The sequence below is a fragment of the Rhineura floridana genome, chromosome 20 (assembly GCF_030035675.1).
Source record: "Rhineura floridana isolate rRhiFlo1 chromosome 20, rRhiFlo1.hap2, whole genome shotgun sequence".
NCBI lineage: Eukaryota > Metazoa > Chordata > Lepidosauria > Squamata > Rhineuridae > Rhineura > Rhineura floridana.
Window position 1 is genome coordinate 14,881,444 of NC_084499.1, and position 288,358 is coordinate 15,169,801.

Consider the following 288,358-nt stretch of genomic DNA (forward strand, 5'->3'; position numbering starts at 1 on the left):
GCATTTCTGCCTTTTCTTTGTCATTTGTTATAATTGTGCCATCCTCATTGAGGAGCTGTCCCACCATTTCTTTTCTCTGTCTTTTCCAATGGATGTACCTGAAGAAAGCTTTTTTGTTCCTTTTGGCAACTCTTGCTAACCTCAGCTCATTCTCAACTTCAGCCTTCCTGGTGCCATCCCCGCAATTCCGTGCTGCCTCTCTGTACTCTTCCTTTGAGGTCTGGCCTTCCTTCCATTTCCTGTATGTGTCCTTTTTCCTTTTTAGGTCATTCTAAGCTTTCGGTGAAGCCACACAGGCTTCTTCTTCTGTCTTAGCCTTTTTTCCTTGATGAAATTGTTTGTGCCTTCAGAATTTCTCTTTTAGAAACTCCCACCCGTCTCAGACTTGTTTTCTCATTAGGGTCGCTTGCTATGGAACCCCGAGGGATGGGATTCTGTGTAGGCTGGCGTGGCCAAGCGCTGTGGGATTCTGCTGGACCTTCTGAGCATAAATGTGGCACCTTTGGCTGTCTTCCAGATGCTGCATTCCATGTGTGCTGGGCAAAGACTCATCAGTGCTGAGGCTGGTCCTGAGCCAGCGCGAGGGAGAACAAGAACCAGTTCTGCAGCAGCTTGGAACCAAGCTCTGTTAGATCATAGCAACCGTGAAGGCTCTGTTCAATGAGTACCTTGACAGCCAAGTGCCAGCAGGCTGCAGAAGGCTGGGTGTCCTGTGAAAAGTACATAAATGCTTGGAAAGAGAAGAGCAGAAAAATTGGTTGTTCCAGTACTGCTGTGAAATTACAACGTAGCAAGCGTGCCTGGTCAAGACCTCACCCCCATTTATTTATATATGGATTGCTTATTGTAAATTGTATTGTTTTTATCGATTTTTTTTATATTTGTGTTTTTTGTAAGCCGCCTTGAGGGCCTTTTGGCCAAAAGGCGGGGTAGAAATATACAACAACAACAACAAGTATGTGTATGGCTACCCTCAGCTGTTCCTTTCTTTAAAATCAAGAACTCTAGTCTAGCATGGGCACTTTCTCCCAAAGTTTCCATAACTCTGGGGTCACGATTCGTTGAATGCTTATCGATGTCACAAGAGCGTGTGTGGTTTTCTTAAACAGGGGGAAACCACCCATTTCATCGGTGCCGTTCCATAGGGCAGGCGCAATTTGGAGGAGGGCATTCTTCCCCAGGTGAAAAACTGCAGGACCTCCAAGTATTGCTTTTATTTATTTATTTATTTAAAATATTTCTATCCCGCTCTTCTACCCTACAACAGGGCACTCGGGGCAGCTTACAATAAAATCGCACGCATACATAATAAAATCATACACAATAAAAACTCAATTTTTTTTCTAGTAAATTAAAATACATAACGTACATGTATATATATGCACAGATATATGGGGGAGTGATACTAAAAGGACTCAGAAGATAAAAATTATAAATAAAGAGCGTAAAAACAGGCTCACCCGTCAGTCCCTCCCAAAGATCGTTTTCACAAGTTTCCAGAAAACCATCAGGGAGGGAGCAAAGCGGGCTTCTTGAGGCAGGGAATTCCAGAGCCTGGGAGCCACAACTGAAAAGGCTCTCTCCCGTGTGCCTGTCAGTCTAACATCTTTCACTCCAGGCACACAAAGGAGACCAGAGGCAGATGATCTTAAATCCAGGGTAGGAACATATAGACGTAAGCGGTCCCGCAGGAACACTGGTCCCAGGCCAGTGGTCCCTTCCTCTCAATTCACAGATGACACCTCTTTCACCCACACCAGTAACAAAGCAGTCTTTGGCAGAGGAACAAGTAGTCCTCCATGGCGCAGAGTGGTAAGCGGCGGTAATGCAGCCGAAGCTCTGCTCACGGCCGGTTCGATTCCAATGGAAGGAGGAAGTCGAATCTCCGATAAAAGGGGTAGAGGTCCACTCAGCCTTCCATCCATCCATCCATGGTCGGTAAAATGAGTACCCGGCATATGCTGGGGGGTAAAGAAAGGCCAGGGAAGGAACTGGCAATCCCACCCCATATATACAGTCGGCCTAGTAAACTTCTCAAAACATCACCCTAAGAGTTGGAAACGACTCGCACTATAAGTGCAGGGACACCTTTACCTTTTATGATATAAGATCATGATTAATGATCCAATTATTGCCACTATACACAGCCCCAATGACCCAGTCCAAATCAATACGATGCATTCACGCCCCAAGCAATCTAGAGTGGATTCTGTACTGCCCTTGGTTAAGAATTAGTCAGCATTTCGGGGCCTATAAAATTAATTTCAGGAATTTTAAGACATGGGGGGGGACATGGGGAGAGAAAAAGAGATTTTGTAACCCTCTTCTGGTTACATGACCTCCTTTGTTCTCCTCTGCCTATACTCACTCTTTCTCCCGGTGATTTTTGCAAACAACAAAGGCTCCCATTGAGACCCGCTCTAGTTCCCCCCTTGCTAACGTCTGAACAAATGCCCTCTTTGGCCATGGAAACATTAGTAGAAAGGAAAATATTTTCACCACGTGAGTGAAAATTTGTTTCAGGAATTGGATTTCCTGGTGAGTCTCCATCACACACCACATATGAGAGAGCTCCCTTTTGGCTGATTGAAGTGAACCTTATATTTTGAGGTTATAGGCACGCCTACAGCCTGATCTCTTTACCTTTGGTTTGGCTCCTGTCTCTTTCTGAGTTAGCCATGTGGCTAGAGGCTAGGGATGAAGGAGAAATCTGACTTTGTTGGCAAGCGAATGAGAAATGACCTAATCTGTGTTTTTCAAACACAATTAGCCGCAGAAGCCACACTTCCCTGAATTTTGCAATGGAGTTCTCCAATCAAACAATACGGACAAAAATTCATGGATTGGAGGAAACTTTGCATAAATATACATACATTTGTGAAAGTGTGCAATTGAATGCATACATTAGTGAAAATCATCCAGAAATTGCCAAGGAGTACATTAGTTAGGCAAAAGTGCATACAAAAAAGGGTATATTAGGATAATTTTTGTACTAGAATGCTGATGAATTTTCATGAGGATTTTAAAAAAAAATCTGCAAGTTGTTGCAGAAATGTAGAAAACTGAATTTAGGATTGAAAAAACAGCAACGTTTATTAGATTTATTAGTCACGTGTTACCCAAAAGTCTCCAAGTGACTTAACACTGTGAAAAGCAAAAGTAAATATACTATACCATAAAAACAAAACAATAAAACAACAGCAACCACCCCCATAGAGCCACAGAAAGCTTTGGAAGCACATTTAAACAAACAACATCACCCTCAGTGCATCAAATGCCTGGGAGGGAAAAATGAGTTTTTACCTAGAGATGAAAAGACGACAATTAAGGCCCTAGGGAGACCTGACTGGGGAGCACATTTCACAGATGGGGAACCATACTAGTACTGCTACTGCTACTTATTACTGTTACTGTTACTGTTATTGTTTGTTGTTGTTGTTGTTGTTATTATTGGATTACTTCCCATCAGGCATCCCTAAGTGATTTACATTTATTTTTTTATTTTTTTTACAAAACTTAGAATTGGAGAGAAACCGAAATTGACAGATTTATCTGTCTGTACAAGCAGCTCTGGTTTGGTGGTAGAAATGCCTCCACCAACTCGGCATCTGAATCCATTTGGTAAGAATCCATAGCCAAGGGAAATCTAGATTGTCTGCATGGATGTAATCATACTGCAGAGGAATGCATAATAAACCATTATAGGCTAACTCTGCCAAGTCCCTATCAAATTCTGTGGAATGCACACACCCTAACAAGTTCCTAGCCCTCATTGTGGCTGGAAAAAAAATATCTAAACACATGCAATCGAATTTGCAGTAGAATTCCAATGACTGTGATTGGGTCATCACTAGTTAATTTTTAATAAAAAAGATGGACTGGTTGGAAATTATAGCCCCTATATGGTACCGGTGGCAAGAATGAAAAACCAAAACAAAACAAAACAAACTATAAACAACATCCACAATAACATAGTGGATTGGGTATTTGCTGCAGGACCCATCTTCACTAAAAGTTTAAAGCATATTATCAGGGCTGGTGCCAGGGCCCCTGCTCCCAGCTCCCCCTACAGACCATGTGGGTCCACTCCACCAACCTCTTCTCTCTTTCTGTGAATGACCTGTGTGCTGGGCGACATCAACCAAGATGGTGGTGGAGGCTTCTCTAAAGGGCTGATACCCCCCACCATCTTTGTTGACGGCACGCATGTGTGCTATGCTGTGTGCGTGCACATGTCTGCCATCAATCAAGATGGCGGTAGGGGCATTAGTTGGTTGATGGCAGTTGTGCTTTCAGCATGCAAGTCATTCACAGAAAGGGAGGAGAGGTAGGTGGAGCAGGCGGACGCCACGAGCCTGCACAGTATGTGGGGGAGCTGGGAGTCTCTGCAATCTGCACAGGGTCAGGAGTTGACCCTGCTGAGGATCACAGAAGGGGAGTACCACCCCCACATCCTAAGAAGGGCCCCTTCAGGGGCCCATCTGGGCCACAGGGGACCTCGGACAGGGTCTGACCTGGCAGCCCATTGGTGCTGACCCTGCATATCATACCACTTTCAATAGTCATGGCTTCCCCAAAAGAATCCTGGGAACTGTAATTTTTTTTAAAAAAAAAAAATCTAAAATAATTTTGGCTGTATCTTTTTTTTTTTTTTGCCACTTCCTTTTGGCCAGCAGGACTGTGTGACTCTCCAAACGCATCCTAAACATACTGGTTTCTACAGGGCCTTACAGTCTGATGATTTAGTCTGAAGCCAGCCCTGACACCCTGAGGTGCTTTCAAGAAAGTCAGGGGAAAAAGAAGAAGGCATCTTCAGAAGCCTCCCTTTGTCTCGGTGGCGAGACCATTTGCCTAATTGCAGAACCGCAAGGTTCAAACCTTGTTTTGGGTGTGGAGCCTGATCTTACAATCATCACCAGGGAGGAGTGGATCTGCAAGCATCCTTTCAAAGGAACGAGGCTTGGGGTGTTCTTGAGAATCCCAGGCCAGGAAACCTGGAGCTTCTGCACCGAGTAAATCAGGGGTTATTAAGCACCGAGTCACAAAACCACAAGATGTAGCGATAAGCGAAGACAGGAGCCGAAATACTTAGTGTCATGGAAAAGCACGTTCAGCCAGGCAGCAAAGTTTTTTTTAAAAAAAGAAAAAATGATTTACGCATTGTCAGCAAAGTCCTAACTGAAAGGGAACAGGTAGAATGAGGTTGATTTAGAGCTCTCTCGGACCAAATCGTTCCCAACATAAAAACATAAGAAGAGCCTGCTGGATCAGGCCAGTGGCCCATTGAGGCCAGTATCCTGTTCTCACAGTGGCCAAATGACCCTAAGAACCTAGGAATCTAGATAGACTGCCTCTGGACCTGGAGGTTCCATAAGAACATCAGAAAAGTCCTGTAGCTGGATCAGGCCAGTGGCCCATCTAGTTCAACATCCTGTTTTCACAGTGGCCAACCAGATCCCCAACGGGAAGCCCATAAACAGGACCTGAGGGCAACAGCGCTCCCCTCCTGCGGTTTCCTCCACCAACTGGTATTCAGAATCATGCTGACTGTGGAGCCAGAGCATCTCGTGGCTGAGAATGGTTAGGAAGCCCCTGTTCCCCTCACAGAGCTACACATCTCACAGTGCTTTAACAATCAATCCCTCTTCCCAAGGAAATCTGGGAATTATTGCTCTGTGGGTGGAGTAGACCACAAAGGCCATGCTTTGCCTCCATGGTCAAAGGCAACCTACTTCTGAATGGCTCTCAGCACCCTTAACAAACGACACTTCCCAGGATTCTTTGGAGGAAGCCATGACTGTTTAAAGTGGTACGAGACTGTTTTCAATGTAAGGTGCAGGTAGGGCTTAAAAGTTCAAGCTCATTCGTAGCAAGATTGGTGTGCGAATCTCTCTCCCTTGCTTCTTCAGTGTATGCAGACAGTCTAAATCCTCCTTTTCCTATATATATACAAGTTGCTGACTGACAAGGATTAGGAAGAAACCTCCCCCTGGGTGTATTTATTATCATTATCTCATAATTGTCAATTACAGGGTTTCTTAAAAGCTACCTTTGCCGTACCAGGTGTTGCACTCTGCTGGATGCCAGGTGCTCAGACGAAAGAGAGGGGATGGATGGGGCTGATTTGGAGAAGGCGTCTTTCCTTGTGCAGCTAAAGCCAGAAGGGAGTTATACCTCACAGTGTTAGGAAATTCCTAATGTCCTGGGTTCTAATCTCCGTCCAACCAACCAGCGCTTCCAAACTGTTTGAAAACTGATCAGTGACGCCGCCAGACTTGGTTGATTTCTGACATTTGTTACAAAAATGTGCGACAGGTAACATTCAGACGAGGGACGGGCAAAACTTTCCTTTTTGAGTTCTCCCTCATTTTTCCAGTCTTAAGCTCAGTTTGCAGTATTTTTTTTTTAAAAAAAATGTCCGCATGAAAATTTATCAGCATTTTAGTGCGAATTTCTCGCAACAGGCCCATTTTTGTCTGCAGTTTTGCCTAACATAGACATTATTGCAAAGCAGTTTCCCTTAAATAATTCATTTTTTTTGTATACAAGTCAGACCCATAGGTCTATCTAGCTCAACACTGTCTACACTGACCGACAGAGGTTTTCTAGTGTTTCAGGTACGGCTCTTTCCCCGTCCTATGTGGAGATATCGGGGACTGAACGTGATAGTCCATCCAGTTCTGCATCCTATCCTCACAGTGGCCAATAGCTATGTGAAGGTCTACTGGGTTATATTCAGCTAAGTTATGATAGCCCTCTTCAAGTACTTGAGAGGGTGTCACACAGAGGAGGGCCAGGATCTCTTCTCGATCATCCCAGAGTGCAGGACATGGAATAATGGGCTCAAGTTACCAGATTTCAGCTGAACACCAGAAAAAACATCCTAACTGTTAGAGCAGTATGACAATGGGACCAATGACCTAGGGAGGTGGTGGGCAATCTGACACTGGAGGCCTTCAAGAGGCAGCTGGACAGCCACCTGTCGGAGATGCTTTAAGTTGGATTCCTGCAATGAACAGAGGGTTAGGCTCCATGGCCCCTTCCAACTCTACCATTCTATGATTCTATGAAGTTGTACTTGGAGTATACCTATTGAAGTAAATGTACCCAAAATAATCACGCCCATCAATTTTAATAGGTTTACTCTGATAAGACTAACATTGGACACAAGCCACTACCTTTTGTCTGTCTGGAATCTTCCAACATTCTTCTTCATTGGATGGTCCTGAGTTCTAGCACTAAGGCTGCAATCCAATACACACCAGGGAGTAAGTCCCATTGAACCCAATGGAGCTTATTTTTGAGTAGACACATAAAGATTGCAGCCTAAGAGAGACTACATAACCAATGGCACGCACAGCCTGGGCGTTGGAATTAGAAGGGATGGCTAGAATGTGAAAAACCCATATCTGTGAATTTACGTTCATTTATACCTTGAACATCTGGAATAATAGGCTCTTCCATATCCTCAAGGCCTAGTGCTATGAACATGTGCCCCATCAACCCCTTTGGAAAAACAACCAAGGGAGAGGTCAGAGAGAAGGGAAGCGTAATGTAACCAGAGAAGCAAAGGTTTTGCCTCTTTCCCTCAGCTGCAGTGTTTGTACAAGAGAGTCAAAGTCCAGGAGAAGTCTGGTGAGGTATATATTGGAAAGAAAAGAATATTTGTGCGGGGTACATGGGGGTAAATGGTTAAAAGAACGCTTAATCCTTGTGAAAACGTTTGCCCTGCAGAGTCTGTCAGGATCAATGGCAGCATGGATGATGTTCCAGAGCCCAAATCAGGGGGTGAGTTGAAGCGTCCACTTAGAAAAGAGTGGATGGCAGGAGCATCCATTGGTGAAACAAATTGCGGGTGTTGCCCTTGTAGGGAGATATTCCATACATATGAAAAAGCCTAAAAGTGGTCCGCACACAAGGACCAGGGGTGGATGGCGCTGTGTATGCAGCCCCATCATCAGATAAATTCAGCAAAGAAAGGAACTTCTGAAGTTAGCAATAGGCGTGTGCTCAGGCTCCAACATTTGCCTTGTATACTGATGTGCTTCCCCCCCTTTAAATCTGATCATTTTCTCAGTCGACGGGTGCTGTGTCTGCTTTGATCTGTGATCAGGCTGCTCTGTATGGAATGCATCTCTGTGTTTCCATTAACTTTTATGGGGTGTCTAAAAGCAGCTATAACTCTTTCCCTTCTTGGCCAAAGTGTATGCAATTTGCAGGCACAAGAGGCCCTCCAGAGTGGATCAAGTTTGCCAAATGGCAGACCCAGTGTTTTTTTTGTGTGTGGGGGAAGTACAAGGGATTCACTTTCCTCCATAGTCCATATTAGGGCAATATTCAGCCAACTAAAATGCCGAAATCCATATAAGCTTCATATTTTTAGGGTGGTGGGGGTGGGGAGAAAGGAGTTTGTCTCTTGTTCTGTCTTACTCTAAAAAAATTAAGAGGTGGTTATGTAGTGTGTATTCCTGCTTCTACATTAAAAAAACCAACAACTTTAGCAGCTTCATACCAGCCGGTTCGCTTTCTCAACGCCTGTTTGGGTTGGGTGGGGATGCCCTCCAATAGGTGTTACAGGGTGTTGGCTGCTCCTAATAGCTTCCTGGGAGTTCTGGAGGATATTTTTCCTCCCAAGCAGAGCAAGGACTTTTTTTTTTTTTTTTAAAGTGAAATGAAGCTTTTCACTTAAAAAAAAAAATTCGCCACTGCGCAGCTTTAACAGCAACAACCAAAAAACATCCAGGGTTCCTCAGTGCTCTGCAGTCGGCATTTGGACAGCCTCACTGTTTGCATACTCTATGGACCTAGAGTATGTATGGCGATCACTCATGACCAAGTTAGCTCGTCTTCCAAAATAAGGTCTTTAATGGTGGGTCCGTAAGTGACTGTGGAGGCCAATCCTAGATTCACACAGCCTCCTGCAGGGAGGACATCGCTTTCCAGATGGAAGACGGCTGCGATGAGGATTTGTTTGACATGCCTTCTGCTTGGCTCATTTGTCCCTTTCGCTCTATATTTGTGCTCCTTCAAAGTCCATAGCACCTTTGATAATAGCCCACCTCCAAGTGAAATCAGTGCTCCCCAGTTCTTGGTGCTCATGTTACATTTTTGTTAGGTTATCTTTAGAGTAGAGAGTACTCTGCCTAGAGTAGAGAAATATAGAAAAGCATAGGTGCATGGTGCACAAGAAAGTGTACAGAGTACAAAACAACCAGAGCCAGACGAGGCTTTGGGGGGTCCTGATTCAATGTGGATGTTGATCTCATGGTTTGACTCAGGAAGGGTAAATTCACCCCAAATCATCTCACTTTGTTCCATTATTCAGTCCCAGCACAAAGCAGTCACACACCCCGAATAAACACAGGGTAGATCTTTGAGATCTCTATAGCTAGTGCTCTAAGAGCTCTGGCATCATTATGTTGAAGGACAACCTCCCTAGCTGTGGGCTCAGTTGCTGGTGTTCCCTCGCAAGTGGCTTATCTGCAGAAAAGTTACTTGTGAAGCAGATCCCTGTAGAATTGATATCTGACAAGATCTTCCACTGCCCCTCCCAGCCATATGTTTAATTAGGGTTTTTTTTAAAAAAAAATTGGAAACAATAGTCAAGAAATCAGAAGAAGGCTAGGACTGGGGACAGCAGCGATGAGAGAACTGGAAAAGGTCCTCAAATGCAAAGATGTATCACTGAACACTAAAGTCAGGATCATTCAGATCATGGTATTCCCGATCCCTATGTATGGATGTGAAAGTTGGACAGTGAAAAATGTAGATACGAGAAAATCAACTCATTTGAAATGTGGTGCTGGAGGAGAGCTTTGCGGATACCATGGACTGCAAAAAAGACAAATAATTGGGTGTTAGAACAAATTAAACCAGAACTATCACTAGAAGCTAAAATGATGAAACTGAGGTTATCATATTTTGGACACATCATGAGAAGACATGATTCGCTAGAAAAGACCATAATGCTGGGAAAAACAGAAGGGAGTAGAAAAAGAGGAAGGCCAAACAAGAGATGGATTGATTCTATCAAGGAAGCCACAGACCTGACCTTAGAAGATCTCAACAGGGTAGTTCACAACAGATGCTCTTGGAGGTCACTGATTCATAGGGTCGCCGTAAGTTGTAATTGACTTGAAGGCATATAACAACAACAAAATTAAACATTAGCCCTGCCCACAAACTAATTCTGAGGTGGGGTATCTGGTGCCAAGGTCAATCTAGGGTGAGTTGGTCTGATACCCCTTCCATCGGAGTCACAGGGTGGATGATGGAGGCTGTGAACCGCCCTGATACACACCCATACATGCAGATATTTAAAGAATAAATATATTTTGATTGATTGAGTATGTTTTTGATATTTATTGATGTTTTATTTGTATTTTTATTGATCTTGTAATTTTCTACATTGTTTATGCCTTGCTGTCTTTTTAATATTTATAAATACTTAAATAAAAACAACATTAATAAATAAACACAAGAGACACAAAGGGAAAAAGGGGGAAATATTTCATGTTATTTTCAGCTGAAAACCCTAATAAGAACTCTAATCTCTCACAACAATCAGTGTAACGAAATATATTTATAGATCTGGCGGACCTTCAGAAATAGTCCATAAGAAAAAAAAGGTGGTTTTCTTAATTTCTCAAATGTTTCTGAAAACTAATGCGGAGAAGCTTGACACAGCCTGAAAACAGTGGCTTAGCAGTGAGAAAGATTTCCAAAGACAAGATGTCAAACAAAGAGTGGGAACAAGCCCAGACCAATAAACAAAGCATTCAAAATTTGACAGTTGAGTTGCAGAAACCCAAAGGTGTCAGTGTCTCGGATGTTAACACCAAGATTGAGGGGGGGGGGAAGAATTGCACAAGCAGTAAACAATTCCATAAGGAGTACAATGTTTACATCAGTTTGCACATGTTTCTGGAGAAACCATGAAGAACAAGAGGCGCCGGGAAGAGTGGAATCCTTAGCCAGTCCAGAAATGCAGTTGTGCTACCAAAGCAATTGCTTTCTCTTTCACTGCTTGGCAATGCATGGAACAGCTAGCCAAACTCTGTCCTGTGAATAACTGGCAGCCAAACATTAGCTTTGGAAAAGGCTCTAAAAATAAATGCGGGGTCTGCAGCCAGTGCAAAGGCGAGCCCGTGGTGGAAAGTGAAAGAAGCGGGGCACAGGAAGCTGCTGTATATGAATCAGATGATTGGTCCACCTAATTCAGTATTGTCCACTCTGATTGGCAGCAGCTTTCCACGACTGCAGACAGGGAGCATTCTCAGCCCTACCCGGTGATGCCGGGGACTCAACCTGGGACCTTCTGCATGCAAAGCAGACACTCTTACCACCAGGCTACAGCCCTTCCCCAAAGTTAGGAACATAGGATCTGCCTTATACTACTGGGTCAGATCATTGGCCCATCTAGCTCAGTATTGCCTACACTGACAGGCAGCAGCTCTTCAGGGTTTCAGACAGGGGACATTCTGAGCCCTATCGAGAGATGCCAAGGATTAAATCAGGGAACTTCTGCATGCATGCAAGAGACCAGTTGGCAAAGACTGTGCATCAATGCGTAACGTCAAGAATCAGGACCCTGGACAGATCTAAAGGGAAAGAGCACTTGGCCTGATGAGGGCTGGGTGTTAATGGAACCCTTACGGAGCTGCTCAGCCCAACTACCTCTCCCAGGCTCCGCCCCCTCGCTGGTGAATTGAGCTCCTTAAAGGGGCAGCCCTCTAGCCTAGAGGCTCACTCCATTGCCTCTCTATTATCTATTAACAGGCACAGCGCTGGGTTTACACACAAGCTAAGCATGCTACAGTTATTATTATTTATTTATTACGGTCATAGACCCGAGCTGGTTATATACAATTTAAATATACAGGTAAGTACATTTAACAGTAATAGAATTAAAAGTAAAACAAGATAGAAATAAGCCAAAGTTCAGTTTTAAGCTAATAGGCAAAATTCTTCGTCTAGCAATTTGTCAAGAACAGAGAATTAAAATAAGTCATTAAATCAAGAGTGCATAATTCGAACCTGGTTTTTACGTATGGATTGTGATGCATAGAGAAATTTGGCAACATGCTACAGTTTAGAGTAAGGTTCCCCAGGCCATGGTCTGCAGACCACTAGTGGTCCAAGAGCTCCGTCGAGGGGGTCTGTGGCATGTCTGTGGCTTTGTGGCTGCCACAGACGTCTCATCCAAGACATGAAATATTCATACAGATTTCCATTATATTGTTGATTGCCTCTCTTGTTCCCTAGATTTTATCATATTACAATCTGAATGCTGTGGAATTCAGATTGTGATACAATCAAATGCGAGAATTAAAAGAAGCAACAAGACAGCCTTTCTCAACTAGCGGGCCACCAGGTATTGCTGGACCACAACTTCCATCAGCCTCAGCCAGCATTGCCAATGGTCAGGAATGATGGGAATTGTGGTCCAACACCATCTGGTGGCCCACTGGTTGGGAAAGGCTGCAATAAGAGGACAACTAAGGACCGTACAGCATCTAGCACAGCGCATTACAAGTGCTGCCAACAGGTGGTAAAATCATTCGGTGGTCTGCCAAGACAGTCAGCAATTTTCAAGTGTTCCGTGGGGAAAAACATTTTGGAACCACCGGCTTAGGGCGTCCAAACAGCAACGGCAACAACAAAAACTCATTGTTGTAGCCAAGAAAGTTCACGAATGAACTCAACAATGGTACAAGAGAAGCTGTCTGCAGTAAGGGTTAGGCGCTTCGAAAGTGATAAATCTCGTCGCCTGTCATTTGACGATATCATCAGTCACTTTGCGCTCGGAAAAAAAATCACAAAAGGGTTTTAAGTTTTAGGTCATGTGCCGCAGACGTGCAGCGCCGGCTGCGCTTGCCTCTTTCATTTGGCAAGTTCTAAACTGTGCGGCTGCTCTTGTGTTGCTGTACATTAAAAGTCTTCAGATATTCTAAGTAAAACAATTGTAAGGTATGTCCTTTTACAGGCATTTCCTGTGCAATTAGGGTTATTGCACAGTGTCCCGTTTTCTTTAGATAGTTTTTCATTTTCGCTCATGTACTGCTATATCTGGAAATATACAACGTGATTATTTCTATTTTCATCGTCCTTTCTGTTAGAGCAATACCCTTCTTGTTTTTTTTGGTCATCCTATGGGGCCTCTTAAACTTAATATAAGGCCTTCGCAGGTCTTGTTCCAGTGCTGAATGGGCACATAGCGCTGCAGTGGTGGTGAGCAGCTTCAGTTCAGCTCAGACCCCATGGGATCTAGTGGGGAAGCTGTAATCACTGGGTTCCAGGCTCAGGGTCTCAGCTGTGGGAAGGCTCCCTGCTGCTGGACAAGCTCAGGGTCAGGGTCCAGATGTGGTACCTTTGTGGTTGTACTCTTGGCCTTTCTGACTTGCAACTCAAGGACATATCCCTTTCTCCATCTGGGTCAGGAACAAAGAGCATACGGTTCTCAGTGGCCGTTGGTGTTCCACGGGACTGCTGGGGATGAAGGCAGTGAAACCAGGAGTAGGCAGAGCCAAAGTCAATGACAGGTAGAGCCACTCCCAGATTGGTTGTAAGTAAGAGCACAGGCAGGTGGGGACTGGTGGAGGACAGGCTGAGGTTGGTGGACCAACCTCAGCTGGTGGCCCTCCAGACATTGTTGGAGTAGAACTCCCATCATCATGTCTGACCATTGGCCATGCTGGTTGTGGTGAAAGAAGATGAAGGCGACCAACATCTGGAGGGCACCAGGTTAGACTACAGCTCCCATCATCATGCCTGACCATTGGCTGTGCTGGCTGGGGCTGATGGGAGATGAAGGCCATCAGGAGGGCTGCAGCTTTTCAAGGGGTATCCAGGGGTCATTTCTGTATTTTCTTCCTTTCCTGAACTCCACAGTGGTGACTGGACATCCTTAATGAATGGCCTCAGCCCTCACATAAATCCCACCTTCTTGGAGCCAATGGTGCTGTGCAGGTGAAAAACACCCAGTTTATGGCCAGTCAAGACTTGGGGAGGATGGGAATTCCTACTTGGCTCAATGTGACCTGCTAACCAGCCTCTCTAGAAGCTAAAATGATGAAACTGAAGTTATCATACTTTGGACACATAATGAGAAGACATGACTCACTAGAAAAGAAAACAAAGCTGGGAAAAACAGAAGGGAGTAGAAAAAGAGGAAGGCCAAACAAGAGATGGGCTGATTTCATAAAGGAAGCCACAGACCTGAGCTTACAAGATCTGAGCAGGGTGGTTCATGACAGATGCTACTGGTGGTTGCTGATTCATAGGGTCGCCATAAGTCGTAATCGACTTGAAGGCACATAACAAAACCAGCCTCCGTGATCAGGATGGGCAAGTGGGTATATGGTGACAGAACATAGCCATTGTGGCTAGTAGCCTCCATAGAAGGAACCTTAAAGCCGATAGCACTTAACAATCATCCATCTTCTTACAATACAAATGCTATCATTGATCCTTCTAGCTAATAAACCCATTTCCCCATATCCCTTTTTTGGGGGTGCGGATGGGGTTAAGGCAGGCTTTGCTGCTGAGAGGCCTTTGCAGTGTGGAGTCTGATTCATTTATCCATTCATTTTATAAACTCAAGAAGCCGCGTAGCACACTGACTTATTCTTCCCGGCTAATTAGAATGTACGATAAGCTTACAAATGTGCCTAAGATTGAGAACTCAGGGTATAATCTAATGAAAATATTGTCACTGAATTAATTTCCTCTATGGTGCCAGAGCTGCAGAATGAAAAAAAGATGCTGGAAATGTTCAGGGACTTACAGTCAGCAGTGCACCATTGCTTCCACATTTGGAAGTGGGCGAGATTAGATTTCAAAAGCCTACACTTCTTTTTTTAAATCATGTCCTGGTTGTCTTTTGGGAGCCTTGGAAAGGTCCTTCAAAAGGACCTCTATATATTTAGGGAAATGGAGTCATTTCAGATCTAAGTGCACAGCCAGGGCCGGCTCTAAAGGGCGGCCAGGTGGGGCGCTGGCCCGAGGGCCCCTGGAGCTACAGAGGCCCCTCCGCTTGCCGGACAGCAGCTTCCAAGCCGCCCGCCATCCCCCCGTTTCACCTAGCTTTCTCTCCACTGTTTTTTTTGCGGTTTGCCATCAATCAACATGGCGGCCGAGGTTTCTCTAAGGGGCTGAAGCCTCTGCCGCCATCTTGGTTGATGGCACGCAAGCGTGCTACACGCACGCATTGCTGCCATCAACCAAGATGGTGGCAGAGGCTTCAGCCCCTTAGGGAAACCTCAGCCACCATCTTGATTGATGGCAAATTTGCGCGCATAGTGCACAGAGGCACAAAAAACCGCAGAGAGAAAGGTAGGTGAAGCGGGGGATGGCGGGCGGCTCAGAAGCTCCTGTCTGGCGAGCCACGGCTGCTTCTGTGGATCGCGGAAGGGGAGTGGAGGGGCTCAGGGCAGGCTGGTGTCCAAAGGCCCTGGCATGCCTGGGGCTGGCTCTGTTCCCAGCAGTCTCCCAAAAACCTGGGAGCCCATGGGTGAACTTGGGTGCCCATGGGTGACAACTGAAGATCTATGAAAACATAATGACTGGGTTGCAAAGAGCCCAGAGATGCGGGTATGTGTAATTGCGCTGGTTTTCCCACTCAGTCATGCCCTATCGGTTTTTTTTAATTCCTTTGAGTCTGCTCAGAGTAGGGATGATTCAGCTTGCATTTCAAGCCGAAATTTTCAGACCCACACTTTCCGAAACAATATGAGAACCGAAACACAGCCATCCTTCGAAATTCACACTTATCCTAATTTTGCGACCAACCAACCAGTGTTTATAAAAATGCATACATTAAAGGAAAATGTGTAGGAAAATGCACATATGGGTGGAAATAACATACAAAAATGTATTACATTAGGATAAACTGCTAGCAAAAAATTCACACTGAAATGATGAAGAATTTTCACAAGGGCTGGTTTTAGAAGAAAAGCAGAAATTGCTGCAGAAATGTGGAGAGCTCAGTTGAAGATTAGGAAACTGAGAAACAGAGAGAACCGAAACGAACAGATCATTGCGTCCCAGCTCAGCAGGAAGATTTTTTTAAATTTTGACGATTTATATACCGCTGAATTACAATAGTCTCCAAGTGCCGTGCAGTAACTCAGTACCATCAAGTTAAAGATCAGTTAAAAATATATATAAAATCAGAATTCAGTTAAAATGCCTTGTGGAATTTTTAAAAGTCTCCAGTAGGTGCCGGAGGTTCAGCAGAGAGGGGGCCTTTCTCACCTCAGCAGAGCTGGAAAAGAGTTTCATAAAATTGGGTCCACAATATTGAAAGCACAGCTCCTGGTGGATAGGAGCCATGTGCCTGAGCCAAGGGAGAACTAACAATGTCTCCCCCAAAGACCCCAATGATCGGGCAGAGATATAATGAATCAGGTGGCCCTTGAGATATCCTGGACCCGGGTTGTTAAGGGAATTAATACAAGAACCTTGAACCTGGCCCAGTAGCCTATGGGCAGCCAGTAAGAGCTTTGAAGGACCAGAGTTGTGTGCTGGTGTCCCCATCAACAGTCTAGCCGCAGCGTCGTGCACCAGCTGGAGCCTTCAGATCAGGCCTCCCTCTCGCCAGGGACAATGGCACAAGAGAGGGCTTGCCCTGTGCCAATAGTGTGATCGTGGCAGGCACCGCCATCATCTGTTTTTCGGGGCTGCCTAAAATGCCCGACTGCAAATCAGGAGCAAGTCCCTCCTTCAGATCTCCAGGTCAGGAGAGAGAACTGGGGAGCCTCAGGCCCAGGAGACAAATGTGGCCCTCCAGACCTCTCTATGTGGCCCTTGGGACTCTCACCCCTCACAGGCCTTGCTTCACACCCTCCTGGAGGGTTTTGCCTGGCTGAAATGTGTCCTCGAACTCTGATAATGTCTCTTCCTCGCCTGGGTGGAAGGTGGAAAGGGATGTGTGCGTGTGTGTAGAAACCAGCCTACCATACAACAGTGAAATTTACATTTGTTGCTCCGCCCACGTTCTTCTCTGGACCGCCCACCCCTGGCATGTGGGTCAGCCTCAGGCTGAAAAATGTTCTCTACCTCTGATGTAGGTAACCTGTCCGTCACTTTCTCTCTCTGGGCCTCCGCCCTCCTCCCCTGCAAAAGGAGGACCAAGTGGGATCTCCAACCAAATATTGTGCAATGAACAGTGCTCCTGTTCTAGTGCCGCCCGTGCCCTTTTCCAGAATACTCCACTGCGCGTTCATTATTGTCAAGCACTTCACTAGACAGCCACAAGCTGACCCCATTTTTTTTTTTGCATTTGAAACAGTTCTTACAAGTAGATGAGATCTGCCTCTTCCGTTTTCCACGTCTGCCTCTGAGCCTTTTCCCTTTATAAGAGGGCCAATTAAGCTGGACATTTTTTTAAAAAAGCCCCGGAGATTAAAAGGTTCTAATTGGGTGCAAACTCTCATTAGAGTCATTAGGAGGAGGGTGGGGGCCTCATTTCGGCCTCACCTGTGCTGGCTTCCCATCATCAGGACCGTCTGTGCCAGAGGAACCGTCAGCAATCTTCTGATTTCCCCATTTCTCAGTACACAGTATGGCAAGGTGTTTGTGCAGGAATACTAGTTGTTTTCTTTTTTCTTTTTCTTTTTAAACCCAACCCTGTAAAGCAGATTGCTGTGTGTAGAATACCAGCAAGGAAATAGGCCCTTGCCACAATTTTACAGTCTAAAATCTGACCCAGGGGAAGCCTGTGGAATTCACATCCACAAGAAGTAGTTATGATCACCACCCTGGATGCCTTTAAAAGATGATTGTGATTATGATTATGATTATGATTATGATTGTGACTGTGACTATGATTATAAACTTATTACCCGAAGTTCTCCAAGCGACTTACAATAACGTTAAAACAAATGCATATGTGTGTGTGTGTGTATAATACTATCTTACTATATAACATTTTTGTAAGCTGTCACGCTGTCATGCGTGGGGGAGCAACAGGATGGCAGGATGGCTTATTATTTTAATTCTTTGCAAACCTGTTCAAAAACCTCTGTTCCAAAAGAACGTGCATGCCAGAAAAGGTCCTTAGAAGGAACGCAAGATGCGGGGCATATTCAGATGTCACAGGGAGAAGGGCTTTCAGATCTCCTACACACCACTTCCGAATGATGTTCAAAGTGTTTCTGCTAGGGAAGGAAGGGTCTGTCCATTCTGTTCTCTTAGTTTCTCATTTTTCCAGTCTTAAATTCAGCTTTGCACATTTCTGCGGTAGTTTTGTGAATTTTGTTTTTAAAAAATCCTCAGGAAAATTCTTCAACGTTTTCTCCTAAGAAACACGTTTGTGTATGCAGTTTCGAACTCATGTGCACATTTCTCCAGGAAGTTTCACCTAATAATATAATGCATTTCTGTACACTGTTTTCACTAATACAGTAGGCCCCACTTTTCGGCGTTCCGCTAATACGGCGGCTTTCAATTAGGGTAAGGCCCCACTCATACGGCGCTTGTTCCGCTTTTACAGTGTTTTTCGGGTGTCGGGCACCATTTTATTGACAAAGTTCTGCTTTTCGGCAGATTTCGCTTTTCGACGGGGGTCTGGAATGTAAGCTGCCGTATGAGTGGGGCCCTACTGTATCTTCATTTGTATACACACTTTCCCTTAATATATGCATTTTTAAAAAACATTGGTTGGAGAGCTGAATCAGACATTTTGGGTAAGTATGAATTTCGAAGGATGGCCATGTTTTGGCTCTCAGATTGTTTTTGGGAAGTGTGAATTTGGTAGATTCAGCTTGAAAACGAACTGAATCGAATTCCTCCCCCATTCCTAGCTCTGGCTAGGGTGGATGGAAGTCCAACAACATCTGGAGGGCCACAGGTTCCCCATCCCTGCTCTGATAAGTCAGCCAGTTTATTAAACAGCCTCATCTGCAGCTAAACATCTTATAGTTAATGCTGGGTGAAGGGCGTACAAGTGAATGAACGAGCGAGCACTGGTTGCAAGGCCCTTATCTGCTCCTTTATTGATAGGGATCTGACAATGCAGGTGTGAAGGAAGGTGCCACAGAGGTAGGGATGGGTGAGAATTTCTATTCAGTTCGTATTTCAAGCAGAATTTATCAAATTTGCAGTTTTTGAAACAGGGCTCCTGCTGGGAGGAAGGGTGGGATATAAATTGAATAATAATTAATAATAATAATAATAATAATAATAATAATAATAATAAATATGACAACCGAAACACAGCCATCCTTCAAAATTCGCATTTATTAGAATTTTGGGATGCAGCTCGCCAACTAAACAACATTTACAGAAATGCATATATTAGGGGAAAGTGTGCATAAGAATGAATACATGAGTGAAAATGACATGCAAAAAGGCATGAAATGATGAGAAATGGCTTGCCAAAATGGGTACCCTTGTCAAAACTGTCTACAAAAATGTATTTATTTGGAGAAATTCGCACTAAAATGGTGGAGAATTTTCATGAGGATTTTTTTTTAAAAAAATTGAGATCACTGTAGAAATGTAGAGAACTGAATGTAGAAAATGGAATTTAACACTGGAAAAAGAAGGGGAACAGACAGATCTTTCCATCACTACACATAGGGCACATATCACCAAACAAATTGGATTGGCTGTAACTCATCCTTTGACAAGCCAGGCTTGCTGGCTTGGCTGGCAACCATCAAACCAAATTAGCCCAAGCTGTTGGTTTAGTCAAAGCATCAACTGCCAACATTTGGCTTCCTCGAGGTGTGCGGGGGAACGATCATCATTACCTAACTTGCACAGGCACATAACCCGGAGGAATGGGGGAGGAGGATGTGTATAAAAAGGAGAATGTTTTTCATGCACACATCATGTTCCTTGCGGTAATTACCCATGCGGGTGCTGGGAAGCTCATCTTTTGGAAATCAGCGTTCTTGGATGATGTGGGGGCCCAGGTGTTTGCCTGCCCTAAATGAGATGGCAACCTGGGTCAGGTGTTTTGTATGTCGGCGTGAGCATGCAGCAACAGTGCGCTCTGAGCTCTGGCAGCTCTGCTGTGGCTGCCCACATCAGAAAGACGTGTGGAGGGGAAGGAGTCAAGTGTTGAAATGTTGATGCTCCAGGGGTGTCAGACTGAGCTATGGTCCTTAGAATGTAATCTATTGTACATTTGCTCTGCCCACTCATGCCTCTGGCTCTGTCCAACACTCGTATGCACTTTCCTGAAGGTTTACCCACAAGGAGATGTGGCCCTTGGGCTGAAATGTTTCCCCTCCCCTGTTATAGATCATCAGAGAATAGTAATGCATAGAATGTCTTTGCTTCTAAGGATTCACCTAGCATTGCCCAAGGAAAGGTCTCTCTGTTCTGAAATTGCAGGTGCAGAAACTGGCCTTGGGCACATAGCAGAAATCTTGATTTTTCATTAAAGAACAAGTTGCTAGTTCTTAAGGCTGTAAAAATATGTGAGCAATGCTAGGTAAATTGTCAGAGGCCAGGAGATTCTAAACCAGGGAAGGGAACCTTTTTGGCTCTGTGGGCCAGATCCTTATCAGATCCTAACCTTGCAGGCCAAATTTGACAGGTGGGTGAAGCTACCCACCTGTCAATCACCTGACATCACCATGACTTTCTTTTGCCAGCTCACAACTGGGAGTGCACTTCAAGGCTCCTGGTGTGCATCGGCAGCCACATCTCTACCTGACCCACACCTGATATTACATATGATGTCAGGTGTTGCACACTTGGATGTGGTTTGGGGAAAACGGCCTTGTGGTCCAAATTTGAACCCTCTGGTAGGCCATGTTTGGCCTACAGGCTGGAGGTTCCCCATCCCAGCTCTAAATCAAGCTCTCTGCATTCTGAAATCACACTGCACATTAGGGATGTGTGAGGATTTCGATTCAGTTCACACTTTAAGCCAAATCTATCAAATTTGCACTTTCCGAAACAATATGAGAACTGAAACACGGCCATCCTTCGAAATGTGCACTTATCCAAATTTTGAGATGCCGTTCGCCAAACAATGTTTTAAAAAATGCATATATTTGGGGAAAGTGTGCATAAAAAACAAATATATGAGTGAAAATAACATGCAAAAATGCATTATATGAAGAGAAATGGCTTGCAAAAACGTGTACATCCATCAAAACTAACTACATAAATGTTTTATTAGGAGACGTTCACACTAAAACGCTGGAGAATTTTCATGAGTGTTTTTTTTTTTTTTAAGAAAATCATCAATTGCTGCAGGAATGTGGAGCACTACATTTCAGATTGGAAAAATGAGAAACAGAGAACTGAAATTGACAGATCCTTCTGAAATTGACAGATCCTTCTGAAATTGACAGATCCTTCCAGCCCTACCACACATGCAGAAATTGTAATTGGTACGTATTTCGATGCACTGAGAACCAAAGGTTTATCACCAACTAAGTTCTATGCAGAGTAGACCCATTGAATTTAATGGACTTAAATTTGTGAGGTCCATTAATTTCAGTGGGTCTACTCTGAGTAGAACTAACATTGGATACAACTGGAAGTGTGAACCCCCTCCCCGAGAATTTTAGGGGGAAAAAACCATTTTCAGACGACACTCGCTAACCGAGTCTCTCTCTCCTGCCCCACTTTCATTCCAGTGGGTCTGTTTTTGGTTTGCTTTTGTTTAAACCTTCCCACTGAGCAAAATGAATTTTTCATCATTATTAGGGGTGACAACCCCTTTAGCCTCAGGCTGGCGTCCCTCTGAGTGGCAGCAGCAGCTTGGCTGATGAAAAGGGAGGGGGGAAGAAGAGGGGCATCCTAGGAATTAAGATAAGTCACTAGCGATTAAGACAAATCTCCTGAAAGGGCGATTTGACTCCTCGCAGTCAGCGATAATCTGATTTCCCAAGATGCTCCAAGTGACGGTCTGGGATTAGGGGAACAGAATACCCAGGTGCATCACCTTAGCCTCTGCTGGGGCATTTTTCCTCATCTCCAGACATTGGGTCCCCTGTGTTTTGCTTTCTTTGCATTTTGCTGCATCCCCCCCCCCCAGTAGAGCTGTAGGGTGCACATCAGTCTTCATTCCCAGCTAGCTGACACCGTAGAGATAAACACAAAACCCAACACAGGATGCCGCTGATTAATCATGGTTGAGGTTCAGTCTCATTTATATTTCTTCCTCCTCTTCTTCGTTGTCTGATATCTTCCTTTTTCTACTAAAGTTGCCAACTGACCAGAGAAAACCAGCCTGGCCTGCTCTTGTGCCTTTTAACAGAAGCCAACTATGCTTTTCATGCAGTAGTGTAGTGCCAAATTCAGAAGTACAGGGTCCCTTCATGAGAGTCACAGCTACCCCCCCTTTTTTGATGCTGGATTGAGAATTACACCCATGTTAATGCCTTCTTTCACAACAACAGATGTCCCTAGGAGCCAATAAGCATGAAAGGGGAGTGTGTTAGCTACTGAAAAGAATTTCCTGCTGATTAGATCCAATCAGCAGGAAAGGACAAGGAAGCATGTTAGAAGACTCTTCTCAGTGGCTAATACACTCCCCTTTCATGCTGATTGGCTTGTAGGATGCTGGAGAAGTAGGGACCTGCTGAGACTCTGCTCCAAAAAAAGGAAGGAGTCTAAGACCCCCTAAGACCCTGGACGACTACACTCTTGTTTTCATAATGGGGAGAAATGTGATCACTTTTCATGGCATGGCATGATAAAGACTTCATGGCTGTTAAATCAAGTGGCTGTTAAATGTAAAGAAGCAGGGCCCAGTTACAAAGTTGGCAGTCATAGGATCAAGCCCTTCCAGATTCTCAATCTACCACCAAAATCTCTGAGGCACCTAGATTTCCCAGATATTGGTCTAATCTAGGCTTCTCCAGTAATCTGCCCAAGCAATGTGAGGATTCAGTCAGCTATCTGAGGGAAGAATTGTGTAGCAGGGGCTGCCCTGCCCACCTGGCCTGGACACTGTCATGACCTCTCCTCCTGGATCTATTTGGGGAGCGGGAGTGCTTCAGGGAGCAACTCCTCTTTAGCAAGGACAAGACAGCCAGAACCACCACCGACGTCAGCTGCAGTCTGAAAAACTGAGACCGGAGAACTTGGGCTTTGGCTTGCTTTTCCCTCATCCCTCACCTTCCTTTTTCCTTGCGTGTCATTGCTTTTTAGGCTGTGGGCCTGAAGGCAGGGGCCGTCTTAATGCTTTGAAAGCAGCTCTGAGAGCCTTTTTGGCTAAAGGTGGGGGTATAGATGCAAAAGGCGTGTAGAAAATAGCTAACCAACTAACTAACCTCCAAGTCTTTGGAGAAGGGTCGTAGCTCAGTGGCTGGTAGACCATCTGCCTTGCATGCAGAAGGTTCCAGGTTCAGCCCTCAATGGCATCTCCAGGTAGGACTGAGAGAGACTCCCTGTCTGAAAGCCCAAAGAGCCGCTGCCAGTCAGTGTAGACAATACTGAGCTACATGGACGAATGGTCAGTCTCCATATAAGGCAGCTTGCTATGTTCCTATATTGCCTAAGTCATATCAAGCCATATGAGCATGTACTGTGCCAAACAACACCTTCTTTTGCTTTTGATAGGCACCCAAACCAGCAGGTAAAAATTGTCATGGCCAGTGTGGGGCAAAAGTCAGAGTGTTGGACTATGACCTGTGAGACATGGGTTTGAATCCCCACCCAGCCGTGAAGCTCACTGAATAGCTTTGGGCCAGTCACTGTCTCTCCGCCTAACCTGCCTCACAGGGTTGTTGTGAGGGTAAAATGGAGAGGAGGAGAACTATGTAGGCTACTTTGAGCTCCTTGGAGGAAATGTAATGACCTAAAATAAATAAATAATTTGAAGTCGGCATCATCCCCTATTAATTTCTGCAGCTCAGACTGGTGTCAAAGGCATCAGAGCAGGAATGATGTGTGTGTGTGTGTGTGTGTGTGTGTGTGTGTGTGTGTGTGTGAGAGAGAGAGAGAGAGAGAGAGAGAGAGAGAGAGAGAGAGAGAGAGAGAGAGAGAGAGCTATGGATGGGGAAAAAATTAAATTCAGTTCATATTTAAAGGTGAACCTCCCAAATTATCCACGCTTTTGGAAACAGTCTGGAACTGAAAGTGCAGCTCTCCATCCAGGCAATGTGGACAAAAAAATGCAGTGTGCGTGCGTGTGTGTGTTTAAATGCATCCAGTAGTGAAAACGTCATTTGGAAATCCATTCTGCCTGGGGAAATTTCTTTGCAACAAGGTGTATATTAAGCAAAATTGCATACAGAGATGTCCCTATTAGGAGAAATGGGCATGATGCTGCTGGTAGTTTTCATGAAGACTTTAAAAAAAAAACTGACGTGGAAATGTAGAGTGCTAGACTTAAACCTGGAAAAATGAGAACCCGAGGGAAACTGAAACCAACAGATTCTCCCATTGACCGCTCGTGACAACCCTAAGGATCACATTTCAGTAGGACAGGGCAAATCATTTTTGTAGAACGGTGTGCCCCAAAGGTTTCAATTCTACATTTGAGAAAACACAAGCTGTTTAGCTTGCAATCCTATACCCATTTACCTTCTTTGAATGGCTACTGCTGTCAAAGGCAGATCCACAATCCAAACTTACAACGGAGGCTGTGAGCACACTAGTTGCCTACGGCAAAGCTTTTCCATTGGCCACACCTGGAGCGGCAACCGGGTTGATCTTCTGATCACTTGTGAAATCTGTTTGAAGCTGATTTTTTAAAAAAAAAATGCACTCAAGGTGCTCCCACCAGGTTTTACAGTAAAAAGGGGAAGGGTTTGACTAGCATCGTGTGCCCCCATTTTCAGAAAAGGTGTGGAGACACACTGGAATCGGCAGAACAGGAACTGTGTCTGTAGTACCTTGAGTTCTGTTGTCACTAGAGACCTCAGGAATTGAATCCAGAACTTTCCTGATGCCGGTTGAGCGATGGATGCCTTCCTCATTGTGAAATGTGCAAGCTTTTGGGAATAACGGTGGGGGGAATTCATTACAAAAGGAACATCCAATTTCATTTACAGGTAGGTTTTATTTACAAATATACTGAAGTGTTTTGTCTCTTTCTCTCTCTTTCGCAGATAAAGACAAACAAACACAAGGTCTGAGAATCACATCATGTAACTGCCGGCTGACAGTGGCAGAGAGCATTAGAAACTGAACGATGTGAAAGTTGGAAAGAAGATGAAGAGGAAACCAAAACAAAGCCCAACAAAAACACTAATAAATAATTTAAGAAATGGCAAGTCATTAAATAAAAGACAAAACGTCCAATCTACAACCTTGATGTTGGTGGGAAGAAAACCAACAGCGTTTGGAAGGGGTGGGATTGAGGTTAGGAACTATGTTTGAAAGGCAAAACAGCCTAGGAGTGGGAGACCATATTAAGAATATTATTATTATTATTATTATCATCATTGTTGTCATCATCATTATTTTACAAGTTAAACAAACTGGAACAGCTACAAAATACTACATTTTGGTAACATAAATACAGAATATATAAATATACAAGAAATACAGCCATACGCAGCTAAAGAACATGGGTGGAGGGAAGAGAGACGTTCCTTGTTCTCTCTCAAAGAAACTGGAATCATGATTCAAAGTGAGCTGTTCAAACTATTGATGATAGGTAGAAACCCAATAGGAGTTGTGCGTTCGGCAGGGCATGGACTGTCAGGGTTCTTAAGCAAATGGCTTCATTCTGTGAGAGTCCAGCATGACAGTTAGACTGTTAAGAGTTCAGGCTAAACTGTTTTGGTGTCTGATGTCAAAAATACGTATGTCTCCTCTCTTTTGTTAATTTGTATGGGTTCTACATAAGCTTCATCGAAATAAGTGGGACCTGTATAAGAGGACATACACATGCCCATTCATTTCAGTGGAACTTCTGGTGGGGAAACTTCCAGATGGATCGTGTCCACCGATTAGAGTTGGCACTCACAATCCAACTGCTTGAGACAACTGCCTAACCTTGTTCCATAGCTGGACCACTTCTGGTTCAACAAAGCTATTTATGAATAGGATGCCTCTGGATTTTGTCTTGTTTACATTTATTCATGGATTTTTAGAGTTCTGGAATTACCTGGTCTTGTTTCTGGAATGGAATGGATACATTAGGAAACCTCCTTCATTCCATGCTTTCTTTTTGTTTCCAAATGTTGTCCTTTGCATAAACTCTTTGCTGCCGCCTTCTAGTTCTTTCACCACCTTTCCCCCTCTCTCAAAACTTCCAGGTTACGCATTCGCATCGATAAAACACAGCCAAAAAAGGACAAACTATATTGGCCACATCAGGATGATTTTTGTGCTGTGTTTTACTTCTGTGCAGTGGCGAAAGATTGCAAAAAGAGAGAGAAGGAGAAGATATTTTGATGTGACTGTATGTATGCTTATATTGAGATTATTTTCATGAGGTGTTTTACAAATGCTCTGAGTCAAGAGGGCTACTTGCCTACAGCAATAAAACACTGCAAAAAAGCAATCCCAATCAAATTAGACATACAATCAAATCCTGGTTGCTTTTGGGGAGGGTAATATTTTGTCAATACATTCATGTGCATTAGTAATATGGGGGGAAGGAGGCAGTGGTGCTATCGGAGCAGGATTTGGGGGCAGAAGTCCAGGGCTCCACTCAGCTGAATGAGCTGGAGCTCCCCAAACACAGCAAGGGTGTCACACCTCATTTTTAAATCATGCAGGTTGCGGTCTAAAGAGGAGGATCTCCATAAGACCATTAAGATCACATCCACGCCATGCATTGAGAGTTCACTGAAAGCACATGGCTTCCCACAAGGAATCCTGTAGTTTGTTGAGGGTGCTGGGAACCATCACTCTATGGGGGTAAACTACAGTTCCTGGGATTCTTAGGGGGGGAGCCACATGTTTTCAATGTATGGCGTGGATGTGACCTAACTCGAGAGTTTAATTTGCTCTAACTTTCCCACTAAAGAAAAAAGAAGCAAATTAACTGAACTTTGCAGCAATATGCACATGTTCTAATTCAGGATATATTTCTATATTCCAAGTTAAACCAGAATTCAGCTGAATGAAGGAAAAAAGAGACCCACGGAATTATAAAAGGAACTGGTGGGGCGGGAAGGGGGAGATCTCTCATCCTTATTTCTGAAGGGGGACAGATTTTGGCAAGCCTTTAAGCAGAGCTTGGAAAAGTTACTTTTTTGAACTACAGCTCCCATCAGCCCCAGCCAGCATGACCACTGGATTGGGCTGATGGGAGTTGTAGTTCAAAAAAGTAACTTTTCCAAGCTCTGCCTTTAAGTATACACTGAAGATTGAAGTGCCAGTCTCCAGAGGCTCATATCAGGCCTCTAATATCATGGCCTCATCTCACTGAGCAAATTCTTGGAGGCTGAAGGCTATGCTGGGGTGGGATTCTCTGAGGGACACTTAGTACATCATCCAGTTCTAAATTTGCATATTTTTTAATGCTTCAGAGTGGGGAGCATCTCAAATTTACGGTGAATAAGGCCATGGATGGCATCACACCATCCCAAAACCCTCGGGAAGCCCTTGAAGGTAGTTTCTGGTCTGAATGCTTTGTCCCCGGCCATCACTCTTGCCTCCTCTTTGACGGCTTGTTCAGATTTTCTGTTTGGATAGCGATGGCAAAGGTTCAGCCTTTCTCCTTCGTCAGTCCAGCCAGTAAGAGCTCCTTGCTGCAGTACTGATGCAAATACTTAAAAGACACCTCGTCGCCTTGCTGTGTCAGGAACCAAGGTCTCTGTCACAGAAGAACTGTGTTTTTTTTTAAGGAATTTTGCCTTTAGGGTGGCCACGTGTCCTACTTTGCGGAGGACACGCCTCTGTTTGAAGGACCCCTTTATTTGTAGAGCTGCCCTGTCTAAATCTGGGATGAAGAACCTTCAGAAGGGAGATGAGGAAGGGCTCTGAAGCTGCCCGTCAATGAGCTTGGACAGCGGACCAGGCAAGCACACAGGTCACAGTCTTCCCCACTAGGGTGAGAGGTACAGCATGTCTATTTAAATTATAGTCCTGAATTCTAAATATACATCTATATGTATGAATTAGCATATGCAAATCTGTGCCCTTTGGAGAGGGTGATGACCTCTCTTTTTGGAAATACTTAGGGGGGGGCTCGTTTCTGACGTTTTCCATCTGTATACTATGGGTTTCTCAGAGCAGGCCCATTGGAATTAAAGGGTTGTATCCAATGCTAGTCCTACTCAGAGTAGACCCGCTAAAAATAATGGATAGGCTAACATAGATCCCTTAATTTCAACAGGCCTACTCTGAGTAAGATGTGGTTGGCTACAAGGCAATTAACCTATGTAAGGCTGCAACCCAATGCGTGTCTCCTCAAAAGTAAGCCCTATTGGGTTCAATGGGACTTACTCCCAGATACGTGTGTATTGGATTGCAGCCATCCAGTACTAAACCCCCCACAGATGATTCAACCACTTCAACAAACCGTACACCTGGATCTGTTTCCATGGTTTCAGTTCAAGTTTTTATAAAACCCTATGTCCCTCAGAAATTTGTTCAGCTTGCGTAATGGTCCCAGGCTATGGTCTGAAGGCACATGAGGCCAGCTCCCTGCTGAAGCTAAGCAGGGTCAGGTCTGGTCAATGCCTGGATGGGAGACCGCCTGGGAACCCTATGTAAAACCACCTTGGGTTTGTATCATGAAAAGAAAAGTGGGGTAGAAATGTAATAAATAAAAACAAGTAATAATGGGACAGGGTTATTGGTAGCAAATGGCGTTCTTAGGGCCCAATTAAACATGACATCAATGTCATAAATGCAATTAGCATGCATGTTTTTTGTTATGTAAATAGAAGCCACTGGGAAACCGCAGCAGCCTTGGGACCGCAGGGAAGGGCAGGGCAAAGCTTTCCCTCCCTGCCCCAGTCCTGACAAAAACCACGTCTCTGAAGCTGGTGTTTGCATTTCAAGGCAAAGCAAACAGCAACTTCAGACAGCCATGTTTTGGTGGGGACTGTGGCAAGGAAGAGTGACCCCCTCTTTCCCCACACTTCCAAAGCTGCTCAGGCTCCCCACTGGCTGCTGCTTACATAACAACAGGCGTGCACTTTAATTGCTTTCCTGGTTTGCCTCTTCATGACAGCACTCGATATTCTCCAGTCTAAAGAAGGGAACACAGCTATCCATGTCGCTCCCAAGGTGCGGCAAAGAGACTTTTCCACACCGGATCAGAACACCACATGACCGGCGTGTGCACGTGTGCAAAAAGCCTCCTCCCCATTTGACAAGACTGCCAGCACTGTCAAACACAGTCCATAGTAAGTTACCATTTGCTAGATGGTGGCCTCTGCTAACCCGTTGACTCCAAAAGAACTTTTGGCAGATGACAAATTATTTTCTTTTTTTTGGCATGGCAGACTCAAATATCTGAAAAAACAACAACCCCTCGAATGTGTCTCCTAACATGCTCTCGAACAGGAGTGAGAAATCTGTAGCTCTCCAGATGTTGCTGGACTACAGCTCCCATAAACCCTGCCCATTGGCCATGATGGCTGAGGCACGTGGGAAATGGAGTCCAACAACGTCAGTGTAGCCACTGGTTCTCCATCCCTGGCCTAGAAAGAACACAAGGTGCAGGGTATTTTTAGATGTGACTGGATGAAGGGCTTCCAAGTCCCTGATGTGCCACCTCTGAACGTTGTTAGTGCGCTCTGGAGCACAGCATTACCCCCCCCCCCAAATTCAAATGAACGTGGCTCTCTTTTCAATTTACAAATGAAGGCAATCCAAAGCGGTCCACCGATGGAAACAGTGAGGGGTGGTCCATGTGGAAGAATGTCTCCAATGACATGGCGGAATGCCTGGGGCAGGGCTGGGAAGCCTGCTGCCCCCCAGATGCGGCTGGACTCCCATCAGCCCAAACCATCATGCTCAATGGTTGCAGTCCAGTGACATCTGAAGGGTCACGGTCAGCCACTCCTGATCTAGGGGAATTCTACACAACAAACTTGTGGCAGTTCTTTCTGGTTTAACAGCGGCGGCTTAGTTAAAAAAATCCTGGGGAGTGTGACTTGGCGCTCCGGCCTCTCCAACAGAACTACAGTTCCCTCAGGAGAGGGAGTGACTGTTAAACTACTTTATGTCCTATTAAACGAGTCCCGTAAGGGCTGGCGCTCAGTTCTGGAGCATCCACTTTGCATGCTGAAGGCCCCAAGTTCAGTCCCCGGCGTCTCTAGATAGAAACTCCAAAGAGCTGCTGCCAGCCAGTGTAGACAAGAATGCTGGATGGACTAATGGTCTAACTCAAGGCAGCTTCCTATGTTGGGGAAAGGGCTATCGCTCCGTGCTAGGGAATCTGCTTTGCATGCAGAAAATCCGAGGTCCAATCCCTGGCATCTCCAGGTAGGATTGGGAAAGGCACATCTGAAACACTAGAGAGCGGCTGCCAGTCAGTGTGGACGATCCTGAGCTAGGCAGATGGTCTGACTCGGGATAAGGCAGCTTTCTGTATTGAGATATAGATATATCAACCCACAGCAGAAGTGTACCAATGAGCAGTGGGAGACTGACAGAACACAAGCTAACAGGCACCTTTCCGCCTTCCTCGTCCTGTTAGCATCAGATTTGACAAGGCCTTGGAGGGAAATCACGTTTGGATTCATTTTAAAATCCTGTATGCTGGGACCATCCTTTCCTCTTTTCCTGAGCAACATGCAACCTCTGCTAATGTTTTTTTAAAAGAAAACATCAACGGCATCACGGAGAGGGCTTTAAAATCTCATCAATCATATATTTTTTTAATTGCATGCCTCTGACGGCTGCTTGCAGCTTAGAGCAAGTCCTCCCTCCCTCATCCAAAGAGGCCTGATGGAAAAGGCGACGAGTTGCCAACTCAGCTTGTTTGTGCCAAAGAGGGGACCGTTTGCTGGCACGTATGGGGCTCCCCAGCAAGGCGTAATAAATGGCTGACGTGACCCTTCGGCCCCCGACATAACAGATGGGTGATCATCGTTTGCGCTTTCCATTCGTAACACCAAATGAAAAAGGGGTTTTTCGTGGCTGGGGTGTGTTGACAACTGTCCCTAACCTGCTTACTTCTTTTCCCTCTTGCTTTGCGGTTGCTTTCCTCTCGCCCGTTGGCATCTCCCTGGATGCTACGAGGAGAAGAAATCTCAAATCGAGAGGAGGTCAAGGGTCTGCTTCAGAACCTTTGACCGCAAAGGTCCCCAGGTTAAAACCACACAATGATCACACTCCTGGGGGACATCAGCCACACCACAACTAAGTGGGACATTTATCTTTGCCAAGCATTACGCGCAAGGGCAAACTAGACCTGGCTCAGTGGAGGCTTGTCGAGAAGGGCCGACAGAGTGCCGCGCCACCAACCTCAGTCTCCCCTTGGCCGGCGTCCACTTGGCTTCTTATTTAGCACTGGTCTAAGCGGGTGACAGTGGCTGTCACTTCCCTCCTTCTTAGTCTCAGTGCTGCAAAACTCAGCAGGGGACAGGTCCGAAATGCGCATTTGTTGCCGCCACCTGCCGTCAGCCCTGCCTCAACCTCTCCTTTGGTGTGGCTCCACTGACTGTGGGCTTCCCTGCCTTCTACCAGTGTCAATGGGAGCCAGCCATAACAGACCTAGCTGCATGGCGTGGCTCCACTTTGACCTGAGAAAGAAAAGTCCGCTACGTGCTTCCATCCCATGCTGGCTGCACCATTTGTGTGTTGCCCAGAGGCAGAACTCAGGGCTCTTTGGTTTTCAGTGGTTTCAATAGAGAGTTTAGGAGAACAGGGGCCAGGGCCAGGTTTGGACGGAGGCTGGTTCCTGAGGGCAAATGGGGCAGCACCCCACCAAAACTAGGACTAATCGGTTCTGCCTGCCATTGGCTGTGTCTCTGTCTTGTCATTGGCTGGCTCCAGCCACTGTTGTCCTCCCTGCCTTCCACCCCACCAGTTCCACTGAGCGCCAGTCACTGCTGCCGGAGGCCCACTAGAAATCACTTTGTGGAGGGCTGCCTCAGACCTCGACCTGGCCCTCCTCCACCAATCTTCAACAATGCACCAATTCTCATGTTCTTCCCCAGCACAGAGACAACTAAAGGATATCCTTCATTGCTCTTTCCAAAGACATTTCAAAGTGCTATAGTTAAGTAGGATTTAGAGTCCAGTGTAACATTGGGGTCCCATCCTTCAATATGTCTAGGATCTGAACACACACACACGCACACACACACACACACACTCTCTCTCTCTTTCTCTCCCTCTCTCTTTCTAATCCTCATTTAATGGGCAGCTTTTGACTAGGGCTGTACCCTGGTGAAAGGAATATTAGTCGATGGACTGTAGGAGCCAAATAATGGATTAATCCATGGAATCTGCAGCAATTTGCCTGTGAGGAAGACGTTGATTTTTCCCAAGGAAAAAAATGTCATTTTTAGATCATTCATGCCTCTGACACAACAGGCATCACATCTGAGAAGAAGCATCCCTTTCTGTGTCTTAGGTATGAGTGAGGAATGCCTCTTCTAAAATGGCACTTGTTACCTGCATTTTTTTTTTGGTAACTACTTGCATTAAAAACAATTAAACCAATTAAAGACCTGCTACCTCATTAATAAAGGGCATTTTTTGGTCTATCCCAGATGCTTTAAATTGCTTCATCTAACCCATGGGTGAGAGACCTGTGGTCCTCTGGATACAGACTCCATCAGCTCTGGGCAGGATGGCCAATACTCAGGGTTGATGGGAGCTTCAGCCCAACAACAGGAAAGCCACAGGCTCCCCATCCTTGATCTAACCAATGAATCACGTAAGGCTGCAGTGAGACTTACTTCTGAGTAAACACGCGACAGCTTGCGTTGCAAATGTTACAGCCTGAGTTTCAACTGTCTACTTTGTTGTTATGTGCCTTCACGTCGATTACGACTTATGTCAACCCTCTGAATTTAGTCCACATGAATTTGGAGTAGCTGCATTAGTTTTGGGATTGCATCCCACCGAGGTGTTCATAGGCTGAGTAGCTGAACAGCCCTCCATAGGAACAGGGGGTCAGACACAGCTGCCTTAGACTGAGCCAGACCATTGGTCCATCAAGCTCAGTATTGTCAGTGGAGGCTCGTCCATTGGGGCGAACAAGGCCCCGCCCCGCCAATTTCCCTCCATCTGCATGCCTTCTTACTTACAGACAGTCGAGGGGGTGGCCCTGGCTGTCAGCTTCTTCCCCATTAGTCTCAGTGCTGCCCCTTGTAGAACTCAGCAGGGAGGAGGATGGGGGCAAAACTAGAAAGAGTCGGCTCTGTTTGTCACTGGCTCTGGCCTCACCAATCATTAGCTCTGGCTCCACCTACGGACGGGCTCCCTGCCTTCCACCCTGCCTTCTGCCCTGCCGGCCCCAGATGGGCACCAACCACCACCAAATAATAGTAGTGTGGTGGCAAGTTCAGAAGCAGGATCTCTTCGTGTTAGTCACAGCTCCTCCTCCCCCTTTTTTTGCTGCTAAGTTGAGAATGAGATCCTTGCTCATGCCTTCTCCCACAACAACAGACATCCCTAGGAGCCAATGGGAATCTTCTCAGTGGCTGACTCACCCCCTTTCACTCTGATTGGCAACAACCAGCAGGAAAGGACAAGGAAGTTAGAAGACTCTTCTCAGTGGCTAATACATTCCCCTTTAATGCTGATTGGCTCGCAGGATGCTGGAGACGTAGAGTCCCTGCTGGGACCCTGCTCCAACCCCCTGAGACCCTGCACGACTACATTCCTGCTGAGTAATGTCCGCACTCTCTGGCAGCAGCTCTCCAGGATTTCATACGGGACTTTTCTCCAGCTCTACCTGGAGAACCTAGGACCTTATGCATGCAAAGCGGAAGCTCTACCACAGAACTATGGTCCTTCCCACCATAAAGTCTTGCTTTGTTGCAGTGACTCGACCGATGTTTCAGGAGGGCCCCAGGGGGCAAGATCAATTTTTTTTTCTTACCGAGGAAAGAAATGCAAACTAAAGACCTTCCTAATTAATCCAGATTGGAACAATGGAGTGGGGTCTTTTTCTGTCAAATGGATGTAAACATAGGGGAATGGCCAACAGATGGCTGCCAATCAAAGGAGGGGGGGAGAGGGGGGAGATTTGAAATTTGGCAATGAGTTATACTACACTTTAAAAAAAAATCAATGTTTTACATTCACACTCCGTTCGCAAATGAAACGGTGTGCCTCGTAAGAACCTTTTGCTCATTTTTGTTTAAAAAACGCTACTACTCGTCTAAATGAATCTCATGCACCTTCTTCGGTCATTTGTTAAAAACATTATGATGACATGACTTTCTCTTTCCACAGTAAGAGGGTGGTATCCAGTGCTACTCTCACGAGTCATAGACACGTCCAAGTTAGGAGACATGGCTGAGGCCTCATCTGCACTGTGGACTTAAAGCAGTATCACACCACTTTCAACAGTCATGGCTTCCCCCAAAGGCTCCTGGGAACTGTTAAGATGCTCACAGAGCTATGATTCCCAGAATTCCCTGGGAAGAGGGATTGATGGTTAAACTGCTCTGGGAACCATAGCTCTGTGACGGGAACAGGAGTCAACTAACAACTCCCAGCACCCTTAGCAAATGACCGTTCCCAGGATTCTTTGGGGAAAGAAGCCAAGGCCATTTAACGTGGCCAGAGACAGCTTCAAATGCAGATGGGGCCCGATGGCTATTCATTTCAATGGGTCTACTCTGAATAGGACTTAGATGAATACAACCCTTGTTGCTTAACCAGTTATTCCTCTCCCTTCCCTCCTGCTCCCTGCGTTTCATACCGTACAAGGGCTATAAACTAAGGGCCCAATCCACGGGATGGAGGAAGAAACAGGGTGGTGGAAAGTGCCAACGAGGAATGATTGCTTGGGAAGCACAGTTACATGGAAAGGTCTCCCAGTTTGGAGGGCTGTCAGTCCACAACTAACATGCAGTAAGAACGATAGGAGAGGCCTTTTCCCCAACTGGTTTCGTCACGCGGGCCAACCCTCTCCCCTCCCCCAAATGGCAGCAAGACTGGCGACGCTGGGCATCTGGAAGGGATTCCAAGGGTGAATTTTCTCTCAACACCCACTTGTTTTCCTTTGCGATGGCAGTGATGGAACTGAACAGAGGATCGTCAAACCACGTGGTTGGGCACTTCATCCCGTCCCCGGCACTCCTGAGCTTGGCCGGATGATAGTGCTGTGCTTTTGCAAGGGTGACCAGGTGGCAGATCTTGCCATTTCAATTTATTTGCCCGGATGCTACCGCCATGCTTTTGCCGAAGATGACCAGGTGGCGGCTTTTGCCATTTCAATTTATTTGCCCGGATGATAGCGCTGTGCTTTTCGAGGGTGACCAGGGGGCAGCATTTACTATTCCAGTTTATTTGCCCGGATGCTGGCGCCGTGCTTTTTCGAGGGTAACCAGGTGGCAGTGTTTGTCATTTCAATTCATTTGCCCGGATGATAGCGCCGTGCTTTTTTGAGGGTGACCAGGGGGCTGCTGTTGTAATTTGTTACTTATTGATTTTACTAGAGTCTCCCTTAATTTCAAGCTCCTGTCGTCACAGAGCCCGAAGTCAGCACAAAGGAAGAGCACAGGAAAATATGGCTGTAAAAGTCTGAGCCGGGAAATTGGGGAGGGGAGAGAATGTGTGTGCAAGGGTAGTCATCTGTGAAGATTGGCATTCTTTCTTCAGGGGTCCCTCCCTCCCTTAGTTTTCCTTTCAGTTTCATGAGGCAAAATACGAACTCTGCATAGAGTACAGCCTGTCAATAGGATTTCCTACCCTAGCTTGCATGGAGTTTACTTCTGACGAGGCCAGAAAACAGTCGCTCAAGCTAGTTAAAGAGGTATCGCTGTCAATGTCGTGAAAAATCGAGTCGTTTCCTGCACGGTAAAAAATGAAAAGAGAAAAGTACACAAGCACATTAATTTCCTGACAACCTTATAAAATGGAAGCCGATCTACACATGCAGCGGAATCATGTGATGTGACTTTCCCTGGACTGTACCATTTTAAAGCGCAGAAGGGGAGGCAGGGGGAAATCTCATGCTCTGGTTGTTCCCCCTACATCAAAAAACTCCGTATTCAGAAAATGAGTATGTCAAGGTTAACCTGACATGCTAATTTCCCCTCTCTCTCCCTTTCTCCCTCTCATGCTAATTTTCCATATGCAAGGTTGTTGTGTGTATGTAGGAATTTTTCCAGGCAGAGGGCAGGCAAAATAAAGCACAGAAAGGGGGAGAAGGCTGGTTTCTCACACAAAAGAGAAGATTAATGTCTGCATGTTTTGCCTCATATCTCAGTTCTACAAATGCTAGAAACTCTTTTTTAAAATAAAATGGAATGAAAGGGGATCTGGAGATTATGGGTTGTGTCTAGTGTTAGTTCAACTCAGAGGACACTCACTGAAGTTAATAGACTTGGCCAATTTAGGCCCACTCATTCCAACGAGTATACTCTGAGCAGGATTTAGACACAACCCAATAGTTCATCCACAGGGGGTGGGGTGGGGAGGACCTGCGGCAGAATCCTGTAACTTATCCTGTACTCTACCACTACAGGTGAGGGAATCTCATGTTTGAACAAAAACAGCAAAAATTCTCCCTGCATGCAGAAAATCAGCACTTCAGGGAGCAAGCTAGTCTAGAACTCTTCCTCCTCTCATGCTAATTTTCTACAGGCAGGGTGTGACTTTTTCACACAGGGAGGCGTTCTAAGCATGTAAGCAAAGACACGTACGGGATTCTGGTGCGTGTGGGACCTGGAGGGACATGTGCCCTTCCTGTCCTACCTGGTAATATCAGACGCCTGAGATTACGTGGGGGCATTTCCTGGGATCTTCAAAGTGGCTTAGAAAAATGCACCCTTGAGCAGCTTCAGAGGAGATTCAGACAAATGTCTGAGTCTTACATGCTGTACATAAGGACCTCAAAGAAATCATACACCATCTCAAAGAATTCCTACCTGTAGCAAGCTAACACTTTAAGGAAAAGGCTTCTAATAGCCTCGCCTGGCTTTCTTTCTGCAATGTCAAAGTCCTGCGTGCAAAAGAAGACTTTGCTTGGATCTAGACCACAGATGGACAACCTGTAGCCCTCCAGGACTGCAACTCCCATCATTCCTGACCATTGGCCACGCTGGCTGGAACTCATGGGAACTAGGGTCCAGCAACGTCTGGAAGGCCACAGGTTTTTCCCACTCCAATGAAGCCTAAGGAGATAAAACTTAGTTCCCATTTATTCGAATGGGGCTTCAGCCAAGCCAGGACTAACTCGACCCATTGATTTCATTGGAGCCTCAGTTCAACTAACATCGTCTGGACCCAATCCTGTGGTGGTGGGGTGTGTGTGTGTGAGAGAGAGAGAATTCCAAAAAATCAGTTCCCCCAAGTGCACCCTAGACACAGCACACTCATAGGAACACAGGATACTGCCTTATACTGATTGATCCATTGATCCCTCTAACTCAATATTGTCTACACTGACTGGCAGCAGGATTTCAGGCAGGCAGTCTGTCCCAGCCCTACTGGGATGAGCAAGTGAGCTATGGCTATTCCATTGAGCTATGGTTATGTGAAAGATTATACTCTCTCCCTGCCTGCATGTTTGGATCAGGTCTTCCGAGCTCAACATCAAAGTGCTTTGACTTCATTTCTATATCAGAAAACCCGTTTCACTGAAGGAAATCAAAGATAAGGGAAGAATCTACTCCAAGGGCTGTGTCCAACTAGCAGTGCAATCTTATACATGTCTACTCAGAGGCAAATCCCACTGAATTCATCGGGGTTTACTCCCAGAAAAGTGGGTATAGGATTTCAGCCTAAGTTATACTCAGAGTGCACTCACTGGAATCCATGTGCCTAAGTTAGTGATGCCCATTATTTTTCATTGGGTTTACTCTGAGCAGAACTAACATTGGATGGACGCCACGCCAAAGAATTATTGCTTAAGTTGATGGGCATGCAGCAATAACGTTGCGAGGGTGGGGAGAGGAGGCGTGGAGATTTGCCAAGGACTTCTTTGCGTTGCAGTCTGCCACATTTAAGAAGAGAGTTTTTTAAAAAAATAAATAAATAAAAGGGAAAAGAGAGGGTTCCTTTTCTAACTGACATGAGCAAACAATCTGTGGGAAGTGGTTTGGCCCTAGAGAAGAGATTCTGCATTCCATCACAGGAAACTGCGGCTCCCAGGAATTACAGGATCAATGGCAAGATGGAACAGCCACTGGAGGAGGAAGGGGGGGCAGCCTAGAGGAGAAAACAAAAGTTTTAATAAGTATGTTGCCTTAATGCAGGCCTGAGGCCTCGTCACCCAGCTTGTCACTTCTGTACCAGTTAAATGCACAGTTCTGCATTTCCCCCAAGCAAGCGCTGATAATCGCAAGGAAAGTGATTTCAGTGAGCGAGGTTTCCATTTTTTAAAAAAAGAGCTGAAACGGATCAGCAGAAGCCGCACATGTGATAGATCTGTTCTCGGGCTGTCCTGTTCTAGAAGGCAAGGAGAGGGCACACACACACACGAGTCCCTGCCCCAAGAACCTTACAGTCTACTGTTTGACAGTGGAGAGAGGAGGAAAGAGAGAGGCACATGAGCAAATGCAGTTAGATATGTTTGCCTATTTATTTTAGCTCGTGTCATTTGCTGATCTGCACGCTGTTTACCCTATTAATGAATAGCAAACTCATTCTCCTTGTGTAGTTAAAATAGCACCATCTATACATAAGTGGAAAGGATCAGAAGACTCAAAGGTTTGCGGAAGTTCAAAGTGTCTTGGGGGGGGCGTGAAACACAGGAGGGGACACACAAAAACAGTTTAATGGAGACTGAGCATGGACAGTTGGCACGGAATGCTGACTGACTGTTGGGAGGAAAAAAACTAAAGACCGGAGAGGGGTGGGAGAAAATTGAATGGAATATCATGGGAAAAGACAATGGCTGGCTGGCTGGCAAGAACCTTAAAGAGGAGCGCTCAACACTGCAACATTTTATCGCAGGCAGTGGAGGCTGGTCCATGAGGGCAAGCGCGGTGCTGCCCCACCATCTTCAGTCTGCTCTCAGCCAGCCCAGCTTGTGTGCCTTCTAATCTACATCAACCAATCTGGGTGTGCGTGTGTGGCACTGCCCATCAGTTTTTTTCTACTGAGTCTCAGTGTTGCCCTTGTAGAACTCAGCCTGGAGGAAGATGGGAACAAAACTGGAATTAATTGGCTTGACCTGTCATTGGCTTGGGCTCCACCTACTGTTGGGCTCCCTGCCTTCTGCCCCAGCTGTCCCAACGGGCACCAACCACCACTGATTGCAGGCCCCACATACAAAGCTCTACCCCACACTAACAAATTTAAATATTGCACCATTCTTGCTGTTGGGAATGATGACTCTGTGTGTGTACGTGCATGGGGGGTATTGTGGGGAATGAACTCGGGGAATAAATGGCATCAAGAGACGTTGCTGTCACTCTCTCAGCCTGCCCATCTGCAATATGGGGAAAATAATCCGATGACTGAGTTTGGCTGAGAAACAGAAGTCTCAAAAATGGGGTCCAGTCCCAACAGTCTGCTGGGACTGGAACAGAGTAAACTGCGTCTGGGAGAGACTCTAAGCATGGAATATTGTGTGCTGGCAAAGGCAGAGAGTGATCCATTTTAAATTCACTTGTTCAGAATCTTTCTTGGACATTTGTTTTTCTTAATAATGTTATTTGTTATTTAGTTTAATTTTTGTAAATTAAATATTGCTTTCATCGATGTATCTTTATACTTGTGTTTATTTTTCTTTGTAAGCCGCCTTGAGGGCCTTTGGCCAAAAGGCGGGGTATAAATAAATTTAAAATAATAATAACAATAATTGTTCTCTGGTTTATGGGGCTGTTGTGAAGATCATCGGGGCAATGTTACGCATCATGCTTTGAATACTGTAGATGCTGTTGTTGAGCTGGGAGTGACTGATAACACAGGTAGCTTCTAAAAATGAACCCAATGGGTATTAACAGTTAAGGATGGGGCTTCCATGTTCAGTGGTAGTATATCTCTTCAGTTTCTGAGAACCAACAATGGAAAAGGTCCAGCCTGTGTGGTTTCCAAAGGGCATCTGGCCAGACAACATAATGAACTAGAGGAGCCTTTCGTCTGATCCAGCAAGGTAAGGATCATAATTTCATGAAAAATGTGGCCAGGTGGACACAGTGTGGGATCCAGGACAGCCGATCCTTGCTCAGCCCCATAGATTAACTTAGGTAGCCTTGGATCTGTCACAATCTGCTGGCCACACATCCTTCGTCTCCTGATTGGGTATCTTAATGTTCCCCCCCCCATAGTTGTTGTGTGAGGATTGAGGAGATAAGGTCAATTTGCGTGCTAAGGAGTCCCATAGGTATAATGAGAGCTTCCTATCAAAGCACATCTGAATGAGCATTCTGGATGATGAGGCAATGGAGAGACAGGTTATTGAGGGTGCTTGGTTCTTCCTGCCTCTTAGACTGTGAAGCAAGTATCTAGACCACATATTTAATTATTGTTTATGTACCAGCGGCTCCATCTCACCTTCCCATGAAATCCTGGGAACTGGAGTTTAGTGAAGGTGTAACGATCCCATGGCCCCCTTCCTCACAGAGCTGAAGCTCCCAAGGCCCCCAACGGAGAGTTACAATTCCCAGGATTCCTGCCCTAAGGACAAGGTGTGACTCTTGAACCAGTTTAAGCAAGTAGGGTACACATGCCCCAAGTCCTTATGAGATCTGCTTGGAAGGCTGGATTGACAACATACAACGTAACTCTTAAGTGGGCAATTGTGATGCCAGAGGGAAAAACAGCCAATAGCCTTTGGGTCTGGACCATCTTCAGAAGCAATTGGACAACGATTGAACAGTTTTGCTGGCCGCTGTGCTAGTTTCAAGGGCCACTTTATACAGTGCACAGATATAACTGGTTGAAGCTTCTCCTGGAGCTGATCCAGAATCATTCCCATGTGGGTCTGTGACTTTGCTGGTCCAAGGCAAGCAGCCCTTTCCAAGGGATGTTAATGATGGCCAGGGGCCAAGGCGAAGCCAACATTATGACCCTGAAGTGATTCTCCGGCTCAGATTCTAATCTGAATTGAAGAAGAACTCCTTCCACCCTCCTTCCTATTTCCCATCAACCTGCTTACTTTTCTGTCCCCATTTCCTCCCCCCATTCCTCACTATGGCAATGGCTGAGGAAATGGCAGTGACAGCAGGTAGATTCCTCCTTCCTTGGATTTTGGGTGGTTGGTTGGTTGTGGGGGGACACTACAGTAGTGATCCAGGCAACAAGGGATCCTGGGAAATTACATATCCCAAGATCCTTGATGTCTAGGACATCATCATAGTGGCAACCCTAAATCCTGTTTCTGGGAGTTAGAAAGGAACTAGTTTGTGTCCTGCCTTTGCCTGCCAAGTAAGAAGGTTTGGGGAAATGCAGCCGGGAGGGGGCGTCTGAAGGTTGATGTCCAAATGTCTGGTGTCGGTGAGTGGCTGGATGGGAAGGAATAAGCTGAAGCTGAATCCTGACAAAACCGAGGTGCTGTTTGTGGGAGACAAGGGAAGGTTGGGAGATATAGACCTGGTGCTTAACGGGGTACGACTGCCCCTGAAAGACCAGGTCTGTAGCCTGGGGGTCATTCTTGACTCCCAGCTGTCCATGGAGGCTCAAGTTTCGGCTGTGAGTCGGGCAGGTCTGTATCAACTCCATCTGATACGGAGGCTACGCCCCTACCTTCCCAATCATCTGCTCCCACCGGTGGTACATGCCCTGATCACCACTCGCCTAGACTACTGTAATGCGCTCTACGTGGGGTTACCCCTGAAAACGGTTCGGAAGTTACAGCTGGTACAAAATGCAGTGGCGCATCTGATTACAGGCGGCCGCCGTAGAGATCACATCACTCCTGTGTTGAAGGAGTTGCATTGGTTACCGGTTGTGTACCGAGCCCAATTCAAGGTGTTGGTCTTAACCTTTAAAACCCTATACGGTTGTGGCCCGGCTTATTTGAAGGAGCGCCTCCAGCATCGACAGGGATGCTGCTCAACAAGATCAGCCTCAGAAGACCTTCTCTGGATCCCACCTGTTAAAACAGCTAGACTGGTGAGGACTCGAGAGAGGGCCTTCTCAATTGTGGCCCCCACCCTATGGAACACTCTCCCAAATGATCTACGGCATGCCCCGTCTATAATGAGCTTCCGCCGGACCCTGAAGACCTGGTTTTTTAGGCAGGCTTTTGGAATGGGCTAGTTTTACTGTGTTTTAAAATTTTTAACTGTTTTATATACTGTTTTATCGTGTACGTCGCCCAGAGTGGCTGGTTATCCAGCCAGATGGGCGACTAACAAATCTCATAATAAATAAATAAATAAAGATGGGGAATCTGAATCAAGGGAAGAATTCAGAGCCTGTGATATTTTCAGGGGCAAGATCCTAGTTAATGAACGGATATGTCTCTGTGGTGCTGGAACAATAGAATCTGTGGAATATATTCTTTTGTATTGTAACATGTATAAGGAATGCAGAAAGAAGATAGTTTTCCCATTATCAACAGCCTTTTCCACAACCTTGGTACTAAATTGTTTAAGGGATGTGTCCTCTTATATCACTGAAAGGGTTTCTAAGTTTATTATGATTTCAGTGCAAATCAGGAAAAAAATGTTGTTATCCTCCTGAGAGAAGGCATCTTATAAAACTATTTTGCTCTTACATCATTTTTTAAATGATCTTTTATATGTTTTATATAACTTCACTGGTCTGTGACCATAATAAATAAATAGTACTATAAACAGTGGCAATAATTGATGTACAATGAGGCTCAAAAGGGCTCACAATTTTGAGTTCAGAAATGCCACTGCTTTGACATACTATGGAAGGGAGCAGAGATTATTCTGGGAGAGATCAGCACAGGCAGAGAGGAAAGGAGAGGCTTCCAGAGACTCATTGGAGCCTCTCTTTCTGTCCTTGCTTGTGCTGGACCCAGGTGGAAGGGACTATCTTTCCTCCCACAAGACTCCAAAAGAAGCACAAAACGATGACGCAGAGCTAGTCCTAACATCTGGATCACGTTGCTCCTGTGCCCTTCCAGCCCGTAAAGTGACAGGGGGGCCTCTCCAAGTTTGGACTGGGCAATCCTAGACAGAAGCCTCCATGGTCCACCTTGGACAAGCCAACAGCAGCTGGATCCCAGGGAGTCTTACCATAGGGGTTCATGTGGTCACCTGGCATTTGTGGCGGGGTGAGACCTTGCTGGAAAGGGTCAGTGGCATAGCTGCTCTGATCCAGCGCTACAATCTGCTGCTGTGGCGGTGCCAGCGGCGTGTAAGACGACATCATCCCTTCCATGCGGTTGGACATTACTTCTGCAAAGAAAGAAAGCAGATGTCATTTGGGTTTTTTTTCCGTGAAATTGCTCAAATTACAACGTGGACAGCAGCAGAAGGGGATGACAGTGTTCATGCTTTCAGGAAACACTGCCTTGAACATGATTTCTTCTGGCTGGGCTCACCCATGTGAACTGTCCAGGAAACAAAGGGCTGTACCCAATGCTGGTCTTATCCAGAGTAGACCCATTGAAACTGATGGACATGACTAACTTAAGTTCATTGCTGTCAGTGGGTCAACTCTGAGTAGGACTAACACTGGCTACAACCTACTGTCCTCAACTTAGGTCAGCAGCGTGCAGCCAGATCTGATTGGCTACGCAGCCTTGTGGCACCATCATATTAACAATGTGATCCCTGATTGGCTAGGAGCACTATAGGAAGGGGATGCTAAGCAGAAAGGAAATGTTGCAAAAGCAGCTGCAGAGCAGGGAAACAAATGGCAATGAAGAAGACACAAAATTTTTTTCAGTTACTGGCTTTTAAATGAATACCTTCTCCTGGGCCCTCAATGGAAATGTAAGTAAGAGGCACGGGGCAAGAAAAGCTCAACAACCCCTCAGCAACAATATAACCTGCACCTCCTCTCTTACCTCATCAGATGGAGAATTCTCAGCATCCTCTCCAATTACCGAGGTCACATCCACACCATACATTTAAAACCCATTTAGCACACATTTAAAAAGCATGGTGTCCCCCAAAGATTCCTGGGAGCTGCAGTTTCTTAAGGGCGCTGAGAACTGTAGCAAGGGGACAAACTACAGTTTCCGGGATTCTTTGGGGGATGCCCCGTGCTTCAAATGGGCTTTAAATGTATGGTGTAGATGCGTGACCCGAAAGATTCTTTAGGGGGAAACTATCCCTATTAAATTGGCTTAAAACCAGTGTGTCGTGTAGATGGCCACTAAGCCTTTTGCAGCCGCATTCCTAGCGTGCATGTGCACGCGTCAACACACAGAGACACACGTTCTTCTCAAACAGTAAAATTTAGAATCTGGATTTGATTTGATTCCACTGCCAAATAACCTTAACTCCCTCCCCTTCTCCCTCCACCTCCCCATCCGGAGCCCTTCACGCCCGTCAGAGATTGTTTGAAAGGAGCTATTTGCTTCTGCCAGGGCGGAACGAGAAGTTGCTAATTGCTCCCTTGAAATCCCCTCCCACGATCCAGGCTGTCTACTCCGACATGAAGCAACGCCAGACTGATGACGAAGGTGGCTCTTGCACCGCTCATCCATATGCAGTGGTTTGAGGTTGCATCCTCCTCTCATAAAGAAAGGTGTCGCAAGGCATTTGGGGCGGAGAGCCGTGTTTTGTCCAGCCCTTGCCACAACAATGCGCCAGCCCTGACTGGCGCCACTGGGTGCCAGAGCGGCAGAAGCAGATAAGAACATCATGCTAATAGGATAGCAAAGGAGTAGCAATCTGGGGATGGGAATGCCAAGAGGCCCAGCCGGTTGGGGCTCTTTGAAAGTCCAGCTTGGGAACTCTAAAAACAGGCCACATTCTGGATATAAGATGAGCCCTGACTCTGGACCAGGCCAATGGTCCTTCTAGTCTGGCTTCCTGTTCTCAGGAGCAAGCAAATGCCCTGATGGGAAGCTTGCAAGCAGGACCTGAGCGCAAGAGCACTCTCCCCACCTGTGCCCCCCAGCAACTAGTCAGTGGACAGTGGAGGGAGAACAGGAGTGTAGTCATCCAGGGGCATATTCCCCATCCAGGTACTAACCAGACCTGACCCTGCTTCTGAGATCAGACAGCATTGGATGCTTTCAGGGTGGTGTGTTGCTGGGTCCAAGCCAATGGGCTGCACCTCTTCCTTTCCTTTCTCAATTTGGGGAAAAAAAAGGAAACTAACATTTAAATAGAAATATATCTCACCATAGTGGGGAAGATTGTGATGAGGGGGTCTGCGTGCCTGCTCAGTCAGCTCTCCGGGTGCTAACTGTTGGTGGGCAACTGCAAGGCTCCTCCTGTTCTCCCTTCTCAGGGTTACTAGGAGGGATGGGTGAAAGACCGTCAGGGAAGGCCCGTAGCTGAGTGGCAGAGCATCTGCTTTGCATGCGGAAGGTCCCGGGTTCAATCCCCGGCACCACCAGGAAGGGCTGGCTGAGAGGGCCCTGTCTGAAATCTGGAGAGCCACTGTCAGTCAGTGTAGACACTCCTGAGCTAGATGGACCAGTGATTTGACTCAGTATAGGGCAGCTTCCTATATTCTTAATCTGTCAGTTCCAGTTTCTCTCCGTTCCTCATTTTTCAATTCTTAAATTCAGCTCTCTCCACGCTGCCGCGTCAGTTCCTGATTTTATTTTATTTTTTTAAGTCCTCCTGGAAAGTCATCGGTGAATTTCTCCTAACACACACATTGCTGCATTAGCCCCTCTTTTGCTAATCTCGTGCATTTGCCTGCTATATTCACTGATACAGGCATATTGTTTTTACGCACGCTTTGCCCTAGTGTGTGCATGCCTGTACGCGTTACTTGGCCAGGCAATTGCACGGCAAAATTCAAAGGGCAAACTCCAAAGGCTGGCTCTGTTTCAGTTTGTGTATTGCTTGGAGAAGTGTGGATTTTGGTAGGCTTGCCTTTCAAGGCAAGGGGAACGACATTTCCTCGACAAGGCCTAGCTACTTGTCATGGTGGCAGCATGCTTCGGAACATCAATTGCCAGGGAACACCAATGGGAGAAAGCTATTGCAGAAATGTCTTGATTTAGGCTTCCCAGAAGAATCTGGCTGGCCATTTTGCAAAACAGGATGCGGGAGTGTGTCAGGGTGTGAGGAACCTTTTGTCCTCCAGCTGTTGAATGACATCATCCCTGGACATTGACTGTGTTTGCTGGGGCTGATGAGAGTTGTCATTCAGCAACATCTGGCGGCCCAAAGATGTTCCCCAAACCAGAAGTTGTCAGCCTCTGCCTCTGATCATGGGTTGTGCTCAGTTTAGTACAGGGATAGCTAACATGGTTGCCAACTCCAGATGTTGTGGACTACATCTCCCATCAGTCTCAGCCAGGATGATGGGAGTTGTAGTCCATAGTATCTAGAGCAGGTGTGGGGAACCTTTGCCCCTTCAGATGTTGCTGAACTACAACTCCCATCAGCCCTAGCAAACATGGCCAATTACCAGGGATGATGGGAGTTGTAGTTCAGCAACATCTGGAGGGTGAAAGGATCCTCACACCTGGAATAGATAATAGACCTTTGAATTGGACCCAGCAGGGCTCTCCTTATGGTCTTAGGGTGTACTTTTCAATAATAGAGGACTGTCTTCTGTAAAGTAGGACACATAGCCATCCTATGTAGTAGAGTGGTTAAGAAGCTGAGCTGTGAATCAAGAACTCCCTGATTCAAATCTCGCCTGTGCTGTGAACTCACTAGGTGGCCTCAGATAAGCCTCCAGTCTCAGTTAGGAATGCTGGAGAATTTCCGTCAGAAGAAACAGAAGCAGAAATTACTGCTGTTTGCATTTTCGTCCCAGGTCCAGAATGGAAATCAACCCAGCAAATACAATCAGTAATTAGCTCATAGCGTTGCTGTTGTTTTTAAAGGCCTGCTACTGATATGTTAATTTTACATAGTTTTCCTTACACTGAAATGAATGTTGTGGAAATAATTATGGCATTAATCATGTTAAATTTGTAATGTACGTAATAATTACGTAAATGGCATTGAATGGCAGGGAGTGAAACGGATAATGTAGTATTTGGCAAAACCGAACTGCAGTGGAACAGAAACAGCGCCGGTTGTGACGAAGACAGGTCAGTGAACAGAAACTGCTGCCTCCTTACATCCCTAGCCTCAGCTATACGCACACCCTATCGTCAACATGGGGATATTGGCGGAAGCCCACCTTACATGGTTGGCATAAGGATTAAAAGAAAAAAAATGGAATGCTTTGAACAGGCAAATATGTGAACAATGCTTAGTAATCTGTGGGAAGGGTGAGAAAGGCGCTTCCCTCACCTGCCAATGATTCTTGGAAATATCCCCCTGGCTGTTTTTAACTTGGGTTCTCCACCACCCGACCAAACTGGGCTCCAAGCCCAGAAATTAGTCTGAATTGAGAAAACTATGGGTGGGGGAGACAGTCACAGGGAAGAATCAGCACAGGTGGGGCAAAGGTAAATTCTTACTATGTGTATGTGCGTGTGTTATGTGCCTTCAAGTCAATCACGACTTATGGCAACCCTATGAATCGGTGACCTCCAGTAGCATCTGTCGTAAACCACCCTGTTCAGGTCATGTAAGTTCAGGTCTGTGGCTTCCTTTATATAATAATCAATCCATCTCTTGTTTGACCTTCCTCTTTTTCTACTCCCTTCTGTTTTCCCCAGCATTATTGTCTTTTCTAGTGAATCGTGTCTTCTCGTTATGTGTCCAAAGTATGATGACCTCAGTTTCATCATTTTAGCTTCTAGTGACAGTTCTGGTTTAATTCATTCTAACACTCAATTATTTGTCTTTTTCGCAGTTCATGATATGCGCAAAGCTCTCCTCCAACACCACATTTCAAAGGAGTTGATTTTTCTCTTATCTACTTTTCTCACTGTCCAACTTTCACATCCATGCATAGAGATCAGGAATACCATGGTCTGAATGATCCTGACCTTGGTGTTCAGTGATACATCTTTGCATTTGAGGACCTTTTCTAGTTCTCTCATAGCTGTCCTCCCCAGTCCTGGCCTTCTTCTGATTTCTTGATTACTGTCTCCATTTTGGTTAATGACTGTGCCAAGGTATTGATAATCCTTGACAAGTTCAATGTCCTCATTGCCAACTTTAAGTTACATAAATCTTCTGTTGTCATTACTTTAGTCTTTTTGACGTTCAGCTGTAGTCCTGCTTTTGTGCTTTCCTCTTTCACTTTCAACAGCATTCGTTTCAGATCATTACTGCTTTCTGCTAGTAGTATGGTATTGTCTGCATATCTTAAATTATTGATATTTCTCCCTCCAATTTTCACATCTCCTTAATCTTGGTCCAAACTCTCTTTCTGTATATCCATTGATTACTCTGTGTAACTGTATCCTCTCCTAACCTCTGCTTTCTATGTTAGAAAGTTTAAAACACACACACACACACAAACATGGTAGAGCTTCCAATGTAGGGAATCATCCCTTTGCTTTACAGAATGGTAAAGCCCTGTTAGGAATGGTACAGTATTCCCCAGAATGGTACAGTCCTCCTCATACCTTGCCTATGTTTACATGCAGGTTGGGCTGTGACTTGCTGGGTGTATATAGCCCATCCTCCAGTTTATGCAGTAAAGCCCCCCCCACTCCATCCATACATCCTTGGTTCACACCTTGAAGATTCTGCATTGTGCTGGCCACCCACTCAGAAATGACGTAATGGAACCGGGAAAAGGGTAGGTAACCTGGACATAAGCCCCAAATGTCATCATCAACCCCAATGATCCTATCCATGTCACACGTGTGGCTTCACCTTGACCTAGCCGCTGTGAGTTCTGCTGCTCCTGCTGCTGTTGATGCCTCCGGGCCAATTTCTTCATCTGAGGAAAGAAGGAAGTCGGGAATAAATGGGTGCACCTCAATCAAAGTCATATGGATCCACAACCCTCTTGGAATAGCCATGTGGGTGCAATGTCAGCGTTCCGTAGCTTGGAGTTCTCCAGATGTTGTTGGACTCTGACTCCCACCAGCCCCAGCAAACCTGGCCAAGTTTTTAAGGGGCAATATTCAACTAAGTGTTACCCAGAGTTAGGGATGGGTGAGAATTTCGGTTCAGTTTGCGTTTCAAGCCGAATTGATCAAATTCACATTTTCTGAAACAACATGAGAACCAAAACACGGCCATCCTTCAAAATTCGCATTTATTAGAATTTCGGGATGCAGTTCGCCAACTAAACCATATTTATAACAATGCATATAGTGGGGGAAATCATGCATAAAAATGAGTACATGAGGGAAAATGACATGCAAAAAGGCGTGAAAGGATGAGAAATGGCTGACAAAACTGTGTAACCTTTGTCAAAACTGCCTACAAAAATGTGTTTATTTGGAGAAATTCGCACTACAATGGTGAGGAATTTTCATGAGGATTTAAAAAAAAAAAAAAATTGCAGCTCGCTGTAGACAACTGAATTGAACAATGGAAAAATGAGAATCTGAGAGAACCAAAAGAGTCAGATCTTCCCATCCCTACTTCTCAGAAACCTTTGAGTGAACGCTTTATTCCTCATTCTCAAAGGAGATGGAAAGCGAGGGAAGAGTTGCAGCTCTGTGGCAGAGCATCTGTTAAACATGCAGAAGGTCCTCGATTCAAATGCTGGCATCTCTGGGTTGGGTGGGAGCATCTCCTATCTGAACCCTGGACAGCTGCTGCCACAGCTACTTAGGATGTTACGCAGGAAGTACAGAAAATAGGATGCACACGTCACTTGCACTTCCTGCCCTGTTCCCCCAGTATTCTGCAATGTCTATTACGCTTGGCTGCTGTAGCTGGAATGGAAGGATCTGCCTTCTTTGGTCCTTTCGATTTCTCACGTAAAACTAAATTCAATTCTCAATCCCCGCTACCTGATCATTTGAAGTGGAGATGTCTGGAAATTCCACGTGCGAAGTACGTCCTTTACGACTGAGCCACAGACCTGTCTTATACTGGGTAAGACCATTGGTCCATGTAGCTCAGTTTGTCTACACTGACTGGCAGCAGCTCTCCAGGATTTCCTACAGGAAGTCTCAGCTAGAGATACAAGGATATGTCAGTTTCGGTTCTCTCAGTTTTTCCTTTTTCCGATCTTAAATTCAGTTCCCTGCCTTTCTGCAACAATTTGGATTTTTTTTTTTAAAAAAAATCCTCATGAATATTCTTCAACTCTTCTCGTGAATGTCTCCTGATAAACACATTTTTGTATGCAGTTTTGACTAACGCACACCTTTTTGCAAGCAATTTCTCCTAATGGTTTCTATATATTATTTTCACAAATATTTATTCCATTTCACACACATTTCCCCCTAACATATGCATTTTTTGCGAATGTTGTCTGGCGGGAGGAATGCATCACAACATTCGGACAAGCACCAGTTTTGAAGAATGGCTGCGCTTTTGGTTCTCGTATTGTTTTGGAATGTGGAAACGCAATAGATCCGGCTTAAAGTGCAAACTGAATTGAATTTCGCCCCGGTCCCTTGCTCTTGTCTACGTTGTGCAGCTCTCCTGATTAAAAACCGAATCTTTTCACTATAGCTACAGCTGGCAACAACATCTGACCTAAAATGAAATTACAAGCAAATTGCTGACAAATCTTCAGAGGATTCTGAAGGGAAGCTAAAATGGTTGCATACGATGAGCAAAATGTTTCATTGTGAATTTTTAAAAAAGGGGGGGTGAGGTTGACCTGCACTTCCCAAAACTGTAGCCACTGCTGTTGCATTTCTGTGTTTTGCAGTTTCAGTCTCTCTCTCTTTAAAAAGAGGTCATCACTGTTCTTAACATTTTATTTATTGTGTTTATATGCCTAAAAGGTTAAAGAGTAACTAAGATTCATTCACACACCACCACAGATGGGAAAAAAGATCTCAATTTTTCTCGATCGAAATCTGTGCAATCCAATTTGCTTTGTATTATTATTTTTGAAAGATTTACTGATCAAACAGCGAAGAAACAGAGCAAGAAAAAACATTGTGTGTGACGCCACCAATAAAATCAGTCAGATCCTTCTGCCAATTCAGCAAGAAATAATAATTGCCACAATCCAGTGCAAGGCTTTGGTCATCCCGAGTTGACGAGGCTCATTTAACATCAACACAGTGTCATCGGCCCAGTCCTGTGGAATGCTCTGCCGACAGAGATTCAGCAGGCGCCTTCTGTTTTAACTTTTAAGAGCCCGCTGAAAACCTTTCTGTTCCATCCGGCTTATGCAGGCAATTATGAAAATGCCTTTTTCGCAACAGTTGACCTTTCTTTTTGTTGTATGTTTAATGTTTTTTTATTCTATGGTGGCGGTTGTTTTTAAACGTGTTGTGAACTGCTATGATGTTTTTAATGAAATGCCGGTACACAAATATTTTTATAAATGAATAAATAAATTTCCACTGCTTCCTTCAGGTCAAGTACCCCAGAATGGTGAAAGAAATATCCCAGTGTTTCATTCTGCCTTGTTGAACCAGAAACTTACCTTTGCTCTTTGATTCTGAAACCACACCTGGACAACTCGAACGCTGAGGCCTGTTTCAGCTGCCAGCGTCTCCCTAACCTGCAAGGAAGGCGATCGGTTGAAATAAGTTATGGAGCTAAAACAGGAGATTGCTGCAATTTAACAAAATGCCCAGATCAGCCTGAATTGCAAAAACAAAAATGAAACAAAACAAAACAAAAACCCTGCAATGACATCCAAAGGAATAAAGAAGAGGTTTGGTGCTGGGATTGTAGAGGTCATTAATTTCACAGAACAGAAGAGAAGACGTGGGCCTGGAGTTCAAGAAGCCAAATGCTATGATAACACTTTTATTTTTCGTTCTGTGTATGTACAGCCTTGGGATCCACAAAGATTTGTATGCTTGCTTTGACAGCTTTGCCGTGTTGATGTAAATACCTAGATTGTATTGTGCTTGTGGTGGACAAGCCCCTGGCATGGACTGGCTGAGCTAGTGTGATGTCATGGAATGTTCACCAACATTCCATCTGGAAAGGGATTTTTTTTAAAAAGCTGTCAAGGATTGAACCCGGGGCCCTCTGCGTGCAAAGCAGATGCTCTTCCACTGAGCTGTAGCCCTGTTGGCAAAAGCCAAGATCCCCTCCCTACAGTTCCATGTACACAGAAGCCAGCTGCACCAACTGTTGAATCTTACTTCTTCCCTGTCAATGGGGCAGCATCCTTTCTTGCACACAAGGAAAGCTGTGTGTGCAACACACATCATTGTTTTTCAGCACCTTGCCCCCACTCCCTGCCGCTGCTGAGGGATGTGCTAGAATGCCGCCCAATTCAGATTTGTACCGAATTTTCCATAAATTCACTTATTCCCTATTGCTGTGGATCGGATATTTATGTAGCGATTCCCCAAGGCTATTTTCAAAAATGGATTTTTTTTTTAAAAAAAACTGCCTCTAAAGTATCAATAAGAATGATCATTTTATTGATATGTCCTTTCATTTACCAATGTTATCTTTCAAAATATTGATATTCCCTTTCAAAATGTTGACATTTCCTTTAAAATAATCGGTATTTCCTTTGAAAATCATCAATATTTCCTTTAAAACATTGATAATATCAATATTTTTTGCGAGGCAAAAAGATTGATTGATAAAAGCAGCGACTAGCAGACAAAGGATGAATACTGGCCTGTTAGGTCGAAGGAATGCTTTTGAACCATCACCGCCAACAGATCCCATCCTTACCACCCCCGCCCCCAGCATCTACCACCTGAGACAGCATCAACTGCCTCATTCTGCCTAGGAGTAGGGCCGGCCCCTGTATCCAATATCTTTTTAAGTGGAGATTCCAGGAATTGATCCTGGAACCTTCTGCCTGCAGACCATATGCTTTTGCCACTGCTGTGATGCAGAATGGGATTATTAATGATGATGTCTGAGCAACGAGTAGGACTTTTCTGCAAAAAGCATACCTTCCGACAAGGTTTGGAAGACACTTCAAATGAAGCTTTGAACGCTCGCCTCTGCTGGGTCGTGAGTATAGTCCGTGGCCGTTTCGGTCTCCTTGGATCCTTCCCGTCGTCGCCGCCCTTCCCTGGGTTTGCTTGTCCTTTGGCTGGTTTGACGTCCCCATCCTCATCATCACTTTTAACTGTCGGTCAATTAAAAAGAGATTGAACACGCGGCCACGCCGGGTAAGAACACTGGAAGAGCCCTGATGAATCACACCAAAGTTCCATCTAGTTAGTATCTGGCTTCCCCCAGTGGCTAGCCAGATGCCCCAAGGCAGGGGTGGGTAACCTCAGGCTCAGGGGAACAAATGTGGCCCTCCAGGAATCTCTATCAGGCCCTCTCCCTAGGCCACACCTCTCACTAGTCCTGCTTCACACCCCAAATATTTTTGCCTCGCCGGAACATGTCTGAGAATTCTGATAGTGTCCCTTGCTTGCACAGAAAGGGGTGTGTGAAGAAACTAGACCTGCTATACATAGATAAAAGCTTACACTTGTTGCTCCACCAATTTTTGCCTCTGGCTCCGCCCACCATTGGCATGTGGCCCTCGGAAGGTTGCCTAGATGGGAATGTGGCCTTCCGGCTGAAACAAGCTCTCTGCTCTTGCCCCAAGGGAAGACCAGACATAAGGGTTGAAGGGAACAGACTCCTCCTGCTGTTGCTACCCAACCATTCGTATTCAGAGGTAGACTGCCACTGAACATGAAGGTTCCATTTGGCTATTATCTTTCTACTGCTGTGAGTTACAAAATGGCACCACACATAGAAAAAGGAAGCATTAGTGGGCATAGGATAACCCAAAGGTTTGCAGAACTGTTCCTCCCCTCTCAAGAGCTTATTCTACAGTTGCTTTCATTGTCTAGGAACACCAATGACATAAACATATCCTTCTGCCAAATCAAGCCAATCCGTTATCCAGTGACCACAGAAGCTACTTTGCAATATTATTCTCAAGCACAACCGCTCCTTTCTTTAGAAATGGCTTATAGAAGGGAGTCTTGTCTACTATCATTAAAACGACAGAACTTACCATTCTGTAAAAGATGCGTTTGAAAACGCACAGAGTGATGTGGAGTTAATAAGCGTAATCGCAATATAAAAATCTGGTTGGCTGCATCCTAAAAAAAATAACTCAGCACGTCCAAAGTTCTCTGTTTGCTAGCATGCTGGAAGATCATTTTTGATGGTTTTGGCAAGAAAACCCAACAGTCTCATGGGTCCCTTTGGATTGCCCTGGATCATTAATTTGGGCCACAGATATTGATGTGGAAGCAAATGTTATTTTAACGGGGGGGGGCTACATACACTCATAAACCTGTGGCATGGAAACCAGGATTTCCCCATTACTTGAAGGGCCGTAGCTCAGTGGCAGAGCATCTTGCCTTGCCCGCAGAAAGCCCCAAGTTCAATCCCTGGCATTTCCAGGTAGGACTGAGAGAGACTCCCTGACTGAAACCCTGGAGATTCGCTGCCAGTCAGTGTAGACGATACTGAACTGGTTGGATTAAGGGTCTGACTCAGTATCAGGCTGGTTCCTAGGCTCCTAACCACTAATGCACAAACTGATGTGGATTGGAAAACATGGGGAAAAGACTGAAAAATGAGAAACGGAAAAACTGACATTGACTGATTCAAAATTGAAATTGGCTAATGTATGAAATTGGCAGATGGAAAACTTTCAGCTTCTGAGTCAATGTCAGAGAATCTTAGCTGGTTGGCTCTACAGTCTTTCCCTCTATTTTGAAGGAGAGGTGTCTCATGTTCATATTTTACTAGTCATAATCTAGGGCTGACTTACCACAACCTTTTTTTCCCCATGGACCAGTTGAAAATTGCCTCGAGGACCCCTTAAGGATTTTTATTACTTTATTTATTTATTTAGTAAATTTATATCCCACTTTTCTTCCCAGAAGGAGCCCTGGGCGTCATTCAAGGAGGGGTGGAGACAGTCAGGTGGTGAGGCTTGGGCAGGGGCTTGGCTGGGGAGATTCCTGAGGGCCGGATGGAAAGTTCTGGAGGTCCACATTTGGCCCTGTGGCCTGAGGTTTCCCATCCGGCCCAAGGTTCTCCATCGGGCCTGAGGTTCTCCATTACCATCTAAAGAGAGGCAGAGGGCTTTGTACAACCATTCATTCTGGAGTCTGAGGTCACATCTGCATCACTTGAACAGTCATGGCTTTCCCCAAAGAATCCTGGGAACTGTAGCTTGTTCTGACAGTCATTAGGAGACCACTTAGCAAACTATAGTTCACAGGACTCTTTGGGGGAAGTCCTGACTGTTCAAGCGGACTAAGAGTGCTTTGGGAATGGGCTGCAGCTCAGTGGCAGAGCATCCACTTGACATGCAGAATGTCCCAGGTTCAGTCCCTGGCCTCTCCAGGTAGAGCTGGGAGAGAATCCTGCATGAAATCCTGGAGAGTGGCTGCCAGTCAGTGTGGACAGTACTGAACTAGATGGAGCAATGGTCTGACTTGGTTTAAGGCAGCTCCCTGCGTTCCTGAATGTATCAGGTGGTATTCAACGCTAGTCCTACTCAGAGCAGACTCACGACTACCTTTGCTTCGTTAATTCCAATGGGTCTACTGCGAGTAGGCAAGAGCTGAATGCAACCCATGGTGTGGCTGTGACCCAGAATGACCTATCTGCGTGGATCATTAGGACCAGGCACCGCTTGGGAGGACTCACCGGAATCCGAGTCGTCGGGACTGACGGAGCTGAGCAAATCTTTCTCCTTTTCGTAGTCGCTTTTGCAGAGCAGCTGCCCTTCCTTCAGCACAAACTCGTCTCCTTTCCGGAGTTGGCGCTCGCAGACGCAACAGCAGAAGCAGCTCAAGTGGTAGACGCACTCCAGCGCCCGCATCACAAACTCCGTTGGGGCAATCTTCTCCATGCAGCCACTGCATTTGGCCGCAAACAATCTGTCAGGAAGTGGGAGGAGAGAAAAGAGAGTCGTCGGGTCAGAGAGTGGAGGCTCTGAGCAGGATCCCACCTTGGAATGCCAGAAATGGAAGGAACGAGTGGGTCGCATTCACGGGCAAAGTCTCCTGGGCATGAATTCCCTTGAAAAGATTCTAGGTCTGTTGCCTGATGCCTTTATTTGGAAAGGGACTACGTTTTGATCAACTGATATTTGCGGTTTTCATACAACTGCAACAATAGCGTTGAAGGAAATGGCATGCTTTGTTTTGGGGAAGAGCCATAGATCAGCTATAGCGCATCCGTTTTGCATGCAGAAGGTCCTCAGCATCTCTAGTAGGGCTGGGAATGCCCCTATCTCGATCCCATGGAGAGCCTCTCCCAGTCAGTGTAAACACAGAACTAGATTAATCAGTGGTCTGGCTCCCTATTAGGGATGGGTAAGAAATTCAATTCAGTTTGCATCTCAAGCCGAATCTATTAAATCTGCATTTCCAGAAACAATATGGGAACCAAAATGTAGCCATCCTTTGAAATCCGCACCAATTTTGCAATGCAGTTCATCAACCAGACGACGTTTACAAAAAATGCCTATGTTAGGGGAAAGCATGCCTAAAAATGAACACATGGGTGAAAATAACATGCGAAACATTGCATAATAGGAGAAATTGCTTGCAAAGAGAGGCACATGCATAAAAACTGCCAACAAAAAGGCACCTATCAGGAGAAACCCACATGAAAGTGCTGGAGAATTTTCATCACATTTTTACCAGTTCTCCAGTTGTGGCAGAAAAGAGGAAAACTGAATTTAAGACTGGAAAAACAGAAAGGAAGGGAACTGAAATTGACAGAGCTTTCCATCCCACTGAAATTGACAGAGCTTTCCATCCCACTGAAATTGACAGAGCTTTCCACCTCACTGAAATTGACAGCACTTTTCATCCCTACTCCGGGGAAGTCAGCTTCCTCTATTTCTGCATTCCACTCACTGCAGCCAGGCACCATTCACAACAAAGCACATTGAGAGAGGGAGAGGAAGCACCTTCTGTCTTTTTGCAGCAATCCAAGCATGCCAGGTTCCCTTCTTTTTCTTTCTTTCTTTCTTTCCACCCCTAGGTAGAGCATACACAGCCAAGGAAGTACTTAAAAGGATTAAAAGCGTGCACAGATTCTCCCGCCTGCTGTTCTCCAAGCCCAGCTCTTTAAACCGATTGGGCTCTGTTTAATGAAGCTTGCCCCTTGAACTCAAAAGGGGCGTGGAGAGGACAGGATGCCTTCAAAGGGCTTCAAGAGGATCAGCGCTAATGTGAAGGCATCTGCAGATGGGCGTCCATTCAGACCATAGCAAACGGATTGCGCTTCAGTAACGTTCAATGGGGTGGAGGTAATGAGGGATGGAAGCAGAGCCCAATGTTTGGCAAAAGCATCTGGAGGGAGGGGGAAGAGAGAAGCTTTCAGATGGGGTGGGGGTTCATCATGCTAGGGGAGGAGGAGGGGGCACTGTTGCTCTGATGAGGTTTCCCTCGTTTTATGGCATTTTTGTCCATTTGACAGGTGATCCTCAATGAGTAAAAAATGAACGCTTTCCAATCAAAAGCCATCAGGCTACTCAAACAGGCATTTATTTAACCCTTACGCCCAATGTAGGACCCAGGGACATGACCTAGCCAAACTTAAGTGCTTCCACTATCCCAGTGAGTTCTCGACATCAAAGTGCACAGGGGAAAATTCACAGAGGGATGGAATGAACTGAACAGTCTGTTTCCGGTCTGTTCTGCATGTGTTCATTCATAAGTTTGTTTCAGCTTCTCTTTTTGTTTAAGTGGATAAAAATCAAAAATACAAAATGTGCATTTCTAAATACGTTTTATCCTAAAAAATAATTATTATTTGGTATAAATTATTTGGTTTTTAAGGCCAAAAATAGCATCGGAAGAGCAACTGTGTCCCAATTCGGGATGTGCTAGAATTCTACCCAATTCGGGTTTGGTACTAAATTTTCCATTAATTCACTTATTCTCTCTTGTTGTGGATTTTTATGTAGTGATTTTCCGTGGCTATTTTTGCTACCAAGAATGATAATTTTATCAATGTTTCCTTTCATTTATAGATATTTCCTTTCAAAATATTAATATTTCCTTTAAAATTACCAATATACCAATGTTTTTTCCTGAGTGGGGAAAATGGATTGGTAAAAGCAGCGACTAGTGGACAAAGAACTGGAATTGATACCAGCCTGTTAGGTTGACTGAATGCTTTTGAAATGGCACTGGGCAATGGAGGCCATCCCTAGTCCCAATCCATCCATGTGGCATAGATCACGTTTGTTCCATGCCAGAATTCACAAAGAATGAATTTCTCAGTTGTCCCATCAGAAAGCAAATTCATTTCAGCTCAAATGGGTGCAAAGTGAAAGAGAGGCGTAGCCAACTAAGTTCTACTTAGACATATTAAAATTAATGGACCTAAGTTAATCCATCAGATCCATCAATTTCAATGGGTCTACCCTGAGTAGGACTACAATTGGATGCCACCCAAAGTTAATGCAAGACATTGTGTTGGGTTGGGTGTAATATTAGTCCTACTCAGAATAAATCCAATGAAATCAATGGACATGAGTAACTTCAGTACATTGATTTGAATGGGACTACTCTGGGTAGGACTAGCACTGGATACAACTAAAGGGGGTGAACTGGCCAATTCCGATTTCTCTCCCAGTGTTCAGCTACCCACATTTCCACATCAGTTTTCATTTATCAAATTCGCACTTCCTGAAACAAAACATTTTTCAGTCTTAAATTCAGTTCTCCAGGATTCTGCGGCAATTTGCTATTTTTTTTCTTCAAATAGTCCTCATGGAAATTTGTCAGCACTTTAGTGAGAAATTATCCCAACACACAAATTTTGCATGAAGTTTGACTGATATACCCATGGTTTGCAAGCAATTTCCCCTAATACAATGCAGCTTTGCATGTTGCTTTCTTTAATATATGCATTTGTATGTGCCCTTTACCCTAGTATATGAATTTTGTACACATTACTTGGCTGGATAGCTGCATTGCAAAATTTGGAGAGGTGCAAATTTGGAAGGATGGCTGTGTTTCAGTTTGTGCATTGTTTTGGAAAGTGTGAATGAGGTAGGTTTGCCTTTCAGTATGAAGTGAATCAATTTCCCCCCCATTTCTAAATGCAACCAAGGATTCAACTGCTGCTGGGTTTTCCCCCCTGAATATGGAAAATAGAGTGCTGGGGTGTTCCAGAGAAGCTCTCCCTTTCCCACAGACAAAGCAGATCACCAGAAGCCAGGGATGGAAGGGCCTATCCATTTTGGTTAACTCAGTTTCTCATTTTTCTAATTTTACATTCAGTTCTGCAGCAACTTGCAATTTTTTTTAAAAAAAAAAAATGCTCATGAAAATTCTTCATAATTCTATCCTCAGCATATATGTGCCTTGGGTAAATAAATCCATAATCCCATGGCCCACCCCACAATCTGTTCTCTTGGTGACACTGAATGGGGCAGCCCTACAAGAGCGAGAGGAGATCAAATTCGGCTCGACTAGTGGAAGATACCGTCCCTGCGTTGTTTTTTAAGACGCCAAAACACACAACAGAAAACGGGACTTGACAAAGTGACCTGACTTTGGTATCTCTTGATCAAACCGCAGTTAGATGGCTTAGCATATAAATGCAAGGCGGTAAACCTGTTGAAGGGTCAGGACAGAAGTTTAGCAGATCACCCCTGTACAGGGTTTGAACCTCAGCAACAAATCCGAGGGCGGCAAAGCACGCGGTCTGATCAGACCCAGAAACAGTTTTCCCTCTGCTTGCAATAAAAGAAACTGCCTGACTGGATCAGATCAATGTCTCACTATCAGAAGTCCAAAATCAGACAACCAGTCTGCTTCTGTGTTGGATTTGCTTTTTAATATGCTTTGAAACCTTTCTAATTTTTTTAAAAAAACAAGATGTTCTTTAACCTTTTTAAAAAAAATCTTCAAAGCTTTTTAAAAAAAGTTTTCAAAGTTGTTTTGTTTTAATGTATTCTCATGTCTGTTTTTCATGATGTTTTTAAGTGTTTTTAGGGCTTTTGGTTGCCGCCCAGGGCTCCTGCTGGGAGGAAGGGCGGGATAGAAATCAAATAATAAATAACTAAATAAACTTAGTTGTGTTCAGATGACAAGAAGCAACATTTCTATTGTATTCTATGTTCATCAGCCCACATCTAAAGTTCTGGGTCCTGTTCTGGTGCTGCAGTTTTAGAGAGATGTTGACCACGGGAAGGGACCTTTTCTTCAGCCCAAGGGCTGCATTCCCTTCTGGGCAAACGTCCGGGGGCCACATGGTTGTGGTGGGCGGAGCCAGAGGCAAAAGTGCACAGTGCAAGCTTGTCACTATGGGCTATGTTTCGACATGAAACATAGAACATAAGAACATCCGGCCAGTGGCCCATCTACTCCAGCATCCTGTTCTCACAGTGGTCAACCAGGTGCCTGGCGGAAGCCCACAAGCAGGACCCGAGTGCAAGAACACTCTCCCCTCCTGAGGCTTCCAGCAACTGGTTTTCAGAAGCATGCTGCCTCTGACTAGGGTGGCAGAGCACAGCCATCATGGCTAGTAGCCATTGATAGTCCTGTCCTCCATGAATTTGTCTAACCTTCTTTTAAAGCCATCCAAGCTGGTGGCCATTGCTGCGTCTTGTGGGAGCAAATTCCATAGTTTAACTATGCACTGAGTAAAGAAGTACTTCCTTTTGTCTGTCCTGAATCTTCCAACATTCAGCTTCTTTGCATGTCCACGAGTTCTAGTATTATGAGAGAGGGAGAAAAACTTTTCTCTATCCACTTTCTCAATGCCATGCATAATTTTATACACTTCTATCATGTCTCCTCTGACCCGCCTTTTCTCTAAACTAAAAAGCCCCAAATGCTGCAACCTTTCCTCGTAAGGGAGTCGCTCCATCCCCTTGATAGACTTAGACATACATACACCCCTCTCTACCCTCTGTCCAGGCAAGCAAGGCATGATCGGAGTTGATGGATGCATCCCAGGTAGCCAAAAATGCAGGGGCAGAGAGGAGGAGGAGGAGGAGAGGGGTTGGCCTGGGGAGAGATCTCAGGGCCCGTTAGAGAGGCCTCACTCAAACAGCGGGGCTGACATTTCGTTCTCATGGCTAGTAACCACTGACCATGCTCCTGCCATGACAGAGACATGCAAAAGGGGCCAGAGTAGCCCAGAGCATGAAGTGGGGGCTGATCCATGAGGACGAATGGGGCACTGGCCCACCAAACTCAGCCCCCACCTGTCTGCCTTCTCACTGACATCCAGCCCAGAAGGTGGCCCTGGCCGTCAGCCTCCTCCGTCTTCGTGCCAGCGTTGCCCCTGTAAAACCCAGCAGGGAGGAGGGCAGGGGAATGGGATCGAGTGAGTTGGCTCCGCCTACCATTGGCCTCTCTGCTTTCCGCCCTGCCAGTCTCAAATGGGCAACAGCCACGGCTGTTAAACAGCGAAGGAAGATCTTCCCCGGTCAAAAAGGCTGCAACAGCATGATGTGTTCTTGAAGCTTCCTACGAAGCCTGACCGCATGCGAGCAGCCTTTGCATCCTGGGCAGCCGCAGTTGAAACGAGGCCCTTGCGCCTCCCTGCGCCGGGGCACGGGCCATCTGGCATTTCGTACGGGGAGGCAGATTTATTGCCTCCCGGACTGTTATCTTGCTTTTAAATTCGACCCTGTTCCGCCTCCCTCAAATCACCGTTCTGCACTGTTTACTCTTATAATAATGTCCTGACAACCTAACCTTTACCTTTTCAATCACCGTGCCCGGGTCTTTAATTTCCTCCTGTTTGTGGGACAAATAGATTGTAATGGTTTTCTTATAACTCATTTACTGCATGGGGGACAGATAAGCCCCATGCGGTGTCAGGTTTGCTGTTCGCATTAAGTGCGGTTCAAGAGGTTCGCTAAACAGGACAGAGCCATAAAAAGAGACCAATTCAAGGCGTCGGGCTCATTCGGCTGTTTCTGCAGGCGAATATCACAAAGCATGTGACAAAACCGGAATTGATTTGGCCGGGCCTTGCCAATGCAACCTGTCCGTTTTTCCACAATTTTACATCATGTTTCCATTTGTTTCTTTGCGTTGTTTTTGTCATATGCCAGATACAAATGAAACAAACACCACTTTACAAACACACACACATACACGGTTGTTAATGCTCAAGACCCAGTACTTCCAAAACATCACATATTTGGATGTTACAGCTGGAGGCCCGCTGTTATTATTCTTTCTCCTCCAAAACTATTTATGGTTAATGACTGTAAGGGAGTAAATAAGGAATTTTTTTAAAAAAAAATCTGCTGCATCGGACCAGAAATACAGCATCTTCTTTCCCACAGTGTTCAACCAGATGCCTCTGGGACGTGTATAAGCAGGGGCTGCAGGCAATTGCCCTCTCCTGCTGTTGCTCCTCTGCCACTGTCATTTGGTGGTATAGTGCCCCTGAACCTGGAGGTTCCACTTATTCACCATGACTAATAGCAGTTGCTATACACCCACCCTCCAGGGATGTGTCTAATCATCCTTTAGAGCCATCTAAGCCAGGGGACTCTCTCTGACATACTGCAGCAGCTAGCTCTGTACAGTCATGATGCCCAACTGTGCAGTGGCAAATTCAGAAGTGCAGGGTCCCTTCATGACAGTCACGCCACACCCCTTTCCTCGTCCCCCTTGCTCTCCATGTCGTCTTGCAAGTCCACACTCCATTACAACAGACATCCTCCTTAGCAGCCAATCGGCACGAAAGGGGAGGCTGTGTGTTAACTATTAAGAGGAGTCTTCAAAGTGGCTGACTCACCTGTTTTCACTCTGGATGGCTCCAATCAGCACGAAGGGACAAGGACTCTTCTTAGCGGCGAATACACTCCCCTTTCATGCTGATTGGCTTATACGCAGGGACCTGGCTGGAACCCTGCTCCTAAAAAAGTAAAGGGTCTACAACCCTCCACAACACCAGATAATTGCATCCCTGATGATGACTAGAGTTTGCCCTGAATCTCCAGCCAAATCACTTATACCTGGCAAGCAAACTTCTCTCTCTCTCTCCACTTTCTCTACTCCATGAATCTACAATTAACCTAGGGTGGAAGATACTACGAAGTTAGATCCCATTAGAATTGTATTGGAGGAGACAGAAGAAATTGGATTGGACTCCAGTAAAGAATGATTATATCATCTGCTGATAGCACCAAGATTCTTAGTAGATCAGCACTAGGAAAAACATGAAAGTATTGATTGATTGGGAAATCAAAATGTTGGACTTTAATTACATCTGTTAAGTTAACATACTGGATTAAAAAACAGGGGAAGTGTCAAAACACTTCTCTCTTTTTTTTAGGAGCAATGAACTGGATTAAATTAATGAATAATGAAGGGAATTCAACGTTATAGCAAAGTAGCCTAATGCAAAGGTTTGTTGCACATTTACTGAAAAAATAAGATAGTTATTGATTGTAAAGCATGTAAGGGTGCAATCCAGCTGCTATGTACATTGGGCTGAGGGGAGCTGGATATGATGGACTCCTGGCTGAGCCCAGGATGAGGGGCAATACTCTCCCTAGAGAGATGGGGGAAAGGCTGTAGCTCGTGGTAGAGTATTTGCTGTGCATGCCGAAACTCCAAGTTCAGTCCCTGGTATCTCCAGGTCAAGCTGGAAATGTCCCCTGTCTGAAACCCTGGAGAGAAGCTGCCAATCTGTGTAGACAACACTGAGCTAGATGGACCCATGGTCTGACTTGGTATAAGGCAGCTTTCTATGTTCCTACGTGCCTGGCCCCATTACTATCAACTTCTAGGAGCCAGGCAAAGATATTCCGGTTTCCCCTGGAGCATTTGGTTTTTTCTGGGGATCATGTGGTATGATGATACCCTAGATTGTACTGCTGTTCATCTTTTAATAAGGTGGGGTAGGATCAGTCCTCCCCCCCTGTATTGCAGGATTAGTAAATAACATTATAGTATTTGTCTTTTAGTGGGGTAGGGGCAGGATTGTCTTTTTATAATGCTGTGGGATGAGCAATTTTGAGTCCATAATATTGTTTTGACTTTTTGGCGTTGTTTCTGTCTGCCTTTACAACTGCAAGATGCTTTGAGCCATTTTATGGAGTAAGCGGCAAATCAATGCTATAAATAACAGTAGGGCAGAAAGGGCGGCATCTGTTACAAGAGGGGAAGGACTTCTGGTGGGGTAAATAAAGGTCACAAATGGGGAAATAAGGGAATCATTATCGCAGCTCGGTGGCTAGCTTGTGCAAGGTCCAACGTTCAACCTCCGGCATCTCCAGTTAGGGCTGGGAGATAAATTTGATTCGGTTTGCATGCCAAATCGATCAAATTTGCACTTTTGCGAACTGGGACACAGCCATCCTTTGAAATTTGCACTTTGCCGAATTTTGAGGGTCTGCAACCAAACTTTACAAAAATGCATATAACAGGGGAAAGCATGCAGAAAAGTGAATACGTTGCTGAAGATAATATCCAAAAATGCATTATATTAGGAGAAATGGCTTCAAAAAAGGTGTTCATCACCACCACCACCATTATTATTGTTGCTGTTGTTGTTAATAATGATAATAATTATTATTATATCCTGCTCTTCCTTCCAGTAAGAGGCCAGGGCGGCAATTAAGGCGGCATTAGTCAAAACTGCCTACAAAAATGTATTTAGTGTGGTGTAGTGGTTAGAGTGTTGGACTATGACCTGGGAGACCAGGGTTCGAATCCCCACACAGCCATGAAGCTCACTGGGTGACCTTGGGCCAGTCACTGCCTCTCAGCCTCAGAGGAAGGCAATGGTAAAACCACCTCTGACTAACGCTTACCATGAAAACCCTATTCACAGGGTCGCCATAAGTTGGGAATCGACTTGAAGGCAGCCCACGTCCATTTTCATGAGGAATTCGCACTAAAATGCTGAAGAATTTTCATGAGGATTTTAAAAAAAATAACATTTCGCCGCAGAAATGGGGAGAACCAAATTTAAGACGAATCACTGAAAGAACCGAAATCAGCAGATCATTCCTTCCTTAGTGCATTGTCAGCTGCTCTCTACAACAGGCAGTGCAGAACCTCAGGCTGAAGGACCAGATGTGGTCCTCTGTATATGGCCCTCGGAACGCTCCCCAGGCTGCACCCCCAAGTGCTTTTGAGGGGGCTGGAATGTGCCCTTGGGATTCTAACCACTCCCCTTGCTTTTCTGGATGGAGGACGGAAAGGGGTGTGCAAATGTGTGCAGAAATGGTTCTGCTGTGCAAAGATCAAGTTTACCTTCATTCAGGACGGGATAGGCTGAGACCCTAAGCTGTGTTAAGTTGAAGAAACCCCATAGCATTGCCCTCTCCCTCAAAAGTACATTATTCCAGGGCCTTTCCCACTTGAGATGTATATTTTTAGGACCCACGTTATGAATATGATGGTAATTTGTTCTCCCCTTGCTGGATCGTCACCTTGCAGTGGTGAGTGGGCTTGCATGTTCCAATGAACCCTGTGAGCGATGCCGTTGGGAGTCATGTGCTCCCAGCAGGGTCACCCGTGGCGGTAAGGTCAAGGGAGAGGAACCAGGCAAAGAACGATCCAAGAAAGTCCTCAACGGCAGAACAGGCGGAGGATAACAATGTGTATGTTACAACGACTGTGAAGGTGGATGAAGGCTGCAGCAGATAAAGGACTTCCAATCATCATGGTACCCATTCCATTGGATCAAAGCCTTTTTCTGTCAAGATTGTGTGTTGATCGTGGTGTGCCAATCTCCCCGCATAAAACAAATTCACGCACAGGCGTCTTCCATAACAAAAGTCCCATGGCAATTGGCAAATGGTGACGGGGGCAGGACTGTGAAATCCAGAAGCCCCTAGTCATGGTCTGGTACATCGGCGGTGGAGACAGATTCAGACGGATCCTTTGTTAAAGACTTTATTTTGGAAGACAATCTTACTCGGTCACGAGTGATCACCAAGAAGAAGAGAATTTGTTCTAAATTGTTTTTAACGTCACAGCTGAAAGTGTTGTGGCCCGCTTTGGGACCTTAGGGTGATGGGCAGGTAATGAATCAAAAAAACACAACAGTAAACAACGACAATGCAGGACTAGCATTGGATACAACCCCTTGGTGTAGAAACAACAACAACAACAACAACAACAATAATAATAATGGGTTGTACCCAGTGCTAGTCCTACATAGAGTAGACCTGATGAAATTAATAAACATGACTCATTTAGGTCCTTTAATTTCAATGGGTCTACTCTGAGTAAAAGCTAGCTGGACACAAGCTTTAGACGTCAGCCCCATTGAATTCAACAGGCCTTACTCCCAGGTAAGTGGGATTAGGATTGCAGCATAAAGCTGTGATCCAGTGCACATCTATTCAGAAGTGAGCTCTATTGGGGTCGATGAGATTTACTCCCAGGTGAGCATGAATTGGATTGCAGCCTTAGCCATTTTTTATGTGTTTTGAGGCCAAGATGTAGCTTTCTTAGCTTGTGCGCAAATCTGGCACTGCATTCGTTGCCCTGCCCGGTTTTGCCTCTGGCCCCGCCCACCGATGGGCTGTGGCCCTGGGAAGGTTGCTCAGAAGGGAATGTGGCCCTCAGGCTGAAAGAGGTCACACCCTGCTTCTCTATAGAGGGAGGCTGTTTGTATCCTTACAATGGGAAAAATCTTAGCAAGGGATCCAGTTGAAGGATGGGAGCCTGGCTGTAAAGGGGTGGGTGTTTCCATGCTTCTTGCTGTGAGGCCAACCTGGACAGAACAGAGATGTCCTCTGCATAATAGTCACCCCCTAATTGACAGTGGCCTGCTCTGTCACTGTCGCCCCCGTTGATTTGGCAGCATGGTTCCTTCCCAGCGCTTTGATGGCAAAATTTATGAGGAATCAAATTATTGCCGGGAGAAGAGAATTAAAACGATCCTTCATTTGCAAAGTCCCCATGATTGCCTCGCCGTGCTCCACCTTTGGGATTCTAAACGCGTCTCCTCCTCCCGCAACACCCATTGCTCTTTAGAAGCGCAGCAATTGCACGCTACAGATTATGGATGCAATTTTCTTCTAATCTGCTCTGGAGCTGAGAAACTATTTTACACAGAGAGAGATTTAAAAGAAAGAAAGAAAGAAAGAAAGAAAGAAAGAAAGAAAGAAAGAAAGAAAGAAAGAAAGAAAGAAAGAAAGAAAGAAAGAAAGAAAGAAAGAAAGAAAGAAAGAAAGAAAGAAAGTTCAAGGCGCCGGTGGAACTCATTAAAAAAAAGTGGCAGCAGCAATTAAAAAGCCAAACGGATTAATGAGCAGCAATTATTTGGGGGAGAAGCGTAGTTTCGGGCTAAACTTTGCAAGGGTGTGTGTGCAAAGGCTAAATCAGGGATGTGCAAGTGGCATTTGGCTCCAAAGTCATAGAAAACATGTCAAAACAGCCGCAAGAGCATCAGATGGAATTAGATGCATATGCGTCCCCCACACATACACACACCTGCAGAAACTTAGCAGACTCAGCAAGATTGATTCCACCTCCCCAGTTGAGTCAGACCTAAATATGACGTTTGAAATCCAAAGCGGGATGCTGTACACTCCACTCAGCTCACCTCACATGGATTTTAATTGTAGTTTAAGGCTTCTTTGTGTTTAGAATGCTCTTAGGGAAATTCGGCCATTGTGCTTTTTTAAAAATAAAAAATAAAAAATTGCAAGTTACTAGCTCTCATGCCCACAGGACACCCCCCCCCCAAATTGCACGAAGGTAGTGTGGACTGAATATGGAAGCTAAGTACATGACACACAACCTAGCAGGAAGGAGATTTTAAGTGGGGGAGATTTTTATTGTGGGGAAGGGGAGATCTGGCAAGGTTTAGAGGCCCACACTTAAGATTAAATTGCAAAAGTAAGCAGTACATTTTAAGAGCATTCGTTCTGATCTTTTTTTTTTAAAAAAAATGATGCCATGAAAGATTCCTCGTGAAAGGTTCATTGTCTGCATATCAGAATGAAGGGCCTGTGTACGAAATGTGAGATCTTTTGCATTCTTCTGCACAAATATGCAAGGATCCAGAACTGCTCAGTTATTGTTTTAACATGGCTCCTCCAGGAGAACAGCTGGTGACCAAGAAGTCTGAAGAACATGAGGGCGAGAGGTTGTTGTTGCGATTATCATCTTTCATGCAGACTTGTGGGGTACTTTTCAACCCCAGGCGCACTTTTCATCGTGCAATTTTACACCATAAGTAGACCTGCAGGGATGTCCTTCTAGGACATTGTCACAAATTTTAATCCGTACATTGTTCTCAGATTCCAGCTGGTTACCACTTACCGTTACCCTTCTGGAAACAAAAACTTCTGGGCCCCCAAAATATCCATGTTTACTCAACATGCACAGAGAAGTGGCCAACGTATACTGCTCAGAACAAAAGCCTGCCTCCTCTGCATAATTTCTTTTTTCTGGCTCAAGGTGCTTTGGTACTGTCAAGCACACTTGTGGTGACCAAAAATAAATAAATAAATAAAGTCTCTTGGGTACAACGTGACTCCATCCTTCCATTGGAAATCTCATTGGGGTCCAAATATACTCCAATGTCACCTAGTGTTTTTTTTCCTGCTGGGTCAGCATGAGGTTTTTATTTTTATTTTTATTTTTATTATTATTATTATTATTATTATTATTATTATTATTATTATTATTATTATTATTATTATTATTATTATTATTATTATAGGGTGTGTTACAGCATTGGCCCTATCTGCACTATACATTTTGCTATGCCACTTTAAACAGTCATGGCTTCCTCCAAAGAATCCTTGGAACTGTAGTTTGTGAAGGGTGCTGAGAGCTATTAGGAGGCCCCCTGTTGCCCTCACAGAGCTACAATTCCCAGGGTTCCCTGGGAAGAAGGGATTGTTCCACCACTCTAGGAATTGCTGCTCTGCAAGGGGGACAACTGTCTCATAACAACTCTCAGCACCCTTCACAAATTACAGTTCCCAGGATTCTTGGGGAGGGGGAGCTCTGAGTGTTTCAAGTGGCATGATGCCGCTTTGAATGTATAGCACAGATGGACCCATTATATTGACTGGAGAGGGGACATATTCATCTCTGGTCCTTTCTGTTGTTAACCCAGTTTGTCATTTGGTACGCAAACTGAGAATAATGATGGGGGGTTGCAAAAGGGGGGGTGACAAAGAGAAGAGGACGCGCTCGTAACTACTCAGGATTCATAATGATTCCGTAAGGGACAGCTTCTTTGCCTTTCTCCACTGTGACCGGCTGTAATATCATTATTATTATTATTATTATTATTATTATTATTATTATTATTATTATATTAGACTTATATACCGCCCGACTAGCAATAGCTCTCTGGGCGGTGAACAGAAAGAATACAATAAAATACACAATATAATACAATAAGAACATATAAAATAAGAACAATCTAAAATAAATGTATATAACATTTATTGGCTTAACAAGATTCATCACGATCATCTCTCTAAGTGGTTTGCCTAAAACAATACCATACATGCAGAAGGAAAATCTAGTATAACCAACCAACAAGTGTTGCAAACAAGGGGACGCAATAATAATATCAAAATATAGATAACCCCAACAGTCTCTTTTTTAAAAAACCAAAACACAAATCAATATCCTGTTAGCAGCAGCGCTGCCATGAAGGTAACCCTCTGGGGGCGGATGGTCTGGGTCCCCACACAGCAGAATGAGCGGGAGGGCCCCCAAATGCAACAGAGATGGTTTGCCACATTTTAAAGGAAGCGAATCAATGTACATTATCAAGAAATTGAAATCCATCATCATCTAAAGAGCCCCCCCAAATAAGTCCAATAAGTCCAGAAAAGACCACTCTTAAGGAACCTAACCACGCCACTGATTAGTAGTCTACGGTCCACCCCATAGATGTAAAGGATTCGTATACCACTTTAACAGTCATGGAGAATCCTGGGAACTGTAGTTTGTTAAGGGGTGCTGACCTCGCAGAGCTACAGTTCCCAGCACCTTTAGCCAACTACAGTCCCCAGGATTCTCTATGACTGTTAAAGTGATGTTAAGAGTGCTTCCAATCTATGGTGGGGATATGACTGGTTCTACACCGATGCATCAGAACGAGGTGACAGGGTGGACTGCATCATTGCAGGCTGCCCATGGGAGAGGTTGTTTTTTAATGTTCCCAAAGGACCCTAGCTCTGTGGTAGAGGAACTGCCTTGCATGCAGAAAGCCCCAGTTTCAATTCTTGGCATCGCCGGGGAGGGCTGGGTGAGGCTCTTGCACGAAACCCTGGAGAGCCTCTGCCAGTCAGTGTAGATAATACTGAGCGAGATGGACCCAATGGGTTTGGCTCAGGATAAGACAGCTTCCTGCACTCCCCTAGGGATGAAGGGAGGAGCTTGATTCAGTTCACATCCACAGGTAAACATGAAATTGCAAAATTCAGAGACGTTGGCATTTTGACGGATGGCTGTGTTTCATAAGGACATAAGAAGAGCTTGATGAATCGGGCTGGTGGTCCATCTAGTCCAGAATTCTGTTGTAGAGACAGATCATAGCCATCATGGCTAGTAGCCACTGATAGAAATTCATGGAGGATAAGGCTATGTGGTATAGTGGTTACAGTGCTGGACTACAACCTGGGAGACCAGGGTTCGAATCCCCACACAGCCATGAAGCTCACTGGGTGACCTTGGGCCAGTCACTGCCTCTCAACCTCAGAGGAAGGCAATGGTAAACCACCTCTGAATACCACTTACCGTGAAAACCCTATTCACAGGGTCGCCATAAGTCGGGATCAACCTGAAGGCAGTCCAAGGCTGTTTGTGCATTGTTTTGGAAAGAGCAAATAAGGTAGGTTCGCCTTTAAGTGTGGACTGAATCTATTTCCTCCCTGATCCCTATTCATGATACATTCTTTTTAAAAATTGTTCCATTGATATCTTCCTTTTCCTCCCAGTGCTTGTAGAAGCTTACTGAGTGTTCTCAGCTAAATCAGGGCAAAACCAGGAGGACAATGGCTTGGGACCTCAATGCGGGTGTTGGCCCAGGACATTTGGCTGCACACAGCTGGATGTATCTGAGAGTGGTGTTCAAACAACGTGCAGGAGCGCATCAGGTTCACATTGTTGAAACAGCTCATCAAACGATCTTGATTTAACTGTAAATAATGGCCTCAAGATCAGTTTTTTGCAATGTGCAGGCATCAGTGACGCAAAGGGGGGGGAGGAACAGAAAGCGGAGGCAAAACAAGCAGGCTTCAGTTCAGGATCACAGGGTAGAGGAACCCACAGAAGCAAAACGAAACCGGGGGGAATCGTTCATTCCTTAACACAATGGGTTGGCTTCAGTCTAAGGCTGCAATCCTATACCCGCCTGCGTGGGTAGTAAGCCTCACTGAACTCCATGGGTCTTATGTCTAAGTAGACGTGTATAGGATTGCACTGTAAGTCACTTGCACTTAGGCCCCATTGAAATCAGTGGGACTTAAGTCATGTTAACATGTCCCATTGATTTCAATGAGGCCCATGCAACTAATTTCGTCTGGCTCCGACCCATACACTTGTAATATAAAGATCTACATGTGGGTCGGACACTATTTCCAGCCCAAAACAGCCACCCATGCAGGGATTTCATCAAAGTGCAATACGACCCTTGGAAGTAGCCCTTGGAAGACCCACACAACCCCAATGGCCTGCTTCGCCTTACACCAAACTAGCCTCAGTGTGATTCTAACGGAATTAATAACTCTCTAATGTTTTTGTTTTGTTGTGAAGGACAGCTTTGGTGGAGGTTGGCTGGCAAGAATGGCTTAGGGAAAGGATTTATAATCTCCCTTTCTTCTTGAATGGGAACATTAAGAAGAGGAGTGTGTGTGCATGTGCAAGGGGGGGAGAAGAGCTGGTGCCTGAATAAAATGAAATAACTTCATATGTTGGTTTTCAGAGACAGAGTACAGGAGTTTCTCATGCCCAGAGCCCATCAAGGAAGCCATTTAGTTGCTGATTTGCAAGGGAGAGACTCTTTAGTCCTGCGGTGTTAATGTCTTTCCAGTGGGGGGTGGGTCTATTGCCAAATTCCAAACTCATCAACACAATCTATTATTAATAACCCTTCGAAAGGCTGTCGTAGTGGCATTATTGCGGAAGGCACAGAACACTTGGCGGTGTCATCCGTTATCTAGATTGCGGGGGGGGGAGAGGGGAATACGGGGAAATAAAACACAAGCATCGACGTTTTATAAACAAAATGTTTCATGTGTTACATCTCCTCGCTTTCCCTCCGTATAAAAACAGTGGGGTGCAAGAAGGCGGCAAAGATTTGCTGTTTGAAGGGGGGGAACACGCTGCCATTTGGATGGAAACTTGGTAGCGTTGATTTGTTGCTCGGGAGAGGGAAAAGGCATTTCTCCCCCATGCCTTAAAAAAATGGGTTCTAGCTTTCAGCTTCCTATCTGGACTCACCCAAGGGGTGTAGGAGGTTTTGGATCCAGAGGAAGGCTTTTGACCTGGGAGATGTGGGTTCAGACCCCTCATTGAATACCCATGGATTGTTTCTAGGGAATTCAGTTTGCATTGACATGCAGGGGGAAAAAAAACAGCATTTCAGTGCAAATTTCTCCTACAAAACTCATTTAATGTGCCATTTTGACTCACGTACACATTTTTTGCCAGCAATTACTCCTAGTCATATAGTCATTGTTATTCCCATTTCTAAGCATTTTTTAAAACATTGCTTGGTTGGCAAACTACATCGCAAAATTTGGAGAAGTGTGCCTTTCGAAGGACGGCGGTGCTTCAGTTCACATATTGTTTCGGAAAGTGCGGATTTGATAGATTGGGCTTTGAAACCCTGATTCACACCCTTCTTGCCCTGTTGGAATGTGTCCTCATTATAAAGCAGCTTCCTAGATCCTTCGTTACCAGGGACCGGTCCAGACCCTAACCCTAACCCTAACCTCAATGCTAAAACTGAGAAGGGAATGGACTGTAGCTCAGTGGCAGAGCATCTGCTTTGCAGGCAGGAGGTCCCAGGTTCAAGCCCGGGCAGCTCCTGTTAGGAACTGGGGCAAGAAAGACCTCTGCCTGAAAACCCTGGAGAGCTGCTGCCGATCAGTGCAGACAATACTGAGCTAGATAGGTCATTGGTCTGGCTCGGTATAAGGCAAGCTCCCTGTGTTCCTATAACAGTTGTAGAATATGCAGAGGGATCCAAGTGGAACTGACTACTGCAAAGCCCTCTTGGGCTTTAAGAACATCAGAAGCTGCCTTATATTGAGTCAGACCATTGGTTCATCTGGCCTGGCATTGCCTACGCCACTGTTCTTCAAGCTTGGGTCTCCAGATGGTGTTGCAGTACAGCTCCCACCATCCTTGGCCACTGGCTAAGCTGGCTGGGGTCATAAAATCATAGAACAGTAGAGTTGGAAGGGGCCTACAAGGCCATCGAATCCAACCCCCTGCTCAATGCAGGAATCTAAATCAAAGCACTCCTGACAGGTGGCTGTCCAGCTGCCTCTTGAAGGCCTCCAGTGTCGGAGAGCCCACTACCTCTCTAGGTCATTGATTCCATTGTCGTATGGCTCTAACAGTTAGGAAGTTTTTCCTGATGTTCAGTCGAAATCAATGGCAGTTGTAGCCCGACGACCAAGTAGACGACTAGTCTACATCAGGGATGGAAAGATCTGTCTGTTTCAGGTCTCTCCGTTTCTCACTTTTCTAACGTTAAATTCAGTTCTCCACATTTCTGCAGCAATCTGCAATTTTTTTAAAAAAAAATCCTCATGAAAATTCTCCACCATTTTAGTGCAAATTTCTCCAAATAAATGCATTTCGGTAGGCAGTTTTGACAAAGGGACACATTTTGGCAAGCCATTTCTCATCACTTCACACCTTTTTGCATATTATCTTCATTCACGTATTCATTTTTACGGACACTTTCCCCTAATATATGCATTTTTGTAAATACCGTTTAGTTGGCAACCTGCACCCCAACTTTCTAATACATGCGAATTTCGAAGGACGGCCGTCTTTTGGTTCTCAAGTTGTTTTGGAAAGTGCGAATTTGATACATTCTGCTTGCAACACGGACTGAATCGAAATTCTCACCCATCCCTAGTCTACTCTGACTGTCAACGGCTCTCCAGGATTCCAGGCTGGGTCCATTCCCTACCTGAAGGTGCCATCAGGGATTGAGCCCGGAAAGCTGCAAACTGTTTGTTAATGTCCAGATAGACATGCACGGGTTAAATTGCTCTCTTTGTTGAACCCTCAACTTGGAAAGATATTAAAGTGGAATTAAACCCTTTTCCCAGCCCCTCTCCTTGGGACTTTGTCTCCCTCTCTCTCTTAATCCACTGTGTTTAATTGCACACAGCAGTGGGGTTCTGACTGGCAGGGACACTAAAGAAACAAGGGGTAGAGTTAAGTCGGCAACCTCCTGCCCCGCACTAATCCACCTTGTTCCTTCAAGGCAGATTTGCTTTTGCAACTGGCTTGTGAAAAGATTGCTCCCCCCTCCCCCCCCAAAAAAAGAGATTGTGGTGGCTGTGTTTCTACCTCCCCCCTTTTCTGGAAAGGCTGGGGTTCCTATAGCAGAGAGTCATTCCGTGCCCACAACTTTTAGAGAGAATGGGATGCCAGTAAGAGGAGGGAGGGTGTGCAAGGAAGGCAAAGGGGACTGGAACTGGGGGTTAGAAAGGGGGAGGACACGGCCAACAGGAAGATAGGACTAGGAACAAATAAGGATTGCAGCCCTTCCCCAACAATGCAATGTGTCAAAAAAAAAAATAGAGAAGGGGAAATAGAAGGGAAGGCAAAAGGAGATATGGCTGAATGTCAACATTCCTGGGGGTGGGGTGAACCCTGGAACATAGCCAGCTGCCTTATCCTGAGTTGGATCATTGGTCTGTCCTGCTTGGTATGGTCTACACCAGCGTTCTTCAACTTTGGGTCCCTCCACGTGGCTGGACGGCAACACCCACGATCCCTTGGCCAGGGGTGAAGCCGGCTGGGGATGATGGGAGAGGTAGTCCAAGAACATCTGGGGATGCAAGGTTGAAGGACAGTGGCTCTACACTGGCTGGCAGCAGCTGTCCAGGACTTCAGGCAGGGTTCTTTCCGAGCCCTAACTGGCGATGTTGGGGATTGAACCAGGGACCTCCCGAAGGCAAAGCAGAGGCTCTGCCACTGAGCTAAAAATAGAGTAAGATGCTAGTCCTTGTGGTTTTAAGTGAAGAACCCATCGACATTGGCAAACATAGGAATCTATGCCTTCTACTGAGTCAGACCACTGATCCATCCAGCTCGGGTGCACTGACCGGCAGCAGCTCTCCGGGGTTGCAGGCAGGGAGGTTCTCCCAGCTCTTCCTGAAGATGCCAGGAATTGAACTGGGAACCTTCGGCATGCCAAGCAGAGTCTCTGCCACCAAGTGCTGGGCCTTTCCAGGTGCATAAGAAGCCGCCTTAGATAGAGTTACTAAGAACTGTCCATCAGGGTCAGCATTGTCTACACTGACTGGCAGCAGTTTCCCAGGTTTTCTGGGAGGGGATATTCTTATGCTGGAGACTCAACCCAGGACCTTGTCAAAGGGGAAGAAAATGAAAGCACAGGCTCGTGTATTAACAAGAGCTCTATTCTTGTTCTTACTTGAAGGGCATCCTGTGCAGCAGTCAACATTCAGCCCCACATGTGTGTGTGTCAGGTTTTGGGGGGGAGAGGGTCAGTTTTTGCACCAAGGCACCTAAAGAAGAAGGACTGCCTCTCTCAACTGTTCAGGTTTCGAGATTGTCTGAACACAACACTTCCGTGCAAGTTCCAGGGTGTTCCCAAGCTTGGCTGGCAACCCCACGGTGCGTCCCTGAAAAGGGTTTGATGAAACCACAGCAATCCGTCGGGTAAGCTGCAGATGTGCATCAGACAAGATGGATTCCGACCTACAAGAATTTATTCTGGCACATAACTGTGTGGCTTGTAAGGCAGGGGACAGGGTACCCCTTCTAGGCCAAGGGGGCCGCATTCTCTCCTTGGCAACATTCTGGGAGCCACACGTCAGTGGTGGGTGGGAGCCTGGGGATGGGCAAGACATTTGATTCAGTTCGCATTTCAAGTCAAATCTATCAAATTTGCACTTCCCCAAACATGACGAGAACCAAAACACTCCATCCTTTGAAATTTGTACCTATTTGAACTTTGCAAAAATTTACAAAAATGTGTTACACCGGGGAAAGCACGCATAAAATGAATATGTGAGTGAACATAACATACCAAGATGCATAATATTAGGGGTCTTGGCTTGCAAAAATGTGCACATTAGTCAAAATGCCTACAAAAATGTGTTTATTGCAGAGAATTGCAGAGAGAATTGACGCTCAAGTCTTGGGGTGTAAAGAGAGTATTACAAGAATGCAAGAACACCCTCCACCCCACCCCCCAAATGTGAAATGATGGAGGATTTTCTCCCGGTTTTTCTGCCGTATGTGGAATGTATGAAAACTGCACAGCTTCTCTTAACAACTTCCAACTCACAAAGGGGAGCCCTTTCTTTAGGACCTCCCCCCTCCAAAAAAGGCAAATACTGGAGAGAAGATTAGGCCATAGGCTTGAGCTGAGAATGTTGGACAGGCATTTGTTTCTCTCTTATTGCACCCCCCAGCAACAACTTTCACTCATTCTTTGCATAGTTGTGCATTCTTTAACTGTAAACAGGACTTGCAGCTAACTAGCATCCCTAAGCTAGGGTCGGGCGAATCTGTCCATTTCAGTTTCTCTATGCTTCTTATGTTTCCCCATCTTAAGTCCAGTTCTGCACATTTCTGTGTTAGTTTACAATTTTTTTAAAAAAATAAAAATCCTCATGAAAATTTATCAGCATTTTACTGTGCATTTTACCTAATGTGTACCTTTTTAAAATGTAATTTTACCTAATATACACCTTTTTTTGTAAACAATGTTCCCTAATATTTTGCATTTTTGTATATTTTCCATTAATATACTTTTTACCCTAGTATATGCATTTTTGGACACGTTACTTGGCTGGAAACCTGCACTGCAAAATTTGGAGAAGCACGAATTGCAGAGGATCGCTGTGTTTCAGCTAAGCATATTGATCTGGAAAGGGCAAATTAGGCAGGTTTGCCTTTAAAAGTGCACTGAATCAAATTTCACCCCCATCCTGAGTAACTGATGACTTCCCCATCCTCATTTAAATTGTGTTTTCTTTGCATTGATTTGTAATAAATATAATAAATATGATGATGATGGTGTTGCCCAGAAGAGAATGTAGCTGTCTTTCTGAAAAAGATTCACTGCACTGGCATAAGACATCTGCACTGACCTCAAGACATGTCTTAGACTCTGGAAATTCCCCTTATGGGTCTTTCTGATTGATAGTTTCAAACTAGGCTCATTTTTGTCAAATATTTTTTTAAAAAGAAAAAATGAAAAACAAGCCAAAATTACCATATAACCACTGTGTAAGGCTAGGACTGGGGAGGGCAGCTGTGAGAAAACTAGAAAAGGTCCTCAAATGCAAAGATGTATCACTGAACACTAAAGTCAGGATCATTCAGACCATGGTATTCCCAATCTCTGTGTATGGATGAGAAAGCTGGACAGTGAAAAAAGTGGATAAGAGAAAAATCAACTCCTTTGAAATGTGGTGTTGGAGGAGAGCTTTGCAGATACCATGGACTGCGAAAAAGACAAATAATTGGGTGTTAGAACAAATTAAACCAGAACTGTCACTAGAAGCTAAAATGATGAAACTGAGGTTATCATACTTTGGACACATCATGAGAAGACCTGATTCACTAGAAAAGATAATAATGCTGGGAAAAACAGAAGGGAGTAGAAAAAGAGGAAGGCCAAACAAGAGATGGATAAAGCCACAGACCCGAACTTACAAAATCTGAACAGGGTGGTTCATGACAGATGCTCTTGGAGGTCGCTGATTCATAGGGTTGCCATAAGTCACAATCGACTTGGAGGCACATAACAACAACAAATAATGAAATGACTGTACACAAGAACATAAGAGCCTTATGGAATCAGGCCAGTGGCCCATCTTGTCCAGCATCCTGTTCTCACGGTGGCCAACTAGATGTCCTGTGGGAAACCTGCAAGCAACACCACTCTCCCCACTGGTGATTCCCAGCAACTAGTATTCAGAGGTGTACCACCTCCGATAGTGGAGGAGGAACGTAGGCATCCTGGCTAGTAGCCATTGATGGCCTTATCCTCCATGAATCTGCCTAATCCTCTTTTCAAGCCATCCACATTGGAGGCCATCCTATCTTATGGGAGGGAATTCCATAGTTCAACAGTGTATGAAGAAAGGCTCCCATTTGCCTGAATCTTCCATCAAAATTATCACTGGATAATTTAATATGATAATGTAAGACAGGTGCTGGGCTTGGTGGGCTGCCAAGAGTCTGTGGGGCACCTCGCACACCCCATATATGGGGCTGGAGGGAGTTCATCACCGTGGATTAAAATCCAAGTCAGAGAAGAACACTTGCAGCCACAGTGCTCCGCTCTCAAAGTATCACAAGTCGCTGAGATTGGTTCTCTGAACCAAAGAACCGCCAACGCTGCATAATTGGTCTCTATCTCACACTTCCTTCAGTGTCTCGAAAAGGCACTTGCATCGAGGCTACGTGGCCATCCTCAGCTGCATTTTAAAATGAAGCAGCAAATCAGTTGAGTCAGATTCACCCACTAAGGTTCCCCCTCCCCCATTCAAGACAGTCCTAATTGTTTAAACTTATCAGGCTTAGGGCAAAGACAGGCACCAAGCTCTCACCATATCCATTAAGTACGGGATGGTTTAAGAACGAGAAATAGCAGCCGTGCGCACCAACAGATCAAACACTGGCTCAGAGGTCAGTGTTGCCTTCCCATGCACTTCCAGAAATGCTCCACTTTTGAAATACTTCTATTTTTAAGAGGGCCAGTTGATGCCAAGTGTAAAAGCACTGCATGGGCAGAGGGAGAAGGTCCTCAATTACGTCACCGAACATAAGAAGAGCCTGTTGGGTCAGGCCAGTGGCCCATCTAGTCCAGAGCTTGGAAACGTTACTTTTTTGAACTACAACTCCATCAGCCCCAGCCAGCATGGCCACTGGATTGGGCTGATGGGAGTTGTAGTTCAAAAAGGTAACTTTTCCAAGCTCTGATACAGTCTAGCATCTGGTTCGCACAGTGGCCAAAGAGATGCCCCTAGGAAGCCCGCAAGCAGGACCTGAGGACAAGAGCATCCCCCCTCCTGTGGTTTCCAGCAATTGGTATTCCAAACCATGCTGCCTCTGACCATGGAGGCACAGCATTGTCATCATGGCTAGTAGCCAGAGCTTGGGAAAGTTACTTTTTTGAACTACAACTCCCATCAGCCCAATCCAGTGGCCATGCTGGCTGGGGCTGATGGGAGTTGTAGTTTTAAAAAGTAACTTTCCCAAGCTCTGCTGGTAGCCAATGATAGCTTTATCCTCCATAAATTTGTCTATCGCTGATGAGACAACGAGCCATCCAAGTTGGTGAACGTCACTGCCTCCTGTGGGAGTGAGTTCCAGAGTTTAATTAAGTGCTGTGTGAAGAAGTCATAAGAACATAAGAACATAAGAAGAGCCTGCTGGATCAGGCCAGTGGCCCATCTAGTCCAGCATCCTGTTCTCACAGTGGCCAACCAGGTGCCTGGGGGAAGCCCGCAAGCAGGACCCGAGTGCAAGAACACTCTCCCCTCCTGAGGCTTCCGGCAACTGGTTTTCAGAAGCATGCTGCCTCTGACTAGGGTGGCAGACCACAGCCATCACGGCTAGTAGCCATTGATAGCCCTGTCCTCCATGAATTTGTCTAATCTTCTTTTAAAGCCATCCAAGCTGGTGGCCATTACTGCATCTTGTGGGAGCAAATTCCATAGTTTAACTATGCGCTGAGTAAAGAAGTACTTCCTTTTGTCTGTCCTGAATCTTCCAACATTCAGCTTCTTTGAATGTCCACGAGTTCTAGTATTATGAGAGAGGGAGAAGAACTTTTCTCTATCCACTTTCTCAATGCCATGCATAATTTTATACACTTCTATCATGTCTCCTCTGACCCGCCTTTTCTCTAAACTAAAAAGCCCCAAATGCTGCAACCTTTCCTCGTAAGGGAGTCGCTCCATCCCCTTGATCATTCTGGTTGCCCTCTTCTGAACCTTTTCCAACTCTAGAATATCCTTTTTGAGATGAGGCGACCAGAACTGTACACAGTATTCCAAATGCGGCCGCACCATAGATTTATACAACGGCATTATGATATCGGCTGTTTTATTTTCAATACCTTTCCTAATTATCGCTAGCATGGAATTTGCCTTTTTCACAGCTGCCGCACACTGGGTCGACATTTTCATCGTGCTGTCCACTACAACCCCGAGGTCTCTCTCCTGGTCGGTCACCGCCAGTTCAGACCCCATGAGTGTATATGTGAAATTAAGATTTTTTGCTCCAATATGCATAATTTTACACTTGTTTATATTGAATTGCATTTGTCATTTTTCTGCCCATTCACTCAGTTTGGAGAGGTCTTTTTGGAGCTCTTCGCAATCCCTTTTTGTTTTAACAACCCTGAACAATTTAGTGTCATCAGCAAACTTGACCACTTCACTGCTCACTCCTAATTCTAGGTCATTAATGAACAAGTTGAAAAGTACAGGTCCCAATACCGATCCTTGAGGGACTCCACTTTCTACAGCCCTCCATTGGGAGAACTGTCCGTTTATTCCTACTCTCTGCTTTCTGCTTCTTAACCAATTTCTTATCCACAAGAGGACCTCTCCTCTTATTCCATGACTGCTAAGCTTCCTCAGAAGCCTTTGGTGAGGTACCTTGTCAAATGCTTTTTGAAAGTCTAAGTACACTATGTCCACTGGATCACCTCTATCTATATGCTTGTTGACACTCTCAAAGAATTCTAACAGGTTACTGAGACAGGACTTTCCCTTGCAGAAGCCATGCTGGCTCTGCTTCAGCAAGGCTTGTTCTTCTATGAGTTTAGTTAATCTAGCTTTAATAATACTTTCTACCAGTTTTCCAGGGACAGAAGTTAAGCTAACTGGCCTGTAATTTCCGGGATCCCCTCTGGATCCCTTTTTGAAGATTGGCGTTACATTTGCCACTTTCCAGTCCTCAGGCACGGAGGAGGACCCAAGGGACAAGTTACATATTTTAGTTAGCAGATCAGCAATTTCACATTTGAGTTCTTTGAGAACTCTCGGGTGGATGCCATCCGGGCCCGGTGATTTGTCAGTTTTTATATTGTCCATTAAGCTTAGAACTTCCTCTCTCGTTACCACTATTTGTCTCAGTTCCTCAGAATCCCTTCCTGCAAATGTTAGTTCAGGTTCAGGGATCTGCCCTATATCTTCCACTGTGAAGACAGATGCAAAGAATTCATTTAGCTTCTCTGCAATCTCCTTATCGTTCTTTAGTACACCTTTGACTCCCTTATCATCCAAGGGTCCAATTGTCTCCCTAGATGGTCTCCTGCTTTGAATGTATTTATAGAATTTTTTGTTGTTGGTTTTTATGTTCTTAGCAATGTGCTCCTCAAATTCTTTTTTAGCATCCCTTATTGTCTTCTTGCATTTCTTTTGCCAGACTTTGTGTTCTTTTTTATTTTCTTCATTTAGACAAGACTTCGATTTTTTGAAGGAAGACTTTTTGCCTCTAAGAGCTTCCTTGACTTTGCTCGTTAACCATGCTGGCATCTTCTTGGCCCTGGCGGTACCTTTTCTGATCTGCGGTATGCACTCCAGTTGAGCTTCTAATATAGTGTTTTTAAACAACTTCCAAGCATTTTCGAGTGATGTGACCCTCTGGACTTTGTTTTTCAGCTTTCTTTTTACCAATCCCCTCATTTTTGTGAAGTTTCCTCTTTTGAAGTCAAATGTGACCGTGTTGGATTTTCTTGGCAATTGGCCAGTTACATGTATGTTTAATTTAATAGCACTGTGGTCACTGCTCCCAATCGGTTCAACAACACTTACATCTTGCACCAGGTCCCGGTCCCCACTGAGGATTAAGTCCAGGGTTGCCATCCCTCTGGTCGGTTCCATGACCAACTGGTCTAGGGAATAGTCATTTAGAATATCTAGAAACTTTGCTTCTTTGTCATGACTGGAACACATATGCAGCCAGTCTATGTCCGGGTAGTTGAAGTCACCCATTACTACCACCTTTCCTAGTTTGGATGCTTCCTCAATTTCATATCTCATCTCAAGGTCTCCCTGAGCATTTTGATCAGGGGGACGATAGATCGTTCCCAGTATTAAGTCCCTCCTGGGGCATGGTATCACCACCCACAACGATTCTATGGAGGAGTCTGCCTCTTTTGGGGTTTCGAGCTTGCTGGATTCAATGCCTTCTTTCACGTATAGAGTGACTCCGCCACCAATACGTCCTTCCCTGTCCTTCCGATATAGTTTATATCCAGGGATAACCGTATCCCACTGGTTTTCTCCATTCCACCAGGTCTCCGTTATGCTCACTATATCAATGCTCTTCTCTAAGACCAAGCACTCCAGTTCTCCCATCTTGGTTCGCAGGCTCCTAGCATTAGCGTACAGGCACTTGTAAGCAGCGTCTCTCTTCAAGTGTCTTTGGCACTTGTGGTTAGGCCTGTGGTAATTTTGCTCTTCTGAATTTATATCCTGTGCCCCTGCTCTCACAATGCCTACTTCTAGGCCTACCCCTTTTAAAATTTCATCATTTCTTTGGTTTTTATCCCAGGGGGGAGGTTTATTCCGAACCGGACCTTTCTCAGCTCCTGTCGGGTTTCCCCCCTCAGTTAGTTTAAAAGCTGCTCTGCCACCTTTGTAATTTTAAGTGCCAGCAGTCCTTTCGTTTGCCTGTCCTGAATCTTCCGACATTCCCCTTTATTGGATGTCTCCGAGTTCCAGTGTTATGAGAGAAGGAGCAAAACTGCTCTCTTATTGTCTTTGCACCATTCAATGAGAAGGAGGGCAGGGGCAAAGCTAGAACAAGTTGGCTCTGGCTCCACCTACTGTTTGGGCGACGTGCTTTCTGCCCTACCAACCCCAATGGGCACCAAGCACTACCGGAGAGGAGTGGATGGAGAGCCATCGAGATGGAGGAGATTCTGGTTTGATAAGACTCATCCAGTTGAAGCCTCTGCATGTGTGCTCTGAAGCTGCAGCCCCGCAGCATCCAGAGGGGTCAAAACTGAAATCCATTGGCTTCTCCTCCCATTTCCTCTGGCTCTGCAGACAGTTTGGGCGAGCTTCCTTCTGCCCTACCGGTCCCAACGGGCAACACTGCAAATAACCTTTTTCAATAGTTGTTGTTATATGCCTTCGAGTCGATGACGACTCATGGTGACCCTATGAATCTTTTTTGGATGTATTCATAGGGTGTTCATGGTCAGAGGTATTCCGAGGTGGTTCACCATCGCCTTCCTCTAAGCCAATGTCAGCCGGTATTCCCAGGCGGTCTCCCATCCAAGTACGGACCAGGCCTGACCTTGCTTAGCTTCCAAGATCAGACAAGATTGGGCATGTTCAGGGCAGTATGGCCGTAAACAACAACAACAATAATAAAATAGTTGTTGCTGTTATATGCCTTCAAGTCAATTATGACTTATGGTGACCCTATGCATCTTTTTTGGAATATTCGTAGGGTTTTCATGGTCAGAGGTATTCAGAGGTGGTTTACCATTGCCTTCCTCTAAGCTTTTTGGATATATTTGTAGGGTTTTCATGGTAAGAGGTATTCAGAGGTGGTTTACCATTGCCTTCCTCTAAACCTATGGCACCCGGTATTCCCAGGCCGTCTCCCATCCAAGTACTAACCAGGCCTGACCATGCTTAGCTTCTGAGATCAGACGAGATCAGGCGTGTTCAGGATAGTATGGCCATAGGACTTTCAATATTAGTCATCCATAAAAAAAAAATAGAGACAGTAACTTCACAGGGATCAGGAAATAGGGACTGTCCCTCGTATACAGAGAGAGTTGAAGCGTGTGATGTGTCAACCTTAATACCTGCAGTTATCAAGGGTAAAGGACTAGGAGATGGCCCAGGTCCCTCCTCATCTCAGCATCTGTGTTTGCTCTGGGGATTTAGCAAATTGGACACTCCACACCTGTATTTACAGATTTGTCGATAAGCCAAGAAGCGTAAGCCAGCCGGTGCACCTTTCACCAAAAGCATCAATATTGGCTTAGAATTTTTTCCACTGGTTGATCACACACACACACAGGGAGAGTGACCTACAGAAAACCTCCATATGCAATCCAAAAACCCACTAAAAGTGGCATTCTTCTTCAATTTGTCTGTCATCTTTGAATCCAAATAGCCACAACCAATCCTACCTTTGAAAAAAAAAACTCATTATATGAGAGCAGGGGGAGGTTATCCCCAAAGAATTTTTAGCAAAGTCATTTAAATAACACAGATGGGGTCCAGAGAGAAGTCCTGATAATGTTTTACTGAGCAAACTGAACAAAAACAGTGTATAATTTGAGGAGAAAAGAACAGAGAGATGTTGTCTTTCTTAGTTCAGGCCCTGTACACAGCAGAGAGACGTACAACCAAACGTATGGAAGAAAACTCCTTCTGAACTACCTAGCCAATCAGAGCAGGTGCCACCACACCGAAGATCATGCCACTCTGCCTGGTTGCTAAGCAACATCACCACCAGCCCCCCTCTTGCCTAGTTGACAATAACTCTCTCCCCTATCCTCTACCCCTGCCATATTCCTGTCCTGAGGGAGAATTGTCCTCTCAGCCTGAGGTGGTAGATCGCCTTTGCTTCAGGGCAGCTGATCTTCAGCTTCTCCTGCCTAGGGAACTGGGACAGATATACAGGGGGCTTCAGGATGGGGGGATATAGCGGCAATAGGGCAGCATGGCTTGTTCCATTGTGGGTGAAGGTTAGGAGAATGTGATGTTGGAGAATTGCAGAGGGGATGTGCCCCACAGTGAGGGATAGTTGATAATACTAGGTAACAATACCCGATGTGGGCTTCTTTGTATTTTTGTTGTGCTTTTGTGTTCGGTTTGCAAATATATTTGCCCTGAAATCTAATCCCCCTCCCCCAGATTCCAAGGGGATTCCAAGTATTTTGTTCTCAAGATGTTTTAGAGTATTTTCAGTGTTTTTTGTTTGCCGCCCTGAGCTCCTTCTAGGCGGGATATTGAATAAATAAATAAGCAAGCCAGCCCTTACATTACAAATTGAATGATCCCTGCTGTTGCACATTCAGCAAGGATCTGACTCCAGTTTTAGGGAAGGAATATCAACTCAAATCCATGGGACTAATTCCTACTCAGAGGAGACCCGCTGAAATTAATGAACCTATTTTAGGCATGGTTATTAACTTCAATGGGTCTACTCTAAGTAGGACCAGCATTGGATACCACCCCATGAAATTAGTTGTTTAGCATGAGTATATGGTCCTTATCGTATTAATCCCTATTCGGGCATTAAACTGGAACCATTTGCTGAAGGGGTAAGTCTTAAAAGTGGCTTGCCTCTTCTGCAGTAGAGATGGGCAAAATCCACTGAGAGTTACTGACTCACCTGCAAGTCACACCCCCATCTCACCCGAAAGTACTAAACCCCAAATCCTTGATATATGACATCTGATTTGTGGTTATTCTCAATGTTAAGGAGAAGAAACTTTGTGTAGCCCCAGAGGCAGTCTCTTCATAATAACCATCGTTCACCTGGGATTTAGTCTGCTACAGCCTCAGCAGGAAGAACATTAACCTGGCCATTTTGGAAAAACCAAACTCAATAAAAGATTACTTGTCCAAGGCTAGCAAATGAACAGAGGGCACAGATAGCATGTGAACACTTTCAAGAAACCCACTAGCCAGGTTTGAAAGTGCTGCCCCATCCTCCGTTCTTTGTCCCCAGCAATTGGATACTCACAGGTACACTGCCACTGAACCTTGAGGTTCCATTGCCAACAGCCATTGACAGTCCTATCCTTTGTGCATTTGTCAAAAGCCATCTAAGCCAGTGGCCATCGCCACATATTGTGGCAATGAATGGCACTAGTACCCAAACACACTTACTAGGAAGCATGTCCCATGAAACACTTAAGACAAGACATGGATAGGATTGCCCTCTTAACTGTGTGCTGTGGGAGAAAGTTCTCTCTCTTGTCTGTTCTAAATCTTCCTATTAATCAGCTTGGATAACCCAAAATTCTAGTATTATGAGTAGGGATGGAAAGATGTCTGTTTCGCTTCTCTCAGTTTCTCACTTTTCTAATGTTAAATTCAGTCCTCTACATTTCTACAGCAATCTGCGGATATTTTTAAAAAAAATCCTCATGATTCTCCACCATATTAGTACGATTTTCTCCAAATAAACAACTTTTTTGTAGGCAGTTTTGACAAAGGTGCACATTTTGGCAAGCCATTTCTCATCATTTCATGCCTTTTTGCATGTCATTTTCACTCATGTATTCATTTCTATACACACTTTCCCCTGATATATGTATTTTTGTAAATGTTGTTTAGTTGGCGAACTGCATCCCCAAATTCTAATAAAAGCGAATTTCAAAGGATGGCCGTGTTTCGGCTCTCATATTGTTTTGGAAAGTGCAAATTTGACAAATTCTGCTTGAAATGAGAACTGCATCGAAATTCTCACCCATCCCTAATAATGAGAGAGGATGATTCTCTCCCCACACCCTTATCACAGAGGGCATCAATGGATGCTATTGCCTAGAATGTGAAGGCCAAAGGGAAACAGCCAAAGTCTCATGACAAGGGAAGGAAAAACTGTATGAACCATTTTGGCACCAGGAGGACACTACGACATTTCTTTAGGGATGGAAAGGTCTGCCAATTTCAGAAGGAACAGAAGGATCTATCCACTGCAATCCTCTCATTTTTCTAAGATTCAGTTCTCCACATTTCTGCAGCAATTTGCATTTTTTTAAAAAAAACCCTCAAGAATATTCTACAGCATTTTAGGGTGCATTTCTCCTAATAAACACACATTGTAGGCAGTCTTGACCAATGTACACATTTTTGCAAGTAATTCTCCTAATATAAGGCGTTTTGTATGTTATTTTCACTCATCTGTTCATTCATATGCACACTTCTCCCTAACATATGCATTTCCGCAAATATTGTTTGGTTGGCAAACTGCATCAGAAAATCCGAATAATTTTGAATTTTGAAGGACGGCTGTGTTTCGGTTCTCATATTGTTTCAGAAAGTGCAAACTGGGTAGATTCGTCTTTAAATGTGAAGTGTAATTTTTCGCCACCCTCATCAGCCTGTCAACTTCATGATTGTTCTGTACTGCTTTTAATTTTTTTATATTGCTGTGCCTGATATTTTATGAGAAGGAAGTGTATAAAAACTTATATAAAATAAAATAAATGTCAGCTAAATTAAACCAGAACTACCACTAGAAGCTAAAATGATGAAACTGAGATTATCATACGTTGGACACATCATGAGAAGACATGATTCCCTAGAAAAGACAATAATGCTGGGAAAAACAGAAGGGAGTAGAAAAAGAGGAAGGCCAAACAAGGCATGGATTGATTCCATAAAGGAAGCCACAGACCTGAACTTACAAGATCTGAACAGGGTGGTTCACGACAGATGCTCTTGGAGATAGCTGATTCATAGGATCGCCATAAGTCGAAATCAACTTGAAGGCACATAACAACAAACAACAATACACTCCTCAGATACTATCCGCTGATTGGAGGCAACCTTTGGGAAGATGAAAATGAGCGATTGTCATGAAAGCTATTTTTGAGATTCTTTTTTTCCATTCAATATTGCATCCTCCCTGAAATTCACTGCTCCCTTCCCGTGCACTTTCATCGGGGTGAGGGAGAAATTTGATTCAGTTAAAGCCGAATCCATCAAATTTGCACTTTTGGAAACAATAAGAGAACAAAAACACAGCCATCCTTAGAAAACTGCATTTATACAAATTTTCTGATGCAGTTCTGCAACTCAACAATGTTTTCAAAAATGCATATGTTAGGGGAAACACCAAAACCTTCCTACAAACACATCCCAGAGTGGATGCTCATTAAATAGCCAGTCATCTAATCCCCCAGAAAACAAATCAGGATGATTGCTCAAGAAACAGATAATCTGGAAGTGCTGTAAAAGAAAAAATTGTAGGGGAGGTTCTCCAGTTCCCTGATCATTTGATTGCCTTCTTCTGCCTCTTCGCCAGATCTATGAGATCCTCTCTCTCTTTTTTTAAACGCAAGACAACCAAAATTCCACCCATCAGGAGCCCATGCACATGGCAAAACCCAGGAGAAAAGAGAAAGAAAAAACAACACTACAACCACTGACTGCCTTTGAAGCAGACCAGGGCCCTATCTGAGTGTGGAAAAAGAAGAAATAAAATTTAGGATTTTGCCACATGTTGCAGAGAATCCCCGCCCCTCTAAAAGATGTCCCTCTCCGCCTCGGTCACACGGAGATGGGAATCCACAAGGGCGGAGACAAAAAACGGTTGCGCCGGGAGTGCGCAGTGGCACATTCCGCCCTGCTAGGCCAGCTGCCGGCTCCCCCCCCCCGGCTCGACAAAGCATAAAAACAAAACCCACCTTATCATTACGGGCTTAAGCTGCTTTTTATTTTGGAGACAAAAAGAATACTGTTTATGGGGCATCCAACGCAAACCATCTGTAAACAGTCGCTTTGATGCAGGAGCTATGGCGAGCTCACAAGCCGCCTGGAGGCGCATACCCACTGTGTCAGTCATGAAAGGAAGAATGCAAGGTGTATGCCAGGTCAGAAGGCAGCTCACGAGGAGCGGGGGCTGGAGGACATCTGAAAGACCTCAGGCTTCCTAATTAGCCTTTTCAAACAATTTCCCATCGCCCCCCCATGCACAAATGCACTGTTTTGAACATCCTTCCATCATATGACCTTCTATACCTTGAGGCATCTCTGCGGCTAGGCCCAAACATACTTCTTTGACCCGTTTGACTTTAAACTCCTGTTGCAACTGATGTCACAGGCTACAAGAGAGGGCTTCTTTCGAGCCAAACGTCATCAGGAGGAAGGGGTCTATCGGCACCAGGGAAGGCCTTTTTGAGTATCCACAGGTGCCGTGTTTATTTTATTTAATTATTATTTTTATTATTTAATTTGTATCCCACCCTTCCTCCCAGCAGGAGCCCAGGGCGGCACACAAAGCGCTAAAAACACTTTAAAACATCGTAACAACAGATCTTAAAATACATTAAAACAAAACAGCGTTAAAAGCATTTTTAAAAAACAACTTTAAAAAAGGGTTAGAAACATTATTAAAAAACATATTGAGCAATTCTAACACAGACGCAGACTGGGATAGGTCTCAACCTAAAAGGCTTGTTGAAAGAGGAAAGTCTTCAAAAGGTGCCGAAAAGATAGCAGAGATGGCGCCTGCCTAATATTCAATATTATTGGCAACCCACAGACTACGATCTGGGAGACTGGGGCTCAAATCCTCCACTCGGCTGTGAATATCACTGGGCGACGTCGGCACATGCCGGAGAAATTTTAAAAAATTCTGTTTGCCCAGGCATTTGATGGTTGAAGGATACCGACCATTGGAAACCTTGAAATTAGCAACTGTGAGGGTATATGATTGCTTTCAAATGCATTCAAATGCTCTACATGTTTTTGGAATGTTTTAGTTGGTTTTTAAATTGTTTTGACATGTTTTAAATCCGTTTGTTTTATTTTCAATTGAATCGTTTTGACGTTTGCCATCCCGGGCTTCTTCGGGAGAAACAGCAGGCTAGAAAACAAATACATCCTATCCAGACCTTTATTTATTTATTTTTATTTATTTATTACATTTATATACCGCCCCATAGTCAAAGCTCTCTGGGCGGTTTACAAAAATTAAAGACAACATTGAAACAAATATACAGTTTTAAACCCGTACAAAGTTTAAAAACCATGAAGCACAGATAAAGAAGTTAAAAGACCTGGGGTCAGACCTTGGCATCTCCAAGTGCCTTCTTGCACTAATGTGCAGTCATTCGTGTGTTGGCAGTGTGTGGCATAGGATCACAGCTCAGAAGGCACACCTGTGACAGAATTTACAAGAGGAAGACACAGGGGCTTGGGAATAGGGAAGGCAGCCACAGATATTTAGATGGCACTCAAACCGTTGTCCAGACCAAGCCAGCATCCAGGTGTTACCTGGAAGCATTTAGAACCAGGCTAAGCCATGGGGAACCAATGGCTACCCAGGGGGCGGAGCTATGGTAGAGCACGGAAATGCAAGCCATTTTGCACCACAGCCTTCAGTTGCTGGCCTTAAAGGGCAGCAGCACAGAGATCACAAGGCTGTGAGTTCTAGTCCTAGCTCCTCCTACAGTTAACCTGCCACTCGCATTATTATTCTATTAAACACACACGCACACACCACACACATGTACGTTATATTAAGTTTTATTAAAGGTACACATCAAGAAGTACAATTAATACAAGGAAAAACAATGGATACAAACACACGCACAAGGGACGGAAGGATCTGTCAAATTAGGTTCTCTCAGCTTCTCATTTTTGTGATCTTCAATTCAATTCCCCACATTTCTGCAGCAATTTGCTATTTTTTTTAAAAAAAAATTCCTCATTAAAATTCTCCAGCATTTTAATGAGAATTTCTCCTACTAAACACATTCTTGTACGTATTGACCCATTTTTGCAAGCACTTTCTCCTAATAGAATGCATTTTATAGGTTATTGTAACTAATGTAGTCATTTTTAGGCACATTTTCCCCTAACCCGCATTTTTTAAAACAGTGATTAGTTGGAGAACTTAACCACAAAATTCAGATAAGTGCAGTCTGCAAGAAATCACAGGTCGGTGTCAGTGGAGACACTTCAGAAAAATACCATGTATAACAGATCAATAAAGCATTAGTCACTCTCTCTCTCAATTAATGCCCACTGTTCTCCAGTCTCCTCAGCTTATGAACCTAATTATACCACCCTAACGATCAATAAAGACATGGATTTACATCTGGGGAAACCAAAACAGATGTTTTGGACTTCATCTCCCATCAGCCCCAGCCAGCATGATCAAGGATGATCAGAGATGTAGGCCACAACATCTGGAGGACACCACACTGCCTCTCCCTGTTTGATGTTGTCCCTGTACACTTTCTTTTTCTTCAGAAGACTTCACATGAGAGAGGAAAGAGGAACCGTATTTCATTACGTTCCTTTAGTCAAACAATGGATTCAAATCCACAGGATCTAATGATGGCCACCAACTTGGATGGCTTTAAAAGAAGTTTAGGCAAATCCATGGAGGATAAAGCCATCAATGCTTACTAGCTATGATGCTATGTTCTACCTCCACTGTCAGGAGTATGCCACAGAATGCCCACTGAGAAATGCAAGGGTGGAGAGTATGGTTGCACCCAGTTCCTGCTTGTGGGTTTCTCATAATCATCTGGTTGGCCACTGTGAGAACAGGATGCTGGACTAGATGGGCCACTGGCCTGATCCAGCAGGGCTCTTCTGATGTTCTAATTACAAGACCTAGCCTCTCAAACTAGACATATAAACTTCTGACAAACCATTACCTTTCCCTACTTTTGCCTTACATCCTAGCTGTCTTCCACAAATCTTCAAAGCAGCCTACATGACTTCCTTGGTTTCCCATCCAGGAACTGATCAGACCTGGATTTGCTTTGCAATAATAGCAAGGTTTCTACATTGTGTGCACACACCCTTATATGTATCACTCAGTGACATCCCCAGTTACGATTGAGATTTGGTTCTGCTTCTACCATGGACATCTGCTTGGCTCTTTGGGCAAATGAGGAGACCATGTTGTGATTGCAGGCTTGCCTCTTCTGCAGCCAAATCCACCCTGCCTTGAAAATCACGCATCTTAAGATAATTTATTCTCAGTTAAAAGACTTCCTTGCCTACAGTCTCATAAAACTCTTTGCCCAAACAGCCCGCGCTTCATCTTTATTGTCACGGTGATGTCTTTATAAACTTATTCATGTGATCTATAGGGAAAGCAGACCAGACAGCTCTGAATTTATGGGCCCATATAAAAGGTGTCTTATATTTAACAACTGCATTTAGCTGTGTTAACTGCAAGTCACAGTAATAAAGATCCGGCACGTTTCAATGCTAAATTAAAAAACAGGAGGGGGGGAGGAAGGAGAAACTTCCGCTACTCAATAATACATAGGCACTAGTGTTTTTCCCCCCTTTAATATCATGATTTCCATTTAGTTTATAAATAATTGTAGCTAGCTAATGAAACGAAATCAAAACGGCCTCCAACCGATTCCCCCAGGGCAAACTAAACTCCCCTTTTTAAAGCTTCTTAATCGCAGCCCAGTTCCTACAAAATTAGCATAGTAATGGGCTTTAAATTGAGCCTCTTTGTTTTTTAATTAAGCTCCCAGCAGGTAAAAATAAAACAGATTATTGAAGAATATGCCAACCCTAATAGCCTGGAGCTCTTTTGACAATTAAAAAGATCCCACGTTAACCCTTTTGGAGAAGGAAGGCTCCCTGATCATTAGCCATTTTTAGGGGGGGGGTCAGCTCTGCTCATCCATCTATCAATTGCCAAGGAATCTGTGTGCAGCCAGCAACAGACAGACAATCCCAAAAGTCACGCCTGTTCCCTCATCCCTGCATTTACACTTAAGGCCAAGTTTCTGACGGTGGTTGGTATAGCCAACAGCAATGTGGGCAACACGCGGAACCTTGCTTATTGAGTGATGAACAGGAGGATTTGCAGGTTTGTCAGTGGATTGTTAGCAGGGTGGCAGAGGCTGGGAATGGGGGAGAGAGAGAGAGAGAGAGAGAGAGAGGGAGGGAGAGAGAGAGAGAGAGAGAGAGAGAGAGGGAGGGAGGGAGAGAGGAGGAACTGCCATCAGATTAAAGACTGCTTGCTGGCATATCTTGCATCTGGCTGTTTATGAGCTTGAATTGTTTCAAAATTGGTAGATTGGTCAGCTAACGTTGTTAGTGCAGTTTATTTATTATTTATTAATGATGGGTTGTATTCCCATAATTTATCCAATCCAAAGAAAAAAGACATAGAGAGAGAGAAAATAATAATAATAAAATGCTGTTTGTTTATTATTATTATTATTATTATTATTATTAACCATCAGCTCATATTAGGGATACAATTACAACCAATACATCCAACTTAAATTAAACATATAAATTAATGTAAGCCCTCCAGATGTCCAGACAAAAGAAAGTGCTTCTTCACACAGAGCAGAGTTAGAACTATGGAATTCGCTCGCACAAGAGGCAGTGGCTTTAAAAGAAGATTAGACAAATTCATGGAGGACAGGGCTATCACTGGCTACTAGCCGTGATGGCTGTGCTCTGCCACCCTAGTCAGAGGCAGGATGCTTCTGAAAACCAGTTGCCGGAAGCCGCAGGAGGGGAGAGTGTTCTTGCACTCCGGTCCTGCTTGTGAGCTTCCCATTGGGTCATCTAGTCGGCCACTGTGAGAACAGGATGCTGGACTAGATGGGACACTGGCCTGAGCCAGCAGGCTCTTCTAATGTTTTTATGTTCCAAATAGGTAGCCACATGAAATTGACATCTATAAGAAATAGGTTCCAATATAGCCAGGCTTCAGACGAAATGGATGGAGACGACTGACTTAAGTTTATTTATTTCAATGGGTTTACTCTGAGAAAAACTTAGTTGGCTGCAATCCTACATTTACAACACTGCTCTTCATCCATTAAGACCCCAGGACAATGTAGAAGCCAAGCAAAACAGAACAAAAGCGTCACTGAGAAAATTAAAACAATGTCCTCATGAAACAGTGAATCCAACAAATCAGATTAAAGAACATCAACAATCAGCATCGATCCTCAAAAATAAGCTTTCTTTGAAAAGCAAGTTTCTAGCCCTCATGCTGTAGAAGCATCAGACACTGCTTTCCTATGCACACACATACAATCAACATTCCCCTCCCAAAAGATCATGCTCCTATGCGCAAATCACCATGTTCCAGCTGCTCTTTAAAATCCTCCTCCCCTTAGGCACGCTGCCCTGCAAAACGCATTGGTTCTCTTTGACCCTGTGCCCACATTCTTTCATTTTCGCTCATCCAGCGAAAATGAAAGAAAGTGGTTTCTTCCAGACTGTATCAAAAAAGCAGACAGCTCTTTGTGGCTTCCCTTCTGGCAATGTGAAGCAGAGGCAGATGGAGAAGTGACACTTTCCAACAGGCATCAGAAGATCCGGGGAAATGAGTCAGCTGAATAACATGAGGGCCAGTGTGCTGTAGTGGTGAGAGTGTCAGGCCGGGACCTGGGAGATGAGGGCTCAAATCCACACTTGGCCATGAAGCTTGCTGGGTGACCTTGGGCCAGCCACTGTCTCTCAGTCTAACCTACCTCACAGGACTGTTGTGAAAATCATAGGAACATAAGAAGTTGCCTCATAATGAGTCGGACCATTGGTCCATCTATGGTGATTGGCGGTGGCTTCCAGGATTTCAGACAGGGAGTTCTCCCCCCACCCTTTTTTATCCTATGGAAGGGCCATAGCTCAGTGGTAGAACATCTGCTTTGCATGCAGAAGGTCCCAGGCTCAATCCCCAGCATCTCCAGGTAGGGCAGGGAGAGAACCTCATTTATATGCCACCTTGAACTCCTTGGAGGAAAGGGGGGGATATAAATGTAATTAGCAGTAAACAAAATAAACAAGGAGAGGCCCACTGGATCAGGCCAAAGGCCCATCGAGTCCAGGATCCTTTTCTCATCATTTATTTATTTATTTATTATTTCAATTTATATACCGCCCTTAGCAGAATAGCTCTCAGGGCAGTGAACAAACAAGATAAAATACAATATATCATAATAAAAATCATAAAAACATACAAACAAACAACAAAAAACACTACAAAAACACAATACGACAAAAATTAAAAATACGGATTAAAAGATTAAAATGGTTAAGAAAATTAAAATGCCTGGGAGCATAAAAAGGTCTTTACCTGGCGCCGAAAAGATAAAAGTGTAGGCGCCAGGCGTACCTCTTCGGGGAGGCTGTTCCACAACTCAGGGGCCACCACAGAAAAGGCCCTAGATCTAGTAACCACCCTCCGGGCTTCCCGATGGGTTGGTACCCGGAGGAGGGCCTTAGATTCTGAACAAAGTGAACGGGTAGGTTCGTATCGAGAGAGGCGTTCCACAAGGTATTGAGGTCCCACGCCGTGTAAGGCTTTATAGGTAAGAACCAGCACCTTGAATCTCGCCCGGAAGCAAATAGGAAGCCAGTGCAGGCGCGCCAAGACAGGTGTTATATGCGAAGACCGACTGGTCCTCGTCAGTAGTCTGGCAGCTGCGTTCTGCACCAGCTGAAGCTTCCGAATTGTCTTCAGGGGCAGCCCTACGTAGAGCGCATTACAGTAATCCAATCTTGAAGTTACCAGAGCGTGAACAACGGAGGCGAGGTCATCCCTGTCCAGATAGGGGCGTAGTTGGGCTACCAGACGAAGATGGTAAAACGCATTCCGTGCCACCGAGGCCACTTGGGCCTCGAGAGACAGGGAAGAGTCGAGAAGAACCCCCAAACTACGTACCTGTTCCTTCAGGGGGAGTGTAACCCCATCCAGAACAGGGTTAACATCCACCATCTGAGCAGGGAAGGCATTCACCAACAATGTCTCGGTCTTGTCTGGATTGAGTCTCAGTTTATTAGCTCTCATCCAGTCCATTATCGCGGTCAGGCAACGGTTCAGCACATCAACAGACTCACCTGAAGAAGATGAAAAGGAGAAATAGAGCTGCGTGTCATCAGCATACTGATGGCAACGCACTCCAAAACTCCTGATGACTGCACCCAACGGCTGCATGTAGATGTTGAAAAGCATGGGGGACAAAACTGACCCCTGAGGGACTCCGCAATGGAGAGTCCATGGTGTCGAGTGATGTTCCCCAAGCACTACCTTCTGGTGACGATCCGCGAAGTAGGAGCAGAACCACTGCCAAGCAGTGCCCCCGACACCCAACTCCGCGAGTCTCCTCAGAAGGATACCATGGTCGATGGTATCAAACGCCGCTGAGAGATCAAGGAGAATCAACAGAGTCACACTCCCCCTGTCCCTCTCCCGACACAGGTCATCATACAGGGCGACCAAGGCTGTTTCGGTGCCAAAACCGGGCCTGAAACCGGATTGAAACGGATCTAGATAATCAGTTTCATCCAGGAGTGCCTGGAGTTGGCTGGCAACCACCCGCTCCAAAACCTTGCCCAGAAAAGGGACATTCGCCACCGGTCTATAGTTGTTTAAATTATCTGGGTCCAAGGAGGGTTTCTTTAAAAGAGGTCTCACTACTGCCTCCTTGAGGCTACCAGGGACCACTCCCTCCCTCAAGGAGGCATTAACCACCTCCTTGGCCCAACCGGTGGTTCCAGCCCTGCCAGCTTTCACTAGCCAAGATGGGCAAGGATCCAGAACAGACGTGGTCGCCCGAACCATTCCAAGCACCTTGTCCACTTCCTCGAGCTGCACCAACTGAAACTCATCCAATAAAGAAAGACAAGGCCGTGCTCCGGACACTTCAATGGATTCATCTGTCACAACATCAGAGTCAAGGTCCCTGCGGATACATGCAATCTTATCTTGAAAGTGTCCAGCAATTTCATTACAGCAGGTCTCAGATGTTTCCATAGTATCGTGGGGGCCAGAGTGTAAGAGCCCTCGCACGACTTTAAAAAGCTCCGCTGGGCGGCTTAAAGATGATCTAATAGAGGCAGCAAAATAGAGCTTCTTTGCTGTCCTTACCACTTTTGTATACAAATGTATACAATCATGGCCAAACAGCGGCTCCAACTGGAAGCCTGCAAGCAGGACCTGAGTGCAACCGTGCACTCCTCACTTGGGATTCCCAGCAACTGGCATTCAAAGGCATAGCGGAGGTAGAATGTAGCCATTGTGGCTAGCAGCCTCCCTGAATTTGTCTGAACCTCTTTTAAAGCTATCCAGGTGGGTGGCCATCACTGCATCTTGTGGGAGCACATTTCATATGTGCCATGTGAAAAGGAGTCCTTTCTTCCGACATTCTACGTCATCGGATGGCCCCGAATTCCAGTATCATGAGAGAGGTTTGCTCTCTCCAGTTTCCCCACACCGGGCACAATTTGAGACACCTCTGTCTTGTCCCTAGCGCCTTCCTTGCATTTTTTCCAAATTAAAAAGTTCCAAATGCTGCACCCTTTCCTCATAGGGGAGTCGCTCCACCCCCTTGATCACCTTTCCTGAACCTTTTCCAAATGTGCAAGATCTGGTGTGAAGACCAGAACCATGCACAGTAAACCCCAGGGTGGTGGCCCCATAGATTTTTTATAATGGCATTGTGCCATTGGGTTTTATGTTCAAACCCTTTTTTATGTCTGTCCCAAATCTTCCAACATTCGGCCTTATTGCGTGTCTGATGGCTGCCCTGAGGCCCTCTTTCCGGGTCAGTGCCCTGAGTGGCCTAGCTGCCATTTAAATTTCCCCCAATGCCCTCAATGTAGCATCACTCTGAGGCATTCTGGGAAATTAAAATGGCAGCTCCCCAACCATTTTAATTGGAGCGCCTGCTGATGGAGGTGACCAATGCCAGTTAAGTCTGCTCGGGCTTTTCTACCTACCACTCCATCCATAAGAAAACAATTGTAACAATTCTCAAAGACAGCTTCATTGACAATTTCCTCGCCCACCACTTTCTAGGACTACAGGGCGTTGCTAAGGACAAGCTTCTCAGGACTCAAACTCATAGTTAACCAAATGCAACAGGCCACCCAGTCCCCCATAGAGCCTGGATCCAGCCCTGCTTTCATCCAAAGTGCCTTTCTATGTGCAGCTCACTTCTGCCGGGTGAGGGCAAGGGATGGAAAAATCTGTCAATTATGGTTCTCTCCGTTTCTCATTTTTCCAATCTTAAGTTCTGTTCCCCCATTTCTACAGCAATCTGTGTTTTTTTTAAAAAAAAATCCTCCACCATTTTAGTGTGAATTTCTCCAAATAAATACATTTTTGTAGGCAATTTTCACAAAGGTACCCATTTTTGCAAGCCATTTCTCATCATTTCATGCCTTTTTGCATGTCATTTTCACTCCCATATTCATTTTTATGCACACTTTCCCCTAATATATCCATTTTGGTAAATGTTGTTTAGTTGGCGAACTGCATCCCAACATTCTAACAAATGCGAATTTCGACAGATGGCCGTGTTTCGGCTCTCATATTGTTTTGGAAATTGCGAATTTGATGGATTCGGCTTGAGATGCAAATGGAATCAAAATTCTCGCTCATCCCTAGTTCGTCAGCATGGAAAAATTTAGAGATGTTTCCTGAATCCTCTTCCTTACCAACTTAGCCATTCATTTAAAAGAAATATTTCCTACTCTCTCTCTCTCTCTCTCTCTCTCTCTCTCACCCCATTTGAACAGTAATTGTTGGCAAGCAAACAGTGATTTCAGGAGAGTTACTCTTTCCTAAACCTCTCTTGTTCTCCTTCCAGATTTACCTTTGCCTCAGGGGTCAGCTCCACGTTGCTAAGGCAAAAGCATCACCAGCCTCCAAGTATGTTTGGGCTCTCCTGGCTGCTAGGCAGACACTTCAAATTATGTGTCAGAGGCGGAGACATCCTCTAAGCTTGCTAGTTCCTGGCATTTTGCTGGAGGCCGGCTGGAGAATTATAAGAAATTCTGCAAGAGGTTCCAAGGAACAGTTGCCAGACAGAAAGAGTGACCGGGTGAGGGCGGACAGAAGAGGCTGACAGAATGAAAATAGCACTTGTTGCCTTGGCCACCAGTTCCCAAATCCACACCACCGTCATCTCCCTCCCCCCCGCCCCCGGCCTGACCAAAGCAAGCAAAACTCAGAGAACCACAACACTGGATGAGTTTGAAATGATCCCCCTGCAGGTCTTCGGATTCAGCCAAAGTTGGACCAAAACCAGTAGTCTGTGACGTCTGTGCTTTCCAAAGTGTCTTCCATAGAACCGTAGGGGGTTCCTTGGTGGATAGAGATTCCTCAGAGTGAAGATCAGGGATCTCAGAGAAACATCTGCGAAAGCCAAGGAGTTTTTGGACGATGTAGGTGGGGCATAGCTCAGAGGTGGAGCGCCTGCTTTGCATGCAGAACGTGTCCTGTTCAACCCACAGCACCTCCGTCTTAAAGGATCAGGTAGCAGCAGGTCATGTGAAAAATCTCTGGAGAGATTTTGGGGCAGAACCTGCAGCTCAATGGTAGAACATCTGCTTTGCGTACAGAAGGTCCCAGATTCAATCCCTGGCATCTCCAAGAAGGGCTGGGAGAGATCCCTGTCTGAAACCTCAGAGAGCCTCTGCCAGTCAGTGTGAACAACACATTCCTCCTCAAACATTGTTCAGATGTGGCCTTTCCTGTGAAGCATGTTGTTTCTCCTGAAAGTAACTGTTTAAAGTATTTTGACCCTGTTCTTCATCTGAAAAAGGCTCCCAAAGTGGCCTACAAGACAGACCCTGCCCTTAGGCTTACAATAGGAAAGACATGACACAAAAGGAAAAGGGATTAGGCAGGAAGAGGGAAAGAGCAAGCTCAGGCACTGTTCCTTAGTTTCAGAGTTCTGGGAATGACCAGCTAGAATGGGAACATTTCCAGGAGAGGTGGGAGTCAGAAAGTGCTGGTCTTTCAAGCAGAGATGATGGAGAGAGGCCTTGCAGTCTCAGGTCTCTCCGACTCATGTAGCCTGATGGAATGGATGGTGTAGATGGCACTTGGTGGAGGAGCCTGATGGAGTAGGTATTTCCCCAGAGCAGATGGAGAGGCCCTTCAATCCCATCTGTCCTCCTCCTCTATAGACTGATTTAGATCGCTATCTCCTTGGGTCAGGGGCCTCCTACCACCATACTGCACCTAGCACACACCACATTTCTTCGGTACAAATGTGAGCCATCCATTTTTAAAATTCATTGTAGATCCAGTTGTTAGGGATGGGGGAACCATTCGAATCAGTTTGCATTTACCAGCAAACATCCCAAATGCAGACCGAGACACAGCCATCCTTTGAAATCCACACTTCTTTGAATTTCGCAGTGCAGTTCCCCAGCCAAGTCATGCGTGCAAAACTGCACATACTTTGTGCATTAATGCGCATATATTCATGGGAAAAAACATGCAAAAAGGCATTATATTGGGGGGGCATGCTTTGCAAAAAAATTACTCCTGTTAGGCAAAATTGCATACAAAATGTTTATATTAGGAAAAAAGTCACACTAAAATGCTGATGGATTTTCATGGGACCTTTTTTCAAAAACGCAAATTGAAGTGGACTATGGAGAACTGGACTTCAAACTGGAATAAAGGAGAGAGAAACTGACATGGGCAGGTTCAACATGTGGTACAACCACATCCTGAGGCTAAGGTCACGTGGGCCCTCCACTCAAGGCTTTCCTCGATTCCCTCAAAACACGTCAAGATGCCCTCCCAGTTGGGAGCGCTTTCGCTGTCTCCACGGAGACCTGCGACTCACTGCGAGCCTTGCACCAAGCCGGCACGGCGGCTGCCAAAAGGAGCTCTCCTTCAAAATGGACAGTGCAGCTGTCCAAATAAGCATCTGTGTACCTGAGGAGGGAGAGGCCTCCATGTTTACTCAGACCTAACAGAACGCACAATGGTCATTCTTCCCCATTTCATCACCGTCTCTGGCTTTCCACGGACCTCTTGGCTCTCCCCCAGAGGGATCTGCAGGAAAGCATTGTTCCCAGGCAAACATGAGCTGTCATCCAACCAGCAGGGACAGTCTCCACCTGGATTGCTCTTCCACCGCCACCCCCAGCCACATCCTGCCTGCTTCCGTTGTCCTGGACACACAAGGGCATGGGAATCTGTGCCACTTTGCCCATCCTCTCACTCTCACTCTTCCGAAGAGGGCACAGGTCTGTAGGAAACTGAGTCTGGCCACTGGTCCATCTAGCTCAGTACTGTCAGCACTGACTGGCAGCAGCTCTCCAGAGTTTCAGGCAGGGAGTCTCTGTGAGCCCTAACTGGAGATGCTGGGGATTGAACCTGGGACCTTCTGGATGCAAAGCAGATGCTCTCCTACTGAGCTATGGCCCAGCTTCCCAAACCAGGCTTAGGAAGAGTGGTCTGAAGTTGGGAGTGATTCATGCCACTCCTGTGTCATGGTCAGACCACTACCTGGTAAATATGGACTTCTCATTGCCATGCCCCCTCCGCAGGGGTGAAGGACCTACTAAAATGGTCCGCCCCAGACGCCTGATGGATCCGGATGGATTCCTGACTGCGCTTGGGGAATTGGAACCTGCTGAAGGTCGCCCGGTCGAAACCCTGGTGAAGGAGTGGAATGTGGGGATCACCAGGGCATTAGACCAGGTGGCTCCGAAACGTCCTCTCCCCCTGAATAGAACTCAGCTAGCTCCATGGTATACACCGCGGTTGCGTAGCTTGAGACAGGAGGTGAGACGACTAGAGCGCCGGTGGCGGAAATCCCGCTCCGAAGATGTCCAGACACAGGTTAGAGCAGCAGTAGCTGCCTACCAAGTGGCAATAAAGGTAGGAAAGAAGGCTTTCTTTGCTGCCTCTATTGCGTCTGCGGAGTGTTGTCCCAGGAGGCTGTTCCAGGTGGTCCGAAGCCTGGTTGGTCCAGTTGCTCAGGAACCCTTGGAACAGTCAAAGGCCTCCTGTGACCTATTAGCAAAACACTTCGCTGATAAAATTGAACACTTACGGAGCTCGATCCCACCCGCCGTGGACACAGTCGATGAACCAGAGTTGGCCAGTTGCAAGCCGGTAAATTGGGATCGGTTTCGGCTTCTCCCTTCTGAGGAAGTGGACAAGGTGCTTTCATCTGTGAAGCCAACCACTTGTCTTACTGATCCTTGCCCTTCGTGGCTCCTTGTGAGCTGCAGAGAGAAATTGGGCGAGGAGATCAAAGCGGTGGTAAACGCATCCTTGAAAGAGGGTGTGATGCCATCAGCCTTCAAGGAGGCAATTGTAAAGCCCAACTTAAAGAAGCCCTCCTTGGATCCCCAAGTGTTAGATAACTTCCGCCCAATTTCGAATCTACCATTTCTGGGCAAGGTCATTGAGCGAGTGGTGGCCAACCAGTTGTCAGCACACTTGGATGAAACGGATTATTTGGATCCATACCAATCGGGTTTCAGGACTGGTCACGGAACTGAAACAGCCTTGGTCGCTCTGGTTGATGATTTGAGGAGGGCATTAGATAGGGGAGAATCCACCTTTCTTGTCCTCCTCGATCTCTCAGCGGCTTTTGATACTGTCGACCACAGTATCCTTCTGCTTCGCCTGGAGGGATTGGGAATTGGAGGCACTGTATTACAGTGGTTCCATTCCTTTCTCTCCGACAGGTACCAACAGGTAGCGTTGGGGGAGGAGGTATCAGACCCTTGGCCTCTCAATTGTGGTGTGCCACAGGGCTCTATCCTCTCTCCCATGCTATTTAACATCTATATGAAGCCGCTGGGAGCAATCATCAGGAGATTTGGGCTGCAGTGTCATCAATATGCGGATGACACTCAGCTCTATCTCTCGTTTAAATCTTCACCAGAGTTGGAGTGGAGACCTTGTCCAACTGCCTGGAATCCGTGAGTGGATGGATGGGAAGGAACAAGCTGAAGTTGAACCCTGATAAAACCGAGGTACTACTTGTGGGGGACAAGAGAAGGTTGGGTGACATTGACCTGAAGTTCAATGGGGTGAGTTTACCCCTAAAGGACCAGGTCCGCAGCCTTGGGGTTGTGGTTGATTCCAGGCTGTCCATGGAGGCTCAGATTTCGGCAGTGAGCCGGGCAGCCTGGTACCAACTACACCTCATACGAAGGCTGCAACCCTACCTTCCTGTTCATCAGCTCCCACTGGTGGTACACGCCCTGATCACCTCTCGTTTGGACTACTGTAATGCGCTCTACGTGGGGTTACCCTTGAAAACGGTCCGGAAATTACAACTGATACAAAATGCGGCGGCTCGACTACTTACGAATAGTCGCCGCCGAGATCACATCACACCAGTGTTGTTCGACCTACACTGGCTTCCAGTTGTTTTCCGAGCCCAATTCAAGGTGTTGGTATTGACCTTTAAATCCCTATATGGTTCCGGCCCAGTTTATCTCACGGAGCGCCTTCAACGCACCAATTATGCCGCCCGACAAGATCGGCCACACAGGGCCTTCTCTCAATCCCGCCAACAAAAACAGCCAGATTGGCGGGTACAAGAGAGAGGGCATTCTCAGTGGCGGCCCCCACTCTTTGGAACTCCCTCCCACAAGATCTCCGGCATGCCTCTTCCCTAAATGTATTTCGGAAAGCCTTAAAGACCTGGCTTTTTCAGCAGGCCTTCGGGGTATCCGGGGAGGGTTAATCGATATAATTGTAATGCCTCCTACCCAGTTTTAATATTGTTGTTGTAGATCTATTGTTTTTATTGTATTACTGTATTTTATTAATTGTATTTTAATAATTTTGTAAGTCGCCTAGAGTGGCCATTGGCCAGATAGGCGACGAAGAAATTAAATTTATTATTATTATTATTTATTATTAAGCTGCCATACACTGCGTCAGACCATTGGTCCATCTAGCTCAGTGTTGTCGACACTGACTGGCAGAGGCTCTCGGGTTTTAATCAGGGCTCTCTCACAGCCCTACCTGGAGATGCTGGAGATTGAACGTGGGACCTTCTGCATGCAAGGCAGGTGCTCTAACCACTGAGCTACGGCCCTTCCCCGAGAGACTTATTTATTTATTTATTTATTTATTTGATTTGTATCCCGCCCTTCCTCCCAGCAGGAGCCCAGGGCGGCAAACAAAGCACTAAAAACGCTTTAAAACATCATAAAAGCAGATCTTAGAATACATTAAAACAAAACAGCGTTAAAAACATTTTTTTAAAAACCACTTTAAAAAAGGGTTAAAAACATTATTAAAAAAACATATTAAGCATTCTTACAGCTCACAACATCTTTGCCATCCTGGAGTTGAACTGTTTATGTGCGCATGTCACGATATGAAATGGAGAGCAAGTCCAGACACACAAGAGCTCTAAGTCTGCTTGTGATCTGAACAGGCTACAAAATCTGAACCATAATTCTCAAAATGTTGGGACACCTGTAACACCTATATTTTAAAGTCTGCTTTCTTAAGATGTTGTAGAGTGTTTTTAGCGTTTTTGTTTGCCGCCTGGGCTCCTACTGGGAGGAAGGGAGGGATAATAATAATAATAATAATAATAATAATAATCCCAACCACTTAGACCAGGGCTCACCAACATGGTGCCCATGGGCACACATGTGCCCACAGAGGTCTTTCCTGGAGCCCTCTGGGTCCTCTCCCCCTGCTGAAATTAGGCTTGAAACTAGCACTCCATTGTAGCCAGTAGAACAGGTTGCAGTGGGTGCTTGGTTGCCATCTTCACTTTGAAGATTGGGGGGGGCGCATAAAAGCCAAACAGCAACTACTTTAGGAAATGCCCTTTGGCAGCTGAACCCCCCATCTGTAAGGAATAAGGCCTGCAGTTCTTGATGTTTAAGCACAATGGAACTCTGCCTCTTGCCCAAGCAGGAGAAGCCATGTCGTTACTCTTTGCCCAGGGCTGGCACTAAGCACTGGCATGGTCAGGCACCTGCCGAGGGGGCTCGCCCACCATCAGGGGGCCCGCTGACCAGAGCCCCCTGGACCTGCTCCTCCCCCTCAGCACTGCAAGCTGCTTGTCAAACCGGCCTCTCACTCTGCTCTAGGGGGAGGTATCAAGCAAACAACAGTGGGTGCTGTTCTGCAAGTATCCCAGAAGAATGGTCACCACTGTTCTAGAAGGTTGGTCAAACAGGTGCATAGGCCCTGGGATGCGACAACAAAAGGAAAAACATGGCTTTACCCTGCACTGATTTCCTGGATCACATCAGTATCAAAATGGAAAAGAGTCAGCTTTGGTCCTCCTGATTCCTGGCCACTTCTTCTCTGCTTTAACATCTCTCTGGGCACCTAGATATTCAATTTGGCCTTACTGCTGATGGATGCGCTGGCATCTTTCACACTATTATTCTCCGCAATGCAATAAAATAATGTTGTGTCAAAGGAGGTCGAAGAGTCGTCCTTCTGGAAGAGATGTCCTATTAATCTAGGCCCATTGGCAGTAGCCACAGAGGGCCATCCATTCGCCGGGATCGGCCCATAGAGCTGCCTGTGTGACATGATGAGTGAGAGCTTTAGAAAAACCAAGGGCAAGGCTGCGCAGGTTTGGGTATTTCCCTTCAGAGTCTCTAAAGTTGGAGATGCGTGCTGCTCCACCAGATACCAAGAGCTGGTTCACCCACTTGAGGGCCTCCATATTGTCTTTACACCACTCGGATGAAGTGGGGGGCTACAAACTGGGAGGTGCCACAGTTCAGTGGTACAGCACTGTGCAGAAGGTCACAGAATCCGAGAGTGGGAACGGACCTCAGAGGTCATGTCCCTCACCAATGCAGGAAATCTGCTGCTACAGCATCCCTGATAGGTTGGCCAACCTCTTGCCGATGCAGGAAATCTGCTGTTACAGCATCCCTGATAGGTAGGCTAACTTCCTGCCAATGCAGGAAATCTGCCACAGCAGCCCATCCAGTCCTTACTCAAAACACCTCTAACAAAGGTGAGCCCACCACCTCCCAAAGCAGTCTGTTCCACTATCAAATGGCTCGTACCAACAGGAAATTCCTCTTGATGTTTCGTCAGAATTCCCTTTGTTGACATTTGAACCCATCAGATTGGGCTTTCCCCTTCTGGAGCAACAGAAAACAAATACCTGGCATCTCCACTTGAAGGGATCATTATGAGACAGCCGAGCTTGGAGATGCCCCCTGACTGAGAAGTTCAGCCTCCTAGCTATGCTATTTGACTTAACTCTGACTCTAAAGAGGCAATCAATGGCCTTTTCTCCCCCCCCCACTTTACCCCTCCTTCTGATGTGTAATTAAATAGACGCAGAGGATAATCCCACCTCCGAAAAGCTGGAGAAAAGCTGGTGTCAAGGCAGGATCTGAAGTGGCCTCCTTAATCGAAAATGACCGTCCATTCTCTGTGTACATCATGATTTGCTTGGGGATCTCTCTCTTTCCCCCACCCCACCCCCTCTAAGCCGACAGGATATTAGAATGGCTTTTGTTGAGATGATGACCCAGCTGCTGGATAATGAAGAATTCCACTCCTTGGTGCTGAGGGCAAGCGAGGGGGGGCAGTGACCCCCGCGTTTTAAAGGACATTGCTATTTTTCAAAAGATACAGGATTAAAGGGCTGAGATTAGAAACGAGAGAGAATGCGACAGAGAATGATGTGTCTGAGGGGCCCTTGCTCGCCTGTGCCACCCTCACCCTCAATTCCTTTCAGCGCTTTCGTTGTCCTTTGAGAGACTGGCCTGAAGAGGGATGTTTGGACAGGATTTAATTAGGTGAAATCAGGGCCGGATTATTGTTGGGATTATTTACACAGCAAATCTCCACGGCTGAGACGGGACGGGGGGGGTATTCAAAACGTATCCCTGATAAGAAAATTGGGGAGGGATTGGGCCTGCTTTTATGAGCTAATGGGCACTCAGGAGCCTGATCTTATGAGCGGGCTGGATGCCCTCAAAGCCTGATGGGAACCCTGCGGATTTGGAGCTCCAAGTGGGGGGAGTGGGGGAGCGAAGCAGTACCTCTGTTGAGAAGACACGAAACAAATGGGGGGGAGGGAGAAAAGAGTATTAGAATCCAAATAGCCAAGTAAGAATGGCAGAAAATGAACTTTTGGGGGAAAATGAGCATGGTTTCCTATGCTTTTCTACAAACAGCTATATTTATGCCGGTTAGCAAAGAATGATAAAACACCACCCCATAACACAGGCCCAGGGCCCAAATGTGGACCTCCACATCTTTTGATCTGCCCCCCGGAACTTTTTTCCAGGCCATGCCCCCTTTCCCCAGGCCACGCCCCTCACAGCCCCCTGCTTCACACCGCAAGAGTTTCTGCCTGGCTGGAATGCTCCCTTGAGCTCTGCCCATGCCTCTTACTCGCTTGGGTGGAGGACAGAGAGACGGGTGTGTGAGTGGCTGTCGAAACTGGCCTACTGTACAAGGGTAAAATTGCCATTTGTTGCTCTGCCCACTTCTATCTATCTATCTATCTATCTATCTATCTATCTATCTATCTATCTATCTATCTATCTATCTATCTATCTATCTATCTATCTATCTATCTGATGAACAAATGCAATGTGTTTGCATTGCCTATGGGTTTCAAGTCAGGATAGGAGAGAATTTTCAGTTTGTATTTCAAGCCGAATCCATCAAATTTGCACTTTCCAAAACAATGTAAGAAGAGCACAGCCATCCCTCAAAATTCAAAATTATTTGACGCTTGTGATGCAGTTTGCCAACCAAACAGTTTTTACAGAAGTGCTTATTTTAGGGGAAGGTGTGCATAAAAATGTATATATGAGTGAAAATTACATGCAAAAATGCATTATATGTATATATGATGATAAATGGCTTGCAAAAATGTGCACATCAGTCAAAACTGCCTACAAAAATGTGTTTATTAGGAGAAATTTGCACTAAAATGCTAGAAAATTTTCATGAGTATTTTGAAAAGAAATGCAAATTGCTGCAGAAATGTGGAGAAGTGAATTTAAGATTGGGAAAATGAGAAGCAGAGAGCCAAAACTGACACATCTTTTCATCCCTAAGTGAAACACAACCATCCTTAGCAATCACATTTATTTGAATTTTGCAATGTAGTTCACCGCCCAGTGTTCACAAAAATGCACATACTAGGGGAAAGTGTGCATAACAATAAATACATGAGTGAAAATAAGATACAAAAATGCATTTTACATGATGGGAAATGGCCTGCAAAAACATGTACATTTGTCAAAATTGCCTACAAGACTGTGTTTATTAGGAGAACTCTGCACTAAAATGTTGGACAATGTTCAGGAGGGTTTTTATTTTAAAAAATCGCAAATATCTGCGGAAATGTGGAGAAGTGAACTTAAGATTGGAAAAATGATGAATGGAGAAAAGCGAAATTGACAGATCTTTCCAACCCTAGTTTCAAGTGACAGAGGGATGATGGTGCATTCAGTTTGTCAGCAGGCAGAGGTGAGAAACTGCCCAGTGAGTCTTTCTTTGCTCTACATCCTTTACCGGCGTTACTATGTACGTAAAGAGCCACAAGCTGAAGCACAACAGAAAGCTTCTGTTGCCATGTGGTCTCTGTCAAAATATTGGCCGTGCAAGCTCTACCTGGCTGACTAACAAAGGGAACAAACAGGAAGAGCCTGTTTAATTTTTATTTTTTTAAAAAAAAAATCACACATACTATTCCCCACTTCACTTTTGCAGAGAGCCGATATTGGCATGGAAGACTCGCTGTTGGTTTTGAAAGAGCCGCTCTCTTATCAAAAGGAGCGTTTTCGAGGTAACGCCATCAAAGACTGACTTTGTCAACAGAATAGCAATTGGTGCTATAAGGCGGCCACTTCAACGCATTGCCATCTAGCTCAGTATTGTCAACACTGACTGGCAGCCGCTTTCCAGGGATTTAGGCAGCCAACATCCCCAGCCCTAGCAGGAGAGAACAAAAGAGGAACTTAGGATGTTGCCTTATGACGAGTCAGACTCTTTGGTCCATTGAGCTCAGTGTTGCCTACACTGACTGACAGCAGCTCTCTAGGGTTTCAAACACAGAGTCTCTCCTAACCCTATCTGGCAATGCTGGGGATTGAACCTGGGATGTTCTGCATGCAAGGCAAGTGTTCTGCTGCTGGGTTGTGGCAGTCCAGGGGCTAACTGTTGATGGGTGACTCCAAGACCCAGGTTGCTCTCCCTTCTCAGGGATGCTTCACCATTAAACCAGATTTGGACTGCACCGCTCTTTAAATAGTGGACTGTCCTCTGTAAAGTAGGGCACATGGACATCTGGGGAGGTGGAGCCACATGGACACCATCTTGGGTTCCATGATGGACGAAAGGGCGGGCTATAGATACTGTTTGATTTTGCAAGTGAATGGTTTGATTCACACACGCCCCTTGCCAGTTTGTTCCTTGATGGCCATGGGGTTGGCGAGAGAGCTGTGGTTGCGTGTGCAACAGCTAAAGGGGAAAAACTGTTTAACCTCAGAGCATGGAAGCCCCAATGTTCTCCAGATTACAACGGAGATTAGCAAAGGGAGAGGGGAAATATTTGAATTTCTGGTCAGCGGGAGACTTGAAAAGGGACAAAGTGCAGATTGGCAGGTGTTAGGAAGCCCCCCCTCCTCAAAAGAGAGAGAGAGATCAACAGAGCCAGCTTTTGTGGTCCCAAAGTTGTGCCAGCAAAACAAATACGTCTTTCACTTTGAAGAGTCGGGGAGGAATTTGCTGCCGTCACCATGGCGACCTGCTAGGCATCGCACAGCCACTAGGCTCGGTGTGCAAGAGCCAAGCTACAGCTGCTGTTTCGAGCCTTATCCACACATCTCCACTGCATAGATCCCGGCCCGAGCGGCTTTTGATAAGGAGTGTTGTTTCCGAAGAGGTGGAGTGGAGAATGAATGGTAGCGTGGTGATGGCGTGGGACCAATGACAATGGCAATGTTTTCAACAGAGTGAAAGGCTGGGATTTGACCAGGAAGAGGCATTGAACGTACCGCACAAATGAATGCTGCTGTGCTTCAAAAGCCACTGCCAACACTACTTCTGCAAGAGACACACAGGCGTTAACAGAAAGGGTTGTCGCCAATTTTACTCCTACTAAGAGCAGGCCCATTGAAATGAATGGCCGTGGCTGACTTAGGTCCATTCATTGGAAAAGGACTTAGCTGGATGCAACCTTTAGGACACATTGGCATGATGGGTGAAAGCAAATCCACACGAGCTTCTTCCATTATGCGCAAGGATCTAGTCAGAGTCATATAGTGTATACACTGCATTTCCCATGAACGTATTGAGTTGTATCCAACTAGGTTTTACTCAGAGTAGACTAGGGATGGGATCTGTTGGCCAGTGAGGTTCGAAAGCATTCTACCCACAAGAGGCCGGTATCGATTCACTAGCCACTGCTTTTACTGATCCATTTTTCCCCCTTGCAGAAGATATTGATATCAATACTTTAAAGAAGATATCAATAATTGTAAAGGAAATATCAGTAAATGGAAGGAAATGACAATTAAATGATCCTTACTATCAAAATTTTAGAGACAGATTTTTAAAAAAAAGTTTTTCAAAAACAGCGGCAGAAAATCACAACGTAAAAATCGGATCCACAACAAGAGAGAATAAGCAAATTAATGGGGAAAAAGTGGGGGGACTTCTAGGTCATCCCTAGAATAGTCTGAAATTAATGGGCCTAAGTTAATTTGAATGGGTCTACTCTGAGTTAGAACTAGCAAACCATTGTGCTCTGAGTAATTCACAGGACCACAGACATTTCAACAATTCAAATGCTTTTGAAACAGAAAGGAGGGTCCTGCAGCCCTCCCAGTGTTGTTGGACTACAACTCCCATCATCCCTGACCACTGGCCGTACCAGCTGAGCCTGATGGGAGTTCGAGTCCGACGCCACCTGGAGGGCAACCACTTCCTCTTCCCTGATTTGAAACATATCAAAAATCTAAATGAGTGTGAAACATACCAATGAGATGGTTAACGATATCAAATAACAATGCTGTCCTTGTTGTGCCCACCGCCATCCCTCCTAGTAGGTTCTGGACCCAGAAGAAGGCCCAAGAAATCTGGATTTAAAAGAGGATTAGGCCAATTCATGGAGGAAAAGGCTATCAGTGGCTACTAACCCTGATGGCTATTTTCCATCTCCACTGTCGGAGGCAATATGATTCCGAATACCAGCTGCTGGAAACCGCAGAAGGGAAGAGTGCTCCTGCGCTCAGGTCCCACTTGTGGGCTTCCCACTGGGGCATCTAGTTGGCCATTGTGAGAGCTGGATGCTGGATTAGATGGGGCCCCTTTGGCCAGCAGACTCTCCTTATGTTCTTATGTCCACACATGCTTTACATGTATGAGTTCACCAGAGCTTGGAAAAGTTACTTTTTTGAACTACAACTCCCATCAGCCCCAGCCAGCGCTGGCTGGGGCTGATGGGAGTTGTAGTTCAAAAAAGTAACTTTTCCAAGCTCTGTTCACTATGCTCCCTTGCACCATGTCTAATGAAGTCAGAGTTCTCTTCTGCTCTGCATTATTTTGTTATGGTGCAACAGTAATCCTGGGAAGGGGTGGAGTGGGAGAGAATTGGCAGCCAAGCCCTAACTATGGGAGTGTCCCCCCCAAAAAAACACTTTGGGAAGAGGATGAGCCAAGTGGGACCTGCAACAAAATGTTGCAGTGTATACTCCTTTCTAAACGGGAGCACTCTTGCTCAGAGGTAGGCTGGCCCCTTATGCCTTTCCCCCCCCACACACACACAAAGAGAACAAAAAGGGGCATTTCCCCCATAACATTTGGATATGTTAATTTATATGTATAGATGCAAATTTAGGAAGAATGACTATAATTTAAATATAATTTAAATAAGCAAAAATCTTTTGGCTTATTTGGAAGAGAATGGGAGAGGAATGAGATTGAGTTTGCATTTAAAGGCAAGCATACCTAATTGCACTTTCCAAAACAACACGTAAACGAAAACACAACTATCCTGCAAAATTTGCACCTCTCCGAATTTTGCAATGCAGTTCTCCAGCCAAGTATAGTGTGCATATATCAAGAAAAATATATTTAGAAATGTGTTATACAGGGGTAAATTGCCTTGCACAAGTGTGCATATTAGGCAAAAATCACATTACAATGCAGGTGAAAATTCTTGAGGACTTAAAAAAAACAATCTCTGATTGATATGGAAATGTGAATTTAATATTAGAAAAATGAGAAAGTAATCCAAAAGTGACAAATGTGCCCATCCCTGCATCTTGCCATACTGGGGAAGATCATCACCAGCTGATTCTGTCTGCTAGGGTTGCCAGGCTCAGGGCCTGAGAATGATCCTGTATCTTTAAGAGAAGAGAAAATTTAGCCTAGTGCAGGTTTTCTTGCAACACTGTAATGGGAAAAACCACAAGGTGAAATTCTCCCTTTCCCCTGCACAACTTTTAAAGATACAGAAGACCTCTTGGAGGCTGGGCCTGGCAACCCTACTTTATGCTGTCCAGGGTCTGGGGATGGGCAGCTTCAAGCCTCTCTCATAACATCCAGTGAAGCTGAATGTTGGAAGATTCAGGACAGACAAGAGAAAGGACTTGTTCATGCTGTGCACAGTTAAACAATGGAATCTGCCCCCACAGCAGGTGGGGATGGCCATCAACTTGTATGGCTTTAGGAAAATTCCTGGAGGGTAAGGCTACCAAGTGGCTACTAGCCACAATGGCTATGCTCTGCCTCCATAGATGGGAGGTAGTATGCTTCCAAATACCAGTTGCTGGAAACCATAGGAGGGGAGAGTGTTCTTACACTAGAGGCTTCCCATTGGGACATCTGGTTGGCCACTGGGAGAACAAAATGCTGGACTAGATGGACCATTGGCCTGGTGAAGCAGGCTCTTCTTATGTCCTCAACTCCCTGTTCTGCCTTCTCAGGGTCCTTCATCTTTAAACTGGACCTACACCCCATCTGCACTATACATTTAAAGCAGTGCTATGCCATTTTAAACAGCCATGGCTTCCCCCAAAGAATCCTGGGATTTGTAGTTTGTTAAGGGTGCTGAGAGAGGTTAGGAGACCCCTATTCTCCTCCCAGAACTACAATCCCAGAGTGGTCTAACAATCCTCTTCCCAGGGAACTACAGTTCCTAGAATAAATGCCAAGTGGGATGAACCAATGGTCTGACTCAGTATGTGGGAACTTAACATGTTAATATTGAAGGCTCCTGCACTTGTCCAACCTTGCTGAGTGCTGGCACCAGCTATGGGGCCTCCCTGGCATTTCTAAACCTTACTGAGCAAACGCCTTTGTTTTGATTTGTTATTGGATCCCTCCCAGCCCACATACTTTAAGTTATTAGTAGCAATTAGGATAAGGTAGATAAGCGACCACGAAAGCTGACTCAGTTCAGTGCGTGACAGAGTGTTGGTCACCAATCTGGAGAATTCAGATCTTTCCTTAGTCATGGAGCTATGGATACAGGCAGAATGGCCTTGCAGAAATGATCACCCCTCAGCCTCAGTTTCCCATCTGCTAAATTGGAACGGTCGACTTTGCAGGGATCTGAAGGTATTATGCAAGATTCCAATCGCTTACCACTCTACAGCTGCAATATTTGTCATTTATTATCTTCATCATCACTACACCAATGATGATACTGATAAGATCCATGACCCAACTGTGAAACATCCCTCCTAGACATATTGGCTCAATGCCTTCAGTGTTGCCTTTCAGATGCCAGTCTAAACCCTTTCTTCTCTCTTAAGTTTTTGTTTTTTAAACAAAAATTAGTTGCTATAAAATTAACATGCATTTAACTTCTGCTGCTTGTTGCAGGCTTTTTGTTTGTTTGTTTCAACCCTGCTTGTTGCAGGATTTTAATTTTTTTTACATTTTTTTGAGATTGAATTTGCAACCATCTTTGAAGATGGTTGGAAAAGAAGGTTTTAAAAAAAGCTTCCAACAAAGCTTTAAACAAAGCAAACAAAAGCAATTTTTTCAGTACCACCAGGCTCAAATCTCCTGCTTGACTGCATATTAGATCAGTCACATTTATAACCTGCCTCGTGATGCCACAGACACATAGGAAGATAGCAAGCCACACACTTGATCTATCTAGCTCAGTATTACCTACTGCATAAAACATCAGAAGAGCACTGCTGAATCAGGCCAGTGGCCCATCAAGTCCAGCATCCTCATAGTGGCCAACCAGAAGCTTATGGGTAGCTTGCAAGCAGGACCTGAGTGCAAGAGCACTCTGCCCTCCTGCAGTTTCCAGCAACTGGAATTCAGAGGTATACCACCTTCAACAGTGGAAGCAGAACATAGCAATCAGGGGTTAGTAGCAACTGGCAGCCTTATCTTCCCTGAATTTGTCTAATTTTCCTTTAAAGCTGATGGTCTTCTCTGCCTCTTGTGGGAGCAAATTGGGGGAGCCTGTGGCCCTCCCAATGTCGTTGGACTACAACTCCCGTCATCCATGACCATTGGTCAGAGCTTGAAAGAGTTACTTTTTTGAACAACAACTCCCATCAGCCCAATCCAGTGGCCAAGCTGGCTGGGGCTGATGGGAGTTGTAGTTCAAAAAAAAGTGACTTTTCCAAGCTCTGCCATTGGCCACGCTTGCTAGGACTGAAGGGAGCTGAAGTCTAGCAATATCTGGAGGGTCCCAAAGGTTCCCCATCCCTGGGGTAAATTAATCAGGATGTAGCCGCACTAGGTATAAACATCTCCTGAGGCTTCCAGTCTATGACATTCCAGCTATGTCACCAGATCAGGTTCCACGTAGCTTTTGGCCACGACACTTCGCAGGGTTGGTGCCAAGTATTGGCATCATTGGGCACCTGCCAATGGCCCACCAGCAACAACATCCTGGGCCTGCTCTTCCTCTTTCCCTCTGGAAGTTTACACACACCTCAATCTAAGGGTGTAAGAAAAGGAGGAGGAGTTGCCACTACCTGCTTCCTCGCTGGTTCTCTGCTTGACAGGCAATCTGGTGAAAGGGGAGCAGCGGCTGATAACAATAGCAATGATGGTGTGTAGGATCACTGAAGGATGGGAGCCCAATGAGGGTGCCTTGGCCAAGGGACCCACAAAACTTGGATCTAGCACTGACACTTCCTAGAAACCAGACATATGGACTAATCTCTCCCTGCTTTCGGAGGGGCATTATTTTGGAGTGGGACTAAATCACAAACCAACAAATTCAGGTTATGCCATTACATCTGATTTGGAGCTCTTGGAAAGCGACGTAGAATGCTCTGGGAAATGTGGGGTAACCCTTGCTTGTCCCCATGTTGGCCACATCCATGTAGGGCTTCCCCCAGAGAATCCTGGGAATGGTCGTTTGTGAAGGGTGCTGGGAACTATAGCTCAGGAAGGGGTAAAGTTGAATTCCCAGAATTCTTTAGGGGGAAGCCATGCGCTTTAAATCTGTGTTAAATGTGATTTCAAGGTATGGTGGCTGAACCTCCCCACAAACAAATCAGGATGAATATGTGCAGATGTGTTTCCTAAACCCTTCTATTGTCTTCTCAGCCATTCCCGCCATCTCCTCTCAGAATCCTTGCTAACCCCCTTGTACTAGGTGTGCCCAATCCTTTGTGATGCAAAGTGGGCACCTTCCAAAAGGCTGGCCAGCAGGATATAGCCCAATTCCTCCAAAATGCAACCATTGAGGCTTCTCTCCTCAGCTTCCTCTGCTTTTGTTTTCAGAGAAGGTATCAAAACAATTCCAGCCACGTTCTCTCTGTGTCATGAGAAGCTCTGGTGATGGGTAAAAAGCCAAGAGATGCATGACTGTACAAAGAATTTGATACAGCAGCATTTGTATGGAGGCTTCTAGAAAGGTGCACCACGAGCGAAGGAGGAGAGATATCTCACGGAGTGTTGGTCCCAGGGAGCTGAAATTTGAAATACCTGCTGAAACACGCTTGATCTGCCTTAGATCTCAGTTTCCCTTCCCCTCGCATAAGAATCCAGACTTCCTTACTACTCATATTCCGTTTCTTGAAACTGAGAATGTGAATAAAGGAAAGTATGTATTTTGCCCCCAAGAAATCTGGCAAAAAAACGTATGGCAGTGTTGTCCTTAAAAAAAAAAACCTTGTTAGAAATAGTTACGAAAGGACTCATAGTATTCAGATACTATGAAACTGGTTCTACAGTATTTTGTTCAGGTAAACATAAGGAAAAATCTTCAACAAAGACTATATTTCATTTCCCCTTTAGATCCAGCTAAGACAGCGAACAAGAAGTCATCAATATTTTGTTTTGTTTAATCATTTGCTACTTACATGCTGCATCTAACTAAGTTCTACTCAGGGGTGACCCACTGAGTTGTATTCCAATGTAGGGATCGGCAAGAATTTCAATTCAATTCACATTTCAAGCCAAATCTATCAAATTCCCATTTTCCAAAGCAATCTGAGAACCGAAACACAGCATCCTTGGAAATTCGCATTTATTAGAATTTTGGGATGCAGTTTGCCAACTAAACAACGTTTACCAAAATGTATGTATAAGGGGAAAGTGTGCCTAAAAATGAAGATATGAGTGAAAATAACATACAAAAATGCATTATATGTCGAGAAATGGCTTGCAGAAACGTGTACATTAGTTGAAACTGCCTACAAAAATGTCCTTATTAGGAGAAAATAGCACTAAACCGTTGGAGAATTTTCATGAAGATTTTTTTTGGAAAAAAATAGCAAATTGCTGCAGAAATGTGGAGGACTTAATTTAAGATGGGAAAAATGAGAAACTGAGAGAAATGAAATTGACAGACCTTTCCATCCCTAATCCAATGTTAGCTCTCCTCAGAGCAGACCTATTAAAATAATGGGCATCGTTAACTTAGATCCATTAATTTCAGTAGGCCTACTCTGAGCAGAACTTAGCAGAGTACGACTCACTGACATTAATGGGGCTTAGTCATGTCTATTAACTTCAATTGGTCTACTCTGAGTAGGACTAGCACTGGATACAACTAAAGATGGGGGAGAAATTCAATTCAGTTCACATGTGAATCCGAAGCTATCAATTCTGCACTTTCTGAAACAACGTGAGTACTGAAACACACCTATCCTTTGAAATTCACATGCCTCTGAATTTTACAATGCAGTTCTCCAACAAATGTTAACAAAAATGCATATATTAGGGTTGTTTTGTTTCTAATACGCCTTCAAGTCGATTATGGTGATCCTCTGGATCTTTTTGGATATATTCGTAGGGTTTTCATGGTAAGAGGTATTCAGAGGTGGTTTATCATTGCCTTCCTCTAAGCCTATGGCACCTGGTATTCCCAGGCAGTCTCCCATCCAAGTACTAACCAGGCCTGACCCTGCTTAGCTTCTGAGATCAGACGAGATCAGGCATGTTCAGGGTAATAAGGCTGTAGGCATATTAGGGTAAAGTGTGTATATAAATGCATATATCAGTGAAAATAACATGCAAAAGTTCATTATATTAGGAGAAATGGCTTGCAAAAATTGCTTTGCAAGAAATTGCTTAGTCAAAACTGCATACAAAAATGTGCTTATTAGGAGAGATTTGCACTAATATGCGGAAGAATGGTTTAAAAAATCACCAATTGCTGCAGAAATGTAAAAATAAACACCCTGAATTTAAAGATTGGAAATGTGTGAAATTGAGAGACACCGAAATTGACAGATCCTCCTATCCCTAGATACAACCCTGTATAGTGAATTCACTTTCAAAATTGCTAACACTCGAGCCACTACCTGCAAAAATAATACTAAACAATATAAAAGGCGAACGAGAAGCATGTTTTAAAATGGCAATCTTCGAAGCATGTTTCACCTGAACCAAGGCATTGTTAAATATAGACAGCATGTCCAGATCATTTGGAGAAAGTGCGGAATGGATTATCTGCATGTCATCCTTCTGTGCGCCTGGAATCGTTTCTGAGAGAGAGGCGCGTGCAAGACAAATCCATATGATTCCACCCACCCACCCACGTTTTCAAATGAAACAAACCAAGCCACCAGACCGCTTGCCCATGCCACATTGTTTACATTTCCCTTTTGAAAAATATTTAAATTCCACATTCAATTTGAAGATAAATATGACACAACAAAGCCCGTCATCACAAATGGAAAGCAAATGACAAACCCAGTGCATATCCCACCCATCCCATCTCTGTCCCTTGTTGGCTAGCGCTGCTTAGAAACACGACGGGTCGACTGTTTGAAACAACAGCAACAAAAATGGTGTGGCGATAGAAAGAATAAAAAAAGAAATGAAGTGTAGTTAATAATGATGAATGATGATGATAATGATTAACGGCTACGTAGGGATAGGGGAGCAATTTGATTCTATTCATGTTTAAAGGGGAGCCTCCCTAATTTCCATTTTCTGAAAACTATACAAGAACCCAAACACAGCTAATCTTTGAAATTCACACTCCTCCAAAGGTTGCGATGCAGTTGTCCAACCAAGTAACGTGTGCTAAAATGCATCTATTAGGAGAAAGTATGCATAAAAATGAATATATTAGTGAGGAAAAAATGTACAAAATGCATTATGTTAGGGGAATGCTCCTTGCAAAAAATGTGTACGTTAGTCTAAACTGCATACAAAAATGTGTTTATTAGAAGAAATTCCACTAAAAGATATTTTTTTAAAAAAAATGCAAATTGCTGAGGAAATGTGGAGAATTCAAGACAGGAAAAATTAAAAACGGAGAGAAGCAAAATTGACAGATCTACCCATCCCTATATTATTATTATGTTATTATTATTATTATTATTATTAACTTGTTACTTGCTTGTTACACACAAAAAAGATCTTCAAGTGTTTTACATTTTTAAGGTCACAAGAGTAGGTTAAAAAAAAGAGCATTCTCATAAAAGCACATGCAGTTCGTACAAGTCCAGAAGGCAGCCCCCAACAGCAGCGGCAAAGCTTTTCGGAGCTTAGTTCATAAATGGGAGGTAGAGAGTGCATTGGGTGGGAGATCTATTCTCTCTCTCCCTCCCCATCACCACCAAAAGCCCCGTCCTCAGTTATGTAAAGCAGGCAGCTGAAGAGAGCGTAAAGCACCCCAAACCAGACAAGTGTGGTCAGCCTCTCGGAGGCATTAATTTATGATCCCAAATGTCACGCCTACACAATGGCTTTATTGTTGATTCATTAGGTAATTTCCCTTGAAGACCAGCTGTTTTCGAGCACGGCTGGATGAATAATGGCGATGATCTTTGGCGTGTAGGGTTTCGCCACCAGCAGGGCGAGGGAAAAGGAGTTGCTCACCCCAGCCGGTGTCCAACTGCCTCAGGCACCAGCTCTGAACAAGGGGCAGAAGGTCTCCCAACTCCTGCTTGAACAGAGACTCTCCCAGGTGTCTCATTTGCAAAGGAGGCAGGTTACTGGTTATAATACCTACAATAGAATCAGCACCCCCCTTATACGACCAAGTCTGCGTCAAACCCTCAGGCTCCTTGTCACCTTTTATTTCCCTGATGAGCCTTGAAGGCAAAGTCTTCTCCTCCCAGTAGGGACCAGTCCCCAGGTGCTTTGCTCAGCATGCCCTGCCGCCAGGACCACTTGCTCAATAAGACACCATGCAATAAGAGCACAAAGCCACACAAGAGAGCCCCATCAGCTGTGCTCTAGGCCAGATTTGTTTGTGCATGTGTGGAGGGGGATCCCGTCTTCCAGAAGCGTCTCCACGTCCCAAAACAAAACACCGGCGCAGTTGAGGGAATGGTGACGGAGCTGTGATTTAGCACAGTGAGATTGTGCTCCCTGGGACTCTGTTTCTTATTCGAAGTGACAATTAAAGTGCATCCGGGACACCCCGATCAAGCAGATAGGTGCCATGCGGTGACTGGGCGTCGTTCATTAAGTCAGGAGATGAATGCTGCCCTTCGGTCAAATGTTTGCATCAGAAAGAGAGGGGGGAAGGCAGAAAAGCAAGGTGGGAGCAGAAGCTTTTTGACACGGGACATTTTGAGTGTCCTGGGGGGCGGAAGAAGAAGAAGGAATTGCCACAGAAACCTTCTGGGTCTCCCCCTCCACGGTAGAGAAGAAAGCATATTTTAAAATGTCGGTTCATGGGGGAAGGGTCAAAGGGGCAAATGGAACAAGGCTTTGGCTGTACATCAGTGATAGAAGACGTGCTTTGCACGGAGAAAGTCCCAGCATCAATCCCTAGTATCTCCAGCTTGAAGGACAGCGTAGCAGGGAATGGGAAAACCATTTGCCTGAGACCGTGGCGAGCTGCTGCCAGTCCGAGCAGACAATACTAGACTAGATGGACAATTGGAACATAGGAAGTGGCCTTATTCCAAGTCAGAGCAATTGATCCATCTCGTTCAGTGATTTCTACACTGACTGACAGCTGCTCTCCTGGGTTTCAGGCAGGGGTCATTCCCCACCTTAGCACAAGATGCCAGGGGCCAAACCTGGGACCCTCTGCATGCAAAGGATGCTCTCTACCACTGACCCAGAGCCCTCCCCAAAATTTATTTATTTATTGCATTTGTATACCGCCCCATAGCCAAAGCTCTTTGGGTGGTTTACAACAATTATAAACATTAAAAACAAATACAAATTTTAAAACACATTTTTTAAAAAGCAATTTAAAAACACATGCTAAAATGCCTGGGAGAAGAGGAAAGTCTTGACCTGGCGCTGAAAAGATAACAGTGTTGGTGCCAGGCGCACCTCGTCAGCAAGATGGTTCCATAATTTGGGGGCCACCACTGAGAAGGCCTTCTCCCTTGTTGCCAGACTCCCAGCTTCCCTCCGAGTAGGCACCCGGAGGAGGGCCTTGGATGCTGAGCGTAGTATACGGGTGGGTTTGTTTCGGGAGAGGCGTTCCATCAGGTATTGTGGTCCTAAGCCGTGTAAGGCTTTATAGGTTAAAACCAGCACCTTGAATCATGCTCAGAAACATATAAGCAGCCAATGCAAGCGAGCCAAAATCGGTTTTATATGTTCAAACCATCTGGTCCCTGCTACCAATCTGGCTGCTGCATTTTGCACAAGCTGCAGTTTCTGAACTGTCTTCAAAGGCAGCCCCACGTAGAGAGCATTGCAGTAATCCAACTTGGAGGTTACCAGAGCATGGACAACTGGAGCCAGGTTATCCCTGTCCAGATACGGGCATAGCTGGGCTACCAACCGAAGTTGGTAGAAGGCACCGAGGCTACCTGAGCCTCAAGTGACAGAGACGGTTCTAGGAGAACCTCCAAGCTACCAACCTGCTCCTTCAGGGGGAGTGCAACCCCATCCAGGACAGGTTGGACATCCACCATCCAGTCAGAAGAACCACCCACTAGAAGCATCTCGATCGTCTGTTGCTGCCAAATAATATGCAAGCCTTTTTAGCAACCCAGAGGAAGGCGTCTAGGTAAGGGCAGAAGGGGAGGGCTGGATGAGGGCTCGCGTAAGGGTAGAGCTGGGTGCGACTCCTGCCTAAAACCTTAGAGAGCCACAGCCAGTCAGTGTAGGTAATACTGAACTAAGTTCCAATGTTATGTGTTCTGACTTTGGGGCCATGTTTATAATTGCCTTTTGCATCTACTAGTTCTGTATCCTGTTCAACTCTCACCTCATTAAATGTCCATGTCTCTCACATTCTGATGATGATGAACAGCAAATAGATAGCTAGAGAAACAGATACAATAAAAGATTGGTCTGGCTCTAAAGAGATGACCTACTGAAGACCTTCCTCTTTCAACAAGCCTTTTAAGTAGAGACCTTATCCCAGTCTGCTTCTGCGTTGGAGTTGCTTTTTAAGAGGTTTTTAAAGCTTTATTGTTGTTGTTTTTAAATATGCTTTAATATGTTTTCAAGATGTTTTAATATATTTTAAAGACTGTTTTTAAGATGTTTAAAGGTGAGGCAGAGTGACATGAGAGAAGTGTATAAAATTATGCATGGCATGGAAAAAGTGGACAGAGAAAAGTTTTCCTCTCTCATAACATTAGGACTCGTGGACATCCAATGAAGCTGAATGTTGGGAGATTCAGGACAGACAAAAGAAAGGACTCCTTTACACAGCATTAGAGATGGGAGATGAAATTCAATTTGGGTCACATTGCAAGCCAAATCTATCAAATCTGCACTTTCCGAACAATCTGAGAACCAAAACTCAGCCATCCTTCAAAATCCACACTTATCCGAATATTGCGATGCCGTTCTCCAACCAATGTTTACGAAGCATGAATACATTAGGAGAAAGTGTGCATAAAATGGATATAATAGTGAAAATATCAAACAAAAAGCATTGTATGAGTAGAATTTGCCTGCAAAAACGTGTACATTTGTCCAAACCGCCTACAAAAACGTTTTTATTAGGAGAAATTTGCACTAAAAGGCTGGAGAATTTTTATGTGGATATTTTTTTAAAAAACAAAAATTCGCACATTGCTACAGAAATGTGGAGAACCAATGAGAAACGGAGAGAACCGAAATTGACAGAGCCTTCCATCCCGACACAGCGCATAGCTAAGCTATGGAACCCACTCCCACAAGAGGCAGTGATGGCCACCAACTCGCATGGATTTAAATGAGGATTACACAGATTCATGGAGGTTAAGGCTATCAATGGCTACTAGCCCTGACGGCTATGCTCTGATGCCATGGTCAGAGGCAAGATCCTTTTGGATACCGGTTACCAGGAAGTGCAGGAGGGGAGAGTGCTCGTGTGCTCAGATCCTGCTTGTGGGCTTCCCATTGGGGCATCTGGTTGGCCGTTGTGAAAACAGGATGCTGGACTAGATGGGCCACTGGCCTGAGCCAGCAAGGCTCGTCTTATGTTCTTATGGTTCCAAGGGCTTCTCCCTGATATGCTAGCTTTCTATGAGCAGGGTTTTTTTTCATGAGATAACAACCCCCACTTGAAACCTAAAGTGGTACTATTGTCTCATGTGCAAAAGGAGCCATTGTCCATCAAACACACAGACAGAAACTTGGTTATAACCACCTCACACACATGAATGTGCAATGGCAGCTGTTCACAAGTACCGCTGTGAGTCAAGGGCACCCAGCAATGAGGTGAGCAATGTGCACGGATGCATCCTTCCTTGTTGGCGCATCCACTAGCTGGTAGGGCTTGAAGAAGCACCAGCTACATAGGAACACAGAAAGCTGTCTTATATTGAGTCAGATGAATGGTCTATGAAGCTCAGGATTGTCTACCCAGACTGGGAGCGGCTCTCTGAATTTCAAGCAGGAGACAACTCCCTGCCCTTCCTGGAGATTGAACCTGGGATCTTCTGCATGCCACTGCCACTGACCTACAGCCCTGCTCCTAGTGAAATAAAAGGTACAGTGTGGTACTATAGCTTAGTTATGGTCTTACCAACTCATCTGCTGTTATGTGAGAATGGTGCCTTCCCAGTCAAGGCATGCAGGATTGCACACCCCCAGCATTTCACAGACAAAAGACTGACACATTTGCAACACCCCAGTTCTCAGGCCAAGGAGCTTTCCCGCAACACATGTAAACGCCCATGCACGCACACACACGCACATTTCATTTTGCTGAATGTTCTACTCCCTCTCCTTCTGATGGATTCATTTAGCATGCAATCAGCCTGTCCTTGGTAGGTTGAAAGAGGTCGATGATTGTTATTGTGGTTAAAAAGGGAAGGGGAAAAAAACCCTGGTTGCCCTACAGTAGGTTGTAATCAGTTCAAGCTAGACCTCAGCAAGTCCACAGATGTCAGTGGTGCTGTTAGAGCAGGTCTTTGAGGAAGATGGCCAGGGCCCCACTCAGCAGGACCCAAACCACAAAAGGGCTGGTTTACAACAGTTTGAAACAAGTGGAGTAATATCCATGACCATCTAAAGCCACAGACACACACACACAAATATACGCATAAGACCATTAAATCCCGAGTCTAGAATGGGTGGGGTGAGGGTAGGAAATTTCTGAGACAATTGTATCACTTTAGGTTTCAATTTTATTATTGTTATTGCTGTTGCTGTTGCTATTGCTATTGTTTATTACATTTGTATACCGCCTCATAGCCGAAGCTCTCTGGGTGGTTTACAACAATTATTAGCTTCTAAAATGATGAAACTGAGGTTATCATACTTTGGACACATCATGAGAAGGCATGATTCCCTAGAAAAGACAATAATGCTGGGAAAAACAGAAGGGAGCAGAAAAAGAGGAAGGCCAAACAAGAGATGGATCGATTCCATAAAGGAAGCCACAGACCTGAATTTACAAGAACTGAACAGGGTGGTTTATGTTCTTGGAGGTCGCTGATTCATAGGGTCGCCATAACTCGTAATCGACTTGAAGGCATATAACAGCAACAAGGTTTCAATTCCCAGAGTTCCCAAGGAAGAGGGATTGATTGTTTAAGTTATCTGGGAATTTTCGTTTGTTCAGGGAATAGGGGTCTCCTAACAACTCCCAGCACCCTTAAAAACTACAGTTCCCAGGATTCGGGGGGGCGGCGGAAACCATAACTATTGAAAGCAGTATGATAGTGCTTTAAATGCATAGTGCAGGCTCCACAGATGCAATTTCAATCCAACACAGATAAACATCTCCTCTTAAAAGGCTTCTTGGGAGAGGAAGGTCTTCAATAGGCACTGAAAAGTCAGTAAGGATTGGTGCCTCTCTAATATGTACCAGGAGGAAATTCTAAAGAATTGGTGCCCCCCCCCCACTAGATTCTTACATTGTAGGGGATAGAGCTCCTGAGATGGCATTTGCAAGAGGCCCTCTCTTGCAGAAAGCAGTGATTGGTTGGGTATATTAAAGGAGGGGGGAGATCATATTTTGGAAATCTTGGTCCTGAACTGTGTAGGGCTTTGCACACCAGCACTTTGAACTCAGCCTGCTAGCTAACTGGCAGCCAGTGCAAATTTTTCAGCAGCCGCATAACACGATGGTGATCTTCTGCCCCAGTGAGAGCTTGTGCCGCTGCATTTTGAGCTCGCTGCGGCTTCTCCGCCAAACTCAGGGGCGGCCCCACACACAGCACATCGCAGTAGTCCAATCTGGACGACCACTAAATACCCTGGGGGCAGAGCAGAACCCTAAAATGTGACAGGTTAAAAAAAAAAACTTCAGGCATTCTGAACTGCAAGGCAAAACAGAGGCGGCAATTTTACCAGGGACCAGTATCAGTGACTGTCCCTGTTAAATAAGGAGAGTTAAACTGTAGGGGTGGAAGGATCTGTCCATTTCATTTCCTCTAATTTCTCCTAATAAACAGTTTTGTATGCAGTTTTGACTAATGTACACACTTTTCGCAAACAATTTCTCCTAACAGAATGCATTTTGCATGTTATTTCCACTCATATATTCATTTTTATGCACACTTACTAGGCCTAACATATGCATTTCTGCAAATACTGTTGATTTGGAGAACTGCATCAGAAAATTTGGGTAAACGCAAATTTCTGCGTTTTGGTTCTCCTATCGTTTCAAAAAGTGCGAATTTCATGGAGTCGGCTTTAAATGCCAACTGAATCAAATTTCTCCCCATCCCGATGAAAGTGCATGGGACAGAAGCAGTGAAATCCAGGGAGGATGCAACATTGAATGGAAATGTTCAGCCTTTGTAGCTTTTTGTAAAAAAAACAAATCTCAAAAATAGCTTTCAAGACAATTGCTCACTTTCATCTTCCCAGAGGTTGCCTCTAATCAGTGGATAGTATCTGAGGAGTGTATTGTTGTTTGTTGTTAAGTGCCTTCAAGTCGATTACGACTTATGGTGACCCTATGAATCAGCAACCTCCAATAGCATCTGTTCTAAACCACCCTGTTCAGATCTTGTAAGTTCAGGTCTGTGGCTTCCTTTCTGGAATCAATCCATCTCTTGTTTGGCCTTCCTCTTTTTCTGTTCCCTTCTGTTTTCCCCAGCATTATTGCCATGTCTTCTCATTATGTGTCCAAAGTATGATAACCTCAGTTTCATTATTTTAGCACCTAGTGATAGTTCTGATTTAATTTGTTCTAACACTCAATTATTGGTATTTTTCATAGTCCATGGTACGTGCAAAGCTCTCCTCCAATACCACATTTCAAAGGAGTTGATTTTTCTCTTATCCACTTTTTTCACTGTCCAACTTTCACATCCATACACAGAGATCGGGAAAGCCATGGTCTGAATGATCCTGACTTTAGTGTTCAGTGATCCATCTTTGCATTTGAGGGCCTTTTCTGGTTCTCTCATAGCTGCCCTCCCCAGTCCTAGCCTTCTCCTAATTTCTTGACTATTGTCTCCATTTTGGTTAATGACTTACAAATATCACACACACGCACACGCTGCAATTAACGCAAACCCATCCTATCATCCCACCGCCTTTTCGACATCTCAGCTTGATAATTTGATTATTTATCCCACATTCATCTTAAGGAAAGGGGCTGACAGATAACCGCAAAGTAATGTGATAAAAACCATTTATAACGCCAGCCCCATCCTGCTCTTTTCCTCTAACTAGTTATGACAAGGTAATAATCCTGCTTATGCATTTGTCTGCCTTTAAATTGGTTACTTAAAACAATGATGGATGGGAAAGAGAGCTCTGTATTCTGAAGGGCAGGCCTTGATTTCCGATCTCATTTTCACAGCTAATGAATTATATCTAATTAGTAGATCCCAAATCTAATTGAGAGGTTGAAACGGTGACCCACCGAGACGACGGCTCCTTTTTAGGAAGGTTTTCCTTTTTGTTCTGTTTTATCTTCAGCAAGCTAGCAAACAAACAAAAAAGGCTTCATAGCCTCCGTCTCCAAGAGGGTCCTCAACAACATGTCCCGTGCAAAGATGGAATCAATTTGAAAATTTGCCCGTCTGTTTCGGTTAAGGATTTAATGAAACTCATCTTAACAGATGTATCCTTTCCACTGGGAATGTAAACTCTCAGCTTACCATTATGCTCTATTTATTATTTTTCTCGTAAAAAATATGGGCAGTTATGCTGTCATTGGCATCAAATCAGGCCATAAGCAAACTACACAATTCCCCCCCCCAGCCCTGAAAGCAATGGAGTGGGGGAGGAACGGCTCACTTCATCCGCTCAGGAAGAATCCTGCTGTGAAAACGAGGAGCCTTGCTTTGCATGGTGGAAACAGAATACTGGGGAATGATATGGACAGAAGGAGCAAATAAACCTTAAAGAGAACCACAGCAGAGTCAAGCATTCTGTTTTCAACTGTGGCTAGCAAGATAGGAGCACAGGAAGTTGCCTTACACAGAGTTCAGACCCTTGGTCCATCTAGCACAGGTTGAACTTGGGACTTTCTCCATGCAAGCCAGATGCACTACCACTGAGCTACGTCCCTTCCCCACTCTTGATTGTCATCAGCCAAGCATGACAGAGATATATGAGCCTTGCTGTCAGCTCCATGCATCCTACACCCAAGGGATGTGCTAGAATTCTGACCAATTCGGATTTGGTACCCATTTTTCCATTAATTTGTTTATTCTCTATCATTGAGAATTGAATTTTTACGTAGCGATTTTCCGTGGCTATTATTTTTGAAAATGGATTTAAAAAAAAAAAAAAAAAAGAACCCACCTCTAAAATATCAATAATGATCTTTTTACCAATATTCCCTTTAATTTATTGCTATTTCCTGTCAAAACATCTATAGTTCCTTTCAAAATACCGATATCAATATCAAATTATTATTATTATTATTATTATTATTATTATTATTATTATTGGCAAGGAAAAAGGGTCAGCATGGTAAAAGCAGCAGCTGGCAGGCAAAGAACAAATTCAAATTGATGCCCGTCTGTTAGGTGAATGGAATGTTTTTGAACTGGAGCCAACAAATGGATCCCACCTCCACTGCTCACAGACTTGCTCAACATTAGAAACATAATGGTTTTATCACCTTGCCTACTTTCCTCACTCCCTTAGATTAAGGGAAAGGGTTGTACCTCAGTGGCAGAGCACATATTTATTTAGTGTGTGCCATCAGATGCACATTTTGCATGCCAAAGTTTCTCGGCTCAATCTCAGTCATCTCCAGGGGAGATGGTGAAGAATGCCTTGCCCAAAACCTTGGAGAGTCACTGCCTATCACCGTCCATCACCGTAGACCAAAGGACCAATGGCCTGGCTCCGTCAAGGCTGCTTCCTTATCCTGGGAATAATAACTTTTGGAGGGGGTCGTGGCAAATCGCTTGCAGTGTTCGAACTGAACCGCACTTCCCAGAGTTCTCTGGGAGAGGAAATGGCTGTTCAAGGAGAGGAAGAGCTACAGGCACGGTGGGAAACCCAAGCCGCTGCTGAAGAGCCGAAAAGCAATAGGGCAAGGTGTGCACTTGTACTACAGCAGAAAAAGATGCATAGGTGCATAGATCTGAGACAGGAGACCTCGGACACAAGGAACAAATGTGGCCCTCCAGGCCTATGTATCTGGCTCTCACGCCACACCCCTCACTGGCCCTGTTTCACATCCCAAGCTTTTTTGCCTGGCTGGGGTGCGTCCTTGAACTCTGGCCATGCCTCTTGCTTGCCTAGATGGAGGGCAGAGAGGGGTGGGTAAGTCTCGGCAGAAACTAGCCTACCGTGCAAATCCTCAATCATCATTCCCACATTTGCCTTGGGCCACGCCCACTACTGACATATGGCCCCCGGGCGGCTGCGTAGCTGGGATTGTGGCCCTCGGGCTGAAAAAGTTACCCCCTCCCCGGCTTAGATGCTGTAGAAGCCTTGTCCAAGCGCCTGGAGTCGGTGAGTGGCTGGATGGGAAGGAATAAGCTGAAGCTGAACCCTGACAAAACCGAGGTACTGTTTGTGGGAGACAAGGGAAGGCTGGGGGATGTGGACCTGGTGCTCAATGGGGTACGATTGCCCCTGAAAGACCAGGTCCACAGCCTGGGGGTCATTCTTGACTCCCAGCTGACCATGGAGGCTCAAGTCTCGGTTGTGAGCCGGGCGGCGCTGTATCAACTCCATCTGATACGGAGGCTGCGCCCCTACCTTCCCAACCATCTGCTCCCACCGGTACATGCCCTGGTCACCTCTCGCCTAGACTACTGTAATGCGCTCTACGTAGGGTTACCCTTGAAAACGGTCTGGAAGCTGCAACTGGTACAGAATGCGGCGGCTCATCTGATTAAAGGCAGCCACTGGCAAGATCACATCACTCCAGTGCTGAAGGAGTTGCACTGGCTACCGGTTGTTTACCGGGCCCAATTCAAGGTGTTGGTTTTGACCTTTAAAACCCTATACGGTTTTAGCCCAGTCTATCTGAAGGAGCCCTCCAGCATCGTCAGGGATGCCGCTCAACAAGATCAGCCTCAGAAGACCTTCTCTCGATCCCACCAGTTAAAACAGCTAGACTGGTGAGGACTAGAGAGAGGGCTTTTTCAATAGTGGCCCCCACCCTGTGGAACTCTCTCCCAAATGATCTCCGCCATGCCCCTTCTATGATAAGTTTCCGCCGGGCCTTGAAGACCTGGCTCTTCAGGCAGGCTTTTGGGGTGGGTTAGGTTTCTTACTGTTATGGTTTTAAATTTTAATGTTTTAATGTATTGTTTTATCTTGTACGTCGCCCAGAGTGGCTGGACAACCAGCCAGATGGGCGACTAATAAATTAAATAAATAAAATAAATAAATAAAATAAAATAAATTTAGAAATAACGGTGGACAAAACAATCTAACTCAGAGGAAGCCAGTGTAAGTGGTGCTGGCGTGCCAGAAGGCGGCATAAATTTCCGCCACCAACAGTTGCCATTCAGGAGCCCCTGTCTGGGCTGGCTGAACGCCAGCTCAGCCAGGAGCTGCATGCAGGGGCGGGAAAGGACAAGCTTGCTCTCCCAAATACCCCTACCCAGATGTAATCCCTCTCCGTCCGTTTCTATTGTACAGTAGGGCCCCACTCATACAGTGGGTTACGTTCTGGACCCCTGCTGTAAAGCAAAAACCGCTGTAAAGTGGAACGCATTGATTAATATTGACCAAAATGGCGCCCAGCGGCCAAAAAACCCCATAAAAGCGGAACAAGCACCGTAGGAGCAGGGCCTTTCTGCAATTGACAACCACTGTATTAGCAGGCCCTAATTTATTGATTTTTTTAGACTGACCGTTTCTCTGACGTAGCTTTTGCCTGAATTGGGACCTGCAGGAGCGCCACAAGTTGGATGTGGCCTAAGTCCCCTTGCCTCAGCCCCTCCCCTAACATGCCCTGACACCCCCCCAGAATGCCTCTTTACGCCCATTTAAGCCAGCTTCACTTAATACCGGTTTCAGCTGAGCCCTGGCTGAGCTAGGCTGATGGACTTAAGTCGGAGTAGCCCTGCTGAGCTGGGACCTAGCCACCTCAGGTGGAGATCCGCCACATCCAACTCCCCTCAGGCTGGCGTAAATACAAGTTGGATTGCGTCCTAAGTTAAGCCATGCTCATATTTCTGTTGCAACAACATCACCGGGCAGAATCGTCCTGCTTTCAAACCTCATCCATTTAACGGTCACTTTAAAACACATGTTTGGGGATCACGTATCAACATGTACGGCATGCGCGCTTGTGTGAGGATTTTTTTGGCCAGGTTATTAACATGAAACTGTTGGTTATTGTTTTGTTTTTAACGGCAAGAAGAGCTTGTGAATTAGTAATGAGGGTTTCAGATGCTCAATTTGTATTCATAACATTAAAAAAAACCACCCACATCATTTGGAATCGCTTCTGCGTATTCGTTATGCACAACCTTCAGCAGCAATAAAGCACCCTTTAAAAGGGTCTGGGTGATTTGCACACACATTTTAAACACACTCCCATCGGTGGGATTTGATATGCCCCGTTCCTCTCCGCTAAGCATGCCGCTGCATGCTCAAAGAGATGTATAGTTTGATCAGGCATACAGGGGCACTGCATCCCTGAAAAGGCAGACCCCTAACTTGCAAATTCACAGAAGTATAGGTATCATTGAGGTGGCATTCCCCGCTGGAGATTGAACCTGGGACCTTCTGCATCCAAAGCAGATGGTCTACCATTGAGCTATGGCCCTTCCACAAAAGTAACATTTATGGCCACAGCACTTAGCCAGCAGGCCACATAAGGCAGGAATTTGCATTTGGCAGGTCTGCTGCTCATTCTGCTGCATTGTTGCTCACCTCAAGGATGTTCATATACATAGTTGACACTTTTCTCCTTGGTTCTATTTACAGTCCAGCTATACTTTCTGCTATAGCTGGTGCTGTTACATAGGTCCTGAAAGCCAAGGAAGCCAGTAGGAATGCAGGAGTCTCAGTTTCTCTTCATTTCTTATTTTTTCAATCTTAAATTCACTTCCCCACATTTCCCGATTTCTTTTTAAAGTCCACATGAAAATTCATAAACATTTCAGTGCTGTTGTTGTTATTTATATTAGTCTCTTGACACTGGGAAATCCCCAAGCGACTCACACAATGTTAAAACAACAACAAATAAAACACACTCTATAAAACATAACAACAAACAACAAAACCATAGCAATAGCACCCCCCATGCACCAGCAGGAAGGTTTGCCAGCGTATTAAAACAAAACATCATCTCAATCTAGCAAATGCCTAGGAGAAAAGGTACGTCTTTACCTTGTGCCGGAAAGGTGTCAATGAAGGTGCCAGGTGGACTTCACTGGGGTGGCATATTCCACAGATGGGGAGCCACCACTGAAAAGGTCCTCTCCCTTGTCACCACCCTCCAAGTTTCCCTCAAAGGGGGACCTGGAGAAGGGCCTCAGAGGAAGATCTAACAGTCCAAGTAGGTTCATATTCGGAGAGGTGTTTCAAAAGATATTGGGGTCCTGAGCCGTAAAGAGCTTTATAGGTCAAAACCAGCACCTTGAATTGGGCTCGGAAGCGTACAGGCAGCCAGTGCAATTGGAAAAGGATAGGTGTTATACGCTATGTTTGCCTTGAACCCATCAACAATCGGGCAGCCGCATTATGCACTAACTGAAGCTTCCAAACCATTTTCAAAGGCAGCCCTATGTAAAGTGCATTGGAATAATCCAACCTTGAGGTTAGCGGAGCATAGATCACTGTAGCCAGGTTATCCCTGTCCAGACAGGGTCTCAGTTGGGCCACCAGCCTAATCTGATGGAAGGCACTCCGTGCCACTGAGGCCAGCTGTTCCTCTATGCCGCTGACAGCAATGGATCCAGAAGAACCCCCAAACTACAAACTCACTCCTTCAGAGGGAGTGTGACCCCCACGGGCTGCACACCATGCGTAATGTCCTTCTCTTGCCTGTGCAGTTCATGGAGAGATGACAGACAGACAGATCGACAGACATGCAGAACCGTGGGACGTTATTCCATTTATATAGCATGTTGTCATGCCTAACTCTGAGCCGGTACCAAACCTGGTGTCCTCAGAGGATGAACAAGACCCCCCACATGCCAAGGATCTTGGGGGGCAGGCAGAGTCCCTTGGAACCAGTGCTGAGGATCCCTTTGGGGGAGGTTCTCTGAGGGGAGACCCACTGAAGAACCCTTGGTGTCTCCAGGAGAGCTCATCTAGATGATTGGGGTGATGACTCCCATCAGCCCCAACCAAGATGGAGCTGATGGGAGTTGTAGTCCAAAACATCTAGATAGCACCAGTTTGGTGAAGACCAAGTGAAGACATGAGTTATGGTGGGTGTTAGGGATGGGTGAGAAATTTGATTCAGTTCGCATTTCATGCCGAATCTATCAAATATGCACTTTCCAAAACAATAGAACAAGAACACAGCCATCCTTCAAAAGGCTCACTTATTCTAATTGTACAATGTAGTTCACCAACCAAACGACGTTGACAAAAACGCATACTTAGGGGAAAGTGCATAAAAATGAGTATATGAGTGAAAATAACATACAAAAATGCAACGTTGGTTAAAAAATATTCATTTTTATGCACGCTTTCCTCTAATATTTGCATTTCTTCAGGCGGTGCTCAGCTGGAGAACTGCATCACAAAATTCGGCTAAGGGCAAATTTCAGAAGATGGCTGTGTTTCAGTTCTCACGTGGTTTCCGAAAGTGTGAGTTTAACAAATTTGGCTTTAAATGAGAACTCAAATCAAATTTCTCCCCTGTCTCTAGTTGTATCCAATCTTCGTCGTACTCAAAGAAGACTCATTGAAATTAATCGGCAGGGCTCAGGGAGGTGCATTAATTTCCATGGGTCTGATCTGAGTGGCTCTTAGATGGCAACAACCCAACATTTGGCCTGTTGCTGCCGTGCTAGAGCCACACCAAACACCTACATCTTCAACACACCTTTCCTTTCCATTGTTCCTCCCTTGGCCATTAATTTGAAGGTCTACTGGAAATTGAGATGATGATGATTGATGACCAATATTTTTCTCTCCCTCCTCTTCTTTTGAACAAAAGATAACCAAAGTACTACAGGCTTTCAGTCACGCTGTAACTGAACTCCACGGCTTGCTAAAACTGGTTGTTCGGGGTTGTTGATTTCTACTACTAGGGTCACACTATCTCTTTTCTTTTGGTTTCCTACAATGAGAGCCTTGGGGGGTCTGTAGAACAGACCGCTTTCATCAGCGGTTATCCTCCCAATCTAACATTACCACAGCCCATTCACCACGGACTTCCATTTGTTACAAGTCAGTCGAGCTTATCAGGGTCTTTTTAGACCAAAAGCATGATTTTGCTTTTGCTTCTCACTGGGCCAACTGACCCTGAAACTCTCCTGCCGTAGGTTGTGGATACTCCACCATCCTTAAATCACACCTCCAATGATGCACCTTCCCAAAAATGACCCTCCAAAACACACACACACACAGAGTGGGGTAACCATCCTGGGTCTCAGGGGGGTGTTAGATCCCTTACTTTTTTGAGAGCAGGGTCCCAATGTCTCCAGGGTCCTTTGAGCCAATCAGTATGAAAGGGGAGTGTGTTGGTCACTAAGAAGAGTCTTCTAACCTGCTTCTTTGACCTTTCCTGCTGTTTGGAGCCAATCAGAATGAAAGGAGGTGACTCAGACACTGAGAAGACTCTTCTCAGTTGCTAACACTCTCCCATTTGATCCTCATTGGCTGCTGGGGATGCCTGTTGTTGTGGGAGAAGGCATTAACAAGAATCTCATTCTCAACCCAGCAGCAGAAAAAGGAGTGTGACTATCACGAAGGGACCCTGCACTCCTGAATTTGCCCCTAGAGTACTGCACACACCCCACATTGTCAATATAAGCAGATAGAAAAACCCTGCAGATATCTACCTTATTGACAGGTCTGTTCCCACAACCCAGAAAGTACACTCTGTGGCATGTCTTGAACAACTGCAGCAGCAGCAGCAACAAGGCATCCATAATCTCTTCCTGATCTTTGGGTTTCTGTAGGGGAAAACAGCTTGCCAAGATGTCTCTCCCCACACCTCCAATAAAAAAGGCTAATCGGCAACAGCTTGCCAGGTTGAAAGGAGACAAGTCACAGGAATTCAGAAAAAGGAAAGGAAAATCCTGAAGTGGCATTCTACAAGCTCTCTATGGCCATTGGCTAGGCTGCTGTGATGTCACGGAAGCTTGGAGACCAGATATGTGTTGTATACAATAAAAATGCAGAGCGCTCCAACAATCAAAGACTTGCTTAGCAGTCTCATTTTGTTATGTTCTTGCCTTGTTAACTCCATGCACTCTTTATCAAATGTCATCTCCCATGTATACATGTACCTTTTCGTTTCACTCTAAACCAGTGATTCCCAAACGGTGCGCCCAGGCACACTGGTGCACCCTAAGAGGTGGCTAGGTGTGCCTCAAGTATTATGAAAGTATATTTTAAAAATGAGAAGAAACGCATTTGTATAGCAATAGTTTTCTATAATTTAAGTTATTTTTATTAATATTAATATATTTTTAATTTTGTACACGAAGTGCACCAGAAATTTTTTATATGTTTTACAGCGCGCTGCGAACCAAAAAGGTTTGAGAACCACTGCTCTAAACTATAATGTGTCATAGCTACTTAAGCTGAATCCGTTTTTACAAAGTTTGTTACATGTAGAAGTGCTTAGTGGTGAATCCTGACATCTTTCTTATTTATTTATTTATTGTACATATATACCGCCCCATAGCCGAAGCTCTCTGGGCGGTTTACAGTAACTAAAAACATTAAAACAAATATACAAATTTAAAAACACATCTTTTAAAAACAATTTACGACACAGTTTAAAAATGTAAAACAATGTAAAACACATCTATGTGTTTTGAGTTGTTTGTGTGATTACCAGTAAATATCTTACAGCTGCCTGTATCCCATGAGAGTCCATAAGTGCAGCAGACCGTGGTGTTCCGAAAACCACCACTGAAATCATGTATATGTTTTAAAAACCTAACTTTCTAGCCCTTATGGATATGAGGCTATGATTGAATGCGGGTGGACGATGCCTGTTGCAATCGCTGGTGTCAGCAGATGAAAGTCCATTGGTCAGGAGGTGGGGCTTCCAATACCTGCATGTCTCATCATTAAAATTAATAAATTTAAGTTGTGTGGCATACTGAAATCCCCATAATCTGGTCTGTCTTGATACTGGCTGCAGTGCTTACAACAGCTTTCGCCATTGTAAGCCTGCTTTAAGCTTGTACAGAGGAACAGGCTATACAAAGGATTTGTTTCAGGTTCGATAGCAGTAAATGACTTAAATCTTGAACAGGTCCTTTTGCTTTGCATCTGGAGTTCTGTTCTTTTACAAAGGCAAGGAAACTTTCGGGATCCAAGGGGGCTGCGTTTTGTTTTGTTTTTCTTTTAACGCAATCATTCGCATTTATCTCTGTGCGCAATTTTAATTCTTTTTATTTTGATGGATAAAGAGAGAGAGCGAAGGGGAAATGCCGAAGGAGTCTGTCTAGAGTTATCCATGCATTTTTAAAGCTGTGATTGTCACAATATCCAGGCTCCATTAATAAAACAATCTCCTGCAAGCACTAATGGCCCATAATTATCTTGGCATTTTTTATTATTTCCCCCCTCCTCCTTGGTATTTTAGAGTGTGCAAGCGCAGGAAAACATTGCAAAAATGAATGCCAGGGTTTCAGCAGTTGGAAACCATCTTCTTCATGGAAGCCAGAGAGGCCTGCTGTAGCAATTAACTTAAAACATACATTTGGCATGGGGAGTGCTTGCGATCTGATGTAAACAAATCTGGTGTGTGTTCCCCCCCCTTCCTATTTTGCAAACCCAACTCCCTTTTCCTCCTCCAAACCCGCTGCTTTAATTGGTGTGAAAACGCCCCAAGAAATTAGAGAGAGAGAAACTCACAATGAGAAAACAAACAAAAAAAATAGGTTTTTTTTCTTTTTGTAACCTGCTTCTATTTCACTGTATTTCCGTTGGCTGGGGAGGCACAGCATTTTTCTGATTAGCCAAAGCAATTTCTAAAGTAAAGCTGCAAGGGCAGTTGAGGGGAGGAGAGAAATGAAGCGTAAAATCTGAGGCACATTAAATGCCTTTCCGGGGTTCTTCCGACAAGTTGTGCGATGGCGACAAATGGCTGAAAAATGGGACTCTGACTAGGGATGGAAAGATCTGTCCATTTCGGCTCTCTCCGTTTTTCACTCTTCTAATGTTAAATTCAGTTCTCTACATATCTGCAGCAATCTGTGAATTTTTTTAAAAAAAAATCCTCATGAAAATTCTCCACCATTTTAGTGCGAATTTCTCCAATTAAGCACATTTTTGTAGGCAGTTTTGACAAAAGTACACGTTTGCAAACCATTTCTCATTGTGCCTTTTTGCCTGTTATCTTCACTCATATATTCATTTTTATGCACACTTTCCCCTAATATATGCATTTTTATAAATATTGTTTAGTTGGTGAACTGCATCCCAAAATTCTAATAAATGCAATTGGAATATTGCTTTGGAAAGTGCAAATTTGATAAATTCTACTTGAAATGCAGACTGAATTGAAATTCTCACCCATCCCTAAATCTGACAGCGAGTTTCTCGTTTCTTCCCAGAAAACTGACTCCTCCCTGCACCTTGCAACTAGGAATGGGGAGAATTTCAGTTCAGTTGGCATTCAAAGTTGAATCTATCAAATTCACACTTGCCAAAACAATATGAGAAACAATGCACAGCCGTACTTTGAAACGTGCGCTTCTCGAAATTTTGTAATGTCATTGCCAACCCAGTGATGAGTACATAAGTACATATTCTAGAGTCAAGTGTGCATATCAGTGCAATGGGTTTTGTGATGCATTTCTCCAACCACCAATCAATGTTTACACAAATGCACCCATTAGAGAGAAAGTGTGCGTAATAATGTATAGATAAGCGAAAATAAGATACAAAAATGCATTACAGTAAGACCAATTGCTTGCAAAACTGTGTACAAAACTATGTTTATCAGGAGAAATTCACACTAAAATCCTGAAGAGTTTTGATGAGGTTTTTTTTAAAAAAAAAAATTGCAAAGACCTGCAGAAATGTGGAGAATTGAATTTAAGAACGGAAAAATGAGAATGGACATGGACAGATCCTTCCATCCCTGCTTACAACATTGGAAGAACGCTGCCCTTAATTTTGCCACATGGGGAAATTTCACACCTTCTTTGACAGATGTTTGCTCTCTCTCTTTTTTAAAAATCAGCTCTGTGGTACTTGCGGGGGGGGGCAGGGAACCAGTCTTGAGAAGGCCAGTGAAGTCTTAACAGTAGCAATTATGGGATAATTGGGGCGATTGCCTGCTGATTGATGGAGGGATGAAGAACGTATCTTGTCATACACTAATAGCCTCAACAAGATGCTCCACTCGAGACTGAAGGCTTTCGTCTTATCTTGAGGGAGATAAGAGAGGCTCAATGAGCCATTTCATGCTTCGGCTAGGAGAGAAAGCTGTGTCACCAGAGAACAGAGCTCCTTATTCTGCAAACAGGCCCTTGGACTCCCTGCAAAGTTAAAAAATAAAATGGTTTCCCCCCCCCTTGATTTGATTTTCAGTTCTCAACAGATGATTTTGATGGAACCGAGAATCCGTCACATCTCTCTTTTTAAAAGAAATTCACTTTGCAGAATTTATTATTTATTTGTACGTATCATTTTTAAATGCATATGCTGCCCTTCCTTCTAAAAGGACCCCAGAATGACAACAGCTTTTGGACCTTAGTGTCAAAACTTGCCTCCTTCCCCAAAAAAGTGCCTTGGAGTGACCAAGAAGGATGGATCAACATACTCGGCAAAAGAAAGATCACGCAGTATAATTTGTCTTTGTTTGCGCCGCTTCAGATTTCAGGTGGGACAATCCCAGCTGTACCTACTTCCCTGTATGAAGGGAAAATAGCCAGGTGAGGTGACAGAACACCTAGAAACTCTTTTTCTGATGTGCTGGGTATTTTTCCCCTGTAGGGAGCTTTTGTTTTTGCTTTTGTTTACTTTGGGGAACTGAAACTGTTAGAGTGGTATGGCAATGGGACCAATGACCCAGAGCTTGGAAAAGTTACTTTTTTGAACTACAACTCCCATCGGCCCCAGCCAGCATAGCCACTGCATTGGGCTGATGGGAGTTGTAGTGCAAAAAAGTAACTTTTCCAAGCTCTGCAAATGACCTCGACAGGTGGTGGGCTCTCCGACACTGGAGGCCTTCAAGAGGCAGCTGGACAGCCACCTGTTGGGGGATGCTTGAAGGTGGATTCCTGCATTGAGCAGGGGGTGGACTAGATGGCTTTATAGGCCCCTTCAAACTCCACAATTCTGTGATTCTATGACCTAGGGAGGTGGTGGGATCCCAGTACTGGAGACATTCAAGAGGCAGCTGAACAGCCACCTGTCGGGGATGGTTGAAATTGGATTCCTGCGTTGAGCAGGGTGTTGGACTCGATGGCCATATAGATCCCTTACAACTCTACTATTCTATGATAAATGTATGTGATACCCCTTGCAACACTCTAGAATGGAGCTGTCCAAAAGAGACCGTATCCCACAATTTAGCTAAGCATGTGCAATGCCCCCTTCATGTGTGTTTACAGTGAGGGGAAAGCTCTGACTGTGACAGGTGACGGGCATTTCACCTGTCCAGATGATCCAGGGTAGAAATGGGGGAGAAATTTGATTCAGTTCACATTTCAAACCAAATCTATCAAATTTGCGCTTTCCGAAACCATGCGGGAACTGAAACACAACTGTCCTTCAAGATTCTTGAACTGTCCTCCGACCCGAATTTTGCAATGCAGTTCACCAACCAAGGCACGGTTATGAAAATGCATCTATTAGGAGCAAGTGAAGGTATTCATGAAAAAAGCACAGGGAAATCCATCATGCTACGAGAAATTGCTTGCAGACATGAGTCAAAGCTGCATACCAGTGTGCATGTTTATAGAAGAAATTTGCACTAAAATACTGAAGGATTTTCATGAGGATTTTTTTTTTAAAAAAAAGCAAATTCCTGCAGAGATGCAGAGAGCTGAATTTAAGATTGGAAAAATGAGAAACTGAATCAAAACTGACAGATCCTTCCACCCCTGGCTACTATACACCGTCAAACCATTGGTCCATCTAACCCAGTATTGCCTACACCAACTGGAAGCAGCTCTCCAGGGCTTTGGGTAAAAGTCTTCTCCAGCCCAACCTGGAGATCCCTGGGATTGAACCTAGGGTCTTCTGCAGGGAAAGCATGCGCTCTACCGCTGCACTATGCTCCTTCCAAACATGCATGTGTGAATTCTAGGATATATTTCTTCTGCATTGGTGACACTGGCTGCCTAGCCATTTCTGGGCCCAATCAAGGTCCTGGTTTTAGCTTTCAAAGTCATCAATGATTTGGGACCATGTTATCTGAAGGGCCACCAAGACCAGGGTTGGGGAACCTTTGGCCCTCCAGATGTTGCCAAACTACAGCTCTCATTGTCCCTGTCCATTGGCCACACTGGCTGAGGCTGATGGGAGTTGTAGTTCAGCAACATCTGGAAGGCCAAAGGTCCTCCAACCCCGACCAAGACCGATATGAGCCTGCCCAAGCAATAAGATCAGAGTCTGAGATTCTGCTCTCTGGCCTGCTAGTGAAAGTACTACAGGTCAGGGTTTCTCAGTGGTACCCCCACGCTTCTGGAACACTCTCCCCAGGGAGATATGCATGGCCTCCTCACTGCTGGTCTCCAAGAACACTCTGAAGACACATCAATTCAAGTCTGTGTTTGACTGAGGTGTTGCACTTGAAACATCAGAGCTTGGAAAAGTTACCTTTTTAAACTACGACTCCCATCAGCCCCAGCCAGCATGGCCACTGGATTGGGCTGATGGGAGTTGTGGTTCAAAAAAGTAACTTTTCCAAGCTCTGGCAATGTTTAGCTGCTGGTGGTACGGGTAGTTTTTGGGGGGAGGTTGAATTTTTATGCGTGTTGGAGCAGTGTTCTTCAACCTTGGGTCCCCAGATGCATTTGGACTACAGCTCCCATCATCCACAGCCAGCTTAGACAATAGTCAGGGATGATGGGAGTTGTAGTCCAAAAGCATATGGGAACCCAAGGTTGAACACTGCCTGCCTACACACCATACATTTAGGGAAGGGCTGTAGCTCAGTGGTAGAGCACCTGCCTTGCACACCGAAGGTCCCAGGTTCAATCCCCAATGGCATCTCTGGGTAGGAAGGTCCCCTGCCTGAAATCCCAGAGAGCGGCTGCCAGTCAGGGTAGACCATAATGACCAGTGGTCTGACTCGGTATAAGGCAGCTTCTTAGGTTACATTTAAAGCACATGACTTCCGCCAAAGAATCCTGGGAACTGTAGCTTGCTAAGGGTGCAGGGAATAGTAGTTCTCTGAGGGATAAGCTGCAGCACCCAGGATTCATGGGGGCAATCCATGTGTTTTAAATGTGTGGTGTTTACGCAGGAGATGTGTAGTCGTACAGGGTCTCAGGGGGTCTTAAAGCCCTTACTTTTTTGGGAGCAGGGTCCCAGCAAGATCCATATGTCTCCAGCCTTCTACAAGACAATCAACATGAAAGGGCACTGTGTTGGCCGCTGAGAAGAGTCTTCTAACATGCTTCCTTGTTCTTTCCTGCTGATTGTAGCCAATCAGAGTAAAAGGAGGTGAGTCAGCCACTGAGAAGACACTTCTCAGTAGCTAACACTCTCCTCGTTAATGCTTATTGGCTCATAGGGATGTCTTTTGCTGTAGCAGCAGGCATTCACAAGGATCTCATGCTCAACCCTGCAGCAAAAAGGAGGGGGGACATGGCTGTGAGTAACATGAAGGGACCCTGCACTCCTGAATTTGCCACCACACTACTGGTATGCAGCCATCATTTTTAGCGCTTGGTGTGGGCAAGTGTGGACAAAAAGGTAGGTTGAAATCTTGTAAGCAAATTGATGTGATGGTATCACTTCAGACCCAGTCAAGACACAACAAAAAAGGAAATGGGATGATGGGATGGACGTTGTGATCCTTTTAGAAAAAAAAACCCTGGCCTTCCTGAGAGCCTCTCCTTGTGTGAAATACGGTCTTGCCACAAATGTTGTTCATTTAAGGTGATGAGGAGGGATGCTGCCCAAAGATGGCTTCCCCTGTTCTTGAGTCTGCGTGGCGCATCTGTGTCATAGGGTAGGTGGTCGGCCCAATTACTTATAATAAACCATTCCGTTTATCTTTATCAGAATCATTATCTAAATTGGCTACATGACACATACTCTTTCCTTAACTGCGCCCCTGGGAAAAAGCCCGCTATAAAAACCTGTGATTCTGTACTTTGTAATTATTCCTCCATGGGCTATAAACCATTGCACTTGTGTTTAAAAAAGGTATAGCTTGTGCTTTCTGCCACATAGGAACCCTACAAAGGGAGGGGCGGGGAGAGAGAAAGAATGCAGAAAACACATTCGGTTCAACGGGGGGGGGGGTTTCAGTGTTTTGCACTGATTCTGCAATCCACTTTCTCTACACAGTGCGTATCTTTATACACCTTTACCATGTATGAATTAATTGCCATATAACTGGGGATGGACAAGTCTGTCAATTTTGTTTTTTCGTTTTTCCAGTTTTAAAATCAGTTCTCCACGATTCGGTAGCAATTTGCAATTTTTTTAAAAAAATCCTTATGACAATTCTACAGTATTTTCATGTGATTTTCTCCTAATAAATACATTTTGTATGCAGTTTTGAACAATGCACACATTTTCGCAAGCCATTTCTCATCATCTAATGCATATTTTCACTCATACTCATTTTTACATTTTAATATGTTTTAAAGTCTTTGTTTTTAAGATGGGAGGAAGTGTGGGATATAGATTTAATAAATAAATCATAAAATGACCATCATCATTATCAATATTACCTACCCTTCACCAGCAGGTCCCAGGGCAGGTTACAACAGTTTAAAATTCCATGTTAAAAACAATTAAAACAGATCACAAGCACAGGAAGAGGTTGGGTCCTGAAAGCATACACCTCAAGTGTCAAAGGCTAGAGTAAAGATGTGCATTTTTACACACCTTCCCCCCTAATATATGTGTTTTTGTAGATATCGGTTGGAGAAATGCAAAACGTCTGAGAAGTGCAAATTTTGAATGACTTTGTGTTCTGACTTGAGAATTAGGTTGTTTTGATTTTGTTTGCATTCCAATGAGTATTTCTCCCCAGTTTCTATCTATAACTGACGTTCTCTCAGTGATGTCCAGCATGCAGTAAAATCAATAAAATCTATGAACATTAGAGACTGTTTGTATCCATACATACCCCTCCTTCCCAACTCCTCAGGGATGTAATATCTATAGCCCTGGGATACAGAGTGAGAACTAGGGATGGAAAGATCTGTCAATTTTGGTTCTCTTAGTTTTCCCATTTTTCCAATCTGAAATTCAGTTCTCACATTTCTGCAACAATCTGGGATTTTTTGCTCCAAGCATCCTCATGAAAATTCTTCAGAGTTTTAGTGCAAATTACTCCTAATGAACACATTTTTGGTACACAAATGTAATGCATTTTTGTATGATATTTTTACGAATATATTCATTTTTTTCACACTTTCCCCATATACATTCACTCTTGTAAACACTGTTGGTTGGAGGACTGCATCCCAAAATTTTGATAAGTGCAGTGTTCCAGTTTTCATATTGCTTCGGAAAGTGCCAATTTGATAAATTCCGCTTTAACGGGCAACAGAAACAAATCCCTCCCCCATCCCTAGGGAAAAGAACTACAAATCTAACAACTCACACTAAGATTATTGGAACATAGCGCGCCACCCCTCCAAGTTGGAGCTTCCAAAAATAAAGACCCTGTTAAACAGGCTGGCGCAGACGAAATTAAACGCTGAGCCAAGCGGAACTTTGCCTGTGCATCACTTTCAGTGTCATGAAGCGTCCTCCAGAATAGCTAAAGGAACATCCCTTCCCATCCTAATTAATTTCCCTGCTTGGGAATCCTCCACATTTCCTGTTATCAAATCGAGAAGAACTTGCTGGCTTGCTTCGCCCTTTCTCCTTTGCTGACTTTTGTTTTCCCTAGCGTGTTTGGAGAGAGCCCTCCTTGCGGAGGATTGCACAGTCCAGCTCGCACGGTGGCTCGCCAACGCTTCTCCCCATGATTAAAACAAAACACTTTGAGTTTCTCTAAAAAGAGCAAGGAGACCCAGCCTCCCATCTCACCCCAGCAAGATGTCCCTCCGTCTTCCCTTTCGAGCTGACTCTGCTGCCCCGGCCGCACTCTCAGAAGATCACTAACGAGGAGCCAGAGGGGTCGTGTTTGCCCTCAACTTGCCACTTTTCATGCTTGACATGTTTTCCTACTGTCCGGTTTCTTTTGCTGCGGCAGGGTCATGGGGGCCAGCTGAGAGTAAGGGACAAGGCAAGCGGGAGATGTAGACAAGGGGATTGGGTTACACCAACAGCAAGGAGAGAAAAAAGGGGGCTTTGGTTACCAAATGTATATTATCCATGACTATGGGGCCCTTGCGGAGATGTATCGAGTGTACGGCGTTTTAGTCGGTGGGGCTTTTTGATCCCGTCGGCAAGCACAAAGGCTGCTAGAGGTTATGCTCGCAGGGAGCAGGAAGTGACTCGCTTGGACGTTCTGCCGGGAGAATGGCAGGCTTTTCATATGGCTAGTTTGATCTGTGAGCGTACAAAGGGAGAGTCCAGCTTTGCCTCGATGAGGGATGTGCTAGAATTCCGCCCAATTCTGAATTGGTACCGACTTTTCCATTAATCCAATTATTCACTATTGTTGCAGGTGGGGGTTTTGTGTAGCAATTTTCTGCAGCTATCTTCAGAAATGGATTTTTTTTAAAAAAAACCCTGCATCTAAAATATTGATATTAATATCAATATTTGATGGAGATTTCCTTCCATGTATCAACATTTTCTTTAATTTATCAACATTTCCTTTCAAGAGATTGATATTTCCTTTTAAAATTTTTGATATTAATATCAATTTATTTTTGCAAGGGAAAAAACAGTTAGATAAAGCAGCGGCTAGCAGACAAAGGATGGACTCCAATTGATACCACCCTGTTAGGCCAACGGATTGCTTTCGAACCAGCATTTGGCCAAAGGATCCCAGTCCCTAGCCTTGACTAACCTGGCTGGGTGGTGGTAGCCATCCAAACCCTCAGCTTTATCCCAATGCATATCTCTCAATCAGGAGGGCTGTGGCATTGAGCCCACAGAACCTTAAGCTGACAAATGCTCTTCCACAAGATGTAGCAATGGTCACCAGTCTGGGTGGCTTTAAAAGGAGGAGAAGACAAACTCATGGAGGATAAGTCTTATCCATGGCTATTAGCCGTGATGTTTATGTTCTGCCTCCACCGTTGGAAACAGTATACATTTGAATAGCGGCTGTTGGAAACTGCAGGAGGGGACAGTGCTCTTTTACTCAGATCCTGCTTGCAGGCTTCCCATAGGAATCTGGTTGAGAACAGGGTGCTGGACTAGATGGGCCTTTGGCCTGATCCAGTAGGGCTCTTCTTATGTTGTGAGGAAGCCAGGCCCAAACCACTGAGGTAGGCTGGCCATGGGCCCTCCTTTGAGAAGGTCTGTCCTCTATTTAAAATGGTTGTCCCGTCTGGGTCCCATTTGAAGATAAGGAAGCATCAGAAGGGGCCTTGGAGTTGCCTACCAGCACTTAGCATTACCTGGACAGCAGTCTGAGCAGGCACATAGGTCACTGTTCTTCAAGCCTTGGGTCCCCAGTTGTTGTTGGACTACAACTCCCATCACCTTTGGCCACTGGCTAAGCTGGCTGGGGTTGGTGGGACTTGTAGTCCGACAACAGCTGAAGACCCAAGGCTGAAGAACAGCGAGTTTGGAGATATCTTAGCTAGGGCTCCATCATCTAGCTAGTCTTATAGATTAAACAGAGTAAAAACATGTTGATCAACTACAAAGGTGCTGCTGATAAACAGAACAACAGATTTCAAATATTTTCGTGCTATCTCATAAGTGTCTACAGCCATGCTACCCTGAACATGCCCGATCTCGTCGGATCTCGGAAGCTAAGTAGGGTCAGGCCTGGTTAGCACTTGGATGGGAGACCGCCTGGGAATACCGGGTGCTGTAGGCTTAGAGGGAGGCAATGGTAAACCACCTTGGAATACCTCTTACCATGAAAACCCTATGAATACATCCAAAAAAGATTCATAGGGTCGCCATAAGTTGCAATCGATTTGAAGGCATATAACGACAACAAATATAATAAGTACTTGTAAAAAAAAACTTGCAGGAAGTGCAGAAAAGAGATACCCTCCCCCATCTGTGATAGGGATGGGAAGATTAGATTAACTCCATCCCATTTCAGTTTTGCAGTGGTGGCTGATGCCCACTGGGACTGGTGGGGTGGAAGGCAGGGTGCCCAACTGTAGGTGGAGCCAGAGCCAATGACAGGCAGGGCCAACTAATTCTGCTTTTGCCCCCATCCTCCTCTGTGTTGAGCTCAACAAGGGCAACACTGGGACTAAAGAGGAGGAGGAAGATGGCAAGCAGTGCCACCCCTTGGACTGGTTGTAAGTAAGGAGGTAGGCAGTGCAGGCAGAAGACTGGCAGTTAAGGGCTGGCTGAGGGCAAACTGAGCTTGGTGGGGCAGTGCCCCACTTCCCATAATGGATCAGCCTCCACTGCAGTTTTGCGGACACTCCTCCTCGTCTCTGTTTTGTGCAGACTGGGGCAAAGAATGCATGGCATTTGCATTTAAATGATATGCATCATTACATGCATTCATGTAGACCTTTCCCCTAAAATGCATACTTTCAATGCATTCCCCCCTGAAATAACGCACTTTCGCCATCGTATAGGCACTTTCGAGTGCACATCTTGTGTATCAGAATTGCATTGTAAAATCCGAAGGAGCGCATAATCCGACTGGGTTTTGACCACAAGCTCTGGGCCACAAGCAAGTTCTCGAAAATCAAATGGGGTCAGTCCGCTCCAAAAAGTTCCTCCTCCATCGAGCATGCATGCACCCATATGACAGAGAGGAGCCACAGGAGAAGACCTTTTGAAGACAACCCTGCTGTGCTGGTGTGCATCATCTAAACAATGAGGCGTGCTCTCCCCTTCCGATCTGTTGTATTCTCATGCAAAATGACGCATGTGTAATTGGTTAATGAATCAAACCAAGTTGACGAAACCAACTAAGATTCCATTGAACGGGCAACAACTTTCTTCACCCCCCCCTTCACTTTTGATGATCTGCAGTCCAGATCTGATTACATCAATCCATGCAGTGAGGTCTCCTTAGAAAGCATCTTCGATGACAGTAAAAAAACAGTTTCATTTTAAAAAAGACGATTCAGCTAAAATGTCCGACATGTGTTGAACACCCCTCCTTTTTGACGCTAGGGGTGCATCCCATTTTGAGCTAAACAAACTGCTCTTTTTGCCTTGCCGTTCAGTCTCTGACTGCTGTTCCCCCCCCCCTCTGTGGGACATTTCTCTCTCTCTCTCTGGAAACAGGGTCAGTCAAGGCCTGGAAAAGTAGCATAATGAAGCTTTAAGTAATTTTTCAAGGAGCTCTGTTTTATTACATTAGCAATTTTCTACCACATTAAGCAGTTTCATGCTACATTGTATTAAGCTGCCTGTTAAAACAGGGGGGGAGAGGGGTATTTTTAACTGGGGGTTGGAAAAGCAGTATGCTTTCACATTAGCGAAAAGAGTGTGTTAATAAAATAAACAGCCGTGATCCCAAGGTCAGGTTACCAGAGAAAGACTGAACTACCTCCCTAGCTAAGGGCATTTTCCATCAGGGGATCCTCTGTTAACATGTACAGGGGAGGGGGAAATGGCCATATAGGCTCTAGTCATTCTTATTTCATGGTGGCTGTCCCTGATAAAGGAAGGGTCCCTTGTTATTTTTTTAAAAAATGCTAAGTTCTTAGTCTTAAGGTTTCAGGTAAGGATGCTCAAAGCTCTCGTCCGGTCCATATTTTTAGTCAATTCGAAAAGCCTATCAAAACGCCAGATTTTTCTAAAGGTTAGCGTGTGTACAAAATTGCATGTCATAGGGTAAAATGTGCCTTAAAAAATAGGTTATTTGTGGGGAAATGTGTTCAAAAACGATGGGTTGTCCCCAGCTAAGTTTTACTTGCAGTAGACCCATGGAAACGAATGGACTTCAGTTAGTCACGCCCATTCATTTCCATGGGTCTACTTGGAGTACAACTCCTGTTGGAGACAACTCAATGCATTCCAGGGGAAGTGCTTCGTTTGAAAACTACGGGCGCAGAAATGAGATAGATCAGAAACAGACTAAGCCAGGGGGTCCCAAACGTTGGCCTGCGAGTTTCGTTCAGGTGGCCCGGGGTATGTCCACATGAAATATTCATCCTGATCTTTTTTAATTGCATTTTAATTCTTCTTTTATGTCTCAAACGGTAACACAATGTGAATTCTACAAAATGCAAATTGTAATACTATCAAATACAATATGGGAAATAAAAGATGCAATAAAAATGCAATTAAAAATCATGCAGCTTCTAGCACAGCACAGTTCAATGGCTACAGCAGGGACAAAAATCATTAAGTGGTCCACCAAGACCAATTTTCAAGTGGTCCACAGGGGAAAATAAAGTTTGGGAACTGCTGGACTAAGCCATCCATCCCCTAGGTAGAGCTCCCTCAGCAGAGTTCCTAGGGCAGGTCAGTCAATATGGTGCTCTCAGATGTTGTCGAACTACAACTCGCACCATCATCCCTGACCTTTGGCCATGCTGGCTAGATCTGGTGGAAGTTGTCATCCAACATCATCTGGGGGGCACCACGTTAGCTACCTCTGTTCTAGGCATCAAATCTCTGATGAGGGGGTGAAGAGAACTGATCTCTAAAACGCATCCCAGGCAATGCATATGCAGGAAACACTAAGGGGCCATGTATTGCATGGCCTCCTGTGACAAAATGTACTGTGAACGGCTTCAAAATGATTTGAATTCATCATGGCGTGATGCTAGAGGAATGGAACGTTCATGTTCGGAAGCAGTGTATCACTGAATGCCAGGGCGCAGGGACCAAAAATAGAAAAGGGCTGTTGCCTTTAGCTGTCCTATCAACATCTGGCTGCCCACTGTTGGAACCATGACACTGGGCGAGGCTGATTTCTTCCTCCAATCCGGCAGCGCTCCCCTTCTGTGCATGCCTTCATTTTTGGTGTGCATTCCATCTCACACTGGGATCCACCTGATCAGGCAACAGCAGAAAGCAAGCTACTTCCAAATCAGGTCACGTGTCAGGTCTTGAATGAGGAACTGCTGCTCCGCCCCCCCCCCCACAAACACACTGCCCACCTGCTCTATATCCTAGCCATCTGCTTGCAAGGGTGGAAAAGCCTGGAGCATCCATGAGAAACAATCACACATTTTAGCTGATGATGGGCTTTGGGTTCTTTTGAGAGTGTGTGCCGTAAGCCAAGGGTGCCTTCAAGGCAGGACTTTGGGGCAGACGTCCTCAGCCCCCACTCAGCAGAGTGAGTGAGAGGGCCCTCAAATGCAGCCTGGTTAGCTGACCACATTTTATTTATTTAATTAATTAATTCATTCAATTTGTATGCCGCTTTTCTGCACAAATGCACTCAAAGTGGCTTACAATCCAATCGGAAAGTATTGAAGTAAGTGGAACAATGGTGGTTCACAGGTAAAGCATGAATCTTTGTTAAAGCCCTTCCGAGAGGGGGCGTAGCTCAGTGATAGGCAGGGATGGAAAGTTCTGCTCATTTTGGGTCTCTCAGTTTCTCATCTTAAATTTTAGCTCTCTGCATTTCTGCAGCAACCTGCAATTTTTTTTAAAAAAAACGAGTGCAAATTTCTCATAACAACACACTTTGGAGGCACATGTCAGCAAGCCGTTTCTCCTCTTAATGTGCATTTCTGTACTGTTACCTTCACCCGTACATTCATTTCCAGGCATGCTTTCCTCTCACAGATGCCTTTTCCGTAAGCATCGTTTGGTTGGTGAACTGCTTTGCACAATTCGAGGAAGCGCAAATTTCAAAGAATGCCCACGTTTTGGTTCTTGTATAGTTTTAGAAAGTGTGGGTTTGATCGATACGGCTTGAAATGGGGAGCTGAACCAACTCTGTCGCCCATCCCTAGAAGCAGAGCGTCTGTTTTGCATTCAGAAAGCCCCAGGTTCTTTAAAGGGAATGTTCCCCTGTTTGAAGCCTCCGAGAGGCACTTCCAGTCACCGTAGATAATACTAATCTAGATAGACAAAGGGTCTGATTTATTATAAGGCATCTTCCTACGTTTCACATGGGCCCTGTCATGTTGACATGCCAATAGGCCAGCGCAGGTGATCAGTACATTTAGGGTTATTTATTCAAGTGATGTATTTATACACTATCTATAAAACCCCACAAAGCAGCTTATGGAAGACAACTGATCAGTACAATATGTCAACTACTGAGATTTTTTTTTAAAAAAAAGACACCAGTACGCTGAAAATGAAATGGGCTGCCTTCAAGTCAATCCCGACTTATGGCGACCCTATGAATAGGGTTTTCATGGTAAGCGGTATTCAGAGGTGCCTTTCTCTGAGGCTGAGAGGCAGTGACTGGCCCAAGGTCACCCAGTGAGCGTCATGGCTGTGTGGGGATTCGAAACCTGGTCTCCCAGGTCATAGTCGAACACTCTAACCACTACGCCACACTGGCTCTCACTATACCTAGACAACTAAAAACAGGAGCATCAAAAACATGAATACGTAAAAAGCCATGAGATTCGGTAGAAAGCTAAACGGAAACCAAAGAGTCTGTTTAAAAGTCACCGAGGGGAGGGGCCATATGAATATCCTGGGCAAGGGAGTTCCGAAGATGTGGAGCCCCGACTAAAAAGGCCCTGCCACTTACCCAACCAGCACAGCATACTATTGAAGCCACAGAGCGGTGGCAGGCAAATGCTACAAATGAACCAGCCAACACATGCATTGTACTTGATTTATTTATTTATTATTTGAGTTATACCCCACCCTTCCTCCCAGCAGGAGACACAATGTGTCTCGGAAGGATACATTGGACCATGTTTGGTCCCCATTTCGGTCTTATGTGAATAGATCTGTTTCGATGAGGTCCCCATCCCTTTCCCAAGTTCTGCTTTGGAGGGGCTATTTATCCCAGTCTTTGGAAATGGTTGAATTTCTTTCTTATGCTTAACTATTGCCAACCAAAGAAGGGTAAACAGACAATTTTGAATATACATGGCAACGTAGCTTGGCTTTTTTCCCCTTTCTGCACACATTACTGGGTGTATTCCAACTTAGTTTGGTTTAATGTTTTTGTATTTTATTGGAAATTAAATATATCTAAAAAATGTTGAGTGCTTGCACGTGTAAGAGCTTGAACGGTGGCCCATCGCTGCCTCTGTTTTGGCCCTGAGTCTAGGGCCTAGTCAACTGAGCTGCCTGGGATAATCTGCTCAGGAAACAGCGCCCCCATCAGGATCCAAAGGGAATTGGGACAGGCAACATTATACCCCTCTGATCAGCAGCTATTATGGAGCGTCTGGATTGGCTAGGCTTGGAATAAATGCTAGTAACTGGGCGATCGAGCAGCGACTCTCACCTGACGTTTTGAGGCCAAGGGCGGGGCACCTTTTTCAGCCCGAGGGCCACATTCCCTTCAGGGCAATCCCCTGAAGGCCACGTGCTCAGGGTGGGCAAGGCCAGGGGCAAAAGTGGGTCGAAGAGCAAATGTACATTCCCTCTTTTGTACAGTAGGGGAGTTTCCACACACACTCACACATCCCTCCCTGCCCTCCATCCAAACAACCCTGTGGCAATATCAGAGTTCAGTTGTGCCTTCCAGCGAGGAAAAATACTTGGAGCACAAAGCCGGTCCAATGAGGAGTGTGGCCTGAGAGGAGTTCTGAGGGTGAAATAGAGAGCTTGGAGGGCTGCATTTGGGGCCCAGGCCTGGGGTTCCCCACCCGGTCCCAACGTATTTTATTTGTGTATCATTACGTTTCTATCCCTACTTTTCCTCCAAGGAGCTCAAGGCGGCATTCCAACATGGCTCTCCCCCTCCCGATTTCATCCTCACAACAACTCTGTGAGTTAGGTTAGGCCGAGAGGCAGGGACCGGCTCAAAGTCACCCCAGTGAGCTTCATGTCCGAGCGGGGATTTGAACCCTGATCTCCCAGGTCCACGCCCGATGCTCTCACCGCTGCACTGAAGCTCCAAGCCCTTATTATTCCCGGAGCTAACTTTGGGGCAGCCCAGGTTGGAAGTCACCCAGTCCTCATCTCGATTTGAGTGCCACAGCCTGACAGTTCCAGCCCTGCCCTGCCTTCATCCTTTGAGGCTCTGGCAAGCCTTTTTTGAACATGGCCTTTTATACACACACACACATCCCACCAGCTTTGTCCTCGGCACAGTTCCGCAATCCTCACTGCGTTCCAAGTTACACAAAAAGCAAACTGTGAGCTCTTGGCAGCAGCCGCTGCTGTTGTGGTGCGTCCCACATCTGGTTTCGGTTTGGGGACTGCGCTGCGTTCCAGAGGGAAGGAGGGGTGCTCTCTGTGTGCTGGGCTCTGCCACAGAGACGCTCCTTCTCAACCCTCCTCCTTCCAACCTCAGGTGGAAGAGCTGAAAGCGGTCCTCCAGGCCTCTCTGCGTGGCCCTCAGAACTCTTCCCAGACTACACACTTCACTGGCCCTGCCTCACAACCTGAGTGTTTTTGCATGGATGAAGTGTGTCTGGCCCACTCAGGCTCTTCTTAATTTTTTATGTCACTTAATGTGTGACATAAATGCGTGCGTGGATTTCTTTCATCTTAGTCAAATGCTCTAACCCAGGTCTGGGGAACCTTTGGTCTTGTCTGGCCCTTGGGACTCTCCATAGGCCACTCCCCCTCGGTAGCCACACCCCATTTCACCAGACCACACCCCTCACCAGACCCAGGGGTGTAATCGTCCAGGGTCTTGGGGGGGATCTTAGTCCTCCTACCATTTTGGGAGCAGGGTTCCTATGTCTCCAGCACCCTATGAGCCAATCAGAATGAAAGGGGACCGTCTTACCCACTGAGAAGAACCTTCTAACATGCTTCCTTGTCCTTTCCTGCTGATTGGAGCCAATCAGAGTGAAAGGAGGCATGAGAGCCACTGAGAAGACTCTTCTCAGTAGCTAACACATTCCCCTTCCATGCTGATTGGCTTCTAGGGAAGGACTGAGGAGTGTGGAGCCCTGCTTGGCATCCTCCTTGAGTGTTTTTGCCTGGCTGGATTGTGTCCAGGCACTCTGATCGTGCCTCTTGCCTGCCTAGATGCAGGGTAGAGAGGGGTATACAAGAGTGCACAGAAACTAGGGAAAATGTGCTTTGTGGCCCCGCCCACAAAGCATGAAAAGCACAGAGTGGTGGAGAATTGCGGTGAACTGAACTGAAGATCAGAAAAAGGAGAAGCGATCACTGGCAGATTCATTTGACCCAACAGCTACAGACTGACAGCCTTCCCCAAACATGGAAAGAGCAACTCCTGGCCCATATCCATCACAGCTGATCTGTACATTCCTTGATAAGTTCCGAGGATGTAATGAATGGAGACCCTCATGCCCACCCAAGAACCTTGTGTGTGTGAAGGGTGAATGGGGATTTGGTGGCGTTCCCTTGAAAAAGTGTGTCTTCCATCTGATTTCTGAGACAGGCCCTTGCGAGAAAAGAGTTGCTTCTGTCCTCATTTCCTGCCTTCTTCTTTGCTGACAGATTGGGGCTGGAATTCAATGGACCTGGAGAGGCCTGGCTGCTAGTGTAAGTGGCGGCCTTTCATCTCCTCCTCGTCATTCATTATATTCCTAGCCCACCTTTCCTCTAAGGAACTCAAGGTGGCATATGGGGGGGGTGTCTCCCCGCTTCTCATTTTATCCCAGCAACAACCTTGTGAAGTGGGTTAGGCTGAGGGACTGGTGCAAGGTCACCCACTGAGCTTCCTGGCTGAGTGGGGATTTGAACCCTGGTCTCCCAGGTCCTAGTCCAACACTCTAACCACCACACCACACTATGGCTGATGTAGTGAGGTTCACAGTCTTAAGGTTGTCTCTAACTAAGTTCTACCCAGAGTAGACCTACTGAAATTAATGAACCTATGCTAGTCATGCTATGTTAGTGGGAATCAGAAATTTTAGAATGCAAGGTGAAAGCTACTCTTAAAACACTTGGAAGAAACAAATCACCAGGAATAGATGGCATACCAGTAGAGTTGCTACAAGTTACTGAGACTGAATCTGTCCAAATTTTGACAAAAATTTGTCAACAAAACTCAACAATGGCCCACAGACTGGAAGCATTCAATATATATCCCAATTCCAAAGAAAGGAGATCTGAGGGAATGCTGTAATTATCAAAGTATTGCCTTAATATCCCATGCAAGTAAAGTAATGCTCAAGATTCTACAACAAAGGCTCTTACCATATATGGACCAAGAAATGCCAGATGTCGAAGCTGGATTTAGAAAAGGAAGAGAGAGGTACCAGAGATCATACTGCAAACATAAGTTGGATAATGGAACGGACCAAGGAATTTCAGAATAAAATCACCCTGTGCTTTATAGATTACAGCAAAGCCTTTGTGTAGATCATGAAAAACTATGGAATACTTTAAAAGAAATGGGGGTGCCACAGCATTTGATTGTCCTGATGCCCAACCTATACTCTGGACCAGAGGCTACTGTAAGGACAGAATATGGAGAAACCGATTGGTTCCCAATAGGAAAGGATGAGACAGGGGTGTATTTTATCACCCTATTTGTTTTATCTGTATGCAGAACATATCATATGGAAAGAGGAATGGACCAAGATGGAGGTGTGAAAATTGGAGGGAGAAATATCAATAATTTAAGACATGCAGACGATACCATACTACTAGCAGAAAGCAGTCATGATTTGAAATGAATGCTGATGAAAGTTAAAGAGGAAAGCACAAAAGCAGGACTACAGTTGAAAGTCAAGAAGACTAAAGTAATGACAACAGAAGATTTACGTAGCTTTAAAGTTGACAATGAGGACATTGAACTTGTCAAGGATTATCAATACCTTGGCACAGTCATTAACCAAAATGGAGACAATAAGAAATCAGAAGAAGACTAGGACTGGGGAGGGCAGCTATGAGAGAACTAGAAAAGGTCCTCAAATGCAAAGATGTATCACTGAACACTAAAGTCAGGATCATTCAGACCATGGTATTCCCGATCTCTATGTACGGATGTGAAAGTTGGACAGTGAAAAAAGCGGGTAAGAGAAAAATTAACATTTGAAATGTGGTGTTGGAGGAGAGCTTTGAGGATACCATAGACTGAGAAAAAGACAAATAGTTGGATGTTAGAACAAATTAAACCAGAATGATCGCTAGAAGCTAAAATGATGAAACTGAGGTTATCATACTTTGGACACATAATGAGAAGACATGATTTACTAGAAAAGACAATAACGCTGGGAAAAACAGAAGGGAGTAGAAAAAGAGGAAAGCCAAACAAGAGATGGATTGATTCCATAAAGGAAGCCACAGATTTGAACTTACAAGATCTGATCAGGGTGGTTTACAACAGATGTTACTGGAGGTCGCCGATTCATAGGGTCACCATAAGTCGTAATCAACTTGGGCACATAACAACATTAGTCATGTTCATAGATTTCAGTGGGTCTATTCTGAGTAGGAGTATTATTATTATTATTAACATTTCTATGCTACATTTTCCTCCATGTTGCCCAAAGTAGTGTGCATAGTCTCCTCCCCATTTTATCTTCACAACAACCCTGTGTGGTAGGTCAGGCTGTTAGACTGTGACTGTGGCCCAAGGTCACCTAATGAGTTTCATGGCTGAGTGCGGATTTGAACCCAGGTCTCCCAGGCCCTAGCAAGACACTCTAACCATTACACCACACCGGTGCATGGGATCAAACCCTTCATTTCTGCGACTCGCAAAATCCTCCGTTCAAACCTCATCTCTACAAATGAACTCCTTATAAAGATATGGCGACCCAAAATATTCAGCATCACCTATTTTGGGATCTCGGGGAAAAACAGCACGCAAACCGGGTTTGTACAAAAAAAAAGCATTCACTGGTTTGGTTTCATGCAGAGGGCTCTTCCACCCAGCTCTGAGCCCTGAGGCCTGGCATTTTCTCTTTTGGTACACAGCTATGTTATTAATTTCTGGCTGTTTTAGTACAAATGACTTCCTTTGGTATGTGGCTGAGGATGGGGCTGAACGCAGAGATATGAGCATATTCTCTCTCTCTCTTTCTCTCTCTTTCTCTCTCTCTCTCTTTGCCAATCTTCTCCTCTGTATTTATAATTAGAATCCAGAAATCATAGTCAGTCAGCTCATGCTGAGAAAAGGGGGGGGGGAATAAACCAAAATATTTTGTTTTTAAAAGACAAAGTGAGCGAGCAGGGAACAGTCTGGAAGAGAGACAGCTCACATTTGCTAAAGAATGGGAATGATGCATTCATGAATATTATAGCTTGTCACTGGGATCTTTCTTTCCTGGCCATCAAATTAAATCACATAGATCAAACTAAATATGATTTCTCTCTCTCCCCCCCCCCCAACACCACCTCTTCAAGACCGAGGCGAACTGAATGGAGGGATCATCAAAGGGGAAAATGCAGAGGCGTGTTGGCGATGGATCAGCCGCTAGCAATCGCTGGGCCAAATCCCTCTGCCCCCCCCGAGTACAGACCCGCTGGTCTGATGCACGTGCCAGCCTTGAAGCAATAGGGGTATAGGAAGGGATAGCAGCTAGGACCATGTGGGTCTGCCAATTTGGGTGTGGGAAAGGGGCTGGATCCTGCTGGGGGTGCCACTTTGAGATTGGTTAGATGGGGAACATCAGGCCCAGGGGGGCAAATGCGGCCCTCCAGGCCTCTCTCCTTGGCCCTCGGAACCTTCCCCAGGCCAAACCCTTCCTTGACTCTGCTTTACATCCTCTTTGAGTGTTTTTGCCTGGCTCGCATGGGTCCTTCAACTCCGATCATGCCCCTTGGTTGCTTGGAGAGAGGACAGAGGGCGGGGGTTAGCTACACTTCTCAGAGTGGCTTAACAATCAATCCTTCTTCCTGGGAAACTGTTCCTCTTTCTGGGAACCATAGATCTGAGAGAGAAAGGGGGGGTCTCCTAACTACACCAGCACCGTTCACAAACAACAGTTCCCAGGATACTTTGGGGGGGAGTCTTGATGGTTTAATACGGTATAACACGGCTTTAAATGTATAGTGCAGACGAGACCTCCAAGGCTGGGTCGTTGAGGACAAGGGGGCTGACTAAGAAGCACAGCAGCCGGTGAAGAAATGCCGACCAGAGTCACACTGGAAGACCCATAAGTAGAGCACAGAAAACCCCAGGTTCATCTCCCCAGCTTAAAAGCCTCTCCGGTGAAGAATGGCGCATTCCTAGGGCTTTGGAGAGCGAACGCAAGGCAGAGAAAACAATACTGATGGTATGACTCAGTGGAAGGCAGCTTTGTTTATGGCCCGAGAGGATGGCCTTTTTCAGGCCAATGGCTGCATGCCCTTCTGGGCAATCTGCCGGGTGCCACATGCCAGTGGTGGGCTGGGCCTAGGGCTGGGCAAGAAATTTGATTCAGTTCACATTGCAAGCCGAATCGATCCAATTATTCGTACTTTCCTGAAATGACATGACAACCAAAAGCCAGCCACCCTTTGATACTTGCACTTATCCAAATTTTGCAGCACAGGCCACCATCCAAGCAAGGCTGACAAAAATGAGGGGAAAGTGTGCCTCAAAGCGAATACAGGCATGAAAATGGCATGCCAAAAAATGCAGTCGATGCGGAGAAATGGCTCGCAACGACATGCACCTGAGTGAAAACTGCCTACAGAAATGTGTCTATCAGGAGAAATTCGCCCTAAAATGCTGGAGAATTTTCACGAGGGTTTTTTAATTTTTTTTAAAATGGCACATTGCTGGAGCAATGTGGAGAACTGAATGGGGAAAACGAGAAACCGAGAGAAATGAAATTGACAGATTTTTCCAGGGCCAGAGGCAACAGCAGACAAAGCAATGAATATACATTTTACCTTTGTAAAGTAGGCTAGTTTCTACACACACACACACACACACACACACCCCTCTCTAACCTCCATCTAGGGAAGCAAGAGACATGATCAGCGTTGAAGGACATCCTCCAGCCAGATCAAAGGACTCAAGATGTGAGGGGCATAGTCTGGGGAGAGGGAGGTGTGGCCTGCTGAAGGTTCTGAGGGCCAGAGAGAAGGATCTGGAGGGCCATATTCCCTGAGGTTCCCCTCTCCTGGCTCTATAAGAGTTGCCAGTAAATTTCCACCTCAAGGAAATTGCCCAGCCTGCCACAGAGCTTAAGAACATGAAGAGAAGTCCTGCTGGATCCGGCCAGTGGCCCTTCTAGCCCAGTCGCCTGTTCTCGCAGCGGCCAACCAGATGCCCTTTTTTCTTCTTTTGTCTCAGGTAGTGTACTGACTTGGGCTGACCCTGTTTGTCCACCAGAGTCAAGATGCACGTAGACCCCCCCTCAAATATGTACACCTCCTCCCCAGCACTTCCAAGATGAAAACAGACCCCCGAGTGCACTTCTAACATGCCTACTGAGAACACTGTAAGAAAAGCCTTGTTGGATCAGACCAAGGGCCCATCCAGTCCAACGTCTTGTTCTCCTAGTGGCCAACCAGACGCCCCAATGGGAAGCCCACAAGCAAGGCCTGAGCTCAAGAGCACTCTCCCTTCCTGCGGTTTCTGGCAACTGGTATTTGGAAGCATCCTGTGGAACATGCAAACTAGAATTTTGACAAGGCCAATGTCGTTTCTCCTTATTTATGAGTCCCTTTATTTCAGACATGCATATACCTCTTAATTATTCCCCGCATAGCAATATTCACTGGGGTGGGGAGGCTCCTTGCAGATCTTTCATTTGTATGCACCCCAAACAAAGGTGCGCAAGCAAGGGCCACCAGAACATTTGGGTCACGTTCGCTGGGAGCGGCCTTCAAGAACAATCCCTGAGAAAGTCGGGCCAACGGTGTTTGAGGGCAGACCCACAACATAAAAAATGACAATGAAGATGGCTATCCAGTCGAGCTGAGCAACCTTTTCAAAAGTGCTTAGCCGTGTCCGATAGGCGTAGCCCCCTTGGAGGTGGGAGGAATTTCTGTTTGCCTTTCCTAAGTGGAACATCAGATTACACAGGTCTTATTTCACCGCCGACCGCAGCCATCCACTTAACATCTTGACAGATATTCCAGGAGAAAGGTTGCGGGGCGAGTGGCATTGCTGAGTGAGGAGTCCCAGCCATCCATCATCCGCTAACAGATCACCGGGAGGTTCAGGCATTTGGTGTCATTAAGCCAACTTCCCCCTCCAAAACCTAAGTCTAGCTGAAACTAGGGTTGCGTGCCGGACCCTGTTCATTTATTTGCAATATTTATCAGCCACACCCTCGTACAAAACATCAGGGTATACAGACACACTGTTGTAATAAATAATACAACTACCTTTGAAGACAGTTCAGAAACTCTGGGTAGTGCAGAGCATGGCGGGGTAAGTCGGTTCACTGACATAACACCAATTCTGGCTACGGATTAGTTGCCAGGCTCAATTCAAAGTGCTGGTACCTAGAAAGCCTTATGTGGCTCAGGATCTCAACATCTCAAGGACTGCCTCTCCCTGTCTCAACCGACCCAGGCCCTGATTTTGCCATCTCAGGCCCGTCTTCATGTGCACCTCTCTACAGGAGGCTCGGAGGGTGGCAACACAAGACTGGACCTTTTCAGTGGTGGCCTCCCCGGCTGTGGAAAGCTCTCCCCAGGGAGGCGCGCCTGGCACCTCCTTTATTCATCTTTAGGCACCAGACAAAGACCTTCCTTTTCACTCAGGCCTTTGGTATGCTGTCGTAGTCCTAAATTTCTGTATATTGTAGATTTTTTAACTTTGTTTTATATTTAGTGCGGCGGTACCTACCCTGTGGAATTCCCTCCACTTGAATATTAGGCAGGCGCCATCTCTGCTATCTTTTCGGCACCTTTTGAAGACTTTCCTCTTTCAACAAGCCTTTTAAGTAGAGACCTATCCCAGTCTGCGTCTGTGTTAGAATTGCTTGTTAATATGTTTTTTTTAATAATGTTTTTAACCCTTTTTTAAATATGTTTTTAAAGCTTTTTTAAAATGTTTTTAACGTTTTGTTTTAATGTATTTTAAGGTCTGTTTTTATGAAGTTTTAAAGTGTTTTTAGCGCTTCTGTTTGCCACCCTGGGCTCCTGCTGGGAGGAAGGGCGGGATATAAATCAAATAACAAATAAATAAAATAAATAATATGTATTGTAAGTCACTTAGAGACCGCTAGGTATGAAGTGACTAAAGAATGAAATAAAGATAATATAATATAAACATTGAACACGTCAGTGGCAAAGAACTGAAAGGCCTGTGTGAATAGTACAGGTTTTGAAGACGTCTTAAAACAAGCAGGGATGAGTCCTTCTCAACCTCTATTGGCAAGGAGTTCCACAGGGCACAGCCTGCCACACGAAAGGCTTGACCCCTGGTAAAGGGCCAGCTGAACCTCTGGTGCATGTGAGGCCACTAACAGCGCCCCATCAGGAGACCTCAACGATCGAGGCAGAGCAGAAGGAATCAGGCGGTCCTCAAGGTCCTTTGTAAAAACGATTCCAGTACATAAACAGACTGTGAAACATCTCTACTTAAAAGGGTTGTTGGAAAAGGAAAGTCTTAGATGGTGCCTGTCTAATGTTTAAGGGGAGGGAATTCCACAGGGTAAGTGTCACTGCAATAAAGGCCCAATTCCTATATTGTGCAGAGTGGACCTCCTGATGAGAAGGTATCTGCAGGAGGCCCTCACCTGCAGAGCTCAGTGTCTTTTAGATGCGTGTTTGCTGCCCTGGGCTCCTTTGAAAGAAAAGGAAAGGTATGAATTGAATCAATCAATCAATCAATCAATATAGCAACATCCACCATTGTATACGTGAACCAATACGGAGAGCCTTTTGCTCTTTCATATCGCCTTCTCTGCAAAGCCTCCTTGACAAAGCCTTCTGCGCAAAGCTCCAACCAACACCTCCTTTGCAACATTCGAATTGTCTGTTTCTGCTAAATTTTTCTACTTTGATAGATGGAGCGAGGTGGTGTGTGTGCTGGGGAGGGGGAAAGAGCCACTTGAGTTCTCTGGAAAGCGCATGAACTCGCAAGCCACAAAGACCGCCCAGTTCTGGCACTCGAGATTTATTACGCTTGCTTGGCCCGGTCTTCACACTTCTGTTGAAAGACAGGGCAAAAAATATTCTCCCGGCAATGGAAGAAGGGAGGAAAAGCAAGGCTGATGGCGGCATGTCACTGAAAAGGTTTTTTTGTTTTTGTTTTACTTTGACAGGGCTTGCAAAAGGGAATTGGATTTCCCCTTCCGTGCTGGGTTTTTTTTTTTTTTTTGCCATGAAAAAATGCCACATTGTCAGGAAGGAGACTTGGACGGAAATCTGAAGCTACCTTTTTCTACATGAAATAGCAATTTATCCCAAAGGGAGAAGCAAAGGATGTAAGAGAATCTCTGCGTCTTTCGGACCAACCACGACCGCGAAGCATGTGCAGGCTTGCCACGCTGACAGAGCTCTGTCAACCGGGAAGCCCCCTTGGCGGGTTTTTAGGAATTGGGCTTTCGAAACAGCAAGCCTTAAAACCCTTCAACGTCCGTGGACTGTACTTTTCTATAAAAACGGATTTTGTTCTTCCCTGACCCCAGAATGATGCACACGCTAACAGATTTTCCTTGCAAGTTATATCCAGGGGTGTAGTTGTCCGGCGTCTCGGGGGATCTTAGACCTCTTACTTTTGGAGGAGCAAGATCCCAGCTCGGTCTCTATGCCTCCAAGTGTCCTATGAGCCAATCAGCATAGGGGAGTACACTGACCGTCCGCAGCTCTCCAGGGTTTCAGTCAGGAAGTCCCTCCCAGCCCTACCTGGAAATGCCGGGGATTGAACCTGGAGCCTTGTGCATGAATGGCAGGCACTCTAACCACTGAGCTGCAGCCCTTCCCTCAAGCAACGCCTCTTGCTTGTGCAGACAGAGGATAGAGAGGGGTGTGTGTGAATGTGTGTAGTCGAGCACGTATCGACACTAACCGGCAGCACCACTTCAGAGTGCTAGGCAGGGGTCTCTCCCAGTGCTACTTGGAGACACCAGAGACTGAACCTTCGGCATGCAAACCATCTTCCCCGCCACTGAGCCGTGGCCTTTCCTATCAATTATGGGGGAACAGCATGTCCCCTGCACGCACACACACAAGACGACAAGGGAACTAAAAACCTGTAAGTACATTCGTCCATGGCAAGTCCCACTGGTCGGTATGACTGATCTGTTCAAAAATGGAATGAACCACTTCCTTCTGCCCACCTTCATTTGTGCGCATGGATGAGCTTCCTCCATTGAAGTGCGCGGGAGGGGGATGTGTGGACCACTCACCTGTCTGTGCACACATGAATCTCACCGGTGGGAGCAACAGCATCTAATTGCCAGAAGAAAGTAACCTGGCGTAGAATTCCAAGAGAGAGACAGGGGATACATACAGAATATTTTGTCTATTACAACATCCCACTTTCAAATTTTCATCAGGAGGGAACCTGCCAGAAAATGTGGTTGACAGAGGCGATGTTCCAGCTAGGGATGGGTGAAATCTGTCCATTTTGGCTTCCCTCGGCATCTCATTTTTCCAACTAAGTTCAGTTTCCCACATTTCCATCTCATCGACATTTTAGTTCAAATTTATCAATATGCACATCTTTCCATAACATATGCACAATATGCACCGCTTATGCACAGGAGCATGCCACAGACCGAGTCAGACCAATGCTGAATACACACATTTTTTTTGCAAAGACGGCTGGGTCTCAGTCTGTGCATTGTGCAAATTAGGCAGGCTTGCCTTGAAATGCAAACAAAATGGATTTTCTCTCCCATTCTGAGCTTCCTTATCAGGTTTTGTTTCCTGCCACCAACTTTGCAGTCATCTCCATCGCCCTTTTCAGAGGTTATAGTGAGTAGCACATGCAAGTGCGGACAAGTATCCTAGCTCCCGTAGAGCAGATGTGGGGAGCCTTTGGCCCTCCAGATGTTGCTGCACTACAACCCCCATCATCCCCGGCCGTCGGCCATGCTTGCTGACTTGCTTGCATTGAGCAGGAGGTTGGACTTGATGGCCTTCTAGGCCCCTTCCAACTCTATGATTCTATTCGATGATTCTATGACTGATGGGAGTTGTCATTCAGCAACATCTGGAGGGCTGTAGAGGAGGACCACCTGCAGTGATGAGCCTCTTCTACTCGTGTCAATCTCTCTCTCTCTGGAAAACCAGGGTTCATAAAGGTGCGGCCAGTCTGCAGGAATACAGGAGGCTCCCCACTGCAGACAAACTCATGGGACCTCATGATAGCAATCTTCAAGTACATGAAAGGCTGCCACACAAAAGAGGGCCAGGATCTCTTCTCAATCATCCCAGAATGCAGGACACAGAATAATGGGCTCAAGTTGCAGGAAGCCAGATTTCAACTGGACATCAGGAAAAACTTCCTAACTGTTAGAGCCATGCGACAATGGAATCAATTACCTAGAGAGGTAGTGGGCTCTCCGACATTGGAGGCATTCAGGAGGCAGCTGGACAGTCATCTGTCGGGACTGCTTTGATTTGGATTCCTGCACTGAGCAGGGGGTTGGACTAGATGGCCTTATAAGCCCCTTCCAACTCTACTATTCTACGATGATGCTATGATTCAATGAGGGCAACCTAGGGTGCAGAGCTCGCCCACTTCCCTGCTCTCACCACTTGCATGCACAACTTGCTCACAGGAGCGTGCCACTTACAGAGTCAGCTCAATGGCCCATCAGGCTCAATATTGTCTTCTGACTGGCAGAGGCTCTCTGAGGTTTCAGAGAGGGCTCTTTCCTTGCTCAGCTTGGAGATGCTGGGGACTGAACCTACCTGAAACCCCGAAGAGCCGCTGCCGGTCAGTGTTGATGGTACTAGGCTAGATGAGCCAACTGTCTGACTCATCATAACACAGCTACCTAGCGAACCTGAATACTTCTGCATGCAAAGTAGGGGCTACGGCTCTTGCATGAACAGAATGTCTGAACAGGGCAAATATTTTGCAAAACAAACAAGCAAACAAACAGTAAAATAATATTTTATAGAGTAAAGCAAGCCCATATTCTGTTTAGTTAAAAACCTTCACCCATTTGTTCTATTTCAAAAAAAAAAAATTAAAAAAGATTTTCCTATATATTGCATCTTTTAAAAATCCATGCAGCTCCATGATCGCTGTTAATGTCATTAGGGGAGAGAAATTATCAAGAGAAATCAAATTTTCCAATGGCGTCCGGACGCCATTAAAATGCCAAACAATAAACTACCAGCCTGCAAATTAGATCAGTGGGAAAATATCAAACCCGTGGCGGGGGTCTCCAAAATCCATAATTGCATTTAACACCCGGGCCTCCCAGGAGGGCCTCCGCTAAAGATCATCACCGCGTCCTAGATGAGAAAGCTATTGACGGAACAATAAAAATCGACAAGCTAACCAAATAAACACGAGGGCAGGGCTTCATTAAATATTCATCCTGTGAAATTCAAAAAAGGAGGGGGGAGGGGGTGGTTGCAGCTTCCGTCAATGCCTCCCCATTCGAAGACACCCCCCCGCCCCCCGCTGTGGCATTTTGGCTTTCGTCAGTGACAGCAATAACAATGCTTTGCCCCTGAGGCCCCGTTGGCTGTGCAGAGGAGACTAGGCAAGAGAGAAAAGATGGGGAGACGAGAGGTGTGTCGAACTCTCCTCTCCCCCCCCCGATAATTCACATTCGGGGTGCCGAGCAAATGATTAACGTTTTCGGTAGCCGCGGCCCTGGGAAGATCTAACGCTCCAAAGTCTTTAATTAGGTAATTAAAGCCTAATTCCCGGCAAAGTCAACTTCTCTTCCCTTGCCCTCCGACATGCAACCATATTGTGAACACGGTTTGAACATCAGCGCCCCACTGGCAGCCCATCAGGATTGTTTGATTGGCAAGACACAACTAGAAAATGAAGCAGAGAGCGAGAGTTGCAACCAATGGGAGGAGAACTACATACCCCAAATGATCTTCATATTTTTGTTTTTGTTTTTAAATGATATTCCTCGCAGGAAGGAGAGGTCAGGTTTGATCCTAATTAATATTTCCTTGGTAACTCTGTGCTGGTGCCAGTTTACTGTATTTGTTATGGTCCGAGTAAAGAAGAGAGAGTTTACATGTGCTCATGTTTATGATGAAGTGGCTGCCATGCCAAAGTCATGAGGCTCCTGTATTCAATAGCCCTTGCTGGTCAAAAAGCACAGATGTAGGCCTTGCCCACAAACAATCCTCTGTATGGGAGTAGCCTCCAGTTGACAGTAGCAGCTATCAGCTGAGAGCTGCTACAGGCACTCATGGAAAGCTCACTTTCAGACCTCTGAATGAAGCAGAGAGTTTACCCAGCTTCATGATGTAATGGCTGCAATACCAAAGTTATGAGGATCCTGTATACAACAGCCATTGCTGGTCAAAAAGCACAGATGTAGGCCTTGCCCACAAACCAGCCTCTGTATGTGTGAAGCCTCCAGTTGATAGTAGCAGCTGTCAGTTCTGAGAGCTGCTACAGCCGCTCATGGAAAGCTCCCTTTCAAACCTCTGAATAAAGTAGGGTTTACACAGTCTCGTGATGCAATGGCTGCAATACCAAAATCATGAGGCTGCTGTATAAAACAGCCATTGCTGGTTGAAAAGCACAGACATAGGCCTTCGCCACAAACAAGCCTCTGTACGGGAGAAGCCTCTGGTTGACAGTAGCAGCTATCAGTTCCGAGACCTGCTATAGCCACTCATATCTGTAGGGATGAGGATGCTGTAACTCTCCAGATAATCCAGCCCCTCCCTGCCCCCCCCAAGTCCCCACTGGTTTTGGTAGCAGTAGCAAAAGGAAAAAAGAATAAAGTAGTCACAGCTATGTGGTGGGCAGAGAAGGTGGAATCTGTCTCTGGTCATCAGAGGGATCATTTGACGAGGGGAGATGAGGCAAAAACTCCCCTCTCCTCAGCTGATGTGCATGGATGAGCTGAAGAGGAGGACTGTGTGCTCTATATGTACGTTGCATGCCTCTGTGCTGCTTGTGTACATCTGGTCATACTCACTTTGGCCATACCCACTGTAGCACATGGCTCCCAGGTGGTTGGCCAAAGGTGAATATGGCCCTCGGCTCAAAATGGTTACCCCCCCCTGACCAAATTCTGTGGCTTGGGGCAACCCACTGATCCGCTTACTTCAACACACCAAATAGAGAGTGGGACAGTGACCCACTGAAGGAAAGCACTCCAGATGGCTCAGGGCTGCAAGTCGAGGACTTGGCTTGTTGAAAGACCTGATGCTCTGTTCAAACTCCAGAGCCCAGACACCATCATGTCTTTATCCAGGGATTCCACATCCCTTCTGGATGGGGACCTTCGCACAAATCAGGAGGGGAAGGCCAGCATGTGAGCTGTCCTGTGCAAGTGGCAACAATCAGCTGATCACCAGAGCTTGGGTACTCTGTGCACAGAGCCACGCAGGCCCCGACAATCAGCTGATGGATCTGCCGTCTCCCGTCTTCAACCACAAAGCTGCAGAAATGTGGTACACCACCTGAATGAAGCTCCTGGACCGCTGGCGGCTCATGGATGACAGTTTGGGAACCCCTGTTCTGAATAAAGTAAGGGGGAAGATGTGAGGACCGCTTTTGCCATATGGACTCCAGAGCAGAAACGGATGCCTCCGTGCAATAGGACGCAATTTCCTCAGACAACTACCGCTCAGCCCCACCTCCCCAAAAGAGACAGTCCCGTTCTGGGTTGGACTAGACGCCAAGCCAACTGGGGCTTGATCCAAACTTGAGGAAGGGCCATAGCTCGGTGGTAAAGCGTTCTGTGCAGAAGGTTTAACCCCTGGCACCTCCAAGAAGGACTGGGAGATTCTCCAGCCTGAAGCACTGGGAGAGCTGCTGCCACTCAGTGTAGACAATATCGAGATAGATGGACGAACGGTCTGATTCAGAACAAGGCATCTTCCTATGTTCAATTTAGCCCAGGCGCTTGCTTCTGAGATTTAAGCAGCCACTGATTGCTACTATCTTTGTAAGTATGTTTTATGACCATAAGGACTAGGAACTTAGAGAGAGAGGGGGGTGCATTCTGAGGCTGCCCAGTACTATGCTCTTTCCCCCCCTCCCCTACCTTTATTTGGAAAGGCCCCGAGTTCAGTCCCCAGCATGTCTAGGTTGGACTGCGAAAGACTCCCTGTTTGAAACGCTGAAGAGCCTCTGCGTACACCACTGGTCTTCAGCCTTGGGTCCCCAGATGTTGTCGGGCTACCACTCCCGTGGATCGTCACCTTGTAGTGGTGAGTGGGCTTGCGTGTTCCAATGAACCCTATGAGCGATGCCGTCGGGAGTCCTGTACTCCCAGCAGGGTCACCCGTGGCGGTAAGGTCAAGGGAAAGGAACCAGACAACGAATGATCCAAGAATGTTCTCAATGGCAGAACAGGCGGAGGGTAATAAGGTGTATGTTACGACTGTGAAGGCGGATGAAGGCTGCAGCAGATAACGGACTTCCAATCGTCGTGGCACTCCGTGCCATTGGATCAAAGCCTTTCTCTGTCAGGATTGTGTTGATGGTTGTGCGCCGATCTCCCCACATAAAACAAATTCACGCACAGGCGTCTCCCAACCAAATTATCTTGGAAGGCAATCTTACTCGGCCACGAGTGATCATCAGTGAGTGAGTGACCACTCCCATCGACCCTGGCCAGCTTAGCCAATGGCCAAGGATGACGGGAGTTTCAGTTCAAAACCATTGGTCCAATTCAGAATAAAGCAGCGCCTGGAGTTTCTGACTTTGGGGAGGGGCCAGAGCTCTGCGGTAGAGCTTCTGCCTTGCATGCACGAGGTCCCAGGTTCAATCCGCCCTGGGCTCCTGCTGGATGGAAGGGCGGGATATAAAGCAAACAATAAATAAATAAAATAAACACAATCCCCAGCATCTCCAGGTAGGGCTAGAAGAAAACCCCCATCCGAAATCCTGGAGAGCCGCTGCCAGTCAGTGCAGGCAATACTGAGCTAACACAACCCTGACTCAGTATAAGGCAGTGTCCTACGTTCCGACATCTGAAGCAGTCTGTCTGCCCTCTTCTCCTTTTTCTTTGTAGGGTGCGGGTTTACACCCACCCACCCACCCAGTCATACATACATACGCGTATATAGAGGGGGGGAAGGAAGATCTTTATGTAAATGACCGACAACAGCCTTATTGTGCAAGGAATATCAATGGAGTAATTACAGTTACATCGCTCCTGTGCTGCCACCACAGCCGATCCGCCGCGGAGCTGGTGTTAATTTTTCACGCCAGGTCTCTCGGGAAAGATCTGAGCGTGCTCCGAAGAGCAGAGCTAATAATCGGAGCCTCAGAGCCACCGCCGCTGAAATTTGCCCCAAGGTCTTTCTGAGCAGACTGCTAAACACTGCCTGTCTCCCCGGAGAGCGAGGGAAGAGAGATAAAATGATTAAAAACTGCCAGATTGCCTTGGCAATCACTTGCCTTGACTGTCAGCCAAAAGACAAGATAAATCTCGGCGACTCGGTTTTCCCCCCGCTCCGCCCTTCCCGACCTCTCCCCTGTCCCAGCCTCTGAGCCTGCTGCGGGGATGCGGCACAAAGCCCTGGCCTGGGCAGGCATCAGAGCATTCGAGGCTGGCAGGGAAGCTGTTTCGGTAGGCCCAAGAGCCCGGGCTGGGTTTTGGGGCAGTCAGCAATGGAACAGCCAAAAGCTGTTTTCAGGCGATCACAGCGAGAGCGGCGTGCAATCTGTTTTGCAAGCCACGCTTTTGAAGCATTTTTTTTAAAAAAGGAAGGATGCAAATCCCTTCCTGTATTATTATTATTATTATTATTATTGAAATAGTACACATTTCAGACACCAGTGTGGCTACAGTCCTTGGAACACAGGATCCTTCCTTATACCAGGTCAGACCACTGACCCATCTAGCTCCGTACTCTCTACACTGACTGGCAGTGGCTCTCAGGTATTTCAGACAGGGAACATTCCAGCTTCACTCAGAGGTGCCAGGGATCGGGACCTTCTGCGTGCAAGGCAGATACTCTGCTGCAGCAATTCATCTGAAAACAAAACAAGATTCTAGTTCTCATGGTTCAGAACTCACAGACAGAATGAAAGGGGAAGACAGACCATCAGTCTGTCTAGCTCAGTATCGTTTACATGGGCTAGCAACAGCTCTCCAGGGTTTTGGACAGGATTGTCTCCCCACTGTCTGGGATTTTACTTGGGACCTTTGGCCAGAGCTTGGAAAAGTCACTTTTTTGAACTACAACTCCCATCAGCCCAATCCAGTGGCCATGCTGGCTGGGGCTGATGGGAGTTGTAGTTCAAAAATGTAACTTTTCCAAGCGCTACCTTTGGCGTGCAGAACAGATGTTCTACCACTGAGGTTTGGCCCTTCCCTGGTGTTAGGTTTCCCAGCTCTTGGAAGACCCTGGTTCATCCTGAGCAGGGCCTGGAATGGAGCTCTCTGGGCCAGTGGATGGAGCTCCCGGCAAGTATAGTGTGGAGGCAGTGAACGGAGGCCAGCAATTTATGATTGGGGTGGTGGTGGAAGCCAACATGAAAGCTGTACCTTAAGGCGGTGCTTCCCAAACATTTTCCCCCACAGACCACTTGAACATTGCTGAGGGTCTTGGCGGACTGCTGAAGGGTTTTCCTGCCTGTTGTAGCCATTGCAATGCGCTGTGCCAGACGCTATGTGGGGTTTTTTTGGTGGCATTTTTCATTGCTCCTTTTATTTCTTCTGTCACATTTAACGGCATTACAGAACGCAAATTGCAATACGACGACACACAGTTAAAAGAAATGACAAGAATACAGTTAAAAATCCGCCGTAGACCATCTGGGGAAGCCCGTAGGCCATTGGTGGCCCACTGACCACAGTTTAGGGAGTTGTGCTCTGAGGTGGGGAGCCTTTGTCAGCCTGAGAGCATCGTTCTTTCATGGGCAACCTTCTGCGGGGCCAGGTGCAAGGCCTCCTTCTGGGAGGAAGGGCGGGATATAAATTTAATAAATAAATAAATGGTGGGCAGGGCCAAAGGCAACAAGCAGGCAGACAGATGGTCACAGAGGTGTATTGTCCAAGGTCTCAGGAGGTCTTAGACCCCTTACATTTCTGGGAGCATGGTCCCAGCCGGGTCCCTATGTCTCCAGGTCCCACAAGCCAATCAACATGAAAGGGGAGCATATTAGCCACTGAGAGGAGTCGTCTAACATGCTTCCTTGTCCTTTCTTGTTGATTGGAGCCAATCAGAATGAAAGGAGGAGTCAGCCACTGAGAAGACTCTTCTCTGTAGCTAACACACTCCCCCTGTTGTGCCAATTGGCTCCTGGGGATGTCTGTTGTTGTGGGAGAAGGTGCACAGGGGAAGGACTAAAGAGTGTGGAGATGATGATGAGCAGGAACCAAGGAAGGGGAAGTTGCATGGCGTGATTATCATGGAGGGACCCTGCACTTCTGAATTTACCACTCCACTCCACTGTGTGTGTGTGTGTGTGTATTACGGATAGAAAGATCTAACCATGTCGGTTCTCTCCGCTTGTCATTTTTCCAATCTTAAATTCAGTTTTCCACATTTCTGCAGCAAATCACATTTTTTTTAAAAAAAATCCACACAAACATTCTACAGCATTTTAGTGCAAATTCCTCCTAACAAATACATTCCCGTACGCAGTTTTGATCGATGTAGACATGCTCGCAAGCCATTTCTCATCACATAATGCACCTTTTCACTCGGAGATTCATGTCCACGCACCCTTTCTTCCAACCCATGCATTTTTGCAAACACTGGTCGGTTGGCGAACTGCACTGCAAAATTCGGAAAAGTGCAAATTTCAAAGGACGGCTGTGTTTTCGTTCTCATATTGCTTCAGAAAATTTGATATATTTGGTTTGCAATGCAAACGGAATCAAATTTCTCACCCAACCCTGTCCCTGAGAAACCGAAGGCATGCCGCTTTTTTGGCGGGGGGGGTAGGGGATGAAAGGTGGAGGTGAGGAAACCAGCCTTGCCCCCTTTCTCTTCTAGGAACAGGCTGCAAATCCGAAACAAAGCAAAATAAACCAGCTTGGCCGGTTTCTTCCTCGGCAGTTGGCAATCTGTCTTGGCATTCACCCTCCACTCTCATTATTCCTAGTTCCCTGAACGCTGCCAAGCATTTTTATCCCAGGGATGGGAACGTCTCGTCCTCCAGAAACTAGGGGTGGAAAGATCAGCTGTGGATCAATTCATTTCTCATGTTTCCAATCTTAAACCAGTTCTCTGCATTTCTGCAGGTATTTACTATTTTTTTTGTAAAAAAAGGGGGCCTCCTGAAAATTCTACAGCATTTTAGTGCAAATTTCTCCTAATCAACACATTTTTGCAGGCAGGGATTTTTAGTAGGAGCCAGTATCAGAAAATAGGGACTGTCCCTGTTAAATAAGAACAGTTAAACTATAAGGGCTATGGCAATACTACCCTGAACACACCCAATCTCATCTGATCTCGGAAGCTAAGCAGGGTCAGGCCTGGTTCGTACTTGGATGGGAGACCGCCTGGGAATACCGGGTGCCGTAGGCTTAGAGGAAGGCAATGGTAAACCACCTCTGAATACCTCTTACCATGAAAACCCTATAAATATATACAAAAAAGATTCATAGGGTCGCCATACATCACAACTGACTTGAAGGCATATAAAAGCAACACACTGTAGGGGTGAAAGAATCTGTCAATTTCAGGTCCCCTAATTTATCCTAACAAGCACATTTTTGTACACCGTTTTGACTAACTCACATCTTTTTGCAAGCAATTTCTCCCCAAAGAATGCACTTTTGCATGTCATTTTCATACACACGTACATTTCTGTGCACACTTTCCCTGAACATATGCACATTATGTGGCTGGCGAACTGCATCGCAAAATCTGAACAAGGTGTGAATTTCGAAGGGTGGCTGTGTTTCGGTTCTTGGAAAATGTGAATTTGAGAGATCCGGCTTGAAATGGAAACAGAATCAAATTTCTCGCCCATCCCTAGAAGAAACCCAGACTCTGCTGTCACAGAGCCCACTGACAAGCCAACTTTCAAGGCAGCACATAGTTAAACTATGGGATTTGCTCCCAGAGAAGGCAGTGATGGCCACCAATCCAGAGGGCTTTAAAAGAGGATTAGACAAATATATGGAGGGTAAGGCTATTTAATGGCTACTAGCCATGATGGCCATGTTCTACTTCCATAGAGGCAGGATGTTTGCAAATACCAGTTGCTGGAAACCACGAGGGGGGAAGTGTTCTTGAACTCAGGTCCTGCTTGTGGGCTTCCCATTGAGGCACCTGTTTGGCCGCTGTGAGAACAGGATGCTGGACTAGATGGGCCACTGGCCTAATCCATCAGCTTCTTATGTTCTTATGTGGAGAAAGCGCAGTTTGGATAAAGCCAAAAGATAGAACGCATGGAGCTGCCTTAAACTGGGTCAGAAAACGATTCATCAAGCTGAGTACTGCCTACTGTGGCGGGCAGCAGCAATCCAAACTCTCTGTCAAGATCTTTCCTGGCATCTTCCTTTAACTAGAGATCCCAGGGAATGAATCCAGGACCTTCTGCATACTAAAGCTGGGCTCTCTCTGTTAAGATTCCACGCTGCATTTACAAGGCCTGTTTTGTGAATCTTTCATTTTGCAGAACAACATAAATAGTGTGCTTTTTTTTTTAAGCAGAAACTCTGGTGTTCAACTTCAGAACTTCTCAGCACCCTCTTCAGGAGGAAAAAGGGATCGGAGGCTTGCAACATCAGCCCCTGGGATTGGCAAGGAGTAAGAGGACTCTTGATTGGCCAGGCCTTCCCAGTGGCAGTCTGGGACTCCACACAGCCCAAATGGGCTGAGGCAGCTTGTTCCTTGGGAGGGGGCTGCCACTTCAAATGAATAAGATGGCAAAGGGTTGCTTAATTTTTTTTTAAAAAAAACCATTTAAAACAGGTGTGGCAAAACTATTTCAGCCCAAGGGCCACATTCCATTCTGGGAAACCTTTCGGGAGCCACATGGCAGTGGTGGGTGAGGTTAGTGGCAAATGTGGCTAGAGCAACAAATGTACATTAGTCTAGTTTCTAAATATACTCTAGGGATGGGTGAGAATTTCCATTCAGTTTGCATTTCAAGTAGAATTTATCAAATTGGCACTTTCTGAAATAATATGAGAGCCGAAACACGTCCATCCTTCGAAATTCGCATTTCTTAGAATTTGGGGATGCAGTTTGCCAACTAAACAACATTTACAAAAAATGAATCTATTAGGGGAAAGTGAAATGAGATGATGAGAAATGTGTGCCTTTGTCAAAACTCCCTACAAAAAATGTGCTTATTTGGAGAAATTCGCATTAAAACGGTGGAGAATTTTCATGAGGTTTTTTTTTAAAAAAAATTCTCAGATTGCTGCAGAAATGTAGAGGACTGAATTTAACATTAGACAAGTGAGAAACTGAGAGAAGCGAAACAGAGAGAAGCGAAAAAAGATAGATCTTTCCATCCCTAATATATATACACACACACTTCTCTATCCTCCAACTGGGCAAGCAAAGAAGCACGATCGGAGTTCAAGGGCACATTTTAGCCTGGCAAAAACACTCACGGGGTGTGTGTGCAAAGCAGGGCTGGTGTGGGGTATGGCCTGGGTTCCAAAGACCAGCTAAAGAGGTCTGGAAGGGGCATATTTTGCTGCCGGGCCGGAGGTTCACCACCCATGCTTTACAAGAAGGGGCTCATCATCTCGCATCCGTGTGAGCCTCCTTATTCCTGATCCTTTTGCCTACACGTCCTCGAAGGGCCTTAACTCTGGCGCCGCTCCAGGAAGAATGACTCACTGCTTCGGTTTTGCAACACTTCTTGGAGTGGGTTTCAAAGCACGTTATCCAATGCCTTTCTTCTCGAGAAAACGGGGGCAAAGAGTGCATTTTTAAAGCCCCGACTTTTGAAAGTTTCCAGCTGTTTCGCACTACTCAAAACTGCAGCCGCGAGCAAAGAGACAGGGCGGCTGCCTTCATGCCCTCCTTGTCGAGTGGCTGGAGACTCCTGATTGGCCACCATCATGGGGAAAGGGTGATGGGCTTGATGGACCTTTTGGTCCAATCCAGCAAAGCTCCCTTTTGTGTTCTTAATTCATCAGTGTGAAATACATAAACAGACGTTGATTCATGATGTGCCTGAGGCTTATCCTCATGTAAGAACATCAGAACAGCCTTGCCAGATCAGGCTAATGGCCCATCTAGTCTAGTAGCCTGTCCTCAGAGGGGTCAACACGGAGCACAGTATGGGAAGCCTGCAAGCAGGACCTGAGTGCCATAGCGCTCTCCCGCAGTTTCCAGCAAACGGTATTCAGAAGCATACTGTCTCCGAGAGCGGAGGTAGGACATAGCCATCAGGGCTAGTAGCCATTGATAGCCTTATGCTCATATGTCTAATCCTCTTTGAAAGCCATCCAAGTCGGTTCCCAACTGTGCCTCTTGTGGGAAGGAATTCCATAGCTTAACAATGCGCTGGGTGAAGACGTCCTTTCTTTTCCCTGTCCTGAATCTTCCAACATTCAGCTTCATTGGAGGTCCCAAGTTCTAGCACTATTATGAGAGAGGGAGAAAAAAAATGTTCTCTGGCCACTTTCTCCACACTGTGCATACATTTTATACACTTCCATTATGTCACCTCTTACTCGACTTGGAGTAAGGAAAGATAGCCAAGCCCTGTCTAAATTTGGAGGCCACATTTGACCTCTCTGGTCCCCCAACTGACAGCAGACCACACAAGGGTCCCACCTCCATCTTCTACCATTGAATCATCCAAAGAGCCTCAAAATGTGATGAGAAACATTAAAAATAAAGCAACACTCCCTTCTGTGCTGTCAGGGAGAAGGAAGCCTGCCAAAATGGAACTGAGCCATTTCCCCACTCCCTGCCACCCTCCAGAGTGGAAAAACTTTGACAAATGCTGCATTAATGTACAGTTAGGACCATAGTTCATTGGTAGAACCAGGCATGACTGGGCCCTTGGGCACCAGCCTGCCCTAGGTCTGCTGTGCCGTAGCTGAACACACACACCCCATACAGGTGGCACAGGGCTGATAAGCCTGCCCTCATGCCCCACTTACCTCTTGTGTCGTGTGAATGACGTGCACACGTAGCACACACGCCTGTCAACCAAGATGATGGTGAAGGTGTAAACCCCTTAGGTAAGCCCCCACTGCCATCTTGGATGATGGCAGGCATGTGCGCACAGCACACATGGCATTCACACTGACAGGAGAGGTAGGTGGGGCATGCTTATTGAAATCCACGTTGTCTGTATTGGGGGGGAGCCTGGCAGCACGTTCTCCACTATCTGTGGCAGGGTCAGGCTGCAGGACCTAATGCTGCCGAGGATCATGGAACAGAAGTGGCATCCTTCCACCCTAAGGAAGGGCCCTTCAGGGACCCTTCTGGGCCTCAGGGGCCCTCAGCCAGGGCCCAACCTGGCCACCCTCTGGCACCAGCCCTAGGTAGAGCCTCTGCTTTGCATGCAGACGGTCCTAGATTCAATCCCCGGCATCTCCACATAAGGCTGGGAAAAGCTCATGTCTGAAACCCTGGAAAGGCACTGCCAGTCAGTGTAGACAGTGCTGAACTAGATGGGCAAAATGGTCTCCCGCTACCAAATTCTGGGTTTTTTTTAAAAAAAATGCTCTCACAGATGCATGTGTGCAGCCTGAGCCTGTACAAGAAGTACTGGGAGCGGCCACGGGTTGTCTCCAGTGCTAGTCCTACTCACAGTAGACTCATTGGAAATAATGGACATGCCTAGGTGAATACAGCCCCGTATCTACAGCCACACACACTTGCCAAATGTTGCACTTTTTGTTCGAAAGCCAGCATTCAAATTTCAGAATCAACATTCACCACTGGAATCCAGGAAGTGGTATTCATTAAAAATGCAGGAAGCCGGTTATATCAAAAGACACTCGGCTCTATTACAAGCCTTCCATCCAATCTTGTCAAATACTGACGGCTGGTGCACGTCACGTATCAAGACGCTGCCAAACGTTGATCCCTTCATGCCACATTCTGTCAAATACCGACTGCTGCTGCACAGCCAGCTATCAAGTGTGATGAAAAATTGGCAAAGTCCCATTGAAATCACATTACACTTATTTCCGAGTCGGCACAGGTGGGATCTGGCTGCAAGGCTATTTATCTCTCACACAGTCCCAAGGAAAGCTGGACTAGACAAAGTCACTACCTGGAAATGGGCGGATCTGTCAATTTCACGTTCTCATTTTTCCAGTCTCAAATTCCGTTCTCCAGATTTCCACATCAGCTTGTGATTTTTTTTAAAAAAAGACATGAAAATTCATCAACATTTTAGTGTGAATTTCTCCTAATATACACATTTTGCATGCCATTTTTACTAATAAGCACATTTGCAAATCTATTGTTGTTATTATTATTATTGCCTGACCTTTCCCAATTCTCCAAGTCAAGATCCCCAGCAACGAGTGATTGAGAGGCATGCCACCTCTGATACTGGAGGTAATGAAGCCATAGTGACTAGCAGCCTTTCCAGGCCGGCACCAGGCATGACTGGGTCCTTGGGCACCAGCCTGCCCCGGGTGCGCGGCTCCTGCCTGTTCCACCTACCTCTCTCCTGTCTTTGTGGCTGTGCGTGCTGCGCGCACAGGGCTGCCATCAACCAAGATGGCGGTGGAGGCTTCTCTAAGGGGCTGATGCCCTCGACGCCATCTACATGCATGCCCATGCCTGCCATCAACCAAGATGGCGGTAGGGGCATCAGACCCTTTAAGAAGCTTCCACCGCCATCTTGGTTGATGGCAGCCTTGTGCGGGCAGCAACAAAGACAGGAGAGAGGTAGGTGGAGCGAGCGAATGGGCGGGCAGCCTGGGAGTTCCCTCCCTGCAATCCGCAGCAGGGACCCTGCCGTGGATTGAGGAAGGGGAGTGCTTCTCTGCCACCCTAACAAGGGGCCCATCAGGTGTCCCTCTGGTCCTCAGGGGCCCTCAGCCAGGGCCCGACCTGGTTGCCATTTCGCGCCGGCCCTGTAGCCTTTGACAGCTTCATTCTTCATGAATGAAAGCCATGAAACCCAACCAGGAAGCTAACCTGGAAGAAAGCCTCAGATGATTATCTCAGTGGATGGGCAGAGTTGATCCAGAACAGAGCAGTCAAGCAGGTCCTTAAACAGACAAGGTCCACATTTTGAATATGAATGGATGTTGCTGCTGCTGGCTGTCTATGTAACCAAATTCAGTATTTTGATTAACACTGTTTTTGTCTTATTGTTAAATGTTTGTTTTGGATTGTATGTCATTTCTGCCCTGGGAGAAGAGTCACGGGCAGGGCTTAAATTTAAGCTGCAGCTAAGCCCAGGAACCTCTTTGCAAGGAACAGGAGGATCTCTGGGCATGGAAAGAGTGCATTTGGTCTCACCACTGAGAACACCATAGCTCGCCTAGTCGGATCCTGGGTTGTGAAGGGAAAGGCACTTTGTGGGCCTGTAGCTGGTGGTACACTGGCACCACTTTAGAAAGCCAGCATTGAGGCTAATCAGGGTGTGGTCTCTCAGAGGACTATGCATTCATTTGCCTCTGCATATTCATGGCTTGATCCACAAGGCAGAATCCCATACTGATTTCCCATGCGTGACTGCATCATCGCAGACCGGGCACCACAGACAGAGTTTCCAAACCTCCCCGGTGCTTCAAGCACTCCGCTGGGCCACGGAACCGGTTCGTGCATTCAGAGGCAAGTCAGTCAAGTACGATTAAGCAATGTACGCATGTGGAAACTCCCTGCTCGAGAACTGCAACAGGACTTGAGGCAGATGCGTGGCATGTTTCCTATGGTGAGCTATCCATTTGTGGAAAGCCCACACGTGGGACGTACCCTTTGGCATCCAGTGGAGGCCGGTCCATTCGGGCAAGGGGCTCCTGAACTGTGGTCCAGGGACCACCTGCGGTCCCTTATTCAGGTGGTCTGCAACATGTCTATGAATTTATGGGTGAAGATGGGAGACGGCGCGTCCATTGCATTCAGTACCCATATTGATTTTAATTGTATTTTCATTGTTTCACTTATTCCTTATGTGTGATGAATCCTAACAGTAATATAATAAAATAAAATATATAAGATTGACTACAAAATCAATCTTCAATTAAAAATCATACAGAATCTAGCACAGAGCATCATAATGCCTAGAAGAGGCAGAGAAATCATGAAGTGGCCCACCAAGACTCAGTAATCTTCAAGTGGTCTTGGGGGGCGGAGAAGGACCACAGCATTGGGGTAAATGGGGCGTTGCCCCAACAGCCTCAGTCTGCCCTCAGCCAACAATCATCAGCCTGCCTTCTTACTTGCAAGCAATCAAGGGGTGGCTCTGCTTGTCATTGGCTCTGGCTCTGCCAGTCACTGGCTCTGGCTCCACCTACTGTTGGTCTGTCTCTCTTCCACCCTACCAGTCCCAGGGGGCACTAGTCTCCACTGCTAACATCTCACAGAGGGGGAAAAAAGTGATCACAGTGAAAAATGCTCTCCCCACACCCTGTCACATTATACATTTCTGAAGGGTCTTGTCTGCCTGCTGTATTTTTTAATTCGTTCCACAATAGCTAGCCTAATAAGATGGGATCGTGTTTCATTGTTCAAAAGAAAAAGCTCACAGCCGCTGCACGCAAGGAGGACGCCTACCTAGAGCCGTGGTGCTGACGCGCACACATTTACTTGCAGACAACAGAAGATTTATGTAACTTTAAAGTTGACAACAAGGACATTAAACTTGTCAAGGATTGTCAATACCTGGGCACAGGCATTAAGCAAAATGAGACAATAGCCGATAAATCAAAAGAAGGCTGGGACTGGGGAGGGCAGCTACGAGAGAACTAGAAAAGGTCCTCAAATGCAAAGATGTGTCACTGAACACTAAAGTCAGGATCATTCAGGCCATGGTATGCCCGATCTGTATGTATGGATGTGAAAGTTGGACAGTGAAAAAAGTGGATAAGAGAAAAATCAACTCATTTGAAATGTGGTGTTGGAGGAGAGCTTTGTGGATACCATGGACTGTGAAAAAGACAAATAATTGGGTGTTAGAACAAATTAAACCAGAACTATCACTAGAAGCTAAAATGATGAAACTGAGGTTATCATACTTTGGACACATCATGAGAAGACATGATTTACTAGAAAAGACCATAATGCTAGGAAAAACAGAAGGGAGTAGAAAAAGAGGAAGGCCAAACAAGAGATGGGTTGATTCCATCAAGAAAGCCACAGACCTGAACTTACAAGATCTGAACAGGGTGGTTCATGACAGATGTTATTGGAGATCGCCGATTCATAGGGTTGCCATAAGTCAAAATCGACTTGAAGGCACATAACAACAACAATGCTCAAAATAACCTCCAGCAGTGTTCAGAGATTTAGTTTCTAGGTAGGTAGGTATCTTGAATTATGCGTGTCTCACATCAGCTAGGTTGGATTGCGCCACACGCTCCTCCTGTTGCAAATGCAGGAGGATTCTTTCGTCAGCAACTTGCCTCCAGCAATGCCAACAGAGTCTTACAAAGAGGACAGCCAGCCAATGCTAACTTGCAAAGAAAGCTTGCACGGCATCATAGTCAGCCAGAATTGAGGCTGCGTTCAGACTGGATTTGCAGAGAGATCTGCTGCTCACTTAAGAACATGAGGAGAGCCTGGCTGATGGATCAGGCTAGTAGCCTATCTAGTCCAGCATCCTGTTATCACAGCGGCCAACCAGCTGCCCCATTGGGAAGCCTGAAAACAGGACCGGAGTGCAACAGCAACTCTCCCCAACTGGGATTCCTAGTAGTTGAGGGACAGCATAGCCATCATGGCCAGTAAACACTGATAGCAATATGCTCCATGAATTTATCTAGTCCTCTTTTAATAAATAATAATAATAATAATCTAGTCCTCTTTTAAAGCAACTTGAGACCCACGGACACTATATCAAGATGCATTTCCTAGGGGGGGGAACACTGCAAGGCATGTTCCTGGGTGTTAATTTCTAGAGCATCAGAGGACAGGGTTGAAGTCCACAGACGAGCAGCTCGAGGTTTCTGGCCGAGGACTGAAATGTGGTAAAATTTTCCTCGCCGCATTTGGCAGGAGGACGCAAACGACAGGCCTTCCCAAATGGCCATACACACCAAGTTCCCATGGTGTGCAAATGGCCATCTGTAGCAGCCAACAGCGCGAGGCGATGTGTGACGCTCCGGTGCATGTGACTCTGCCTTAAAGGAAAAGGAAACCAGTTTGTCTGCTCCTGAAACAAGCACACATACAAAAGTCCTTTAAAAACCACAAAACGCTACACCCGCATTTTTCCCAGGGTTAAGTGTGGGAGGAGGGTTCCGTAAAGGGGCATCCCCAAAGCTTCTTCTAGCCAGTGTGCCAAGAGGAAGCCATAGATGTCTGCCACATAAAGTGACACAAAAGTATTCTTCTCCTGTACAAACTATGGATGGGGCACAACGTGTGTGTGTGTGAGAGAGAGCACTAGGGATGGAAAGATCTGTCCATTTTTGGCACTCTCTGTTTCTCCTTTTTTCAGTCTTAAATTCCATCCTCCACATTTCTCCAGCAAATTGTTTAAAAAAAAAAAATCCTCATGAAAATTCTACAGCATTTCAGTGACGATTTCTCCCAGGAAACACAATTTTGTAGGCGGTTTTGGCTCATGTACACATTTTTGCAAGCCATTTCTCCTAATATCATGCATTTGTGGCTTTCACTGATCTATTCATTCCTACGCACACTTTCCCCTAATATATGCATTTTTGTAAACACTGGTTGGCAAACCGCATCAGAAAATTCAGTAAGTGTGAATTTCTAAGGATAGCTGTGTTTTGGTTCTCAGTTGTTTCGGAAAGTGCAAATTTGATAGATTCGGCTTGAAATGCAAACCGCATAGAATTTCCCGTCTATCCCTAGTACACGTGCAGGATTTATCAAAATCCTGTTCCTAGAAAAGATGGATTTTGCCACCTATATACTTTTTTTTTAATTCACCCATCCCCCCTTCTGCCTAATTTCTTTATAAGAGCAAGCTGCGTAGGCCACTACAGCCTTGGGTCATATCCACACCTTGCATTTAAAGCACTATGATACCACTCTGACAATCATGGCTTCCTCCAAAGAATCCTAAGGACTGTTACAAGTGCTGAGAGTTTTAAGGAGACCCTTTTTCCCCTCCCAGCGCTACAATTCCCAGAGTTCCCTGGGAAAAGATTGATTGTTAAAGCACTCAGGGATCTGTAGCTCTGTGAAGGGAATTAGGGTCTGCTAACAACTCGAAGCACCCTTAACAAACTACAGTTCCCAGGATTCTTTGGGGGAAGCCTTGCCTGTTCAACGTTCAAGTGATATAATAGTGCTTTCCATGTAAGGTGCAGATGTGGCCTTGCTCTGTCATCCTTGGCTCTTTTATTTAGCCATCCTGGCTCCAGATGTTTCATCAGGCCATTGCCCAAACACTGTCAAGCACGTCTTTGCAGGCATAAGGACTAGCAGCTTTACATTAAAAAGGGAGTGTTGAGCTTCATGGGAAGTGCAATAACACATTTTTCTTTTCTTGTCCCCAGGGCTTTTGCAGAATTGTGGAGTACATCAAGCCCTGATTCTGGTTCGAGGACATTCAAAATCATGTCTGCATGTCATCAGAAATGTTACACCTGAGTAAGGATGGAAGGATCTGTCCATTTCAGTTCTGTTAGTTTCTCAGTCTTATGCGTCACATTTCCTCCACATTTCTGCAGGATTTTTTTTTTTAAATCATGAAAATTCTCCAGCTTTTTCGGTGCAAATTTCTCCTGGCACACCCATTTTTATATGCAGTTTTGACTAATATACACATTTATGCTAGCAATTTCTCATCATATAACGCATATTGTACGTTATTTTCACTCATATATGCATTTTCATGCACACTTTCTCCTAATCTATGCAATTTTGTAAACATTCTTTGGTTACTGGAAATTCAGAAAACTGTCAGTTTCGAAGGATGGCCGTGTTTCGGATCTCATATACCCAGTCGATCATTGCACTCTGCAGGTGAGGGCCTCCTGCAGATACCATCTTTTCAGGAGGTCCGTTCTGCACAACATAGGAAGCGGATCTTTAGTGGGCGAGTGGAGATTTCTTTAGTCTTGGTCAAACAGTCTAACCTTAGGTCTGGGGAACTTCAAGTCTGGGGGCCAATCGTCTCGCCCCTGGGACTCTCCACAGGCCACACCCCCTCTCCAGCCACGCCTCCATCCCCCAGACTACAGCCCTCACCAGCCCTGGGTTGCATCCTTTTTGTCTGATTTTGTCTGGTTGGCTGGTGCCCTTGAACTCTGACCATGACTCCTCCTTGCCTGGAGGGAGCCTAGAGACAGTTTTGTTGAGGGTGTGTAGGAAGTAGCCTACTGTACAAAGGGGTAGGATTTACCGTTGCTGCTCTGTCCGCATTGGCACCTGGCCCTGCCCACCACTGGCACATGGCCCCCAGAAGGTTGCCTAGATGGAAATGTGGCCCTCAGTCTAAAAAAAAAAAGGTTCTCTGCCCTGGTACAGTAGATGTTGTTGTTATGTGCCTTCAAGTTGACTACAACTTATGGCGACCCTATGAATCAGTGACCTCTAAGAGCATCTGTCATGAACCACCCTGTTCAGAGCTTGTAAGTTTAGGTCTGTGGCTTCCTTGATGGAATCAATCCATCTCTTTTTTGGCCTTCCTCTTTTTTTACTCCCTTCTGTTTTTCCAAGCATTATTGTCTTTTCTAGTGAATCGTGTCTTCTCATGATGTGTGCAAAGTATGATAACCTCAGTTTCATCCTTTCAGCTTCTAGTGACAGTTCTGGTTTAATCTGTTATAACACCCAATTCTTTTGTCTTTTTTGCAGTCCATGGTATGTGCAAAGCTCTCCTCCAACACCACATTTCAAATGAGTTGATTTTTCTTTTATCTGCTTTTTTCACTGTCCAACTTTCACATCCATACATCGAGAGCGTGAATACCATATTCTGAATGGTCCTGACTTTAGTGTTCCATGATACATCTTTGCGTTTGAGGACCTTTTCTAGTTCTCTCACAGCTGTTCTCCCCAGTCCTAGCCTTCTTCTGATTTCTTGACTATTGTCTCCATTTTGGTTAATGCCTGTGCCAAGGTATTGATAATCCTTGACAAGTTCAATGTCCTCATTGTGAACTTTAAAGTTACATAAATCTACAGTAGATACTGTAGTACAGTAGATACAGGAGGTATAAGGTTGCATCCTTCTGGAGGGCAGCCTTCACTTGAGGGCTGATAGTTGCTGACTCTCTTCTAAAGCCTGCCTTGAACTTCCCATTGATACAGAAAGGGAGAGTCGCGCGAAAACAATTTCTGTGTGCGTATAAAAAATTAGCTTAGTAAGCAAAAGCTATCTTCATATCAGTTAATAAAGGAAGGCCTTTAAGCGCTAAGTAGGAAATTATACCTACTCTCTCTCTCTGCTATGTTAAAGCTTCAGTGTCTTTAATTATGTATGGCCTATTTTTATTTAACGGGTGTTGAGCAGGCGGGAGGAGAGGGGAGGCAGTGGGGGAATAATCAAAGCCGAGCCTTCTTGAGGTTGCTCCCAAGGCGGATGCAACATGGACTGGGCCTGCAAAACGATGTGCTGTAATCAAGTGAGAGCGCTCCCATAATGGCACTGGAGAATCACACTCAGAGAGCAACAATAGGTGCTCCTGGCGATGCCATGGCGGCGTATGCAGCGCTGCCAGGAAAGGATGCAAAAGGTGAAGGCTTCTTTCTTTCAAATGTCTGCCCAACCCCCTCAGAGCTTTGGGGCAGGACCCTTCCCCTAAAAAATGTGGGTTTTTTCATGGAAAAGAAAGGACGGACGCTCCGCCATAACTCGCACCCCACTCGGTTTTACTCAGAGTAGTTGTATCCAGCTAATGGGCATGACTAACTTCGATCCATTAATTTCAGTGGGTCTACTCTGAAAAGAACTTAGTTGGACACAATCCAATTTGTATCCTGGCAGTTCAGCAGTGATTCCCCACCTCCCACTACCATCCCTACATTTTTATTTATTTATTACATTTATAACTTTACTTACTTTCATCATGGAACCCAAGGCAGCATACACTGTGGCTTCTAGGCGATCACCCATCCAGGCACCGATCAGACCCAGACCTCCCCAGCTTCAGCAAGGTGGTGGCCTAATGTACCTTTAGGCAATAGCCTGGGACCACATTTGTGGCGACAAGCCTGATCCCCATGCGGCTCCCGGTAACATGCAAAAGTTGGTGCTTATTGATCATTTAAAGGATCTTTACAGCACAATCTTATGTTAGGGTGATCCCACTGCCCAGACTATCACAATTTTGCAGGAGGAATTGACGTGCTTACCAGAAATTAAGGTGGGCACACTTACAGTGGATTAAAGTGCTTGATCTCCCTAGCGCAGGGGTGGAAGAACCTTTGGCCCTCCAGATGTTGCTGCAACCATGGCCAATGGCAAAGGATGATGGAAGCTGCACTTTAGCAACATCTGGAGGACCAAAGATTTCCTGCACTGCTCCTAGCACAACAAATCCACTTTTTAAAAGAATTGTATGTTTGGTGGTTTGGAAGGTGACTGGGAAATTATTATTGTTGTTGCTCCTGTTATTTTTAACTTCTATCCCGCCCTTCCTCCCAGAAGGAGCCCAGGGCGGCAAACAAAGAGCAAAACACGAAAAGCATCTTAAAACATCTCAAAAACAAAACACCTTAAAAACATTTTTAAAATAAAACATCTTTTTTTAAAAAAAAAAAAACCTTTTAAAACGTCTATAAAAACGATTCCAAAAAATGTGCTGCAAAGTGCGGGATAAATGAATAATGGAGAAGATGTATCAACTCTCGGCAAGCAAATCAGGATGAATACTCAGTAAAGTCCAGATATAATCTAACCTCCGCGTAAGCTTTGTGCAAGCAAATCAGATGAATGTTCAAGAAATGGCCCATCTGGAACGGACCTTATTCAGAAGTAAAGCCAACAGGGTTCAGTGGGGCTTACTTCTAGGTCAGTGTGTATAGGATTGGCACCATTCTGGGTTAATCATCTGCCTGTGGACCAACAAAATTCAATCCATTTGCAATGTGACCACAGCTTCAAAGACTGCTACCTTTGGGAAACATCAAAAAGAAGCATGTGATAACTTGCAGTTTAATAAGCAAAAGCTGCTACTTGTCTTTAGAAGGAAAGGGGTGTCTCATTCACCACCACCCTTTTTGGTCCCAACGACAGCAACCCAATGGAATCATAGTAACCTCAACTCATCCAGGCAAACGTATCCTTCCCCAAGCATAGAATTTCACTCCATGCAAGAGCACCCTCTCGGTTTGAGATCCCCTTCCTCTCTCTAGCGTACATTAAAAGGGAGAGGTATTCAAAATCAGTGGGGAAGTGGGTGAGAAAAATCAGCTTGCACATTTGGAATTCACAGATCAACATGGGAAACTGCTCCTTTCTTTCAGAGAGGCTTTTGCCCACCGGGAAACTAGTCCAGCCCCAACTCCAAGAAGGCTAGAAACATCCTTAAGCACGAGAGCCTAAATCGACATAATGCGGAAGATTCATGAGCTGGATATCTTGGATTCTTAAGTTTTACTTTAAAGCAGCCAATGTTGCTATTAGCTCTGCTGTAGGACCAAAAAATGCAGGCATTTATAGCCTGCCTGTATTTTTCCCCTAAGTGAAGCTAAACAGCGGCTTTCCTCGAGCATTTCTATCAGGAAAACGATATAGGATAGGGCAGGATATTCTCTCTCCGGCAGCACCACCACTCTGATGCAAAGCAGAGTTGTAAGCAACCACTGTTAAGTAAAACTGAACAGGTTGCGGAGTCTCTTGCCTAGATCAACAATGTCGTGTCAGTTTTGGCCGCATGTACAGATCTCCAAGCTGTGTGCCAAAATCATAGCCCCTCCTGTCCGCAGTGACCTCAAGTATAATAATATGGAAGTCTGCTCTACTGAATAATCAATAGGGCCCACTTTTGCAAAAATGTTACTGGCTTTAGGTTCCACCCTGGATTCGGGGCTCTATGTCTATACGATCTTTTAAGTAATAAAACAGCAGGATTCTGCCACTCAAAAAGTTGAAGGGCCATAGCTCAGTGGTAGAGCATATGTTTGCAAGCAGAAGGTCCCAGGTTGAATCCCTGGCATCTCTGGGTAGGAATGGGAATGCCCTCCGTCAGAAACCTTGGAGAGCCGCTGCCAGTCAGTGCAGCCAATATGGAGCTAGATGGACCACTGGTCAGTATAACTGTCAGTTAGATGGACTCAGTATAAAGCAGCTTTCTATGCTCCTGCAACCTGCACAAATGGTGCAAATTCGTGTGACTCCTCCTATTCCGCATACTCTATCCTGCAGCTTTATAGGAGACAGGATTATTGCTTGCAGCCTTACTCAGCCTGTTCTGATATTCTGCTGGCCGTTGCCCACAGACTCAATGCATATTTCAAAACCATGAGGACTAGAATCCTGTTTCCCTCCCGCTCATCCCCAACCAAATGCTGACCTTTATGGAGCTAGATTTCTGCAGCCAGCACCACATTGGTTAGATTGCCTGAGATGCTGTGGGATCACAGCAGATATGCATTCCTGCGTAATAATAATAATAATAATAATAATAATAATATCGCTGGAATCACTTTTAAGAAAAAACAGACCTGCAAAATGCAATTTGCTGCCCAGTGGGGGGGGGAAACACCCTCAGGGAGTGGCTGTTCCTTTGAGGATTTCCTAATGGCCACAGATCTTCCGCCAGCAGCTTTGCACACAGAAGTGTCTTCCCTCCGCCCGGCTGCCCTCGGGCCTTTCCTGAGCACGGAGAAGCCATGGCACCAAAACCATCCGCTCCAGAAGGTGCAGCAAGGCCCGACAGGAACAGAGGCACAGCTGCAGCCCAGAGGGGACAGGCCCCGTTGCTTTGCCAGGGCACGAGTGCCAGCTGGCATGGATAGCAGCAGGTTGCAGATGTCCTGGCATGGACAAACCACGGGCCTCAGCGCTGCTAGCTTATCAGGGGCTGCAACAAAAGGGGATAAATCCTACCTAGTCCAATGTGGGTGAAATCAACAAGAATCCCACCAGGAATGGGAGGTAGGCTAGGGGGAGGTTTCCTTGCTTACATGGGTAGCTGCCCATTGGGACTGAGACTACATTCACATCACATTATTATCCCGCTTTAAACAGCCACAGCTTCCCCCAAAGAATCCGGGGAAGTGTAGCTTGTGGAGGGCGCTGAGAGCTGTTAGGAGACCCCCTCTTCCCTTCATAGAGCTACAATTCCCAGAGTACTTTAGGAAGTGGGACTGACTGTTAAACCACGCTGGCAATTTATCCTATTGGGGTTGTCAGCAATTGAACGGATCTCTCCTCTCGCCACTGAAGACGCCCGCAACGAAAATGTATGTCGGGTTTAACATGGCTCTAAATTGCTGCTTTGTGTATGGAAATGACTTACAATCCAAAACAGCTTCTTCGGAGATCTCAAAGGAAGGAGCAAGAATGATTTAAGAGAGTTTGCACGTGGCTGTCCTGATGTGGTAGATGGCGCAGGTACGCCATCTTCGCCCCAAGATTTATTTCTTGCATGGAGGGGCTCTGTCATCCCGAAACAGCCAGGAAGAAATGTCTGTGCTTCCCCTATGCGCCAGAGAGGCAAGTCACTCATTGGATCCGCTCACATTGGCCATAAATAAAAGGAAACTGTCCATTCTGAAGGCATCTGGCACTCGACAGTTACCCTACAGATACCCTCCAACCTCCCCTTCAGCGTGTTAGCATCAATCTTCTGTCGGAGATAAGCATGCAAAGAGATAACCGAGGGGATAAGGTATTTCAACAGCTCGGCTTGACTTATGACTCTCTGGCAAATTGCCTCCATTGCAAAGGCACGCTCAACCCTCCGAGGAAAGAACGAACAAGGGGCAGTTAGAGACAGGGCTTGCATTTTCAGCTATTGGAGTTGCAAACAGAGAGGGTGCTAGAGACTTTGTCAAATACCTGACAACTGATTTATGGAAGCCCTTATAGTCAAACTTTTCCTAAAAGTGTATCAAGGTGGCACACAACGTACACGATGATAATAAAATGGATAAAAGCATCTGTAAAGACATAATTAAAAACATCCATAAGACATCAGTGCACGCTGGTGGTTAAAAGGGGGGAGCATATTTCAGAGGCCTGTCTATACAGTTCGGTTTTCTGACGGCATTGAAAAGAAGGCAGGGATGATTCCTGCCAAATCTCTACTGGCAGGGAGTTCCACAGGACAGGGCCTGCCACAATAAGGGCTCAGTCCTGAGTGAATGCCAACCAACCCTTAAGGGTATGGGGAACCACCAGAACTGTTCCATCAGAAGATCGAGCACCAGGGGGAGGATGGAAATTTGGTTCAGTTGGGATTTGCATGCAAGCCTAATTTATTCGCCATTTACTAAACAATATGCAAGTTGAAACACAGCCATCTTTCAGAATTAGCATTTCTCTGAATTTTGCAATGCAGGTCTCCAGCCAGGTAACGTGCACAAACATTCCATCTACTAGGGCAAAATATAAGTAAAAATGCATATACTCGTGAAATTAACAACCAGAAAGGCACTGGGTTGCATCCAAGAAAGTTTTACTCAGAGCCAACCCATTGAAAGTAATAGACCTACGTTAGCCAGGTTTAGACATTTCAATGGGCCTACTCCGACTAGGCCAGCCTTTCCCAACTAGTGGGCCACCAGATGATGTTGGACCACAACTCCCATCAGCCTCAGCCAGCATTGCCAATGGTCAGGAAAGATGGGAATTGTGGTCCAACAACATCTGGTGGCCCACTAGTTGGGAAAGGCTGGACTAGGAATAGCACTGGATGCAACCCTTCCTGTTAGGGAAAATAGCTTTGCAACCAGATCTATATCAGGTAAAACGTGCATATCAGGAGAAATCGGCACGCAAATGCTGATGAATTTTCAAACTGACGTGGAAAATGTGGAAAATTTAAGACAGGAAAAACGAGAGACCCAAGTTGACAGATTTGCCTATCCCTAGCTCTGGGGAGTTGTCAACGCAAAAATGCTTTAACCTTCCAAGCCCCCCTGCTTGCGCCCTTCCTTTCCCAAGCCAACTAAAATATCTCAGCCACAAGCCACAGGCCAGCAGCTGCATTCAGAGAGAGAGACACAGAGAGAGAGTTCCTTCCAATGCAGAGGGAACTGGTACTCGCCGATTGCATTCGGAGAGGTTGCATGGGGCTATCTAGGCCCTTTGCTATAAGACCACAGGAACAGTTGATTGTGGAGGCTCTCCCAGACTAATTGAAGCCAGCCCTGACTTTTGAACCTAGGCACACTCGAGAAACTTTTAAGTGTTTTCTCCTACTGTGACAGGAGTCTTTGGGGAACGCTCCCAGCTCACGCCCCAGTCACTTTGAATTCAGTTTAGATCTCAAACTTCCAATGAAAACCACCGTTTGAAAGGCAGCTTTCTCTCCCACTCCACCCCCTGCAAAGAGATGTCAGCAAACCAGAGTGCCCAGCAGGCCAATGAAAAAGGTGGCCTTTGGTTAAGCACCTCTAAGTGGGACAGTCCATAGAGCAACATGCTTTCCCATGCAGAAGGTCCCAGGTGCAATCTCTGGTCTGGGCTAGGAGGACTGTTGCTGGTCAGTGTCAACAGTACACGACTAGGTGGACCAACGGTCTGACTCAGTACTAGGGCTGGGTGAGAAATTCGATTCAGTTCGAATGTCGAGCCAAATCTATCAAATCTGCGCTTTCCCAAAAAAATATGAGATCCGAAACCCAGAAGTCCTTCCAAAGTCACACTGAGTCAAATTTTGCGATGCAGTTTGCCAACCAAACGATGTTTACAAAAATGTGTGTGTTAGGGGAAAGTGCAGATAAAAATGAATACGCGAGTGAAAGTTGTCTACAAAAATGCATTCCATGATGAGAAATGGCCTGCACAAACATGTACATTTGTCAAAGACGGTCGCAAAAATGTGTTTATTAGGAGAAAATCGCACTAAAATGCTGGAGGGGGATGTGTGCAGCTCTTCGGGGGGTTTAAACGTTTAAGCTTTTAATTTCTAATTTTTAGGATTCTGATTATGTTTATATGAAATGTACTTGTGTTTGGTTGTAAGTCGCCCAGAGTGGCAGATTAAGCTCTGCCAGATGGGCATCTAACAAATCTCACAAATAAATAAATAAAAATGCAAGTATTGCACACATGCATGTGAGTCAAAACCGCCTACAAAAATGTGTTAAGGAGAAATAAGCACTTAATTTTTATGAGAATTTTTTTTAATGCAAATCAGTGCAGAAATGAGAACTGAATTTCTGATTGGGAAAATGAGCAACATAGAAAATCAAAAAGGACAGATCTTCCCATCCCTTCTCAGTACAAGGCAATGTCCTCCATTCTTTATGAAGCCCGGAGCCAGCTCCAGGGTTCACAAGGCCCTCGGCAAACAGCCCACAGGTGGATCCCTTCCTGTGTCAGTAGATCCGGCCGGAAATCCTGCAGAGCTGCTGCCAGTCAGTGTAGACAACACTGAACTGGATGGACCAATGGTCTAACTTGGTCAAAGTCAGCTTCCTGCGTTCCCAAGTCAGCACCTCAGTCCAGGTGACCCAGGCTTGCTTCAGACAAACGTGACCATCGCTCAGCTTGGCAATGCATAAGCCCGATCTCCACAGGTATGGCAGGGGGGAGGAAATGGGGCAGCACAGAATGGGCTGTACTGTTTCAGGGGGAGGATCAACTTTATCTTCATGCTTCGTTTATTTTTTTTTCAAAGCAACACATACAAAATCCTACAAGAGGAGAGCAAGTGCGTTAGAAAAAAAAGCTCTGGATAGGAACAGAGGAGACTTCCTTCGACTGAGTCAGACCGTCTAGTTCAGTAACGTCTGCACTGACTGGCAGCCTCCCTCTAGGTTTTCAGACAGGAGTCTCTCCCAGCCCTAACTGGAGATCCTGGGGGATGAACCTGGGACATTCTGTATGGAAGGCAGACGCTCTACCACAGAGCTACAGCCCTTCCCTGGTCTGTTTGCAAGTCAAAACTCCCTTATGGAAGGGTCGGGATGTTGTTTCACCTTAATCTTCCTTTGATCCTTGTGGTTTTGGATCCCAACTTCAAAACAATAGTCAAATGGAGAGAGCTGATCTCTCTTTCACACACAAACCCACACACTGAATGGGATAAATTACCAGTTCATACGCCTTTAAAACAACCCCACGCCTTAATTATAACTCTTAAAAGGCTTCTCTGTACTTATCCTTAATAACACCACATTTATTAGGAGCTGCAAAACGAGCACGCACAGTTCACACTCCTTTGGTGGCTTCCCCGCCGAAAGCCAGAGGCCTGACCAGGGAAGAGTCACACGAAAATTCCGTATGGTCTTGCCGCAGCTGCAGGGTGTGAACCAAGAAAGGAGAGCTTTGCCCTTGTCTTTTGGCTTTCATCCTGAAGTTCAAGGAAGCGTGCTCCCGACTCTGTCTCCGTAACTGCCCAGCGTAGACTGATAAAGGCTGTGTAGGCACCATACTTTTCAAGCACATGGCTTCCCCCAAAGAATGCTGGGACCCGGGGTTTGTTAAGGGTGCTGGGAATTGTAGCTCTGTGAGGAGTAAGCTACAGTTCCCAGGATTCCTTAGAGGAAGCCACGTGCTCAAAATGTATGCTGTGTATGGCGCCCAAAAGTCTGTTGCAAAAACTGAGAATCCGAGCGTTTCTTCTCTGTGGTTTTTAAAAAGGTTTCTAGCCCTCATGACTAGAAGATACCTTGAAAATGTGTAGCCGGTGCCAGCAGAGGTTGGAAAAGATTAGAAGGCGAGGCTCTGCAGATCTTCCTTTTTCTTTTGAGAACTAGCTGAACTAATTATGCAGATCGACTTCATGTACACATCTGTGGTTCATTTTTGGCTGGTATTTTAGTATCTTAGAAGATGTTTTGATAGCTTTTTTGAAGATGTTTTGGTTTAATGTGTTTTAAAGTTTGTTTTTATGATGTTTTTAGTGCTTTTGTTTGCCGCCCTGGGCTCCTCCTGGGAGGAAAGGTGGGATATAAATCAAATAATAATAATAATAATATTTATTTTATCGGAAGCAGTTTGGGGAGGGTCTTGACCCTGAAAAGGCCACCTTTAAATATTGCAAATAAATAAATAAAGTGTCTCCGGGGCATATTTGCTTTGCCCCCAAGCAGACTGTAGATGTAAATGCATGCTTCCCCCAAAGAATCCTGGGAATGGTTGTTTGTGAAAGGTGATGAGGGTGGTGAGGAGACCCCCTGTTCCCCTCACGGAGCTACAACTCCCAAACTTCCCTGGGAAGAGGGATTGATTGCTGAGCAACGCTAGCAATGGTCACTCCGAGAGGAATAGAGCTCTCCTTACCAAGCTCAGCACCCATAACAAATGACAGTTCCCAAGATTCTTTGGGAGAAGCCACGACTGTTTGAATGTGGTATGACACTGCTTGAAACGTAAGGTGCAGGTGCAGCCTCATTTACGAAATCCAGCTGCGCTCATTCGCTGTGCAGTGCTCCCTAGCAGAGTTGCTCCTAAAACCTTCCATCATCACTCGCCGCCTCCCTAGAATAGGTGCCACTGAGCTTCCCATTTGAGAAAGGATAGTGTTCGCTGCTTTTGTCCTTTTTTTAAATGAGCTGCATAAAAACAACTGTTCCAAACATCACCTCTGGCTGCATTCTTGCGGGGACTTTTTTTTCCTCAGAGGTCTTGGGCTTGGCCTTTAGCAGAACGCTAGCAAAAATCACGACATTATGACAGGACAGATGAGCTGCTAATAGGGAGGGGGGCACATTTCTTTAATATTCAAAAAAGTCTGAGAGTGGGGCAGGGGGAAGGTGAGGTGTATATGGACACACTCAACTGAGAGAAGTTTCCCACTAAAGTGGAAGAACATCAGCAGAGCCTGCCTGCTGGATCAGGCCAACAGCCCATGCAGTCCCGCATCCTGACCCCACAGTGGCCAACCAGATGCTTATGGGTAACTTGAGGTTGATCCAGAAGCTGCAGCTGGTGCAAACTGCAACGGCAACACTGCTCCCTGAGCAAGGTGTCACCAACATGTCACCCCGTCACTGAAATAATTGCACTGGCTGCCTATTAGCTACCGGGCTAAGTTCAAGGTGATGGTTTTGGTGTGCAAAGCCTTATGCAGCTTGGGACCAGACCTGAAAGATCATGTTACTATAATAATAATAATAATAAATTTTATTTTTTGAGTCGCTATCTGTCAGGGTTAGCAGACCCTCTAGGCGACTTACAATATCATAAAAACATAATATACAACAACAATCACAATCAATTTAAAATCAACTTCAATTAATACAACAAAAAACTAATCCACCTCAATCTTATAGGCCTGCCTGAAGAGCCAGGTCTTTAAGGCTCGGTGAAAGCTTATCAAGGAGGGAGCATGTCGAAGATCAAGGGGAAGAGAGTTCCAGAGGGTGGGGGCCACAACCAAGAAAGCCCTTTCTCTGGTCCGCACCAGCCTAGCTGTTTTGGCCGGTGGGACCGAGAGAAGGTTCTGTGAGGCAGATCTTGTCAGGCGGCATAACTGGTGATTCTGGAGGCGCTCCTTCAGATAAACTGGACCGAAACCGTATAGGGTTTTAAAGGTCAGCACCAACACCTTGAATTGAGCCCAGTAGACAACTGGTAACCAGTGAAGATCTATTAACACTGGGGTGATATGATCACAGCGACGGCTATGCTTGATCAAGCGCGCCACCGCATTTTGTACCAGCTGTAATTTCCGGACTGTCTTCAAGGGTAACCCCACGTAGAGCGCATTACAGTAGTCTAAGCGAGAGGAGACCAGGGCATGTATTACCCGTGGGAGCAGATGAACAGGAAGGTAGGGTCGCAGTCTCTGTATTAGATGCAATTGATACCAAGCTGCCTGGCTCACTGCTGAAACCTGAGCCTCCATAGACAGCTGGGAGTCAAGAATGACCCCGAGACTGCGGACCTGGTCCTTCAGGGTTAAACTCATCCCATTAAGCACCAGGTCTGTAATTCCCAACTTCTTTTTGTCTCCCACGAGTAACACCTCGGTCTTATCGGGGTTCAGTTTCAGCCTATTCTCTCCCATCCATCCACTTACGGATTCCAGGCACTTGGACATGGTATCCACAGCCAACTCTGGTGAGGATTTAAATGAGAGATAGAGCTGAGTGTCATCCGCATATGGTGACACTGCTCTTGATAACTTCAAATCCTGAATATTAAGCCGCCTCCTATCTGCATTATCCCTGCCCCTTCATCTACATTTTTATTAGTGTGTGGGTATATTCTGTACCATGCAGTAGTGTAATGGCAAATTTAGAAGTGCAGGGTCCCTTCATGTTAGTCAGAGCCACACCCCCTCCTCATTTTTATTTCCGTGCATTTTTATTTCTCCACAAATTTGCCATTTTTATTTAAAAAACCATGAAAATTCTCCAGCATTGTAGTGCAGATTTCTCCTAATAAATACATGATTGTAGACCGTTTTGACCAATGTGCACATTTTGCAAGCTGTTTCTCCGAATATAATGCATTTTTTGGATGCTGTTTCCAGTCATAAATTCATTTTTAGGCACACTTTCCTCTAGCATGTGCATTTTTGTAAATGTTGTTTGGTTGGCGATCTGCGCGGCAAAATTCAGATATGTGCGAATTTTGAAGGACGGCTGTGTTTTCAGTTCTCATGTTGTTTCAGAAAGTTGCTAGTTTGATAGATTTGGCTTGAAATGCGAACTGAATCAAATTTCATGCTTAAATGTCTCGCTTCTTGCACTCTACTACTTAATGGAGATCTTGAAATGGTCAAGAACAACAAATATGTGCATTTTGAAACCAAGGTGTCCACAGTCTCTCAGACTGCATTATCTGCATTATCCCTGCCCCTTCATCTACATTTTTATTTGTGTGTGGGTATATTCTGTACCATGCAGTAGTGTAATGGCAAATTTAGAAGTGCAGGGTCCCTTCATGTTAGTCAGAGCCACACCCCCTCCTCATTTTTATTTCCGTGCTGCTGGGTTGAGAATAAGATCCTTGTTAATGCCTTCTCCCCAACAACAGATGTCCCTAGGAGCTAATAAGCATGAAAGAAGAGAGTGTTAGCTACTAAGAAGAGTCTTCTCAGTAGCGGACTCGCCTCCTTTCACTGATTGACTCCAATCAGCAGGAAAGGACAAGGAAGTATGTTAGGAGACTCTTCTCAGTGGCTAACAGTCACCTTTCATGCTGAATGGTTGTTGGAGACATAGGGACCCTACTGAGACCCTACTCCCAAAAAAGTAAAGGGTCTAAGACCCCCCCGAGATCCTGGACAACTACACCCCTGGTAACATTTCAATAACAGTGCATTAGTGGTGGATTTATACTGGCCCATCCACACATCGTACTACAATGACCCCCTCTCCCGCAGCTAACCCCCCGTGACGCCATCATGAGCACAAATCATCATGAATGCACAATTTAAAAGGGCATCTGGAAGCATCCTAAACGTCAGGGCTTCGTTGACCAGGGTTGTTTTTGTTTTGAAAAAACAAACAAGCATAAGTGTTGGGGTGCAACTCAGGTTGCACTGAAGGCCAACGAGTCTGCAGGGGAAAGGGTAGACTTCCTAGACTGTCCCTTCCCGTCTAACCAGTGTCGAACTACCTTCCAGTGCTAGACTGAGGCTGCTTTCACACATGGGGCTGATTGCATAAATTTAATGGATTACCGCTTCTGTCCTGATTTCTAAAATCCTTTTCGCACTGCAGTGCCTTTTGCGTTAAGGAACAGCAGCTTTTTCAGCCAATAGACCGGCAATTTCGCGCAACTGCCTTTCACACGGCTTGTTTTCATCCCTCACCCATTACACACATGCGCATTGTTCCCCACTGTGTAGGAGGCCTCAGTTCTCCTCCCATCGCCATGCCAGCCCTCTCCCGTTAGGATCTGACTTTTTAAATTATTTTATTTGTATCGACACAGGGGTGCGTGTGGGAAATGCTGCTGCCATCTGCGCTGATGCCACAATACCGGTACAAATTTTTGTCAGGCCAAAAAATCCCCTGCGCAACTAAAGGGCAGGAACACACTGCATGCTGGGATGCCTGTCATGTAAGCGGCTGCGGCTAGTGAAAAGCTCATATGATCGTCAAGGTTCCCAGCCTTGCTAATGGATTATTTCTGGTATCATTTATCACAGAAACTTGCACTACATTCCATTAGAATTCTGGAGCTAGCTTGTACGTCATGTGAAGGATTAACTAAAATGCACTAATTACCAGGTAAGAAATCATCAGAATAACAGAATAAAGTGCAGTGTGAAAGCAGCCTGACGCTTTTAGGGTTGTTGACCTCACTTCCTAATTGCCTCTCCGTCTTCTTCTTGCTTGGAGAGGACACTCTTTCGGATCCCCTTTCTCTTGAGATGCAGGAACAAGCAAGGCCTTGTTGCATCTCCACCTTAGCGAGCCAGAACTACGGATCCATCTTTCCTATCAAACATGCATTTCCTTTCATCAACGCCGGCTTAACGTTTCCGTAAAGGAAGAGTCTCTGAGCAATTGCATCCAGGGTAAAGTGTGTTGCAGTTTAGCTTCTGCCAGCATTCAGCCCCAGTGCTAACCTTCATTTTGCTGGGAAGAATCCAGAGTGATACCTTAAGCTCAACCAGGGAGTGCATCTTCCCTTTGGAAAGAGGACATGCTGGCTTTGTTTATCTAAGAGTTGGATCACATACAAGAAAATAGCTAAACTTCGTGCTGTGGTAAAGCCAGACTTGACTGGAAACAGGTTTTTACGGTAATTTTGTGGTTGTGACAGCTATTTTTTTTTTTAAAAAAGCATACTTCTGTCAGAGAGAAAGAGACCCTTTTCCATGTAATTGAAGACACTATCAAGAGTAAATACACTTTCTTTTTAAAAAAAAAACTAAAATAAAAATAAAAACAGCATGTGGGAAGAGTCAAAGCTAAATAATCAGATGCAATTTGTGTTCATAAGATAGAACAATACGTCTTTTCTTCTTTTCCATTCACTACTAGCTTTCCCTGCACCCTCCCCCCCAAGAAAGTACTCTGCTCTGGATCTGTTTGGAGGCTGCCTCTTTTCAACCTATCCACAAATAACGAACACAGCAAGAGCCGAAGATAGCTTGAGAAATGCATTGGGAAAGAGAAAACACATGGTCGAAAGTGTGGTACAAAAGTCATATTTCATGCATCACTTTGGGGAACGCTAATAAGCATTAGAACCATACTTCGCTAGAGAAACGACAATCAGTCAAGGTCCCGTAACTATTTTTTTCCCCCACTTTAGACCTTGTTGTTGTTTGTGGGTGGGGGAGGAGGGAACGAAAAAGGGCAAACACGACAAGAGGTTTACAAAAATTATGAATGGCGCGGCGGGAGACATTTTTCACACACACACACACACGTACCCCGAACTCCCGGAACTTGGGGTCACCCAAGGAAAATTGATTGGTAGTTGGATTCAGGACAAGCAAATCATCCTACTTCTTCACATGCTGATAGATATACATACCACGAAAATAAATGCATGGAATTCACTAACGCAGAAAGGGATGGTGGCCACCAATTTGGATAGGATTAGACAAATTCATGGGGAATAAAGCTATCAGTGACTACTAGTAGTCGTGGTGACTGTATACCAATCTTCAGCAATAGATTAGCAGTATTGTGCTGAATACCAGCTGTATGGCATTCAACTGGTATTCAGCAACTGCCTCTGTGATTGGCCAGCGGGGTGCTATTGCACTAATGTCCTGCTTGTCAGCTTCCCATAGGCATCTGGTTGGCCACTGTGAGAAAAAAATTTCATGAGAAAATTGTTGTTCTTGGTTTAAACAGTCTATGCCTCTCTCTCTCTCTCTCATTCTCTCTCTGGATTATAATTCCCACTGTACTCCAGCTTTAATCAGGATAAAAGAGTTGAAGCTGCTGTCACCACTAGGATTGGAGAGGTTGCCCCAGTTGCTGCCCACTTCCACATTCTCCGTAACCAGCCATAAGCTTCTCCCTTGGAGATGAGCTGTAGGCCCTGTATGTTACGCTAGTATCAGGCAAACCCAACCTATCAGGGAACACACAAGCAACACCATATGAAATATCAGTTGTTTTAGAACTGGATTTTGTATGATTTCACTGCTTGGTCACACACGTCAGTTTAAAACAAATATTCCAAAAGGAGCCTCACAAAACAACAGAAAACATACTACAGTTTGGGGGGGGGGTGTTGCAAAAGGCAAACATGAAAATGGATGAGTTTTTGCTGACCTCTCCCTCCAGTTAACATGACTGTACACGCCGCTAGGAGGTGTTCAACTTGGGTCCCCATTTTGTTTACGATGGTGGCTCAGTTTAGATGTTCATCAAGCCAACAAGTATCCTTGCAGAAGGGGGTGATAAGGATGCCCCCTATCCTGTACCAAGCAGCTGGCATCCATGCAGTTTAAGGACTCTGCACAATCCTTCTCTTCATATAAAAAGGGGGTGGGTGGAAGATCACATAAACAGCATCCACATGGGCCCCCCATGTCACACACTATGCAAATCGGCACGGTCGTGTGGAGGGTCACATTCCCCCTTTGCCATGCAGAGGCTCTTGACCAAAGGCTGCACTGGTCCTCCAAATCTGCACCCATTCTCCACATCATTGCTTTTCCACATTGGTCAATAAATATAATGATAATAATGATAATAATAATAATAATAATAATAAACAACTTTAATTTATAGGCCGCCTATCTGGCCAATGGCCACTCTAGGCGGCGTACAATAAAGCACGATAAAATACATGGTAAAATATGATACAATAAAAACAATATAACCAGTACAGCACAATGCAAAATTACAATATTTAGGAGAGTTGTCAGTAATACAATTCTGAAGCTAGTTCACCTTAGAAGTCTCAAGTTCATAAAGGCCTGATGGAAAAGCCAAGTCTTCAGGCCTCGGCGAAATACATATAAGGAAGGGGCATGTTGAAGATCTATTGGGAGGGAGTTCCAAATCGTGGGGGCCGCCACAGAGAAGGCCCTCTCCCGAGTCCTCACCAACCCAATCACTTTAGTTGACGGGACTGAGAAGAGGCCTTGAGTGGCAGATCTTGTAGGGCGGCACAATTTATGACGTTGGAGGCGCTCCATCAGGTATACTGGGCCAAAACCGTACAGGGATTTATAGGTTAATACCAACACCTTGAATTGAGCCCGGAAAATAACTGATCAAGCCATCCCTAAAACACACATGTAAGCCAAGCATCAGAAGGCATATGGTAGGCAGATGTGAGTCTCTTTTTGAGATGACCAGGCAAAATCAGCTGATTGCCAGAAATGGTATTTTTGTGTGCGTGCACAGTCGTGTGGCCGGCGGTGGGGATGACAAGAGAGAGACGAAGTGGTATTGGCTAGCAGTGTTTTCAAAAGCTAAGCACGCTCGAATTTCAATAGCAGGAATGTTAAGGCTGTTGAGATTGGAGGGGTGTTTTTGTTTTTTGCTATGGGGGAGAGCTTCCTATCAAGCCTAAAAGCACCCACAGTTGCTATCACCTCTGAGAGACTATGGACACCTTGGTTTCAAAATGCACATATTTGTTGTTCTTGACCATTTCAAGATCTCCATTAAGTAGTAGAGTGCAAGAAGCGAGACATTTAAGCATGAAATTTGATTCAGTTCGCATTTCAAGCCAAATCTATCAAACTAGCAACTTTCTGAAACAACATGAGAACTGAAAACACAGCCGTCCTTCAAAATTCGCACATATCTGAATTTTGCCGCGCAGATCGCCAACCAAACAACATTTACAAAAATGCACATGCTAGAGGAAAGTGTGCCTAAAAATGAATTTATGACTGGAAACAGCATCCAAAAAATGCATTATATTCGGAGAAACAGCTTGCAAAATGTGCACATTGGTCAAAATGGTCTACAATCATGTATTTATTAGGAGAAATCTGCACTACAATGCTGGAGAATTTTCATGGTTTTTTAAATAAAAATGGCAAATTTGTGGAGAACCAAATTGAAGACTGGAAAAATGAAAAATAGAGAGACCCGAATTGGACAGATCTTTCCATCCCTAAGAGGTATATACTCAAGTTTGCTTTTCCTTCCCACGTGAAATTCCATGCCATCACATGCTCCCAATTTACCAGAGGCGTCTTACCATTTTTTTCATACCTGTCCCTGCTAAATCACCATCCCACTTTCATTTTGTTGGTGGTCTTCCAAATCACACCGGTGCAAAGACAGGGCAAGGGGACTATGCTCAATCAAGAGGCACATCCGGACTGGCAACGTTTCAGAGAAACACAAAAAGTGGGAAAGGGGATGGAATGGAGTATCCTGGGGGGAACACTCCTCACTGCAGCATTTTGTTGCAGGAGGTCCCGCTCTTTCTACTCTACATCCGCCAAGCCTACACGGCATTCTGCTTTCTCATGCCCGAGGGTCCCGGGGCTCTGAGGTGACAGCACCTAGCTGGGAGTCCAAATTCAGCAGGGGCCATTGGAAGGTCCCCCACCCGTGGGCTCCTTCTAATTGGAAACATCTGCATTGTCTTTCGCTCAGTCACCTCCGTCCACCATCCCTGTGAACTCCGAGTGCTTCCCTGCCTGGCTGTTTGATGCCTCTGTGGGTCACAGACCCCTTAACACAAATCATTTCAACTGGGGCTGAGGCCTGGGAGGCTCTGAAACTTGATCTCCAAAGTATTCCTCCAGCTCATTTCTTCCTTTCCGACAGGGCAAGGAGTTCTCCCAAGTTAGCTTCTGCTGGGGTATATCAGCTGCACACCATCACTACTTTTTTTAAAAAAAACTTGCCCAGAAAGGCGCATAAAGTGTTGGCAACAAACAGATTGTGTGTGTGTGTGTGTGTGTGTGTGTGTGTGTGTGTGCGCGCGCGCGCATGTGCATTCAGGACAATTTATGTTTGTGACATTCTTTGGGCAGTTATTCCCCATTTCGCTCTCCAATACTGTTTTGCCCCTGCAAAAGTTCCAGAGTGGACATATTGCTTCGTTTCCAATCAGTGCCTATCTGGTAATTTCCCACCTGTCACTTTTCATACTACAAATGGCCCAATTTTATTTCTTTGTCCTCCTTTTGTTGCACCACAGCACCCCTCCAGATGGCAATAATATCAGGAAGCATTGCAGAACTAATAATGATTAGTGGATCAATCTACCACTAATACACTATAATTGAATCAATGATATGCCACAGAATACACCTGCAAACCAAAACATAACCAAAAAAAAAAAAAACCAAACCAGTCTGGAGGGGGCCCATTGTTGACAAAAGTATGTTCAGAGCATGCACAGAGGTCCCTTCCTTTCCGAACTGAAAGACTTCTTGCGAGAAGACAGAAGGGTGGACAAACTGCCTTGGAGGAAGTCGGTGATCATTTTTTCCAATCATCCACCCACAGAGCTATTATTAATTATCTGTGATCTCCCATCCCCTTCAATTCCAGGGGAGGGGAATTTCGTGCAGAGCGGGGACGGGTTCAAGACCAGTGCCACTGCTCTGATCAACATTGGAGTCTCTGTGGTAGTTTTAATTTTTTTTAAGTGCACAATACTATGCATGTCTACTCAGAATCTAGTCCCATTGAGATCAGTGGGATTTATTCTCAAGGAAACGGGCACAGGAATGCAGCCAGTGTCTGTAAGATGAGCCCTCCCAGCTCAGACAAAAGTTCCATCTCATCCAGCATCCTGGTTCACACAGTGGCCAATCAGATGCCTCCAGGGTGCCCATAGGCAGGGCGTGAAGGAAACAGCCCTCTTTTGTTCCTGCTCACCAACAGTTGCTATTCAGAGGTACAGAGCACCTAGAGGAGGAAATTCCAGATAACCATCATTATTAGGATCCAACCTTGTTATCGTTAGACCCCTCCTCCTCCAAGGTGAATACATCTAATCTTCTTTTAAAGCCATCTAAGCCAGTGGCTGACATCACATCACATAGCAGTGAATATTTCACATATTAACATGCATGCACACACAAAACCCATCTAAAACTCAAAGCATTTTGTAACACTGTTACACAGTATTCTACATTGGACCGCTGACACTCACTCATAAGAAGACCACTACTGGATCAGAGTAAGAGCCCATCTAGTCCAGCTTCCAGAGCTCACAGTAGCCAACCAGACACCCCAACAGGAAGCCCACAGGCAGGACCTGAGCACAACAGCATGCTGCCCACTTGCAACTCCCAGCAACCGGGGTGCAGTCATCCAGGGTCTTAGACCTCTTACTTCTTTGGGAGCAGGGTCCCAGCAGGGTTCCTATGTCTCCAGCATCCTACAAGCCTATCAGCATGAAAGGGGAGTGTGGTGGCCACGGATAAGAGTCTTCCTTTACTGCAGATTGGAGCCAATCAGAGTGAAAGGTGGTGGCTTAGGTGCTGAGAAGACTCTTCCCAGTAGTTAACACACTCCTCTTTTATGCTTATCAGCTCCTAGGGATGTCTGCTGCTGTGGGAGAAGGCATTAACAAGGATTTCATACCCAACCCCGGAGCAAAAAAAGGCAGAGGGGGAGGGGATGTGGCTGTAACTAACATGAACGGGCCCTGCACTTCTGAACTGGCCGCTACGCTGCTGCCAGCAACTGGGAACTCAGAGGCAGACTGCATCAGTGTGCATGTCCAGAGAAACAGAGAGGACTACCAAGAAAGAAATTAAAGTGGGGCTGCCCCCCTGCTGAACATGTATTCTAGCTGAGGAGAAGACAATGAAAGGGGTGAAGGAGGAATTTGCAGGCCTGGTTCAAGTAATGAGATCAGCAGGCTCCGCTCTTTAGCTTAACAGACTTCCAAACAGTCGGCCGTGTAAAGAAGGCACCACAGGGGTGGGAGGTGGGGTGAGGGAAGAAGAAGGGGGCACCAGTTGAAACGGGATACCGCAGTGATAAGCACAAAAGAAAACCCAGCTCCAAAGAACAAGACGATGCCATGAAACTCTAGGACAAGACGCCACGACGGACTGCCGACTTCCGGGACATGAGAAGCAACTCAGAGTAGTTATTTGGGGTTTTAAAAAAAAGTTCAGTGGGAGAACATTTGCCTATGGCTTGCACCTTTAGGAATTACAGCAGTGCCCATTCATAAGGCATGGGTACCAAGAGGGAAAGAAAGGAAGAGGCAACTCAACAAGCGATGGAGGCATGGGGGAAAGGACAGGCAGGGGAGACATTTGATTGTGTTTGCATTGAGATGAGAAGCTGCAGGATCTGCACTTCTCGAACCAGCTATCCTTTGAGCTCCTCCGAATTTTGCCATGCAGCTCTCCAGCCAAACAGCATGGAGATAAAGGCATGCATTAGGGGGAAACGTGCGTGACTATGCATATATCCATGAAAATAACATACGAAAAAGCATTATACTTTGGGGAAATTGCTTGCAAAAATGGGTATATTAATCAAAACTGCATACAAAATGTGTGGATGCAGAGAAATGCACACTAAGGGCAGTAGCCAATGCTAGCCCTATTCAGAGTAGACCCATTGAAAGTAATGTGGACAACTGTTTTAGAGCCATTCATTTTGTGGATCTACTCTGAGTAGGACTTAGCTGGATGCAATCCTAAACTTCTGATGAATTTTCACAAGGATTTTTTTTTTAAAAGAAAACTGATGTGGAAACCTGGATTTAACATTGGAAAAATGAAATACTCAGAGAAACCAACATTGCAAGATTTGCCCACCCCTATCTGGGAGCACACCCCCTACGAGGAAAGGCTGAGGCATTTTTTAGGCTTTTCATGTTGGGAGGGAGGAGATCACAGAGAGGTTCATAACTATCACAAGCGGTGAGGCCAGAATTTTGTTTCAGGAATTCAGGGTGCAATCACAGCTCGTCACAGTCTCTCAGCCTAATCTACCTCACAGCGTTGTTGTGAGGTAGGAGAACTGTGTACACCACCTTGAGCTCCTTGGAGGAAAAGTGGGATATAAATGTAATAATAAATAAATAAATAGCATCGGCTTTGCATGCCAAAGGTCCCAGGTTCATGCTCCAGGTAGTTTTGGTTCAGCACCATGAGGACTGGAATTTTGCTTTAGTTTTAGATGAACCCTTTATGTAAAGTATTGCTAGCTACTTTATTTCTGGCTCAGGGCTAGAGTATCCGCTTTGCATGCCAAAGGTTCAGGTAATTTTGGTTCAGCACCTTGAGGACTGGAACCTTGCTTTGGTTTTAGATGAACCCTTCATATCAAGTATGGCTAGCAACTTTATTTTTTGGCTCAGGGGTATTATTTGATTTAGATTGATTTATATCCCGCCCTTCCTCCCTGGGGTAGAGCATCTGCTTTGCATGCCAAAGGTCCTGGGTTCAATCCCCGGCATCTCCTATTCAGAAACGTGAGGACTGGAGTCTTACTTTAATTTTAGACGAAGGACAGTGATTCAGTGGTAGAGCATCTGCCACGCAGAAGGGGGTCCTAGGTTCAATCCACAGCATCTCCAAGCTGGGCTGGAAAAGATGCCCTGTCTGAAACCCCTGGAGAGCCACTGCCGGTTGGGGTAGGCAGTACTGATCTAGATGGGCCAGCAGCTTCCCATATTCCTGAAGCGATGGGCAATAGGTTCTGCAAACTAAACAGCTCCTAACACCATGTAAAATGAGCTGATGGAATCACTACAGCCACAGTGGGTGCTGACCGCTAGTGACTTAGATACCTTCTTTTTTTAAGGATTAGGCAAATTCATCGAAAAGAGCTCAGACCGGTGGCTATTAGCCAGGACAAGTGGAACCTCCATGTTCATGAGCAGTATATCACCTATTCGCAACCTGCTTGATGGGGAAGGACCCTAAGCGTGGCAGCAGGGCAGGTGTGGGGAACCTTTGGCCCTCCAACTCCCCGTCCAGCTACAACTCCCACCATCCCTGGTCACTAGCCCTGCTTGTTGTAGTTCAGCAACATCTGGAGGGCCCAAAGGTTCCCCACACCCATGGTAGACCATCTCCTCTGCGTGCAAGAAGGTCCTAGGTTCAGCCCCCAGCAATTCCAGATAAGGCGAGGAACACCCCCAGTTTGAAGCCCTGGAGAGCTGCTGCAGTGGTCGGACTGAGCATAAATCGGATTCCTATGTTCTTCCTAAGAGTCTCCCGCTCCAGGAAGCAGGATGCTGAACCTCCAGGAGAGTTCTTGTTCAACAGTCTCGCAAGGCCAGGTAAGCCAGCCAGACAGTTTGTGCCACAATCTCAACCTCCCATGGACCGATGCTCTGGTTTTCATTCATTGACCCATCACCAACATTCCCCGGCCGACGGCGGCGAACCACTGCTGCCTGGCGATTGGAAAACGTTTGCCAGCCATTTCAAAAAGGTTGGGGTTGGCAATGTTGACCATTTGCAAAAGGAGCAAATCCTCTCACCCCCCAAAAAAGGAGGGGTGAGGGAGGAGGAGGGAAAAGTGTAGGAGTAATTAAATGTAACTTTTCCTCATGAAAGGGATTTTGCCGGTTTATCTCCTAATAAGATTATGTCACGGACACAAGTACCTTGCAGCCCGTTGAGTGACAAGCCCCTGTACTTTTATCAGACAGTGTGACACTAAAACCTCGGGATCTTTTGTCCGGTAGAGTGAGCTAACGGAAATTTGCCAATCTTAATCCCTTTATTCATGTTAAGGAACAGAATAGGAGGCCTGTTTTGAAGGCCCACGACGACAGGATCACCTCCACCCCTTCGTAGTTGGGCGGACAAGGGACATCTTAGGCTTTGTGTTACTACCCTGAGCTGGCTTCTCAAGGGGGAAAAAATAATATGACTTGAATATCACCCTCCAAACTGTCCTTGTTTAATGGTCCCACTTTTTGAGGGGGAGGGGGCGTCTTTCCAACATTTGCTAGTGCCGCACATGCAGACGCTAAAATTTACCTCTTTCAAGCTTGAGCTTTCTTCCTCAAGAAATAAAACTCTAGAAACTAAATTTGAGTGGATACTGACATATTGCTACCTAATTTATACTTATCGAAGAGTAGGTCCCATTGAGGGCAACAGGATTTCCTTCCAGGTAGATTTTTAAAATTATTTATTCCCTTCATTGATCACTTCCTACAAAGCTTCTCAAAGAGATTTCACAATCCAGTCAAAAAACTGTATGTATCAAAGCAGTGGGTGGCATTCAGCATCAGTCCTGCTCAGAGCAGACCCACTGAAAGTGATAGATGTGACTGACTTAGATCCATTCATTTCAATGGGTCTACTCCAAGCAGAACTTAGCCGGATTCCACCCCATTAAAACAACTGCATATATAAAAAATCTCCACTTAGGTTTGTTGAAAAAGGAAAGGCACTGAAAAGGCAATAAAGCTGGGATGCAATTCCAGCTTGACGGTGTTTGCATGGGGAAGGGTAGAGAGAAAGGAGCCACCAAGCTTCCTAGACTGTCTTTCTGAGCTCACCTGTGCTGAGCTTCCTTCTGGTGTGTAAACTAATACTCTTAGGGCCTGCTGACCTCATTTCCTGCTCCTCCCTTCTTCTTTGTTGCATCTTGGGAGACGAGACATCTTTCCTCTCTCTCTCTCTCTCTCTCTCTCTCTCTCTCTGCTGAGATCAAAGGAGCAAGCATGACTCCTTGCATCTCCAACTCTAGTTAGCTAGAACCATGGCCTTTTCCATCCACGTCTGTTTTTCCTGCAATCAATGCACACCTTCTTATTTTCCATGACAAAAGTCTCTGTGTGGTTAAAACCCAAAGGGAAATCTGCGTATACAGCAGTCAACATACAGCCATCTTCCAAGTTGTTTGAGGTTACATTGTTTGAGATGGCGCCTGTCGGATATGTAACATGAATTCCGAAGGTTAGGTGCCATCACACTGAAGGCCCAATTCCAACATTGAACAGAATGGACTGCCTGATGAGAGGCTATCTGTAGAAGACAGTCTCCTGTAGAGCCCAGGGATCAGTTGGGTAGATAAAGGGACCAGGTATGCTAGTCCCAAGCTGAGGAGAGTTTTGTACGGCCATGCCAGCACCTTGAACTTAGCCCAGTGGCCAAAGTGCCAGCCAGATCAATTCTTTCAACATACAGAGGACTGCATTGTGAAATAGTGTGGGTGAGCAAGCTGATGTGGCCAACACAGGGATGCTCCCCTTCTGTTTCACTCGTATAGATTTTGGAGTTTCAGATTACCTAGTCTTGGAGCTGAATCAACTGGCAACTGGCATTGCCAGAAAAGAAATGCACCACCAAAACAGAGAGGACACAGATTTGCTCTGCTAACTGATACGTATAGAAGCAAATTTAGAAACAATAACTATTATAAACATCCATTCCATCATCCAATCCTTCTCCCTTTGGTGGGGAAGACTGTGACCAAGAGATCCATGTGCCTGCTCAGTCTACTGTCCAGGTGCTAACGGCCGACGGGTAATTTACGCTCTCCCTAGTCATAGTGGCTCTTGATTACCTCCAGTAAGTCTAGGAATACCAGTTGCTGGGGAAGACAACCAGGAGAATGCTAGTGGGAGCGGAAGCACTACAATGGCAGGGCCACCAGCAAAAAGGCCCCGTCTCTTGCGCCCACCAAATTGCTTCACCTAAACAGAGGGCATGTGATCTGTGGCTAATCTTAGGGCCAGCAGAGACTGGTCCATTAGTGCAAATGGGGGGCTGCCCCACCAGCCTCAGTCCTCCTGCCTGCATTCTTTCTTTCAGCCAGTCCGAGTGGCGGCACTGCCTGACACCTCCCAACTCCTTAGTCTCAGGGTTGCCCCTTGCAGCACTCAGAAAGGAGGAAGAGAAGGAGGATGAGGACAAAATTAGAATGAGTTGGCTCTGCCTGTGATTGGCTCTGGCTCCACTGACTGTTGGGGCTCCCTGCCTTCCACCCTACCAGTTCCAATGGGTATCAGCCAACACTGCTTAGGGCCAAGGCACATTCATTTGGGTGCAGGTGGTCCTTCAGATTAGCCGGTCCTCACATCTTGATGCAACTATACAATCGCTGCCCTGGGCTCCCTCTAGGAGGAAGGGCAGGTAGGTAGGTAGGTAGCTAGACAGATAGCTAGACAGATGATAGACGGACAGACGGACAGACGGACAGACGGACAGATAGATAGAAATGCAATCACAAGAAGACTGATAAGACAACAACTTCCTTTTTTTTTTTTTTCAATAATTTTTATTCAAATTTTCATAAAACATACAAGACAAAATCATAAAACATTCAAAGACAAAAAACAAAATCAAAAATAGTTAAACAAAAAGAAAAAAGAAAAAAAAAAAATAAAAAATAAAGAGTAAAATATTGACTTCCCATTTGTCAAAGATCAAATCAGTTATAAGTCTATAATATATAGCAATCCTGTCTCTTAAGTCATATTATAAAATCACTTTCCTCCAGTAGTTATCTTACTTAATCATCAAATCTCATAAACATTACTTTATTCTTTCCACAAAAAGTCAAAGAGAGATTTCAATTCTTTAAGAAATATATCTATCAATTTTTTTTTTCCAGATAAGCATATCGATTAATCCATCTCATTACTAATTATGATAATCTTATTGTCATAACCATAGTCAAAATAAACATTTCAATTAATCCATCACATCAGAATCTGTTAGGTTCAGTAATTTCAGTAGCCATTGTTCTATTATCTCTATTAGTTCCATTTTCCATCTTCCATCTTCAGTAGTCTTGTTAAGTCCAGTAATTTCAATATCCAATCTTCCATTATCAGTATTCCATAATAATCTTGCTGTCAAAGCCATAGTCATATAGTAAGAGTCTGATGGGAATTACCTCTATCCCAAATATTTTCTTGCCATCCATTCTGAATAGGTTGCTGAAATACTGCTGTAAAATCATATCTCTGTTCTTTTTTTCAAAATACACTGGGTCATCTCTTAAAAGTTTTTCCATTGTCACATGGCTGCAGTTAATTCCATAGATTTTCTCTATATTGGGCTCCATCACATCATTCCAGTCCAAAAGATAATCCATGCCATTGATAACTTTATCTCTAGAATCTTCATTAATTTCTTCAGAGATAACATTGAGTTCCAAACAATAGATTTTATTTCTAAAGTCCATAGACTCCAAATCTTGTTCCTGTTCCACGTTTGTTCCAATCTCCGGGATCTCCTCTCTCACAGGGACCCCTATTCCAGTCTCCAGGGTCTCCTCTCTCACAGGGACCCCTGTTCCAATCTCCGGGGTCTCCTCTCTCACAGGGACCCCTTCCAGGGTCACCTCTCTCACAGGGACCCTTATATCTTTAATCTCCTGCTTCATTTTACTCAATTCAATTTTCGTTATCTCAATCTCATCCATTATTTTCTGAAACATAGTTATTTCCAGATTCTCAGCCACTTTCTTAATTGCCATTTTAAAAGAAAAATATAGGAAAACCACTTCTTATTTCAGCAACAATTGGGTTAATACTCCAGACTTGGTGACATCACAGTATAAACAGAGCAGACAGCCTTATCTCTCCAATAGTTAAGTAAACAAAATGCAGTTCCCAGGATCGAAACAATTAATGGCAATCGTCAAGAAACAGATTCGTCAAAATAAAATAGACCAAAAAGAGAGTAGTCTCAAAACAGTATAATATTTTTCAAAATAAAAATCTGGAATAGAAATCCCTCTTCTGTGTGTATCTTTAGAATGCAAATCCAGGACAGCTTTTTGCAACAAAAACAGAGATAAGCTATTAATTAGTGCGTAGCAGAGAGAAGTTACGGCTCCCCAGTGAGATGTCAAAAACCGATCAATCTGGCAAATCTCTTTTAAACAGCAACAATTTAAGTCAAGTAAAAGAAAAATATAGAAAGAAGGGTGCTTGCCTGTTAGTGCGTTCTCTCTTAGAAGATAAGGTGAACGTTCGCTTTAACAGATAGAGCTTGCTGTTGAAAATCCGTCCCACCTTCGTCGGCTGGACCTCGTCCCATAAATTAATGAGATCTGGTCGTCCCAACAAAAATAGGCTTTGAGGTTAATCTCTTCGTTTCTCCCTACCCGGGAGAAGTTTAATCAGTCAAAAAAAAAAGAAAAAACTGACTGATATATCTGAATAAGCTTCTTTTGAGGCAGGAGCCCGTCTCAAAAGCAGGCACAGGCTAAGTCACCCTTCCCGGAAGTCCAAGACAACAACTTCCACATTGCTGGAGAAATACATGGCAGAAGTGTAAGGAAACGTCTATATTTTGGTCAACAATATTTAGTGAATAGGATGACTTGTCGACTGATAAGACAAATTAGCACTACAAACATTTGCACTCATGTGGGTGGTGTTGGTGTTGAGATGGCACTTCTCTGAATTTTGTGATGCAGTTTGTCAACCAGTAGTGTAGTGGCAAATTCAGAAGTGCAGGGTCCCTTCATGTTAATCACAGCCACACCACCCTTTTTTTTTTGCTGCTGAGCGGTGAATGTGATTCTTGTGAATGCCTTCTCTCACAGCAACAGATGTCCCTAGGAGCCAATAAGCAGGAAAGGAGAGAGCAACTGAGAAGAGTCTTCTCAGTGGCTGACTCCCCACCTTTTACTTCGATTGGCTCCAATCAGCAGGAAATGACAAGGAAGCACGTTAGAAGACTCTTCTCAGCGGCTAACACACTTCCCTTTCATGCTGATTCGCTCATAGGATGCTAGAAACATTGGGACCCTGCTCCCAAAAAAAGTAAGAGGTCTAAGACACACACACACCCGAGGACCCGGACGACTACACCCATCGCCAACCAAAGTTTACAAAAATGTGTGTATTAGGGCAAAGTGTGTATAAAAACAAGTATATGAGTGAAAAATAACATGCAAAAATGCATTATATGATGAGAAATGGCTTGTAAAAATGTGTACGTTAAGAACATAAGAACATAAGAAGAGCCTGCTGGATCAGGCCAGTGTCTAGTCCAGCATCCTGTTCTCACAGTGGCCAACCAGGTGCCTGGGGGAAGCCCGCAAGCAGGACCCGAGTGCAAGAACACTCTCCCCTCCTGAGGCTTCTGGCAACTGGTTTTCAGAAGCATGCTGCCTCTGACTAGGGTGGCACAGCACAGCCATCATGGCTAGTAGCCATTGATAGCCCTGTTCTCCATGAATTTGTCTAATCTTCTTTTAAAGCCATCCAAGCTGGTGGCCATTACTACGTCTTGTGGGAGCAAATTCCATAGTTTAACTATGCGCTGAGTAAAGAAGTACTTCCTTGTGTCTGTCCTGAATCTTCCAACATTCAGCTTCTTTGAATGTCCATGAGTTCTAGTATTATGAGAGTAGAAAACCTTTTCTCTATCCACTTTCTCAATGCCATGCATAGTTTTATACACTTCTATACACTTTTATACACGTCAGTCAAAACTGCCTACAAAAATGTGTTTATTTGGAGAAATTCGCACTTAAATTATGGCGAATTTTCACCCGCAAGCTGCTGTGGAAATGTAGAGAAGGGAATTTAAAATTGGAAAAATGAGAAAGAGATAGAACTGGAATGGACAGATTTTTCCATCCCTAGCCCAACCTTGGCATATGGCCCCCAGAAGGTTCCCCATGAGAGAATGCGGCCCCTGGGATAAAATAAAAAGGTCCCCCAACCCCCTGACTGAAAGGAAGCAAAAGCTACCCTGAACTACGCAAGCTCCACTTCCAGAATTAAATGGAGAAGTTCTCCTAGGATGGAATACAGGGCTGATCAAATCCCTGGAACAATAAAGAAACTTAAAACGGGAAATCCCCATAGTAACTCATGCGGGCTTTTACATAAAGCTACGACTGACGATCTGCACCTAAACTAATTCCACACAAGAAGACTTATTTGCAAGGTTGCTACGGAGGAGACGTCCCTGAACTAATTTTTGCTTGAAGAAGCATACAGGTTTGCTTAATTTTTTTTTTTAACTGATTTGAGTTCGATCTTGCTGTAATCCATTCCAAAGCTGTGCTGCTTTTTGCTTTCATTTAAAACGGAGCCTCTTTCAAACTGAGTGACCGGAATGAGAGAACCAAAAAGCAAAAATAACATAAAATAAAATTATTTTGACTAAGGAAACTTAAGCAAGCCCACAAACCCATCAGGAGGCACTGTCAATCCCCGCTGGAAATGTAAAAGAAGTCACCACAGCCAAACACAAGAGTCCTTATAAATGTCTAAATCCATCCGGCAGCAACAGTTCAAGCCAAACAGCCAACCCTTCATTGCTTCATCAATTACACCTTCCTAAGATAATTACACAAACTCGGTCAGACTTTTATTTTGGGGAGGGCGTTGGGAGGGTTCAAGAGAGAAAGAAGGAAAGAACGATGGATTCGTCTGGAGACTTCAGGTCAAGACTAGGCTTTTAAAAGGTCTACTGTTAACAAATAAACTTTTAAAGCAAAGAGGGAGGAGGAATCTTATAGGCCTTGAGGGAGCCAGAGAGTGTTATTTTTGGCATCAAATGACACCCATCATACATGGACAAGAAGCGTGATCACCAACCAATTGATGCCACAGCAAGCAAAGCCCACTTAACACCCTGCGGAAAGTTTTTCCGAAAACACACAGTTCCCTCCTTGCAGTCTTTCAACCCCTTCCTGCGTTACCGCAGCAGCAGCGGACAAAACGGCGATTTTGGTCAATCGCTCACACACACCCCGTTCGAAACGATAGAACATCTGCAAGCTTGAAGAGAGTGGCAGGTACTTCCAGACAGAAGGCAAGGAGTCCGCAAAGACTGAGGGGCTGGTGGGGAATGAAAATCAGACCCTTAAAAAAAGTTTGGGGGGAGGGTGTCACGTGCATCACTTTTTCTGCTTGGCTTGCAACAGAGAATAGGCTTTGAAATAGATTGATTTGTGGGTGAACTGAAGTCTCTGACAAATTGGGAAAGGAAGGGTCGTGTCAGTGAACTTTTCCGCTCTGTGCCCAGAGCAACCAACCACAATATGAGCTGTTTCTTTTTTTAAAAATAATTCTATGTGCATGTGTCCCTCCCCACAGAGGTGTCTGGTCGGGATGGAAAGATCTGTCAATTTCGGTTCTCTCTCTTTCTCACTTTCCTAATGTTAAATTCAGTTCTCTACATTTCCACAGCGATTTGCGATTTTTTTTAAAAAAAAAAATCCTAATGAAAATTTGGCACCATTGCAGCGCAAATTTCTCCAAACACACACATTTTTGTAGGCTGTTTTGACAAAGGTACACATTTTTGCAAGCCATTTCTCATCACATCGTGCCTTTTTGCCTTTTTTTCACTCGTGTGTTCATTTTTATGCACACTTTCCCCTATGCATTTTCATAAATATTGTTTAGTTGGAGAACTGCATCCCAAAATTCTAATAAATGCGAATTTAGAAGGATTGCCGTGTTTTGGTTCTCATATTATTTCAAAAAGTGCAATGCTGACAAATTCTGCTTGAAATGTGAACTGAATCAAAATTCTCACCCATCCCCACTGCCTGGCACCTTCCTTATAGCATTTTCGTTGTATGCTGAAGAGACACCTCTTCATCTTGGCCTTTGACACTTGAGGTGCATGTTTTCAGGACTCACCCTAATCCAGTGACTGTAATTTGTGCAAATGTTTTAAAAACTGAATTTTCAATGGTTGTAACCCATCTTTGGACCTGCTTGTGAACAGCAGGTAATAAATATAAACAGCAGCAAACGTGCTTGCAGATGCTTTGCTCTGATGCTTTTAGGCGGGTGTGCCAATCGTTCCCCTCTCCCCACCCACTATCTCCTCCTCCCTTCTTTCATTTTGTTTCCTGTGGGCTGACAAGCAACTTCCAGCTGCTCTCCTCCATTCTGATGGCCTTTTTTATGCTGCTGCAAATGGTGCCTTTCTCTTGTGTGCAAAAGCGCAACACTGCTCAAAAAAAGGTTTATATTCAGCTGTATCCTACCAACTGCAGGCACAGCAAACACAGATATTCACACTTCTGGGTTTTCTTTAAAGGAACCTGCTGCATCTGGAAGAACACACTGAGCACGCTCAGTCACTCAGGAACCAAAGGAGGTGGAAATGTATAATTAAAGGGCAGAGCCACAAGGAAACAGTGAGATTAATTCTTCCCAGAGGAATGCCTACTTGTGTGAATGGGAAAAACCAACTGGCAGCTGACATTGAGCAGGAACTGCGGATGGCATAAATCTATAACGAAGGTAAATTCAGCATATTTGCTATGAAGAAATGATCCCATGTAGATGAGCCCTCACTGTGCATATAAACTGAGCTCCTTTACACCAGTATTCACACACAGCACAGCTACTCGTGGCATTTTGCTGTTCTGCTAATAGTCACAACATTAAAAAGTGTCCTACAACTGCAGCATGGGAACTCTCTTAAGGCATCCAGATCAAAGTCATTCTCCTGGTCCCCTCTCCTCCAAAAGCATATTGTAGAAGCTGGAAAAGGTTCGGAAAAGGGCAACCAAAATGATCAAGGGGAAGGAAGCAACTCTCCGACGAGGAAAAGTTGCACTGTTTGGGGTGTTTTCATTTAGAGCAGCCTTTCCCAACCTTTGGGTCCCCAGATGCTGTCGGACTACAACTCCCATCAGCCCCAGCCAGCATGACCAATGGTCAAGAATGATGGGAACGGTAGTCCAGCAGTATCTGGAGACCCAAAGGTTGGGAAAGGCTGGTTTAGAGACAAAGCAAGGAGGAGGAGACGGTGGCAACGAGAGGGATATAAAATGACTCATGGCATAGAGAAAGTGAATCGAGACAAGATTTCCCCCTCCTTTCATAGAACTCGGGGACATCCCGAGAAGCCAAACATTGGACGATTCAAGGCAGACAAAAGAAAGGATTTCTTCACACAGCGCATACTTAAAGCTCTGGAATTTGCTCCCACAAGAGGCAGCGGTGGCCACAAACTTGGATGGCTTTCAAAGAGGATTAGACACTAGTACTACAGCCAAACCGGAAGTTCAGCAACATCACATGGGATTGCTTGAGAGCAGAGCTTGGAAAAGTTACTTTTTTGAACTACAACTCCCATCAGCCCAATCCAGTGGCCATGCTGGCTGGGGCTGATGGGGGTTGTAGTTCAAAAAAGTAACTTTGCCAAGCTCTGCTTGAGAGCACTGTAGCGTTTCAGGCGGTGGGGTGGGTGGCAGAGATGCCCTGTTTGAACACCTCTTCCTCTTTTACATTTAAACCCAACTGCCCTGCCAACTTCCGCAGGGAGGAATCTTGGAGCAGAATCCACACGCATTTTAATTCCAAAACAACATTTGTCATCTGTCAGCCGAGCTCCTAAAAACCTCGAGGCTTGCATTTGAAAGCTCCTGCAATACATCCCAACCCCACTAACTCTGCCCCCCCCAGTCAAAAGCATAAACATTACTAAATAGCAAGTCGAGACAAACCATATCTCCCTCCTCAAGCCTCTTAGGGTCATAGAATCATAGAATAGTAGAGTTGGAAGGGGCCTATAAGGCCATCAAGTCCAACCTCCTGTTCAGTGCAGGAATCCAAATCACGGCATCCTGAGCGAAGCATCCCAGCTCTATCTATGACAGAGCACAGAGGTAAACTGTGGAATTCGCCCTCACAAGAGGCAGCAATGGCCACCAACCTGGATGGCTTTGAAAGCGGAGTAGACAACTCCACGTCGGATCAGGTGGCTACTAGCCACAATGACTATGTTCTGCTTCCACTGTTGGCAGCAGCGTGCCTCTGAATACCAAATGTTGGGAATTGCAAGTGGAGAGAAAGTGCTCTTGCGCTCAGGTCCTGCTCGGGGGCTTCCCATTGGGGCATCTGGTTGGCCACAGTGAGAAGAGGATGGTGGGCAGGGTGGGTTACTGGCCTGATCATGCAGGGCTCTTTGCATGTTCTTATGAAAACAAGAAAAACAACAACCATCCAGATCCAATTATCAATATTTTTTGGAGGGGGTGTTATCTACTTTAAGAAATCCAGCAAAGCACATCTCAGTTTGCAGAATCTGTTTTAGAGCCTGGGCACTTTGATTCAGACTATGGTCTGAAGACACATGAGGTCATCTCCTTGCTGAAGCTAAGCAGGTCTTGGTCTGGTCAGTGTCTGGATGGGAGACCACTTGGGAACCACACGTATGCCGCCGTGGGCTCCATGATGAAGCTGATTATCTCTGGGGTCTTTAGAGAAGTGGTTTTCCGCCAGGGTTCCATGGACATCCCCCAAGGGCTCCACAATATCTTACAAACTCCCACTTTTGAAACATTATTTCCCCCTCTTATAAGAACATGGGGCATAAGAACATGTTCTATGAAGAACAGCGCTGCTAGATCAGGCCAATGGCCCACCTAGTCCAGGGGCCTGTCACACAGTGGCCAACTAGATGCCTCTGGGAAGTCTGCAAGCAAGACCTGAGCCCAACAGCACTCTCCCCTTCTGTGGTTTCCAGCAACTGGCATTCAAAGGCATATTGCTCCTGTCAGGTGGAAATATTCACATCTAACATTCAACTAGCATAAAATCCATGGACAAAAGTAACTGAGCTGTACAGTTGACGTACAGTTATTTATCAAGTGCACAGTCTGAGTACACAATATCTGAAAAATAACAATATCAATAACAATAACAACAATATCCCACCCTTCCTCCCAGTATCCCACCTTTCCTCCCAGTAGGAACCCAGGGTGGCAAACAAAAGCACTAAAAACACTTTTATACCTCTACACTGTTATACCCTGTCCTCACAGTGGTCAGCCAGATGCCTACAGGCAGCCTGCAAGCAGGACCTAAGCACAAGAACTTTCTCCCCCTCTGTGGTTTCCAGCAACTGGTATTCAGAAGCATACTGCCTCCAACAGTGGAAGTAGAACATATCTGGTTGGCCACTCTGGGAAACAGGATCCCTTACTAGCTGGACCTTTGGTCTGATCTAGCAGGGCTCTTCTTATGCTTCGACAGACTTGTGCAATTTATGAATTTCCCATTCCAACTGAAGCTTCTTATGCAGCTCTTTGAAGTGAGCGAATGCTGGGAAGCCCCCAAAATGTAGAGTACATTTAGAAAGGGAGGAAGAGTAAGTTTTTGCGCATGTGTGTATGAGAGAATGTATGGCTACATAAGCACCATACATTTAAAGCATGTGGTTTCCCCCAAAGAATCCCAGAGACTGTAGTTTACGCCTCACAGCGCTACAATTCCCCACCCCCTTAACAAATGACAGCTCCCAGAACTGTCTGGGGGAAGTCAGGTGCTTTAAATGTATGGCATGTAGTCTCTCTGTGTGTCCGTGTGCGTGTGTGTGGAAGAGGAAGGTTTTAAAATCAGACAAGAATTCTACAAAGCAATCCAGACACTATGTTTTTCCATTTGTGCACTTCAGCGACACGCAAAAACCCAGAGGGGTGGAGAATGGAAGATAAATATCATGTCCCCCAGAAATATGGCCAGTTTGCACATAGCAGTTGCTAGCAAGGATGTTCCAGACAGTGGTAGATATCACCACAGTTCTCTAGGATTCGAAACAAAACATATTGGATAAAGCCTCCAAGGCTAGTTCTCGGAGCCTGACCCCTCGTAACCCTTAGGTAATATTATATATGTAAAGGGCACCTTCCTTTCTCCCTTTGCTAAAGAAACTCTGTGGCTAGTTTGATTTTGTCGCTCTCCCATAAGGCACAAGCATCATCACAGGGAACACGGCCTCTCCGTTTAATGCAAACTATCCCAGTAAGTTTAAGGTTCTCCAAGCCAGAGTTACAAAACTGCACAAAGTTACCAAACAGAAAAGGGGGGGAGTCAGTTGTCATGTTTATGTAACCCAGAACACTTAGATCGCTCCAAGAGAAACAGAAAAAGTATCCACAGAGCCGAGAGGAAGGAGCAGCCAAACATTAAGGAACTGAGCCGTTTAGGCTGCAAGCCTAACCGCATCTACTCAGAAGTAAGGACTGTTGAATTCCATAGGGCTTACTCCCAGGTAGGGATGGAAGGATCTGTCGGTCTTGGTTTGCTCCGTTTCTCGTTTTTCCAACCTTAAATTCAATTCTCCACATTTCTGCAGCAATCTGCCCGTTTCTTTTTTTAAAAGTCCTCATGAAAATTCTTCAGCATTTGACGGAAGATTCCTCCTAAAAACCACATTTTTTTGTATGCCGTTTTGTCTACGATACACATTTTTGCAAGCAATTTTGCCTCATATGATGAATTTACGGATGTCATTTTCACTCACATATTCCCTTTTATGCACACTTCCCCCTAATATTTGGATTTTAATTTGACTGGAGAATTGCATCGCAAAATTCGGAGAACTGCAAATTTCAAAGGATAGTTGTGTTTCCATGTATGTTGTTTTGGGAAGTGTGGATTTGATTCAGCTTTAAATGGATCAAATTGCTCCCAGTTCCTGTTCCCAGGTACGTGGGGTGAGGATTGCAGTCTTGGTCATAGACAGGGATCCACACACTCCAACCATCCTAATTTAGCAGGAACAATCCCTATTTTCTAGGACCTAATCTTGGTAAATAAAAACAAAAAACAAGTGCTATTGCAGGGCATCTCCTCTGTTTGCACATTTAAAGTGGGTTGGCGTGTTCTAGTGCAAGAAATCCACTTTTAAAAAACAACAGTTTGGAAAGCGGCGGGGAAATGCACCGAAAGTGTGGGACAGTCAAATGATTCGCAGGAAGACGTCTAAACAGCCGGCTAGCAAATGAGAACGAATGCAGGATGAATGATCATTGTCATCTAAATGCCCCATAAATGTATCGGAAAGAATGCTCAATAGACCGGGCGTTGTCTAACCACTGCAGTTGTCGGGCCAGCTCTACCATTAGGTAGGGCGAGGCGGCTGCCTCGGGTGGCAGAAGCTGAGCGGTGGCGGCAACGTGATGGAGGTTTGCCTTACAAACCCAGATGAATGCTGAACAATCAAGTGGTCGGGAGAAGCCAACAGTCTGATCCTGCTTGCATGCTTCCCAACTGAGCATCTGGCTGGCCACTGTGAGAACAGGATGCTGGACTAGATTGGGTGATCCAGCTTCCAGGTTTTTCTTACATTCTTAAGGGTATCTAAGAGCTTGGAAAAGTTACTTTTTTGAACTACAACTCCCATCAGCCCAATCCAGTGGCCATGCTGGCTGGGGCTGATGGGAGTTGTAGTTTTAAAAAAGTAACTTTTCCAAGCTCTGTCTAAAGGCTAGTAGAAACCACAACGCCTACCTCCACTGTTGGAGGGAGTATGCCTCTGAATGCCAGCTGCTGGGAATCACAAGGAGGAAGAGCTGCTGTTGCGCTCAGGTCCTGCTTGTGGGCTTCCCATTGGGGCGTCTGGTTGGCCACTGCGAGAACAGGATGTTGGACTGGATGGGCCTTTCGTCTGATCCAACAAGGCTTTTCTTACAGTGTTCTCAGTAGGCATGTTAGAAGTGGACTCGAGGGTCTTTTTTCATCTTGGAAGTGCTGGGGAGGAGGTGTAAATATTTTAGGGGGTGGTGGTCTACATGCATCTTGACTCTGGTGAACAAACAGGGTCAGCCCAAGTCTGAGACAAAAAGAAGACCATCTTCCCGTCATCTCACATGCAGAAGACATCAGGACCGGCAGCTGAAATCTTACATCACCGGTCGCAATGGGACAATGTCTACCACCACATCTGTGGGCAGAAGGCTAGGCTAGCGGCCACAGGGCAAGTTGAGTGTGGCACACCCAGGTGACGTCTATGCTCCAATGTGTTGCCACTGCCGCCACCCAGCTTCTGCCACCTGAGGCAGCCACCTCACTATACCTAATAGAAGGGCCGGTCCTACAAATGCAAGTGCGTGGACAAATCTGCTGGTGTGCTGTTTCGTTACCATCACCACCACCACTTCCTGCAACACAGGAATCTGCCTTGCACTGAAAGAGACCCAATGGTTCATGGAGCTTATTATTCTCTCTGTAACGACTAGCAGTGGCTCTCCAGGGTTTGAGACAGGGGACATTCCCGGCCCTACCTGGAGATGCGGGGCGTCAAACCTGGGACCTTCTGCATGCAAGGCAGGTGCTCTACCACTTGAGCTACGGCCTTTCCCCAGCTGGATAGTAAATGCTGCAGAATGAGTTGCCGCTATAGTGCACACACCAGGAGTTCCATTTGGGAACTCTTGAAAACTCAGATGTTTGGGGGGGGGGTGGTTCTTCTTCTAAAGGAAGCTTAGAGTCACTTTATTAAAGGCCAAACCGGGAGCATATCTAGGCTTAATCTCCTGCCTTTAAAAACAACAAAAGCCACCATGAATTTGATCAGAGCAGCAACCGCTGGAGGAGGAAGGTTAACACAGTCCACTCCCATATCATCATCCTGATAACACTCAGGGCTCATTGTCCTTACAGAATTAGAGCCAGCAGGGACCCTAGAGGTCATCTAGTCTAACTCCTGTTCTGTGCAAGACCTTGCAAGCGCAGTATCCCTGAGAGACGGCTCTCCAGCGTCTGCTTAAAGTCCTTCAGCGACGGAGAATCCACCACCTCCCAAGGCCGACCGTCCCACTGACGAGCATTAGGAAGACTCTCCTAACGCTTAGCCGAAATCCATTTCCCGGCCATTCCCACCCTCACCCTGTTGGCTCCCAACCAGCAGCACTAGGGTCTGAAACATCCTTGCTTGGAAGAAGGGAAAGGCCGTAGCTTAGGGGACGAGCATCTGATTTTGCATCTCTGGCACCTCCAGCTACAGCTGAGAGAGGCTCCCTGTCTGAGAGCCTGGAAAACCCCTGCCAGTCAGTGTAGACAGTATTGAGCTAGATGGACCAATGGTCTCACTTGGTACAAGGCAGCTTGCTGCGCTCCCAATCGATTTCCCTTCAACATGGGTATGCTTAGAATCGGATTGTCAGTCAGGCTAACAAGTAATCGCTAACAATTCCAAAGATACTGGTGTAAGTGGTTTATAGGCGAAAAATATTTGGTGGCGGCGGCGACAGCGGAGCAGCTACAGGCCTCAAGCCTGTTCATTTCCCCTTACATTTCCGTTATGAAAATGAGCTAAAGGCTTAGAGTTATATTCAACTGTCTTATACCCGGAGGAGACTCATTGAAATTAACGGACCTAAAGGAGTCGAGCCCATTGATTTCAATGGATCTCCTCTGAATAGGACTAGCACTGGTTATAACCCTTCATTCCCCCCTTGACAAAGTGAAAGGTAAACATCCGAGACCCACCCTCATTTTTGAAGATTTTTCTTGCATTGTACATTTATTTCAAGGCAATCAATTTTTTTTAAGTGGATAATGATTGGACAAAGACGCACTTTGAAATAAATAAACAAAGGATCAGGCAGGGTTAAAACAACTAACACCAGCACCACTCAGCTGCCAAAACCCCTAAACAAGAACTGTCAGTGATCCAGAGGTTGGATCCTTGAACACGTATGAGCTGGTTTATTACTGGTAGGTTATTAAGGAGGCAGAGGGACCCAAACGTAACATTAGTCTAACAGTGCAATCCTAACCCTGTTTACTCAGAAGTAAGTCCTACTTACTGCCGTGGGGCTTATTCCCAGGTAAGTGGAAATAGCCTTGTAGCCCAACACCTTTTCATAGGCCAAAGTACAACTTCATAAAGTAGTGAGCAAGCTTTCACTTTCTCCAGAACTCGTGCATGTCTGGGAGTTTGGGCACACTTTTTGAAGCCTCTGTACTCAAGAAAGGTCATTTCGCCAATGGACACAGGCCAGCTAGTCCCTAGAGGGAGTTCATGTGTCCCTCTTGGTAAAGAAGCTCCTGTTTGGCCTTCAAATAAATGGAATCCCAAATTCAGATGGGGGAGAAATTTGATTTGGTTCATGTTTGAAAGGGAAACCTACCTAATTGGAACATTAACTGGAACAGGTTCAGAGGAGGGCAACAAGGATGATCAGGGGACTGGAAACAAAGCCCTAGGAGGACAGACTGAAAGAACTGGGCGTGTTTAGCCATGAGAAGACTGCGGGAAAAGATATGATAGCATTCTTCAAGTATGTAAAAGGTTGTCATACAGAAGAGGGCCAGGATCTCTTCTCGATTGTCCCAGAGTGCAGGACACAGAATAATGGGCTCACGCTGCAAGAAGCCAGATTTCGACTGGACATCAGGGAAAACGTCCTAACTGTTAGAGCCATACGACAATGGAACCAATTACCTAGTTGGCTCTCCGACACTGGAGGCCTTCAAGAAGCAGCTGGACAGCCATTGTCGGGAATGCTTTGATTTGGATTCCTGCATTGCGCAGGGAGTTGGACTTGATGGCCTTACAGGCCCCTTCCAACTCTATTATTCTATGATTCTATGATTCTAATTTGCACTTTCCAAAACGATATGCAAACTGAAACACAGCCATCCTTGGGAATTCGCACTGCTCTGAATTTTGCAACGCACTTCTTCTGCCAAGCAATGGGTACAAAAATATATATGCCAGGGAAAACTGTGAGTAAACATGCACATATCTGTGAAAAGAATATACAAGATTGCATTGCTTTAGGGGAAATTGCTTGGCCAAAAGGTGTCTCTTACAATTACATGTAAACATGTACATATAGAGAAATTTGCACTAAAATGCTGAATTTTCACAAGCACTTTTTAAAAAAAAAATCATGAACAGATGTGAAATTGTAGAGAACTGAACTTGATGGGAAAAGTCAGAAACAGAAAAGAACCAAAAGTGACAGATTCGCCGTTCCCAAATCCCAAGACAGTATGCCTATCCTTTGTTAGAAACAAAATCCAGCTACGGTGTCTTGGCCCAACATCCAGGAGGTAAAATACTGCGGCTCTGATCCAGCACATGACGCATGAAGTTTGGTGAGCACAAACCATCCCATATCCAAGAACAGAGCACCCAACCTTTGCTTGCGGCCTCCTGCTCTTGGATTATAGGCGCCATGCGCAGAAGCTCATGATCTGGGGTTGATACTTTCTGAGAATTTCACAGATGTAGGAGTGAAATTCGGGTGATAAATTGTGTTTTTCATACACCTTTGATCTTTCCACCTGCATTTCATTTGCCAACATTCCAAACAGCTCCCAACAACCGCCTTCATTATTTCAAAAAGGAACCCATTCCAATAGGTTTCATTTTGCACCACCATCCCCACTTCAAAAAAAAATGTAAATTTTTTTGCCTCCCTTAAAATTATCCAGGTGGAGTAACATTATTCCTGCAGAAGACTTTATGAATTCCAGGATTGGTAGGCCAACACACTTATTTCCCTAGATGGACATTTCAGCTACTTTCCAGCTTATTTACTTTGTGATCCTAAACACACTTTTTTTACTAACTTCAGTGGTACTTACTCCCTAACAAGGGTACATACGATTGCAGCCTAGACATTTGACGAAATACAGAGTATGCTTGCTTTTGGTGCAGCCAAACAAAAAAGGCTTCTGGTTTTTTTCCTTATTAAAACAGAAAAAGTAAACTGAACAACTGTTTTTAAAACAAACAATTTTTCTCTCAGTTTTAACTTTTCCCACGCGGTATTCCAACAAACAATGGATCCTACCTGATCTTAAGCACACTAGCATAGAATTTTAGTTTGTCAATTTCAATGGAACATACTTGCACGAGCCCATCCGCACCTAACCGCATGATCCACTTTTTCCATATTTGGTTGGTGGCCTCGAGATCCAAGCATGTCCTGCTTGTGGTTGGATTACTGTGAAAACCCGATTATCAAGCATCCACATGTGTGGCCTTTTTTTTGTTCTAAATTGCTTCAGCACTGGCCACTCCCCTAAGTCCACCCCTTTTCGGTGATTGGTCCATAACGGTCATTTGCTTTTCGCCCACTTTTTTGGAAGAGTGCAGAAACGTGCATCTTTTTTAAATTCCCACACATGTGCAGGTTTGTGGTGACGTGCTATTGGGTGGGAAGGAGATGGGGGCTTGGCATATGACAGAGGAACGCCCATGGACGGCCTATTGCAGGAAAGTCCATGGCATTGCATCCAAGCGCATGGACGTTAATGCGATTGATTATCAATACAGCAGTTGTTCAGTGGTATTCCTAATGCGGATTTGTGAACGTGAAAATCCATACTAGCTTGCAATGCCATATGAATGACAGTGAATTAATGAGGACACAAAGCAGTAATATTGCACATTATCCAGTCGTCTGGACGGGCCCAATGTTAAAATGGGATGTTGCAAATACATTTCTTGGCCTTATTAAGGAGCACCGTTAAAAGGCAGATCAGATGACAACTTTAATTCTACTTCCAGCTCTTTAGGATACATTTTTCATCCTGTGCTTAAAACTGGGTTGTGAATCCTCTTGGTTTCAGCAGGGCTTACTTCTGTGTAAATAAAACAGAATAATGACCTCATATACCAACTCTCAAGACATCACACACTGAAGCAAGTGCCTTTGATTTCCATGGAAATTTGTCCTCACTGCTTAAGAGTGGCCATCTTAATCAACTACAGCTTTAGTTGATTGATCTACTGATTAAACTAGCATCCTAAATATTGATGTGATGACATACTTATTGGATGAGTTTCAGTTGGTGCAGCTCGAGGAAGTGGACAAGGTGCTTGGAATGGTTCGGGCGACCACGTCTGTTCTGGATCCTTGCCCATCTTGGCTAGTGAAAGCTGGCAGGGCTGGAACCACCGGTTGGGCCAAGGAGGTGGTTAATGCCTCCTTGAGGGAGGGAGTGGTCCCTGGTAGCCTCAAGGAGGCAGTAGTGAGACCTCTTTTAAAGAAACCCTCCTTGGACCCAGATAATTTAAACAACTATAGACCGGTGGCAAATGTCCCTTTTCTGGGCAAGGTTCTGGAGTGGGTGGTTGCCAGCCAACTCCAGGCGCTCTTGGATGAAACCGATTATCTAGATCCGTTTCAATCCGGTTTCAGGCCCGGTTTTGGCACCGAAACAGCCTTGGTCGCCCTGTATGATGACCTGTGTCGGGAGAGGGACAGGGGGAGTGTGACTCTGTTGATTCTCCTTGATCTCTCAGCGGCGTTTGATACCATCGACCATGGTATCCTTCTGAGGAGACTCGCGGAGTTGGGTGTCGGGGGCACTGCTTGGCAGTGGTTCCGCTCCTACTTCGCGGATCATCACCAGAAGGTAGTGCTTGGGGAACATCACTCGACACCATGGACTCTCCATTGCGGAGTCCCTCAGGGGTCGGTTTTGTCCCCCATGCTTTTCAACATCTACATGCTGGGTGCAGTCATCAGGGGTTTTGGAGTGCGTTGCCATCAGTATGCTGATGACACGCAGCTCTATTTCTCCTTTTCATCTTCTTCAGGTGAGTCTGTTGATGTGCTGAACCGTTGCCTGACCGCGATAATGGACTGGATGAGAGCTAATAAACTGAGACTCAATCCAGACAAGACCGAGGCATTGTTGGTGAATGCCTTCCCTGCTCAGATGGTGGATGTTAACCCTGTTCTGGATGGAGTTACACTCCCCCTGAAGGAACAGGTACGTAGTTTGGGGGTTCTTCTCGACTCTTCCCTGTCTCTCGAGGCCCAAGTGGCCTCGGTGGCACGGAATGCGTTTTACCATCTTCGTCTGGTAGCCCAACTACGCCCCTATCTGGACAGGGACGACCTCGCCTCCGTTGTTCACGCTCTGGTAACTTCAAGATTGGATTACTGTAATGCGCTCTACGGAGGACTGCCCCTGAAGACAATTCGGAAGCTTCAGCTGGTGCAGAACGCAGCTGCCAGACTACTGACGAGGACCAGTCGGTCTTCGCATATAACACCTGTCTTGGCGCGTCTGCACTGGCTTCCTATTTGCTTCCGGGCGAGATTCAAGGTGCTGGTTCTTACCTATAAAGCCTTACACGGCGTGGGACCTCAATACCTTGTGGAACGCCTCTCTCGATACGAACCTACCCGTTCACTTCGTTCAGAATCTAAGGCCCTCCTCCGGGTACCAACTCATCGGGAAGCCCGGAGGGTGGTTACTAGATCTAGGGCCTTTTCTGTGGTGGCCCCTGAGTTGTGGAACAGCCTCCCCGAAGAGGTACGCCTGGCGCCTACACTTTTATCTTTTCGGCGCCAGGTAAAGACCTTTTTATGCTCCCAGGCATTTTAATTTTCTTAACCATTTTAATCTTTTAATCCGTATTTTTAATTTTTGTCGTATTGTGTTTTTGTAGTGTTTTTTGTTGTTTGTTTGTATATGTTTTTATGATTTTTATTATGATATATTGTATTTTATCTTGTTTGTTCACCGCCCTGAGAGCTATTCTGCTAAGGGCGGTATATAAATTGAAATAATAAATAATATAAATAAATACTTATCTCCAAATCTGCCTTCACCGGCCTGGTAGCCTCCAGATGTTTTGGACTACTGCCCAAGCCTGCGTGGCTACAAAAAGCAATTCTGTGAAATTGTGTTCAGGAACGTGCCACAATTCACCCACTGAATCCTATTCATTACTCCAGACTCCATTTGATGATGGATTTTCTGGCTTTGTTTTCAATCCTTACTTCTGAGTAAGCACACTCAAGGCCTACGGGAAGCAGGACTCTTTCAGTTTAGTGGAGGGCTTAAACTTAGATTTCATTCTAGCAGATGGAAACCCTGGCTCCAAACAGAAGTCAACCTCTATGGAGCTTGCATTCTCCAAAGCAGCAGATCAGTTGGAAAATACAAATGCATGCATACCATTTTAAAAGCCTTCTGTGGTTTTGTTGTTCTTTTCTAATGATTTAAAAGTTAGGAACGAACTACCAGCTAGAATGCTGGTAGGATTTCAGAAAAGCAGACGTTTAATCGCACAGGGTTAGATTTTCCATTTGAAGAACTTTTTTGGGGGGGGGGGTTGATTTACTGTGCCTTTTCACTCCCCTTCATTCCCCCCTCCCACTTCAGCTTGTATTTTCTCCTGTCCGCCCGCAGAAGCAGACTCAGCAGGCTAGCTTGTCATGTCAAATGAGGTGCTGTGATCTAACAAAAGGCCAACATGTTGATATCTTTTTATTCCTACTCGCCCTTGCCTAGCGTTCCACCAAACTCCCTCCCCACCCCTCAATCTGCCCTCCCTTCCCTTCTTCCCATGACTACCTTATCCAATTAGAAAAGCTTCAATAGTAACTTAAGGTCCCTTCAGATATTATTATTGTTGTTGCTCTTCTCCAGACTGTCTAGGGTTTGTACTTTATGTACAAGATACTGTCTTCTACACACATTCAAATTATTCACCACTTCGGGGACATCTGCTGTAATATATATTACAATAAATATTACCCCAAAACAGGAGTCAATGCCAGCAGTCACATGCGAATATATGATAGTCCCGGATGAATTTTGTGAATATACACATACACACACTCACCAGTGAATATGAACCATCACAAACAGATATTTCCAAAGATTCATTGCTGTCTTACAGGTGTTCATAAATGTAGGCTTCAATCCTGAACATGTGTGTGTGTGTGTGTAATTATACATACTATTTTTTGTATGCCACCTTCCCATAGTAAACCATGCTCAAGGTGGTTCTCAACATCAAACACCTTTACATAATTCACTAACAGTTTAAAGACATATCAGAATGTAAAAAGCCATATAAACTAATGAAAACATCTCATATGAATAAGCAAACAATAACATGAAACAATCATAAGGTCTGACAGTGAAAATGCAAGATCATCATCCAGATTTACAGCCAAAATAATGGCACTCCAATATATATATATATATATATATATATACACACACACACACACACACACAGCTCAGTGAATACTAACCATCCGTTCTCAAAACTCATCACTGTTCAGATGTTCATAAATTTAGGATCCAATCCTGAACACGTGCACATTAGCACTGCTAGACACAATTGCATACTTCCTAGTAATCAGGCAGAGGATTGCATTGTTCATCTGCAAATATTTTCATTTGCAAGCGACGCTTGACATTAACCAGTTTCAGTCATTCACTGCAAGCACTTATATAAATGTAATAAATGTCTGAAATTGGTAAATGTGAATATGCACACACCTATTAGGACAGGACTGTTAAAAGCTTTTTCAGTAGATTCATCTCTTGCTTTTAGAAGAAATGTATGATCTAAAAAATGTGACCTCCTCTCCGCCCACTATTTTCATCTGGAAGATATGGATGCTCTTATTCAACAATTTTTGTGTGTGTGCTATACCCTCCGTTCAAATGCGGAAATAAAATGGAAAAGAACGGAAATCAATTCACGTTACCATGACCTCAATATAGGATGCCTTTTTGCAAGAAAGTTTTGAGCCCACTCACACAACAAACACTACCACATTGTTGGAAAGAGACGCCAGCTATCCTTTTCATTGCCTCTTCGAGCAACATACCAGAACTAAAATAGCCATGAACATTTTAAAAACACAAAAAACAAAATTGTACCTTTAACTCAAGCTTCACCAGTTAAAATTCACCTTCTCCCCGACAAATCAATCACTTTAAACACTACATTACTTGATAGATCAAAGTGCACAGCTCCCTTTTCAGACATTTTCCCCACAGAATTTTTAAGCCATTCCTTCGTGTGCTGTTTTTGACAATATTCCCTCTCTTTTAGCGACTTTTACATCTAATATTTTACCCCTTTTTTTTAAATAAAAAAAAGAATGTTAACTCATCATATCCCACCTTTCCCCCCCTCACACACACACAAAATTTCCTTGTGGAGGAAAAAAATGATACTGTATAGAAAATGAACCTTTCGTTATTTTTCATCCTTGAGTGCTATTCAGATGAGGAGGGAAATTATGAAATGGAATTGTGAAAATGTACAAATAATGATTCTGCCACGAAGTCAATACCAGCAGGGTTTGGCCAGAAAAAAAAATCTTCATAATGTACTGAGGGTCTTCTCTATTGAGGCATTCCCTTAGAGATCTTAAGGCTGCAGGAACATGGTTCCATCCAGCTCAGTTGGGCTTACTTCAGAGGAAATGTCATTTGAAAGCTGAGCTTCAACACTGTGTAAACTTTCCTCGGCTTACAGAGGGCAGGAGCCCCCATTTGAAATAACACATTTGGGGTGTCACTCTGAAATAAAAGGACATTAATCCCTAACTATTCAGCTAGGACTTATAACCCTGGCAATATTTATACGCTGCATGTCCCGTTACCGATTACTACACGGTTTCCATGGTGAGGGATTTGGGGGCTGTTGCTATGAAATGCACATAGATCCCCCCCTGCCACCCCCTCCCCAAGCTTCACTTCAGGATCTTTTGGGAAACCTCCTGAATGTTAGACAAAAGGTGATGTACAACAAGAGATGTCGCCTTTTGTCTGCTCCCAGACTACTTGTGGAGTCCTATTATGTTGTGGCGATTGAAGTGACCATGTTCTACCCTGCTCAGGACACAAAAGGGGTCCTAAATTTTAGCGACAAGCATGAAGTGGAGGGGGTAAGAGAGGAGGGAGAGGAGAATCAGCCCCAAGGCAGAAAAAAATGGAAATAAAATAGCTGGTGCACTGGCATATAGACTATGCATGGAACAAATGATGTGGGATCTTCAAAAAAGACAAGAGTTTATTATTATTATTATTGTTATTGTTGTTAATAATAATAATAATAATAATAATAATAATAATAATAATAATAATAATAATACCTGCCCTTCACCCTAAGTCCCAGGGCGAGTTACAACCATTTAAAATGCAACACACTGCTATCACAAAAATAGGGTGGGTCCTAATAATGTACATCTCAGGTGTCAAAGGGCAGGGTGAAGAAATATGTCTTCAACATTCTCCATGTAGTGAAGGTACCAGACGCACCTCTGTGTGGAGGGAGTTCCACAACTTAGGGGCCACCACAGAGAATGCCCTCTCCTGGGCTACCATCGCCACCACCACCACCCCAAGCTCCTGAGGCAGCAGATCTACCAAGAGGGTCCCCGCTGCTGATCTTAACACCCAAGAGTGTCTGTGGAGGCCGAGTCGTTTAGGGCTTTAAACACCAATGTGAGCATCTTGAATGGGGCCAGGAAAGAAGTGGCAACCAATAGCTCCAGTGCTGTGCAGGGCACTTGACGGAAAACAAGAAGATCCCTTCCCCAAGGAGATTATACCCAAAAGTTTCGGGGTTTTCTGATGGGGAGAAAACAAGTTGCAAGAGGACGAATGTTAACAACAATTGGGAGGCCAAAGATAAAAATGAAGGCTGTGGGTTTTGAGGAAATACCCCTTAAATTTGAAAGGGTGAGGCCACACAAACTTCACCCCACAAAAACAAAAAACACAAGAGATATCCTTTAACACACACTTACTGGCTAGTTATAATCAGGACCCAGCTCTCTCTAAATGCCTGCAAGTTGTTAAAAAAGTCTCTCCCACCCCCCGCATTTCAGACCACAAAAAAAAAATTCTCAGAAGCGTCAAACTCTCCAACCAGCTCACCATCCATTCTACACAGAAAGCAACTATAGTTGGCTTAAAATAATTAAGTCAGCTTCGTGCTAAATATGCCGTGTTAAAGGTATTGCCTTTGCAGAGAGAAAGGGACACAGAAAGGGCTGCTGTATGCTGATATCAACATGGTTCTTACCTTGGGGGCGGGGGAAGAACCACAACAAGCATTCTCAAAAATGCACAACTGTTTGGACAATTGAACACTGAATGGAGCCTTCACACCATATTGGTTTCACACAAGCTGAAATGGCACTGTTGAAATGGTATCTCAGGTGTCTCAATGGGATTCACTATTACCAGTCGTGCAGTAGCAAATTCAGAAGGGCAGAGTCCCTTTATGGCAGTCATGCCACACCCCGTCACAGCCACATGCCCCTTTCCACTTCCCCACAGCACCCTTGCTCTCTGAGTTGTCTCCGAGTCCACACTCCACTACAAAAGGCATCCCTAGTGGCCAATCAGCATGAAAGGGGAGGCAGTGTGTTAGCTACTGAGAAGAGTCTTCTCAGCAGCTGCCTCACCTCCTTTCACTACGATCGGCTTCAATCAGCATGAAAAGACTATGACTCTTCTTAGTGGCTAACACGCTCCCCTTTCATGCCAATTGGCGCATACATAGGGGCCTGGTTGGGACACGGCTAGGACCCTGCTTCCAAAAAAGTAAGGGGCCGACAACCCCCACGACCCTGGAGGACTACACCCCTAACTCCTACCCTGTATCTGTCTGCTCTGAAAGCCAGCATTCCAAGACCAAACTTGACTAAGTAACCCTAAGCCTGGACAGAGAGATATGGGCATTATATATACATGCATTTGCGCACACACAAATCGCACAGGGTTGTATCCAACTAAGTCAGAACAGACCCTTTGAAAGCAATATACCTAAGTTCATCAATGTCAAAGGGCCTAGTCTGAGTAGAAGTAACATTAGATACAACACACACACTATACGTATGCATGCCTGCATGTGTAAATATATTCACACAAACACAATCTACCCCTGGATGGCAGGACCTATTCATATACTTTCAAACAGCTGTGATGATCCAATACGGATCTAATTTCACCCCTTGGTCCTTGGGCACAGGGGGGGGGAGAGCTGAAACACTTAAGACTGCAACAACTCCACTCTTTAAGGCCATATTTGCAGACAGAAGACCCCCCCCCCCCGCTTAGCACCATGAGGACTAGGATCTTATACCTCAAGTCCAAAACGCAACCAAATTGTTTGGAAAGGAAGCTCCCACCATCCATGTAGAAAGTTCTACCTTGAAAGCTATACAAAAGGCCTTTGAATTCAGCTGTTTCAGGATCGGGTGTTGCTATTCCGACCGACGCTATGGAGTAAGTAGCATGCTCTTGAATATATACCAAGAAAATGCCACGTACGAATGAATGAAATGACTCTCGTTTTTGCAAGGGCAGAGAAGGGGTAACGATGATCGTCTTTTTTGGCCGAGCTGAACGCAAGGATCTTACAAAGAGCTGGCACTCAGGAGGACTCTTTCTTTGGGTCAGTTTTTTTTTGGGGGGGGGGTTCTCTCTAAAAGGGGAAATGACCCACTCCAACGGGAGGCGCAAAACTGAGTAGGGGCTGCCGCTAAAGGCGGCTGTTTCGTGGGAGATGGCGCCCGTCGCTCTTCCCCACCCCCTTCCAGGCTCTCCCCATCGCAGTCTCCCGAAATCTCAGCCTTCCCCGAACCTGCGGGTTCTTCGACCCCGAGGAAGGCCGAAGCTCTAGAGCCGCGGGCTGGCCGGAGTCGCGGCTTGGGCGTCCAGCTCCCCAAAGAGGTCTACCCCGCGGTGGACACTTTGGGGTGCGTTTTTTTAAAAAAATGGCGAAGGGCGCACACCGCCGCGCGCTTCGGGCCTACAAAGCAGGCAGCCAAGAGGTTCGAGGGCACAGAGGGGGCCCGGGTCTGCAAAGAGACGCGTGCGCCCTTGCGCCCCGAAAGGATTCTTTTCGCCTTCGGGGCCCAGCCATTTTTGGGGGGGAGCTCTCCTTAGGCGCACCGAGGACGCGCTTTCCAAACTAAATAAAAAAGACGGCGGGCGCTGCAATAGCCCCTCTTTCGAGTCCTTTCTATTAAGGCTTTCTGGACTCGGCTAGCTGACTTTGGAGACAATCCATTCTCCTTATTCACCCGCGTCCCCTCCCGAAACCTTTTCGCAGGCGCGTGGTGCGCGCTCTTGGCAGGGCCAAAGAGGTCTCCTCGGACGAGGCAACCCGCTTGTTGACCTTTTTGGAGAGAGACAGAGAGAGAGAGAGAGAGAGACGAGGCGAAGCCGGCCCGGCGTACGCTAGACCTCGCGAGCGCTCCTCACCGCTAGGAGAAAGGGCTCCGTCCCCCGACGTGGGGTTTTGCTTTTTTTTTTCCCGAGAGAGGGCCGCCCGGGGGAGTGACCTGCGGAGATAGCCGTGGAGAGATGGGTCGGCGGCTTTTCCAAAACCCACGCTCGCCGCGCCTGCTTGAGAGTAGCCCTCCCAGATTGTGCTGGGGCAAAATGGGGACAGGGAATGAGAAGGATTTTTTATTATTATTTTTTAAATGGAAGCTAGAGAGAAAACAAGAGCCTGGCGGTACCTTAAGACGTTCGATTGTGGCACTGGAAGCATTCGTGGTCTGATCCAATGTATTGTTAAAAATTCGCTGGAATCCTAACCTGGGAATTAAGAGTGTCCACAGAAATATTTCTTGACGGGGGGAGCAAGATGTATGAATAGTTACCCGCTTCACCCACCATTACATTTAGAATTGGGGGGGGGACAAGCACCACGCGCACACACCTTGTTGGGTGTAAACCCCATTTAATTCAATGGGGCTTACTTTTGAGGAGAGATTATCAGGATGGTACGAATCCGAACCTCGTTTAACCAGAGCGTAAGCCCCTTTGAATTCACTGGGGCTTACTTCTGCGTAGACATGGCTAGGATTGCACTGACAAGAGCCAGCAGAATCCTTTCTGGGGTGACTTCCCCCAACTGGAAAGGCGAGGGAGAATAGATAAGGTTGAAAGAGGAAAAGAATGAAGAAAAGGGAACGCAAAGCAGAGGGCGAGAGAGGTTGCATCCGGTCCTACACCCATTGCAACGGATAGACGGGATTAGTTCAGGTCCATTCATTTCAGTGGGTCTACTCATAAGTAGAGTGGGCACGCCATACATTTAAAGCCCAGTCCTCCCCCCCCCCGCAGAATCCTGGGAATTATAGTTTAAAGCACACTGCCACCCTGGGCTCCTACTGGGAGGAAGGGTGGGATATAAATGTAATAAATAAATTAAAATTTCTCACACACCCCTAGGCAGAATCCTGGGAACTGTAGTTTAAAGCACATTCCTCCTACATACATACAGAGAGAGAGAGAGAGAGAATCCTGGAGACCGTAGTTTACCCCTCAGAGAGCTACAGTCCCCCCCCCAGCACTCTTAGCAAAAACTACAGTTCTCAGGACTCTTTGAGGGCAGCAGGAGGGATACAACAGCTCTTGGGAGTGCAAAAGAAGAGAAGACAAGGAGTGGAAAGGCAAAGCTGTCGCAGTTCTCTGGGAGCGGTGTCGCGACAGCTGCTGCAGCTCTCCAATGCGGGGAGGCGGCGGCGGCGGCGTTCGCAGGGCCTACAGCGGCGGGGAGGAGGCTGGGAGCCGGAGTTGGCCCTTGTCATGGCTTGTCTTCCCCGAAAGAGCCCCAAGGCGGCCGGCGGCTTTCTCGCACTGAACCGCCGCCTTCCCTTTAACCCTGTGCCGGCCTTTTCTCTCCGGAGCAAAACTCGCGCCGCTTCCGAGGAGCTCCGTTTGGACGGCCGCAGCTCTCCTTTGGGTCTATAACCGAAAGCAGCAGGATTCCGATCCACTTCAACCGAAGCGTGGGAGAGGGTTCAGCCCGACCGAAAACCCACGAGGTTGAACCGGACTGAATCCGAGCCGTTGGACTCCGCGTCGCGAGAAACGCCCGCCGCCCCGTCGACATCGAAAGGACTACGCATAGGCTCCTCCGCAACTCTGCCCACCCGACTTTGACTCCGGGCCCGGCTTTTTGCCCGTTTTGCTTTTCAACACAGCCCAGTTTTCAATCCCAAGCGACCAGGACAACGCCACTGCTGCCTACGCCGAAGTAGGCCCTACTGTTTCCAATGGGACTTGAATCCCGGCGCAGCCTGTACAGGATTGCAAGCCTGGCATATATCGGATTCGCCGATTGCTGAAGGCAGAGGGGACTTTTTTTTAAATGAAACTAAATGCTAGGTAGTAAGCAACAAAACTCAGCAAAAATAGAGGAGGCTGTTTATTAAGAAATCCAGGGGTGCAATTAGATAAGCCTTTGTCCTCATCTGCCCTTGAGGGGTGTTTTATCTGTTCACCCCCATATTATAAGGAGGGGGTGAGAAAGATCACATGCACACACTTCAGTCTCTCTCTCATCTCTTATTCTCCTGGCGGGAACGCAACACAGGCAGCCCCCCTCTTCAAACTCAGAAGCCCTTTCCACTCCCAAAACACGCTGGTCGCTTTTTCCCGACCCCCAAGCAGCCCCCCCTTCTAAAAGTCCTCTTGAGCAACTTGCAGCTCAACCATGCTTACTCGGAAGCAAATTGCACTGTGTCCCGTTTAGCCTTCTTTCTAGGTGTGTGCAAAAGTGAGCCTAAATATCGTATCTATATGTGACACCATATAGATAACACACCTATTCTTATGTGTATCTAGCGCTAAAATATACACACACACAAAATATTATATATATATATATATACACACACACACGCACACACACACGCACTGCTTTTATACACATAAACTCTCTCTGTGTTTCGATATTATACCACTAAGATTTTTTGCTGTTGCACGATCTAGGAGAAAATGATATATAATAATAATAATAATAAAAATTCCTTCCCTGTCCTTGAATTACTCCCAACAGCAAAATAAAGCAGAATTTGTTAGGAAAGTTTTGCTTGATTCTGTCTTCTACTTCCAGGATTTTACAACGTTCCTTTCCGTCTGTCACCCCCAATAATTTAGCCAAAACATGCAAACACACTCAAATGCTGAAATCCCACCCCCAACATTCAAATCAGTCATATTATTTAAGGAAGGCACTTTGCAACATCTTCTGTTGTTGTTTTTTTAATTGCGGGTATAAAATTTCCCGCTAATGGAATTTTTAAAATGCAAGCGTCGTTTATATACATTTTTAATAAAATCGGCAATCGGAAAACAAATATTATTCCATTCTGCAACACAAACAAGAAAGGCATTCAAGAGACCGCAGGAAAATTAAAGTTAGGACCTAAAACGCAAACATATGGGGGGGGGCTGTGGGCTTATGTGTTAAAATGGAGAGGCAATTTCCTTTGGAAACGGCCTTATAAAGAAATAGCCAGGACGGGGAACCCGCTCCGAAGTCAGTCGCGTCGAATTCAAAGGGATTGACTTCCAGCAAAATCTGGTGCGAAATTCAGTTCCATTGAAGTGAATGGGCTCATCAGTTCCAAGAAATTAAGTTTAGGGATCACGCAAGGAAAGAAGGTGCAGAATCCAGACCGATCCAAGACTTGGTTCAAATAGCTAACCATTAAAAAAAAACACGTATATTTTCCCAAGGATCAATATTATACATTTGCGTGTCTGTCTCCCCGGTCTTAATGAGGCTCGCTAGCAAGCAAGCCCCAAGAGGTGTTAAACCGGGTTCACTTCGCAAAGCAAATTATTTCGGCTCTAAAGCGGAAACCGGATCGAGGCTCGCAGGATGTCTACACGATCTGATAATTACGCCTGCCTTCAGAACTGAGACAAAATACATTCACACGCTTTCTCATGGACCCCCAGGCCTAACTGAAAGTCATCCAACCGACTCCCGACCAAAGAGAAACTCCTCGACGTCACCCTCCTCCCAGCCTCGGAGACTCACTCCTCTGACGCAAGAAACTCCTACCAATGACGCAACAAAAGGCTCTCGAGAAACAAATGGGAAGCGCGCGGGGGCGGGCGAAAATGCGCTCTGATCTTGGTCCTTGGACATTTTCCAGATTTCCATGGGGGCATCCCCAAATCCGGGAAAATCATCTCCCTCTTCCCCCTCCCCGCAGAATAAATACCGTCATAAATAAAACTAGTTCGGGATTAATTTTGCGTGGGTTTTGCTCAGCTGCAACGGAAACCCCGTTTGCTTTTATGCTTGCTCCAAAGCTAGGAGAGGTCGGACAGACTGGGGGCCCTTGGGGTCGGAGAGGCGAGAAGAGGGAAGGGGGTGCGCCTCGACTCACTGTTGGTAGTCTTGCTTGCAGTAGAGCTTGCGGTCGCGGAAGTAGCAGCTAGTGGTCAGCGCTTGCTGACACACGGCGCAGTGGAGACACTCCTCGTGCCAAGAGGACTCGTTGACGCGCATCAGGAAGCGGTCTGAGATGGGCCGCTGGCACCCCTCGCAGACCGCCGGGTGCTGACAGTCCGATCCTGAGGAAGACGAGAAAGGGCGGAGGGGGGGAGAGAAAGAGACGAAGAAGGGGAAAGGGAGAAAGAAAAAATGTCAAAGAAAGAGAGGATCTACCAGCAGAAACTTGCAAATGGCTACAAGGGCCTCCAGCTCAATGCCCGGTTCAGTTACTCGAGGTCGCGTTCACACAGACAAGAGCCCCGAGAGAAAGGCTGTCCAGCCTCTCGCTCACCACGGGCAAGGCACGGTCGATTATTGTGATGGTTATTCACTTTCTGTTTGGGTTTCTAAAACATCCTTGCCGGTCTCTTTTGGTCTGTCTGTTCACTGCTGCAGACATTTGAAAGCACATTTCCGCGGACCCCCTCCAAAGAACAACCCTGGGAGCAGGTCGTTTGTGAAGGGTGCTGGGAACTCTAGCTCTGTGGGAGGTAAACTACGCATCCCAGGATTCTTGGGAGGGGGTTGCTTTAAATGTATGGGGTGTAGGGAGCCTTAATGGCACTTTGCCCCTGCAGCTGGGAGTGTCGGGGACTGGCGGGGCCAAGAGGAACTGCGGCCCAAGCAGATTTACTCGGAAGTAAGCGCCACTGAATTCAAGGAGGCCTAACCCACCACCAAGGAAGTGCGCCCTAAGTATCCCGCAGCGAGGTGCTCAGAGCTGGTCACTGGAAGTTGCTGTTTTTTCAGCGGGGCTGGCTTGTAGAAACCAGGAGACAGAATCGTGTGCAGTAGTAGTAGTAGTAATAAAAAGTTGGGTTTATGCACACTAATATACGACTGACTTTTACTTTTGAATGTAGGGCTTGTTTGAATGACTGCAAAAGTGCAAGTACGTGTCTGGTAATATTTTTCACAGATTTTCACAGTTGTAGGGTGCCATTATTCATCAGCATGCTTCACCTTTACAAGTAGAATTTGCCCTATAGATATTAATACTCAGTATTTACTACTATTACTACAATTAATAATTAAACAAATATTAAAAAAATAAATATTAAATAATACATAAAATATTTAATAGTAATATTTGTTTGTAATAATGTAACATTATATTAATCCTCATGATTGTTATTAATAATAATATATTTCACGCGTGTGTCTGTGTATAGGGGACTCTCTGTGGGATCTAACGCTAGCCCCACTATTAGCTGAGTAAGGCTGCAATCCCATACATGTCTACTCAGAAGTCAGCTCCATTGGGTTCAACGGGGCTTACTCCCAGGAAAGCATGTTTGGGATTGCAGCCTAAATCAAAAGCCGTACCCAGCTAACCGGCAGGAACTTTGAAAAAAACACACACTATTCATCAGCTGATTGGATCTTTTTGCTAAGTTTATAGAAATTTGTTTTGCTCTTAGTTATTGGGGCAGAGGAGTGGGGGAAGAGAGAAAAGAGCCCCGATCCTTGCGGCACCTGAAAGAATAATTTATAGATTGGGACATAAAAGCTGTCCTTGACTCAGGCTTGCCAGCCTTCCCCTGCCTACGCAGGAGCAAGCCCTATTGAACTCACGGGGCTTACTCCCAGGTAAGTGGGGTTAGGATTGCAGCTTAAGGCTGCAGTCGCATACACATTTACCTGGGCGCAAGTCCCATTGAAACCCACGGAGTTTACTTCTGAGTAGACACGTATTAGATTGCAGCCTAAAGCGGCGTCTTCAGCCGGCAGATATGGATACACAGCTACCAAAAAAGAAGTGTGTTTGAGGGGATCTCAGACCAAGCAAATGGTGGTGTAAAGCAGGCAGGAGATGGAAGAGGTTTCCCCTTTCCCCCCTCAAACGTCCAAGACGCCTCAGAACCATATGATGCCGGGGGCATCCAATCGCCGGCTGGAAAATGCAAGCGAACGTTGCATTTCAAGAAGGGCTGAAACTGAAATGCGGAAAGAAAGTCAATTCTCTTCTCAGCTTCCAAGAGGCCTTAAGGTGAAATCAAACACACTCTGGAACATCATTCAAGAAGGGAAGGGGGGAAATCTTGTCCTATTAGTTAACAAGCTAGATTGGGGACTGAGTTGAACCCAGGCGCGCGCGCGTCCGCACGAAGCAACCGACCCACACTGGGGCGGCCTCAGCCTGCCGTTCCGACGTGCGGGCCCAGCGCTGCAGGCTTATCTTTCGATCCATCAAAGGTTAGTCAATCGGAAGACTGGCAAAGGAAGCTAGAAAGGCGCGCCTCTCCACCCCCCCCCTTGAAGCTGGCCGCCGGCGGTGGCTGAGATTCAAAGTTTTGCAGCGAGTTTGTTTAATACACCTAGCTTTTGCAGCAAACACGTGTCTTTTAAAGGGTCATTATGTGCTCTCGGAGGAGGGGGGGGAGGAAAGAAAATAAATTCCTGGAGGACAATCGAAATTCAGGCCTCAGACTGTCAAAGAAAAGTAGCTACAATTGAAGAGTGTCCTAATAATGCTATTATTACTATTATTAATAATGCTATTATTACTATTATTAGTACTACTATTATTATGAAAGTGATCAAGCCGGATCGTGTTACACCCCAAAATACACGCCAATAGAGAAACGACCGGGCTGTCTTTCCCTTCGAGCCCTTAAGGCGAAGCGGCGCCTTCGAGCTTTCAGCCCCCCTACCATCCGGCGTGAAAACGATTTGCGGGACCGTTTCCACGGGCAGCCCCGGTGCTTCGGCTCCTGTCAGCGCCGGGGCCACATTTCCTCGGGAGCCCTTCGCTAAGGGCAGGATTCGAGCGCGCTCAGGATCGGGGCCGCGAGGGGACCTGAAGCGAGGAGGGAGGGGAAAAGCAGCCAACTCACCCAGCAAAACTCCTAAAGTTGCGGGGCCCGATCGCAGCGGGTGATCCTCCATTTTAATCCCGTCCAGCATTTTGGCGCAGTCGGCGGAGCCCCGGTTGAAGCAGCTCTCCAGCGACTCGGGCCCCGTCGCAACGTCCATGGGGCGGAGGCCGGCTGCGGAGGGGAGGGAGGCGGTTAGTACCCGCTCTCGCCCGGATCAGGACCGCTGCGTCGCGGCGGGGCAGAGGAGGCGAGCTCTGCGGAGGCCAACCGGGCGTCCATCGGGGGTCAGAGCATCGCGACCGGACGGCAGGGCAGCGGGGGAGAAGGTCACCTGCCGGCTGGAGGAGGGCGCCTCCCGAGCCCCGCTCGGGCCGCAGGGGGCAGCGAGGCCCTCCCCAGAGCAGGGGGATGCCTGGCACGGCATGCAATCGCGGGCGGACGCTCTCTCCCCCGGAGCGCTCCCGCGCCAAAGTGCCATGCAACAGTCCCGAGCCGGGAGTCGCGCCGTTTAGAAGCGACGGAAAAAACGGCGGCGGAGGAACACACCCACCCAGGCGGCCGCCTCACCACCACCACTACCGCCTCCTCCTCTTCTCCCCCTCCCTCCTTTTTCCAAAAAGGAAAAAAAAACTTGCTGACATTTGAACTCCCAATTGGTGCTCCTAATATCCCTGCGCGGCAGTGAGGCGGTCGCCTCGACGTCAAATAGTGCCGCCGCTGATTCCAAAAAAAAGAAAAAGAAAGAAAAGAAAAGAAATCAGAGAAAGAGAGAGAGAAACCAAAGACAAAAAGATATGATTAAAATAAATAAGTAAAGAAGGGGTGAGAGGGGAGGGGAAGGCAGGAAAGCCCCCTCCCCCCGTCTCTTTTCTTATAGATCGTGACAAAACCGACTCTGTCCAGGTGTAGACCAGAAGCAGAGTTTCCCCAGGTAACCAGAAAGGAGAAAAAGGGACTGGAGGCGCCGGGCATAGAGGGGAGGGAAGGGGGGACCGGCTGTTGGCGTCTGGGAACAGTTAGATTCCGCGAGTGGACGGGGAGGAGGGGATTAGAGGAAAGTAAATAAATAAATAAATAAATAAATAAGGTAAGGGGAGAGATTGGGGTTGGGGTGGGGAGGAAAGGAAGGAAAGGTTAGACCGAGCGGACACCAGCCCGGCGGACCGAGCACAGAGGCCGACCTTGCGAAGGGGTGGAAGGAAATGCTGAGATCGGGAAGAGGAGGGGAGGAAGGAAAGAAGGTACCGGCATTCCAACCCCCCCCCCCGCCCCGCCAGGCAGAAAGAACTCTGCACCCAAAGGCCCCACCTAACCCCCACCACGGAGTTTGGAGAGGCCGGCCGGCCCGCCCGCCGCGCGCCCAGCGGGGAGGGAGGTAGGTACCTCGGATGTCTTCTTGGGAGAGCTGGCGTGGGGGTGGCTGCCCTTCCTGGCCCCCGGGTCCCTTCTTCCTCCCGGCTGCTGCCACCTGCGTGTTATCTGGGGACAGGGGTAGGGGTGGGGGCGGGGGCGGGGGTGGGGGAGAGAGGAATGCGGGGCTTGGCCTGGGTCCCGGAGTGCAAGGCGAGGCAACTGCGAGGCAGCGCGCGTGTCGAGGGGCCAGCGGTGCGCCCGGGCTGCTGGCGGAGCCGCCGCTGTTGCTCCTAGGGCATGGCAGCGGCGTTGGCAAGCGAGGGTGGGGTGGGGAGCCATCCGCCCTATTTCCTATCTCTCACCCCCCCCCCGCATCAAATAAGTCCTTGTTCCAAACACCCCCAGGCTTTTCCCTATTGTTGTCTGAGGCGCAAAGGAAAAGACGGCTGCGTTTGCACCTGGCGAGGCCCCCCGGAAAATAGATAAGGAGGGGGGGTTGAAACCCTGTCTCTCTCTCACACACACACACGGGGGGGGAACAAACGCCTCTGCCCTCAGATTCCTGATAGCGGGGTCTGATAAGTTGTCTTAAAAAGCTGTCTTGCATCTTGTACACACCATATATTTCAAGCACATCCCCCCCTCAAAGCATCCTGAGAACTGTAGTATGTTAAGGGTGCTAGGAACTGTAGCTCCGTGAGGGGTAAGCTACAGTTCCCAGGATTCTTTGGGTGTTTGTTGTTATATGCCTTCAAGTCGATTACGACTTATGGCGACCCTATGAATCAGCGACCTCCAATAGCATCTGTCGTGAACCACCCTGTTGAGATCTTGGAAGTTCAGGTCTGTGGCTTCCTTTATGGAATCAATGCATTCCTTGTTTGGCCTTCCTCTTTTTCTACTCCCTTCTGTTTTTCCCAGCATTATGGTCTTTTCTAGCGAATCATGTCTTCTCATGATGTGTCCAAAGTATGATAACCTCCGTTTCATCATTTTAGCTTCTTGTGACAGTTCTGGGAGGGGAGGGGGAGAGAAATGTGCTTGAAATGCCTGGCATGTAGGCAGATACAGTTCATCCTGATGTGCTTGGGGGTGGGCAGGGGCGGGAGGCTAGAGCCCCCTAAATCCCCCCACTTAGGTTCCCCCCCCATCACACACAAGCACACAGAGAGCCTGAGTCAAGAGGGTCCGGGAAGCTTCAGACAGTGAACGAGTCCTTCGCGAAGGTTAAACGCGTTGAGGCACCTCGTCGATGGACTTCACTGAGATGTGCGGGAAGGGATTCCAGTTGCTGCCAGGAGGGTAATCTCCAGGAGTGTGCCCCCCCCGTCTCCCCGCAATTCAGCACCCGTTTGCTCGCACTCTCTAAGGAGCCGCGCAATCTAAATGCACAGCCGCGCTCTGATGGACGGGGCTGGTTCTGCTCTGCCTGGTTTAAGGAAAGGTGGTTTTGTTTTTAATTTTTATTTTTTTGAGAGAGAGGTGGTGCAGTATTTGGGAGTGTCGTACTGGTGGGCTTTCTTAGCTGGGGAGGGGTGTGTGAGAAGCCCCTTTGCAGAGCCGTCCTGGGCCTTTCCTTTCGCTTCCCCGACGCGCCCAAGGGCGCAAAGCCGGCTTGATTCCGCCAATCTCTTTACGCACTGGCCACCAGGAGGGATGTCCTTTCCAACAATCTTCTTGTCTTAACAGAAGGCAAAAAAAAAAAAAAATCTCTGCGGTCCCTGCAGGTTCGATTCCAACCAGGATGGGTGGGTTAGGGTAGAGAGAAATAGAGAATTGATTGTTTGCTTGGGGAGGGCGGGGGTTAAGAAAATGCAAATGCCTTTCATTCGTCTCCCTTTTCTTGATCTTCACATTGCACTCGTGTGTGTGTGTGTCTGTCTGTGTGTGTGTGTGTGTGTGTGTGTGTGAGAGAGAGAGAGAGAGAGAGAGAGAGAGAGAGAGAGAGAGAGAGAGAATCAATCCCCACAGTAACCTTTGCAAGCATTTGGACCTCAAGAAAAATAGCAGCGTATGACTATTATGAACGTGAATGCTGTGTCATTTGTCACCCTTTGGAGTCTGTGGCCATCTTTTTTATCTTTTACCTATTCCCCAGTAGTTCTCCCCGAAAAGGCCGGGCGAGGACAGAAGAATGGGTTGCTTTTCCAACACACACAAGGGCACGCACTGATTCTGGCTATTTTTCATGTCGCAGCTCCGAAGATGTGGGGAAATGATCTTCCCACCGAAGTGTCTTGAGATGCACACCATTTCGGGGTGACCCCGATAAAGGAGGACCCGGGAGGGAACGTCTTTTAAAAAAAACGATTCAAAGAATCCGAACAAAAGGGGGAGTCGATGCAAGTTACCTGACGACTGTGTAAAATTAAAGGGACGCCCCCCACCCCCGTTCCTCTGCGGTGACTATCTGCCCCTGGCTTCTGGTTTTGTTTTTGTTTTGGTCTAAATGGTGTCCCTGAAGGAAACTGGCCGTCCAAGTTGAACTCATGCGGCAAAGTTTAATTTTGGGGGGACAGTTGATTTGATTGAATCTATGGGGCGGCATTTTCGTTCTATCGCCTTTCAAAGGCCTGCTTTGGCGTGCGTGCGTGTGCGCGCGCCGAATGCTGTGACGATTTCATTTCGAGATCGAGCTAAAATAATCCGAGGGCTCATTTAGATGTCAGGAGGCGATCCCGCTCAAAATCCGAGCAGCCAGCCCTCCTCTCTTTAATTAAAACCGATGTTTTCCTTGGAATACGCATTTTCTTCCCGCCGCCCCCCCCCGCACACCTCCCTCTCTTCCCAGGGCAAACAATTTCGGATTTTGACGCAATTATCTCGTGAAATTGGGAAGGAAAATTCCAGAATCAGGAGGTCCGCGGGGGCGAGCTGCAAGACAAGGGGGCGATTGTAGAAGGGGCCAGAGAGGCTGGAGGAACCGGTGGAACGGCTAGGAGGAGAAATACGTCTCCTCCCTCCCAGCCTCCCCCCTCCAAATTCTCCAAACTCAATGGGGAACCCTAACGCACTCCCCGAAGACATGTTTGCTGTTCCAGACCCCTATTCAGCGTCGCAGCCATTTAAAAAGCTGGCTTCTCTTGGCTTGAGAGTCAACTACCAACAGAGCAGAGGGGGAGGGAGAGAGGTGTGCATATGAGGGAGGGGGGTGGCGGCCTCCACAAATGGACCCTCAAAATCTAGACCATCTACAGTTCACTTTCTTGCTGATGCGTCAGGCGGGGAAGCCGGGAGATTCAGGCGAAATTTCAGCGCTTGGGAGATACGACGTGGATTGCGCATATTAGGATGCAAGGCGTTCCGTAACAATAATATTTTTTTAAAAAAACACACACAGGGGGGAATGGGAATTGCCGGAGAATAGAAGCCCCAGTCTTCAGCCCCTTACTTTAAAGTTAAGAAGTCTATACAATAAATTATTATTATTATTATTATTAAAAATAACGTCCTCCTCATTGAATTCGGTACTATCACCTTTTTTTCTCACCCCTGCCTTGTAATGGTAATATCGCCCTCATCTTAATTCGGTGCCAGCACCCTTTTTCAACCCTGCCTCGGAATGGAGGGGGCACCAAACTTGTGTGCATGTTCGTGTGTTTCAAGGTTGATGTCAAAGATGTTACGCGGAAGGAAGCGCCGTTTCATTTCCAGACAGGTAAGCCAAGAGGCAGCCTGTGTAGCAGAGGTTAGGCTGAGATTCTAATCCTGTTTACTTGGCAGAGTCACTTTCCCTGCAATCAATGAGAGGTGCTTTTTCAGGTAAATAGTCGGGGGTGCCCCTGGGACAAGCCAAGACCTCTGGAAGCCGGTAGGATTTCCTCCGGTGGACACAGGGCGGGCCGATCCGGGGCACGTTTGGATGCCGAGCTGCCTAGCCTCTTGTAGGGAATGAGAGGAGCGGAAGGCAGCTCAGTGGGGTTAGGGGTTTCAAGCGCTTGGTTCTAATTTTGGGGGTCTCACTTTGGTGGCCTGAGAGCCAGTGTGGCCTAGTGGTTAAGGTGTTGGACTACGACTTGAGAGACCAGGGTTCGAATCCCCACACAGCCATGAAGCGCATTGGGTGACCTTGGGCCAGTCACTGCCTCTCAGCCTCATGAAAGCGCTATTCATAGGGTCGCCATAAGTCGGCATCGACTTGAAGGCAGGACATTTACATTTTTTTGGTGGCCTGCGCCACACTTCGCACGCCTCCGAAGGCACGTGTCGCGCTGTCGCGTGTGAATGCTGAGAGATCGAAACCTTTAACCGCATCCATTTTTTTTTAAAAAGCCCTGAAGTAAAAGCCCTCACGGATTTCAATGGAATCTGATCAAACCATCCCCTGCAGTCAGTCCCGGATCAAGAACCCCGTTCGGTTCCATACTGGCCCGTGCGCCTGGGCACGTCGATCCAACGGAGCTCTGTGGGGATTGACTCCGGAGTCGACGCTGGGGCGGGCTCCAGTCTGGTTGCGTTGTGGACTCCGAAGCCGGGTTCCCCCCTTACCCCGAATCCAGATGTCTTGCTCACTGCTTTCATTCTTATACCTCTCTGTCTCTCGCTCACCAGACCTACCTACGCAAAAGGAAGCCCATCCCAATCCCATTGAACTCCGAGGTCACTTTACGTAGGACTGCAGGCGTGGCCTCGCGGAAACCCCACGGCAGCCTAAGGGCCAATCCCACCGGATTGCAGTCTGTGGTGGAAGTCCGTCCGTTTTCACTGGGAGGGCCGCCATATCGCCCAGCTGGAGCTTCGTTCAGTCTGCTGCTTCGGGGACTGGGGTTTAGGATTTGCACCTAATGGTGCAAATGGTTTGATGGTGTGGTTAGGTTCCGATCCCCAGCCAGCATGGCCAGTGGGTCAAGAGCCCCTGGAGTTGTGATCCAACAACATCTGGAGGGCTCCAATCCTTGATTTCTCAAAGGGAAAGGGAGAAAGAATATTCAAGACGCTCTCCTTTCCCCCACTCACACCCCCAAACCACCGTCTATATGCTGTGTACTCATATTGAAAGCACATTATTGCCCCCCAAAGAATCATGGGAACTGTGGTTTCCCCCCATTTGTTGTTGTTGTTGTTGTTGTTGTTGTTATTATTATTATTATTATTTCCCATCTTTCCTCTAAGGAGCGCCAGGTGGTGAACATGGCTCTCCTTCCTCTCCATTGTATCTTCACACCAACCCTGTGAGGTAGGTTAGGCCAGTCACAATCTCTCAGCCTAAGGTCACCCAGCAAACTTGATGGATAAATAGGGATTTTAACCCTGGTCTCCCAAGTCCTAGTCCAACACTCTAACCACTATGCCACACTGGCTCTCTCGGCTCGCAGAGCTACAATTCCCAGCTTCCTTAACAAACCGCATTCCCCAGGATTCTTTGGGGGGAAATCAATGTGTTGCCAAAATATACACAGTAACTTCTCTCCTTCCCAGTACATTGTACCCAGATCCTATGTAGGTTTACTAGGAAGTAAGTTCATTATTCAATGGGCCTTATTTCCAGGGAAGAGCACATGAGATTGCAGCCTGGGCATATTTACTGGGATGTAAGTCCCTCTCGAGTTCAATGTCACTCCTTAGGCTGCAACCCTCTACCCATGTTCCTGGGTGTAAGCACTTTTGAAGTGAGTGAGTCTTACTTCTGAGTAGGCACGTGCAGGCTCACGGTCTTAATGTAGCTTGCCTTCTGTGCATCACCTTGCAATGTGCTAGTAACAGTGAATTGCCATTTCCCCTGTCTAAATGATCACAGCAAGACAGAAAATAGCTAGTGGATTTTAGGGGACTCCTTTACAAATGGAGGGAGCTGTTTCTTTCACCTGAGCTGTTAACATATTTCACCAATATACTGTGTGAGGATCTCTGGTGTTGAAGATCAGCAAAAAGATACTTGGTTTTTATTTTAAGCATAATCCCCTCTCCCAGCATTATCCTAAATGCAATTTGCCGGAAATGAAAATACAAATCTAGTCCTTTCCAAATTAGATTACCCTTCAGCTACATTGCCTATTTATGGGGCTTAGGGGTTTAAAAGGAAGAAGAGAATAAGATCTAAAGATGCTTATTATTTATTTATTTATTATTTGATTTATACCCTGCCCTTCCTCCCAGCAAGAGCCCAGGGCGGCAAACAAAAGCACTAAAAACACTCTAAAACATCATAGAAACAGACATCAAAATACATTAAAACAAAACAACTTTAAAGACATTTGTTTAAAAGCTTTGAAGACTTTTTTTAAAAAAGGTTAAAAACATATTGTTTTTTAAAAAAAGGTTTAAAAGCATATTTAAAAGCAATTCCAACACAGACACAGACATGCTTATAACACCAATACCTTCTGATTCATCAACAAGACTGAACTATTAGGCATCTGGCTGGTTTGTTTTTAAAAAGTATCCCTGCAAAATCAAACTTCTAAACTAAAAACTGGTGGTTTTGTGCTTGGAGAATGTGTGTGGAGGGGGAAAGAGAACAATTGTGGAGCGTGGCTGGATTTTCAATTCACACTTGGACAGGGATGCTCCAGTTTGAACAGGCTGTCCCCCACACCTAACTCAGGAAAAAGAAAAAGCCACTTTGGAACTTTTAACTCAGATTCCAATTCCGTCCAGATTTTCCAGGCTGACGTTGGGAGCTTGAAATCGCACATATTTATTTATTTATTATATTTATATACCCCCCTATAGCCAAAGATCTCTGGGTGGTTTACAATAACTAAATGTAAATGTACTGCCTTCAAGTCGATTCCAACATATGGCGACCCTACAAATAGGGTTTTCATAGTAAACGGTATTTAGAGGTGGTTTACCATTGCCTCCCTCTGAGGCTGAGAGGCAGTGACTGGCCCAAGGTCACCCAGTGAGCTTCATGACTGTGTGGGGATTCGAACCCGGTCTCCCAGGTCATAGTCCAACACCTTAACCACTACACCACACTGGCTCTCTTACAATAACTAAAAACATTAAAAACAAATATAAGGGAGTTCCATTCACAATAGGAGAGAGTCCGGCTTCCTTTGATCAGCAAGGCACTCTAAAACAAAACCAGAGACATCCCATTTGTGACCATCTCCCTTATTCCACAGCCGACTGATTCCTGTGTAGCCCCTCTTCTAAAGACATCTTATTTATTAAATTTATATCCTTCCCCAAAGGAACCCTGGGTGGTTTTTGCTACCTGGGTCATATTTTGGAGCCTTTCACTAGGAGGGGGTGGCGGAGGGTCCTACCTCAGTGGCAGAGCAACTGCTTTGCATGCAGAAAGGCCCAGGTGCCACCCTGGGGGTCTCCAGTGAGGGATGGGAGAAACCCCTGCTTTAAAACCTTAGTGTGAACCATATTGAGCCGGATGGACCAGTGGTCTGACTGGGAATAAGGTGACTCCCTATGTGAGGGCCTGCACGTATCTTACTACAGGTGTACTCAGCCCTGCAGATGTTGAAGGAGTTAGGGATGATGTGAGCTGTAGCCTAACATCTGGAGGGCCATGGCTTCCCCAGCCCTCTTGGGAGCTGCCAATCTATATCCCCACAAACAGTGACTCTCCATCAGCCTTTGTCAACCGTACACTTTGGACGGCATCTCCCACCAGCAGTCCCTGGGCTGGACAGCCGATGGGGGCTGTAGGCAAAAACATCTAGAGGGCCCCAGGTTGGTGAAGGCTGCTGCTCTAGAATCTTGCCTCCTGTCCAAGTAGGTAAATGCCAGCAATGCCAACTGCGGGGAACGTTCTTGTTGGGTCTTTGAGACCACAGAAGCCCGTCGGACAGGCCGGCCTTCCCAGGGTTTGGCTACATAACTTGCTTATTTCAGTTACCTCTGAGATTGACCCCAATCTAGTGTGCCTACTAAAAGAGGTCGACAAGGCTGGCGTTTCTACTTTGGTCATTCTCAAATGCTTCAGAGAATCATCGTTAGCTAGCCTTGTGCGCGCTCTGCCCTCTACTGGCCAGTGAGGCTCAGCACAGCAGTCAAATTCCTTCCCAGCCCAGCAGCTTGCTGGAGCTTTCCAGACGTTCAAGCTGGAAGAGGACAGGGGCAGATCTGGCCAAAAGGGGGCGTCGCTTTCTGACTCTGTACCTAGTGGTTAGAACACAAAACTAGGAAGGTGAATGCCAGGTTGTAATTCCCCTCTTGGGGAGCTGGAGTATATGTTTTCAAAGGCCAGAATAAAGGTGTGTGTCTTCAAGCATAAGACCATTTGAAGGGAGTCTGGGGCAATGTCAAAGGTCACCCTTACAACAACCTGGCGAGGTAGGCCAGGAACTTATCGCTGTTTGAGAAAACTCTTCACAAAGTGGCTTACAACCTTGGAAAACACAGTCCATGGAAAACCTTTTTTAAAACGCACTGGCTACTCAGAGCGGTACTCCTTGAAATTCATGGTTGTTGTTATGTGCCTTCAAGTCAATTACGACTTATGGCGATCCTATGAATCAGTGACCTCCAATAGCATTTGTCGTGAACCACCTTGATCAGATCGTGTAAATTCAGCTCTGTGGCTTCCTGTATGGAACCAATCCATCTCTTGTTTGGTCTTCCTCTTTTTCTACTCCCTTCTGTTTTTCCCAGCTTCATTGTCTTTTCTAGTGAATCATGTCTTCTCATTATGTGTCCAAAGTATGATAACCTCAGTTTCATCATTTTCGCTCCTAGTGACAGTTCTGGTTTAATTTGTAACTCAGCCCCATTCATTGTGGTCGGTCTTCTCCAAGTAGACGTTAGCCAGGACAGTGAAACCAGTGTAGCATCGGAGTCACCAGCATGAGCACAGCCATCTCTTCGCCACAGGCGAGCTAAGGGCCCTCTGTCATACCCCTTTCCTCCACCACTGTCAAAAGATGATGAATACCTTATTTGCCTTGACCCTGCTTATGGGATAGAGGATCTCAAGGGGGGGGGAGCAGAGGAGATGTCTGTGGAGGGACTCAGGAGATCTGGCCTGAGTTTCCCTCTCTCCAGACCCCAGAGGATCACAGCCCCCTCAGCCACAAACTCTATGCCCCTGAAGCCTCTGGCTGCCCTACAGGGCATAGCAGCCTCCCAGACGCTGAGTCAGACCATTGGTCTATCTAGCTCAGTATTGTCTACACTGACTGGCAGTGGCTATCCAGAGTTTTAGGCAGGAGCACATTGCCAGCCCTACCTGAAGGTGCCATCGGGGATTGAACCCAGGATCTTTGGACTTAACCGTCTGCACCAGAGCATAAGGAGAGCCCTGCTGGATCTTGCCAATGGCCCTTCAGGGCCACCGCCCTGTTCAGCATAGCTGCCAACCAGGTGGATATAGGTTTTGGCCTCTGTTATAGCCCAAGTAGTAGTGCAGTGACAAAGTCAAAAGTATAGGGTCCCAGCCACACCCCTCCCCTTTTCTGCTGCTGGGTTGAGGATTAGATCAACGCCTTCTCCCATGTCACAGAGTGGCAAAATTTGGAATGGAGCGACTGAGTGAGCCTTTATGTGTTTGAATCTTTGCTAAATATTACACATTCCCTGCAAATTAGTCAGACAGAGATTTTAAGCTTTAAGATAAGAAATAACTACTTTATTCTGGAAGTACATACTTGATAGGAAAGAGTTCTGCATCTAGCTAACTAGCTCAGTTGGAGATGTAAACACTAAGCCTGGCTACCCTTCTTAACCCCATGCAGCCTCAACCCACAAGTTGGAATTGAACCACATATTTCAACATCCCACAACAACAGACCATCCTAGGAACCAATAAGCATGAAAGGGCAGAGGGTTAGCTACTGAGAAGAGTCTTCTCTGTGGCTGACTCACCTGCTCCAATCTGATTAGCTCCAATCAGCAGGAAAGGACAAAGAAGCATGTTAGAAGTCTCTTCTCACTGGCTAATACATTCCCCTGTCATGCTGATTGGCTCACAGGATGCTGGAGACATAGGGACCCTGCTGGGACCCTGATCCCAAATAAGTAAGGGGTCTAAGACCCCCCCCTCCAAGACCCTGGACAGTTACACCCAATATTTAGGGCAGGATCCACTAAAAATGAAGCAATTAGGGTTTCTGCTTCAGACTCCCCTTCTTCCCACACTTAAACTGGGAGTAAGTCCCCTTGAACTTAATGAGGGCTTACTCAGGGCCGGATATACGTACAAGCTAAACAAGCTACAGCTTAGGGACTCGCATTACGAGGTCCTCGCATAAGAAAGAAAGAAAGAAAGAAAGAAAGAAAGAAAGAAAGAAAGAAAGAAAGAAAGAAAGAAAGAAAGAAAGAAAGAAAGAAAGAAAGAAAGAAAGGAGTTTACAACATTCCCGCCGGGAAACCATAAACATCATACAAAATGAAGATAATTTTTGGGAGGTGTTGAATATCATTGTTGCGGCTCACTTGCTGACAACAGTAAACAGTAAACAATTCTACAGAACATCGTACACATGAGGCCTTTTATATAAATTATATTATATCTAATTCATATATTAACCTTATGTTATATTGTTTAATTGTGTTATGTGTTTGACGAACTCCTAAATAAGAATGTGCACCCATATAGCTTGCATTTTTAATATCTATATTACATGACGATCAAATTCCGTTTAATTATACAGCCCGTATTTTGCATTTAACATTTTTATATTTTGTTGAAGAGGGAAGGGCCTCACTCATGTTATAGCTTAGAGCCACAACAAGTTTAAATCCGGCCCTGGGCTTACTTCTGATACAACTTCTCTGGGCGTGCAAGGTCATTCTCCCCCAATGAGACTTCATTCAAAAAGACTCTATTCCACCTCTCTTTGGCTGGGATCAGGCCCCCATCTGACTTCAACATGACTTTTAGGTTTAAAGCCTTGGGGGGGGGTTGGAGTGGGGATCCATCATCCACCTTAGTCCATGAAATGTTTTGCTGTTGCATTCCCATATCATCCAGAAACGCATTCATCTTTACTGTCCAACAGGGCTCTTGGCTGAGGCTACTTCCTGATCTTTCCCCCCCACACCCATACCCACAATCCCATGTCTAAAACAAGATAACGCATCTTGCATTGGATAAACCACGACCGCCAGCTATGAATCAACTCTAGTCTAATGAAAATCCCCTTGGAATTAGGTTTATCTGCAGCACTGACATGTTTTTGGCATCAGTTGGTAGAGTTAGATATGTCGCTTTAAATGTTTTGTTATTATCAATGCTTGAGGTTGTTTGCATTTGATTTCTGTTCCTTTTCCTGGGGCTCCTTCTGGAGGAAAGGCGGCCTAGAAATGATATGATGATGATAACATCACCTACAACAACCATTCTATTACTATGAAATAAATTATTATTATTATTATTAATAGGGTGCTATCTGTTGGAATATATGGTTCAACTCGAACTGGTGGGTTGAGGCTGCAGGGGGTTTAAAAAGGGTAGCCAGAGAGGAGACCTCCTGCTTCCTAGGCTAATACCTCTCCTTTGATCTCCTGCCGACTCTCCCTTCCTGCTAGACTGATATGCTTAGGATGGAGAGCAGACATCTTCCCTTTGTCTCTCCCTCTCCTCCAAGCATGAGGGCAAACACTCGGCTTAGTGTTTGCATCTCCAATTTAGCTAGCTGTAGAACTCTTTCCTATCAAGTATGTACTTCCAGAATAAAGTAGTTATTTCTTATTTTAAAGCTTAATGTCCCTGTCTGACTTATTTGCAGGGAAGGTGTAATCTTTAGCAACGATTCAAATACGCAAAGCTCACTCGCATCTAATTTCGCTACTCTGCAACACTATCTAGGCGGCATATAATTAATCTCATTAGTTTCAAAGGTAACTTAAGCACATGCTTCACCCTTCTCGCGATAGACGGCACCCTAAAGTTGCTTAACTCTAGCTGGCTTGTTGCACCTATGTGTATGAACACTTAAAAACCTAGAGAAGGTTTAGGCAATTTTTGTTTGTCCTGGTTTACCTGACAAGTTGAGAGCGAGTGTGCCATTTCCCCCTCTTTGGGAAAAAGTGTATAGCCCTTTAAAAGGGCTTGCAAAGCGATTCAAATATTATAGTCGCAGAAAGAGCTCCCTCAAACGAAAATGACATGCAACCCTGTTTCACAAGCCATGTTACAGGAAGGATATCACTGTAGTCTGATTTGGATTGTAACCTCTTAGGGGCAGAGATCTATCCTTTCAACAAAGAAGCAAACGCATGCCTACAGATCCGCACCATACACTTCCAACTCACACTGAAAGCACACGACTTCCCCCAAAGAGTCCTGGGAACTGTAGTTTCCCCCCACAGAGGTACAAATTCCCAGCACCCTTAACAAACTACAGTTCCCAGTAATGTTGTGGAGGGTATCGTGTGCTTTCACCGTGCCTCGGCGAGTTCACTGGCAGATTCTCATAACTAACGGAGCAACCCCAACCAAGTCAACTCAGAAATAAGTCCTATTAAATTCAACGGGACTTACCTCCAGGTAAAGCGGAGTGAGGATTGATATCTCGCTTTCCTTTCTGTTTGGGAGCTTATCACAAAAAGGCAGTTTACAGGAAGAAGAAGAACCAATAAGGATACGCTTTTGTTAAACAAATACATACGTAAATCTGATTCCCATGGTGAATTGATTAACCTCTATGGCTGGTCAATTGAAAACGCTTAATGCATTGAACACGTTGCAGGGTGTTTAAAAGCGACCACGTCGGAAATCCGTTTGGATTTTTCATTCCAACCCACCCACGCGCCCCCAGCTCTGTTTGGTACAGCAGAAACAAAGCAAACCAGTTAGAAAGGACATTTGACTGGCACACATTTCAGTCGGCTGTTGCAAAACTGGCATATCGTCATCATCGCCATCGTCTCAGCCATGTTCACCCAGAAGTAAGTTTCAGCAGGGCATAATCCGAAGGAAACGCATACGGGAGTATGAAAAATGGAAATGGCCTGTCTCTAAGTCGATCCCGATTTACGGCGACCCTAGGAATAGGGTTTTCATGGTAAGCGGTATTCAGAGGGAGTTTGCCATTGCCTCCCCCTGAGGCTGAGAAGCAGTGACTGGCCCAAGGTCACCCAGTGAGCTTCGTGGCTGTGTGGGGATCCGAACTCTGGTCCAAGGTCGTAGTCCAACGCTTTAACCACTAAGCCACACTGGCTAGCCCAGGGCGAAACTGGTGGTCTCCGTCGGATCAGAAGGAGCGGCATTTGGAGGCGAGGGCTGAAGCAGAAAAGCGCTCGGACCCGGATTTTGAATCCTCGCTGGCTTTTCCGACTCTGTATTCAAGGGGCGCGCGCATTTGCCTTCCAGTCGGGAAAGGAGAGGGCCTGCCCAAGGACCCGCCGAACATTTAACTGGGGCAAAATGGTTTCCTCCCCTCCAGTGAGGGCTGTGATGTTTAAAATATCCCTTCTTCCGAAAAGCTGTCCGTTAGGAACGCGGGAGGCTGCCATCTAGCGCAGCGCTGCCAACACTGGCTGGCAACGGTCTCGGGGGCTTTAGAGAGGGCACGTTTCCAGCCCGACCTGGAGATGCCATTGGGGATCGAACCCGTATCCTTCTGCACGCCAAGCTCTCTCCCCGAGCTAGGCCTCGTGTCTTTCCCTTTCACACCGTCGTGGCATCAAGAGCCGGCTCACCTCTCCAGTGCGTTTCTAAACGCTGGATCGCGTCCTCTGCGCGCCATTCGTTTCCCCCGCTCCATCCGTCTTAGAAAGACTTTTCGGTAATAATCATAATATAGTTTCAGGGGAAACACGGGTGTGCGTGTGAGAGAGGATGTAGGAAAATGGCAGGCTGAGAAATTCGTGGTGACAGCCGGTGGATTTTGGCAGGACAGTTTAAAATCCCGTTTCCCGATCGGAGATCCATTTCAGGGCCTGCTTAAGGCGGCTCACAGACCCGGTCGAAGCACATTCCCCTCCTCCTCCAAAAATCCTGGGAACGGGAGTTTGCTCTGGGTGCCGGGAACTGTAGCTCTGTGAGGGGCAAACTACGGTTCCCAGGATTCTTGGCGTCTGTGTGCTTTGAATGTGCTTTAAAAGTATTTCTCCTTGGAAATCAAGGAGACGCTTCGAAAGCGCTGAAGTCTGCGGGAATCGCGCCCAAACCACCTTTGCAGCTGGTTTTTAAAACCCCGTTGTAAAGGACATTCAAGCATGAGTTATATATAAATCTCCCTGCGGAAACTGACTGGACTTAAAAGTGCTTTTGTTTAGCCTGATCGTGCCAATAACAACAACAACAACAACAACAATAAACAATTTGTACTGCCAATATTGCTCAAAGCGGTTGCAAAATATGGGCTGGATCCAGGTAATATAAACACTTTTTTAAAAGTTTAGGATTTAGGGCATTAATCCCCCTTGAAGTAGGGAGAACATGAAACGTGCTTAACTTGATGGGATTGGGCCCTTGGGCTACAAATTACATTGTAAAACGTCAAGCATTTAAAGCTCAGTTAGACTGAGCTTTAAATGTTTGGCATATATATATATATATATATATATATATTGTGTGTGTGTGAGAGAGAGAGAGTGAGTGAGTGAAAGAGAGACAGAGATCAAAGTTCAACTTGTTTGATTTCCCCTCGTATTTCAAGAGACGATTAAGCATGAACTGAATCCCCCCCCTCCATCAACAGGACTTTAAGGGTGCAATTTTAAACCTACTTTCTAAAGAGTAACAGTGCAACACATGTCTACTCAGAAGTAAGCTCCATTGGGTCCAATGGGACTTACTCCCAGGTAAGTGTGTATTGGATTGCAGCCTAAGTTCTACTGAACTTGGAGGAATTTACTTGAGAGTACAGAAGCCTAGGACTGAGCTCGAAAATGTCATATTTTAATGTCTATTGTTGTGTTTTAAAATTGTTGTAACCCGCCCTGGGACGTTTAGGTGAAGGGCGGGTAATAGAGGATGATGATGGCAAGCACTTACACTTGGCTGGACCGACTATCATCGTTTTTCAAGTTCTGGTTTGTTTCGAAAAGGTTATATAGTTAATTTGAACGGCTACACATCCCCCCCCCCGCCGCGGCTTCGATAAAATTTCTAACACTTCTGAAAGCTGGAAAAGATGGGACTTAGTCGCGGGGCAAATAGCCTGATGATTTCTTAAAACGAATTTTACCGATGAACCCGTCCGGCCAACACCACCAAAAATGTCCCCGCGGTAATCCGACGGGTTTCCTTAAGAAAGCAAAAGGAAACACGAAATCCATTGAACAGTAATATCGTGTCGCTGCCGTGAGATTTCTCCAAAACAATAATTCTGTTTTGGACACATGGAATTCCGTATTTCAAACATCTCTACATATTTTATTGGATGTGTTGATAAGGCTTCAATAAGACTAGTAAACTATTTTGAGACATCGGAAATAACGTAGTAAAAACCTTCACCGCAGTATGAATACAAGATTTTTTAAAAAATCCACAGTAATCAATAAATTTCTTTCCAGATTTGACAGCCCCCTTTACTAGGAAGTGAATCCCACTGAGTTAGGAGCACAGTTACTTTTTTGTAAATGTTTCTTGTATGTTAAATATTGCTTTTACAGACTTTCTCCTATGTTAAAGATTCCAACATTATTATTATTAATCATCATCATCATCCTTATCAGCATCATCATTATCTTGCCTTAGTAATGTATTTATCTTATGAAATTCTATAAAGTGTATGGTTTATTTTTATTATTGTTATCATTAATCCCTACTACCTTTACATCTGTTACTACAACAAAAATCCTCCCCAATGGAATAAATATTTGCCATCCAGACTAAGACTTCAGTGTAAAACAAAAGCTTTCTGTGAGGTTTGCTATTGCTGAAAGATAAGTGTCTTGAGTGTTCAACCCCATCCCTCAAATGTTTACTAAAAATACACTTAAAAAAACCCAACAAAGAGTTGGTGGCACTTTAAAGACTAAAACAGATTTATTATGCCATACATGTAAACTTACTTACACAACATCTCTCATGATGTAGAAGGCTGAAGATCACTCAGTCCTATGTCCTGCAATCCTAACCCCTTTACTCTGAGTAGAACTGAGTAGGCCCACTGAAAATGATGGCCAGGTCTAACTTATGTTTATTCATTTTGATGAGTCTACTCTGGGTAGAACTGAGTTGGAGATGATCTTCAGTCTTTCATGTGCCACAGGGCTGAGTTCTATGACCCAGTGCTGAGTTCTATGAGGCTTACTACCTACTAAATGTGCCCCAAATTTGCAGAGTTAACTGGCATTGCACACAGGCTCTTTGGCAATCCAAATCAAAGACTGTGTTACTTTTAAGAGCAACAACTGCCGCACAAACGGAAATATACCTCTATTGTTGTTGTTGTTGTTACCACCACCACCACCACCAAAGGTCTCCAAGTGTCTCACAAAACACTTAAAACTGTAAATATAAATTTAGAGTTTGTTCATTAATTGAAAGCAACCAGGATATGATGATCAGGGTTAAACTCTGCTTTTAAAGCAGGGCTGAAATGAATGAATTTTATTCTAAATATGAGATCTTGAAAAATGTTCAAAATTGGATAGATCGAATGATTTGTTGTTGGTTGTTGATGTTGTTGATTGGTTGTGTTGGTAGTGTTGTTGTTGTTGTTGTTACTATTATACTTCCCATACTGCTCTGGGGTGCACTGCTATGCTGCGGGAATACCACTCATTTGTGGCACGAAGAAGAATCAGCTAACTGAGGAGTAGGGCTCAGGTAACATGTCCCCCCCTGCATACACACATTTTAGCAGCCCCATTCATTGGCTGCATTTCAGCTATTTTTGGGAGATGGGGCAAATGTTCAGGGTGGGGAGTCCCTGGGTGCCATGATCAATTTCCCAGAATGCCCTGCTGGGATGCTACATCATGATGATGGAGTGTCGTTCCAAGGCATTCTGGGAAATTTAAAATGACGGCTGACAGCAGCAAAGAGTTGAGAAAGCCCTGCAGAGTCTTCAGCCCTTGCCCTCAACATTCCCTCCCTCTCAAAATGCAAAAGCTGATGGCTTTGTCCTCTCTTTTGCAGCCTGATTCAGACCCAACTCAATTAAGAAAGGAACTTTTTTCAGAAATCCCTGCTGCAGAGAAGACACGGGCAGTTTTACCAGAATGAATGAGCCAGGAGAGGGACTGCTAGGCCCAGGTGAAGAAGAGCCAAGAGCAGAGTGAGTTTGCCATGCGCTGGCTGAAAGAGGAGCAGGCAGCCATTCTGGGCTTCTCAGAATCTTTCCCATAGCTGCACATGGTTTCCATAAAATAAGCACATGCTCACCTCAGGAGGTGGAGGGAAGAGTAGCAGGGATGCTGTGCTAATGATGATGTCAAATCCACTAAGCAACGCTTCCATGCAGTGAATCATTTGGGATTCTGTGGGTGCAGGGCTGAGTGGCTTGTGCCAGTAATGTGCTAAAGATGAAAAGAAGGCCTTTAATGAAAGCTTGTCGGCCAAAAAGGTGGAACCTGTGCCCTTCCAGATGTTCTTGGACCACCATCATCTATGTCCAGAGGCCATGCTGGCTAGCATGCAAACGTGTAAAACAAGTCTACAAATTAATTCATCGCTCCACCCACTTTTGCCACCCACTGGGGCATGGCCCCCAGAAGGTTGCTCAGAAGGGAATGTGGCCCTTTGGCTGAAAAAGGTTCCTTGTAACTCCTATTTGGGTTCTCTATTTGGGATACAGAGAGGGGGTCCTCCAGCTGGCTAGACTACCTATCCTTACCTGTGTTCCTCTACCTATCTTCCTTCCATGGAAACTGATACTCAGGGAAGCTGACCTCACTTCTGACTCCACTTCCTGTTTACCTCTTCTCTGACTGTCCAAGGAGAGAGAAGACATCTTTGTCTCCTGAAGCATGAGAGAAATCTCCAAGCTGGGAAATTGCACCTCCAAATTAAGTTGGCTAGAACTGGAGCAGTTTCCTATCTACTGTGTATTTCTATAAATAAAGTAGGGTTTCCTATTTTTACAAAGGCTTAGGTCTCCCTGATTTAAACACAGGGTAAAATCCTGCTTCTTCAGGTAAATACAAACACAGGCACACAAAGCTCAGAACACTGAAACTCATCATATTCAGTAGTGTAGTGGCAAACTCAGAAGTGCAGGGTCCCTTCATGTTAATCACAGCCATGACCCCTCCCTGCTTTTTTTTTTCCTGTGGGGTTGAGAATGAGATCCTTGTTAATGCCTAGGAAAAAATAAGCATGAAAGGGGAGAGTGTTAGCTACTGAGAAGAGTCTTCTCAGGGGCTGATTCACCACCTTTCACTCTGATTGGCTCCAATCAGCAGGAAAAGACAAGGAAGCATGTTAGGAGACCTTTCTCAGAGGCTAATACACACTTCTTTTATGCTCATTGGTCTGTAGGAAGCTGGAGACATAGGGACCCTGCTGGGACCCTGCTCCCCAAAAAGCAAAGGATCTAAGACACACCGAGACCCCGCATGACTACATGCCTGTCCATGTACACAAGACGTCTAACAGAGGCACTAGACATCTGATGATCAGATGTTGAGACATAACAGCAAGACTTGTGAGTTTCCGGAGACATCATTTCTGGGCAGCCCCTGTTAAATATCAGATGCTGTGCTTGACAGACCTTTTGTTTGATCAAGGAAAACAATGATTTTGGAATTAGTGTTTATGGGTAATTCCGATGATCTTTCTTTATCAGTTTGATACATCATGTCAGGCGTGTGGAACATATACATTGATTTTTCCAGTACACATCTGTGTTTAAATTGCACCTTGGATGTGTGTGCACATCCAATGCCTTGTGGTTTGAATAATGTGTCTCAGTTACATTTCTTGATGTGTAAATCCTAGTGTATATTTTCTTAAAAATAAAATAAAATAAGGCAGTTCTAAGTATCCTTTAAATGCAATGGGGCTTCCTCCTGTGCAGGACCTAGGAAGCCTTATACTGAATCAGACAGTGCCTGAGCTGCTGGTGCTGCCTACACTGACTGGCAGCAGCTGTCCAGAATTTCAGACAGGTGTCTTTCTCGGCCCAACCTGGACATCCTTGGGATTGACACTGGGACCTTCTTCATGCAACATCTGTACTCTGTCACTGAGTTATGATCCTTCCCCATGATGTGTTGGAATATGTGGTTCAACTCCAGCTTGTGGGTTGAGGCTGCATGGGGTTAAAAAGGGTAGCTAGAGAGGAGACCTCCTGCTTGCTAGGCTAATACCTCTCCTTTGATCTCCTGCTGACTCTCCCTTCCTGCTAGACTGATATGCATGGGATGTTGATCCACATCTCCCTCCTTCCTTTTTTCTTCTCTCTTGAGAGGGAGAGCAGACACATTCTCTTTATCTCTCCCTCTCCTCCAAGCATGAAGGCAAACACTAGGCTTAGTGTTTGCATCTCCAAATGAGCTAGTTAGCTAGATGTAGAACTCTTTCCTATTTATTTATTTATTATTCAATTTGTATCCCGCCCTTTCTCCCAGCAGGAGCCCAGGGCAGCAAACAAAGCTCTAAAAACACTTTAAAACATCATAAAAACAGATCTTAAAATACATTAAAACAAAACAGCGTTAAAAACATTTTTAAAAAACAACTTTAAAAAAGAGTTAAAAACATTATTAAAAAAACCATATTAAGCAATTCTAAGTATGTACTTCCAGAATAAAGTAGATATTTCTTATTTTAAAGCTTAAAGTCTCTGCCTGACTAATTTGCAGGGAAGGTGTAATCTTTAGCAAACACATAAAGGCTCACTCAGTCTCTCCATTCCCAATTTTGCCACCCTGCGACATAATGTGCATAGGATCTCTCTATTTTTTCTTGATTTCCACCCTCTTCCCCATGAATGGAACATAGCACAGATGTGACCTGCCACAAAATGCTACAGTGCAGAATGGTTCTCTGTTCAGGATCCCTGCCACTGTATCCCATTTCATTCACTCTCCTTCCTCCGCCCGCCCTTGGCACAGTCCTTAACCGAAATGGAGACAATAGTCAAGAAATCAGAAGAAGGCTAGGACAGGGGAGGGCAGCTATGAGAGAACTAGAAAAGGTCCTCAGATGACCTTGGGCCAGTCACTGCCTCTCAGCCTCAGAGGAAGGCAATGGTAAACCACCTCTGAATACTGCTTACCATGAAAACCCTGTTCGTAGGGTCGCCACAAGTCGGGATCAACTTCAAGGCAGTCCATATATACATACATACATAAACCACTGAGATTGCCTGAGCGTGGTTGACTAGGAAGAAAGCCCAAATTGGTGTGTGGCAGGATTTTAACACCCACAGTATGGTCTGCCATACAATAACAATAACAATAACAATAATAATAAATGTATTAACATAATAATGCTATGTGTTAACATAAAAAGGAATTAAAATAATAATACTATGCTTAACATGATAATGTATTAAAATATTTCTTAACATAACAATGTATTAAAATAACAACAGTAACATGTATTAACATAATAATGTATTGAATAAAATGTATTGACATAATAATAATAATAATAATAAATAAATAAATAAATAAATAAATAATTTGATTTCAGTGGGAGGCCTGAAAGCTCTCTCTTCGACAGACACAAGATTTCAACTTTTGGCCGGACAGGGTACATCCACGTTTGGGTCAATCTGCAGATATTCAAAGGATTTTTTTTAAAAAAAGAGAGAACGCGCGAACAGCTAAGTTATAAACTCAGCATTTTCAATTCGAGCGGCCCCATCAATACATCAGAAGAATGGGAAAATTGTGGTAGGTTTGATTTTCTAAGTGGGTGCAAGTTGGCGTTGCGGGTTCCTTGCCATTTCCCTCCCAGTCATTCTGAACACTGAAGGGCAAATGAAATGGAATTCGCAAGGACGACGGACCGGCACGTCCATTCCCCCTTGCGATGCCGTCCCATGTTATCTGACAGCGCACGCTGGTTTCCGTGGGCGATGATGCGCCTCTGCTGCTGGGCATGACTGTTGTGAAACCACCACCAGGAACCGCAGTCGAAGCCGTCTAGCAAGGCTCGACCCTTTCGCTTCCTGGCTGATCCCCAGTTGGCCCTCCCCCGCGCCTTTGAAGACTGTCCCCCGTCGAGGAGGATGGCTGCGCGCTCCGGCGCCTTCGGACCCCTCCGAGAACCGCCGACGTCGCTCTTCCCGATCGGTGTGAAATCAGATTTCAGCCTCTTTCTTCGCTCTCTCCCTCGATGGCGCCAACGCGGCGCGCGCCCAGGCGAGAGGAGGCGCCTAGGTGGCCCGGCCCGAGGGCGAGGGCGCGGCCGCTCCGACGACGGAGAAGAAAGGCGCCCGCTTTGGTTGCTCTTCTCTCCCGCGGCTTGGCGCCTAAGGCGGCAGAAGAGGAAGGCCGGCCACGGGCGCTCTCCACTCCCTTCCGCGGCTCGCCAAACGCTCCGGGTGGCCAAATCCCCCCTAAACGCCACTCCCCGCGACGCCGGAGGGACCCAGCCGCCTTCACCTCGAGGAAAGGAGGAAAAAAGTAACGGGGGCCTTAGGAGTGCTCACCCGACACGGGGGGGGGGCGCAGCACAATTGCATTGGAAAAAAATTCTTTTTGCTTCTCCCAATCAATCGATGAAGACGAGGGATGCTTTGGGTAACGTCTTCTTGAACGCCTTTTTTGGGGAGGGCGGCATTGTAATTTCATTGGAGAACCCCATGTATCCCCCCTTCCCAAAACAAACAAACAAACCCCTTTGGGCAGCAGCAATTTCTTTCCATTTTGCACACATTGGTTTATTGGTGTTTTGGAGATAGGTGGGATTTGGAAACCTTTTTGCTCCTCTTTCCAGAAACCCCGGGCTGCCTAGACACCACACCTTTAAAGCGCCTCCCCCACCCCCCAAAAAGGAATTCTGGACGGATTAAATCCTCCTTTACCCCTCCCAGAGCTACAATTCCCAGCAGCCTTAACAAACTATGGTTCCCAGGATCCTTTGCGTGGGGGACTTTAAATGGCATTTTCTGTGGCAGCCCCAAAGGTGGTGCCTCTGGCAACATCAGTCTATAGGTTTCCAGCATGCTGAAGAAGCACCTCTTCACTCTGGCTTTTGACACCTGAGAGAGATATTTTTAGGATCCACCCTATGTTTGTCATTGCAAGTTGGTTTTCTATTGCTTTTAAAGGATGTATTTTAAATGCCTGTAGCCAGCTGTCTAACCACTAACTAGGATATTATAGAGTTGGAAAAGGTTCAGAAGAGGGCAACCAGAATGATCAAGGGGATGGAGCGACTCCCTTACGAGGAAAGGTTGCAGCATTTGGGGCTTTTTAGTTTAGAGAAAAGGCGGGTCAGAGGAGACATGATAGAAGTGTATAAAATTATGCATGGCATTGAGAAAGTGGATAGAGAAAAGTTCTTCTCCCTCTCTCATAATACTAGAACTCGTGGACATTCAAAGAAGCTGAATGTTGGAAGATTCAGGACAGACAAAAGGAAGTACTTCTTTACTCAGCGCATAGTTAAACTATGGAATTTGCTCCCACAAGATGCAGTAATGGCCACCAGCTTGGATGGCTTTAAAAGATTAGACAAATTCATGGAGGACAGGGCTATCAATGGCTGCTAGCCATGATGGCTGTGCTCTGCCACCCTAGTCAGAGGCAGCATGCTTCTGAAAACCAGTTGCCGGAAGCCTCAGGAGGGGAGAGTGTTCTTGCACTCGGGTCCTGCTTGCGGGCTTCCCCCAGGCACCTGGTTGGCCGCTGTGAGAACAGGATGCTGGACTAGATGGGCCACTGGCCTGATTCAGCAGGCTCTTCTTATGTTCTTATGTTCTTATGTTCACTACGATAGTCTTCTTTGTGGTGGCATCCCAACATCAGACGCTGCATTGCTCCGAACAATTCTGCACCTATTGGGGCAGCACCAATGGAACTCTCTGCCTCATGACATTGGCTTGCACCTGTTCCTAACCACTCTGTTGCCTTCTCCTGCACACCACAGCAGATGTTGTAGATCCTCTACCCACACAACTGTCTTGATGGAAGAGACCAAATCCAAATGTCTGTCTGTCTAGTCTAGTGTTTTGGCTAGCCAGATACTTTCTCTTAGACGTTCACAAAGCATGAAGGCGTTGGCATTTACTGCTGTTTATCTCCACCATTTGATATTCTTTTTGATATGACAAATCATCAAGAATATACTATGCTATGACCAGTAGTGATAGTGGTAAATTCAGAAATGCAGGGTCCCTTCATGTTAATCATAGCCAGGCTACTGTAAGCACAGAATATGGAGAAACCGACTGGCCCCCATCGGAAAGGGTGTAAGACAGGGGTGTATTTTATCACCCTATTTGTTTAATCTATACGCAGAACATATCATACGGAAAGCGGGATTGGATCAAGATGAAGGAGGCATGGAAATTGGAGGGAGAAATATCAATAATTTAAGATATGCAGATGATACCATACTACTAGCAGAAACCAGTAATGATTTGAAACAAATGCTGATGAAAGTGAAAGAGGAAAGCACAAAAGCAGGAGTACAGCTGAACATCAAAAAGACTAAAGTAATGACAACAGAAGATTTGTGTAACTTTAAAGTTGAAATGAGGAGATTGAACTTGTCAAGGATTATCAGTACCTCGGCACAGTCATTAACCAAAATGGAGACAATAGTCAAGAAATCAGAAGAAGGCTAGGACTGGGGAGGGCAGCTGTGAGAAAACTAGAAAAGGTCCTCAAATGCAAAGATTGTATCACTGAACACTAAAGTCAGGATCATTCAGACCATGGTATTCCCGATCTGTATGTATGGATGTGAAAGTTGGACAGTGAAAAAAGCAGATAAGAGAAAAATCAATTCATTTGAAATGTGGTGCTAGAGGAGAGCTTTGCACATACCATGGACTGCAAAAAAAGACAAAGAACTGGGTGTTAGAACAAATTAAACCAGAACTATCATTAGAAGCTAAAATGATGAAACTGAGGTTATCATACTTTGGACACATAATGAGGAGACACGATTCACTAGAAAAGATAATAATGCTTGGAAAAACAGAAGGGAGTAGAAAAAGAGGAAGGCCAAACATAAGATGGATTGATTCCATAAAGGAAGCCACAACTTACAAGATCTGAACAGGGTGGTTCATGACAGATGCTCTTGCAGGTCACTGATTCATAGGGTCGCCATAAGTCGTAGTCGACTTGAAGGCACATAACAACAAGGAACTAATAAGCATGAAAGAGGAGAGTGTTAGCTACTGATAAGAGCCTTCTCAGTGTTTGACTCACCTCCCTTCACTCCAGTTGGCTCCAATCAGCAGGAAAGGACAAGGAAGCATGCTAGAAGGCTCTTCTTAGTAACTAACACACTCCCCTTTCATGCTGATTGGCTTGTAGGACGTTGGAGAGATTGGGACACTGCTCCCCAAAAGGTAAAGGGTCTAAGACCCCCCGAGACGCTGCACGACTACACCCCTGGCTGTGACACATTTTTGTCCACATTACTTGGCTGTAGAACTGCATTGCAAAATTCAGAGAGATGCAAATTTGGGTGGACAGCTGTGTTTTGGTTCGCATAGCCTATCAGAAAGCGTGATTTCAGCCGTTTCACCTGTGAACGCAAACGGACTCTGATTTCACCCTAGGAACGCAGGAAACTGCCATGTATTGAACAAGACCCTTGGTCGGTCAGTCTCCATATTGTCTATGTAGACTGGCAGCAGCTCTTCAGGGTTTCAGACGGGGGTCTCTTCCAGCCCCGCCCGGAGATGCCATGGGGGACTGAACTTGGGACCTTCTGCACGCCAAACAGATGCTCTGCCACTGAGCTACGGCCCTGATGTGGTTGTAATACATCCATAGGCAGCGTGCTTTTCAAAGTAAAAAGAGAGAGATCTCTGCTCCGAGGTGCTTACCATCTAAAATTCGATACAGGGAAGGGAACAGTGGAAGGCGAAGGAAATGGAGGCAGGTGCAAACAGGGGGAGAATATTCATGTGCACACATACTTAGGCTTAGTTGCAGCAAGGAACGGCTCTGAATCCCTTCCCATCCCTGTGCGTACACAAATGAATTGCACGCAGATTAGCTGCACAACAATTAAGCAAACTGGGCCCATTTGCTCAGCTGATAGTTCTGCATCTTTTTAAATTTATTTTAACAGTGGCACTCAAATTATTCAGCTTTTCTTTTCTTTTCTTTGCAGGTCAGGAGGAGGAAGGAAATGTGTTCCACAGGACAGTGGGTCAGAGCCACCATCCTCCAACCCCTGGGACACCTTATCGCGTCACACACCTGGCTTCTGAGATTCTACCAGACATGATTGCTCGCTGCTTTTCAAGCACATCTTTGTGAAAAGAAACATAGGGGCTAGAAACTTGAAAGGTTTGTTTGTTTGAAAAAAAAGCAAGCCGAGAATCTTAGAAAATATATAGTGCTCAGTCCCACACAGGCCCTCCTCACAATGTTTGCATTTATACTCTGAAATAGAATGTGAAAATCCAAAATGTGGAAGCCTTTGATCTTGGCAATGCTTTTTTTATTTTGGGGTGGTTTTTGTTTAAAAAGTTGACAGGGCCTGACCTGAGAGTTGCACTTCCCAAGTAGTTTTCTTTCATTGTGAGCAACTTCAAGTCTACCACTACCCTCTTGCCTCCACCCCCCCCCGTCGTTTCTCCCATTTTGAGATTCATCATCTTCACAGCCATCGCACAGCCAATCCCTCCACCTTCAGACAGGCCTCAATTTATGAACTGGGCTGCAAGGGAGGTGGGCTTGTAGGCTTGCATGCTTAGAGAAGTTAGCATTTCAAAAAAAGAGAGAGTGTGCCTCCTTCAGAGACATCCCATCTCCTCATGACTGAAAGGTTATCAGGAACGATAAACGGTTTCACCTTTGGCCTTCTTTCGACACTGATGGATGAGCCTTGCTTGACTGAAGCTCTTTTGCTCTTGTTAGCATCGCTCTGCTCTTAATTGTTTTAACACCTTCCCTTTGCCCTGGATGAAAGCATGCCCCGACCTGAAGATTATGACTCCCCCCCACAAACCGCACCATCAGTTGACATATGGCATGATTTTCTTTTTTCATTTTTGCTGCCTGATTAATCGATAGCCCCCATGTTCCCAAGACTTTGTAGTGGGTAATGTTACATTCACTATCAACCTTCCTCATGACGTTGATTAAATGCTGTTTTGTCCAGACAGAGGGAGCCCTGTGGGATTGGACTGCTGCTCCCATCAGCTCCAGAGAACAAGTCCAACGATCAAGGATGATGGGAGATGGAGTCCTGCAACATCTGGAGGGCCACAGGTTCTCCCCGCCAGCCGTGCAGAGTTTTGCCACAGCTGGTATCCAGACTGAAGCCATGTCTTGTGTTCAACTAAGTTCTACTCAGTTAATGAAATTAATGAAACCAAGTTAGCTGCATCCATCAGTTTCAATAGTCTGTTCTGAGAGGAGTAACATTGGACACAAACCAATGAGATTTATTTATTTATTACATTTGTATCCCACTTTTCCTCCAAGGGAGTGCAAGGCGGAATACAATCATGGTCCTCCCCCCTCCCGATTTTATCCTCACCACAACCCTGTGCAGTGTGGGTTAGGCTGAGAGACAGCGACTGGCCTGAGGTCACCCTGTTTGTTGCATGACCAAGCGGGGATTTGAACCCTGCTCTCCCAGGTCCCAGTCTGACACTCTAACCACTACACTACAGGTTGCAAGCATTCCTAGAAATGGCATAGGAGTGTAATCTTGCTAGAGATGTCCTTGAGTTGTGCTAGGCCTACTTCACACATGGAGTTCTCCAGTAGTCCAAGAAGGTGGCCATGACACTAGTCCATCACAGGAATATAAGGAGAAGAGAATATAAGTCCATCTAGTGCAGCTTCTTGTTTCCTGAAGTGGCCAATCAGATGCCTCCAGGAAGCCCACAAGTGGGGCAGTAAAGCTGGATCCTGCTGGATCAGACCAATGGTCCATCTAGTCCAGCTTCCTGTTTCCTGAAGTGGCCAATCGGATACCTCTGGGAAGCCCACAAGTGGGGCATAAAAGCAACAGTCCTTCTCCCCTGTTTGTCTTGAGCAACTGCCTCTGACTATAAGGTTTCACAAAGCTGGACTCCAACTTCCATCATCCCTCACCATCTGGCTGGGGTTGAAGTCCAACAATATCAGGAGGGCCACAGACTTTGTTTATTCTACCAATCTCTTTCTGTCTCTCTCCTTTTCTTCTCTGCTTCATGTAAGTGTGGCCTTCATGTAAGTGCAGGGCAGAAGGATGCGGTAAAATCCTGAGATAATAAAATGTTTTGGATTGCAGGTGCAGATCCCCCCCACCTTTTAAAAATGCTTCCAATATTTTATATAGGAAATTGTTTTAATTGTTGATGCTTTTGTTGCCAAATCGCTTTGAGGTGTTTTATAAGACGTGATTCATAAATGGAATTAATTAATTAAACAAATGGGGAGGAATCAATCTCCCTCCAAGCAGAGACTAGCACAACAGGCTGGTGCAAAACCTTTCTCACTGATGTTATAGATTTTTTAAAAAAAAAACTTGCAGGGAATGTTTTTGTTTTAATGTGGGGAAGCCTTCAAAACTGTGATGCACCCCTGCAGTCTCAAGTGGTAGGATCCATGCTACCACCGCTGAACTCTGCCACCCTGGACTCTACCATCTCTCCCTTTATGGCAGGATTTCTTTGGGCGGGTGGGGACCATCCTTTAGATTTGTACTCAACACACTATTTTTTCACTGAGCATCATCTGCGGTGGAAAAATCTGGCCCATCTCCCGACTGGAATGTGTCTTTCTGAAATATAACCATCTCAGGAGGGGGAAAAAATCTTAAATATGAATTACAATTCTTATATGAAAGACAGATGTGAACTGTTAAAAATGTTTATAATGTGGTTTAACATTAAAAAAAAACATATTAATGAAGGGTGCTTTGCTGATGGGGAGTGTTTGCCATGAGGGATTCATTATGAGGCTTTCACCTCTCGAACTGTCGTCTTAAGCTAGCCAAGACCCAAAGCAAAAGACCAGTTAGAAATTGTTTATGTATTTTAGAATTGGGGTGTGTGTGTGTGTGTTTTATCCTATTGCTGTTTCAATCAAAGGCCAAACTCTTTCCCAGTTTTAATCCTGGGCTGAAGAAATATCATCTTGAGCAAGATCATCTGTCAAGCAACACAGCTGTGGCAAAAGAACTTGCATTCCCTAAGAAATCCAACTTTTAAGGGAAAGACTGGATGTATAATGGGTGTTTGTTTTAATATGAGAGCGTCATCAATGCCACTTTAAAGAACATAAGAAAAACTCAGGTCTCAGCCCCAAGAGGCTTACAATCTAAATAGTGGCAGGAGACTGCAAATGTAACAAATGTTATTGAATTAGCAATGAAGGTGGGCAAACACTAAGGCATGAAAGAGGGAAAGTGACTATTTTATTTTATTTAAAATATTTATAGGCCTCCTTATGAGCAAACTTCACTCCGAGAGTCTTTTAAAGGATAAAAATGCAACATAACGGTTGTGGAAACAGAAGATGATACAAAACCTCCCACAGAACATGAAACCGGCAAGAATAAATATGCATCCAGCTCAGACTGGGTGATATTATCCAACAAAATCTTCCTTAGAGTAGACCCACTGAATTCAACGGGAGAAGTATGACATTTGTTGTGGATCGTCCAAAGTTTTTCACAAGACCATTAACCCAAAGGAACTCGATAGCAGCCTATAGGGAGTCTCTCATGGATAAGCCAGTAAAAATATGTGGCTCTTCAAGGCCTTCCTGTGGTCACATCATGAAGATCAGGATGTGTGTGTAACTAATAATGGTTATTACCAGAAGCTGGAAAAAGGTGAGGAAGGGACTGTGTCAGTGTCTGAGGGTGCGGTAGATAGTACAAACACAGCATCGCAGGACAGACCCAAACCATTCAGGTGGGGTATTTCCTCATATGGATCACCTGCTGGCCAAATGAGGGTATTGCAGGGATCCGCCACGGAAGCTTCTTCCAATAGGTCAGAGCGTGTCAGGTGGTATTTCATTTCATTTATTTATTTATTATTAAATGAATATCCTGCCCTTCCTCCCAGAAGGAGCCCAGAATGGTGTCCATGGACAGTATCCAATAAAGGTGCACATGGTTCTCCCCATTTTATCCTCACAACAACCCTGGGAGGTAGGTTAGGCTGAGAGAGATGGGGACAGTCTCCCAGTGAGCTTCTTGACTGAGTGGGGATTTGAACCCTGGCCTCCCAGCTCCTAGTCCAGCACTCCCGCCACTACACCACACTGGCCCTCCCGACGATGTGTACCATTCACTCTGTCATTGTTTCATGTTTATCCCATTCTTCTTGCAGTGAGTTCCTGTCCTCCTTGCAATGAGCTCAGTGCAGTGAAAATGCCCCCCTTCTCCATTTCTTATCCTCACCACAACCATGCAAGGTAGGTTAGACAGAGAAAGTGATTGGGCCAAGGTCATTCACTGAGCTTCATAGCTGACAGGATACAAACTCAAGTTTTACCAATCCTAATCCGACCCTCTAATTCTGTGGTGGGGAACCTCAGGCCCTACAGGCTTCTCTATCTGGCTCTTGGGACTCCCCCCAGGCCATCCCCCCTCTCCCCAGGCCATGCCTCTCAAAGCCCTCCTTTGCACTCCTTGAGTGCTTTTGCCAGACTGAAATATGTCCTTGAACTCTGATCGTGCTTGCCTGGATGGAGAGGATGTGCAAGCCTAGGGTACAAAAAGGTATATTCCTTGCTCCTTCCACTTGTGCCTCTGGCCCCTCCTATCATGTGGCCCCTGTAAGGTTGTCCAGGAGGGAATGTGGCCCTCAGGCCGAAAAAGCCTTCCGACCTCTGTTTTCACCACTCTTAAGTGGGAGGGTGGGTGTCTTTGTGTATGCAGGATTTGGCATCTCTTCTGCCACATCCGCCTCCCCCCCCCCAGCAAATCTCTGCTACTGGATTAAGAACAAAGCTATATAGTTCCCTCCAATAGCTGAGACTGAATTTCCAAGGGCATGTTTGCAAAAGAGCGACAGCGATCGAAGATGCCCATGTGAAAAAAATCCAGTGGTTTTGTGAAACGGGGCTAGTTTCGCCCTCTAGTCAGTAGCTCCGCTTCTTTTCGACTCGGAAGCAACCCCATCAACATTCAGCAGATGGCAGTAGCTCAAGGCGCACAGGAGCCCTGATGGTGTAAGTCATTAGCTGAGGGGAGAGGTTTTTCACAGAATTGTTTTTAAAAAAACATTATCATTTGGTCAACTGTGACCTGAAATGATAAAGCAACGAGAAATGAAAGGACCTGGATCGCAGGAAGCAGAAAGGACATAGGAATTAAAAGGACATGAAAAATGGACGTGGACTGCCTTCAAGTCGATCCCGACGTATGGCGACCCTACAAATAGATTTTCATGGTAAGCGGTATTCAGAGGGGGTTTACCATTGCCTCTGAGGCTGAGAGGCAGTGACTGGCCCAAGGTCACCCAGTGAGCTTGGTGGCTGTGTGGGGATTCGAACCCTGGTCTCCCAGGTTGTAGTCCAACACTCTAGTCACTGCACCACATTGGCTCTCTCAAATAATAATATTTAACACACACCCTCCCATTCCCTGAGCAGGAGCTGTGGACCCTGGGCTTGGTCTTTAGCTGAGCCACTGGATTTAAGATGAGCTGGTGGCTAGGTTCTGCAGCAGGCAGACAGGCAAGGCAATTCCACCACACTGCCCTGACCATGCCTGATCTCATTTCTTCTTGGAAGCTAAGTAAGGTTAGGCCTGCTTAGCACTCAGATGGGAGACCTCCTAGGAACACTAGGTGCTCACAGGAAGGCCTTTAACTCAGTAGCAGAGCACCTCCTTTGAATGCAGAAGGTCCCAACATCAATCCCTGGGTAGGGTCGTGAGAGACCCCAATGCTAAATCCTGGAGAGCCCCTGTCAGCGAGCATATAGACAGTATTAAGCTCAATGGACCAATGGTCTGATAAGTATCACATTCCCATGGCTGTCTTGAAGGGATAGGATCCCAGCAGGTATAAACCTCTTCCCAAAACATTCCCTGACAAGGGCAGCACAGTCAAAACAAAGCAAGGGCCAGCCCAACGAATTAGGCAAAGTCCAAAATTTGATCCAGAGGCAAAGTCAGGCAACAGACCAAGGGCAATATTACAGAGAGCTCAGGCACCATACACAACAGCAAAGATACACTCTAGCAAGTGGAAAGCACCAGAGGAAGACTTTATATACTCTGGCCTCCTCAACCACACCCTAACCACAGCTGCAGAAAGTGAAGGAGTTTCAGGGATGGCTTACTCACGAGGAAACCCCTTACAAGGGCTTCCCTTTCTTGTGGGCCCTGAAACCACTCTGGGTCCATAGACATATTTATTTCTGTGCAATCATGTTTGAAAATGGAAATGGACTGCCTTCAAGTCGATCCCAATGTATGGCGACCCTATGAATAGGGTTTTCATGGTAAGTGGTATTCAATTTACCATTGCCTTCCTCTGAGGCTGAGAGACAGTGACTGGCTCAAGGTCACCCAGTGCGCTTCATGGCTATGTGGAGATTCAAACCCTGGTCTCCCAGGTCATAGTCCAACACTCTAACCACTGTGCCACACTGGCTCTCTTTAAAGAACATAAAGCTGCCTTATATCAAGTGAAATTTGTTCCAAGAAGAGGCAGTGATGGCCACCAACTTGGATGGGTTTAACAGAAGATTAGACAAATTCATGGAGGATAAGGCTATCAATGGCTACTAGCCATGATGGCTATGCTCTGCCACCATAGAGGCAAGATGCTTCTGAAAACCAGTTGCCCAAAGCCGCAACAGGGGACGAGTGCTCTTGCACTCAGGTCCTGCTTGTGGGCTTTCCATGGGCATCTGGTTGGCCACTGTGAGAACAGGATGCTGGACTAGATGGGCCACTGGCCTGACCCAGCAAGCTCTTCTTACGTTCTTAAGTCACACCATTGATCCAACTAGTTCAGCATTTGTCCACACCGAATGGTAGCGGCTCTCCAGGATGTCAGGCAGGAGTCTGGCACAGCCGTACCTGGAGATGCCAGGGGTTGAACCTGGGACCTTCTGCACACCACGCAGATGCTCTGCCACTGAGCTTTGGCCATTTCATACAATATTTTCCCCCTGTTGGGCAAGCAACCCTACAACCTGGTATTGAGGATGAAATTACTGGGATCAGCCAGAATTCTCTTCCCCCCTCCATGCACACATTAGGAATACCGGGAGGGAATTCAAATGTAAAGGTGAACTTACCTAATTAACCCTTCCTGAAAAAAGACACAAATTGAAACACAGCCATCCTTGGAAAGTCACCCTTCTCTGACTATTGCAAAGCAGTTCTCTAGGCTGGTAATGTGTAAAAAAATGTGTCCGCTCGACTAAGGCAAGCATATAGATGCCTATATTGTGGAAGACTGGCTTTGCAAAAATGCATTGTGTGATGGCAAATTGCTCTGAAAAAATGCATTATATATATATATATACATATATATATATATCTATATATACACATACATATATACATATACATATATACATATACATATATATATATATACACACACATATATATATACACATATATACATATATATATATACATATATATACATATATATATATATATATATACATATATATATATATATACATATATATATATATATATATATATATATATACATATATATATATATATATATATATACATATATATATATATATATATATATATATATATATACATATATATATATATACATATATATATATATATACATATATATATATATATAAATCTTTTATTGTTATACAAAAGTTTAACATAAATAATACAGCTAAATATATGTAATCCCCTCCCCCCCTCCCCAGAGCCAATACTTGTGATATTGCTATAGCATATATTCAGAAGTGTAAGAGTACATAGGTATGTGCTAGTATACAGGTGAGTATTTTGCAGTTTGAATACTTAGCATGTCAAAATAATATTTGGGAGATATAAAACCGTATGGACCAGATTAGTTAGTTATGAATTTATGAAAACCATATAGCTTTCGCTGATGAAGAACGTTGTTTATGTAGATCTTGTTATGAAGTATAGTCAAAATGCATTATATACTTTAAAAATTGCTTGTCAAAAATGCCTTATATTATGGAAAATTGCTTTACAAAAAACTGTATGTTAAGGCAGAATGGCAGACAAAATTATTTACTCATTTTATTTAACAAAATGTCTATACCGCTTGACTGTAAAGGCCTCTAAGCAGTTTCTAAAAAAAAAAAAAATCAAAATGATCAATACAACAGTGAAGAATAAGTAATTAAAACATATTTAAAACAACTGAAACCGCTACAGACCAACATAAAAGTTTTAACCAGGCATCGAAAGGAATACAGTGAAGGCACCTGCCTGATGTCAAGAGGCAAGAAGTTCCAAAGAGTTCCAAACTATGTACTGTAGAAATAATGCACGCTAAAATGCTCAATGGTAGCTGGTGGCTCCATGTCAGAGGGGCAGTGGAATCGGCTCCGGGTTTTAGCTGGTCAGATTTCCAAGTAGCTGTCCAAGGTGCTGAACCCAGGGAAGCCTATCCTGTCTTTCAGGACAGAACGTCTGCTATTAAAAGCCACCTTCCTTGCCTTCTCTTAAAGATACACTGTAAACAGCCACGGGCTCCCTCCTCGGGGACGAAATGAATCCCTGCCACTTAAGATCATGCTTATTTATTTATTTTAAAGGCAGAGCCGGTGTCGCCTATTGCTCCCACGGGGACAAGTGCCCCCCTCCTCCCCAAACATTGCGCCTGTTCGAAGTAAACCTGGGAACAGGGACTGGTGAATTGCTGGTGATTTATTCGCTTTCAAAGATTCTCCTTAATGGTTTTTTTCCCCCATTCCCTTTTCTTGTTCTGTTTTTTTAAATTATTAATATTTGCACATCCGCAGCACCCCATTAAGGCAGGGACTTATGCTTTACTCTGGGCGGGAATTATCAGAGATGGAAGAGAAGCAGAGATTCTTAATCGTTTGCTTAATTGTCCAGGGGACCGTGCTAAAGATACATTGACATCTTCCACCAATATATACACTCTGGCAATGTTGCTCGAAGTCTGTTCCAGAGGCATGTAGCCACAAGGGGGAGGGAGGCAGATATGGTAGGGGGCCTTTCTTTCGTTGATATTCCAGGCCGCTCCCTTTGGAGTTTCAGCTTGTCTTTTTAAAAGGAAAGTCTTTTCTTCCTGGGTTGCCAAAGAACTTAACCTTGCAGAGGGCCATCTTCTGAGCAAGAAATGAAGGCAGTGATGCCATCAGGGTTGGGCTAAAGCCAGATGACCAGAGCCCCCCACTCCGCAGAATGAGCAGGAGGGTCTTGAAACGCAGCAGACATGTTTAGCAAAAAGGCCCTTTACAATGAGCAGCAAGCAAAGTAACACCTGCCACCTGTGGAGGCTGTTGGCAGTGACTCCATTCCGGATTTTAGTCCAAACTTTCAAGGAGCTGGACGCACCTTGGATAGCTCCTTGGAAGTTCAGACTGAAACCTTGAATGGCTTCAACTGCCCTACTGACATCGGAGCAAACAGCATCCACTGCATGCTACCATCTCAAGAAGGGCAGGGGGTGGACAGCCTGTGGGGCGTAAGAAAGGGGAGTGGGTCCTTGGCATCTGTGACTAAGCAAGGCACTGGAAGAGAAACCCTGACTGATCATCAGTTGTATATCCCTAACTCCAGCCCTTTTACATAAAGAGAAGCAAAGAAAACATGCACACTGTATTTTTGGTAGGAAACCAACTTCTGCCCAATGAATACAAAGGCATTAGGATGACAGACCCACTTTCCCAGTCCCTGGCTCTGTACCATTGGTGGTCATGGCTGAGGGAGAGACATCAGCGCATGGGGGTTAGGACAGGCTTTCCCAACCTTTCGGCCCCCAGATGTTGTGGGATCACAATTCCCATCATTCTGGACCATTGGACATGCTGGCTGGGGCTGATGGGAGTTGTAGCCTCTGGGGACCCAGAGGTTGGAAAAGGCTGGTCTACATATTACAGAGGGGGAAGACCTCCACAAGAACCTCAAAGTGGCTCGCACGGTCCTCTCTGACTCCCTTTCCTCCATGTTTTACCCTCACAACAACCCTGTGAGGTGGATTAGGCCAAGAGGTAGGAATTGGCTCCAGGTCGCTCACTGGGCTTCAGGGTCAAGTGGGGATTGGCATGTGAACCGTGTTAGAAGGGTGACAAGAGCAACTCCCATTTGGTCCTTCTTTGCACGGGGAGAGAGAGAAAGAGAGAGAGAGTCTCCTAGCTGGCTAGGCTGCCACTGACCTGCGCTCATCTTTTCCATCTGTCTTCCTTCCGTGTAAACTGATACGTCTCAGGGAGCTGTTCTCACCTCTGACTCCCCTTCCTGTTTCTCTCTTCTCTGCTGACCACGGGAGGAGGAGGAGCCACGCTCTCTTGATCTCCTCTCCTCTAGCACGAGGGGCAATGTCCAGGCAGGGCCACTACAGCCTCCAACTGAGTTAGCTGGACAGAAGAAGCACCTCGCCTATCTGGGATGTATTTGTGTGAATAAAGTAGTCTTTTCTTATTTTGAAACCAAGTCTGAGTCTGAGCGAGTTAAAGCTGTTGGAAGTGGGGTGAGAGCAACTCCTGTTTGGGTCCTTTTGTGTGTATTCCAGAAGGAAGATAGAGTTCAGGTCCTTCAGCTGGCTAGGCTTGCCTACCTTGACCTGTGCTGTTCTCTCCCTAACTTCCTTCCATTGTAAACTGATAGGCTCAGGGAAGATGACCTGCCTCTCCTTCCTTCGACTGTCCCAGGAGAGAGGAGACATCTTTGTCTTTGCTCTCTTTCCTGAGCCATGAGGGCAACACCCACGTTTGGGCCTTGCACCTCCAACTTAGCTAGTTAGAACTAGGTATGCCTTTCCTATCTACTATGCATTTCCAGGGGTGTAGTTGTCCAGGGTCTCAGGGGGTCTACTTTTTGGGAGGAGGGTTCCTATGTCTCTAGTGTCCTATGAGGCAACCAGCATGAAAGGGGAGTGAGTTGGCCACTGAGAAGAGTTTTCTAACTTGCTTCCTTGTCCTTTCCTGCTGATCGGAGCCAATCAGAGTGAAAGGAGATGAGTCAATCACTGAGAAGACTCTTTTCAGTAGCGAATACTCTCCCCTTTCATGCTGATTGCCTCATGGAGACATCTGTTGTTGTGGGGGAAGGCATCAACAAGCATCCCATTCTCAACCCAGCAGTAAAAGAAAAAAAAGGGGGAAGGGTGTGTGGCTGTGACCATCATGAAGGCACCCTGCACTCCTGAATATACGTTACTGTGTATTTCTATAAATAAAGTAGCTTTTTCTGATTTTACCAAGCCTTAAATCTCAGTGATTTAAACACAGGGTAAAAGCCTGCTCCTTAGGTAAATACACACACTGGCAGACCAACTTAGATGGCTGAGTTAGTCTCCATATGCATAAAAAGCACAGTAAAAGCTCACTTGCTTTCTGGTAAAATCACACCCATACCACACAGAGAGCAGAGCAAGCTACTCTAAGCTAAACTCTGCTAATTTATTAAAACTCTAATTGGTATAATAGAATGGAGAGGATGATCAAGTGATTTTTTAAAATAAAAATTAGGGGACTAAATCCACACTGCATGAGATTTCTCCACAAACGCTCACCTACATTCCCACGCCAACCCTACCCCTTGAAGGAGCGGCGCGGACTTAGGGATGGGCGAGAATTTTGATTACGTCCAAGCCCGAAGACGAACCTACCAGATCTGCACTTGTGAAAACCACCCACAAACTGAAACACAGCCGTCCTTCGAAATGCGCACTTTGAATTTTGCCATGCCGTTCTCCGGCCAAGCAATGGGCACAAAAATGCATAGTCTCGGGCAAAGTGTGCATAAAAATATATCTATTTGTGAAAACAACACACCCCAAATGCATTACTGCATTAGGGGAAGTTGCTTTGCAGAAATTGCATCCAAAAACATGTATATTATGAGAAACGCGCATGAAAATGAGGTTTTGTTGTTTTTTTAAAAAAAATAGCAGACTGCTACATGGAGAACTGAATTTAAGACTGGAAAAGTGAGAAAGAGAGAGAACTGAAATTGACAGATGCTTCCATCCCTATTTACGTGGACTACTTACATACCCACCTATTCCAAGCCCAATGAAACCTCTCTTCTCCAATCACTTGACCCAGCTCTGAGCAATGCAGCCATCCAGGCTCCTTTTTCATTCTCGACTTTCCCTCTCCCCTGTCCCTTTGCAGAGCTGTTTGTTTTCCTTGGGGGCTTGGATTAACATTGGTCTTGACTTTTCCCCTCTTGCGATTTAAAGGGCGAAACAATATTTTCTTTTGCTTGAGAAGAGGACAAAGTTCGGGTGAAGTACTTGACCCTCCTCAGCTAATCTTCCCTTCCCCGGTGCTGCCTTTCCTTTTGGTACAGCATGGCTCAGACTTCCCCAGAAGTCTGAGGGCTGAAGCATATTTCCTAACCCCTGAATGACAAACTGGAGGGCCGCTGTCACTCATATACCCCAAACGCTTTAATTTTCGAGGGTGAAAGAGTAAGAGTGACCTTCCCTTCCTGCTATTGGTCCACCAGTATTGCCTACACTGACTGGAAGCGGCTCTCCAGGATTTGAGACAGGCGTCTCTCCTAGCTCTACCTGGAGATGCCAGGAATTGAGCCTGGGACATTCTGGGTGCAAAGCAGATGCTCTAACCACTGATCTCTGGCCTTCCCAAACAGGGACATGGGAAACTGAGTCAGAACATAGGCCATCTAGCTCAGCATTGTCCACACGGACTGACAGTGCTTCTCCAGGGTTTCAGACAGAGGTCTCCAATCACAGCTGACATGGAGGTGGGAAGAAATGCCCACGACCTGGGATGGGAGATAGGCAGGAGCCTGGGGTGAGTCATGACTTAGCACTCAGGAGCCACAAGAACACTCATGACATGACCCCAGAGTCCAGCAGCACCCAAGACTTGGAGTCAGATGCTGCAGATTTTCCAGTTAAGGCAAGCATGGGGAACCTTTGGCCCATCCAGTGTTGCTGAACCACAACTCCCATGAACCCCAGCAAGCACTGCCAATGGCCAGGAATGATGGCAACTGTGGTTCAGCAGCATCCGGAGGGCCAAATGTTCTCCATGCCTGAGCTAAGGACCCAGAGGAGGTGCAGGGCTGTGAATCTTCTGCTGGAGATCAGACAACAACCAAGGATGAGGAACATGAGCCCCCCAGGGGAACCTCCCGGATCTGTCAGGCCATCTCTTGGACCCTCATGGGCGCCCTCCTCTGAGGAATCCCTCAGGACCTCACCTGGTGAGAGGTGAAGGTTCGGAGGAAGAGTGCCTGTCTTCAGGCCAGAGGGCTGGCCCTTGAAGAAGCTAGAGTTAGTCACAAGGGGGCTGAGCCTAAAAGAGGTAATTTGAGGGCAGGTGCTTAAAAGGGCTCCATCTGCTCTTGGCTTTTGTCAAAGCAAGTTGCTCACTTGGAGCTCTCCATGGTCCTGGAAGGCTTTGCATCCATCTCTGTGGGGTCCAGCAATCAGACCAGAACATTGACAGCCCAGTCAAGAGCAAAGGCCAACTCAGGTCCAAACCAGGAGGCAGTATGTTGGACAGGGATGTGGACCTTCAAGATCAGGGGCCAAATGTGCCCCCCTGGGCCTCTGTATATGACCCTCAGGATTCTCCTCAGATCACACCTCCTCACTTGGCCCGCTTGGCCCTGCCCGCTCTTGCCACTGGCATGTAAGCACCATCACACACACAAAGTCCTGATAATAATAATTGGCCAATCTGGCAGGGGTCGAAGGTGTGGTGTAGTGGTTAGAATGAATTTTGGACTGGGACCTGGGGTCAAATCGCTGGTTGGCCAGAAAGCTCACTGGGTGGCTCACTGCCTCTCAGGTAGAGCTGGGAGATCCCCATGACTAAAATCCTAAAGAGCCCCTGCCAGTCAATGTAGACAATATTGAGTTTGATGGGCCAGACACTCCCTCTCAGCCTAACCTACCTCGCAGGGTTGTTGTGGGGATTGCATGAGGAGAGGGAGAACCATGTTTGTATACCACCTTGAGCTCCTTGGAGAAAAGGTGGAATGTAAATGCAATGCATGATAATTTAAAAATGTTTATTTGGCCTGGGCCACAAGCTGAAAGGGAGGCCCTTTCCAGTTTAGACTCTTGTTAATTTTTTGACATTTGATTGGCTTCACATCTGGTATGGATGCACATCAGACCAAATGCGATTTGGTAAAAGATCTATTTTTTTTTGTTATTGTTAAAAGAGAGAGATTTTGTCATATTAAATAGTTTCAAAATGCCTTTTCGGGTGTCATCTTTTTAACTTTTATTGTGGCTTAAGGGACCTCAAAAGCTGGAAGTGGCCCAAGCCTCTTCAGGACCTCTGAGACAGGCTATTTATCTATATGAATGATGATCTCATAAGGGGGGGGGATGTGGGCTGACTTTCTAAGTAGAAGGTTCAATGGAGAACCGCGGCGGGGGGGGGATGTCAGGTTTGCTTTTCTTGTAAATAAATTCGTCATGATGATGTTCATGCTAATCATATCTTCTCTTAGCACCACCGGACCAAAAACTCCTATAGATTTTCCTAGTAGCGGGATCTGTTACTCATTTAAAGCTGGCTTTGAAATGTTATCTCCCTGGCTTGTTCGCTGCTTCCTGATTTTAATTAATTTATTTTTTTTAAAGGGAGAGACCTCATCTGCTGTCCCATCTTCCTTGATCAGCCTCTGCCATGTGCTTCCTATTTAGACAAAAAGAATTTTTTCACACATCACAAGCTCAGCTCTGTCCCGATGTGATGGGGAACTTGCAATGAGCTGGCTCGATCTCTCCACGGGACTGGTGGGTCTTCTCAAATCCTTTCCTCCTTTTCATATGGCATAATCACAACTCCTCACATTACCCGTATACTCTGCCCCACAGCCTTTGGCGGGAGCCATTTCCAGCAGAGGTGGAGACATGGGTGTAGTCATCCAGGGTCCTGGGGGATCTTAGATCCTTTACATTTTTGGGAGCAGGGTCCCTGTGTCTCCAATGTCCTACAAGCCAATCAGCAAGAGAGAGGAGTTGTGTTGGCCACTGAGAAGAATCCCAGTGAGCGTCAATAGCAAGCCAGCCTTTGTTAGCCCCTACTTCAAAAGGCCAAGACAAGTTGTGGGGAGTAAGAATTCTGTAACTGCAGGTGAGACGGTGAATCCTGATGGTAGCATCCCATCTACATCATTGAGCAGTTTGGCAGCAGCAGGAGATAAACGTGTAGATACTGAACTCCGTAATCCAAGCAATATCTCTGATGGTGAGGAAGGATAGTCCGATGGTGACAGTAACAGAGAAGCAGAAAGCGGTATGCAAGCCTGGCCAGAATGTTAAGGTTGTATAACCTTAGTAGGGGGCATGGCTGTGAATTATCATAAAGGGACCCTGCGTTTCTGAATTTACCACTACTGGTGGGGAACCAGGGGTCCTCTGGAAGTTATTGGACTACAGCTCCCATCATTCTTGACCTTTGGCCATGCTGACCAGTGCTGATGGGAGTGAGAGTCCAGCCATATTCAGAGGACCCCAGATGCCCCATCCACAAGTCTGCCCTTATTTACATAGCTGCACCGCTTCATCTGCAAAGACCAATTCTGGGTTCTGATTGTTGGCCACGTCAGTGTGTGTGAGAGAACCGTGGGACCTGGCGTTCCTCTTTCACCATTTTGTCTGTAGCTGCAGTAATTTGTCGGGAGCAATTTGTTCACCGGGAGTGATTTGTTTGTAGTTACAGTCTGTGCTGGAATTGTTTTGAAGATGTTTTTAAAGGGGGGTTCTTTGTTAAAAGTTTTTTTTAAAGAGATGTTTTGTTTTCAAGTTTTTAAAGATGTTTTGTTTTCATCTATTTTTAAGGCGGCATAGAAATGGAATTAATAGATTTATTTATTGTACTTATTTTTTTTTTATACAATAATTTTTATCATTTATTTATTGTACTTATATACCGCCCCATAGCCGAAGCTCTCTGGGCGGTTTACAGTAACTAGATAAAATAAAAATAAATAAATAAGATGCTTTAAGCGCATTTTAAGCATTTCTGTTTGCCGCCCTGGGCTCCTTCTGGGAGGAAGGGCAGGATATAAATGTAATCAATAAATACAGAACACAGGTTTACACCTCGGTGGTAACGCATGACATAACTAAAGCTAGGAATGGGGGAGAAAGGTGACTCAGTTCACATTTTAGATAAGAAGAGCTGTGGATCAGGCCAATGGCCCATCGAGTCCAACATCCTGTTCCCGCAGTGGCCCACCAGATGCAAAAGCAGACGTGCCTAGTTTGCATGTTCTGATATAATGCGCAAACTGAAACAACCCTTTCACATTTGTACCTCTCTGACTTCGGCGATCCAGTTCTCCAGCCAAATCATGTGTTCTAAAAATGCATATGTCAGGGTAAACGGGCTTTTAAAAAACGTATTGGCTTTTCTCCAGAAAGGGTAAATCAGGATTAAATGGGCAAAACCATATTGACGCGCATGGGCGGCACCTAATCCCATTCCAGACGCCTCTCTGGCAGCATCAGGATTAGGGAGCTGTTATTGCATGGATGTGAAAGTTGGACAGTGAAAAAAGCAGGCAAGAGAAAAATCAACTCATTTGAAATGTGGCGTTGGAAGAGAGCTTCGCGCATACCATGGACCGCGAAAAATAACTGGGTGTTAAACCAGAACTATCACTAGAAGCTAAAATGATGAGACTGAGGTTATCATACTTTGGACACATCATGAGAAGGCATGATTCACTAGAAAAGACCATAATGCTGGGAAAAACAGAAGGGAGTAGAAAAAGAGGAAGGCCAAAGAAGAGATGGATGGATTCCATAAAGGAAGCCTTCAAGTTGATTATGACTGTTGTAATGTTCCTTCAAGTCAATTATGACTTATGGCGACCCTCTGAATCAGCGACCTCCAGTAGCATCTGTCATGAACCACCCTGTTCAGATCTTGTAAGTTCAGGTCTGTGGCTTCCTTGATGGAATCAAGCCATCTCTTGTTTATCATCATCATAATCATTATCATCCTGCCTTTCCTCCCAGAAAGATCCCAGGATGGCAAACGACAAGCAATAAAACAAGCTCTAATCCACACTTCTAATTTCAAAAAGCAACTTAATATGCAGTTCTGACATGGAGAATCAGATATTAAACTGATAAGAGGATGCACTACACTTGATATTAGTCATAACGCTGAGAAGCAAGTTGAGGATTTTTTTGGGGGGGGGAATGCAAATTTATCTATTTATGAAATTCATTAATTTAAAATTTATGAAATTTCTATCCTACCTTTCGTCCCAGGGCAGCAAACAAAAGCAATAAGAGCACTCTAAAACCTCTTAAAAACAAAAGACTTTAAAACATATCAAAACAAAACATCTTTAAAAACATATTCAACTGCTGCAGAAATGCATAGAACTGAATTAAAGATTGGGGGGGCAAAGAGAGAGAGAAATGGAGGAGATTGAAAATGACAGATCAGCCCCTCCCTAGATACAACCCACAGTCTTCACCACTGCACAAACAGAGTGATGATTTGTAAGTGTCTCTGGCTTTTATAGCATAGTTTTATTTATTTATTTATCTATCAGATTTGTTGCCTGCCCATAAGATCCCGGGACTCATTATGACACTGTAACCGTACAATTAAAAACACCTCAAAGCATTTATATGCAATGGTAAAATCATGAAATGCATGGCTGGCCTTGAAATGTCTCCCAGATGCCCAAGATGCTGGTTTGTTGCCCAGAGATGGGCGTTTCTCCGTATATAAGAGCAAAGGAAGATAACATTACGCTGGACCGCAAATGGGGAGCAAGGAAGCGGAGGAGGCCGAACACATCCTGAGCTCCCCCCAAAAGTAATCACTGTGACACATTTGTCATTGGACAACCCGCCCCCCCACAAGAAACCTGTTAGAGCAACGGCAGCTGGACTCAATTTAGGTGGTCACATATGGAGTCTGGACAGTGTCATCAGGAGAAAGGCAGAACTTTGCCATTAACCATAATGAATGAATTAATGGATGACTTGTGCTCCTCAAAGAGGGGGGCGGGGGGCAGGGAAGTGGCTTAAATAAAGTTATTAAGGCGGCCCACCTGTACCAGACTCTCCGACTAGGCTGTTTTAACTAGCCCATTAAGCCTCAACGTGAGTCATCTTGAAAGTGACTATGAGCTTTCTGAAGTGGGCCTTTAACTAGGTCCATATAATTCAATTAGAAGGTGACCTTCTTGGGATGAATGGTGGGGGGGATTTGATGCTTTCATTTCCAGTAATGGAGTACAGATGATTGTTGCTAATATGGGGCGTGGGCAAAGTGAATCATCAGAAAGCTTCCGTGGGTCCCTGCAAATAACAGGTACGTTCCTCGGTGCAAGAGGAAGGTCTGTTTCAACCCTACTTAGAGTAGGCCGATGTGAAATGATTAGGCAAAGCAACTTAGGCACATGACTTTCAGTGAGTAGGCTCTGAGGACCAGGTTTGGCACGGTGGTGGTGAAATCTGCTTTTTTAATCAGGTTGTGTGTATGTGTGTGTTATTACAGGCACACCTTTCTTCCCCGTCATAAGCAGTAGCAATTTCTTCTGGCAGATTTAATGCCACATGTTCGTTAAGTGGGCTCTCTCTCCCTCTCCCACCCCCACCCCATTTGAAGAGGAGGGGGGAGGAGGGACAGGGGGGAAAAATGAAGGGATGCCAGTCCAAGACCTCTAGGCCCCTTAATAATGCTTAAAGCATATTCAATAGCTCAGATGTGAGAGAGCGGTCCTGTCCAAGTCACTGCCCCCAAACGACAGAGGCCCTTTTATCACTTTACAACTTGTTAACGCTTTGCCCCAGGACCTCTTCATCTGTAGTAAACATGTGAAGAAAATATGCATCCCTTGGGGAGGAACCATTGATTTCCCCAGGGCCTCAAGCATGTAACAGCGTTGTTTTTTTTTTTAATAGCATGCAGGTGTTTTTGCAAAATTGCATTGGGGCTGGTCATAAAAGTACCCCCCCCCCAATTGCAGGCAGCACCTTAGAAGGAGGGGGAAATATTTGTGCAGCTGTCTGCGGAGTGGTTGACTGAGGTGAGCTTCATCAGAGGCACGTTGTCTTTTACCTCAAGAGGCGCCCTTCACCCAAGCACCACAAAGTAAGCCCCCCATTTTCTCCCTTCTGTCCACTCTCTTAGGAAACCAACCTTGCAGGGTAGGTGTAGGGAGAGGAATTTTTTTCAAAAAATGAAAATAGAAAGAGATGTTCCTCTCTGCGTATTTGTTGCTCAGTTCAAAAACGAAAATGCATTTCTCTGCTGCCAGGGATGGATGCGTCAGTACCGGTGTCTTTTGAGTTTCTCATTTTCTCCAAACCTTCTCATTTCTTTTTTAATTTCTTTTTATTTCCATTTTGCATTAACATGTATTTAGTTACAAAATAATACAAAAAAACCCTATTAACTCCCTTTCCCTTCCTTTCCCCAACCCCTATCACCCCCCTTCCCTCGCTTTTCCCTAATGACTATTAACTTTCAAGATTTTATTTTGTAGTTTTCTTCTCTGAGAAACTTCCATTCTTAAGATATCCACAACGATCTGAAAGGATACACCTTCTCATTTCTGAGTGTGTGTTTTTAAGGAAAAAAACCTCATGAAAATTCACCAGCATTGTAGTGTGAATTTCTCCTAAAAAGTTTTATACATAGTTTTGAGGAATAGACACAGTCCTGCAAGCCCTTTGCCCTAATCTAATGTGGCTTTCCTGTGTTATGTTCATGCCCTAACACGGGCCTTTTTGTATGCATGAGTCGGCTGAACAACAGCATCGCAAAATTCGGAGGAGTGCGGATTTCGAAGGATAATCATGTTTTGGTTCTTGCATTCCTTCGAAAGGTGCAAATGAGGTCATTTCTTATGGACAAATGTGGACAAAAATAGCATTTCTCTCCCTTCCCTATCTGCTGCTCCAGAGAAAGCAAGACTAGAACGAAGAGTGGAGAAAGACAAGGATTTGGACTAAATATTAGGAGATCCTACCTAACGATACGACAGCCAATGTGGCGTAGTGGTTAAGGTGTTTGACTATGACCTGGGAGACCGGGATTCGAATCGCCACACAGCCATGAAGTGCGCTGGGTGACCGTGGGCCAGTCACTGCTTCTCAGCCTCATGAAAACCCTATTCGTAGGGTTGCCATGAGTCTGAATCGACTTGAACGCAGGACATTTATATTTACCTAATGACAAAAGCTGTTCTGACAGTGTGACAGTTTGCTTCAGGAAGTGGTGGTCTGTCCTGTGGTGGACGTCTCCAAGCAAAGGCTGGATGGGCGTCCATAAAGGAAGATCCTGAGCTAGATGGTCTGACTCGGAAGAAGGCATCTTCTTAAGGCAGCCTTTCCCAACCAGTGTGCCTCCAGATGTTGTTGGACCACAACTCCCATCAGCCTCAGCCAGCATTGCCAATGGTCAGGAAAGATGGGAATTGTGGTCCAACAACATCTGGAGGCACACTGGTTGGGAAAGGCTGTCTTAAGGATTGTATCCAATGTAGACTCTGAGTAGACCCACTGCGATTAATGGACATGACTAACCTCGGCCCATTCATTTCAGTGGGTCTGCTGTGAGTGGATTGGAGGCAATCCTATACGGCGACTCTAAAATTATATGATGAGAAGAGTGTTTTACGGTGCAATCCTTGGCACGTTTACTCAGAAATAAGTCCCATTCACTGTGTTCAATAAAGTTGATTTCCAAATAGGGATGGAAGTATCTGTCCAATTCCGTTCGCTCAGTTTCTCATTTTTCCAATCTTAAATTCAGTTTTCCACTTTTCTGCAGAATTTTTTTTTAAATCCTCATGAAAATTTCTCCAGTGTTTTAGTGCGAATTTCTCCTGATAAGCACATTTTTGTATGCCGTTTGACTAATGCACACAGTTCTGCAAGCAACTTCCCCAAATGTAATGCATTTTTGAATGTCATTTTTCATTGAAATATTCATTGTTACGCACACTTTCCCCATATGCATTTTTGTAAACATTGTTCTAATAATGTAATTTCACCTACTTTGTGCCTCTCCTTTTTTAAAATGAAATTCTAAAAAACATACAAACAATGAAATGACTACAATAATACATATTTCTTTACATTTTGGATGGTGCACTAATAATAATAATAATAATAATAATAATGTGTATAAAGCCCTAAACGGCCTAGCTCCAGGTGACATGAAAGGCTGCCTTCTCCCTTATAACACCACCCAGATCATTTGGAGAAGCCCTCATGACCAGTAATGCAGCGGCAAGTTCAGAAGTGTAGGGTCTCTTTGTGTTAGTCATAGCCACCCTCCCCCTTTTTTGCTGCCGAGTTGTTAATGCCTTCTCCCGCAACATCAGGCATACCTAGGAGCCAATAAGCATGAAAGGGGAGTGTGTTAGCTACTGAGAAGAGTCTTCTCAGTGGCTGACTCACCTCCTTTCACTCTGATTGGCTACAATCCACAGGAAAGGACAAGGAAGCATGTTAGAAGACTCTTCTCAGTGGCTAACACATTCCTTTTTCATGCTGGTTTGGCTTGCAGGAGACATAGGGACATCGGTCCCACAGCACATATTCATTTAGTTTCTAAATAATGTAAGGCTTTTAGCATAGTGGCCCCAGGACTTTGGAACGCTGTTCCCACTGAAATCACCTACACTTTTGATATTTCGTCGCCTGCTGGAAACATTTCTGTTTCACCAGGGGGAATACAAAATGTAGACTTTGATTAGCTGACTGTATTCTTCTGAGAATTAATCAAAGCCGCTGGCTGAAATGGTCAATTCTGGCTTCTCTCTGTTCCAGTCTTAAATTTGGTTCAAAAAAGCAATTTGTGTTCAAAAAAGAAAAGTCCTCATGAAAATTCATCAGCATTTTCCTGCAAATTCCTCCTAACACACACGTTTTTTGTATGAAATTTCCCCCTAACATTCACATTTTTGCAAAGGATTTTTTCCTGATATAATGCATTTTTTGAATGCTGTTTTCATGAATATATGCATTTATATGCACATGCTACCCTATGTCCTTTTTTGTACACTTTACTTGGCTGCATCGCAAAGTTCAGAGAAGTGTGAATTTCGAAGGATGGCTGTGTTTTGGTTTGTGTGTTGTTTTGGAAGGTGCGAACTAAGTATATTCGCCTTTCAATGGAAACTGAATTAAATTTGTCACCCAACACTAGTCACACAACTCTGAAAACAAGATATACATTACATTTTCTTAGATCAGCAGGAAATATTTCCCATGATTTCAGCTAAATATTTGCCAGCCACAACATACTACTACTTCAAAAATATTTCTGAGAATGCCAGAAAATAGTTGTTCTCTCCCAACTCCCACATGTGGATCTCAGCAAATCTTGCATCGCTGTTAGGTTTAAAAAGCAAAACAAAAAACCTTGGAACTGAGTTACACTGAAAGAAACCATAAATCCTAAAACACACTTTCCCCCCAGTGAAATTTACTTTTGAGTAAACATACTTGGAATCGACCTGTGGATTTAGTTTTAGGGATAGTGAGGTTGCCTTTATAAATGAAAAATGGATGTGTGCAATTAAATAAAAGCAGTGGAAATGATTAAGAATAGTCACATACCATAGGTCCCAATCCTGTAGACTTCACACAGAATTTTAGTAATGCAATCCACTTTTCAAAGCTTCTACGTTGTCCTACATAGAGTAGACCCATTAAGATTAATGAACCTAACTTAGTCATGTCTATTAACTTGAATAGGTATACTCTGAGTAGGACTAGCAATGAATACCACCCTCTTTTTTTTTACGGCAACTAACACACCCCCTGCCAAGAATAAAGTCTCTGCCCACAAATATTTTTTTTAAAAAGTATTGATTCTCACATGGAAAACTCCTAAATGGGCAGCTTCGATTGCAGCTCTGCCAGCTTGCAGAGACATATGGATTTTATCCCAGCGTTGCTAGTCCTCATATAGAAACTTAAAAGTAAATACGTTGAATCATTAGATGAGATTAGCTGGCTAAGCTTTCCATTGTTTTACTGTAGCTTGCATTTTGGAAGAGGGTATGAAACACCATAGCCTGGATCCTGTCAGGTTTTGCAGGCCCCTGAACACCCTTGCAGGCCCTTCCCTGTCCATTCCAAATGAGCAGCAAGATGAACTGGGCTGTCCGCGGACCAGTTCTGAGCCACAGAAGAATGTTATGCGGGTCCCAAGTGGTCCTACCAAATTCTAATTGAGATGCAGTGGATAAATTGCTCCAGATTTTCACCCAGAAAGAAAACGGTTGGAGTTGTTCAGAGGGGAAGATATTCAACTCCTACATCTCTCTTTGGATTTGGCACAGAATGTTCACCATCCATTGCATCTAACGAAGGTCTACTCAAAGTAAACCCATTCAAATTAATAGA

The 288,358-nt window shown here is 45.5% G+C and overlaps 1 protein-coding gene, 4 non-coding genes and 2 pseudogenes across 7 annotated transcripts; 2 read left to right on the forward strand and 5 right to left on the reverse strand.

Moving 5' to 3' along the window:
* Window positions 1-24,956: 24,956 nt before the first annotated feature.
* LMX1B (LIM homeobox transcription factor 1 beta) lies at window positions 24,957-239,202 on the reverse strand. Of its 3 annotated transcripts, XM_061603945.1 has the most exons (9): window positions 239,149-239,202; window positions 238,617-238,769; window positions 235,673-235,859; window positions 55,617-55,849; window positions 52,892-53,070; window positions 51,445-51,522; window positions 48,750-48,816; window positions 43,119-43,280; window positions 24,957-35,807 (listed from the first exon to the last, which is right to left on the reverse strand). In XM_061603945.1, the coding sequence occupies exons 2-9, from the start codon at window positions 238,753-238,755 to the stop codon at window positions 35,650-35,652; spliced, it is 1,203 nt and encodes a 400-aa protein (XP_061459929.1). In that variant the 5' UTR covers window positions 238,756-238,769; window positions 239,149-239,202; the 3' UTR covers window positions 24,957-35,649. The 3 variants fall into 3 exon arrangements, with proteins under 3 accessions (XP_061459929.1, XP_061459930.1, XP_061459928.1); XM_061603946.1 differs by lacking the exon at window positions 239,149-239,202 and having other exon boundaries at window positions 43,119-43,277; window positions 238,617-239,128; XM_061603944.1 differs by lacking the exon at window positions 239,149-239,202 and having other exon boundaries at window positions 238,617-239,128.
* On the reverse strand, window positions 83,337-83,455 carry LOC133374033 (5S ribosomal RNA; annotated as a pseudogene).
* LOC133374038 (5S ribosomal RNA) lies at window positions 83,676-83,794 on the reverse strand. The gene has a single exon (XR_009759797.1). It is a non-coding gene; the product is annotated as a 5S ribosomal RNA (ribosomal RNA).
* Window positions 116,823-116,941, reverse strand: LOC133374058 (5S ribosomal RNA; annotated as a pseudogene).
* LOC133374049 (5S ribosomal RNA) lies at window positions 144,847-144,965 on the forward strand. Its single transcript, XR_009759807.1, has one exon. It is a non-coding gene; the product is annotated as a 5S ribosomal RNA (ribosomal RNA).
* Window positions 170,472-170,590, forward strand: LOC133374062 (5S ribosomal RNA). Its single transcript, XR_009759815.1, has one exon. It is a non-coding gene; the product is annotated as a 5S ribosomal RNA (ribosomal RNA).
* A 42,761-nt stretch (window positions 239,203-281,963) lies between the features above and the next one.
* On the reverse strand, window positions 281,964-282,148 carry LOC133374042 (U2 spliceosomal RNA). The gene has a single exon (XR_009759801.1). It is a non-coding gene; the product is annotated as a U2 spliceosomal RNA (small nuclear RNA).
* Window positions 282,149-288,358: the final 6,210 nt, after the last annotated feature.

What these genes read in the sequence shown, in the direction of transcription:
- LMX1B (XM_061603945.1), bottom strand. Translation starts at nt 238,755, where the DNA reads ATGGACGTTGCGACGGGGCCCGAGTCGCTGGAGAGCTGCTTCAACCGG. An exon ending in TGCAAGCAAGACTACCAACA is followed by an intron (nt 55,850 to 235,672) that starts GTGAGTCGAGGC and finishes ACTTCCTGACAG; the next exon opens with ATTGTTTGCGGCCAAATGCA. An exon ending in TCCCGACGACTCGGATTCCG is followed by an intron (nt 53,071 to 55,616) that starts GTGAGTCCTCCC and finishes ATTGACCGACAG; the next exon opens with TTAAAAGTGATGATGAGGAT.